This window comes from Gouania willdenowi, chromosome 22, assembly GCF_900634775.1.
Source record: "Gouania willdenowi chromosome 22, fGouWil2.1, whole genome shotgun sequence".
Lineage (NCBI taxonomy): Eukaryota > Metazoa > Chordata > Actinopteri > Blenniiformes > Gobiesocidae > Gouania > Gouania willdenowi.
In genome coordinates, this window is record NC_041065.1 from 26,312,914 (window position 1) to 26,564,408 (window position 251,495).

Consider the following 251,495-nt stretch of genomic DNA (forward strand, 5'->3'; position numbering starts at 1 on the left):
TGTTCGTCCTTCATTTTGTATAATCAAATAAATCACAGTGTGAGGAGGACAAAAAAAAAAAAACGAGTTTTTTCTGCTCCATCTGGTCATGGTAAGCACACCTCGCTGCATAATTCAACAGGCTTGATTACTTCTAAATTTCCCTTGTTTACTTTTTTCTATTCCAATGTGCTGTGAAGTCTGAGTGATCTCCAATTGTTCTGCGGAGAACGACGGGTCTGAGCTCATTTTATTGTGTGAGTTCAGAACAATGCAGAGCTGCACTGTGGATGAATGCTTTCAGCTTCAATTTGTTTGAACAATATAAATGATTTTGACTCAGCTCATTTCCTTTGCCTCTGGCTACTAATGTCTTGATCCATTCAAAGATAGCCTAGAACCTCTAATTACTCACTATGCCGTTGATGTATTAGCTCTCAGTCTGTGATGGAGAAAAGACTGGCTTCTTAAATTGAATCATCACCTCTTGTTCCTCTGAACCATTAATGCCACTGCCTTTGAATATAGTCCTCTTTTAGTCCTCGCTCACCTAATTATATCCAATCCTTCTTATGGCTGTCGCCTGTAAAGCTGCTGTGGATGTTTTGTGTTTTGACTGCAGGTGTATTCTGTTGAGGGCCAGCTTTGGCTCAGGACTATCCAACAGATATTGGGTCTTATCGGCGTAAGCAGCTCCTGTTTATGGGGCTCAAAGCTCTGTGCATGAGCCTGAAGCTGCCCACAAACTGGGACTCCTGCTCAGCCCCTTGGCCTGGTGCATCACAGCAATATTTGGCTGTTTAAGATCCAAAGTAAAACATTCTGTAATGCTGCCATACCAGCAAAGTTTTCTTATGTATGTAAACAGTTGCTTTAAAAAGTCAACCTAAATGGTTCCTTGTTACTGCTGCGTAATACACCTAATGGTTTATCACAATCTATGCATTTCTATTATCCTTGGAAATGCACAAAATAAACTGGTAATGGAAGCACCTGATTTTTGAAAAAGTTTTTCCGCTTTCCTCAGGAGGAATTTCAGACATTTCGACATTGAAATGTGTCTCAAAAGCGCGATGGTCAGAAACACTTTTTCCACAAATACATGTCACAGAACGTGATGACCACTTCTCTCCGAGAGAACATGACGTGGTACAGAAAAGGAGATCAAGATATTTCTTAGCATTATACTTAAAGGCCATAGGACCGAATTTGAGAAAAACATTCATTTTAAGGTTTTTATTTCATGCTAATGGATGATGAAGCGCTCTAAACCAAAGAGAATGAGACCACACATATTTCTACTTATTGCCTTGAACAGATTGTGTGATACATTTTGTACTGTGGTTCTGGGCATAGTTCTGCAGACGTGAAGTCAAATGACGCTGTTGGTGACATCAAATGATGCTGGTGCGCGCTTTCGACAGCTTGGAGAGGCGACCCACTACCGGAAATAAAAAAGAATGAGAAGAAGACATGCATGGTGGACTAAACTACTATTTGGTTCCACAGATGCATCCAGAGGCATGTGCACAGGTCTTGCAGTAAAGAGTCACATGAACGGTTTTTGTTTTAATGGTAAGCACCAATTTTATTAACAAACAAATGTTCATGTCAACATCAGATCAGCGCACGGGTAACAAGCGAAAGTGAAACATAAACAGGGGTGCAGTACACGGAAGAGACCCATCGGATCTATTTACATAATCCACGTATCAAAGATAAGGATAAGCCATGTTATTGTGCAGAAAAAGGAATGTTTCATTGGTGTATTCCTTTATTATTGTCCTCTGCTCCATTCTCCATCCACCGTGAATCACAGCTCTCACTGTTACAGATAAAGCTGCATTCTTCAGGGCTACAGCTGCTGCAGCAGGAAAGAAAGAACGCTGCACGCAAACAACACTATGTGATCGAACCTGAACACCCGCTCTAAATATCTGTCCGAACCCAACCCGTCCGGATTGGTCGGGTGTCCATCCTCTATCCACAGTATCAGCTCTGGTCATAAACAAACAGTTGATGCACTACCGCGGGAGTTTGGCTGATGGCTGCAGGTACCCTAACCACTGTGGTGTCACTATACAGTCTAATTTCTAGATCCTTCCCTATGTTTCTTTAAAACTCTTTTACTGCCACATAAGACGTGAAACAACAAAGCAATACAGAGTGGGAGGTTCTAAGCATTCGTCTTTCTGCAGCGAAGTATTGTAGGATGAGATTTCACGGGAGTTATGAGACTCCTGCCCAAAACAACCTTAAATGGTTCCTAATGGTAACCCAGCTACATTCACAACACATAAAGGCAGGTACTGGTAAATACAAAACCCACCAAGCCCAAACAGAGCAGGAGAGGAAGGGGAATACTCCCAGTAGTCAAACCATCACTGGTGGTTATCATGGGTGGAAACCAGAGAGCATTTTAGGGCGTCAAATACTTCAACTACTCACTCACAATCTGTAATTGCAGCCGGGCAAGGGGACAATGTTTATTCATGCTGTCATCCATTGATGGCCTTTCACCTGGGAGCATCTCTGCTGAATATTTATCTCTGCAAACCCCCCCAACTTTGGTAATCTCCTGATAGATGGAAAAAACACCGAATCCCAAAGATGCAATCTTTCCTTTCTTAGGACTAATATCTGTGAAGCTGGGAGTGCAGTGCAATGGATTCAAATCAAACAGTTACTCTTTGTTGAATGTCTAGCCGTTGGTCATAAATCCATTAAAATAATCCAAAACGGTAAAAAGCTTTGTCCCAGCTGAAACGGAAAAATCAGTGCAGTGAGAAAAAGCCTGTGGTTTTAACAGATAAACACGCTTGAATATACCCCCTCAGTTTGCCTGCATGTGGACCCATGCTGGGAGTGATAATAGCTGGACATGGCTCTCTCTCTCTCTGGCAGTCATCTGCTCTTTGTGCTGGCCAGGGATACGCAGGGGGGCCGGGGGACCATGGCAGGGAGTATCTCAGCAAGGACAGCAGTCAATAGGTTGGTGTTGACAGCTGAGGCGGTCACCATCCATCCATGAACACAAACCAGGTCTCTACCTGTGATTTACCTTGGGTAACATGGCCCAACACGCTGCCCTAAAGCCACTCCACATTTTAAATGAGTTTTTACTGGATAAGTAGGAGAAGTGTTGACAGACACATTTTATTAAACATTATTGGGGGGAAAACCATGGAAATGCATGTATGGTGGTGACTTTACTAGATATTATTATAGGCATTATTAACCATTATATGGAAACATGTTTACTGTATATTCAGTGTTGACGGTCTTCGTATAAACATTGTGATTAGCATATTTTGGGTCTCTTTAAAGACCTGTGTGATGTTTTGAGCTATGCCTGTTCTGTTTGACAAGCAGGCGCCTATTTTAGGTTTGAGTCCATTGGTTTCTGTCTACAGTGGGTGGATGGATGGATGGATGGATGGATGGATGGATGGATGGATGAAAGGATGGAAAGGGAAACTGTGTTCTTCTTAAAGGGTAATTGATGATTCAGCTAGCAGTTGTTAAATAAAACAAACCAACATACACCAGAAAATTCATATCTTGATACGTTTTCCCAAAATGACAATATACAATATAAATGTATTCTACTATATTAAATCTATATAGTCTTATACCAGAAAGAAAATTCTGGGTTAAATTTGCTGATGCAAAATGCCACACAGGCACATTTATTAAAAAAAAAAAAAAACGTCTGCAGATTATGAGCCACTTTTGGCTTTTTCTCCTAGAAGGGACAGCACATGTGAGTGAGTTCTGTAATGTGACTTGTTTAGCGGTAGATCTAGGTTAGGACCCACTCAACAATCCATCTAACTGTGCTTTTCATGCTGTTCTGAGAAGTAGTGAAAACAGCAACTCCTAAAATTAGCATTTTAATACAAAATGAGCTATAAAATAAACATATTGTTCTAGATTACTGATTCTTTAACATTTTTGACTCAAGTACCCCCTTTCTCTTATTTCTGAATCCAAGTACCCCCTTTGTCCGACTACAAGATTTTGTTCAGAATTCTATGAAAAAACAGCTATAGCTCATAATGATGGAATGCATGAGTGATTATACATTTAAAGAACCTAATTTTGTAAATAAGTGGAATGAAACAGTATTTAGTGCCTCCTGAATAGATTTATTTCTATAGTTTCTATTTTTTTTGGTAATCTCCCGCCTGATGTGGGACCAACACTGACTAATTGCATTATCAGTTCATGTTCTAATAAAGATCATTTCCACTATCATTATTATATGATTATCATTTTAACTAAAAATAAACATTATAAAACCCCATATGTTTAATTTTTTGATTTGTAAATTTTACATTTTCTCTCTCTCAAGTATCTTCTTGTAGTGTCATCGTATATACCCCAAGGGGTACGCATACCCCCATTTGAGAAACACTGTTCTTAATTATATAGTAATTGTCTATATCGCCAAAATATATTCGATATATCTTGAATCTTGATATATTGCTGAGTGGTAACACCAGGTACCAGGTTAATGGTGAAGGTGTGTAGGATGTGGGTGTGTTAACATATGTTTTCGCATCTAAATCTAAACACTCCATATATGATATATGTTTGTAGTAGATAATAGAAGATTGATAATCATTGAACAACAGGTTTTTGGTTCTTTCTTTGTAACTATCTATTTATTTTCCTTTGTGTCTTCCCTCCAGTGAGAAACCGATGTGTAATTCCAGGGAGAGGCCAAACCTTTTAGGGTTCACTGCTGGGGGACTCGCTTTGCTCAGGTTGCCAGAAAACATCCGTTTCATCTCGTGAACAGTGAAGCGTTGCCTCCTCGCATGGAATGCAGATCAAAAGCCGGGAATCAGCTAAGGTGACAATGACAGAGACTTCCTCGTATCAACACTGACACAGACGCCTTGAAGAAGTTCAGCTCAGGGAGGCATGGAGAATATCTTCAGGCAAAGCACACATCAATCAGCGGTTCTTTATTAGTTTAAGAAAAAGAAACCTAAATTAAAAGGTGGAACTAGATCGACGGAAGATGCAGATCGAGCCAAATTTGAGATGAGATTTTGGCTGAAGGTATACACTACAGATGTGAGAGCATTAATTACTCCTGATCAAAGACGCTGCCAGGCTGCTGACAGTGGCGGGCTGATATTCAAGGTCATTAGCCACACACACACACACACACACACACACACACACACACACACACACACACACACACACACACACACACACACACACACACACACACACACACACACACACACACACACACACACACACACACACACACACACACACACACACCAGAATACCAACACACGGGTTTTGTTTCTGACACGCTGTCCCTCGAGGCTGATTTTGTTTCAAACCGTGAAATAAACTCTAAATTTGAAACAAGCATGTCCTGAAAAGTCTTCAGTCTGTGTAATGGCACAGGATCGAAGTGCAAAACAATCTTCACTGTGCATATATTGTGATCCTCATTGATCTGCTTTCAGCAAGCCAGACAATCCATGGCAAAAAAAAACTAATTAAATAGACAATAAGTTGAATAAGTTGCACACTTACCTGTGAGAGAGTTGTTCCACACTCTGTTTATAGAGATAAGGGAGTGTTTATCAGCAGCTCCAAGAGGATTACAGGTTGTTTGCAAAGTCTATGTCTGGTTAATGGCAATAAGGTACACTGAGAGACTGCTGCAAGTGAGCCAGGGAAGGGTAGAGGGTTTAAGGGGCAAAGCAACAACTCAGGCATTGCACAATGGGCCACAGGTTGTTTTCTGACGAAAGGGTTTTAAAAAGTGACTCCACATAACACTAAGGTTTAGACAAAGGAAAATAGCTAAACACAACTCAGACTTGAAAATATTTTCAATCTGTAGATGTAATGAAAAACTACTTGAACCTATCTTTTATACCCACTGTTCCTGAACAGGATCAGAAGCAACTGGAGCTTATCTTGCACGCATGAAGGAAACTCAAATGCACATCTTGGAGAGTCCTTTTTGAGCGATGCATGCACCACTGTAACTGTAACGTTTTAGTGATAAATAAATCTTGCCACGGTTCCCTTACATACAGTAAACATCTCGTGTATAAGCATTAAAAAGTAGAGTGGATATCTTGCACAATTGGAACTTTATTTATTTTCCACAAAAGCATCTGTATGAAATAAAAGGTCAAAATCTACAATTCTTTTTGAAATAAAATAACACCAATAACAGATGTTTTATCATCATGGGTGACATAGTGCTTTGTAGAATCTTCCGGGAATGCTGCGAGAAAATAACTAGCATTCAATGCTGTTTTGGCGCGGTGTGTTACGTTTAATCTGGTTGGTCGGCTATGATGTGATGCATTTGATTGTTGTCTGGTCCTTTCATTTTTTTTGTTGAGCATTTAAAAAAAAAAAAAAAAATTACTTAAAGCTGCTATCTGGAGTTTCCCGCCCTAAACAGTCTCACTTTCTCCCACTGCCTCTCCCAATCTACCAGAAGCCACGCCTCTAACTTTCTGCACACGCATCGCGGAACATAACAAGGTTGCATCGGGTCGCATTGATATAGGTCTATGGGTCAGGTAAGAGCCAAAATCATATTTACCTGTTTGCTGTTGTGACGCGCGGCCTTGTTTTCGTGCACAGTTCCACATTCACTTTGATTGAGAGTCTCAAAAACAGGAAGTCGAAGCTTATTGGCTGGACACAGTCGGCGTTTGTTTCCATTTGTATAGGGGTCTATAGGACGAAGGAGGGACTTATATACATCAATGTACGTATATGAATGACCAAAGGCAGGAGACCATAGTAAAAGACTAGTATATTTTTGCATTTCAAAAGAATCATAGATAAACATAGATTTCTCAGACACTCCAGATATCAGCTTTAAGAAAAAGTAAAATGACTGATTTAGAAATATATTCAAAAAAGTATCCATAAACGCAACTCAGTTACAGTAACGTGTGTACTTCGTAATCCGTTACTTTCTCCTCTACACTCCAGTCTTGTCAGTGACTTTGCTTGTTTTTGTTTATGTAGTAGTTTTGTTGCTCAGGGTTTTTGCATTTTAAGGTTTATTAAATAGACATGATTATTCAATTCTTTCTCTGCCACTTGGTCCTCATCATCACAACCTGACGGTAACCCTAGCCTGGAAATAAAAGCTGTATAAATGATCCATACAGTCAGGTTTCAGGCCTCACATAAAACAAACTCTTGCTTTGTTGTTTACTGGAACCTGTGCAGGTTAACTCAGAGGACATCCTGGCATGTTATCTGTCCACCTTTGATGTACCTATTTGGAAGTACAATGTCATCTGATATTGTTCATAGAAGTATGCATTTGCTAAATCAAGAAAAAAAAAAAAAAACATGTTTAGAGGTAGTTGATATGTGACTGGACAAACACACTCAGACAGAGAATCAAAGGCTAACACACTATAAATAGAGACTACAGTTATTATATTAGACGGGAGCAAACTAGGGGTGTGACGCAACATTGCACAACATCATTACACAGTGCAGCGTACACTAGTTTACACAGAGTGCAACTGTTTCATGTAAAAACAGAACAGCGTAGCGATGACTTTGCGAAGTAGAATCACCTGACGTTTAAAAGAGCACATAAATCATATTTACAGATTAAAAAAAGCACGTTCCCAGCTTTGTTTGATTAGTTGCCAACATTTCCCAGCTCAGTTGAGCAGAATCACAGAAATGGGAAATAGTGGTGGCTTGTCATCATTACTGCCTCCGTTTTCCCTTGCTCCCTGGGGGACATCGTATCACTGGGCTCACTCCAGTGCTAATAGTCCTGTCTGAGAGCAAGCAAGACACCTTTTAGAGGTAATGCTTCCTCCGTGCAATTTAGCTTGCCGTTCAGCTGTGGCATGTCCCAGACATTGTGGGAAATTACCGTGCCAGAAAGTGCTGATGTGAGGATTTTGGCCCTTTTATAGAGAATAAGAATAATGTGTGATGCTTGCAGCAGAAATCAATTGGTTTACCATATGCTTTAAAATATGCATCTATGTTTGCGTGTTTCTGTGAAGAATCCAACAACTACCAAACGTCATATATGAATCTATCTCGAATACTTTAATCTGCCTTCATGTGCACACTTGAAATCTTAATCTGGTCCCAACATGTACTGTATGTGAATTCTAATCACTTTTTAAAGTGTATCGGCATCGGCCGATGCGAGCTGCTGCATTTGCCGATCCGCGTTATTTACAGAGAGCCGAAATATTTTATACTTGTTCTTGTTCTACGTCACCTGTTTTTCATATTTGTTAAATATTTTTTACTTATTGTCGTTCTACCTCACCTTTGTTAATTTCAATAAATGTTCCTTTTTTAAAAAATTGAGACTCATACCATTTATCATCATTGGGTAATTTTTATGATGTAAATTGAGGGAGAAAAAGTGGTTTCAGCACCAAATATTGGCTTAAGAAAATCGGCGGTCCGTATCGGTCATCGGCTAAGGCTGATGGAAACAAAATCGGTATCGGCATCGGCCCTAAAAAAACCATATCAGTCTATCTCTAGCAGGGTTGTACATTTTTCAGTTACAATTACGTTTTCAATGACCCATGTTTAATTACAATTCAATTATGATTACAGTGACCGGCATTTTTCCAATTACAATTATTTTTATTTTTTTTAATCATCGATTACAATTATGTTCTTAATTACTAAAGTTCAATTACAATTAATCACAATTACTGAGCCTGAAAAACCTAATAAAAGTTAACCCCCTCTTGTGTTAGCTTTCTGTTAGCATCTCTCATGATAACAGGTCCTAAATCAGCTGTAAAGTACACTAAAAACAAATGTCTATCATTTAATTTCTTTCCTATCGATTGGTTACCTTGTTAGGCTTCCTAATCAATGAAAATATAGGTTTTAATATTTTTGGTGTGGGCATTTTGTGTCAGTGTACCCCTCAATATCAATTTGAAAAATGTGGTCAAACTTGATATGAAACATTATTTAGTGATTAACTACATATGTGTAGAACTACAAAAAGAGCTGTAACATGGTTCCCCAGTTTTGCGTTTAATTATAAATGACATTTTTTTACAGAATTTTCATGGCAATTACAATTACAAAGCCAATTATTTTAAATACAATTTAATTATGATTACGACAGCAATATACAATTATAATTACGCCATAATCGCAATTCATTATCAATTACGCAACTACAATTGCAATTGACCCCAACCCTGCTTCATAGACATTGCGAGAACCCCAGTCTTATTTCACCTCTCATTGACCCAACAGACAGACAATGATGAAAAATCTCTGTCGCCACCTCCGTTAGACATGGCTGAGTAAAGAAACACTCTCTTTGACTGCTCAGCCTGTGGATTACTCCTCAATATGGGATTACGCTCCACTGAATGAGTTCAGACACAATACCAGCAGCTGAGCTCTGAACTATCCAGCAGAGATGTTGCCAATTTGACGTTGCCGTGATGGAATATCTGCCGATCTTGTATCAGATGAGGTGGACGAGCTCTGCTTAATGTCATTCACACCTGTCTCAGTTTCCTTAATCTCACTCTTTCAAGATTTCCCCCCCAAATGAGATGCCACGTCTCTGAGATCTATAATCCTGACTGACGGTTTTTTTTCTACCGACTCACTTCCTGCTGAAATTATCCGTGGGTGCTTGAAACATCAGTCACTATCAGAGTGAGCGTGAATCCCAAATTTAAAGTAAGAACTCCACTTTTAAAATTGTCTGTAACTCAGAAAGTAAACTCTTTCATGACTTCCTGCAGCTCAGTGCGAACCACTCGTGGTACGACTGAAGCTAAAGTACAGAGGAAATGTAATCACCATGATGCAATAAATCATCTTTACGTTTAAAGCTTTAAAGTTTAATTTTGTTCTCGTTTTTAGCATTCAACAGGTAAGATTATGAAGGACAGCGGGAGTACAATTTTTTGCGTGTTAAAGCGGAAGTAGGAATTTTTCAAAATAAAACACAGAAATGAAATACACAGGCACGTGTAGTCAGGGTAGGCAAGGTAGGCAGTGCCTACCCAGGGTGAATTTAAATGAATTACATTAAAAAAAAAAAATGTAATTTTTTTTTTTTTTTTTTTTTTTAATCATAATTTTTTTTTTTCAATTTCCGATAGCCTACAGTACCGATAAGTTTGAAAGTGTCAGCATTTTTGTGCTTTTCATAGCCCAAATGAGTGACTAAACATCGCTATGTGCCTATTTCCTGGAACGGCAGAGATGCTGCACACTCCTGTATTACGAGGAGGACACACCTCTCCAGAAGGCACACTGCTGCTCTGCCTTTAGTGGTTAAAGTTTAGCCCCATATCACGTGAACGGATGTTTGCGCATGCGCAGTCAGTTCCCCACGGACCCACTATGGCATAAAAGGAGCAGGAGGAGTTTAACAATCCAAGTTATCTAAAACAGGAAAAATGAAAAAAAAAAAAAAACCGTACCAGTAAATATACATTAATAAATATGTGGTTTTTTGGCGGTTTTGATTGAAATAATCAATATAAGAACAGTTTGACACAAACTAAGAATTTTTTTCCTGAATATTTCATGAGTTTTGAGCTTTTGAAAGTTATTCCAAAGCTCAAGTGGCTACATTCCCCTTCCTCAGTCTTTGTGCTAAGCTTGGCTAAACACATCTTAGCCCGGCCTTTTGTAGTGACTGAGATGAAATAGTTATTGATTGTGTGATCTTACCCTGCCTTAGTGCCTTAGATTGCAAACCAGTGCATTACACACTTTGTCAGAAAGCTCCTTTTAGATGAAACGCTGACTATTATTACTGTTTCAGACACAGTGTTCGTATCACTGCGTTGATCATGTGACTGTTAATGATATCTTTAGGGTTACTGTGACAAAATGAGGAAAACTCATATTTAAAATGACATCACTGCTTTGCTTGCACTTCTGTGTGTAATATATTGACGAAATGAATGTTTTAACACGTGTTTAAAAAAGTAATTCAGTGTGAATGTGTGCACCTATGTGTGGTAATGCAACTTATACATGTCTACCTACCGACTATGTCAGCATAATGTGAAGAATAACAGAGGGCACTGGTTTAGCTAGTGAGATACCATTAGACATGATTAAAAAGGACTTCAGTACCAAATGAAAATGGAAAATCCCAAATAAAATGAAATCCCAAAACACAGAAATCATTTAATAGAATCCGTACAGCCAGCAGAATGGAGAATCTCTCCCCCTTTGAAGTCTCTCCTTCACATTTACCTTAACCGTCTCTCACACACATTTCTAAATTTGATCTTCTTCGGTTTACGACCCACTCCCAAAGCTCCTTCATCCCTCAAACCTCTTGAGCTGATTTCAAAACCATTTGCAGCTGGAGTTTATCACTCATGATATGCCCTTTAACAAAAAGGGATAAAAGGGCTCTCTATTAATTGAGCCTATAAAGAATAATGATGACTAGGTGCACAGTTCTCAGTGGGAGGCCCTTAAGGTCCAAGCCTGATCCTGGGGAGCCTCTATCCAGCTAGTTTCAGATGTATCTCTGCTCCAGTGAAAGGGACGCCATGCAGTAGGCCTGATAATGAGCTACCTTTTACAACCAGGTGTGTTAGACCAGGGCGGCATCCAAAGCATGCTGAATAGGAGCTCTCAAGGACAGGACCGGCAACTTATGCTGTAGATAGACTTTCAGGAAGGCTATAAACAGACGAAACGTTGCTAAAATTTCAATCAATAATTTCTTCTTCTTTTCTTCTTCCAAAAATGTTATTTAAAGAGGAACTGATCTGCAAAACCACTTTTTCTGCTGAAAAGAAATGTATGTGGGAAGTAGTAGTGTAGTAGTTTTGTCAATTGATTCTTGTCCAACTTTTGTCATTTTAGTCAGTTTTTCAATTTTGCATATTTGGTTGTAAAAATGTCAGAGTGACTGCCCTCTATGGGTTGAAATCCAGCTATTACGATGTTATTTTGCTATTGGCTGAGAATGGTTGTTTGTGACATTCTAATATCACAGTTGGCCCCGCCCCTTCTATGAAAACTAGCACCTGTTTTGTCTTTTGTACCTTGTCTGCACATGCTGTCGAAGGTCAACACTACATGTAGTGCAATCTTTTTACAACAGCAATGCATATTTTATTATTGCAATGAAGTAAATACATTTATTTTATTGCATAGCTGTGACTATTGAAAAAAAAAAAAAAAGAGAGGGCAGTGTTACACCTTGGTGAGGGGAAAGGAACAGGGAAGAGGGAGTTAGGGTGGGACAATAAAAGAGTCAATAATTTGGGTTGTGCTGAGAGTGTGCCACCTGTTGATGGCAATCTGTGGCGAGTAGGAGGGGGTATAGTGAGTTCTGAGTTGGTAGTTAGCATAGCATAGATTGTTCTCTGGGGATTTTATAGTATTGACGGGGCGTGTCTCAACTGCTCCAGGACATAATAATCAAGGCATTTTTTGAATTTCCAGCCTTGATGCACATCAGCCAAAATCCTGAGGTTTAGTTACGTTTTCCAGCTTCATGAAAGCAATTATTTTACGCTGCTATCAAAGTTTCTTTTTCAGCTACAGTTGTTGCTCTTTGTCCCGCTCAGGTTGTTCCAGTTACCTTTGGTGAAAAAAGAAGTCAGTCAAAGGCGTAAATGCAGACGGTTGGAGATAATCTACTGCATCAGCAAGATTTCCTGACTGCAGCGCCACTATAGTGCGAGCGAGAAGATTAGTTCACTCTGAGAAAATGGAACTCCCTATCTGCTGCCTGCATAGAGCACAGAGATGTTAGTATGTCTGCCTCTGGCCTGAACTTTAAATTCATCTCCTTTTATACTGTTTTTGATCTACCGCTATTCCTGCATTTGTCATGTAGCCTTCCTGTACATAAGCAGAATATCTCTTTCATCCACACGAGTAATTTTGTATTATCACATTATTGATAGGCGATTGAGTCAAAGTCATAGGAAGCTAATTACCTGTCATTCTATTTGCTTAATAGTCTCCCATTTTGAATTGGCTGCACCACAGCCTAATGAAGATGTCACACAGTGAGAAATGAATATCCAGTGCACATCATGGGAGTGTGATATTAAGCATTTCACACTTTTTCTGATTCATATCAGGTATTCACTAAAAGGTTTTAGCAGGAGATGAGCCTACCCTGAAAAGGGAAAAATAATTTCTAAGCGGAAGTATTAAATAAACTGTGTAATCGCGTATGATATTTATTCCACGTGGACCTAATGTAATATTCTCCTATACATTCTGGTATTTTGGATCTGCAGCATACCGTGTATTCTATGTCTCTCTTGATAGCAATGAAAACTAAACTGATTGTTCTGGTGAAATGAAGATAAAATTGAATTGCATTGGAATTGGCTTGAATGTACGTATACAGTTATGTGCATATTATTATGTGCATGGCAGTAATACTGAAGTCTGTATAGTTTCCTCTATTTGGTCGAAACTAATTCCATTTTGAGGCCTTGATTCGAAAATTGTATTCATACCACTGAGACTGAATTTCAGGTGTTGCAGACAACTTTTTGCGACATCCGTTTCTCTCCGTATTTTTCAGCAGAAACGTAGGCGGACAGCATACCAAATCAATTTGTACTCCTTGGCTGCAAGCACAAGAGGACAATTGTTGTTTGCCAACCCTTCCTTATGGCACTCATGGAAGATCTGCTTTTGAACCCTATTAAACCATTACGGCCCTGTTTCCTAATATAATAATGACAAATGTACGTTGCGTACATGACTCGCGTCTGCAGCACAGCTAAACTTTAACGCTGACAGAGGAGGATGACTTTAACCTCATCATCCAGTTGTAGATATTAATGAGTTGTGGGTGATTCCATGTCATTCCCCATTTTGTGAGTGTCAGGCTCCATCCATAAAACAATCTATCAGATGGATTAACAGGGCATTGAGTTTTGCCCACACGCAGACTGTGTTTTTTTAATGGATGCTCATTATTTATCCTCTCAGATTAACACACAATTCCTTGCGCTGACACACTAGCTTTTAGATTAATACTGCCACAGGTCAGGGAGTATTTGGGTAGCTGGTGTAAGCAGAACAGAAAGAGATGTTACTCAGGATGGCTGTCTCCACCAAGTGGCTTGCGTAGAAAACTGCAGGGAATCAGCATTGACATGCAGGGGTTACAACAACTACAGATGATGCATTTCCATGTGATTGCATCCTATTGCTCATCCAATCATCTAAAGCTGCCTCTTATTTCTTCTCCTCCCCTCTTTTCTGTCTTTCTATGCATGTCCCAAAGCCCCTCTCCCTTAAAGCTACTGGCGTGTGTCTAATGAACAGCATTCATCAAAGTCCTTCCCTTTGATCAGAGCAAATCTATTGTGTCTTGCTTTGCTCTCCACTTCTCACTGTAACTGAACTGTGGACACACCCTCTGAGCATAAATCTGAGCTCAACATACCTTTCTACCTATTTTCAAAAAGAGACTCATAATGAGGCCGGCATCATTGGAGATTCACCTACAGACTGACAGAGAAGTGCTGCAGCAGCATTATGATAGCTACTAATGAGAGAGGAAATACGACTCTGACAAATAGTCCAGTCACTTTGAGGGTACGGGCCAGGGGAAAGCTTCCTTTTGCCAGGAGAAATATATTTACTCATCTAACAGTAACCCTTTGTTACACGACACCAGCCCTGACCTCAAACACCATAACACCTGGCTCCGACTCAGCCCCAGTACTGGAGCTCTGCGTCAACCATTAGTATACATTATGCTCTAAAGAGGAAGTGCTTGGGGTCAGCAGCTGGAGCTGGTGTCAAGTCTGGCAGAGGGAGCCATCACTTGTCCATGAGAAGCCCTTTAATGAGGGCAGAGATACATTACATCGAATTAGATAGTGCTGAATCAAGTCTGGGAGGGTGTATCACTGCAGTTGTTTCTATGTAAACATAGAGATACAAGACACTTAATAGATACAGCTATGGATGATAAGAAGCCCTGCTAGCGAACAAGGTTCCAAATAATTTGTTTGTTAACACGTTACTTGAAGTTTTATACATGAGGCTGTCATCTGTTATTAGCATCAATAAGCTGTCATAAAGGCTGTCATTTAATGTTGTTTGCTAAATTATGACACCTTTGGAGCTACGTTGGAATTTTTTGGGTTAGGTGGTAGGATCTAGTGGGGTTAGGGTTAGAGTTAGGGTTAAGGGTTAGGTAAAGGAATGTGTTTTTTGATGAGACCACCCGGGGAGTTCTGAGCCTCTCCCAGTCAGTTAGGGCAAGGGGTTAGGGTAACGAAGGGTTAGGGTAAGGGTAATGAACGACACTTAATGACATCCTTTATGACACCTTATTCATGCTGATGACAGGTGTCATCATAATAATGACAGTGTAATGTCAGCCTTTATGTATAAAACTTCAAGTAAAACGTTACTGTTTGTCCTACTAACACTAAAGAGAAATGTTGGTTAGCTACCAGGATGGCATTTCAATACACATATCTTTGTTTCTGATGAACATTTGCTCTAGGGGAAGTACCCTCAAGGAAAACCAACTGTTCTAAAGTCTAGGATAACCTTTTTTCAAGTCCTTGCTTGTGCCATGGTTAGCCCAATGACCCTGGCTCTCAGTATGACTTGTATATTAGTGCTTGTACAAAATATTTGCACGACAAATCTTAGTCTGTCTAAACAAGTAACTTAAAGGAGCATCTTCTAAGGGGAATCAACTGTTCCAGGGAACATAGACTTTAAAGCTTGAGCTTTTTTGTGGCTAGAACTGTTCTTCCAAAGAAGGACTGAAATCCACAAACTGTACCATTCATTTGTTTACCAAATTTGGACTGTACTCTTCTAAGAGGCAAGAGTGGTTCACAAAACACAACATGAGAGATTGAAGTGGTGACTTCAACTGCTCCGTCTCCTTTTAACTAATTGAACTAATTTGTGGGATATGCAGGATATACAATCCTATCTGAGGAGGTTCCAGCTGATAGCTTAAGTATTCACTGCTAACATCCGTGTGACACACAGCCTTAAGTCCTTAACGCAACAGGCGGATGCTGTTTTGGGCATTAAAGGGTGACCCGATCAATATAAGGCAGGTGGACGGTAGAGATGTAATTAAAGACATTCACTTTTACTGTTATTGGTTTCACTTTATTTAGTTAGACACCAATTACACAGGAATGAAAATATCAGCTCTAATATCCACATATTCTAGTGAACAAGCCATGACCCAAAATGGAGGGTAGAGTGAATTAATTTACAAGAAACAAGTCCAGGTGTTCAGAAAGGGTTGGCGTCCCTCTGTCCTTGGAAAAGACAATAAACCGACGACAAAAGATCTGCTGTGGCGTCTTGCATTACACCCCTGTCAGCAGATTGTAACTCTAACAAGTGTGAGTGAGAGTCTCTGTGCGCTTACTGAGACCTAACATGAAACACGCAGCAGTTAACATCCTCTACTCGTGTACCACGGATATCTGCGAGAGTGATTAAAGCGCAGGCACATCAAGATTTGCTTAATGACTACATGTTCTTGTATCTTAGTATCTAAAGGGTAAAAGAATAAATCCCTCATTTTTATTAGATCCCTTTCTAGCCACAGTAAAATTAACAACATAACCAGTGGAAACCAGAGGATAGTCCCGTTAACATCCATGTTTTTGCAGCGATAGGACAAGCCGTTAAAATCATAAATAGTAAGGTGATAATGAAATATCAATTAGGCCATAAGAGAAGGCCAGCTCTGCATTTATGGGGCAGAGCTCATTAAGAGGGCTACGGGCAAAAGCTGTGCAATAATTTTCCAAGTCTCCGCTAATAATCCAATTAGCCCGAATGGATTTTTTCAGAGTCAGAAAATATTTGTTATCTGTGTTAAGTTTCCTTCGTAGAGGGAGCGTATAATTTGCAGCAGCTGCTTAATACCACTATATGTTGCTATTTTTTTAGCTAATCATCACTGATTACTAGTGAGTGATATTAGCGATCCCTCTAATCTTTGCCAGTGCGAAGGACATCCATCATCCTCCAGCCCTGTACTTCATTTGCATCCATCTTTATTATTTCATGGGAAATGATTTGGATGATTTGGACTCAGAAAATAATCACCCAACCAATTTTTGGTCATCGGAGCACTTGGCAGGAGAGACAATAAGAAAACATCTATTTTTCATCAGGCATGTCCCCCCCCCCCTCGCTCACTGACCTTCAGGCCGTGAAAATTCAACTCAATAATTCAGTACGCTCTGCATTTCCACTCCTTTGGGCGCACACACATGTAGTAGGCAGACACAGTGTGTGTGTGTGCGTGTGTGTGTGTGTGTGTGTGTGTGTGTGTGTGTGTGGGGGGGGGGGGTTTCATGGTTGTATGATGTATGGACTGTGTAGCTTCTGGGAAATGTGTTTTCCTACTGACAGCTGACTTGAATCCTCCCTACATTTGTTTTTCAATTATTTGTTTTCCTTTGCGCTGATTCTTTTTTTTTTTTTTTTTTTCCCATTCTTATCTTTTTTATGGTTGGTGCGAGCTACTGCTGGCTGTAAGCACATAAATTCCATTTTCCTGTTTCTCCCACTTCCAAGGGCAGGAATCAGAGCGTTGATCTAATAGACTGAATGCAGGGACATGTTTCTATCTCTCGCTCGTCTTCATGGCAACTACAGACAAACAGTGCATTTCAGCTGCGTTTTATACTCAGCCCACAAGCCTGAATATTTTACCACAGGTTCATTAAGTTTACTTGAATTGAACACATCTCACCCTTACCTTTTGTTTTTCACAAAATAAAACAATGTTCATGTTTTTAAATGACAAAGTTTGAAGTATTGTGAAAAAACACTTTTTTACAAGCATTTGGATCTTATTCAAGACAAAATGTAACACTAAAAAAAATACATATATACATATATATATATATATAAAGATTAAGATAAAATAAAGTATACAGTATGTACTGTATTTGTTATGTTATGTTTGTTATGTGTTTTCTAAATGAATAAACAAATAAATAATATGGTGCAGGGTATCGCTACTGGTCTCACCCTGGGGCCCACATTTGTCATTAATTCGTAACTCACTTTTTTTTTAGAATTCAACCAAACAAATGTAGTTTTTCAAAAATATCTGTTGAAAACACACATATATAATGTATTTTTTAAAACATAAATCAATATATTTTCCCGTGCAACATGCATTTCACAGCATGCATGTCAATAGAATAGAATAGAATGCTTTGTTTGTTTTTTTTTTTTATATAAGGTACAACAAAAAAAAGGAGACAACTCTAGCAGTGCAAGACACAGAGAAAATAAAAAGAAAGTATTTACAAGAGGAGCCACTAAGACAATAAATAAACAGTGAGAACATCGAGGATAAATATATTGCACAGTTGCAAAGTAAAGTCTAACATGAGAGACATTAAGTATTTAATCATTTTTGACGAGCTGTCCGCAAACCACTTTTGGGTCCCGACCCATCAGTTTAGAATCGCCGATATACTGTAGTGCAACCACATCACAAATATTGGAAATTCTTTTTTGAGTTTGTGCACTCCAGAAACATGTTTCTCCAATAGCACATGCAGCAGTGCTAATCCATTTTTGTATTGCACTGTCCACGGCCGTGTCTATACCCACATTTAATTTCACACCTGACTGTCCCGGACACAAGTGGTCTACCTTCACTTCCTGTTTATCATAGACAGTGTGGTAATCCGTTTCATTTCACACGTACAGTGAGATCTCAGTCTGTCAGTGCGATCTGATGCCTCCGCGACCTACTGTAAAAACACCCATTACTGGAAAACACTGAGACGACCATGTGTCTGACGTTTGAAAATGAAGTGTTTGGAAATGGTCTGGTTGTTTTTCCATTAGATTGCACAGGAACAAGTGCTGTAAGGCTTTTGTGTACATTTTAAAGACTTGTTCTGATGTTTTTTAATTTCATTTGTAAGAATATTTTTAATCAAATTTTGACTAAGTCTGCGTTAAAAAAAAAAACAAATGAAAAAAAGAAAAAAGTAGTTTTAATATAATTGGAACGAGCTGTGTGTTGATTGGAAATTGTATTTGAACTTCCGTTTTAGACATAGCTTACTTCGTATATCTTTCCAGTAATCACTTTGTCAAATCAAATTAGTAAAGGGATGTAAAACCCAATGAGATCATAAGACTTGAATATCTGCTTCATGGAGTATAACAGGCTCTTTGAATAGTAATTATAGTTTTAGTGGCATTTAAAATGCTGGTCATGATTCTCATACTTTGATTTTCTATTCAACTATTCATTTTTTTTTAATCAAACAGCAGATTCTTAGAAATACTCATATTTTTTATTAAAACTCCATGTGTCAGCATTCTGCTTAGCTATATTACATGCCATTGTTGCTTATTTTATTTTTGGCATTTAGAATATGATGAATACTTATCTGCATAGCTCTACTTCATGTATGAAACCTGAGAAATAGTGCACATCATTGAAGACAATAGATTAAACACAGTACCAATTTAACACATGTTGCAGTACAAGTTCAGATTTTGATAATATTTAACCACTAATCTGTAATTGCTACTAAGTATGATCCACAGCTTGTTTGGCATTATTTAAATATTCACTGTTGCTGTCCTAAATTTTAATAGATAAGAATAAGCTAAGAGCAATCCTCTGCTCAGAAAGTCAAAGTTTAATGTGCAATCATAGTGACAAAGCATTTTCACGTTTTTTCACAGTCCGAAAACGATGACTTTCAGCAGATTGGCACAAGCAGCAGTCATAAGCGTAATGTCCAACAGACATTAAACGCAACACACACGTGTAGCAGTGTGCGCTCCTGATTAATTATGCTGCGTCATCCCGGAAGTGTGAGTGACAATGCGCATATTTGTTAAACTCTGAAGCGTAAAATAATACGTTTGTTTAACCAGATGAGATGTTAATGTTTTTAGGTGAAAAGTTTGGGTCTTTTTTTTTTTTTCACCTAATAAATAGATATTGTTACGACTGTATAGTTTTTAATCCATGCAATGTGCTCGCAATAGATTTGACCAAATAATATTTTACTATTTTTTACAAAAACAGTACAAAGGTACTGTTGGTTTAATCTTAATACTTGACCTAAACCTTTTTACTGCACATAAATGTTAAGAAATTTGAAATTTCATCACCATAGGTTCCCTTTGTAAAAACCTAGGGGTGTCCTGATCTGATATTGATATCAGATATCGGTCCGATGTCAGCCAGAAAACGAATATCGGATTCGGTAAAATGTCCTAATATAATTTATATTGGTTTTTTGGATTTATTTTTTCAATATTTCATTTTTTATTTTTTTATTTATTTTAATCAATCATAGAATATTCTTATTCTAAAAGTTTATTATATGTAATCCATTGGTTTATAATAAATGGGTGTGGTTTTTTTTAATTATTATTAATCAAGCCTTTTCTGTCATTCCACACTACAAAATAAGTAATAAAAGTATGCATGATTTGTATTGATATCGGTATCGGCCAATATTCAAGGCTGCAATATCGTATCGGGAGTGAAAAAGTTGTATCAGGACATCCCTATTAAAGCCTATGAATATGAACTAATGTAATCTTTTGATAGCATTGTTATTTTATTTCTAAACTATATACATACCGTAAGAGACGCAAAAGGAATTCAGAAATGTAAATATTACTCTAATCTTCACAGGTCTATTCACCATCAAAGTCTCAATTTTGCTTCGAGAGCCAAATTGTACCCATGCAGGAGGTGGCAAAGCTATAACTGACTGGTGATACCACCAGATTGCAAACTGGTGGTAAAACCCTCTCAGCCATCTCAGTCAACCTCAATGTCAATGTCCACAAAGGTGAACGCTATCAGCAAAACAAAGCAATCTCTTTGTTTCTCTCCGTGCATGTATTTATCTCAACTTCTGTGTCATACAACTGTCCTTTGGTTTGAAACCATTAACAAGGTGACCTAATAGCGTGTGGGGGGGGGGATTGGGGGTCAAGGAAATTGCTTTGCTCCCTGATCTCCAGATCTTACTTCATAAAGATTGCTAAACTGACAAAATGAAACGCTTTTAATAATTTAGACCATTGTGTTCAGATTTATTGCAAAGTGCGTCTACAGTAAACGAGCTGCTGAATAAAACACAGGAGAAAATGTTATCTGAAATTAAACTGGGGTTTTGTGCAGGAAAGTTCCAACCATCGTCAACTAGAGATGGGAATGACCCTTATAATAAAAGATAAATGGAGCTGTGTAATTGTGTGTCTTTATCAGGTACAGGCTTCCCTAGTGCTAGATGAAGTCATTCGTGTCGTCGTCCTTGTCATCGTTCCATGAATGGCGTGTTGGCCAGTGAGCACAAGCCTTCATGGGGTCCTTGGAAATGAGACACGAAACATGCCGTTTAGGCTAAGGTTTCCCGTTTACGACGTATCACTGATGCATGCTGGACAACGAGGAAGGTGCTATCAGCATCCACTGTCACAACAACAGACTGTCTTTTTTAATGCATAGTATTAACCTGCAGTTGGTGCAACTCCTTTACCTCCTGGTAACACACACACATCATGGTTTTGCACATCATGGTATGATGCTTTTTCTTTTGTGTTTTTTGAATCAGTGATTCTTAAACTTTTTTGGCTCAAGTACCACATTTCTCTTTTTTCTGAATATATATATATACTGCATTTTATTTGAATTAGATTTATATTTCAGTTAAAGTATAAAAAAAATCATGATTTAACAAAAGATTAATAATCAAAAATAGTAATCCAAAATTTCAGGCGACCCCATTTAAACTCCAAGTGACCTCACATGGGGTCCCAACCCCAAGATTGAAAAAACCTGAGTTAGTGGCACCTGAATAGATTTATTACTATAAGTTTTATCACTTCCTGTCTCTTTGTTAATTTTGCTCTCTCTCTCTCTGTCGCTCTCTCTCTCTCTCTCCAGTACCCCCTGTAGTACTATTACGTACCCCTACGGGTACACAAACCCCCATTTGAAAAACCCTTTTTAAATGACATGCTTTGATGCATTGCTTCTTTACAACTGGATATTTCAGCTGATTAAATCAATTACCAGTGAGCTTTTGTGCCCAGTCACAGACGGAGGAAGGAATCATCATGGTGAATGTGTGTGATATGAGCTGACACATCAGGGCCAGTGAGCCTTGGCTGGCAGGCAGCAGTTGCATCAAGGTACCGATATTCCTTCAATGCCATGTTGGACCTGCTGTCATGGAAACCTCTGGAAAAGGCCACCTAGTCCCAGAACACAGCGGGGAGTTCTACTGAAAGCAAATGGCATAAACACTGAACGGGTGGACGGATGAGTAGAATCGATAGTGGAAAGGAAAAGCTTACAATTAGAAAATAATCCAGTCTGTCAGATTCAGTAAATGGCGGCCCGGTGGGGCATATGGGGCCTAATTTTGTGCTGCTCCCTAAACAAATCCCCAAAAATTGTATTTCAAAAAGGTGGAAGAAATATAAAGCCCAACATAATACATAAAACAACTCCCAAAACACACAAATCGACAACAAAATGCACAAAGTACATAAAAACACACAAAAAAGTTCAAAGATACACAATAAAGACAGACACAATAACCACTTAAACAAGCAAAATGACTATGAAAACACAAAAACAACACATTAAAGAATCGCTTCAAAGACACACAAACTGTCAACAAAATTACACAAAATGAAGACATTACAGAAAACAACAACAAAATAACAAAAATTGACCCCAAAAATGCACAACTCAACAACATAAATGCAGGAAATGACAGAAAAATACACGAAATTACAACAAGAACACAAAAAATAACAAAAACACACAATGACTCCAAAAACGCACAAAATGAGTCCAAAAACACAAAATCACTACAAACTGAAAAAACAACAAATACACAGACAAAGACGAAAGAAAAAGACATAATGTTGATAATGTGGCCCTCCGATCAAATACAATCACATTTTTGGGGCTCCCGCTGTGATATAGTTGCCCATCCCTGGTGTACAACATCTGTATGTCGGACAGAACGAATCAAACAAAGGCCTCCTTTAATTCTCCACTTACCACTGAGGTTTTATCTTGTGCAACGTAACACTCCTAATAAGCAACAGATTTTAAGAGGAAAACAAATCTATTGTCTCAGATAAGTTGTGTGATAACCCTGTTTTGCTATAGTATCAGCCCCGTGCAAAGACACCATTGAGATCAACTTGAGCGTGATTAGGCAATGAGCAGCTTGTCTTTTTTCATCACCCGTTTGAAGGCCTCATTTAACTCCAGCTTGTTTTTGAGATAATGTCCTATTTAATTAGAAATTGGCGATATCACATTATTTCTTAATGAGAGAAGCTCTTTCCCTGAGCATACGAGTCATCAGAGAATCATACACACGGAGGATAATGGTTGCATGTGAAGACTGGAGGGATTTGGCTGTGATGTATTTTCACTCAGCTTTATTTCATTTGCTATACTTTGTACTGAAAATGCTTTCATTCAATACACCTTAACATGAAGAAAGGGAGCACTTTAGGTGCAGCGGATGTGTAAAACGCCACATTCACTCATGGCTTGACTTTATCTTATTGCTTTTTACTGCATCTCATTTTGTCTGGACTGTACAAATGTGCGCAGACACACAAATATTCTATATTTTACCTTCGCAGAATGTTCTGTAGTGATGTCTCGGTGAATATGAAGGGTGGGAATGAAATGAAAAGGTGTCTATTTGCTTTGGGACTGCACAGGACGAGTGAGGATGAGTGTTGTGCCATTAAAGTCAGTGCCGCAAGTTTTCAAGAGGTCTCTAGTTCCTCATCCACCTCCGTGGAAAGCTCTCACCATTCTGCAATCATCTCCTTGGGAGTAGAGCTTTGGAAATCCATATGCAGCTACTGAAGGTGTGAAAAAAGTACCCAGATATTTATTCTTTTTGAAGGAACATCTCGTGGTATGCCAATCAAAACTGACCCTAAAGAGCTGGAATTTCATTGGAATTTAGGGCTGGGAAAATCCTCCCCGGACTGCCGATGCATCTCAGTTAGCAAAGCCAGTTAATGACTTGTCAGCCGGCAAAGGTTAATGCATGATGTATCAGTGGAGCAAAGGGTAATTTATTATAGATATACTAAGCTTCTAAAGGAAATGGCACGCTTAGACTTCATATTCGATTAGCAATACCATTGAAGTGGAAATTGTTACAAGAAAGATTTCTGGGGCTACAACCAAAACTGGGTTCTGTGTTCTGTGCTAGCATGCTTTCAATCCACAAAAGGCTAACCTCACACAGTTGTAAGTTTAAGCTTGTACCCCTCGACTATGTTGCTTGTTGTCTATGCCACTCAATGAAACTTGTCTTGGGCAATAGCTGCTTGTATTGTGAAGTGTTTGCATTTATGAAAATACATACTGTATATAGAGTGTTTAAAGTTTAATACTAAGGACTAAAAGAATGTGGAAGTTAAAACAAATATTTATGCAAATTTAGATCCATCCATTTTCTGACCCGCTTGCTCCTTTTTTCAGGGTTGCAGGGGTCTGCTGGTGCCCATCTCCAGCTGTCATTGGGCGTTTTGCGGGGGTACACCCTGGTCAAGTCGCCAGTGCAAATTTAGTTGTTACTTTGAAATAAACAAAAACAACTAAGGAGGGAAAAATTCCTATTTTATAGCTTACTGTCAGTAATTTGCGTCAGTGATCCTGACTGTGGTACCATGATCATTCATGCTTTAAAGGCTTTGAAGACATTTCAATCCCCATTAATAACTATACAGTAGGTCCAAATGTATATGGGTCATCCAATTTTTTTGAAAAACCATAATGAAATGCATATTGGGGTCTATTCTCTCGTCTGGATTCAAGAGCCTCCTTACGCGCCTGCAGTTACGTGCTTCTCTCCTGCTTTTATTCTCAGGTCCAGGCTCCTGACACGCCCACCGTGCGTAAGTAGACCAAAAGCAAGTAGTCTATGAATGAAGGCGGTCTGAAGCAAAGGAGGCGGACTGGGGCATGATGTCATTTTTTTGGGGACTGTCTAGAAATCACGGAACATGGAGTTTTCCCAACGCTTGTAAATGTCATTGAAATCCGTGAAAATGACATATGGAAACACCTTCGTTGATAAACAATGTAACAGGTTGATTTGATCAGGTTATTGATCAGAATATTGCAGTGTGAGAGGATTGGCCGCATTCTTCTGTCCAAGTCACAATTAAAATCTCTCCTTTTTCCCTCTCATACTAACGATGAATTAACATTTGTTTGTGTGGAAAGCCTGATTTTATAACTTCTTACATTCCTGCATTCAGAAATGATCAGCGCATCATCATCATCTGTCACCAATACAATACCTGAAGCTCTAAAGCGTGACCATGTGTGATGCACTGCAGGTTTGAGGAAATAACCCCGCAGAGCGTCCTGCTACATAGGAGACAGATGTTTGCAGTGAAACAGAACCATTGGCTTCCTACATAATACACAGTTTTAACTATACATTGTTTAATGTCTTATGGAGCTAATGTGAGGGAGTCCAAACTGAAGCTGAGCCTCATTTAAATATGTGTGACAACAGTTTCTGGTATCCATCGTCTCATGCGCATTTCTCCAACCTCCGCATATGACAGCTTCACTTATTATTTACTCTGTAGTGGATCAAACTGTGGCTTTACGTTGGACATAGTATGAAAATAGTTGGACATCGCTCTGGCAACGTAGACAGAAGTCTGCATCTGTCAGTGTTTTATTTAATCGAGCAGCAGCAGCTCAGGCAGTACTCGGGTGCGCACAGCTGCAGCTCCACGACGCACGACCTCCCCTCTCTGCAGAAAAAAGAGTGGGCAGCACGGATAAAATATAATGAAATGTAACACATTTTGTCCCGTCTAGAACTGGTAAATATGAACATATTAGAAACGCTGATGATCAATCCTTTGGCGTGCTTGTGTGACTCCCACCACCCACCCCCAGCGTGACAGTGTTGGATACTTTGGATAGATTCTTTCCAGGAGTCTCTTCTGCAAAATTATGAGTCTGTGTGGCTTAAAGGTCCTATATCATGCTATATTAAGACCTTCCAAAATCAACTACAGCCACATATGGGTAATGTTTTACATTTTGCAAAATAAAATACTAATTTATAAAGAAATAAGACTTATTTTCCTTCAACCCGGAAGTTGAGACGCGCGATTTCTCGGAGCGTCACCTCTCCCCGTCTGAGTGCCGCCCATTTCATGACGTAGCCCTAGAGCTTCAGCAGCATGTGCAACAGGCACTCCCACGAAAAAATCACTTTGTAAACAGTTCCAGAGATGGAGGAGCGTTCTGTGGAGCCTTACGTTTTTGAGTCCACGCAGTCTTCTGTAAAGTGACGGTCACAGACTAACAGATGCTGGGTGGTGTGTCGCGTGCTCCCAAAGATACATTCCAACCACTTCTGGCAAGGTGATGTAACCCTAGCTTTATGAATATTGTTCTTCATGGTTATCTATTTAGATGGGCCATGTACTAGGTTCTCAAGAGTTACAAAAGGAAATTCAACAAATTGAAACAATGAAATGGCTGGAGGCAGATATGAGCATTTTTTTTTATAACAACAAAGATTATATAGAACAATTTACAACTTAACAGCCGGCATCTCTAAGAGTTACATTGGAATAATTATGTAACCCAACTGGGTTACACAGACTCTTCTTTAGGAAGTTTGAACAAATTCTGAGGACTTTTGCAGTCGTACACGTATTTTCGGTTACCAGCCACAAAAACAAAGGCAGTTTCTTTCCCTGTGCAGAGAGAATGGGCGTGTATGTTCACTGGGAAGGCGCGGCACCAGCAGCAGGCACTTCCTGGAGGGGACGGATCAGAATTCTCTTGACGTCACGACAATTTGAACCACTCGTTTTTCAGAAGAGGGTAGAGAAGCAGCTCAGAGAGTAGGATTATTGAGGATTTCTTAGAGATGCAGGAAGCAATCCCAATAATACGTTGGGGGTGTTTTTGATAAGGAATTAAAGTTGTAACAAGGATAAAAGCTCAAAAAAGTTGATTTGCATGATATAGGACCTTTAAAATGTAACCAAGTCCATATTTCTAGTGCAATATAATGTTTTATCTTATCGGGGCGCTGCACTTATTCCAGGGTTAGAAGCGTGTAAGAGGAAAAGGACATACAAACACCGGAGAATACGTGCAAGGCCAGATGTGAATGGGAACACCCACATTTCAGGGCCGCTCCACCCAGAGTGTGTAACTGGGATGGAGGCGCGCAGAGACTGACTTACGTATAGGGGGAGAATAGCGCGCAGACAAAAACAGCGCCGCTGCGTGGCTTTTTTGACTTACGCGCATGGGAGAATAGAGCCCATTGTGGATCCGAATTGAGGAACCAACCCGACATAAATGAGTCAAATTTCCTAAAGATCGGTCAATTACGAATTACGAGATATTCATTTTTTATTTTGCCAATCATGAGAGATAGAGATTTTTGGAGTTATGAAACAGATCCCCTCCATAAACTATTGTTAAAATATTCTTAAAATAAACACCGGTAATAACATTACTGTCTTGATGAAGGTAAGTCTTCTTTTTAGTTTGTTACTTAGCTTAAATCTCTAAAACCACGACAAAGGCCCAAGCCTCTCTCCTCTGCTGGTGGTGCTGTATGTAAGTGGCAGCTTCGTACTAATAGGTGGATGGGAGAGTTGGATGTCACAGCGTATTCCCACAGTGCAGTGGGAGGATCCTTGCACTGGATATGTGAGATGTCGCTGCTGTCGACGTAATGATAAGAGTTCTGTCAGAGAGCTAGCTGCTAATAGGTACTGTGCTATCATCACCGCAGTGCCCCAGAGGCTCCAAAGCGTCAATGACAGCATTGTGACTTGAATAAGAAATGTCCCTGTAAGGAGCAAAGCTTGAGCCATCAAACTGTGATCATTTGTATTTGCAGGCAGAGGCGCGATAAACTAAAAGGAGCAGCTGGTGACAGGCTGCTGACAGATACCATGCTTTGGTCCACATCTCATTCCTGTGATTTGTCACCTCACTGACACCATTGTGTCACTGTCTAACTAGGGGAAAGAAATATGACTGACACACGTCCCGAACAAGGAGAGAACGACCTCCGCTCAAGATCCCATGACGACTCATCACTTATTAGATTCCATTTCAATTCACTATAGTTTAGATAAAGCATGAGGCATTCATTCATGATGATTATCTGGATTAACTTTGTCAGGTTCTCCTGCTTTTGAGCAAGTTGATCTTAATGACTTTCCATACTTAACGGGATATGTAATTAGACACTCAGTGACAGTGGTTAGACAAACGGTCTACAACAGGGATGTTGATCTCATTTTAAATCAAGGGCCACATACGAACCAGTTTGACCTCAAGTAGGCTGGACCAAAAAATGGTTTTTAAATGTTTTTGTGAAGGAAAAAGCACAAATTAAAGCAAAATCCTTGAACGTTAAGCACTTGGTCAAAATTTCGTGACTTTGCATCTAATTTTCTGAAAATTTGCAATGTAATCTTGCCAGAATTCTGTTGGATAATTTGCGAGAATTTTCTAGGTTTTGAAAACAATGTAGTGCTGCAAACCCCATTGTATTTTATCTACAATGTAAAAGATAATTTACAAAAAGTTGTGTTTTTGCTTTATTTTTTACTTTAAACAAAATCTTCCTGTGGGCCGGACTGGATGCTCTGGCGGACCAAACTTGGCCCGTGATCCTTGAGTTTGTCATACAGTATGTGGTCTACAAGGACGTTAATTACCACCCAGCAGTTCTATGTTCTCCTTTAATGTGTGTGACTTTATGCTTATGTATACTGTTTATATTTCAATAAATTAAAAAAAGTACACACGTGAAATGAGTTATACATTTAATTTTTACTTTAAAAAGCAGTAAAACAGTTTTACAGAAATTATCTTCAAAAAATACTAAGTCTTTCTAATAACTTTTAAAATGTATTACATTTTAATCACTGGCCAATGCAATGTAAATAACTGGTAATAAAATTGATGAGAATAGATTTTGGTGAAAAGATTAGGACGTTGGTTCACTTTTAATTTGTTATAGGTATTTATTGTTGCAGTTACGGATTTCAGGACCAAACACAGGTTCACATGTAAGTATAGTCAGTAAATATTTACTGGTAGAGGAGGAAACTGTGAAATAGATCAGAAAAGGATTTTATTTTAATAGGAACGATACAATTGCTCCGACAAGTGATGTGATTCCAATTCTTGGGCCTTGTTAGGCTTTTGCATAATTAATGCACTAAAATGTAAATAGTACACGTTGATTCCAGAAAGTTCATTTTGTCTTATTTTTAAAATTAGGAATCAACACACAGCGATCAGCAGACGCCTTTGAGGAAGACTGGCAATTGACAGTCAAAACAACATTGATGAACACTTGATCTGTTTTGTGGCGTAATTGTAGTGATAGTTGTGTGAAATGTGGGGCTTTCATGGTTTTTGTAGTCGAGAAAATGCTCTGATCTACTTCCTTGTGTATTTATTTCTAAGTAGCCTGAGTACAGTCATATCTCTTGTGGCTGAACCTTCCTGCTGTAGTCCTCCTGCACTGCCTGACACTGCCGGCTCAGTTAAGATTAGATTTGAATTTATGAAGATTGCCTCACCTGGTGCCCTCCTCTAATCTATGCTGATGTAGTAATTCAAGTTTAGACCCCTCATTTCCAATGCAGTCAAGAAGTACCGTAATTCACCATGACAATGTAATCACAGGTCCACATTAAAAAGTCATTATTGTTTAAAATCGTGAACCTGACTGAAAAAACACTGACTATAGTAGATCTGTGATCTGTCTTTCCCATTCACATGCATGTTTACCCAAGAACAGAGCGCGCCGTGATTTAAACGCATGCTTGCCACCATATTGATCACAAGGGGGCTTGAAAACACACACACACACACACACACACACACACCACAAAGTAATATCATTGTGTGCTGGATCCACTTGCACGTTTTGTGCTGATTAGCAGGTAATCTCAATAACAAGCTTTGATCCCTGCAGATTAGCAGAAGGATAAGTACACAACACGTCTGTGCTGATAGCTCAGAACATGCTGTAATGCATCTCTGCTTCCTTCGCCCCGTGGTCATAGATGTGAGCTTTTTAACGCGATAGTGTCTAATTAGCTGTAGAGAGCGGTGATGGAATGTAGTTAAGGACTCGTTTAATTAAACGCTTTTCATGCCAACAATATTACTGCTTATTTGTTCTTCTTTTCTTTCATTTGTCATTCAATAGTTTAGGTTTGCACCATCTTACAGCAAGCGGAATTGACAGGGATATATTGTAAATGTTCATGTTAATTTTTGAGATACCCGTGCCTTTTACCTGGATTTTAATATACTGTATATACTATAAAGTTTTTCAACCTTGGGGTTGTGACCCCATGTGGGGTCACCTGAAATATGTAGTAATTGGTCACAAAAAAGTTATATTTCTAAATTTAAAAGAAATATTGTTCTTTTTCAAATCAACACATCACACACAATAAATATAAAACTGCTTTATTCTCAAATATAAATCTACTGGTAATTAAAATAAAATGTAGTATAAAAATATCTGCGGTGGTGCATCTTGTTTGCACCATCTTTCAGCGAACAAAATTGACAGGGATACACTGTATCTATACATTCATTGTAAATGTTTGTTACATTTTTGAGATTTTTAAACACCTCTGCCTTTTACCTGGATTTTAATATACTATAAAGCAGAGTTTTTCAACCTTGGGGTCATGACCCCATGTAGGGTTGCATGGAATCAAAGTGGGGTCACCTGAAATGTCTAGGAATTGTTTTAAAAAAAATATATATATATATACACATATATATATATATATATATATTTTTTGGTTTGTTATTGTTTTTTTTTTTAATTTAACACATCACTCACAACAGATATCAAACTACTGTATTCAATACTTACATTTTCTCAAATATAAATCTACCAGTAAAAGCTAGTATAAAAATATCTGAGGTGGCGTCACTTTGTGCACTAATCCTGACTACTCTGCATTTGTAACACAACATGACAAACATGATAAAAAAAATAAAATAATAATAATTCTAGGGCGAAAAAATGAGTCTCTGGGGTCACCAGAAATTTGTGATATCAAAATGGGATTACGATCCGAAAAAGGTTAGGAACCTCTGCTAGAAAAGGGACAGAAGGACTTTTTTTACAGGACCTAAAATTACAGAAAAAAATGCAGTTTTATAGTATTCGTATGTTTTAATGTCTACGTGAAGATTCCATTTGTGATGGTAGGTGTTTGGTTTTTTTGTATCCTGGTAAATCTATAGACAGCACTGGTTTCAGCTTGTTTTGTTCTTTCACGTGAAGTAGATCCATTGTTGTACCTCCATCTGACCTTACTCAGTTGCATTCATTGGTGGAGAAGTTATTGATCTCTCTTCCCGCACCCAGACTTTAATCATGATTTAATCGTGATTTCAGGCAAAGAATCAATAACTTTTATTCATGTCACACACACACACACACAGCTTTTGCTTTTTCCTCAACTAATCAACATATTGTGTGTGTTTATGTGTCAAAAAGTTCAATAAAGAGTCTCCATTTTTATTTTTATTTTGGTTAATAAATAGCTAAATAGATCATTAAAACTATTTCCAGGCAATATTAAAAGTAACATCTAACAAATATGTCATCTTTCAGTTTTCCTGAAATATTGTGAGGCCAACCTCCTTGATACACTTTGAAATGGTAAAAAATTGGTCTGAATGCAACACCGTACCCACTGTCGAATTATTGTAACAATAAAAAAGCAGAAACGTGGCTTATATAAAAACCCATATCTAACCCCAAATCAGGAGGGACCGCGGTGCCTTTTGTTAGTGCTGAAGCTTTGTTTTCGTCTCGATTTATGACGGTTGTGGAGAGTTGGCAGCAGCTCGTGTGATTACTGCTTACACGCTGATTTATAACTCACTTTTAATTATCTGAGGAGGCCTGCAGGCTGCCAGTGCCAATACCTCCTCTCTTTTGGGATCAGCAGGGGGATAAGGAACCCTATCTGGTTTGACCCGCCTGGTTTCTCTTTGGGGGCGCTGGGATCCACCAAACATCTGGCCATTCCCACTCCTCCCCAGTGCAAAACAAATGGATTTCTCTGATAATCAAACACTGTAAGGGAGCTGAGAGGATGCTTTTTGGAAACATGAAGCTGCTCTCCACTGGACTTAGAATATTACCAAACTCTCCCCGATGGATGATCATTTATAAGAGTTGGAGAGTCCAAAAAAAATTGTGCCCATATTTTCTAGTTACTCTCTTTCTTCGGTGAAGCTACTCCAACTGTGAAATTGCAACTGCCACATTCCATCCCAACATCAGGCGTGTGATATCCCCCAAAGTCATTCAATATTCAACTTCCATACTTGATTGTGTGCGGCACTTAAGAACACCATTAATGGCCTTTCACCACTCTTAATTCCCAAAGGTAATTGGATAAGAACGCAACAGGTGACGACTTAATTCCAACACCCCTTGCCATGATTCATAGCTCAAGAAGTGTCACACGGTCTCAGCGCAATTTATTGTTTATTACTTTGGAGGACCATTAAATCTTAGCTAACAAGATGAGCATAATGAAATTAAAGACAATCCACACACTCATACATTGTTGGTCAGCAGTTTTTTTTTGTTTTTTTACTACCTGCCAGTTTAACGGTAATCTGAGTGGAATTTATGTCATCAAAAGCCAAATACTACCACTTTAAGCAGATGTCCAGAGTTTCTGAGAAATCAATGTTTAAGTATGATTCTTTTGAAATGCGGAAAAATATCTAAATACTCTTACTATGGTCTACTGCTGGTGGTCATTCATATACATTAATGTATATAAGTCCTTCCTTCGTCCTATAGACCCCTATTCAAAGGGAAACGATAGCAGAGTGCGCCCAGCCAATAGGCTTCGACTTCCTGTTTTTGAGACTGTCAATCAAAGTGAATGCAGAACTCCACACGGAAACAAGGCCGCGCGTCACAACAGCAAACAGGTAAATATGATTTTGACTCTTTTCTGACCCATAGACCTATATCAATGTGACCCAACGCAACCTTGTTATGTTCCGCGATGCGCGTGCAGAAAAGTAGAAGCGTGGCTTCTTGTAGATTGGGAGGGGCAGTGGGAGGAAGTGAGACTGTTTAGGGCGGGACATCGAGACGTTTCTCAGAAAGTCCTCGAAAGAAAGCCACCATATCATAGCACTGAAGAAAACAATCTTGGTTGGCCTACTTATATGCATGTTTATGCTCTTCATATGTAAAAAAAAAAAAAAAAACTTCTGAATGACGGTATGAACATATTAATGTGTAACAACTGATCTATACTGAGTTTAATTCCATTTATTCTAGTTCACTTTCTTTACTTTCTTCTGATTCCTTTGTTGACCCAGAGACCCGCCGCTTGACTTTCCATGCAATCAGCAATAGAAGACAAAGAATGAAGCTAAAGAAATAAACAGTGTAATGTGAATTAATCGTTCCACTATGTCCTGTTGTGGATACTTAAAATCTGAGCCGAGATGAATCCAGAGGCATTCAAACACAAGCTTTGAAGCTTCGTTTGGAACATTAAATGTACTTTCTCCCACAAAAGAATTCAGTTCAAAAGAATGAAAATGATCTTGAAGTGTGAGAAATAATCAAAGAACAAAGAAGATTCAATGTTGTTCCAAGAATTAATTTCCTCCAGGTGTAATGGAAACGGCACTGTGCATATTTGGACTTTATCTCGAGGCAAGATGAGATTTGTAACACCGCATTAAAAAAAAAAAAAAAAGGATTATTTAGGATATAAAGGTACATTTCTCTTTTGTCTTTGAGTCACATTTTAATGCCGACTGCTGCTATCTCAGCCCTGGGGATATATATCATAGATGACTGCTAGTCGTGGATCTTTTGTCGTCACGCATATCATAATCATTTCTTAAACTTCCCTTTTTGTCCCGTCTTTGTTCTTCCATCTCATCTCCTCAATCCTCTTAAATCCTACTCAGAAAATTACTGATGGGTGTATCATTCGATTACAACACCGTGCCTTGCTGTGGTTTGTGTGAACAGGTGTGACGTCAAAGGGGCTCCATCACATCGCCTGCTAGTGAGCTAAGTGAATGTGTTGAACAAAGGATTGTTGCTTAGCTGAGACGTTACCATTAGATTCCAGTTAATTTTAATGATGGGAGAAGCAATGAAAAGCAAATTTGTTGCGTTTTTTTTTCCTTAAAGTTCCCATGTTATGCTATTTTTCACCATCTCCATTTGTTCTAAGAACCACAAAAACATAGTATTTGAGGTTTATTTTCCCAAACCCGCCTGTTTTCCAAAGTTTTAGCCTCTGAAAAGTCACTTTCTGAGCAACTCTACACAAACAGGCTGATTTGCGTCCTACGTATACATATTCATGAGTGACGTAGGGCCAGAGGACGGCCCGCCCTCCTCCCACCCACTCTGTAGCCGAGCTCATGCTGCTTTATAAACACGAGACAGAGCGTGGGGGCGGGGCGTTCACCGGTACATACATAGACTGTAGAAAATACATACATAGCACTGCGCCAAGGACGCTGAAATGCTCACCTCTGTGGGCGTGTCTGTTTACATGTCAGTCACGGCAGAGAGCTTCCTGGAGGTGCGGCTTCTCCAGCTCAGTGCCGCGTCAAATTCGTCATCAAAGTGGAGCGAGTTAATGCAGAAGAGTATAAGACTTGTATTAAAAAAGCTTATCAAGTGATGTTTTTAGTCTAAAGTTAGACACTGAGGTGAGGTGATCTCCTATAGTGGCAGAAGAATATTCTGACTTAATGACAGAATGTGACTGTAGTACAAAAAAGAAACAAACAACAACAATGAATACTTCTAAAATTGATATTGTTTCCCTTTTTGGAAAAAAACTTCTTAAAATGTACAATGGTCTAGTCAAAAGCTTTGGTCAAGACTTAAAGGTGCTGTCCACTATGTTAGAAATCTAGCCTTATAAAAGCTAGTAAGATTTGCTCTAAGCTCCACCCCCTCTCCCTCTCCTGTAGGGGCGACATCCAAAGCCACGCCCCTACAAGCTTGAATGCCCATCTGATATAAAAGTAACAAATCCCCTCGAAGTAAAACAAATACTGAGCTTTCAATTTTCAGGCAGGAGGGCCAGGAGGGTGGGCAGGATGAGACATGAAGGCATCTGATTGGTTCTTTCCATTAGGACCGAATAGCAGGGATTGGTCAGCGTTTTCACAGAATTGTAGCTGCTACAGAAGTCGGATTCTTTTAGTTCCTTTTCCTGAATACAAAATATATTGACCACTCTCAGGATGGAAGGACCATTTCACCCTGTATAACCAAAAGTGTTTCCAAACAGGATTACGGATTCCACTTTTAACCCAATGCTAGCCGCCCTGTAGGAGTTAGTAGGTTTTCAATACAATGGATGGCACCTGATTAACCTGTTTTTGGTCCCTTGCTTATAATTGGATGTAGACGTGAGTAGGGGAAAGAGGTTTCCTATATACTTCCAGCAAGTTCATTTTGACTTCTTTTTTTAAATATATGTTAAGGTTTAATTTATTCAGGAAATCTTATTGCCTGACATGTTTCAACTGTCAACTGCCAGTCTTCCTCAGAGGTGATTCTGAGGAATGTCTCCTATATGTTTGCCATGCAAAACACTACTGACAAGTCCCCAGTATGATGGACATTCATTTCTGCACTGACAGGTTGGAATAGACTTCAGCATCCAGCTTTAGCAAATATTCAGCATTTGCTATAGGGTGATTTTTGGGCAAGTTGTTAATAAAAAGTTGAGAAACAACGCAAGTTATAGTGGTGTCAGTATTCTCTCTTTTACAGTGAAATGGGCAGAAAAGTGCAAAATTTAAATATAATAGCATTTGGGATGCACCAAATATTCGGCCACTGAATATATTTGGCAGAATATTGCAAAAAAAAAAGCCACATTCGGCCTTCGGTTTTATTAAAAGCAAGGCCGAATGGTAGCGTATGACGCAATTAAACAACGTACAGTGATTTTGAGTCAGAAAAGTCTGTGCGCGAGCAGCAGCAGCAGCAGTTCCTCCTTTTCGCACACAAACACCGCCAGACTCTCTCTTTTCCGCATACGCTCTCCGTCGTCCGTCACCGCATAAAAGTTGGAAGCCGTTCAATTCCACAACCAAGTCCGTTGTTAGCACTATGAGCCACAAATCCGTAAATATCCCCATAGTTTCCTCCTTACACTACACCGAGTCTCGCTGCATAGGCTGGTGTAGCATTAGCACGGAGTGCTAACAGCATGTGTGTGTAAACAAGCAGCGACTCCCAACGCAATCGGCAGGAGAAAAAGTAGTGCAGTTTGGGCGTCCAGTAGTGCAGTTTGCATTTACACATGGTTATAAAGTAAAATATATATTCTATATTAAACCCCAGTGTTTGTTTTAGCTGTTAGATAGTTGGAGAGGGAGGAGCTCACATTCTAGGAGGCGTGTTAGGTGACGTCACTTGCCAACGTGGGCAAAATCCAACTCGCCCGTTTAAAGCTGACTTTTTGTATAAAATGTGTAATAACAAGGGAGGGAGGAAACAGAACTTTTTCAAGTTTGTCCCTCTGAATGAGGCTAAAGGGATGTTTATCACTGTAGCAAAACCATTATAAAGTGATTCTTTTGATCATATGTATTCTAGGCTATTTATGCACTATTAAAAAATTGTGAAAAACTTAACAACCGCATTCGATATACAGTATTCGGTATTCGGCCAAGAGTTTATATTTTATTCGGCTTCGGCCACAAATTTTCATTTCTGTGCGTCCCTAAATAGCATCATATCAGACTGTAACTCATAGCAGGGAAACTCTTCACAGATGCCTCTGCAGCATTTCTGTGTTTTGATTCACTAGTGGGTTCCACACACCTCCTCCATGTCCTCAAAGTGAGGCTGTGTGGTGAGAGTCGTGGCACAGGGGAGACTGTTGGTGTCACGTTGATAGATGAGTCCCTTCATTGCTTGCTCCAGCGATTAGGTCAGCCGCCCAAGAGACAGTAACGCGTCTGCAATGAAATGCTGATGCTCGACTTACTCACTGATCATAAGTCACTACGTCACTTGCCAAAGGGCTGCACACACTCTGCACGCTGCAGTGAACACTACCAAGAAGGCCCATCACAGAGAAGGTCAAACTACTTCAGAGTCAGGGCGATGAGTTCAGGCTAATCTGCTGGTTTCTGAAGAAAAGGATGACGACGAATCATTTGTGCTGAAAGCTGAAGCTTTTTAAACACATTCACTAATCTTTTCTTCAAGTCTCTAAAATAAGGGAAAATATACACGCACGTGCACACACACAAGCGCATTAAACTGCTCAGCTTGTGCAATGCCCTCCTTTGTCACAATAATGCCATTCCCCACTTCCCAGCAGCCCACTTTCATTTGTTCTGCAGTGAATTCTCTGGGTGTTAAACTGAAGGATTGACGGCAGTGCTTGTCAAGCTTTTATCTTATGCCCTGATTCATTTTCATTTCCGCTATGAAAGGGAGGATGAAGCTGCATCCAGTGACAGTATTTTTGTCTCAGTCAGGACGAGTCCTATGATGTATCATTCCGTGAGAGTCACATCATTGTTTTTCAAATACACTGCATCATTACTGTAGAAGGAGAGTGGATTGCAAGTAAATTTTATGGACTATTGCCATAAGAGCGATAGAGCTGGTGACCACAGAGTAACGACATACTTCCAGCCCACACCACTGGCTTTAACAAGACATAAATATGATTACGGCTGGGAAAATACACTATAACTGCAGTGGGGATTATATTACATTTTCTCTGTAACGACTCCATTTTCTCTGAAAGGGCTATCTGCTAAGTTAAGGAGCTTGTTTCTTTCAATGTATAAAACCTAATCCATGTTTTATTCCTCATTTTTGCCATCTCCAGCAACTTCCAAATGAAACCGTTGAATGGTTTCACGCAGATGTTCAATTTGCCTTAAGAGATTTTCTGTTATTAGAAGATTCAGTAGTTTATGAATTGTAGATGTTGCAGTTCATTGCCACCGCTAGCACAGGAAAAGAATGCAATCTCGATGCGTTTTTGTTTTTTATATTATTAAAAATAATCAAGAAAAACTATAATTTAGGTTTTATTCATTCTTTTTTTTTACCTTGCCTGCACATGCTGTCAGAGATCAACACTAAACGTAATGCAATCTTCTCGAGACAGCAATGCATGTTTTAATATTTCAAATAAATAAATGAATTTATTTTATTGCATAATTGTGACCATCACCAGCCCTCCCTAAGGAAGGGTAAGAAACACTTTATTAAAGGGAGAATATAAAATTAGAGGGCAGTGTTACACCTTGGTGAGGGAGAAGGGGACAGGAAAGAGGGAGTTAGGGTGGGACAATGGAAGGGGTGGTTGAGAGTAGACTATTTTAAGGTGAGAGTTAGGGCTAGGGCAATATATCGAGATTCAAGATATATCGAGTTTTCTCTTTTGGCGCTATGATAAAATACAATATTGCCTATATCGCTATATCTATATATTTTGTATTAAAATACTCATTTTGAAAAGCACAGTTATATGTATTTCTGAGTGCGTCCTAACCCAGACCTTATCCCAAACAAGCCACACTACAGACCTCACTCACATGTGCTGTCCCTTACAGGAGAAAAAGCCAAAAGTGGCACATTTTGTGCAGCTGTTTGTTCATAAATGCCCTAGTCCCATTGTGCATTTGTTTGACTTTTTTGTTTGTTGTCCTGTATTTTCAATGTTCTTTCATGTATTTTTTTTGGTAACTTTGAGATGTCTTTGAGTCGTTTTGTGTATTTTTTGGTATGCATGTTCTTCGATTTTTGTTGCCCCATTTTTTTCTCTTTTTGTGTCTTTTGTGTATTTTTGTTGTTCTTTTATAGAATTTTGTTGTCCCATTGTGCATGTTTTTCTCCTTATGTGTATTTTTTGTCATTTTGTGCAATGACTAGTTGCCCATGTTTGTGAGACACGCACAAGTTTGTTTTTTTACCAATCTTAAAGCACTGTGATTTTATTTTAGCCTGTGTGGCATTATGCGTCAGCAAATTTGACCGAGATTTGTCTTTTTGGATTAAAATTTATAATGATTTATAATGTACTGGTATATCGCCATTTTGAGAAAAACATTGAGATATTAATTTTGGTCCGTATCGCCCAGCCCTAGTGAGAGTGCAATGTGATGTTACAGTGTGGAGAAATTGAAGTGGGTGACATACTGTAGCAGGTACTAATGCTAAAGCACAATTACTACAGGATTTGTGTTCCTGCTGATTAAAGAATCCAGTTTTGACATTTCCCACTTCATACATGAAGGCCACACAGAAGCTGGCGTGACCCTCCCAGAGAGCAAACAAAGGGATGCGCCTGAGGAGAAACCTCCGCCGAGTTCACGCAGCATCATAAAGATAAGGAGACAGGTGTTTTCTCTGCTCTCCAGCCATGTGCTACTGTGTTAGCTTTTGTCTGAACACATACACACTTCTTTGGATGGATGCCTTTTATGGTTCACGTCACAGAGAAATACACTCTTATTTATTCTGATTGCCATTGCCTGCTGGGTAGTTATCATGCTGTTGTCACTTCTTTTTTTTTATTTTTTTTTATTGGTGGAACTAATAGATCTTTACTAAGCCCAATACATCAAAAATACAATAAGCCATTCGTAGGTTATGAGCCCCAGTGCTGCAAAGTCTAAATATATTAAGATACATTTAGGCTGATCCTGCTACGTAGGCAGTATAATTGTTTACTGAACTGCTTCATTAGATCTCTACATCATTGGTCAAGTGCAAAAGATTGTATTGCTATTAATCTTGCAGAAATACAATAAAAAATAAACTAAAATATTGTTGCCTTTTTAGGGGCTTCTTCCCTCCACAGAGACATTGAAAAATGACTAGTCTGCCCTCTTCAGGCCTGGAAAAATCAAAGGATTGCTTTATTAAAGGTGACGTTATGCTGTGCAGTGTAAATGTCAGGAAATCCAGTTAATCCAACAGGTAACTAAGGTGAAGCTTAACGGGTTGCAAAGCAGGAATGCTTTTGTTTCCTTTCGTGTCTTCCGAGGCCTTGAAGGAGAGTATTTGAGTCAACTCTCCAAGTAATTTGTAGTTGCATTTTTAATTAATCTGTTGTTAACCCTCATATTATCTTCAAATATTACATATTTTATATTTGCCTCCAGAAAATGATCTTCAGAAAATTATTGACAAGGTTTTTGTGTCACTTTGTTTATTTGTTGAATACATAAATAACCCCTTGATAATGAAACCTTGACCTGTTCCATAGCGCCACCACTAGACCAAAATTTTGTATTCGATTCAATTAATCTTGGTTCCAGCGAGATTCATTTTGTCTTCTTTTTGAATAGTATGTTAAGTTGAGATTTTGTTTATTCAGACAAGGTTTTTCAGGAAATTCTTATATCCAGACATGTTTCGACTGTTAATTGCCAGTCTTCGTCAGAGGAGTTCTACTTATTGCCTTTGATGGTTCCTTTGATGTTTCGCGTGACTTTCGTGTAGTAGTTTGAATGAGATTCATTTTTTCTTCTTTTTGAATAGTATTTTAAGTTGAGATTTTGTTTATTCGAACAAGGTTTCTCAGGAAATGGTTATCTCCTGACTTACTGTATGTCAGATAAACAAAATAAACAAAACCTCAACTAAACATATGAATTTATCTTGAACAGTTTTCATCCAAATCTTCTCAAATTTACTGACAACATTGATGACCACAAGAGTATGTACCCTCCTGGTTGTGGTGATGATTTGACCTTTCCTGCAGTACCACCATCAGTGATGTAAGGTCACAGATTGGTCACACAAAACAAGATACGTTTTACACATCTAAAAATGCTTGGGGTCAAACTGACCCCAGAAAAACACAAATATGTGCACTATGTGTTCAGCACATTAAAAAAATATATCATGATCATTTTTTGCTTCATCAATTGTAACCAGCAGATTAGGAAAATCAGTCAACTACTATTTTTTTATGATAGACAATATAGGTCAAATTGACCCCAAGGACAAAAGGGTTAAAGAAGAGCACAATCATTGTCTTAGAAATAAAATAGCTAAATATGATTTGGTTTCCCTCTCTCTCTATTTTTCTGCGTGTACATCACAGTTACACTATTGTCATCGAGGGTATCAAACCCTTTCTTTGTGCAGTGCGTCCACAATTTGTGACAATTTTCATGGCGGAAATTCTCCAGGGAACCCCCAGGAAATTGCACTTTGCTTTCATATCGTTCCATCTTCCCTAAGCCTGTTGAGCTGCCCACTTCCACCCCCCAATACTTCCCGTCGGTCTGTGTGCCGCCAAATTGTTACAGAAGCACTGATTGTGTGATGCCATTTCGTTTGTCACTCTGGACTTGGACTTCATAATAATGGGCGCTTCTAATTCTACACAATGGGAATTGAAAGCAATACTTGCCAGCCTTCTGTGACCTCAAAGAGCGAGTACAATTATTGAGCGGCAGTAGACCGATGATGCAAGGGTCGTCTATTTGGTCGTAGCTGATTTTTCCATTTCTATATCTGAATTATGACATTAATAGCCCAAAGCCAGAATTTCAATCTTTCATTTTCCCTTCTGATGCAACTGTGCAAAGATTAAAACTGAAGACAAAAAATCCCTCCAGACTTTAATTGTTTAACAATAACCGAGAAGGTTCTGCCCATAAACCGTGTCTCTGTGATCTGAGATCTTTCCACATGGAGGAGGGTGAAACCTGGGATCAACCATTGAATCTTACAGTAAATTGCTCTCCTCTGAGGATTAGGTGCAGGCTTCTGAGAGCCTAACCTACTTTATTCACTCTCAAGCAAAAAATCAAGCAAGTGTTAGCAGGGTGGTGGGCAGGAAGAGACTGGAGATAAATGTTTGACTCAAGTGTACAACGTGTAGCCTCGAAGATAAGTTCACCAGCATCTCATGACACAAGATAAATCTAGAGGCAAGCAGGGAATCTGGTGCAAGCATGTCCAAATCCTGGAAATCTTGGGTAAAATGATGTTTCTACAGATTTGTGGAGCTGGGATTTTACAGCTGAGGTGATACCGAACCCCTCGGAGGTTTCAGTCTTTGACAAACCCTATGGAATCATCAAATAAAACAGTTGAACTGTAATGGTGTGCACAGGTTCTTAACACCAAGCCATAAGGTTCCTTAGGTAGTTGAGTTTGCACCATTAAAGGGATCCTCCACTGTTTTTACAAATGTGGCCTAAAACCCTTGAAATGCACCATATTATCTCTGATTGCTAAAGTTAGCGAGTAAACCATGGACCGTTGAAGGACTCCCACCCAAAATTCAACGTTTGGGTGGGAGAACTTCAATCCTCAGGGTTTGTGTTCAGCTGTGTACTGTTTAAGGGAGAGTAAAGGTCCCTTAGGAGAGCTCTCCTTCTCTGCCTCATTGTCTACAGAGTGGGAACTGTTGCCCTGTTGTTCATAGATTATGTTTTGATCCTCTTTCAGTAAACAAAAGAGGGTCACATTGACATCTTTAACTTTTTCTGGTTTATTAGAGCAACCGAAAGCAGCACAGATTGTCACTTTGACCAAAAAAGCTGCTAAATAATCAAAAAAGCAGGTTGAAAGCTTCACTCCAATAAGAAACAATATGATGTTTACAGGCAAATGGGGCCGTGTGACGTCATCAATCACGTGATTTCAAGATGGCGAAAAATTGGTTCTAAAACGGTAAAAAATCCCATTTTTAAAAGTTAATGAAACAAACATGGTGCAAAATAATGTGTTTTGTTAGGCATAGATCTTCTAATAAGCACATTTCAAAGGTTTTAGACCACTATTAATATTTATTAAAAACTTGATGAACAAGGGTGGTTAAATAGAAATAAATTAAAATTTTAAGACATTTTTTTTTATGGCTTCCATAAACTGTCATTCATAACAGGGTTTACAATGTGTGCCTGTTTACGGTAAAACATGATATATTGCTGACGTTGCTAAAATGTCTTTTTCAATCATCTTTAATGTCATTGATTATAAAGTAAAATCTATGATAAAGTAATAAAAAGCAAAATGTCTGTACAGCAGAAATCCTGTAATGATTTGTTTAAGCTGAGCAATAACGTTGAATAAAACGCTGTCAGTCAAGAAAGCTGCATGAGGATACATTCCTCCGCTAATAAAACCAATATTGCATGATAATTATCATAGATTTTTTTTTTTACAGTATGCCGAGTGCACTTATGCTGGAGGGAAAGATGTCAAGCTATTTATGTAGGAATTTTGTTTTGTTTTTTTCCACAATGGCCTCACTTTATTGTTGCGGGAACAAGCAATAAAGAAAAAGAACGCATCAGTAGTTGCATACTAATATAATATGCAACGTAATGTATTTTATATAGTCTGTGGTCGCGTTGTTTGGTGTTGGACGTGTGGTTTACGAGTGAGATACACATAATTAATAATTCTATCCTGAGAGGATCAATAATAAAAAAGTCTTCCAGTGCAATAATGTTTGAAGTGAAACAGGTGACAAGTCGAGAAAAAGGTTGAACCATGAAATTAATTTTGGACAAAGATTGAACAACTATTCTACAATGTAGCATGCTTTATCTTTGCTACAGAACTTTGTCTTTGAAAAATGGATGTATGGAGAAAAATGATAATTCAATATGATTTTATTAAAAGACATTGTTGAAATTTGTTTAAAAGGATGCTTTGTAAATCAAAGATATTGTCATTATCAGCTAGGGATGTCCCGATATAAATTTTTCACTTCCGATAAGATACCGATATTGCATCCTTGCCTATTGGCCGACACCGATATCGATCTGATGCGATATCACCACGAATCATACATACTTTTGTTATTTATTTTGTAGGGTGGAATGTTAGAAACGACTTGATCAAGTGATGTTACTCAAACAGAGAACAATGGTCAGCAACAGTAGGTATGAGACAAATTGAGCCATTTTAACATTTAACATAATATCTACAATATTCTACAATTGAATAAATATAATATAATACAGTATGTATCGGAGATTTTAGATGCAGTCCAATGAAATCCGATATTCGTTTTCTGGCTGATATCGAACCGATATCCGATATTAATATTGAATCGGGACACCCATATTATCAGCATGTTTTATCCAACACAAGGACAAAATGCAAACAAAGGCACAATAAAAAGAATTGGTTTACCTTTGTGGTAACAAATAAAAACTCGACAAAAAATACTGACCGAACAACTTAATATCTTTACGTAAGTATGTAAGAGTCTGTTAAGAGTCATGATGGTGTTCATACACAGGCTAATGTGGTTTAATGAGTTCTATCACCACTACTGTCTATAGGTTCAGAACTGACTGATACTTTTAAACTCTGAGATTGCCTTCAAGTCACCAGGGCATTGGTTTGAGTATATCTATTTCATCTATATTTTTTTTTAAGTTGGAATTCAAATTTGGCGCCAGATTTACACCAGTTGATACAAATCCTATATTTAACACACATTTCACATGTAAGGCCTTAGATCAGTGGTTACCAGCCTTTTTTGGGTCGTGAACCCATTCTGATATCACAAACTTCTGGCGACCCCAAAGACTTTTCATTTCATCTCTTTAAAAAGAATTGTAATTTTAAAAATATATTTTCAATTGGTAATGTTATAGATCAATTACTATACATTTCAGGTGATCCAAAGCTTGACACTACCTTAGATTCTGTATAGTACCTCAAATATCAGTTTAAATGAAAGTTAACAGTATAAAATGCATGAATCCTGGCCAGTCAGGGATATCATTTTAGTAGCTGTTTTAAATCTGACATCTTTTGTCCAGGCTTTTACATAATGTAGGCTGGTAGTAAATGCAATTTTGCTGTCTGCGTACATTTCATCTCAGTATTTCCTCAGTAGAAGAGCAGCAGCAGAGGTACATTTGTGCTCACAGGTTAGTCTCGCTGACTGCCTTTTTGCAGCCTGTCAGAATGAACCATGACTGAGCAGGTGGGGTTTGTCCCACCACAAAAATGTATGCACGGGGAGACCGTAAATCCTCTGCAACCTTCCATTTGTTTACGCCTCCTGTTTCCTGCCAAACAAACTACTAGATTTCCCACGAGAGCTTCCGAACCCCACGCAACATCCTCGGTGAGACATGCTTTACGGGGCGTCTCCGCCAAATGAAATCTGTTAAAACACCATTTTCAAAAAGGTGCGTTTGAGTCGAGCTCAGTGCAAAGCTTGGATTCAGTTCAATTATTGGCACAAAACGAGAAGATGAGCAATAAATCGGAATGCTGAACATTCCGATCATTCCCTTTTGACTTTACGCGCTGATTCATTTCAACAACAAGCAATTATTCTCCAAAATGTTATTTCATTTATCTTCGTATTCATGCATCAAATACATGTGGTGGTGATACAGGTGGCAGGGGAATGAGAGTTACTGTAGTGTGGGAAAGACATTTCTTATTATGCTAACTCAGCGCTGTAACAATGTAAAAAAAAACACAATTTTATTCAGTAGAAGGCGTTGAAAGGTGACGTCTTGTGTAATTATGCTATATATGTATATACTTTAGCTTGTTGCAGTAGTTTTTACTTTGTAGTTTGCAGTAGTTCTTTCTTATACAACATCTATGAATCTTTCAGGTGTAGCCTCTGTTGGATTCCCCCAATAAAGTGAGCTAAAATGTATTTTTTATTTTTATTTTTTATTAGAAGCAGATTTAAGACTGATCCAAACAGCGCGTGTGAATCTTGTTAGAGTGGGTTGGTGTGTGAGCGTGCACCTAATATTTGAGTTTTATGTCTCAGTGTCAGAATGCTTTATTAAGCCTGTGCCTCACAGACGAGTTGACGTATTTCACTAGTGAAGGACGTGACCCTGGTTGTTTATTTCCCATGATGAAATTGTCCAGAGGTTGATGACTCTGTAAATAAACAGTTTATGGAGCGACTCAACAACAGTTTGTGGCTTCTACTAGTGACCAACACAATCATTACTGTGTATTCATGGCAGGAGAAATGGGACAAATACGTTTATTTCACCTTGTTTTTAACATATTGACCAGTTATGAGTGTTTGTTTTGTATTATGGTTGATGTTTTTAATAGTTTTGTTTATCACGTGTTCATCTTCAGATGCATTAGTTCCAAACAGGTAAGAAGAATTATTGAAGTTTTGGGTCACGCTAAGGACATTTTGAATGAGAATGTATTATTTATTCTTTGCTGTACACCGGTACTGCCATATTTAATGTATTGTGTTAAGGTGTGGGGTAACGACTATAAAGGCACTATAAAAGCACACAATATGCACATTATTAAAAAAAAAAAAAAAAAAAAAAAAAAGCAATAAGGATAGTGCATAAGGCGATGGCCACCAATCAGCTATTTTTACAGTCAAATATGTGAAAATGTATGGATGGTACAAATAGTTTATAAAGCAAATAATAAATGATTACCTGGTATCTTAGATAAATTGTTCCAAGAGGAACAGAGAGGAACAACCCAGAGCATTTCTGTCTGTGGGGTAACACTGTTAAAGGGTTTCAGAAAACATCTGAAAATGAATAAAATTGTCAAACAACTTGAGAATTGTAATAATAACGAAAGGTAGAATAACAGTAGGAGAGGTAAGTGTTATTTAAGGCATGTGTTCAATTCTTTTTTTTTTTTTTTGTGTTCATATTATAATTTTTTTTCTTTTGGAACTGTTAGACTTCAGGATTATGATACTTACAACATTGTTTTTAAATTAAATGTACACATTTTTAGTAAAAAATATATACATTTAATTTAAAAACAATGTTGTTAGCATTTTTAATGTATTTCTGCAATCAACTGAATTACAAACGAAATCTATTATGTGGCATTCATAATGTTTATTTTCTGATAACTTTAAGAATATACTAGCAATGCTGGCTGGTGATCTAAAAAGTTCATTTAAAGCCCTGCTTGTCATGTATTACAATACATATGGATATCATGTTTGTCTCTGTAAATAAATAAATAAATAAATAAATAAAAACACATTACCTATAAGGTATTGTGGTACTGCTGTTTCTGAGATAAAAGTGAAGATATATAGTCTCACTAAAAAACCACCCATGATGGTAACTCATTGGTACTCAGATCTGATAAATGTAGTAATTTTTGATGTCACACAAATTACCGAGGGCACGTGGGAAGTAGACAATGTCATGATTTGGTCTTTAAACTCCTCTTCTCTCAATCAAAATAAACATCTATGTGAGATTTTCTCAACAATCATTAATGGTCATAAGTTAAAGGGAAAAATAAAACCCTCCAGACACTGCAGCACGCTGTCACAGTGGGGTTCATACCTCCACGGGTCAGGGATGTTTTGACAGTAAAAATTAGACCCACTCAACATTAAGCAGTTGGTCATAATGTTATGGCAGTTAAAAGTAGCTGCATTTCTTTTCTTGATGCCATAAAAAGCCACCAGAGCCTCACAAACCTAATTATAGTCCATAAGCAGAGCCAGACGTGGTGAATTTAATCCAGTGTGGACAATCAATGGACGTCATGTTAATATCTGTCCAGCTGAAATCTGACTGTTGCACAGAAACAGGAAGTCTAACTGGAAATGCATTCACAGTTGTTGTTCTCCACTGCGCTCGCTCTAATCTCATCATTCTTGCATCAGGTAATGGAAAAAAGTCGTCATTGTTGCATCTAACGTCACGTGCACATTTGTTAGCGAGTCCTAATCATTTAAAGGTGTTTGTCTTAGTGTGGCAGCCATGTGTTGATGTCCTAATTAAGACATGCATGTTCTGTAAGTTAACACAAGACGTTGATGTCCACATCGGCCACCTAAACACGCTTTGTCAGCAGAATTTATTGTCTATAGATCGCCAGTATGGACAATCTATAAAATCCTCCCCTGCTCCCGCCCATGCAGCTGTTAGAAACTGTGTTACAGCGCAGGAAATTAAACGGCTAAGAAAGCGTGGATCTATAAACTTATTATAGCCTGTTGTTAATGGAAATGTCATCAGCAGAAATCTCGCGGCTCTACTGAGTGATGAGCCAATTTCCCCGACTCTCTAAACCAGTCGCATGTAAAACTGCTGAAAACTCCCAGTATTAAGTACGTACAGTATCAGCAGTCCGCCGCCACAAACAAAATGACCACATTTTCCAAACAATTAAATTTAAATGCCTCCAAGCTGTTTTAAATGGACCACAATAGCATTGGATTTGATAAGAAAAGCAAAGAGTTTGTTTTTTTTTTTTTTCTGTGAGAGGAAAAATAATGACACATAAATATTTACTGTGTGTGTGGTCACTGGTCCTTTATGCGCCTTCATATTAATGCCCCACCTTTACTCCCTTCGGCCGTCTGAGTTATCATAAAGGGAGTCGTGATTCTAAGTCTGAATCAGAGGTTAACTGACTGTGACCAGGTCATAATATTTGGTTGGACATTATAAAAGCACCTCTAAGGATTTATTTAAAGTAGTTTTGACTTTGTACTTGAGCTCAACTGAGAGGAGATTTTTAGGGCCGATATACAATATATTGGTTGATAGCAATATATCGGGCGATATATGAAATAACATTGATATACATAGGATAGATACTGTACATGAAAACAAATTCCTATCTTTTTACGACAGCTATGCATTTTTTATTATCGCACTGAAATAAATGCATTTATTACATTGCATTATTGTTACCATCACCAGCCCTGTCTAAGGAAGGGTAAGACTATCTTTATTTAAGGAAAAAAAAGTCATAATGGTCATAAACTTTTCATTATTATAAAAAGTAAGGGCAGTGATACACCCTGGTGCGGGGGGAAAGGAAAAGGGAAGAGGGAGTTAGGGTGGGACAATGGAAGGAGTGGGGAAAATAAGTAGTCAATTATTTTGGTTGTGCAAAGTGTAATGTGATGCTACTGTGTATATTGCGTTGTGGCGTTTAATCTATTTAACCAGTACGATGGCAGATTTGGAGAGATTAAAGAGGGTGATGCAACACCCAGCTTAATAATGATGGTGGCCATGATCTGAAGAAAAGGGAGAGTGTTTATACCTAGAACTGATATTTGGGATCAACGTATCTAAGGTTAAGTCCAAGACTGGCAAGCCTAAGGCATGTCATAGCATCCATTACCAATGTGCATGCAAGAGCCACTATTGAGTACTCAGGCGCTGCCCCGGGCTTGAAGGACCAGCATGGCCGGCGCCATCAATGGGAGCCAAGGAGGCCCAGGCCATCCCTTCCAAACGCCCCAGAAACCCCAGGCCGAGAGCCGGCGACTGCCCCCCCACACACATCTGAGCAAGCTCTCGAGAGCCGAGGACCCAAAGCACCTCGCCCGAAACCCCAGCAACAGAGCAGAGACCAGCACCAAGGGTGCAACCAGCACCCCGCCAGACAGGTAGCCAGAGGGGGCTAGACCCCAGGCCACAAGAAACCGGTACAAATGTTTTTGTTTTTTTTTTAAATAAATGTTTACCGTTTTCTCAAAAATCAAATGGTAAGCAAATCATAAAACGGCAAAAAGGTAACAGTAAACAATGAACTCGTGCACTTCTCCCAGTGTTGTCATTTTGTAATAATTAATGCTGATTAAAAAGTAGCAGCTTTAAAGCAGAAAGCACAAAAAGACAGAATGTCCATGGATCATTTATGTATTATAGCCCGACTGACGTTTAATCGGCCCAGTTTACTCTGTACTGTATGATTATACATGATTTACTCTTTTCAGGATATTAAAAACATTTCAATGTGGGGAAAATTAATTTCATGTCAACTGTACGTGTGAAAAAAAAACAACAAAAATTATTTCAGGAATATGGATGTTGTTAAAAATACATTCATTAGTTAGTCATTTAGTGTTGTTTATCAGTCTGAACTATATATTTGTGGAATAGGTTTTAAAAGGGAAAAGCTTGCAGATCACATGATTACTTTTTCACCCTGAGGGGGGCTTACAGTACATTTTCCAAATGTAACTGATTTATTGACCGGCCAATCACTGAGCGGCATGATTCCACTTAAAGACGATGGACACAAACTGTGTGAAATGATGAGCTGCAGAGACACACACACACACACACACTAGGCTGGACATTCTTGGTAACATTTGAGTGTTATTAACAACTAGCACATTGGTTCTACACAGATATTAACCCCCAGAGATAAGAGTCAGAATCTGATGAAGAAATTCCAAAAATCATCTTTATCAGTAAAAAATTAAAAATAAGATCAGAGATTTAAAAAAAAAAAAAAAAAAACCAATAGAGAGAACACGTCTCCAACAAATAAACACTAATGCAGAGAGAAATAGACAGAATGTGAATGTGCTTGTTCATATTTGTGATAGATTGGGGTCTTTTATTTGACAGAACAAGCAAGATTTTGCCAGCTGCCCCCGATGGGCTGCTGTCATGTCACTTTATTAAAATATAAATCCTGTACTCTGTCATTCATTTGCTGTCATCTCTTTTTTTTACCTCCTCCACAGGCGACAAACATGCAGAATTTCTTTGCATTTGCAGAATGTGCAACGACAGGAATGAAAAACCCCAAATGAATCCATTCAGATGGTTAACAGGCTGAATGTCTGACTTCATCTTTGCAAAACTATTATATTTTAATAGATAAATATTCCTCAAAAACAGATTCAAAACCAGTTATGTATTGATACATAATTCTTCTATTGTAGGATGATATCGAGCATCTTTCTGCACATTACTAATATACTTAAAACACGTCATTGGTTGAGAGGCCACTACTCACACTAAGTCAGTGCTTTTCAACCTTGGGGTCGGGACCACATGTTGGGGATTTTATATAAGGTCGCCTTAAATGTCTAGTCATTGATTAAAAAAAATACTCATTAAAAATACAAAATTTTAAATTAAAGATTAATTATTATTTTTCAAAATAAAACAACACAATCGTAAACAGCTGTATCTTATTGATACATTTTAATCTAGTTATTATTAACTATAATAAGAATGATAATTAAATGCAGTAAAAAAAAAAAAACAATCTTAAACAATATATCAATAGAATAACAATTTATTCTATTGATAAATATAATTTAATAATTAGAATAATAATAAAATGCAGTAAAATTCACGAAAGAAAAAATGTCTTTATAGGGTCACCAGAAATTCTTGACCCCAAAATGGGGTCACGGTCCAAAAAAGGCACTAATTGATTAGTCCCAGAATACATAAGTGATAAAGAAATAAAAATAAAAGGTATAAAAACAAATGCATTTAGAAATGTTCAGATTTTGTAGTTTTTTTTAGTTGTTCCACCTGAAGATCAGACTGTTCAGCATTGCCACATTATCCACTAGAGGGTGGAAGAGTAGAGCACATCATACTGAGCTGTGCATCAGTTATTCCCTTTTGTCTCTATTGGTTTTGACACATTGTGACAGAGCTAAAGTGCTTATCATTCTCATAGATAACCTCCCAAACAAGCTCTGCAACATGAGTTAGGGATGAATTTATTGTGTATACAGTGTGTGACCCACTCTGTAATGAAGGTTGAAGTCATAATGTGACCTTACCGGTTCACTGGTGATTCATTCTGTGTGTTTTCTTCCTGAAAGAGAGATTTGTTGCTATGCAATGCAGGAACCAGGTCTGAGCAACAAGAAATCTGCCCAAGTTAGGCAATTTGTCATCATCTAAGGTGGAAGATTTGTGTTACCGGGTTTACCTGTACAGTGTTTGTCAGTAAAAGTCACTGGCTCAGATAATTGAATAAAAAGTGACAGATGGTGGCAACATTTACTGCTGATTACATGGTGCTCATAAACCTTTTTGCAGTAGTTGGGCTTGTCAGGACCAGGTCTAATAAACTGCCACATCCTGAACAGAATGTTGGACAACTGCAGGTTAGGCCAAAGGAAATGACTCAATGTTACGTGTATCTTTAAACAACAAAAATTCACGACATATATTCATTTGAATGAAGTCTTTTAAAGCAAAATATCTGATCAAGTCCTTACTGAGTTGTATTTGACATGCTGTAGCAACGGAACGCTGCGGTCACTCAAGAAGAGGCAGATATATTCCCAGTCTGAGACCTCGAGCCAAAACAAAGTTGCATAGGGTGCTTTTATGTACACAGTGCAAAAATATAAATAGCATGGTGCTGATGCTGAGCAATCTACAGGATTGCGAAGGGACAGAAGGGTGCGTATATCAGATGCTGTGCTCCCCTTCAAACCTGCTGTATCAGGGATGGACAATGTTATCACAGTGGGGGCCACCAAAATGAGCCAAAGGGCCACATTATTTACATATGATATAGAACATCTATATTTATAAAAGCAAGGAATCTCTGTCTGTGTGTCTGTACTGTATGTCTGTCTGTGGCTCAAATATCTATGCGGTTCAGGGACATACAGGGCTGAGACTTTCAACATGGCTGCTGCTTGGTTCGATGGTGTGCAACATTAGATTTGTTTGGATGCACCACCCCCACGCCCCACCTCCTGAGTAGTCAGACTCAGTGATTATGTCATCAGTCCTAGCTCTACAGTGATGAAGTTACTGATGATAACAGTGGTTAAGTTAGACATCAATGACAGCAGACAACTTCATTAACTCTCAACAAAACATAATTTTCATTTGCCAATATTAAACTGAAACCTGTAGTTTTTGTTTTATTTTTTGCAGTCAAGAAAAGAAAAGATCAGGTTGACCTGAGTTTCAACATGGCTGCTGCTTGGTTCAAGGGTGTGCAACGTCAGATTTGTTTGGACTGCAATGATACCGTTAATATATTATTTCATAAATGCTTTACAAATTCTATGTGCATCTAAACTGACTGTTGTGGATTAATGACACTAAACGAGTCTGGACCGAGTGTGTTCTGGTTCTGAGGAGATCCGGATCCGTGAAGACAACAAACTGGAATCGGAATAGACGGGGTTCAACTCCCTACAGTGTCCTTGCTAAAAGCCAAAATATATGAAAACAATAGTCATCACTCTACACAATTCACAACAAACCTAAATGTCCCTGATGTCCCACCTTCAAACACAACCTCATTTGGCCATCCATGAAAAAGCTACTGAACCTCCCACTTTTCTATAGCAATACTTCCTATGGCACTGCACTTGTTTATAATAATGACTAATCTTAGCATTAATACAGGAAAGAACATAGGGTATGTGTGTTTTGGTTGTTTTGTTTTTGTGTATTCTTGCATTTTGCAGTCATTTTTATGTATTTTTGTAGTACTTTTTAAATATTTTTCTATTTATTATGTTGTCGTCTAGTCATTTTGTAAATAAGTTTTGTGTATTTATGTTGTAGTTTTGCATACTTAGCCATCACTTTGTGTATTTTGTGGTCTTTTTTGTATATTTTGTGTGTCAGAACACCGAGGGGCAATTCAGTGAATTTGAACTTAAACAATTCATTTATATTTCATTCGTGGCCGTTGCATTGGCACAAAAGTATAGACGAAAAAAAAAAAGTTCCACAGTTTAGATTGAATTTTTTCATTTATTTATTTATGTGTTTGAAGAAAAAATACATTTAATTTTAGTCTTAATTTAGTCACTGGAATGATGATGTAAAATTAGTTAGGAACAAACAAACAAACGTGGAGATATTTATCAGGTGTTGAAAAACCTAAACTGCAATAAAGGAAAAGTCTGCTGCTGACTCGGGAAAATGTAGATAAAAGAGGATCTGAAAAGAAGTTAGTACTTGATTACTTTTATTTTTTCTAATTTCAAACATTGTTCCAGGGATCCGATTTTCGTCTGAGTTAAGCTTGTTTATTAAGTTACGAGAATATACTTTATAAAATGTTTACTTCTCTGACACACATATTACACCTTTAAGGCATTGTTACAATATTGATTTTAAATTAAATGTTTATATTTTTACTATTTTAATGGATTTCTGCAATCAACTAAATAAAAAAATATTTTAAAAAAACATGAACGCCTAAATTTATTCTGTGGCACTCATAAAATAATTTATTTACACCGGAAAAAAATTGGCTGGTGGAAAATCTGGTTGGCTGGTAACTTTAAGAATCTACTAAAAAGTTCATTTAAAGCCTTGATAATAGCCTTGAATAGCAATGGGGATTTTTCCAAAATAGTGGAGAGTATCTGTGCCAAATTTCATGCTTTTAAACAAAAGTGAAGGAATTTTTTTTTTTTTAACTAAACTGCTGCACTACTTCCTTAAATATGCATCAAAGTCATTTCTCTCCATACTTTAAAAATCAATTCTCATTTAACAATTGCAAAGAGTTATAAATGAGTTATTAGACAAGAGAACAAACACACACAGCACAGGATAAAGAAAATGAAAGTATATCAGTGTTGACCTACCATAGACCCAACAATTTTGCTTTTGTAAACATGGCTGACATCTTCATTCGTTTCTTGACAAATCTGGTCAACGTGGGTCAGCAAAGCCACCTGGTGAACACCTGATACACAGTGTCACAGAGACAAAGTCACAGCAGAACAGAGCAAATGTTTAGTTTTGGTAGTTTTAATATAAAGTGCTGCCCTGAGGCTGTACCGTTAAAAAAAAAAAAAAAAAAAAAAACAACAACATTTGCCAGTAAAACGCCTATGTGAAGCTTATTATTAGGCAGTTTTTTTGCAAAAAATTAAAGAAACAATGATAAAAAACAGTGGATTATTTGATCATTTGTCTTTGGCTTCTATAGAATAAACATTTAGTTCCAAAGGTGAGGATTTATGGAGTAGAAATGGCTCCAGGCAGGACAGGAGAAGCAGAAATGTTCTCACCTCAGTCACTGATGTACTTGCGGAGCTGATGGAAGGTTTGTCTGAGGCCTTGGGGATAAGAGAGGATTTTGGTGACGTCCACCACAAAGGCCACGCAGTGTATTCTGTCTTTAAGGCTCGGTCTCTTCACATAGCCCACAGTCTGTGTGTCGAATGGTTGATCTGGGCGGAACTGAGGAAAAGAAAGAGAACGGAGCATCATCTCATTGAAGTACAGTACTGTACAGTAAGCTATAGATTTATGTGTCCAGCACATCCCAAGAATGTTTGACTAAGATGAAATACACAGAATTAGGAGGAAAGTTCACCCCTGAACAGGTTTTGCTCTCCGTCAGTGTGAATTACAAAAATATCACACCATCATAGAGACGATCACTCAAAGAAACGCTGAATGTCTCGGATAGTCCACTTCATTTTTAGTTTCAAAAACAAATAAACAACAAAATAGAGTATTAAACTATGGTTTGTAATGAATTACCAGGAGATTTTTTTTTTAAATTATTATTTAAATGTAAGCAGAAGGTATTGCATGTGATAAATAAAAAAATAAAACGATAAAAAGCTATTGCAATAAAACCTTGAAATACCGATAAATAAATGATAGACAGACAGACAGACAGACAGACAGACAGACAGACAGACAGACAGACAGACAGGCTTTATTTCAGACTCCTAGTCCATATTATAAACAGACAATATATATAAACCACAGGGAAAGAAAAAAACAACACATTAAAGGAGTACATCACAAAGAAATATTGGTTAAAATCAAAATGACTTATCCATCTCATTTAGTCAGAAGATAAAGTTATACATTATTATTGTTATTATTTAGCAAAATTATTATCTTATCAAATTAAAACGTCTGTAAAACTAACAGTGAGCACCTACAGGCACCAATTTCCTATAAAACACTGCAATGCTCCATCTAACTCTGACACAAGAACCAGAACTTCTTTAGTAATCCAAGCTTTTAGTCGAAAAGGACAAATCTCAATCCAGCAAATCATGACCGATTGCTAATCACGTGCTTTTCTTTTCTAGAAGTTATTTATTTATTAAGATTTATTTATTTTGCAGATAAAATCACAAAGTGCTTTACAGAGCAGTGGAGAAATGAATACAACAGGTGCAACATAATGAATGAATAATAAAACATGGGTGCTGCACTTACATCATAGGAGCGACATCATAAAAGGATCATTCAAATTTAAATCCAGTTTAAACTAAAAGCTTTTTCTAAAAAGCGAAGTCAGTTTCTGTTGAGCTCCCTGAGAGACTGGTACAGGTTCCAGAGTCTGGGGGGAACAGCCTGGACCCCCAGGTCTCCTTGGGTTTTAAATGTAGTTTTTGGGATCTTTTGGAGACCCTGGTCTGAAGACCGAAGACTGCGCCCTGAAGTGTAGGGGCACAACAAGTCCGAGAAGGGGAGAATTGTTCTCAAAAGGCAGTTGAAAGTGGCTTTAAACTAAACTGTTTTTTTTTTTTTGTTTTGTTTTTTAATAATCTTAAAAAGGAAAATATCAACAACCCTTTGGTTCTAATCACCTTGTGTCCGTCAGGTACGTGTCCTTTAATCACAGACAGAATGTCATGAAGGCTCAGTCCGGTCATCTGTCCATCTCTCAGACCCATCAGATCACACAGCACCAGGCTCTGAATTTAACATGTCACACACTTTATAAATGTGAGCCACTTCCAGGACATCGGGTGGTTGCTTGACAAGGTAGAGCTCAAATGGTTTCTGACAGCATCACCGCAACATCGCATCACCGCAAAACACCGCATCACCGCAAAACACCGCAAAACACCGCATCATCGCATCACCGCATCATCGCATCACCGCAAAACACCGCAACATCGCATCACCGCAACATCGCATCACCGCAAAACACCGCATCACCGCAACACCGCATCACCGCAGACTAGACTTTGTCGGTGATGCCACGGCCGCCAAACAGCAAACACGGGAAGCAGAACCGCCGGTTCCGTGAGGCGCATTCACAAAGCCATTCCTTCCGTCTGTACCATTCACTTTGGAAAGTCCGCACACTTTTCTGACCTTTCTTTTGCTGAAGGTCTGGTTGCTCAGGTGTTGGTCTCCCATCTTTTAAAAGCTGTCGCTTTTCTTCAAAAGAAAGTTGTGAAAAATGTATTTATCCTCTCCATCGCTGTCATCAAACCTGTAGTGTAATCCCGCCCACTAGATGCGTCCACGTGATATCTGTTTTGTATTCACTATGCACTGTGCGTACGTATTGGATTAACATAGCACTGTTACGTCCAAAGGCAAGGTAGCGATTTGCCTTTTTGCGTAAATGGGTTTTCATAGTGGGTCCGTGGGGAACTGACTGCGCATGCGCAAACATCCGTTCACGTGATATGGGGCTAAACTTTAGCCGCTAAAGGCAGAGCAGCAGTGTGCCTTCTGGAGAGGTGTGTCCTCCTCCCTGTAATACAGGAGTGTGCAGCATCTCTGCCGTTCCAGGAAATAGGCGCATAGCGATGTTTAGTCACTCATTTGGGCTATGAAAAGCACAAAAATGCTGACACTTTCAAACTTATCGGTACTGTAGGCTATCGGAAATTGAAAAAAAAAAAAATTATGATTAAAAAAAAAAAAAAAATTACATTTTTTTTTTTTTTTTTTTAAATGAATATGTCATTCATTTAAATTCACTCTGGGTAGGCACTGCCTACCTTGCCTACTCTGACTGCACGTGCCTGGTCAGAAGTAATTTTGTGTATTAGTTACATTTTCTGTCATTTTGTGTATTTTTATACTTGTTTTTCAACATTTTCTGTAATTGTGTGTATTCTTGTTGTCATTTTGCATCTTTGGAGTAATTGTTGCTCATTTTGTAGTCTTGTGCTTTTTGGGGTCATTGTGTGTATTTTGGTTGTTTTATATATTTCCGTGTTATTTTTGTGCGTTTTTGTTCACAATTGGTATGTTTTTCTGGTATTTTTCTTGTCCTTTTGTGTGTTTTTGCTGTTGTTTTGTTGTAACAGTAAATTATTTGAAAGAATGTTTATTTTGCTCCCTGCCTAACTCAAACTGAGCACAACACGCTCACAGTTTATAATGAGGGATTACTCTAGTATCCACAGAAAATACAAACTAAGTAAATGTCAAATATATCCAAGCATTAGTTTTGTTTTTTTCCACTTTGCATTTTGCTGTCTCGTCTGCTCAACCATTCATTTACATTATTCTGTTGTATTGGCTTCCTGGGTGCTGTGTTTACTGACCATTCTGATGGATTAGTCTACCAACGCCTCAAGACAGGCAATCAATATTTCCATTACAGTGGGATTTTCATTCATGCCCGGAAGAATACCGAGCATCAGTCAATATCTTTGTCAAAATGATCATTGGCCAATGTGTAGGAGGATCTAAGGAATAGAATGTGGGCAGATGTGCCTGCAAATCAGAAATCAATTTTCCAAATGTATTATCGGAAAAACTGCCACCGGTTGAAAAAGATGCAAATTATCGTCATTGTTCACACAAGACCACACGTCTTTTTTTAAGTTATTTCACTTACAGATACAGTTATTACATTTTCACTTTTGCCAACAAGAAGTATTGAAAGACTTGTAAACTATATAATATATTATTAGTTCATTTGTTTTCTATGAGATAAAATGAATGGTTTTATTTGACTCGATTCTTTGTGAGGGAACTTCATATAATGTTAGAATATTCAATTACAAAAGATTATGTAAAATCTGCATGTATGAAAAAGAGCTGTATTTTATTATCTATCTCTTTATTTATTTTGTTTTACATCCTAATGTTTCTGTTGTCATTTATCGTTTATTTAATAAATGCTAGATTGTTACTAGTTTGCATTTGATTTGTGTCTGGCACTTATAATTATTTCTTCTGTCTCGTATTTTATAGTTTTTAATAAACCTGGAGGGTCAGATCAAACCAAATTTCTTTAATGTGAAGTTTTTGGTTTTTTTTTTAAATCGTTTTATAGATATTTTCTAAAGAGTGTTTTGTTTTGTTTTTATTGCTGTGCGTCAATGAGTCACCATATCACTGTTTATTCACAGAGGAAGCTTGGTTACATCACAGACAGGTCACAAGTCCATCCAAGACAGGTGAGGTCACATAGAGACAGAGAATTACAGACGCAGGTCGATATAGAGACTGCAAATATGCTAACAAAGATTTTTTTGGTCTGAAAGCAGAATTTCCAGAGGAAACTCATGTCAGCTCAGTGAGAACCTTTGCAGAGAAATCCCATGGTGCCAAGTCTTTGACCCTATAATATTACAGCTGTCGGCAAAAACAAATGGAGCAATGTGTATAGAATTACTCCATATATGCAAACAAAATCTAAATATTTTTGATCTGAATGCAGAATAACCAGTCTGTGATGTAACCCTAACCAGAGAAATAGAATAGAACAGAACAGAATACACCTTTATAAATCCCCAGAGGGGAAATTGACACTTGCAGCAACACAGTATACACAGCAAAGAGCAAGAACAAAAATAAAAATAAATACTGACAGAAGAATAGTGCAAAAAATGTCAACATACACAATTAACAACAGCAGCAGAAAGAAAAAAAAAAAGCCCATGGTGTCAAGTTTATAGCTGAAGCAACAAAAAAAAAGGAACAATGGGTAAAACCAAGTAAAGCGTAAATGGGGACTGTGACAGATGCGTGTTTATTTTACAATGATTAATTTTTTATACATCCATCAGTCCCCATATCCACTATATAGGATGGGGTGGACACCATAGCATACTAGAGTGGAGGGCAGACATACATTAGATAAGAACATGTATCGCAAAATTAAAAAAAAAATATATATATATATATATATATATATTTAAGGTTTATTTGTTAGACAAATGAAATAAATTATAAAATAAAAGTGAAATGGTTACAAACATGACAATAAAAACAAATTTTACAGTGACAATTATGAAACGAGTGAACATTACACATGTGGCTATTAAGCAGTGGCTGATACTAATACATTGTCTCCTACAGTCATAAAGCAAACCCCCCTAAAGAAAGTCCTGAATTCAAACTGATCTCCTTTTAGTGTCGCTAACCTCTGCATCACCATGTGACTCATAACAGTTTTAGTTAACAGTTGTAAAAATTCATTTTCCCGAGAAAAAACCACGAGCACGCTTTGAGATATAACTCACTGGACATATTGGAGGGGTGTTACACTTTACTGCCTCTGTGGGCACCCTGTTGCAGAGTTGCCACATGCTGTTGGCGTAAAGTAGGAGAGGAGAGTCCTGCAGTGTCTCCTCACAGCTGAGTGTGTCCCCTTAGCCTCCTGACTCTGATGAGGAAATGGAACCCACACTTTTTCAATTAGGGCTGAGCACCAAGGCTCAGCCTGTGGTCCTATACTATCATGCTGCATGGTGATTTTGTGTGTGCGTGTGTGTGTGTGTGTGTGTGTGTGTGTGTGTGTGTGTGTGTGTGTGTGTGTGGAGGTGTAAAGAGTACTCATTTGTAGAAGTGCTGTTACTTGATTGGAATTGTACTCAAATAAAAGTACAAGTCAGTCATACATAAAATAGTCAAGTACAAACAAAAAGTAGCACAATTAAATAGTAATCAAAGTAAAAGTTACTAGTTACTTTCACCCCACACATTTATTTTTGGTAATAAATCTTGCCTCTGTTCCCTTGCATACAGTAAACATCTCATGTATAAACTTAAAAAGGAAGAGACCAAATCTTCCACAATTTGAAGTTAATTTACTTTCCAAAATGTACAAGTCTTTTTTTAAATAAAATTAAAAAAGATTATTCAAAATTTTTTTTTTAAATTATCAGGCTCTAAGTATAGCTTAATTTATAAACTCTAAAACTTAGAAAATAACCAGCATTCAATGCTGTTTTGGTGCCGTGCATTACATTTAGTCTAGTTGGTCGGCTATGATGTGATGCTGATTGTTGTCTGGTCATTTCATTTTTTTTTTTTTTTGTAGTCTCAATGTCTGTCGATCGTTTCAAAACAAAAAATAATAATTTACTAAGTAAAGGCTCAAACATACTTGAGCGGACTAGGTGCACAATGGACTATGTTGGAGCCTTAAAGGTGCAGTCCGTAACTTTCAGATCCCTCCCTCCCCGCTGCACTCTTGCCCTGCCTCTAAAGTCCCTCCCTCAGAGGGGCAAACAAGCTAATATTAACCCGACGGCAACATCACAGTAATAACACGCACTGCTAAAAGCATAGTACTGCAGCACTTCTCTCTCTCAATGTGCACACACCAATCCATCAGCAGCAGCAGCATAACAACACTGTCACTCACAGTGATAGCAGTGCACACACGAACAAACAACATATGCATTACAGAGTTCTAGTGTAACAATTACAAATCAAACATAATGTAAATGAAGCAGCAGTAATTACTTTTCAAGCAGAAAAGTCGCCGATTCCATCTAAACCATACACTGTAAAAAAGACGGCGCTCCAGGCACTACCTTTATATGAGCATTGCTGTGTTTTGGACATGGCGGAAGTGGGCGGGGGCTGTGAGCAACAGTTGTCAGACAGTCCATCAAACACAATCCTGGCTCTGATTGGTTCTATTTGCTCGGTCGCGGTGCATTCTGGCAATCTGCCAAAAGCTGCAGGAGCAGGACTCAATGAGCCTGTTTTTTCACACAAACTACCAGTTCCATGTAAGGCTGTAACAAATTACTTCTTTTAAAACGTACTTAAGTACATGTAAAATAACTGATTTAGAAATATACTCAAAAAAGCACAAGTACCCATAAAAGCAAATCAATTACAGTAACGTGAGCACTTGTAATGCGTTACTTTCACCTCTGTGTGTGTGGATCCATTGAGTGGAGCTGATAACACAGCCTACATCAGCATAATCACATCTCACATGTTCTCTTTGTACTGGCCTCTCAGTTTGACCTACAGCGTCAGCTTCAATGCCCTCTAATCTCTCATCCCCCAGCTTCCACAACCATTAAAATCCCATCTTGCTTAGCTAGGTGCATCGGGCACTAATGGAGAGTGACTCCAACCATTTGCTTTGCGTTACATTTGGCTACCAGGGGTTGGGGCCAAATAGACTAAAGGTGGGCCACAGTCGAGACCCATTCCCCTTCCTCTGAATCATCCTCAGATCAGGAGCAGCATCCGTATCACTTTTCCTCTCCTCCTACTGGGTATCCCCAGGCACATGTTATAGGGCTGATTAGCAGAGTGTGTGAGGAAGAGCGCAAACATCCAAAGGAGGAGCTCATCTTGAATAAATATTTGTTACCGTACAGCAGGGTTTTTTTTTCTTTTTTTATATCTCCCACGTGCACAGAGTAAAAATGGCTCGTCCTAATGACTTGTGATTGCATCTGCTCTCTGATTCTCTGTGGAAAAGTCATAAGAGCTTGGATTTGCTGAGATGAGATAAAATGCTCACACAGCAGTTATACTCAGAGGGGAAAGTAACGGATTACAAGTACTCATGTTACTGTCATGAGTTGCTTTTATGGGTACTTGTACTTTGAGTATATTTCTAAATTAATCATTTTACTTGTACTTAATTACGTTTTAAAATAACTAAAGTAATTAATTACATTTCTACACCAAACCATTACTGAATTAAAATGATCAACTGTCATTGTGAAACTACAAAAAATGACAATCAAATGCATCACATCATTGCCGACCAACCAGATTCAAAATAGCATTGAATGCCAGTTATACATGTATACATATATACATTTGGACAAACCTTTTATTTTACACAGATGCCTTTGTGGAAAATAAGTTAAGGTCCAATTGTGCAAGATTTCATCTCTTCCTTTTTAAGTTTATACATGAGATGTTTACTGCATGCAAAGGGGGTGAAAGTGACTTGTAAAAAAAAAAAAAGTAACTAGTAACTTTTACTTTGAGTGCTATTTAATTCAGCAACTTCTTACTGAGTACAATTTCAATCAAGTAACAGTACTTCTACTTGAGTAGGACATATCAGTACTCTTTACACCTCTGGTTATACTTGATGCATGTTTAAACAGTTTAATTTTGAATAATACATGGCACAACATGACCCGAAGACACTATAAGTATATATTACATATTACTCATATGTTATCATTTTATATATTTTCTGTCAATTTGTGTATTTCTATAGTAGTTTTTCAAACATGTATGTCATTTTGTGCATTTTTGGAGTAATTTATGATTATTTTGTAGTCGTCTTGGGTGTTTTTTGGAGTCTTTTTGTGTATTTTTGGTTGTGTTGTATATGTTCCTGTGATTTTTTGTTTTTAGGTCATGTTTTTGGAGTCATTTTTATTGTTGTTTTATATATTCCCGTCTTATTGCTGTTGTCCTTTTGTGTGTTTTTACTGTTGTAACAATGCATTTTTTAAAAGATGTTTATAATTGTAAACTAATGCTCCCTGCCTAACACAGAGAACATGCTGACAGTTTAAAAATACTAAGTAAATGTCCAATACATCCAAGCATTAGCTTTGTTTTCTTCCTCTTTGCATTTTGCTGTTCATTACCATTATTCTGTTGTATTGGCTTCCTGGGTGCCGTGTTCATCATACTGTATATGATGTTTTTGTATAATGTGCCCTTCCAGACATCTTTTTTAATTCCCTGTGTGAGGATTGGAGCGAGAGGCAGTGTGCTTAGCATTCTCTAGTGGAACTACTGTACATGATGAGAGCAGGGATTGGTTCAGAGCTGTGCCACTCAGAGTAAATACTCGTACACTTCCTCTGTCCTCTTTTCCTGCTGCAGCCTGGAGGAGGGAGGGGAATGGCTCTGCTCAGCGTTCTCTCAGCCTGCTCCTCACCACCTGTCCTTGACTTACTGTGTACAGACAGGACACAGAGGAAGCTGTGCTGCTGGAGGCTTTGTGTCTGTGTGTGTTTCATAAAGAATTCTTCTCCCAGTGGCTATCCATCTTCTACCTGTGGTGCTACAGTGGAGTGCAACTGAAAGGAAGGAACGACCACCCTTGGCTGCTTGGGCTCAGATGGGAGGCAGCGCTGACTCTGGCTGGGACTGGGGATGCTGAACGGAGGCAGGGAAGGCCTGTTTGAGCTGGGACAGCAGCTCCAGCAGCAGGGAGAGTACCAGGCCGCCCTGCACTGCTTCCTCAGCTGCCTACTGGGACTCACTCATGTCCAAAGCTTCACCTCTCTGCCCAATTGCTTACACCAGGTAAGCTAAATAGGAGACAGTGTTCACAATAGGGTGGCTCACAAAATTATTTTTCACTAAATTTTGTCAGATCGCTTTTTGCCATGTTCACGTTGACATTGTAAGCATCTGTACCAAAAACGGAGTGAATCGCTGCACATTTGGTGGTGGCCCACTTTTTTCACAATGTTGACGTTATTTTAAATTTTCAGGAATAGCATTTGAACTGAAATCTTTGGTTGAGCAATAAAAAAAAGTGAAACAGTTTGCCACCCTTTACGGACATTATATTTGCTAAATCTTTGGTACATATGTTCAAATTATCAATCAGAACAAGGCAAAATGCAATCTGGCAAAATTTGGAAAACTTTTTTTCTACCATGATATGGTGAACCACCTACTGTCTTCATCACAAATGTATAACCTGCGTGTTTGTGTGTATGGTGTGGGTGTGTCTGTGTGTGAGAGGTACAGTATGTAACGCACTATAATGTTTGCCTCTATGTATTATTGTTAGTATTCTGTGAAATGCATGTACGGCTGCTTCTGTCTTGTGCATTTTTTTTTTTTTTTTTGTTTGAACATTACTGAGGACCCCCTTGAAAACGAGATCATCTCAAAGGGTTTATCCTGTAAATGAATAAACTTGTCAAAATCCACAAACTTGTATTTATGCTGCATTTTCCCAGCTTCTCCAAATGTGTTTGTTTTTGTACAAGTAACTGTATGAATGCTGTTACTTAAGCTTTTGAGTATGATGCTAATATAGCGTAGCGACATAGTTTCACTCATCCGTGATGGAAATAGCTGGTTGTACAGCTAATGTGGCCCCATTGTTTGTGTAAAATCCTTCATGAGGTCAGGAGGAGCGTGCATGGACAGTGAGGTCAGGCTGAGGTTTTAACAGATTACAGCCTGAGCTATATCACAGAGGTTTTCACTCTAATGCATAAATGATGTTAATAGATGACCCTTCTCCAAATATTTGGAACAAGCATCATGGTGCTGAGTAGAGGAACGGTGCTCACAGAATCCTATGCTGTTGAGTGGTAATTATTTGTTCTTTCCCTCTGTTTTTTACAGATTGCAGAACTCTTCATCACTGAAAAGAATTGTATCCTTTTCCTAAATTGTGTAAAAAAACACTATTGTTGTTCACTTCCTTTAATGATTGTCAGCACAACTTCCTGTTTGATGGCAGGAGTCAGCTATGGTTACATGGAGTAATTTAGTTCATGAATTTGCTTGGTGGATTACCAAAAATGATGTACCTCCCACTTTATTTCCATGCAGGCCTTCTACTTCCTGTATGAGTGAAACTTCCTGTGTGATTCCAGAATAAAGAACACACAAACAAATTGGCACTGTAAGGAATAATGAATGTATAAATAAAAGTTTATTTCGAACATGTATCACTTTCCTGTAAACATGCTATACATAACATATTCCTAAATACGGCGAACAACAATGGTTGCATGTACATAAAAAAAACCTAAACAATACCTATAAAAGCCCAATAAATATCAACCCGCTATTATTTTATCCATTATTGAATTTATTGTAGCTAAACAAACTGTGAAATGCTGCTCATGCATATTAGCAAATACCACTACTAGCTGTTAATAAGAGTTTTAATGAGTCAATATTTTGAAAACTGATTTACTGTTACAGCATTATAAGCTTATGTTTGTTTAAAAGTGAAAAGTAGTTACTAAATCATTATAGTTGTTATAAATTAGCCTTTTGCTAATTGTCACTTACGTGATCGCACAGGAAGTTGTGTTTGTATTGTATTTATATGAGCAATGTAATGGTTAAGTGTGCTTCGGCTTTTTATTAAGCAGCTAGCTATAAAGTTATCTTGCTAGCTCTGTGAGCTGCTCATGTAGCTGATGTTTAGAAAACTCCAGTACAAAGAACAATGTAGACTTCATAAAAAAGCAATGTAAACAGAGGATGATAAGTGGTTGTCTTTGGGTTGGTTTATAATAACACAGTTATCCCTGAGTGCCACATGTTCAGTGTGCAGCCATAGCCTGTCTCTGTCTCTTAAGAGGATTTGTGGCCTCTTATCTCGGCACAACAGAGTGGAAGAGCACTAATTAACCCGTATCTTCCCTGAGTAGCTGTTGCATTGCCACTTCCCAGCTCCTACAAACCATAGCAGTGTGGGACGCAAAGATAATAGAGAGGTGTTACGTTTCAGGATAAATTACCACCATGGCTCCTCTCCTCGTCACTGAGACTCCCCAACACTTAGCTTGACAGCTCAGGTTTTCTACCTCAACAATGCTCCACCGCTCAATGTTTTCCAAAAATGCTCGATTTGCTCGTTCTCCTCCATCAAATAACTACTGCCACCTGCGCGAGGTTGGTCAGCTAGCATCACAAGCATCTCTATTCACATCAAGTACATTGTTGCCTCTGATAATCAGAGTTGCGTCACGTTAAAAATAGGTTTTTTATGTAGTGTAGAGTTACTTTCTTGTAATTTTAGTTTACCGTTTTCTATATTAAAGCCACTTGGTTGTGCAATGGTTAGAGTTGCTGACTCACTGATCCTCACCGTCTCTAAAGGCAGGCCTACACTGTGATTTTTGGGCCATTTTGAGTTGATTTTTAAGATCGGGCCAGGTCTCTGCTAAATCGTGTGTCGTGCATCGTGTAGTATACATGGAGTCACGAGCAGCGATAAACACCTCACAACCAGCTCCCAATCAGCAATCGTAATGTCGTAAGTAAATCAAACATGTTTGAAATCCAGTCGTTCCTCGTGAGGGTATCGAACCATTGAAGCAGTGCCACGGACCGCTCCTCGTGAGGGTATCGAATGTCGGCAGTAATACACAAAAAAAAGAGAGCCAAGGATCGCAATTTGTAATTCCTGTAACGCGGAAATAAATCCTGGTGGAGCTGCAAACAAAACACTACCTTATTCACCATAAGAAACCACCACACCACTGAGTATGCAGCATTTGAAGCTAGAAATCAAGCTAATGCTAAAGCTAAGCTAGCGAGGCAAAGAACCAGTGGGTGTTACATGTGTGGATGCCTTAATAACAGACGGAGTCGGACTGTGTCTCATTGTAGCTTGTATTACTAGTAGTGTGGAATTATTCAACAACATTCACTCATCATCACAGTAAAATAGAACATCTTAAGTCAATCTACTGCAGTAATTCATCTCTCAACCAGTAGAAAATGCTGTCAACACCTGGTTATTCATGAAAAACAAAAAAAAACGTCATACCCTGAAACGTTAGAATTTAGAAAAATACCGTGACATACATTTTTGGTCATACCGCCCAGCCCTATGCAGGACTGCTGTAAAATTAACAGACTGTACTGCCCACGTCTGTCCAGCCAGTTCCTTGTTCATCACATCGCTGTCTTTTCTTTTTTAAAGCTCTTTTTGCTGAGATTTGCTCTTCTTCCTCTTCTTCTGTTTTAATGGCGACTATTCAGAATTCTTCTTCCTCCAATTTGTGCGTTGCATTTCTGGAAACAAGACCCCGACGTGTCATGTATGGACGTACAGTGTGAGCAGTTGTGTCGGTCCGTATAGTGTAAGAACATGAATCGTGAGCTCAGCAATTGAGCTGCACACTTTGATAAACGGGCATAAGTTCCCAGTGACTATTGTATATGGTTAAGTGGGTGAAGCTGGGTCATGATATATGAAACTGCATTTCAACATCCCTCACATGTTTTGTAGAATCTCAGGCTATAATGTTTTGGTAGAGTTGTCCTCAAGGGACAGTGGTGAGAGGTCAGCCAAACTGGGAGCAGGATGTGGGAACTCGAGAGTTTCTCACACAGTTTTACCACAACAGAATTTGCTGCACGTTTCTAAAATGTGGTCTCCCAATCCAAATAATCAAGCACCTAGCATTCAAAAGAAAAACGTACGACAAGCTGAAATTTAATTAGATAGATACACACAGCTATAATAATAAAAAAGCATAAGAATTAAGACATTCATTAAGGCTCATCAATGCATGAAAAGAGCTATAAAAAAAATTGGCCAGAGGTGACAGTACAGTATAGATACTTGTAAAAGTCAAAGAATTGAAGTTGCTCCCTTGAATAAAAGTAAAAAAGTACATACTACTAAATGTACATAAGTAAAAAAGTAGAAAGTAAAACCAATGTCCTTTCTATAATGAGACAGGGTTCTTAAACTAACAAATACCTAATCTTGTATTTTTTTAAGAACTGCTAGAATACTGGTACATGGATACAAGTTAAATCTGTTGCCTGGAGAATTGAAAACTAGAAAACATTAACCATAAAAATAAGGGACCTGCCTAAAAAAATGCTCAAAGTACCAAATGTTTTAAATAATTTAGCCTCAAGAGAATCATGTTCTCCAGGTTTCTGGAATGAAGACTTTTGTTTAGTTTGAGTGACAAGTTTAGGACTGCAGGAAATGACTTGAGAACATCCATCGAGTCATCTGGACGTGCAAGGTAGGACTCAATCTTTCTTTTCACGTTGTGACGTCATCTTCGAAGGTCGAAAAGCTCATCTTTTAAAACGTAAGGAGTGGAAAGTACAGATATTTGTTTTAAAAAGTCAGGAGTACAAGTTAAAAGTTGCCAAAAATAAATAAATACTCAAGATACACACACCAGAAAAAACTACTTAAGTACAGTAATGATTTGTACTTTGTTACTTGTCACCTCTACAATTGGCTTCCAATGCTACAAAATGCTCCGACAATAAGTCCACGCCACCATTAAGACCTGGATTTAAACATTAATTCCGAACATCTTCGCACTGCACACTTGAACATTTAGTGTACTTAAAAAAAGATGATACAGATAGTGCCACATATTAAAACTGCCAAATCTAATCTTAGCAATCACAACTATTCCAAATATCTGGATTCAATCCAAACAGATGAGATGAACCTGATGGTCATTTTTGCAGTGCAGTGACTACTTAAGGCCTAATACGTTCTTACCAGAATTGGCACCATCGCCCAATGACCTTTGTCTCCTGCCAAAAGCTCTTTGGACTCATGAGTGTTTGCTGATGTATTTCTTGGAAAGAGTACAACCAATACAAACCAGTGTCAAAGGAGGATTACTTAAAGGATACTTTAAATACGAATAGCTACACATTTAGTATCAGATGTTTTTTGGGGATGTGATGCAGCTTAATGAGTTTAATTTTTACTGCTTGTCTTTATATACATTTTCTAATAAATACATTTTAAATATAAATAAATTAAGCTACAACGCTGATGGGTGCCCATTGTCTTTAAGTAAGACAATGGTTAGCAGAGGTGAAAGTAATGGATTACAATTACTCATGTTACTGCAATTGAGTTGCTTTTATGGGTACTTTAAAGTATATTTCTAAATTAGTCATTTTACTTGTACTTAAGTATGTTTTAAAAGAAGTGATCAAAGTAATTGAAAACATTTCTACACCGAACCGTTACCGAGTGAATTATTTTTTTGTTTTAAAATAATCAACGGACATTGTGAAACTACAAAAAATTAAATGATCAGACAACAATAAAATGCATCACATCATAGCCGACCAATCAGATTAAACGTAATGCACGCCACCAAAACAGCAGTGAATGCCAGTTATTTTCTCAGTTTGACAAGAGTTTTTTTTATTATTATTTTGAAAAGAAATCATTGATTATTTTATTTCAAAAATAATTGTACATTTTATTTTATACATATGCCTTTGTGGAAAATATATTCCAATTTCATCTCTTCCTTTTTAAATTCATAAATGAGATGTTTACTGTATGCAATATAACCGTGGCAAAAATGAATGTGTGGGGTGAAAGTAACTAGTAACTTTTACTTTGAGAACTGTTTAATTGAGCTACTTTTTACCTGTACTTGAGTATTTTATGTATAACTTACTTGTACTTGAGTACAATTTCAATCAAGTAACAGTACTCTTTACACCTTGATGGTTAGTATTTTCACTCTTTAAAGGTTCCATGTTATGCTATTTTTCACCCTACTCCATTTGTTCTAAGAACCCCAAAAACATAGTATTTGAGGTTTATTTTCCCAAACTCGCCTGTTTTCCAGAGTTTTCGCCTCTGAAAAGTCACTGTTCACTACACAAACAGGCTGATATGTGGCCTACTTATGCATATTCATGAGTGGGCGTGACTATAGACGGGACACTGACTTCCTCCTCCCCGCATGTAGGGCCAGAGGACGGCCCGCCCTCCTCCCACCCTCTCCTTGGGTGAGCTCATGCTGCTTTATAAACAAGAGAGCGTGGGGGCGGGGCGTTCGCCGATACATAGACTGTAGAAAATACATTCTGCGCTAAGGACGCTGAAATGCTCACCTTCGTGGGCGTGTCTATTTACATGTCAATCACAGCAGAGAGCTTCCTGGAGGTGCGGCTTCTCCAGCTCAGTGCTGCGTCAAATTCGTCATCAAAGTGGGAACGCGTCATCAAATTGGAGCGAGGTGTTTGATCTCACCCTGCAGTAAGAAAGGAGCAAATCACCCTCTAACTAACGATTAAGGGAATCAATGAAAAAAAAAAAACACTTTGGGCATGTGTATGAAGCCCATATAACACTTTTATCATGTTTAAAGCACAGAAACGTTGATTTATCTTAACATGGGCCCTTTAATGATGATTCCATTCTACAAGGTGCCCCAGTTTTCTCAAAGCCAGCCCAGCTTGCCTGTGACCGCAGGAGGTTATTCTGGTTTACCCTCCAGAGATATGCTGCACGTGCGAGCAGATGTGACTTTGAAGTTGCCCGTGTTAATGTGCGTTCCTGTCGCGTTTTGGAGCGAAGGCCAATAACCAGCTCAGGAGAGGTGGTGCCGACTGTGTGTTTAAACCGAAGGCCATTCTTACAAGAGGATTGTCGTCGGTTCCTGTTGCTGAATTGATGTGCTTCACGCCGGCTAAAAATAGCAAGCAGAAGTAGTGTGATCTGACCTTTAGTGATTGCCGTTTCCCCTCCTCCTCTCTCACAGATGGTCCTACTTGTTCCTCCATGGCCAGGTGGCTCACGGGGGCCGCGACAGGTTTAATGCATTTCTAATCACACCAAGAACTCAGGATTTGTTCGAAGGAGAGAAAAAGATGGATTTCCAGGAACAGTTAACAGTGAGAAAGGAGCTGCTTAGTGCTTCTTTTGAGTTCACTACCATCCAGGGCTGGACTGGGACAAAAAATTCAGCCCTGGCATTTTCTGTCCAGACCAGCCCCACTACATTATCAGAGACACCATGTAGAAGTTATTAAGTCAGTTATGCTCAACATGTGGCTCTTTGTCTTAATTTCAATTATTATTCCCCCAGAAAACCTTAACAGGGGACACTTTTTAATAACCTGACATAGCCAAATTGATGTATAGCCCTCCCTCTAACTCCAGTTCTCCACATCGATCTGGGTCTGTGTCTGGCGAATCAGGGAGGGACATGAACAGAATGCTTGATGCTCACTGGGCGAAGCACCTGTCCACCATGACTTGTTTTAGCCAATCACACGGTAGCAAATACTGTCATCGTCCTGCGCCGCGGAGACGCTGCTACAACAACAACAAGGCTCCACTGGTGAAAACTTTCTTTTGGGATAGTAATGCTGCGGTCATTGTGTCATTGCGTGACTTTTGCCGTATCAATTTCCTTTGGACATTTTGAAAATTTCTTTGTTCCATTTTTCCTTTTTTCATAATGTTCCGACACTTTTGAGACTTTAGCTACCTTTTACTAATTATATCCCTTTTTGTCCAATTTTGCAAGTTCCTTTTGACACATCAAATTTTTGTCCTGTCTTTAATTTTTTATTCAAATAAGCCAACTTTTGTCCAATATATACCACTTGCTTCCTTTTCCCCTACATTTTACCTTTTTTTGTTCCACATTTTTGCCCGCTTTCACTTTTGATTGCCACATTTTAACTACCCTTTGCCATTTCATACCACCTGGTTCTTCTTTATTTACCCATTTTTTGGCCACTCTTGACTGCTCTTGGCACATTTCTTTCACTTTTCACTCTTTTCTTGCCAGATTTTTATCTTTATATTTCTGCGTAAGAATATGTTGTATAGCTAGTATATCAGATATATAACTTTAAATCAAAAAGACCAGTGTCGCTACACCAGGAATGGAAAGTAAAACGTAGAGTCTCACCAACAAAAGGGATCTAGTGCTAAGTGGAACAGGCACGGGCGGTTATGTTTACTTTAAGCATTCCTCATCTCATTGGTCCTTAAATTCACCTGACAGCATCAGTGGTATCGTTTTACAGTGGGGCCAGCACTTACAATGCTTTCACAAAGGGAGCTATTTTTAGAAAGTATGAAATTGAAACTCTTGTCAACAACAAAAGGTATTACTCAGATTAATCCAAAAATAAAAAGGCTTCCTGAAGAGAAAAGCAAAGATTTAAAAAAAGAACAAAAAACAAAGTTTAACTCAGGAATGTGGTTGAAAAACAAAAGATGTGACATAAGGTTTGTTACTCGTGTGATGTGAAACGAGATCAAATATTTGACTGTAAAACAATCCAAACACGCTTCGTAGGATTACTCTACTTTCTGTTTCTCTGCACAGGTTTTCCTCATGTGAGGTAATGTTGTAAAAAATGTCATAGGCTGTGTTCTTAACTTCCGCCGGTGACTAATCCTGCTGATGACTGTCATTAATCCTTCACTCATATAAACAGATGGAAAAGCTCTCCAGTTCATCCAGGCTGAAAAAATGTTCTATGAGGTGGCATTGATTGAACTCACGGCTCTCCAGGGGAGAACAGGCAAGTGCTTTCCACATTATACTTTCACTGAAAGGATGGAGGCACGCACAGTGCTCGCTTTGAATTGTTTTTTTAATGTAATTTTCTTTTAGTAAAAAGTTCCTGTGCCTAAGCAAAAATTTAAATTACACAATAAAGAAAGATTTTTTTTCTGTGAATTTTAAACAGCAAAACAGTTTCAAACTGTAACCTCTACTTAATAATTCATTTAGTTAAGAATAAAGGATAAAAATGTTTTATTTGAGGTGGGGTGCGTGATGACAGGATACTTAACATTGGCACAAGATACGATTAATCATATTTGCATGTTATCCTTAAGATTGAGTTGGTTTTTACTTGATATTCATTTTTTGTTCCACAGTCCAAAAATGTGTAATAGTTGAAGTTTGTATGTATGTATTATAGTGATAGCTGTCAAGTAGTGATAAATAGGGCTGGGTTAAAAAGAAAAAGGTAATTTTTTTTTTTGGAATGGCCTGATATCCCCTCATAAAATCCTAAAATTGATCATTTAATATGTCTTTTCTCATGTGTAATGCAGTGCTCTGGGCTCAATACTTTGGTCCATTATCGCCCAGCCCTGTGTAGCCTTTATTTTTGCCTATTCTTTTGGCAATAATATATTATGTAACTGTTGGTAGATTTTGCACCAAAAGAAACAATTCTGACTCGGAATTAACTTCTACTCCAAACAAAAAGTCCAATATGTCAGTATTTACAGTAGACGACTACCCACAAGTCATTGAGGCAATGTGAAATGACAGCTCATCCTATTTGACTTCATTATTTATAAAATATCTGCTGAAGCTTTCTGCGAGCGTTCGCATAGGGGCTACCCATTCATCACCTGCAGACGTCATCCTCTTTCTCTGCGTCGTCTGCTGAGGCAGTAGCGCAGCGTAGCACAGGGAATCAGGGGTGGAAACAGGAGAAGACAAATGGCCGCACTTTCTCATTAGGAGCTGCGTGTCACTACTGAATACAGAAGGCCCTGAATCAGCACTCACTCAAATTGAATGTTGGTCCTGTTCAGCAGTTTACAGGCTCTCCCTGTGGACTCCATTGTATGTCTCTAATGTGTATTTTCCCACTGACAGCAAACATCATTTGCTTTTTCGTGGTATTGTATTGTCAACTTTACGTGTCACCAGTTGCAATGATGTGTTTGTGTTTAAAGATGATGTGCTTTTTAAGACAAACTCATTTTCTTCTACATTGTTCACGTGTGTGTGTGTGTGTGTGTGTGTGTGTGTGTGTGTGTGTGTGTGTGTGTGTGTGTGTGTGTGTGCGTGTGTGTGTGTGTACAGACAAGGCTTGCTTGTGGTTTTCACACCATGTGTCTCAGTGGCTCCAGTGGGTGTGGCAAACATGTTGTTTCACTCCCCATTCGCTCTCTCCTGCTGTTATCTCTGCCTGCTCGTCTCCGTCCTCAGTTGACAATTTCAGGTTTAAAGTCCACAGCAGTGCGACACAGGCAGTTAGTCAGATAGCCAGGCTTTAGTTTTTATTTACATTTTTAATATTCAATCCTTGTCAGTGAGCTCACAAGAGAAAAGAGGAAACTGAGAACTTCGATGCCCTGTGTTTGTGTGACAGGGCCCCAGGAGGAGGCTTCCCTGGGCTGTGGAGGATGGAACACTGCAGAGGAGCTTTCAGAGCAGGCCTGCCAGGCACAGCACCTGGAACGGTTGGCTCAGCTCTGCATCATGAGCAAACAGTAGGTAAACCCATGTGTGCTATGATGGTTGGATGTTACATGGGGCACAAGCTTCAGGGCTCTACGGGTCATTAAGTGTACTTTCATTATTTGTTTCATCTCTCGCAAGGTGACTTTTGCAAGTAAACTTGTTTTTCTGGTTGACCTTAAAACTAAAATGCAGGTTTATGTCAATTCATGTGTGTAAAGTCAACAATATATTTGTCTTAATGTTACGTAATATTTTGACACGCGTCATACTCAAGGCCCGAGGACCAAATCCAGTCCTTTAAAACTCCTAATTTGACCTGCAGGACAAAGTAAAAATGACAGCAAAAAATTGACTTTGTGTAAATCACCAAAAATTCACTTATAGATATCTTAGTACCTCCAAATACACAAATTCAATGAAACGGCACATTTTTTTTCCAGATCTCAGTTTCCCTGTGTGACAATATCTCGATACTGCGATATATCGCAATATTTTTTTCGCAAGATCGATTATCGATATGCTTGCGCCAAGTATCGATTTAAAAATTTCTCTTTTTGGCGGGGGGGAGATTTACGATTTATTTTATTATTTTCAAAACCTTTTCTGCTTTTTCACTAAAATGTGCAGGTACGTCTTTACAGAAATTTTGTCACTGTTTGTTGAAGGAACCAATATATAGTTTACTGGAATATTTCACTATAATGGTGTCACTGGTAAGAAAGACCCTATTTTTTGTTTACAGAAAGCACTATTGGAGATACTTTTACGTTTGCAATGGTATGTTGACATTTATAGAAATGTTGCACTAAAATAGTGTCACTGTTCATAGGACACTTTCAATTTATTGTCTTTCAGAAATATAAAATAAAAATTGTATTTTTTCACTTAATCTTTTTTTTTCTTATGTCATAGATTATCGCAGATTGATTTCTGACCAATATATCGATAATCACAGTATCGTCATATCGTGAGATAATCGTTATCGTGAGCTTTTTAATCGCATATCGTATCGTGAGGTACCCAGAGGTTCCCACCCCTCTTCCCCGTGCCTATATCACATGATGACAGTCATTTTTAACTTCATATTCTTGCAAGTATATTGAATTTTTCCAATATCCTACAATTTTCCTCAAATTATTACCCACACTAAATAAAAATTTGTCACAAAATCAAGAAAGTTTAAGATCCTGCAGGGACTGATATCTGTCACGTATTGTTTAAATATTGTCGGTGCCTTGCATACTTTAAATACTATTATAAGTGGAAGTGTGGTTGAGTTTGACGCCTATGATTTAGAAGGTTTGTGACAAAACACAGGCTCAAGGTAAAAGATGATCTTAAGCTAAATGTTTGTTTATGATTCTATCAATACATTTTTCTCTCTGTCATCTCCAAAATAGTGTTTTACAGTTGCTCTACATAGACCTGAAGAATAGAGACACCGCACTAATCCAAGCATGCACTCATTTTCTCTGCCTTTGTTGTCATAGTTGTGTTTTAACCATTTAACCTGATTAACAGAGAGGGTGGAGGGCTGGTTGTGGTGCTACAGTATGTTAAAACAGATAATACAGAGGGTAAAATCACAAAGGCTAAACAAAATTTATCAGTTTTCTAAAACCTTTTGCATGACGTCATCTAATTGTTTTACGAAGTAAGGACTTCTCTGCGAACAGGAAATTGTCAATCTTGTTTTGAAGCATTAAATGTCTTTTCTGTCCTTACACGTTGGCTGTCCTTTGAGAGGAAAGTGACACCCGCCATTACTAATTGAAAGGAAATGGGAGTTCTGAGCAGTGAAGTGGACGTCTGTCACACTAAACTGAGCTTTCTTTACATCTCTCTGACACGTGAGGGTGTTCCGAGTGATGGACGTCCTCGGCAGGCTTTTCAGAGGAGACGCGAGCCCAACAGTTGGCAGATATTCACTGGAAGCCCTCACCTTTACCTGGCTTAGCGCTAAACACATGAGTAGCGTGAGACAGTAAACAAACCTGTGAGCGCCATAGCCTATGTAATTCAGCCAGGGGCTGAAGTGTTGGCAGAAATTAAAGGTTTCCACTTCTGTCACACAAGCATCTGAACACGTAGGCCAATCACAGCACATGCACTTTGGATGTTGTCACACTCTACACACTGGAACTGACACACTAATCCTACAATGAAGGCTTTGTAGATTAGACCACGTCCATCACACAAGAACGTGACATCTGCTCATCTGCAGATGATTATCATATGACTGTTCAATTTTCTGCTGATACAATTCCTGACCCATAACTATTAGGGTTGTAAGGGAAAACATCGATTCGACGATGTATTGCGTTATTTAACCACGCGATTATCGTATCAATTCAAAAAAATGGCCAAATCTATTTTTTAATGATGTTTTTTCATGAAAACCACATTTAATTGTGCTAATATGCATAACATATAAATGTCCTGTCACTAGGTTGATTAGTAGTTGATTCCACTTGAATTTTCATAAAACATACTGGACACTTTTATAGATGGTTACTTTTTTTAAATAATTTAAAAATTTAACAGAATCAAAATCTGGAGAAGCAAAAGTTTAACTTCTTTGAAAAATTTAATTTGACACTTTGATAAACATACCACTTGTTTTTTAATATTGGTACTTGAATTACAGTTTAGTTTATTTTGCATCAGGATATATCGTATCGTTTCGTGAATCTTATTGTCAGATTAATGGCAATGCACACCTTTAGTTTGTCCTTTTCTGTTTTTGTCTGTTAGACCTCATCTTGCTCTAGAATACAGCGGTAAGGTACGAAAAACTTTTGTTTCCACGCCAAATTATTTTCTCACAACTTATAAAAATATAGGTTTACCTTCTTATATCCCTGCATTTTTCAGGCAACAAAGATTCACCAGAGGGCCTTTGGTAATGACCATCCGATCACAGCCAGAAGCATGGAGCTCATGGCCACAGTCTATGCTGAGATTGGCAAGACTGAGTACTCAGGTAAGCACTCACCTAAAGTCACCAGGTAATTCTGTGTCTCAGATATCTTACTGTATCTTGTAATTCTTTATTCATTTAAAAGTGTTTTGCTTTCCTAGCCAATAATGAAAGCCTCACCCTAACCTCCTCCCATGCCCGTTACACCTCAACAGTAAACAAAGACGTGTGTACCTGCCTGTCATGAGAGCAAAGCTTGATCTCACCACACCTTAAGTAGTTATAAATGTCCTCATCAAAATAAGTAACCGTCTGAAGTATGAGGGTGGAGTACTCACTGCATCAGTCATGGAGCTTAACTCAGGTTATCTCCCCTAGACGCTGTAGAGCACTGTGATTGTGAGCTTTAAAGCACTTCAGATAAATTAACTAACGCTTGCCCATAATGTTTGACACTAAAGGGAAATTATGCAGGGCAATGAAAAGAAATGGTTACTTTGTAGCGGTTTGAGGCAAAGCACAGTTTGTCCTCGGCTTGGTTCAATCATGAACTCAATTTCCTAAGAACTGTTGTTCACAGAAAGCTGCTGACGTCAGCTTTTAGTAGAGAACGGTTGCTGAACACAAGTATAGGCACAAAAAGGGGAAAGGGGGTGTGGGGAGTGCAATCGAATAGAATCAGCATTAAAATGGACTAGCTGCGATTTATCCATTAACTATGCAAATCATCTCTCTTTTCTAAAATTATCTCAGTTTTTTTTAACAAGCTGGCATTAAAGAGTTAAGAATTTGCAGACTTCAAGTCCATGCAAATGAAGCAACATGAGTGTTTACCTCTTTCAAATTAACTTTGTTTTTCAAAGAGCTGCACAGAGACCAACTCAAATTAAATTACATGAGTTTTCCAATCCCTGGCATTATTTTTAGATGCCCTCAAATAATCAGCACTGGAGTATGTCAGTGCTAAGACATGGAAACAGAAGTCAGTCAGCTACAGGTGGTTCGCACTAAGATTTGTAACTTGACCCAGTTAGACTTCACTGTGCTTGGCGCTGACAGCCAACAGCGTTTTCTCTCCCCTCTCCCCCTTTCTCTCTCCGTCCAACATTTGCATGCCTCACTTGGTGTGTCCATACTGCAGGGTAAGAAGTGAGGCAGCGTGGTCGTTTTTAAACACACTCTGGTCATGGTTCTCTCTCTAGACTCTCTTGGTCAGTGCGTGTCCGTGCTGTCCAAACGCATCGTCGGTGCAGAGTCAATTCGAGACACTGTCAACTGCTTTCCTCATTCCCACTGGGAAAAACAAGAGGTTCGCCACAGAAAGGATTCAAAGAACCAACCAGTGGACACACTTGTCTCCAAGGTAGGAACAATTTTAGCTTCTTCACTAAAGAGACTGTTTATCTCTTGACATTGAAATTCCTCAAGAATTTACAATAAATGTACTCTCTTGGATTATCCTGTTGAAGGTAAGCAATGGAAAAGTCCCCATCTCCATTCTAAAGAGGTCAAATCCAAGCTTTGGTTCAGACGCAGAGCCTAACCACAGACGGAAAGGAGAGAGGAGGGTACGATTCAGAGAACCGGAGACCACAGTACATGGTGAGAAAACACTCACAGAAGCAGTTTGTGGTTAGAGAACCTGCTCAGTTACAGCTGGTGAGGTGTGTCTGTTCAGTCAGAACAAGAACACTGCCCTCTGGTGTATGAACATCTAAAAAAAATATCAACCAAGGCATTCATGTTCAACTTCAAGCAGTGTGTAGTTTTTATTTCCTCAACCAAGGTGGCTTTTTTTATTTGTTTGTTTGCAGGAATACGTAAAAACTCCTTGAAATTTTAACCAAAGATGCACTTTACAACATGGAAGATTTTATTAAAATTTAAAGGGGATCTGGATTTACTGCTTACTGATTCTGAATCAGTTTCAAAAATCAAGAATCCCTTTTCTCATCATTGGCGAAATCTCAGATTCTTATTGACCGATCTTTATGAAATTCGACTCAGTTATGCTGGGTTGATTCCACAATCACCCCACCTAGTTCCAAATCCGGATTGTGCATTTTGTCAATGTATGGGGGTGCCCATACATTTAGACCTACTGTATTATCAATGTGGATAGAAATGTTGTTCAAGCCTTTAAAACTTGAATGATCATGGTACCATGATCAGGATCACTGAATATCTGGCAAAGATGAGATTTGGGACTTGCAAAGCTCTACTCTATTTGAGCTCGCTTGTTTTAATTAAATGTTTCATTAAAGTTTGCCTTGCCCCATAAACACAACTGAGCTTTAGCCCATTAATAGCTACTGTTATAAATGCAATCCAATATGGTAAAAAAAAATGTTTTATTATTTCATTGTAAACACTTTCTATTCTCTAGTGTTTACAGTTAGAGAGTAGGGCTGGGCAAAAAAATCAATTTAATCAATTAATCGAATTTGTAGATAAAAATGATTTTTTTTCATTTTGCAAATTCGAGTTAGGGTTAAAAAAAAAATTTAATAATTTTTAAATATTTTGCTTTTTTCCCACTTTTTTTTTTCACATTCCAATGTGAGCCAGCCCCCTCTTTGTTTACCCTTTGAATAGGCTATGTGTGTGCTACAGGCATGTTTAATTTTTAATTCACACTATGCTGAGATGCTAAGGGAGGAGTTTTTTTTTTATTTTTTTTATTGTAATTGTAATGTTATGTTATAGAATATGTAGTTATCTGTGTGCTCTACTGTGTGCTTCTGCACTTTTACTTAAACCTGGGTTAGAGCTTGAAATTGTTGAATGACAGAGCCTCATTTACTTTTTAACTCTTGAGGACAATCACAGCAATGTGAATTGTACTTTTGACAATATATCTGATGTCTGCACTCATTTTTATCAAGTGCATTAAAAAAAATAAAAAAAATCGAATTTTTCTTTAAAAAAATCTGAGATTTTTTTTTCTTGCAAAATTGCCCAGCTCTATTAGAGAGTTATAAAACAAGAATGTGATTTACTCTGTCATTGACTATGCAAACGGTGGAACTCGAAGTCTGTCAGAAGCAGATAAAGATGCCTGTAGGTTCACTAATGCAGGACCTCACAAACGTCAGCTAATGATGACTGACAAGCTTCTCTCTCTGTTGGCTTCACAGAAATCCCACACTGTGACTATTTAGCTGGTAAGTCTGAGAGGTTAATACACACTTAGCAGTGTCCAAAGCACCGCTCTTTATATTTATAAGAGGGTAATAATTGTTGGGAAACAGTTTGAAAATGTGTTGCCCTTTATTCACTTGCTGTGCTTGGCATGAACTATTTAAAGCAGCCTGTCACATTCTCTACTTTTTAACAACACTTTTTTTCCACATTTCTGTGGTAAGGATGTCACTGAGCTACAATTCAGGAAGTCGGGCTTACGTCACAGAAGACGTTAGCGGTAGTAAATAAACGGGCACTATCTTGAAATGAGGGATAATTACTTGTCCGCGTCCTGTATGTCCGATGACAAAACCAGCTTTATTTAAATACTGGAGTGATTTATATCTCTGTATTCTTATAAAATGGCATACAATTATGAAGACACGCTTCCAAAAGAGGCCAGGGGACGATATAAGGCCAAGATAACAGTGCTAGAGATATCTGAATGCCCAAAGAAAGTCCCAGCCATCAAAATATTCATGCAAACTTTGCCTGATAAAGCCCGTTTTATGATATATCATGCGGTAAAATCCTTACACGCCATTAATCACAGTGTACTTTACAACGGAGCTACAATGCTTATAAATACAAAATATTGCTATCTAGAATGAAAACTAAAGCCATCGAGAGGCCCCTAAAATCCTAATTTCAGATCTTAACTGTTCACTAACCAGTTAGAGAGTACACATAGGCATGAGGCGTTTTTGGAGACCTTGTCCACCCTACCAGACTCCAGCATTTTCGAGCGTCCTATGAAGTAAAGCCAGCGTTTTCTGCAGTTTTTCACTTTTAGAATTATAAAAAACTTTATATCTGAATTTTTTTTGCCATTGAACAAACAGCCAAACACACAGCAGCTCTTTGGCATTGTCAAACCTCTTCTGTTACAACAGAAGTCAACATGTTTTACCCCAAACAAATATGGCGGCCGGCGTTGCTAGGCAAATACATACTTATCTGGATGCCCGACTTCCCGAATCTTCTGTAACCTTTCCGCCCAACCTGTTCAGAGTCCTTTCAGATTAAAATCTGAGTGCAGGGGGCACCCAGGGTCGTGTCAGGTTTTTGAACCCGTTACACATGTCTCATCAGACTGAAAAGAAGACTTAAGTTCTATCCATTCACACTATTCTCATCCTTTCTGCAGCCTATGAGACAACGCCCTCCCGCCCTCACCTCGCACTCTTCACCTGCCTCTTCTTGCTGATGTCATTCCTGGGCGTGGCCTTGTACTGCACAGACCGCAGACGCCCACAGCGAGTGTGTGAGGAGATGGAGGCGGTCCTGGCTGTCTACCTGCTGCATATGAAACAGCTTCTGTGGGGCTGCTGGATATGGCTAACTATGCAGTGACTGACCGACCACAAGGGGAGACATGGAACATCCCTGATGTCTGTTATTCCTCCTTGTCCTTATATTAAAGGTGACCAGGCCTTCAAACGCCTTAACCCTTTGGCAAGGCTTTGTGCGCTGTCTGTGGTGTCAAACCACACTCACATCATCAAAGGGAAGAAGTGCAATCCCAGAAGTATGTAGCTTCCATGTTTGTATGTAAATACTGACTGAGGTGGTGGGCACACCAATAAGATATTTAAGTTAAAAAAAAAAAAAAAAAGACTCTTTGCACATGTGTGATGTCGACGCTCACTTTAACGCTCATGTAACCTCCACATGTGACCTTTCACCTTTCACGTCATGACACTCAGTTAGCTTTTTTGTGAATGTTCCCATGGAATGCAAATGGATGTGTATATACTGTAAGTTTCAGAATATGAGGGACTATCATAGTATTTAGCCTTTGACTTGCACATAAATTAAAGCAAAGATGTGACACGCTTAGATTGGAACCGTGCACGTTTGAAATGAGTGGGAAGGTAAAAGCATAGACTATTGAGTAATGACCCATTAGATTAAACACATCAAAGCAGTGAGGGGAATTTTATTAGAGGACAGAAAAAAAAACATCCTCATTTTCATGTTTTTTCTCACTGTTGCACAAAATTGTCTCTCATCAAAAAGAAAATACTCGGCTCTTTATAACTTATTATTAAATACTGTCTAATTAATACAGTATATCTGTACATGTGTAAAATTACATTTTTTTTGGATTTATCTTTTTTTTTCTTCAAAGCATTAGGTTTTTATTTTATACTTATGACTCTGTCAATATTTGTTTTGAAGATGTATAAATGGGTTTAAATCGAACATTTTTTCTAGAGGAAATCTAATTTGTAACTTTTTTCATGCCAAACATCAAAAAGTAGCCAAGGAGTCTGACATTGTCTGATCTCCAACTAAACCAACCCTTTTAAAACCATAAGAATCTATTTCCCCGACATAGCACTTGTTACAAGCAATAACGCATCACATGGTTTCCATTTAAACATTGTCCTTATATATATATATCAGGTTTCAGGGAGCTCGGAATGAAGAGCATTGGATTTGGAAGCAGTGACGATGATGACAGGAGGAAAGTGAGTCCCAACCCTGTACTGTCCAACGAACCCTCACCAGCAATAAAACCATGAACTCAATGAACTCCTGTAGCACATTTAGCCTAAAGCTGCATTTCAACGCTGTCCAAACACTTACGGTCACTTTGTAAGAAGTGCCTTTATGGAGGGTTTCTTTTGTTTCTACATTGTATGACTTTATTTGTTTGGAATAAAACTGTCATTGCCTATCAACGTCACGCTGATTTTCTTCATGTAAAACTCTGAATGAGTGAGTGCAGAATGTGACGAGAGAGATAAATGCATCCAGGTACACTGAAGTGTCTATTCACAGTAATACTCTTTATTGGTATGTAGCTTGTAAAGTGTAAAGGAGAAGCCTGAGATATTACATTATATGGCACAAGAGCTGCTTCTTTCATCACACGCAAAATGCTAAAAGCATCTTCGGACCTGCAGTTGGACGTTGTACACCAGTGTGCTCAGCTGCTATGTGTCATTTAAAAATGCACTTTTTCTTGATGTTGATGAATGTTTGAATACACAGCAAAAAGCACACGTTATTTGACTTTGCTGCAGCATGCAGAGTGTTCACACTTCACTCAGTAGCAGTGTGCACACTACCCGGGGGGGGGGAAAGCCTGCCCTTGGGAACACGTTTATTGGTGTGTAAAATACTGTGGTGTCTCAAAGCCACCAAATGAGTTAGCCATGCATTAGATCCATGCAGAAGTTTCACAAAGACGTCGTCTCTTATCCAAGCGCCCAAAACAATAATAGTAAAGGAAAGGTTTGTTTTTAATAAATATTGATGCGTTTGTATGTGTTGCTGAGCAGAAGTGGTTGATGAGTTAGGAAGGAGGTTTTTCTTAAGAGAAAAATGACGTGATTACTTAAACTAGATAAAACTCATTTGATTCAATCAATGAGAGGTAAAGCCAATTCATTATTGATTGTCAATGTGAGTTTTTCATGGCGTGAAGGAGGATTTTCCACTCGGATTGTGAACAAGTGTTTGTCAGTCGTAAATTCTAGATCAGGCCGGTCTTGATGTGAGAGCAGCGGCGTGAGGAGCGACCCAGCAGCAGCTCCTTCTCGTGGATCAGTGTGTCCAGCAGGTCCTCTTGTCTGTAGTTGTGGTAGACCTTCAGGAAGGCCATCACAGCGATCCCCAGCCAGGTGAGCCAGGAGGCCCAAAGGCCAAACTGAAAGCAGGAAGTTATAATAAGTTATCAGAATAATGTTGGGTAACATTATGACAACATTAGAGAAACAGCGTTACCTGAGCTATAGCAAACTGGTCGTAAAAAGCAGAGTTATTCACACCGAGCTCCAGGTCTGTGTCCTGCAGTTCTTCACAGCTGTGGAGAATTCATTCATTTAGAATTCAGGTTACAACAATAAAAAAAAGTGTTATTAATGCAGACAATTTTTTTTTTTTTTTTTTCAAAATACTACAAATGTTTTTTAAATTATTCCACAAAACTACCATAAAATAAATAAAAACTAGTTACAAAATCAAGAAAATTGTGTCACTTTCACTGATGTGTCACTGATTGTTTGGGTTTTTACGGTGTCTTAATTAAATTACTAAATTCATGCAGCCCACTGGTCAGTATTTGGTCGCTGAACTAAAATGTATTTGACACCCCCACCCTAAACAGTAGAAACCACATTGTACAACCTAAATGCATTCACCTCATTCCTGGTGGAACTACTGTAGATATCTGTATAAGGCACAACTTTCTGTGTGATGAAAAGAGGAGCAGTGTTTGATTCAAGAAAGATTTGGAGAGTTTTACAATGAAAGAAAAGCTAAATCTAGTTATCACGTCCCTTTAAACCAGGGGTGTCCAATTCCGGTCCTCGAGGGCCACTATCCAGCATGTTTTAGATGTTTCCCTCTTCCAACACACCTGATTCAAATGATTAGGATCGTTATCAGGCTTCTGCAGAGCTGGATGAGGAGTTGATCATTTGAATCAGGTGTGTTGGAAGAGGGAAACATCTAAAACATGCTGGATAGTAGCCCTCGAGGACCGGAATTGGACACCCCTGCTTTAAACACTCCGGAATTATCTCGCCCTCATCACCTGTACTCGCTCACTCTAGGGTTGCGTATGCATCTGCATATGAAGACAAAGACAAGAAGAGAAATTTAAAAATAAAAATAAAAAAGCTCAGGGATATTTGGGATAGAAAAATAGTAACTAATGATGGGAAAATATTTATGAGAATTAACCAGAGATATTGAGCTATTGAACTTTTAATAACTGTACCATATCCAAACATAAATATTAGCAAAAAAACATATTTCAACAGATGTATTTGTAAGTATAACAGTTATTCAAGTCCTGTAAGCATCTTGTTTTTAGGACTTGTAGAAAGTAATAAGACCTTAAACATAAAAAAAAATGAAACTATTGCTTGAACAATCAGTTCTTTCACAAAAAAAAACATCCATGTTGAGTAAAATATCACACTTTAGCCTGACCCTTTATTTGAACATTAAATTAAATGGCACAAGTTTACTCAAGTATTCTTGCATGAAATATCAGTGTTTAGAAAAATGTATTTTAGCATAATATTGACTTAATCTTATCGAAATTTAACATCCCAGTTAAGGGTCAACCTTCATTTACGTAAACTCCCTTTTTTTCCTCATTATTTCCTGTTTGTTCACATTTTTTCCTGTAAATTTTCATTAATTCCAATGAAAAGTTTTCAACTTCGAAAACTTGAGATTTTGCAACCCTACTCTGTACTAGGGTTGTTGAATTTGGCGATATATCGCGATATAACGTTGCGCGATTCTCTGATCGATTCTAAATGCATCCATATCGATTTTTTAATTTTAATTTTAATTATTTTTTACCTTTATTTAACCAGGAAAGTCTTTTCCACTGCAGGGGCAGTGTGCTGAAGCCTGGGCATGTTGACCAGCTTGTGTTTTTCAATACAATCTAAACATAAAGTACTAACTTTCTGCATTTATTTGTTGTTCTACACATATACCTCAGTTAAGTTGCACTAAAGTCAAAGTTGGTTTAAAAGCCACAGGCAGATTGTTATTTTTTGATTTTAACTTGTCGGCACATGGTATGTTAAAGCCAGTGTTGAGAGTGTAAAATATGCCAATAAAATATATTACATACATAATGTTCTCATGAAGGTTTACACATTTACAGATTAGTTGTTTCTTAAGTCATGTATAAAAAAATAAATTGCAATAATCGCCTTATACTTTAATATCGGGATATAACGTATCGTATCGTGACCTACGTATCGGGATATGAATCACATCACCAGATGCCAGGCAATACACACCCCTCTGTACAGATGTGGAGCAAATTCCAGCTGATTCATGACTCAAAGTAGGATGACAATACAGTACCACCTGACCACACACAGCCAACGCTTCCTAAACCCATTTCTCTGTATTCCAGGCAACGTTATCAGTGAAAACTGTTCAACTACGGAGTGTGAATGGTCTGTAATAATGCTGCAGTAAAGGAAAATGATAATCTAAAATCCATGTATGGGAACATTTGATATACAAGCAGAATATCCCACAAAGTATTAACTGCTTTATCATCCTCTTTCACTCTGCTGCTCTGTGTTTCTCAGGTAAGCAACACATACGCACCAAGCCACCCACATTATTCAAAAGAACGCATGACTCCTCAGCTCAGGAAACATTCCTGCATGTGCTGTAACGCTCACTGAGGCTCAAATCATAGCACTTGTGTAATTTCTGACTTAAAACATTCAATTTGGTGATAAAGGCATCCATCCTACTAACAGGTGCCAGGATGAGTTCCAACAGGAATACAGTAAATAAACATTTAAAGAGGGAATGAGTAGGAATGTCTGAATGTAGTTCCTGGTTCCCTCTCACCTGGTGGGCATCGTCCCCCCCTCAGTGACGGCGTCACACCACAGGTTGAATCCCACGCTGACGATGGTGCTGGACAGGAAGACGGTAAACACGACCAGGGAGCTGATCAGCAGGTTGAGGAAGGCGTTGAAGAGGGAGCTGCATTAGAACGCAGGTGGAAAAATGCATTTTTTTTAACCTAAACATGTGGAAGATGATGGTTTTATTCTGGTTGACTCAAGGCTTAAGAGTCTAAACTGGTCATCATAGACATACATTTACTGATGCATTCCATGTACATAGAAAAAGAAATTATCAGCGTTAATTCTGAAGTAGGGCTGGGCGATATGGCCTTTTATAAATACCGCGATATTTTTAGGCCATGTCACGATACACGATATATATCTCGATATTTTGCATTACCCTTGAATTAACACTTTGATGCACAAAATCACACCAGTATGATGATTCTATATGTCTAGATTAAAACATTCTTGATCATACTGCATTAATATATGCCAATTTTAAACTTTCATGCAAAAAAGGGGATATCACAACTAAGTCAAAGTTGACATAACTATATTTATTAAACAGTGAGTGGCTCAAACATAAAATTGTCAACAGAAAGTGCACGTTCTGTGCAAAATTGTCACAGAGACATTTCAAAACAAGACATTAGTGCAGGATGCAACTCACATGGCATTTCAAAACACAAAATTAAAGTGCACTTTTTGTACATAATGCCACTACAATATTTTAAAACAAATAGTGCCCTTTTGTGCATGTTGTCATTAAGATGACATTTCAAAAAAAAACAAAACAAAAAAAAAAAAAGTCCGCGAGTTTAACGGTATGGTCATTTTCAACACCGCACAGACTACAAGCTGCGATATATCGAGTATATTCGATATATCGCCCAGCCCTATTCTGAAGCTGGTATTACATTAATGCACATTTTTGGATTAATGAAACAGTGGATTTTATGGAATACTGAATTTAGTCTCACCATCTTTCTAATTAAACAAAGCTATAGAGCAGTGGTTCTAAACCTTTTCTGGATAAAAACCCAATTTTGATTTCAAGCGTTTCTGGCAACTTAGACATTTTTTTTTTTTAGAATTAGTTTTTGATGTTTGTTCAACTGTACTAAAACAAATATATACAGACTAGCCGGGATTAGTTTTTTTTTTTTTTTTTTTTTTTTACTGCATTTAACTTTTATTAACTAGATTTATCAATTGAATACAGTTGTAGTGTAGTTGTGTAGTTTTATTTTGAAAAAAAAAAACTATTAATCAATAACAAAATATGTATTTTAAATCAGTCTTTTCTTTTCTTTTTTTAAAAAAAAAAAAATCAATTAAAAGACATTTAAGGCGACTCTATTCAAAATCCAGGTGACCCCACATGGGGTCCCGACCCCAAGGTTGTCCCTGCAACTCTGATTTACAATTTCATTCTAATTTTTAAGAAATCAAAACAATCTGTTTAATATAACCAGTTTTAATCACTTTTTACTGTATTATACAGAAGAACTGCAAATAATTTTCAAGGTTTGTGCCATACTTACGATAAAAGATGCAATTTATTTGTATTGTATTTTTTACCATATACTGTATATCATTAACTAATGTGAAATGATAAGTATAAAAACAAGTGCAACTGTCATAGATAATTACACCAGGTAATAATGTATGGACAAACACATTGTAGTTAAAACAAGTAATGGTATTAAATCTGTTATCAGTGCACAGAAATGCTATAAATGTCATGTGTGAGTGTTGCATAAGATGCTTTATGTTGCAAACCATGACCTGATCCCTATAGCTTAGTGTGCATCAGTAAGGCCCATATATATATATATATATATATATACACATATATATAACATTCTGCCTGAGCTTTTTATTATAATGGCGAGGTTCACATTGAGTGTTTGCACCACTCACTCGTCGTGTCCTTTGCACAGGAAGAAGAGGAGCCTCCAGGCCTGCACAGCGGACAGGACGAGAGACGCTATCCCGACAAAAGTGATGAAGCTACAGGAAGACTCTGGTCCCCATTCCTCCACGATGAAGCGCTGCTTGGACACCGTGATGTTCTCATTCTGCCACATGCCCCGCGTGAACAGCAGACATTTCCCACCGAAATCCTCCGTGTTCTCAGACAGAGGCACCACGGCGATGAAACCGAACACGAAGGCGAGGAAATACAGGACACACTGCGCGAAAATCAAGTTGTCGAGGGCCATTTTAAAGCTGTGCTGCTAGGTCCTGCTGCTGCTGCTGCGCGGCGACCTGGAGGTAGTGCGGCTGCGCAATAGAAGCGCAGCATCCTCTGCTACAAACTACTGATCAGCTTTTTTTCTCCTTCAGAGCTGTGAATATGTATATATAATAGCTTCATCATTTAGCAGCTACTTAGGGTAATATTAGCACTCAATAACTGGACTTAAATAAACACTATAGTAGCATGATGGATATTAAACTGCACAGCACTGAAATAAACACTTAGCAACTTTTTTACTAACCCTATATCAATGGTAAATTTAGATAAGTCATTTCTGAACACCAACCATTGCGTTCCATCATTTTTACCCACTGAACATGGATTGTGTTTAACAGTTTTAACAAATCAAACACTTTTAAAACACTATATGCTGTGTCACAATAAATCCCTTTTAGATCTTGATGCACATTAACTTAATTACATTTTAAAGAAATGCACAGGATCAGAAATTTGCATAAATCACTGTGACCTAAGTTGATAAATTATATATATTAATTTTCTTCCACTTAATCAATAATGAATAATCAATAGGTGAAAACTATTTGTTTCCTGTTAGTTAGACATCACTCTGCATTAATTCCATTCAAAAACAAACACTTAACACTGAAATGTGAGTGAGAAGTCCTGCACTTGATTTATGTATTTAAATCTTTGTGTAGTTATATCATAAACCATGTGTCGAATCAAAGCCCGGGGGCCAAATCTGGCCTTTTAGACTACCAACTTCAGCCCGCAGGAGAAAGTTAAAAAAAATAACAATTAAAGAAAAAACATGAATTATTGTGTAAATTACCAAATAATTCAGTTGTAGATCTCTCAGCCCTTCTAAATGCACTAATGAAACTCAAGAATATTTGATGGATTACATGTTTTTATTACATCACTGCAGCCATTTTCAATCTCAATTTGTTTAAAGGACTCGATTTTCCTTAAATTATTTCTCATAATTTCCTAAAGTTAAATAAAAATAATTCACAAAACCAATGAAATTTTTAAGAGAAAATCCTGCAGAGACTGACATCTGTCTCTTATTCCTCCGATATTGTTGGTGCCCTACTTTTTACATCATTTAAACTTGGGAATATTTTTGAAATTGCTTGTTTTCCCATTTAAAAATAAAACTACTTCATAATTGGCCCCTAAACTAAAATGAGTTCGACACCCCTGCCATAGACACTTTATGAATAAAAATTGCAGCCATGCAATCAGCACAGAGAAGCTGCAAACCCATATTGATCTATTATGTTATCAAAAGTCATGTGAATGGGAGGCCGCATTTGAAAAATACATAAATGTAAAGGCCGTCACAATTATTTTATTGTTTGATCAGATTTTAATGTGTAATAGGCTATAGTTTTTATACCTGCTAAACAGGAAAAAGCTTTTTCCTGTACATGTAACATTTATTTGTAATATACTGAATGTTTTATATTAACTTTTAAAGTACCACACACACACAGGTGGGCTGTATTAGAGTAATGGTTTATTAGTGCATGGTGATGGTGCTTATAGAAGGGCAGGTAGCTGTCACACACACCTGACATGCTTCATTGAGTCTATCTGAACAGGACAAGGAGTTTCTACCATTATAGTCTTTGTGCTGCTTACAGCGCCCTCTGGTGGTTATTTGGTAACTTACCTGCTCCTGTACGTGTTCAACATGTACAATACTGTACATGTGTTTTACTTACATCTTTTATCTCTTTTTAATAAATATTTTTTCCCTTTAATGCGTCTATATAGGAAGCCTACACTGTTGTCTCCATGTAATTTTTTTGTACTTTTAAAGCATTTCTTTTGAGTTTGTTAAGGGTGAGGCTGTGAATAAAAGACTGGTGGACATTATGATGTATGGAGGTAGATTTATGTTTATTATTCGAATAAAAAAAAATTAATCAAAAAAACCTTTTCATCCAAAAATATTTTTTTTCTATCAAAGAAGTGATTAAATGCAATATATATATATATATATATATATATATATATATATATATTTGAGACCCAAATAATTGCATTTGGACACTCTCGTTGATTGAATTTTTTTTAATTTTTTTTTGGCACATTTACTACCCAAAATATGGCTTTAATACAAAAAAGATGACTGAATATTTATTTTAAATTGAAATAAACTTCTAATGATGCACAGAAGACTGCATGTACATGTCTGTAAAGCTCACTATTGAATAATACAGTGTGTGTGGGCTTGTGTACCCAACCATGGGGATATCCTGGATAAAAGTGTGTCAAGCTAGAATATCCGCTGTACTTGTCTACACCCTGAATAAGCCATAGAAGAGGAAGACAAAGGGAGGAGGGTGAAGGATGCTAACCCATGTGCACTCTGTGCAAATAACATGGGAAGCAATGGGCAGAAGAAATGTCATCCATTTTTTATGAACTGCAAAGCAAACATCCTTTTTTTTTTTCCAAGTGAGGGCGAATAATCTGATGTGTAGAATCATTTCCAAGGACACCCTGTGTGAATTTCAAATGTAGTACACACGACACTTGTGCTTTAACTGGAACAACATGCACCCTCAATGTTGACCAGAGAGCCATAAAAATGACACTGAGTGATGATGTTTTTATTGCTGTTTTAATTAGCAGAATGTTCAATAATTTATGATTCATCAATAATAGCTGAGAGATTTATTTTTAACAAGCCCTTTGTGGATTGCTGAATTTAATCAGGCAATCTTTCTCATTAAACAAGGCTATAAGGTGATAGGGACACATTATAGAATCAAGGGAACTTTAATTTACTTTTTTTCTTTTAGTCTAATACAACCAGTTTTAAATAAATGTTTATATGAGACATTTAGGATTTTGTCATGTTTACACTGTTGATAATTTTTGGTGTCATCTTGTGCAATCAATTGATGATTAATGTAAATTTGTAGGCTTTACATCATTTTTTTAAAGATTTGTCTGTACTTCACTTTTTAAGTGCACTTAACAGGTTTGCATATCATTTTTAATTAAAGAAAAGTTGGACGTGAAGTAATTATACTTATGTGGATTGCTGTAAATCTGCATTATTTGTGCAGTTAACATACAGTACTTGTTAAATTTATATTAAACTTGTTGGGCAGAATTTTTTAAGCTGATGTGCAAATATTTTCACTTTCAAAATGCAAGTATTAAGTTTACAGCTGTAAAAACTTAACATGTAAGGAATAAAGGTTTCATAAATAGTTTGATCTGTATTTTATGCTTTTGAAAAGGACTTTGAGAAGAAAAAATGAACGTTAAATTGCAACCCCAATAATGAGGGAAAGGGAAGTTGCATTTAGACTTACCAAAATCAGTTAACATTTATTTTGGGCTGGATAAAAGTAAAAGATAAAACTAAAAACATAGTTTAAATAAAGTACAACACATTAACATATTAAACAAAGGATGAACCAAAACTTTAAAGTTTTGAGAGCTTGTGAAAGTCTTACATTTAATTTGTTCTCTCTAGAGAAAAACAGAAAATAATGATGTTAGGCTACAAGCATAAAATGCCAACTGATCTTTACAATAGCTTTAACTGATTAGATTTAATGTACAACACAATTTAAAAAAAAAAAAAAAAGACAGATACATGGTGTCCAGAAGTATTAAAAACAATCAATTTATTAAGTTTTGCAAGACGTGTATTTGTTGAGGAAAGATAAGATTAAACAGATGTCAATAAAAATGTAAAAAACAAAAAGACTCACATTAGCTGAAAAAGATTAACATTAACTGGCAAAAAAAAAAAAAAAATATTACCTTGCACAGAAAAATTTAACATTAGCTGGAACAGATTGTAACACTAAAATTAGCCAGCACAAAGTAAATATTTAACTGGAACAGATTGTAACATTAGCCGGCAAAAAAAATTTAATAACAATTTAACCTTAGCTGAAACACGTAACATTAACAGGCAAAAAAAAAAAATATTTAACCTTTGCAACATTAACCGGCAAAAATAAATACTTAACCTTAGCTGGTAACAACAGGCAGCAAAAAAAATAATTAACTATTTAACCTTAGCTGGAACACATTAACATTAACCGGCAAAAAAAAAAATAATTTAATTTTAGCTGAAACAGATTGTAACATTATCTGGCAAAAAAAATTATTTAACTTTAGCTGGAACAGATTGTAACATGAGCCGAAACAATACAAATATTTAATGTTAGCTGAAACAGATTGTAACATTAGCCGGCAAAAAAATAAATATTTAACCTTAGCGCAAACAGATTGTAACATTAGCCGGCAAAAATATAAATATTTTAACCTTAGCTGGAAAAGATTGTAACATTAGCCGGCAAAAATATAAATATTTAACCTTAGCTGGAACAGATTGTAACATGAGCAGGCAAAAAAAATAATATTTAACATTAGCTGAAACAGATTGAAACATTAGCCGGCAAAAAAATAAACATATAATGTTAGCTGAAACAGATTGTAACATGAGCCGAAAAAATACAAATATTTAACATTAGCTGAAACAGATTGTAACATTAGCCGGCAAAAAAAATAATATTTAACAATAGCTGAAACAGATTGTAACATTAGACAGAAAAAAAATAAACATTTAACCTTAGCTGAAACACATTGTAACATTAGCCAGCAAAAAACAAATATTTAACATTAGCTGGAACAGATTGTAAGATTAGCCAGCAAAAAACAAATATTTAACATTAGCTGGAACAGATTGTAACATTAGCCGGCAAAATATAAATATTTTAACCTTAGCTGGAAAAGATTGTAACATTAGTCGGCAAAAATATAAATATTTAACCTTAGCTGTTAAAGATTGTAACATTAGCCGGCAAAAAAATTAATATTTAACATTAGCTGAAACAGATTGTAACATGAGCCGGCAAAAAATAAATATTTAACCTTAGCTGAAACAGATTGTAACATTAGCCGGCAAAAAAAATAATATTTAACAATAGCTGAAACAGATTGTAACATTAGCTGAAACAGATTGCAACATTAGACAGAAAAAAATAAACATTTAACCTTAGCTGAAACACATTGTAACATTAGCCGGCAAAAAAATTAATATTTAACATTAGCTGAAACAGATTGTAAGATTAGCCAGCAAAAAACAAATATTTAACATTAGCTTGAACAGATTGTAACATGAGCCGGCAAAAAATAAATATTTAACCTTAGCTGAAACAGATTGTAACATTAGCCGGCAAAATATAAATATTTTAACCTTAGCTGGAAAAGATTGTAACATTAGCCGGCAAAAATATAAATATTTAACCTTAGCTGTTAAAGATTGTAACATTAGCCGGCAAAAATATAAATATTTACCTTAGCGTAAACAGATTGTAACATTAGCCGGCAAAAATATAAATATTTTAACCTTAGCTGGAAAAGGTTGTAACATTAGCCGGCAAAAATATAAATATTTAACCTTAGCTGGAACAGATTGTAACATGAGCAGGCAAAAAAAATAATATTTAACATTAGCTGAAACAGATTGAAACATTAGCCGGCAAAAAAATAAATATATAATGTTAGCTGAAACAGATTGTAACATGAGCCGAAAAAATACAAATTTTTAACATTAGCTGAAACAGATTGTAACATTAGCCGGCAAAAAAAATAATATTTAACAATAGCTGAAACAGATTGTAACATTAGCCAGCACAAAATAAATATTTAATGTTAGCTGAAACAGATTTAAACATGAGCTGAAAAAATATAAATATTTAACATTAGCTGAAACAGATTGTAACATTAGACAGAAAAAAAATAAACATTTAACCTTAGCTGAAACACATTGTAACATTAGCCGGCAAAAAAATTAATATTTAACATTAGCTGAAACAGATTGTAAGATTAGCCAGCAAAAAACAAATATTTAACATTAGCTGGAACAGATTGTAACATGAGCCGGCAAAAATATAAATATTTAATGTTAGCTGAAACAGATTGTAACATTAGCCGGCAAAAAATAAATATTTAACCTTAGCTGAAACAGATTGTAACATTAGCCGGCAAAAAAAATAAATATTTAACATTAGCTGGAACAGATTGTAACATTAGCCGGCAAAAATATAAATATGCTGGGACAGATTGTAACATTAGCCGGCAAAAAAACAAATATTTAAAATTAGCTAAAACAGACTAACATTAGCCAGCAAAAAATTAAATATTTAACCTTAGCTGGGACAGATTGTAACATTAGCCGGCAAAAATACAACACTAGCTGAAACAAATTGTAACATTAGCCGGAAAAAAAACAAATATTTAACATTAGCTGGAATAGATTGTAACATTAGCCGGCAAAAAAATAATTAACAATTTAACCTTAGCTGGAACAGATATTAAAATTAACCGGCAAAAATATGAATATTTAACATTAGCTGGAATAGATTGTAACATTAGCCGGCAAAAATATAACTATTTAACCTTAGCTGGAACAGATTGTAACATTAGCCGGCAAAAAATATAATATTTAACATTAGCTGGAACAGATTGTAACATTAGCGGGCTAAAAATAAATATTTAACCTTCGCTGAAACAGATAGTAACATTAGACAGAAAAAAATAAATAATTAACCTTAGATGAAACAGGATGTAACATTAGCCGGCAAAAAAAAATAATATTTAACATTAGCTGGAACAGATTGTAACATTAGCCGGCAAAAATATAAATATGCTGGGACAGATTGTAACATTAGCCGGCAAAAAAACAAATATTTAAAATTAGCTAAAACAGACTAACATTAGCCAGCAAAAAATTAAATATTTAACCTTAACTGATTGTAACATTAGCCGGAAAAAATACAAATATTTAACATTAGCTGGAATAGATTGTAACATTAGCCGGCAAAAAAAATAATTAACAATTTAATTTTAGCTGGAACAGATATTAAAATTAACCGGCAAAAATATTAATATTTAACATTAGCTGAAGCAGATTGTAACATTAACCGGCAAAAAATTACTATTTAAGGTTAGCTGAAACAGATTGTAACATTAGCCGACAAAAAATAAATATTTAACCTTAGATGAAACAGGATGTAACATTAGCAGGCAAAAAAAATAATATTTAACATTAGCTTGAACAGATTGTAACGTGAGCCGGCAAAAATATAAATATTTAACATTAGCTTGAACAGATTGTAACGTGAGCCGGCAAAAATATAAATATTTAACATTAGCTTGAACAGATTGTAACATTAGCCGGCAAAAAAAATAAATATTTAACATTAGCTGGAACAGATTGTAACATTAGCCGGCAAAAAAACAAATATTTAAAATTAGCTAAAACAGACTAACATTAGCCAGCAAAAAATTAAATATTTAACCTTAGCTGGGACAGATTGTAACATTAGCCGGCAAAAATACAACACTAGCTGAAACAAATTGTAACATTAGCCGGAAAAAAAACAAATATTTAACATTAGCTGGAATAGATTGTAACATTAGCCGGCAAAAAAATAATAAACAATTTAACCTTAGCTGGAACAGATATTAAAATTAACCGGCAAAAATATGAATATTTAACATTAGCTGGAATAGATTGTAACATTAGCCGGCAAAAATATAACTATTTAACCTTAGCTGGAACAGATTGTAACATTAGCCGGCAAAAAATATAATATTTAACATTAGCTGGAACAGATTGTAACATTAGCGGGCTAAAAATAAATATTTAACCTTCGCTGAAACAGATAGTAACATTAGACAGAAAAAAATAAATATTTAACCTTAGATGAAACAGGATGTAACATTAGCCGGCAAAAAAAAATAATATTTAACATTAGCTGGAACAGACTAACATTAGCCAGCAAAAAATTAAATATTTAACCTTAGCTGGGACAGATTGTAACATTAGCCGGCAAAAATATAAATATGCTGGGACAGATTGTAACATTAGCCGGCAAAAAAACAAATATTTAAAATTAGCTAAAACAGACTAACATTAGCCAGCAAAAAATTAAATATTTAACCTTAGCTGGGACAGATTGTAACATTAGCCAGCAAAAATATAAATATTTAACGTTAGCGGAAACAGATTGTAACATTAGCCGGAAAAAATACAAATATTTAACATTAGCTGGAATAGATTGTAACATTAGCCGGCAAAAAAATAATTAACAATTTAACCTTAGCTGGAACAGATATTAAAATTAACCGGCAAAAATATTAATATTTAACATTAGCTGAAGCAGATTGTAACATTAACCGGCAAAGAATTATTATTTAAGGTTAGCTGAAACAGATTGTAACATTAGCCGGCAAAAAAAATAATATTTAACATTAGCTTGAACAGATTGTAACATTAGCCGGCAAAAAATATTCAACCTTAGATGAAACAGATTGTAACATTAGCCGGCAAAAATATAAATATTTTAACCTTAGCTGGAAAAGATTGTAACATTAGCCAGCAAAAAATTAAATATTTAACCTTAGCTGAAACAGACTAACATTAGCCGGCAAAAAATTAAATATTTAACCTTAGCTGGGACAGATTGTAACATTAGCTGGCAAAAATATAAATATTTAACGCTAGCTGAAACAGATTGTAACAGACAGAAAAAAAATATAACATTAGCTGGAACAGATTGTAACATTAGCCGGAAAAAAATGCAAATATTTAACCTTAGCTGGGACAGATATTAAAATTAACCGGCAAAAATATGAATATTCAACATTAGCTGAAGCAGATTGGAACATTAGCCGGCAAAAAATTACTATATAACGTTAGCTTAAACAGATTGTAATATTAGACAGAAAAAAAATAAATATTTAACCTTAGCTGGGACAGATTGTAACATTAGCCGGCAAAAATATAACACTAGCTGAAACAAATTGTAACATTAGCCAGGAAAAAAACAAATATTTAACAATAGCTGGAATAGATTGTAACATTAGCCGGCAAAAATATAACACTAGCTGAAACAAATTGTAACATTAGCCGGGAAAAAAACAAATATTTAACAATAGCTGGAATAGATTGTAACATTAGCCGGCAAAAAAATAATTAACAATTTAACCTTAGCTGGAACAGATATTAAAATTAACCGGCAAAAATATGAATATTTAACATTAGCTGAAGCAGATTGTAACATTAGCCGGCAAAAAATTTTTATTTAACGTTAGCTTAAACAGATTGTAATATCAGACAGAAAAAAAATAAATATTTAACCATAGCTGTGACAGATTGTAACATTAGCTGGCAAAAATATAAACATTTAACGTTAGCTTAAAAAGATTAAAACATTAGACAAAAAAAATAAATTTTTAACCTTAGCTGAAACACATTGTAACATTAGCCGGCAAAAATTTAAATATTTAATGTTTGCTGAAACAGATTGTAACATTAGCCGGCAAAAATATTATTTAACATTAGCTGAAACAGATTGTAACATTAGCCGGCAAAAAATTTAATATTTAATATTAGCTGAAACAGATTGTAACATTAGTCGGAAAAAATACAATTATTTAACCTTAGCTGGGACAGTGATTAACATTAACCGGCAAAAATATAAATATTTAACATTAGCTGAAGCAGATTGTAACATTAGCCGGCAAAAAATTACTATTTAAGGTTAGCTTAAACAGATTGTAACATTAGACAAAAAAATTTACTATTTAACGTTAACTTAAACAGATTGTAACATTAGACAGAAAAAAAAGAAATATTTAACCTTAGCTGAAAAAGATTGTAACATTAGACAGAAAAAAAATAAATATTTAACCTTAGCTGAAAAAGATTGTAACATTGACAGTAAAAAAATAAATATTTAACCTTAGCTGGAACAGATACCAACATTAGCCGGCAAAAATTTAATTATTAAACCTTACCTGGAACAGATACACAACAAGTATTTAACAATAGCTGGAGCAGATTGCAACATTAGCTAGTACAAAAGAAATATTTAACATTAGCTGGAACATATTCAACATGTACAAATGATCATTTAACAGGTACAATGGATATTTTAACAGGTACAATAGCTATTTCAATTAATGTACAATAAATCATAACATAGGTGCAAAATAACATTTAGGACAATAGATGAATCCACATCCCATGTGACTAAGGTCCTGGAGAGACTGGTCTTGGTACTTCTCAGACTGCACCAACGTCGATGTGAGCTCTTGTCACTTATCTGGATACTGTGATGGCACTTAAATTTTGTTTGATTTGTTTAGTCTAATTCGGCATCGTCATACGCAATTTTTAAAGTTTTCTTCTGAAAATCAACGGTTCCACATGTTTTATTTATCACTGAAAATGTATTCGATTTAGATAAATTTGTTTTTGCTTTGTCAACTTTCGACAGTACCATTCATTTTATGTCGTACTATTAACCAATATTTGAACGCACCACAGCTTCACGCACAAGAAAGGTGGTATTTTTTATTTACAATGAGATAAAAAGGAGTATTTTAGGTAAATGTTTGGGGTTTTTATGGTAATGTCATCACAGCTGTTCGCTTTGTACAATTGTGTTTAGAAAAACTCAGTTTAACAAATGCGCAAGTAGGCAGCAATAGAATTTTTTAAGTTTTGGTAGTTAAATTAAGTTTAGTTTTGGTAGTTAAATTAAGTTTAGTTTTGGTAGTTAAATTTGTTACGTTTTGGTAGTTAAATTTGTGAAGTTTTGGTTGTTAAATTTGTCAACCTATTTTAAACTAAGACTGTTAATACATAATTGAGTTCACAAGTAACTATGACAATGTTTGGTGTTGGATTTGCTGCTTAAACCATGACCAAGCAACACCACAAGCCTCAAACCATTGTAGCGACACAGCAAAATACACAGGCTCAAACAGCTAAAATGGCGAAAGCAAAAACCATACACAGCAAAAATGGCGGAAGCAAAAACCATACACAGCGAAAATGGCGGAAGCAAAAACCATACACAGCAAAAATGGTGAAAGCTAAAACCATACACAGCAAAAATTGCGGAAGCAAAAACCATACACAGCGAAATTGGCGGAAGCAAAAACCATACACAGCTAAATTGGCGGAAGCAAAAACCATACACAGCGAAAATGGCGGAAGCAAAAACCATACACAGCGAAAATGGCGGAAGCAAAAACCATACACAGCAAAAAGGCGGAAGCAAAAACCATACACAGCGAAAATGGCGGAAGCAAAAACCATACAGCGAAAATGGCGGAAGCAAAAACCATACACAGCGAAAATGGCGGAAGCAAAAACCATACACAGCGAAAATGGCGGAAGCAAAAACCATACACAGCGAAAATGGCGGAAGCAAAAACCATACACAGCAAAAAGGCGGAAGCAAAAACCATACACAGCGAAAATGGCGGAAGCAAAAACCATACACAGCAAAAAGGCGGAAGCAAAAACCATACACAGTAAAAATGCGGAAGCAAAAACCATACACAGCAAAATGGCGGAAGCAAAAACCATACACAGCAAAAACGCAAAAACGAAAATGCAAAAGCAAAAACCGTACACTGCGAAAACATTTGGGTGGCTGTGGTGTGTGAACCACAACTCTGCAATTGTAGTTGAGCAATTTTGTCAAGTCAGTTTAAACAAAGCATGACTAGCAATTCTGTGTTAGTTAAAACGTATGGTTGTCTTTAAATTGTGACGAATGGTTGAAGTTTTGCTGAAGTGTGATAGTCAAACAGTAAGGTAAATATTGTATGTAGTAAGGACAGTTCAATAAACTTCAACACCTCAATGTGTCAATATTGTGCACTAAAAAAGACAAATGTTTTTTTACAGTTAATTTGGTGGATGGCCCTGATGTGAAATGAGTTAGTGACCCCTGATTTAATAATAATGAAAATGTCATGGCTAGGATAATAAACGTATTAATAACTGCCACTCTATTCAGCCCCCTCATTGGCCAGTTTACATCATGTGATAGGTGCACTGTGATTTAAAGTTTGGATTGTTTTATTTTAGCTCATATTTGTTTTTAGCTAGTGTTAAATTTTTTATTTTAGCCTTTAATTTTAACTTTAACGCTAACCCAGGAAATACCCCAAAAATTTTATTTTTGTTGGATATGTATTTTTAAAGGTGGAATTTGCCGTGTTAAATATGTTGAAATGAAAAAACATGTATGTCGAAAGTGGGATTGAACTAGTTAGCGGAAGGAAAAACCCTTAAGAGCCTAGACTACACACGGTGAAAACACATGCACACTACGCTTATGTAGAAAAGGTCCGGAAAACGTAGCCATAGTCCCGGGAGCTATGGCTACGTTTAACATATCTCGAGACACTTTCAATTAAAAAAAAAAAAAAAAAAAAAAAGATTATCTTACTATGAGACCCCGTCTGACCGACGTGCAGCGAAGACCGATGAGCAGCAGTCGTTGGAGCTCAGAAAGAGTGAACGACTGCACATTCACAGCTTAAATAAACTCCGCCAATCAAGGGAATGAGCTTCACCTGTGACACGTGATCAGCAGCGGAAACGCCTGCGACTCACTTTCATGCTGCGTTCGAGGACCCTCGGAACTCTGCGTTTTCCTTCAAATGAGTTCAGCTTAATTGTTATCCTTAAGACAAATATATTATTACTTAGTCACTGTTCAATTAAATACATGTTTGTTTGTTTTTTAAGAGAAAGGAATTGTCATTTGTTCACATGGCTTAGAGCCTGAACTCATTTGTTGATTGGTTTGCCAAAAATCACCAAAACCGCAGAATACAGTTGCTATAATTTGAAATCATATACAGGAAAGCAGACCGGAATTCAGAGGCCGTCGAGATCAGTGGTTCTCAACTCGTCTCACCCTGGGACACAGTCATTAAATTGCGACCCACTTATTTTTTTCAAAGAAAAAAATCTATATATTTTCTTGTGCATGATGAATTTCACATAATGCCTGTCAATAGAAAAAAAATCTTTCAAAATAAAAGACAAGTCTAACATGAGAGATGAGGTTGAATGTGACCCCAGCCTGGCCCTCACTGTGAAACTGGTCTAGAACCTCCACTGTTGGCAGGGATAATATTTACAATAAATGCAATACTGTTTATGTGTTTAATACTGTGATTATTCAGAACAGACTTTTTTTTTCTTTTTCTTTTTTCTTTTTTTAATTTGCCCAACAAAGCAAGACAACAATATGTTGCACATTTAAGAGTGATTCAGGTAAGGCATTTAAAATGTGCAATATGGCACAAAATAAAATAATGAAAAATAGAATTAAAATAATAAGAAATTTAAATGCATGTTTAAAAAAAATGAAAACAGCTCATTTATAATGAAAAGGACACAACATAGACTATTTTCTAGTCTGTGGAACATGGCGCCTTAGTTTATATGGCAATGGATGCTCATTTTTTATTGTGTCTTATTTGTTGATACGTCTGTTGTTATGTCTGCTGTGGATCATATATGTGTCTGAAATAAAGTTTGATGATGATGGTGATGATTGTATATAAGTTCCTCCTGTTTTCTTGTAATTTGAAATAGTGTTTTACCACTGTTTTGTGGTTCTGGATTGGCAACATTGTTGTGTTTGTCAGACAAATGATCCTCTAAAGTTATGTTTTTTTTTTTTTTGTTTTGGGGATTTTTTTCTTTTTTAAATTGGGAAATTTCACTATTTAGCATTTCAACTGAAAATCCTATTGATGGTCAAAGGAAAATATTAATAACTGAGAAGATATTTTAATCCAATATAAGGATTTTCTGTTTTTAATTTTACTTTTATTTATGTATTTATTCTTTTTTTTTTTTTTTTTTGGCAGGTTTGGTCCTCCATATCCATGTACACCCTTTTGGTAATAGAAATAATGTCTAGAAGCTGTAAGGAGGGGATTTATTAAAACATTCAGCTTGAGAAAGAAACACTGTATAGATTGTTTTTTTTACATGTATTGTATAAAGATACCGAGTCAATCTCACTGGTTCACAGCCAGAAGTATCAGACCAGTTTATTGATGGAGAGAGAGAAAAGGAAAGAGGGGAATAATGATTGTTAATAAAACAAAAAGAAGAAAAAGCATTGGTCGTCAGTAGGGATGTAACGATTAATCGTAAGGCAGTTTAAAATCGATTCATAGGTATCACGATTCACATCGATGCTGTGAAAATTGAATCGCAGTCCTTTTTTTAAACAGCAGAGGGCGCTATCCAGAAGTGTTGGCGGCGGGCGGAATCTGCTACTACTTTCTTTCTGGCCGTCTTCTACTCTTAAACATGTTCATAAATGATTCCTTACCCCTTTGGCACTGAAAGAATATCTGTAATAATACGTGAATATCTGTAAAAGTCATGTTGTTCTATTAGCTCTGTCTGCTAGCATAGCATCTCTTCTTCACTTCAAGATATCTGCATGCCAACCGACCACTGGGCTACCAGCGCCCTCTGCTGGTTCAAACAAATATCTGACGCAAATACAGTGCAATGACTGTTTTGGTTTTTTTAGTCCAATTGTTAAGGCACAAAATACATTTTCAGGTGCACTTTTAAAAAGAAAAAGAACTATTATGCAGTTTTGTATTGTTTACTATAGAACCAGAATTTAAATTAATAGGCTTCTTCATTTGTATTATTCCTTTTATTTATTTCATTCAGGATTTATTTTGAGTTAAATTGCATTGTTTTGAATAGTTTATCAAGGGATTCTTTTGACAATGAAAATTAAAAGGAAAATAGTACAGTATTTTACCAAAAAAAATAAAGGAATATTTTTCAGTCATTTATGTACAGTCCCATTTTGTAAAATATATCGTGAGAGAATCATATCGTGAACCCAGTATCGTGAATTGAATCGTATCGGGAGTTGAGTGAATCGTTACAACCCTAGTCGTCAGTGTCACACATTCATCTTTGTTTTCCATTTCTGGGCCTCGCTCGCCCACCTCTGACGGCTTCTTGTTGTGGAACCTTCCCCAAACATGTCCAACCTGGTGGCTCCACTTTCTCGGCCTGCATCACAAAACAAGAGCAATAACAGACACGATTACAGCCTCGGATCCCGGAAATTCATGTGGAGAGTCTGATGAAATATCCTGTGCCCATTAATCTTTCCCCAGGGGGTGCACGAGACTGGGAGCACTGGGGCAGCCACTGATTAAACGCGTCTAATAGAGGCCATTCATCTCTCCTTGAACATTTCAGCATTGCAGCACCACACAGTGTGACCGCTTCACTGTGCAAATATTAGTGTTTTCATAAGGACGCTAAGTGTTCAACATCGGGGTGTCGTCTTAAGCAGATATCATTTCTGAGACTCTGGATTAATGACTTTTCTATAAATGAACATCTCATTTATTGCAGTGCTAATAATCATCTTAAACAAACGTGCATGAAGTCACGGAATAAACATTCATATTAGTACTGTGCGATAAGGAGAACATTGTATATCACGTTATAGGTAGATTCAAATCGTGATAATGATAAATATCCTCATATAATATTTCTTCATTAATATTACATGAAATGAATGGAAAAGTGCTATTCATAATATAATGAATATATTATATTTATAAACAAAAAAAAATATCCCAAGATAAATCGTACTTTTTCTTTAAGAATTTTCTCAACGAAGGAATATTTTACTACATACTGTACGTTATTGTCACATGTGGAAATGCCACCAGGGGGCACAAAACTCAACAATAAAGGCCACTTCCATTGCTTTAAACCGTACCTGTAGTGAATTTTACTTGCAAGATCATAAATGATAGTAGAGGTGTCGTTTGGTTATATTATTTAAAGGTCCTTCTAGAACAACAGGAGATAAATTAACACTTGCAGCTGTTTTTCTCTAGTCATGTTGGCTGTAGTGACACAGTTTGTAATCAGACTGATTGATGATTCGGGTCGTTCCGGGTAGCCCAAGACCACACACATTAAATTTGCGATATAAACAATAGAGGGTTATATCGTACGGTACACGTTTTCATATTGCACTACAATATATATAGTTATATCACACAGCATTGATTCATGTGTGATAATTATTTTGTTTAATATCTTGAATATATAATATTTTGCTTTTTCTGGCACTTAAAGCTGATATCCAGAGTTTCTGAGAAACGTCTCAACGTCCCGCCCTAAACAGCCTCACTTCCTCCCACTACCTTTACCAATCTATCAGAAGCCACGCCTCTACTTTTCTGCATGCGCGTCTCAGAACATAACAAGGTCATTGATATTGGTCTATGGGTCAGGTAAGAGCCAAAATCATATTTTCCTGTTTGCTGTTGCACAATTCCGCATTCACTTTGATTGACAGTCTCAAAAACAGGAAGTCGAAGCCTATTGGCTGGGTTCACTCTGCGATCGTATAGGGGTCTATAGGACGAAGGCGGGACTTATATACATTAATGGATATGAATGACCACCGGCAGTAGACCATTAGGTTTTTATACATAAACATAGATTTCTCAGAAGCTTTAAGATTGTTGGTCTTTTCTGCAAATTAAGAAGATCTTGCAAGCAATTAGGGAGGACAAACATCGACTGCCACAAAACAACAATCCCTTGGAAACCCTGCAAGAAAAGTAGTCTAATGACATCAATACATACATACATGCACCGTGTACCCACAATAGATTGGTTATAACAGACAACAGACATGCAATTTGTTCCCTAAAGACAACCCAGCCCTAATCATCATAGATTAACATGGCCTAATGATGTCTCACCAGTCAAACTCCATATGGTCTCCAATTCTGAGCAGAATAATTTGGCTTGTACAACCCAGTTAAACAATTATCATGTGTAATTAGAGAATCTATAACCAGGTCATTCTTCATACAATTACATCTCACCTTTTAAAGTGAAACAATCAGTTTAGTATACAGGTAATTGTAATATGGGTGGTTTAAGGAATAGATAAAGAGCAAAGTCTTTGTGATCTTGTGCCCATGTGCAGCAGAAAATCATTGTTGTTGTCAAAATAAAACAATGACATCATTGTGGGCAGAGATGTTCAGAGCAGTGATGTGTGAGCGAGAGGATGGAGAGGAAAAAGGAAGCAGGCGTGTAAAGTGGGACCCTGCTGGGTTGTGATGAGGGGAAAATCCACTGGGACCAAAAAGATGAGCTCATCCAAAGGCTGTCAAGCTTCTGCTTTGATAAAACAATAGAGACCCCTACTGGCCATTTGAAGTCACATCAATGTAGCTGTAGATGAGCAACTTTTATCACAAAACTGTGATTGTCTGATCTGAGGGCGACAATGTCAACATTCATGACAGCATTTAAAATAATGAGCATTAATATATATAGAGAGAAAAAAAGATTTGTGGGGTGTTTAATGTTCTTTTTTTTTTGGTGCATTTTTGTTACTTTGTGAATTCTTGTTGTTCTTTTGCTTTTTTCCTGTAACTTGCTCATTATTTTGTGGTATTTTTGTGTGTGTTTTTGAAGTAAATTTTTGCATTTTCATGTATTGATTTAGTTTTTTTAAATAATTTTAGTGCATTTTCTGTCATTCTATATGTTATTGATGTGGTTTGGGTTTTTTCAGATCAATTTGTGTGTTTTTTTTTTGTTTTTTTTGTATCTATTGATATGGTTATTTTGTGTTTTTGTTGTACATTTTGTTTGTTTTTCTGTCATTTTGTATAAAGTTTTAGTTTTTTGTGTATTTTCGCTTTTTCCTGTTGTTTGCTTATTATTTTGTGGTATTTTTGTGTGTGTTTCTGAAGTCGATTTGTGCATTTTTATGGACTGATTTTATTTCTTTCGTCATTTTAGTGCATTTTCTGTCATTCTGTATGTTACTGATGTGGTTTGAGTTTTTCTCAGATCAATTTGTGTGTTTTTTTTTGTGTGTCAATTCATAAGGTTATTTTGTGTTTTTGTTGTACAATTTGTTTGTTTTTCTGTCATTTTGTATAATGTTTCAATTTTTTGTGTATTTTTGTTATAATTTTGTGGAGTCATTTTGCATATTCTTGTTGTTGTTTTGCTTTTTCCTGTTATTTGCTTATTATTTTGTGGTGCTTTTGTGTGTGTTATTGAAGTAAATTTGTGCATTTTTATGGATTGATATTGTTTTTTTGTTTTTTTTAATAATTTTAGTGCATTTGCTGTCATTCTGTATAGGGTTAGTATAAAGTTTTAGTTTTTTGTGTAATTTTGTTATAATTTTGTGGGGTTTTGGAGACATTTTGCATATCCTTGTTGTTGTTTTGCTTTTTTCCTGTTACTTGCTCATGACTTTGTTATTGTTTGTGTGTTTTCAACTCAATTCAAGTCAATTTGTGCAATTTTAGGGAGTTTTTGTCATTTTAATCATTTTAGTGTTGTTTTTGGAACCATGGAAAAGAAGGCCGGTGAATATCTGTGGGAACAAGAAGATGCAAGTTGTAAGCAATGACTTCTATTTTTGTTCATTCTGTTCATTTCAGCCACATTGCTCCACTGATATGTGTTTAACCCTCTTGTCAGAGAGAAGGAACTTAAAGGGCATCAGACCACATGTCCCCGGGGCCAACAGTGATCACTCAACCAGCACAACCAGGCAGATGGAAGGAGTTCCACCAGTCACAGGCAGACAGGACTAGTGAATGAGGTGAGCAGAGGAAGGACAGGTGTTTAATGAAAGGCTGAAGGTCAAAGGAACCAATCTCTGACACCCCCTTTCCTGACACCTCAACCCCCTGCAGCCTTCTGTACACATGTAGGCTACATCTAACCCGTAGCCTGTGGTAGGAAACAGCTTCAGTGACAGACACGTTATGACCCACACATGCACAATAACACACACAGACACACCCTATGATTCATATTTAGTCTATCCCCTAGGTTCCCAAAGCAGGATCCGGGTACCCCCAGGGGTACGCAAATTGTCCTAGGATAGGAGTGTGAAACTCATTTTAGTTCAGGGTCCAAATACAGATCAGTTTGAGCTCAAGAGGGCCACAGGTTTTATGTAGAAAAACAAGTAATTGCATTTATTGTGGCGTAGTTTGCACTTCTATGTACAAATTAAATACAAAATATGTAAGAAACAGACAATATCCAAGCAATAAGTGACAGATAACAGTCCCAACAGGGTCTTAATAGTATTAATAGCTCTCAAACGTGCTGCTAAATATACTAACGGAGGTCAGGACACTTCAACCCAACATGTTTTCAAGCTGAGAGGTATACAAGTTACTAAACAAGTCACAATAATGCCATCCCATGGTTACTCATTGATGACCCAGTAATGATTTCAATGAATTCAAGAAGAATTATGAAGTTAAGGTTGAATTTTCAGTAAATGTGTTTTTTTTTTCATTGATTATCTAGGTCACACGTGTCAAATTCATGGCCCGGGGGCCAAATCCAGCCTTTTGCAGCATCCAAATCGGCCCAAAGGAAAAAGTAAAAATGACAGAGAAAACAGGTATTATTGTGTAAATGAAACTCAATATTGCAGTCATTTTTACAGTTGAAAAAAATCAAAAATCCTTCAATTTTCTTCAAATTATTACACAATATTTCCCTTAATTTTATAGAAATTGGTCAAAAATCTAGGACATTTAGAGAGGAGATCCTGTTTGGACACATGTTGCTTGGATGTTGTCGGTTTCGTACATATTTTGTATTTTATATATACGTAGAACACGATATTGTCAAAATTCCTTGTTTTCCCACATAAAATCCGTGGCCCACCGGAGATCAAACTGTTCCATATTTGGCCCCTGAACTAAAATGAGTTTGACACCCCTGATCTAAGTCAACAGTTGGTGAACAAAGCTTGCTACAAGGTAAGACTGTGTGCCTCCTGTAACACCCACTGACCTCAGGCTTGGTCTTCTAACCTAAACTGTAATTGGCTGGTTTAAACACTGGCATAAAAAAACAACCAATAAAGTGAATCAAGTAGCCAAAGTGGGTGTTACCCAATGCTAATGCTGTCTGTGATAGCTCCTAATAGGATCTGGAGGGTAGGGGGGGATTTATATTGTTTATTTATTTATTTATTTATTTTTTATTGTTGTGTGTTCATGACATTTTCTGTTTTTCCCTCAAATGTCAAATGAAACAGCATAAAATCAAAACGATTTACGGCCTTCATCCCTAGAATTTGAACAATGGTTCCCCATTAATTTGTTGTAATTTCTAAAACAAACTTAAAATAATAATTTTTTAAAATTTATTTAATACCGAATTAGTTTTCAGGTTCCTTACTTTTAACCTGCACTTTTAAAAAAATTGTACACATTTCCAGCTGAGTATAATAGGATCCTTTCTTCTTAAGTATTCTCTGCTGCCCCCTGGTGGTCACGTCCTTTCTGTGCTTAATTTAGGCTCTTTTTTATGTTATTATTCATGATGCAGATATTTTTTTAAAAACGAAACCATGTTTATCACTTTTTTTAATGAGTTAAAATAATATTTAAAAAGACTTTGTGCTTTCTAATCCTGCTGCCAAGATTTCCCAAATTCTCGGAATTTTATGTTTTGTGTCAATTCTGATTTATTTTGGTTTTCATTTTATTTTCTGTTTGGTTTTTGATTGTCAATGTCGTGTATTGTGTTTTGATCAGTTTTTGTATATTTTGTTCATTCAAAAAAATTCATTTTTAAAAGAATGTAATCTATATTCTACTTTACTTTTTTTTACAATTTTTTTAATTTTTCTTTTTTTTAAACTCAGATACATCAATTCACAATTTCAATCTCTAGCTTTTGTGTTATCCTGCAGATATGGTTTTAAGTGTCTGGGTGGATAAATGAAAATGTGATAAAAATTGACTCGGGTGCACCATTTCAGTCTGTATTAATATTTTATAAATATGTATATGTTTTATTATTTCTATCAGTATATGAATATTACTTTAGTGTCTAACTGTTTAATTAAAGTATCACTCGTACACAGATTAATCCATTTTGACAAGTATGTCATGTGGTATTTTTAAATTACAGACAGAGATAAAATATATATTTTATTTGCACTGCCTCATAACCTGTTTTCCAAGCATTTATTTCAGAATTTAAATACTATACAACTTCATCAAATGCTCAGAAAATAACAAAGCTTTAAAGGCTTCAAATAATATATAAACATATATTAAATGTGATGCATGAAGCATTGTAGCCACTAGAGGGAGCTGTTAGACTACAACAATGCACCGGTTTTACGGCGGTGTTTCCTTTTTGTCTTTTTTTAAATTAAGAATGAAAAACAACAATTACACAACACAACAGGTACATGTTCACATGTGTATTAAAACAATATTTAACAAACGTTGTATGGTGGGTTTGCATTCTTATATCACGTCCCAGGAGCTTTGTCGCTTGCAGGAAGAGGAAGTGACGTGTACGCACATGCGTAAAAATGATCGGGCATTTGAAAATATCGGGCAGTTTATTTATTTATTTATTTATTTTTATTTATTATTGAACAAGTACAATTACAAACAAAAAGGCACCTTTCACATTTCTACAGATTATAGACACGTTTTAAAGACAAAACAAAACAAAAAAATATATATTAACCAAGAACCAAAACAATGTACTTACAATTTAAAAATAAATAAATAAATAAGTTTTTTCATTAATGAAACAAGTCTAGAGGCATTTCTGCCATGAAGGAGAGATAAAGAATTAACAAAGAGTTCAAGCTAGTTCCTCCAGTGGGTAAATTTAGGCTTGGGTTTAAAAGAAACAACATTTATGAATACAGTATAGTATACAGTATCAATATTATTCACATCAAAATCAATCCTCTTATTATTAACAAACAAACCAAATTTCATATCTGATGCAGAGAACATATTAAGATGAATTCCTTTAGATCAGGGGTGTCAAACTCATTTTTGTTCAGGGAGTAGCTCGATCTCAAGTGGGCAACAGATTTTATGCTGGAAAATGAGTAACTTCAACACTATTGTGCTCTAGTTTGCACTTCTATGTATAAATAAAATACGACATATGTAAGAAACTGGCAATATCCAAGCAATAAGTGATAGATATCAGTCCCAACGGGATCTTCACTTTAAATGTTCTAGATTTCGTAACCGATGTCTATTTATTTAAGGTAAATATTGTGTAATTATCTGAGGAAAACTGAAGGATTTTGTAAGAATTTTGAGTTTTTTCAACAGTTTAACATTTAAAAAAAAATGATTGCAATATAAGGATCAGGGAAACTGTAAGCCCCTGAAAATATTGTTGAATTAATGTTTTCTCTGTCATTTTGACTTTCTCCTGCATGACCATAGACCCAACAATTTTGCTTTTGTAAACATGGCTGACATCTTCATTCGTTTCTTGACAAATCCGGTCAACGTGGGTCAGCAAAGCCACCTGGTGAACACCTGATACACAGTGTCACAGAGACAAAGTCACAGCAGAACAGAGCAAATGTTTAGTTTTGGTAGTTTTAATATAAAGTGCTGCCCTGAGGCTGTACCGTTAAAAAAAAAAAACCAAAAAAAAACATCAACATTTGCGAGTAAAACGCCTATGTGAAGCTTATTATTAGGCAGTTTTTTTGCAAAAAATTAAAGAAACAATGATAAAAAAAAACAGTGGATTATTTGATCATTTATCTTTGGCTTCTATAGAATAAACATTTAGTTCCAAAGGTGAGGATTTATGGAGTAGAAATGGCTCCAGGCAGGACAGGAGAAGCAGAAATGTTCTCACCTCAGTCACTGATGTACTTGCGGAGCTGATGGAAGGTTTGTCTGAGGCCTTGGTGATAAGAGAGGATTTTGGTGACGTCCACCACAAAGGCCACGCAGTGTATTCTGTCTTTAAGGCTCGGTCTCTTCACATAGCCCACAGTCTGTGTGTCGAATGGTTGATCTGGGCGGAACTGAGGAAAAGAAAGAGAACGGAGCATCATCTCATTGAAGTACAGTACTGTACAGTAAGCTATAGATTTATGTGTCCAGCACATCCCAAGAATGTTTGACTAAGATGAAATACACAGAATTAGGAGGAAAGTTCACCCCTGAACAGGTTTTGCTCTCCGTCAGTGTGAATTACAAAAATATCACACCATCATAGAGACGATCACTCAAAGAAACGCTGAATGTCTCGGATAGTCCACTTCATTTTTAGTTTCAAAAACAAATCAACAACAAAATAGAGTATTAAACTATGGTTTGTAATGAATTACCAGGAGATTTTTTTTTTTAAATTATTATTTAAATGTAAGCAGAAGGTATTGCATGTGATAAATAAAAAAACAAAACGATAAAAAGCTATTGCAATAAAACCTTGATATACCGATAAATAAATGATAGACAGACAGACAGACAGACAGACAGACAGATAGATAGATAGGCTTTATTTCAGACTCCTAGTCCATATTATAAACAGACAATATATACAAACCACAGGGAAAGAAAAAAAACAACACATTAAAGGAGTACATCACAAAGAAAGTCCCCTATATCAGTTCAGAGGAGTTACATATAGCACTGTATAAAATATTGGTTAAAATCAAAATGACTTATCCATCTCATTTAGTCAGAAGATAAAGTTATACATTATTATTGTTATTATTTAGCAAAATTATTATCTTATCAAATTAAAACGTCTGTAAAACTAACAGTGAGCACCTACAGGCACCAATTTCCTATAAAACACTGCAATGCTCCATCTAACTCTGACACAAGAACCAGAACTTCTTTAGTAATCCAAGCTTTCAGTCGAAAAGGACAAATCTCAATCCAGCAAATCATGACCGATTGCTAATCACGTGCTTTTCCTTTCTAGAAGTTATTTATTTATTAAGATTTATTTATTTTGCAGATAAAATCACAAAGTGCTTTACAGAGCAGTGGAGAAATGAATACAACAGGTGCAACATAATGAATGAATAATAAAACATGGGTGCTGCACTTACATCATAGGAGCGACATCATAAAAGGATCATTCAAATTTAAATCCAGTTTAAACTAAAAGCTTTTTCTAAAAAGCGAAGTCAGTTTCTGTTGAGCTCCCTGAGAGACTGGTACAGGTTCCAGAGTCTGGGGGGAACAGCCTGGACCCCCAGGTCTCCTTGGGTTTTAAATGTAGTTTTTGGGATCTTTTAGAGACCCTGGTCTGAAGACCGAAGACTGTGCCCTGAAGTGTAGGGGCACAACAAGTCCGAGAAGGGGAGAATTGTTCTCAAAAGGCAGTTGAAAGTGGCTTTAAACTAAACTGTGTTTTTTTTTTTTTATAATCTTAAAAAGGAAAATAGCAACAACCCTTTGGTTCTAATCACCTTGTGTCCGTCAGGTACGTGTCCTTTAATCACAGACAGAATGTCATGAAGGCTCAGTCCGGTCATCTGTCCATCCCTCAGACCCATCAGATCACACAGCACCAGGCTCTGAATTTAACATGTCACACACTTTATAAATGTGAGCCACTTCCAGGACATCGGGTGGTTGCTTGACAAGGTAGAGCTCAAATGGTTTCTGACAGCATCACCGCAACATCGCATCACCGCAACATCGCATCACCGCAAAACACCGCATCACCGCAAAACACCGCATCACCGAATCACCGCAACACCGAATCACCGCAAAACACCGCATCACCGCAAAACACCGCATCACCGAATCACCGCAACACCGAATCACCGCAAAACACCGCATCACCGAATCACCGCAACACCGAATCACCGCAAAACACCGCATCACCGCAAAACACCGCATCACCGCAAAACACCGCAAAACACCGCATCACCGCATCACCGCAAAACACCGTATCACCGCAGACTAGACTTTGTCGGTGATGCCACGGCCGCCAAACAGCAAACACGGGAAGCAGAACCGCCGGTTCCGTGAGGCGCATTCACAAAGCCATTCCTTCCGTCTGTACCATTCACTTTGGAAAGTCCGCACACTTTTCTGACCTTTCTTTTGCTGAAGGTCTGGTTGCTCAGGTGTTGGTCTCCCATCTTTTAAAAGCTGTCGCTTTTCTTCAAAAGAAAGTTGTGAAAAATGTATTTATCCTCTCCATCGCTGTCATCCAACCTGTAGTGTAATCCCGCCCACTAGATGCGGCCACGTGATATCTGTTTTGTATTCACTATGCACTGTGCGTACGTATTGGATTAACATAGCACTGTTACGTCCAAAGGCAAGGTAGCGATTTGCCTTTTTGCGTAAATGGGTTTTCATAGTGGGTCCGTGGGGAACTGACTGCGCATGCGCAAACATCCGTTCACGTGATATGGGGCTAAACTTTAGCCTCTAAAGGCAGAGCAGCAGTGTGCCTTCAGGAGAGGTGTGTCCACCTCGTAATACAGGAGTGCAGCATCTCTGCCGTTCCAGGAAATAGGCGCATAGCGATGTTTAGTCACTCATTTGGGCTATGAAAAGCACAAAAATGCTGACACTTTCAAACTTATCGGTACTGTAGGCTATCGGAAATTGAAAAAAAAAAAAAAAATTATGATAAAAAAAAAAAAAAAAAAAAAATTAATTTTTTTTTTGAAAAAAAAAAAAATTTGAAATTCATTTAAATTCACTCTGGGTAGGCACTGCCTACCTTGCCTACTCTGACTGCACGTGCCTGGTCAGAAGTAATTTTGTGTATTAGTTATATTTTCTGTCATTTTGTGTTATTTTATACTTGTTTTTCAACATTTTCTGTAATTGTGTGTATTCTTGTTGTCATTTTGCATCTTTGGAGTAATTGTTGCTCATTTTGTAGTCTTGTGCTTTTTGAAGTCATTTTGTGTATTTTTTTGTTCATAAGTTATGTTTTTGGGGTCATTGTGTGTAAATTTCATGCTTTTATACAAAAGTGAAGGAATTTTTTTTTTTTTTTTACTAATCTGCTGCACTACTTCCTTAAATATGCATCAAAGACATTTCTCTCCATACTTTAAAAATCAATTCTCATTTAACAATTGCAAAGAGTTATAAATGAGTTATTAGACAAGAGAACAAACACACACAGCACAGGATAAAGAAAATGAAGGTATATCAGTGTTGACCTTCATTAACTAAATGTTTATACTATAGAAGCCAAAGACAAATGATCAAATAATCCACTGTTTTTTTATCATTGTTTCTTTAATTTTTTTGCAAAAAAACTGCCTAATAATAAGCTTCACATAGGCGTTTTACTGGCAAATGTTGTTGTTTTTTTTTTGTTTTTTTTTAACGGTACAGCCTCAGGGCAGCACTTTATATTAAAACTACCAAAACTAAACATTTGCTCTGTTCTGCTGTGACTTTGTCTCTGTGACACTGTGTATCAGGTGTTCACCAGGTGGCTTTGCTGACCCACGTTGACCGGATTTGTCAAGAAACGAATGAAGATGTCAGCCATGTTTACAAAAGCAAAATTGTTGGGTCTATGGTGGATGAACTGGATGCTCCAAAGGGACGGATTTGGCCGCCGGGCCATGAGTTTGACACTTGTGCTTTAAATTGAAACCAATCCTGAACACCATCGCTCCAGAATCTCTGCACTATGTCACACACACACACACACACACAAAAAAAAAAGATGATCCAAATCCACAGTCCTGACTTCACAAAACACACATGAACCAAGACCCAAATTAAATCTCTGTCTCTTTGGGCAAAACTGAATAAACTAAGTATTTGCATCTAATTTTCTTTTTTGAAATAACATGTTAAGGTTTCATTTAGTCAGACAACTTTTGAATAAATGCCGATCATATGTTGGCGCTATGCCAAATCCCAAAGAGATTCATAATTACAGTAAAAGCCACTCACTCCTGATGATGGCAGTGAAGCTGATGCAAAGAGGAGTGGTTGGCAGAAAGTGCAATGCAATTATTTAACAGGGGATTTATTTCATGTTTGTCCTTCAATGGGGGGTCAAGGTCAACTGACATCTAGAGACAGAGCTTCACTTAGCTCAGATGGAAATGAGAAGCTAAGAAGAACTAGATAACTGCCAGCCACAGAAGACTTTTGGCCCGTTTGTTTAACGCTCAAATGCTGTTAATTATTCTGTGCGCAGAAATTCTGACATTATATTGATAATAAATTATGGGCGGATCCAATGCCAGCAAATTGATTTATAGACAGAATTATTTTTAGGATTTTTAACAGCTTATTTTCTTATTATAGAAACAAAAAAATACATAACATTAATTTACATGGAGTGAAATACAGCACTGTGCAGATACAAACACGGCAAATAACTCAGTGACTTGTCCAGTGACTGTGTGCAAACAGGGTTAATAAATAAAAATAAAATGTTCCCATGGCAGTGCATAATTACTGCCCACATATCCTGATGGGATTGGTCAAAATCAGAGAATACATTTTATGTTTGTACATCTATATGACAAGAAATTTGTCTTAATATCTTCTAATCTTCTTCAGCAAAAGCTACAGTTTTATTGTGAAGGTGATGATCAGAGTGGGGCAACTTTTCAGCATGAAATGAAAATACAAACAATGGATTTCTGTGTTTTTGTTTTCATTTTGTATATTTTTCTCTAATTTTGTATACATTTTTTGTCTTGTGCTTTTGGAGTCTTTTTGCATATTTCTGTTGAGATTTTGTTTTTTGTTTTTCAGTTATTTTGTGTAGTTTTTTATGTCACTGTGTAACATTTTCTCTCATTTTATGTGTTTATTGTTGTTTTCTGTTTTATTGAGTCAAGAAGTGTGTAATTGATATTGTTTTGTGTGTTTATTAGTCCTTTTATCTATTTTTGTCGTCGTCTTGTGTAGGTTATGAGTGATTTTGTGTCGTATTGTGTTTTTGGCGCTTGTTCATTTTTGTTGTTGTTTTGTATATTTGTCATTTAGTCTAATTTGTCATTTAGGCTTTTATGTGCCATTAACTTATAAAAGACTAATTTGTTTTAATGACTAAAATCTCCCTGAATACATACAGTATTTGTATTTTCTATATTTACTTGGTTAACTTAATACTGGCTTTGAAATGGCTGCTGGGTGTACTTCAGATGTAAAATGTCTAAATATTGACTTTAACAAAGAAGTCATTCAGGCTGTAAATGTGCAGTACAAACTGCTGGATTGTGAGGTTATCCCACCTGTTCCACAACCATGATGTCATAACTTATAAGTGGAGCTTTTAGGAAAAAGTGACTCCTGTTTAAGCTTTGATTCCTGTCAATTCAGTAAAACCATCGAGTGTTCTCTATTCCAGACATGGGGCCACCTGCGGCCTCCAGAGTAAATGCAAGACAAGTACAAATATACACAAAAACAACTGAAAAAACATACAAACTATTAACAACAACACACAAAATGAGAGCGAGGTACACAAAACTACTCCAACATCACTCAAGACAACTACATACTGTGTGCACAAAAGTAACAGGAAAAAATATACAAAACAAGAACAACAATTTCCATAAAAAAGACAATAATAAAACATACAAAAAACTCATAGCACACAAGACAGCAATAAAAATACACAAAATGACTAAAAAAAGACACAAAACAACCACTAAAAAATTAAAAAACGGAAAAATACAGAATGACAATAAAAAATACATCAAATGAGAGAGAAATACGCTGAACCCTGTACTACAAAGCTGGATAACAATAAGTACAGTATATCCATGCTCCTGTAACAGGAGTGGAGACTGCAGCGTCAGACCAATCACAATCACGTAGAAGCTGGAGAGCAATTTACGTCACAATTGAGGAATAATAATTTAAAAATATGAAGAATTAAAATCCAAAATTCAGACCAAAAACACCACTGTGGCTGCAGAAAAAGAAGGAATAAAGGAACACTCTGTTAATGCGTAAAAGCGTGAGATTATTCGATATTAATCCATGGGAGGATAAACGGACAGTGCTCTGATCAGTTTCTCATTATTACAGCACAGACATGTTTCTAGTCAGGTAGTCCTCCTCAATTTATCACACACACACTGGGATGAGAGTGCATTGTTTCACTGTAGTATGTTCCTGATCATGCTGTCAGTGTGTGTATGAATGAATAAATTATGTAAATATGTGATTTTCCTGAAGAATATCATCAGCAAATGAAAGGATTGTATTTATCCATTAATAATCGTTATTTTCTAAATGCAGCGGTCAGATCTGCACCAACCAGGATCTTCTATAACAATGGGCACCTCATTTTCCAAGTGAACTGATCGGTCAGGAGGCGGGACTTATGTACTCACTCAGATCTTATCCACTTCATAACCTGGTCCCGACCAGGTTTGTCTTTCAGCCTAAGTTACCATGGTGATTCAGCCCCGTAATAAGTTATCCAGCGTCGTAGTACAGCACACACCAAATAAATCCTGGAAGTTAGTGCGATACGAACAAATCCAGCTTCGTAGTCTATCAATCAATCAATCAGTCAATCAATCAATCTTTATTTATAAAAAGCGCTTTACATACAACCAAATGTAGCTCAAAGTGCTTTTGCATAGTTAAATATACACCCATTCTGCACAAGCCTTCTCCACCACACACAGACACACAAGTTAAAATAAGGACAATGGCACATGGCTGGGTGTAGGTAAAGAGACATCACAAGGAGCCGTCTGCACCAGGATCAGGACAAAGAATGTGGGCACAGGGCACTGAGACAGAGCCCCCAGTCCAGCAAAATAGCAAAAGTTATTCACCAGCACTGAGGGCCACGATACAGGACCACTGCAGCCATGGCCCATCACAGCCCCTCAGAGGAAACACTGGGATAGTAATCCAAAAAGATAAAGCTAAAAACTATTTTAAAAAATAACATAAAAGAACAATCCTAAAACTATGTACACTTGGCGTCATTTTGTAAAATTTTTACGTTGTTAATGTTGTCATTGGCAGACGGCAGACGGCTCCTTGTGATGTCTCCTTACCTAGATCCTCTGTACCCAGCCATGTGCCATTGTCCTTATTTTAACCTGTGTGATTGTGTGTGGTGGACGGGGTTTGTACTGGGTAGATGTTTCAATTATTTTTATCTTTGGAAAAGCACTTAAATAAAGATTGATTTGATTTCGTGTTTTTGGAATCATTTTTTGTGTGTTTTGATGGCATTTGGTGTGTGTTTTTTTAAGTGAATTTGTGTCATAACTTGGCAGGTCAAACAAAATTGAAAGTGTCTATTTGTATGGTTGCCATACGGACAACCTCCGGTGCTATTGCTACGTTTACCGAAGTTCACGTACGTAGTGTCTTAGGGTTAGAGTTAGAGTTGACGGTTAGGTTACAACATTATCGCAACAATTTTCAAGGTTAGGGTTAGGTTTGCGGTTAGGTTTAGTTTTAATCAAGCGACCTAAACTGGCCAATGAGGGGTGCTACGTACAGCTAGAATGTCGGTATAGTGATATGGCAACCGCACGGATAGCCACTGCCAACAAAATTAGGCCGAGGACCATCAGTTCTTGTCTCTTCTGGCTACCATTAAGAGAATACCCCACCCCCCCATTCAGAAAGGCAGATGGTAGAAAAAATATGAAGTGATTGTCAGTGAAGCAGGGCTGCTGTTGTTGTTTAGTTTCTTCGACTTCTCTGACAGTCTCTGGACCGCAGATGTTCACGGTGGGCGTGGGTAATCATTTCAGAAGGGAGTGGAGGCCTGTGAGCTTCTCAGGGTCAGCCTGGGTCTGGGGTTCTTCATTTAGTTGCTTGCCAGGAGACGCTGCAGAGCTAAAAGAATGTGTGAACACTGCCCAGATTGTGATTTAAAAGCTGTACAGGGTTTTCGCTCCAGCTCCTCAGACTATTTATAAAAGCAGCTGTCCTGCAAAGCATGGTTGAATGAGCTGAAGAAAAAAAAAAGCCTAGAAAAATCCCAAACCCCCGGGGAGTAAAGGTAGCTGTTTTTTCAAGCGATTATTGACCAAATGTCAAACATTAAAGAAAGTCCTCACAAATTTAGACAACGCCTGGAGATAGATTCTTAGCGTTTCCCTCTTGTTTCTCTACAGGATTGGAGAAATATGATTTTGGCTTGGATTTGTGCTCAGAATGAAAGAAAGTGGTTGAACTTAGATATTAAAATAGGAGATATTTATGCATGCCACAATTGTAGATGCAAAAATTGTTGTTCTTTCACCTCTTACCTTTATTTAATCACTAGCAGCAAAATTCAACTAACAATGGAATAACACTCACTTGAAAATGTTTGTGAAGACAAAAGTGTTTTGGAGAAACAAAATAAATGTGATTAATTTAATGTACTTCAAATTTACTAACTTTACTAGTAACTAGAAAACAGACAGACAAGTTTCACACAGCTAAACCCGCTTGGGGTCAAATTGACCCCTAGAGGAACATCAATGCATGCAATATGTGTTCAGCACATTAACAAAATATCATCACGGTAATGTTATGTTATGCTTAATCAATTGTATCCATCAAGTTAGGAATATTCATGAAATGTGAAGTCAACTATTACTTTTGAATGATAAACATTAAATAGGGTCTAATTGACCCCAAGGACAATAGGAAGGTTAAAGTACTGCCTTTACTATATATAATAATAATAATAATAATAATAATAATAATAATAATAATAATAATAATAATAATAATAATAATAAAGTCGTACATTACCAAAAGTGATTTAAAAACATGGCTTGGATAATTTACGGGCTGCACACGAAGGCATCACTTGGTCACGCCTTTACTGAAGCGTGATTGGCTACACTCGGCACGTCTGTGCTGCCATTGGTTGTCGCGGGTTCAATGAATCCCCTCCTCTACCTTTGTGGATTTGTTGCGCTCCCGTTGAATCGCTCGTTGTTCCCGGGATTAAAGGAAGTGAAGTGGGACTCCGCCGCTCAGCGACACCGAGAGAGGACACCTGGCTTTAAAAGAGACACATGTGGACCTGGAGGAACTAGCTGAATCAAATGGAGCGGGTTTGAAAGCAGCTGAGGAGGAATTAAAGCCACAGTAACCTTGTATCAGCGGCACAGCGCGGGCAGCGTGGACGGGATCGAGCTGTGAGCGGAACAACAAGGGCATGACATAAACAGAACAGAGATGGTTGGACGCCTTCAGGGACCTTCAGAGACAATACTACTGCTGCTCTTATTCTGCTTTTAATCCTCACAAACGACCAGAGTTATAACTGCATTATTATTTTTTTAAATATATATATTAGCACAAAGGGATTTACAATGCCGGACCAAATCACAATTTCAGAGTTTGTTGCAGAGACTAATGAAGATTACAAGTCTCCAACTGCGTCTAACTTCACTACACGGATGTCCCACTGTAGGAACACAGTGTCTGCACTGGAGGAGGTGGGTAACTCCAGAAAAGATGGTGATGAGCAGGATCTTTGGATGTATTTGTTAATGTGGATGACAACTAAATATGACATGTCCAAACCTTAAGCTATTTATAACATAAACACCGTGTCCAAATATAGCACGGATTATCTAATATTACAAAAAACAGATGATCAAAAGATGGCTTATAATGTTGGATTCTCTTTTACTTTAGACTTTTTTCTTTTCTTTTTTTTTATAAACCTTCCATACGATCCATTAAGATTCTTTTTGAATAATATGTTACTGTTTAATTTATTCAGGCAACTGTTACTTAGGAAATACACTTTGATCTCCTGACATGTTTCGACTTTCAAATGCCAGTCTTCGTCAGAGGCGTCTGCTGATTGCTTTGATGTTTCATTTGAAGTTTCCTTGACTTCAGCTATAGGGCTGGGCGATTTTGCCTAAAAAAATCTCCGATTTATTGATACGTGGGTTCGAATCCCACTTTTGTCATATATATTATTTCATTTTAACATATTTAACAAACTCCACCTTTAAAAATACATGTAGGAAAAAAAAAACATTTTAGGGTATTTCCTGGGTTAGGGCTAAAATGAAAGGTTTTAACAGGGTAGTTAAAAATAAATATGATCTAAAATAAAACTGACGGAACTTTAACGATGGATGGAACGATTTTCAAATTTTTTTTTCAATGCACTTAAAAATGACTGCAGGCATCAGATATATTGTGAAAAGTGCAACTTTATTGCTGTGATTGTCCTCAAGAGTTAAAATGCATAGAACAATCCCAAAATAAAAAGCATAAATAAAAATCGTTTTATTTACAAATTCTATAAATTGATTTTTTTGCCCAGCGCTGCTTCAGCATAGTACTTTATTTTTGTCTTCTGACTGAATAGTATGGTAAGGTTTCATTTATTTACACAGCAAAAAGAATATTGCTGGAATTACTACGCGGATGTCAAGGAAACTTCAATGGAAACATCAAAGCAATCAGCAGATGGTTTTGACGAAGACTGGCAGATGAAAGTCAAAACATGTCAGGAGATCAAAGTGGATTTCCTAAGTAACAGTTGTCTGAATAAATTAAATCATAATATACTCCTTCCCTACATCTGTAATAGTTTTTGGTCTTCCTCCTTTCACCTGCCAGCACTATCTGGATGATTTTCTGTCTCAACCAGACATGGGCAACTGACGGTACGGGGCCACATATGGCCCTTGGTCTAATTTTGTGCAGGCCTCCCAAGTACACTCACAAAATGATACCAAAAACACACAAATTATCAGAAAAATGCACCAAATTGACTCTTAAAACAAACAAAATAAGTGAAAAATATACAAAACAACAATAGGAATACACAAAAACGACTCCAAAAACACACAAATGACTGAGTAAACGTCAACAAAAATAACAGAAAAAATCAACAAAACGCTAACAAAAACACACAACTCTTTGATCTTCCTTGTGTTGATTTCCATGTGGTTTTTATTCGAATGATGGTCATTGTGCAATATCAACATCGTCATGTCTGCCAAGTCATGTCACCATACCACAGATTACCATAGCTTCTCTGTTTTACTGCACTGTTTCCTTTCAGTGTTTGTTATCCTCTCGCTCACACATGACTCTGACACTTGTTCTGCAGCTTTGGATCAGACGTGGGCAACTGGCGGCAGTTACGTTTGTGTGCTCTCAAAGTAAATGCATGAAATGACTCCAACAACACACAAAAACAAAAAAATTACTCAAAAAATCCATAAGATTGCAAAACATTGCAAAAAAAATACAGAAATTTACTCCAAAAAGCACAACTGCACGTCTGAAAATGTACACAAAAAAATATCAGAAAAATAAACTAAACAAGGAAAAAAAAATGATCCCAACACACAAAATGACAACAGAAATTTACAAAATGACTCGACAACAAAAAAATAAAGAGACTTAGGGAAACGATATACAATGCACCAACAAAAATAATGCAAAATGACTCCAAACATACTCCAATAACACACGAAACAAACGAAAAAAAGTGAGAGAAAAATGTACAATATGTCAACAAAAATACACAAAATGACGACAAACATTTTCATGACGTCAAAAAAAAATATACTCAAAACCTTTTGTTCTTTCCTGAATTATTCATCATCAGACGTCATTATTCTAAATACTGAGACTGTATTCTAATGTTGTGGCTCTCGGATCAGAAAATCACCTTTTCGTGGCTCCCAGTGTAATAAAAATTGGCCATCCCTGCTTTGGCTAGCTGAACATTTTTATTTAACGTCATCACTTCACTATCTTTTTTCTCTACCTGTGCCCTCTTCGTCACATACAGTATAATATAAGTAGTTTTTAATAGCTGCCTTCAATTTATAAATTATAATTTATAAATTTATAAGTTATTATTTATAAAACACAAAAAAATCTTGACTTGTTTGTACGTTTGCTCACATTTTTAATGCCAAGAATCTTTATAATGTATCCGACACACTTGGTTACAGCGTTTAGACTAGTGCTGGGAGATTTTCTATTTTGGGGATATATAAAATTACAATGTCGATATATATGTATTTTATAACTTGTTTTAGGAGTGGCTTTTGCTACATGTCAGAAAAGCACAGTTGAGTGCTTCTCCTAAACCAGGGTTCCCGCAAATCATTAAATAGTCTCAAAAGGCATTCAATTCATGAATCTAAAAATAAGGCCTTAGTTGTCATAAAAAATGTCTTTAATGTTTTAGAAGTCTTAAGTTTTACCACATAAGTATGAATTTATGATTGTAATAAGTCTCACAAAATCAATAGTAACATTAGTTGTTTTTTTTATAAATGTTTTTTTTTTAAAAAATTTTTATTTATTATTTTTGCTGTTTTATAGATTTCTGGCTATTTTTGTAGAAATCTTGTGTGTTTTTGGAGTGATTTTGATTATTTTTGTCTGTTTTTTAATGTATTTTACTGTAAATTTGTGAATTTCTGTGTTTTAAATGGCATTGAAAAGTCTTTAGTAATTTAATTTGACTAAAACTACATGAACCCTGTAAACAAGCCACACTACAGAACTCACTCACACGTGCTGTCACTCGGTGGAAAAAAAGACAAAAGTGGCACATGTTGTGCTGCTGTTTGTTAATAAATGTGGCTGTGTGGCATTTTGCATCAGCAAATTTAAGCCAGAATTGTCTTTCTGGTAAGACTTTATTTAATATAAAATGATCAAGTCTGATATCGTATATCGCCATTTTGAGAAAAAAATATCGAGATATACTGTAAGTTGTTGTCCATATCGCTAGTTTAGACGTGATTAGTTTTTAACCAAGTTGGCTGTAATTGTGGATCAAATTGTAAATTTCAGTGGGAAATCTTTCTTTAATCATACTCAAGTGTGACTTCGATCTATTTCACTCAGGAAACATGCTTTGTGCTTGATCGTTATTGGGTAAATATCCTTTTTCTGGTCTCTCTGTGCTTTAAAGAAGTCATTATTAATTGTAATTCACACTTTCACAGGCTTATATTTGTCCTTTCCTCACAGGCTATATGTCAGGACACTTACGCCTTGTTTCCTGATAGGCTTTTGCTGCCAGACTCCCTCCCTTGTTATAGTTTCCCTACTTTGTGTACTGTTGTACAGCCTCGCCCTGCCTGCCTGCCTGCTCATAAAAATAGACTTTCCCACACAAACCTCTCAGTAAATTGTGTGTTAGTGCGTCCTTCCTGCACTGCAGAAAATGTGAGGTGATATGAAGGGAAAAGTGATGATTCAACAAAGATGGTGGGAAGCCGTTGTCATCTGATGTCATTTTTATGGAAATAATCCACAGCTGAGCTCAGTGTCAGCTGTAGCCTGAGCGTCCTGATCCTCCATACTGCCAGGAAGCTCGTAGCTTTATTTAAAAAAAAAAACAAAACAAGTGCTTTTGTTCAATATTTATTTAACACAGAGGTGGGAAACAATAGTCACAGTGGGGGCCACAATATGATATGTGATCATCTGGTCTGAGGGCCACATGATCACATATAAGTCAGCATTAGATTCATGAGAAACACAGGCATCAATACTTGAAAGATTGTGGATATTTGTTGTTTCATTTGTAAATTTATTTCTGTCGGGGTTTTTTTGTGTGTATTTTTGTTGTAGTTGCATATATTTATCTCCAATTTTGTTGTTTTATGGAGTTATTTTATGTATTTTTGTTGTTTTGTATATTTTTCTCTCATCTTGTTTGTTTTTGGAGTCTTTTGTGTATATTAATGTAGTTTTTTGTGTATTTAATTTTTGTTGTGGTTTTGTATATTCTCCTCTCATTTTATTTGTTTCTGGAGTCATTTTGTGTATTTTTGTTGTGTTTTTTGTATATTTTTTTTCCAATTTTGTTTGTTTCCAGAGTCATTTTGGGCATTTGTTATATTTGTGTATATTAATGTCATTTTCTGTATGTTTTTGTTGTGGTTTGTATATTTTCTTCAGATTTAGTTTGTTCATGGAGTCATTTTTTTGTATTTTTGTTGTAAGTTTCTATATTTCTCTCCAATTTTGTTTATTTCAAGAGTCATTTTGTGTATTTTTGTTGTGGTTTTGTCTGTTCATCTCTCATTTTGTTTGTTTCTAGAGTAATTTTTAGTTTTTTTTAGCTGTGGTTTTGTATGTTTTTCCCATTTTGATTGTGTCTGGAGTGATTTTGTTTATTTTTTGTGGTTTTTGTTTATATTCATGTTGTTTTCTGTATTTTTCTATATTTTAGTAGTTGTCTCTTGTATTTTTGGAGTAAATATTGTGTATTTGTCTGTCATATCTTGTGTTTTTGGTGTTATTTTGTGCCTTTCCTTTGGGGAGTGCACAGAATTAGACTGAGGTCCACATGAGACCCATGTCAGATTGAACTCCTCTCTTTCGTTTCCTTAGAAATGTCACTACTGCTTATTTTATTGTAGAAAATGAAAAAATGTACATCTTTTTAGCAGATCAGCTGTAATTGTTGGCTGTGAGGTTGAATTGTTGGCTTGTGAATCTAATTCCGAAGCTTTGTTTTTGGCCTCATGCCCTTGCCAAAGCTGCCGTGTTTTGGTTTCACATTGACCTCTTCGCACTCGGAAAACACGAGGCCATGTTGTTGGGACAACTAGACCTATCTGACTTTGGTCTGTCCGACCAATTAAAAGCAGCAAAGGAAAAGGGAATGCTTCCTGGCATTGTCCAAAGGCCTGCCTGGAATTTCAAACGTGTGCACACACACACAAACCCCATTTACATGTGTGGTAGCACACACAGGCTTTCAAATTAACTAAATCCTACACACCATTGACTGAGGCTTCTCTGACAGGTTAATACTTGCGTTCACTGACACATGCACATAGTACATATTCATTAATGCTGTTTTCTGCATTTTACGTGGTTTCAAACATTGTGCTGACTATGGAATAATATATTTGCTCCTAACTTTCACCTTTCATTTGACAATAGAGGACAAGTCAGTGTGAGCTGCTGCAATGGGCTCATGTATTACATCACAAGATTCTTTACAGCTTTGCATTGTAGCATCACAGTATCTATTAGGCGTGTGCATTGCCATGAATCTGATGATACGATTTACGATTTGTGTGTCACGATACAATATATCCCGATACCATGAGATACCATATACATCGCAATATCAATAATTACAAATTTCACCTTTACAAGTACAAAATGGTATAAAATGCAATTTATTTCATTTTTTTTTTTTTAAACTTGGGAGAACAAATAAATGGTAACTAATTGTAATTCAAGTACCAATATTAAAAACAAGTATGGTATGTTTATCAAACTGTCAAATTACATTTTTCTAAAAATTTTAACTTTAGATTCTGTAACAGATTCTGATTATGTTCAGTTCTTAAATTCTTTTTTTTGCTTTTTTTAAAGTAACTACATACATCTATAAAAGGGCCCAGTATGTTTTATGCAATCAACTTCCAAGCTAAAATGCATTGAGGAGTGAGGTAGTATAACTAGATCTGATGTGGTTCACTGACACCTAGTGACCGGGCGTTTACGTGCTATGTCTATGTTAGTGCAATTAAGTGGGTTTTTTTTTCAATTTTCTCTTACGCTCTTAGTATCTATAGGACTTCACATCCCACAATGCAATGCACAAAACTTTACCGACAACATCAATTAACTAAGTGTTTGAAAGTGGAGATCAAAACAAATAAAAATTTAAACCTTTTACATCTTTTTTTCTACCAAATATTCTTGGTATTATTGATCTATGAAGCCCAAACTATGTCTTTATCTGATTTATAAAAAAAAAAAGTCTCCTCTCCAGCTTTAAGTAAAAGTGTTTTGAGGACACTGCAGATTCTCACTGTTTTAAATGATTCATCAGCTGAGTTTTTGCGCTCATTAAAAGGCGTTTAATTTGTTAGTACATGAATGGAAATCTGCTGCTCCAGATGGTCGAAGCCATCATTTTGAGGCTCATTTCAAGACATTTTGCTTTGTAATCCTGTTACCAATGAGAGCAGAGAAACAATCTGATAATTACAGTCATGTTTTCAGGAAATAGATAATTAAACCACCTGTAGGTGTTGCGAGAAACACACACGAGTGCTTTACTCATGAGAACACAGACTTGAATAGTAAAATACAACAGAATGGATTTCTTTGTTCTCCCTAATCAATCTTCTTATACAATTTATGGACTTATTTTTAAAACTTCACATTACACCTAAAAAAATAATCAATGGACGTCATCCTAGAATGAGTAGTTCAACTATTAGTTTCTTTGTTGTTGTTTTTTTTACTGTGTTAAAAATGCCTTTTTCTGTGTGGTAAAGTACATGTGAAGCATAAAGATTCAAAAACAAGGATATCCTTAAATGAATCTGCCAAATTATTTGATATGATATTAGCCTAATAGTCCCTCCCAGGTTAAACGTAAAGGCATGTGTGTGGTTGCATAACCTAGTTAAATGTCACTTGGACTAAAGTAGGCTAACAACTTTAAACTGGTGGTTAAAAGGCTATTCAGGAAGCTTGTGGGCATGTGTGTACATGTGGGGCTTTATTTGTCAAACACAGCAATAAAAACCAGCTTAGCCTGCAATAGAATATTGGGTTTTATGTGTTGCCCCCTCCCCTGTCTTAGTATCATTGTACCACACTTTTCTGAACGAGGACCTCTGTGGTTGCTTTCTTTGTTGCTGTTTATTCATAAAGCTCTACTCTGTTATTATACTTGGAACAAAGCTGGGAATGAATGAAGTGTAAATATTTAGTTGCTAAACTTAAGCCATGGTTTATATGTCTGTTTATAAGTTTGATATTTTTTGTTCTGTTCTTCGGTACTTTCTTGAAGAGCAAACTCCACTGTGTACAAACAGACAAAAGTGACCTTTAAAACTGATTCAAACTTTACATCATGGGATCATGTGCGAATCAGATTCTATTCTCAATCTGTCGACTAATCAATTTAATGCCCGTAACTTGAATTGATGCAGTATTGTGTAGCACATTAGCACACAACCATAGCCACAGCGTTCTGAATGATTTTTGTTGCGGTAAAGTATGTCTCCTAAGATCCACTGGAAGAAAGAATGAGCCCACTGAGCTCGAGTGACCCATGTGTCAAGTATTGATTTTACTGAAGTTAGCCTTGGGCTAATGTTGGCGCTTACAGTAAATCTCATGAGAATGTCTGTCTAAAACTAAAACTAACGCACTGAGTTTGATTATAATCTTACTTTCTATTTTTAGACCAGTCATAAGTGCATTCATTAATTTTAATGTTTATATATTTTCCTCGGGGTTATTAAAGCATTTACGACCAATAAGGACTTCCATAATATTTCAGGGTTGATCTGCTTCATCGTCTTTCCCTATTGAGATGACTTTTCTGGTTATTAAACATGCTGAAATAGTACCAAACATGATCAATACGGTTCATTGAGTCAACTACTGTTATTCATTTTATATTTACAAGGTTTAGATGACTTACAGAAGCAAGGAGGGTTACGCTGAAGTTGCTAGATTACATCGCAAGAAATTTGTTGCTAGACACCCATTTTACAGGAAAAATGCAATGCAGAATATGGTCCTAAAAACATGTAAATGAGGGTTTAGTTACGGTTATTACCGCCAACCGGCGAATCAACCTCAAGTTTTGCACAAAATCCCGCACAGCTCTCATTACGGATAGCGAAATCTGACATATTTGTCTATTTGCTACGCTTGCTAGACATTTAGTCACCCGTTTTCCGGGAAAAATAGCGCGCAAAGGGGTGGTATTGTGGTATTGTCACCAAGTGAGGTGATCTAAAAAATAAGTTCATATTGTTTTTTATATTTCTAAACTCGAATTCCACCTGTTCTGTCCATTTTCCTTGATCGCAGATATATAGGCTTTCCTACCTATGGGCATTTAATCGCACACCAGTTACAGTGATATAATCAGTCCATATGCACCAGTCCAATTTCATGATGACTGACTAAAGTGAATATGAGACCTGTTTTAATTATTTCAGTTGTGTAGTTGCAAGACAGTTATCACCGTTTGGTATTCTAGTCAGGCTTTATTGTTCCTCTTTGATCTGCCTTCTATAAAGCAGACATTGACTTTATCTCTGGATGCTCGATAGCGTAGAGCACCAGCTTCATATGCAGCGATGAGCGTTTATCATCTTATGCTGTTTAGACAGAAATGTCCACTTTGGCAGGCTTCCTAATGCGATACACTGTATTTTACCTTCTTGTGCGTTCAAAGAATCTAACAGAAAACGCAACATAATTAATTACAGAGTGTGGTGGTTAAATCTGTGACTATTACGCACATTATGGTTCTTTGTAGGAACTTTATTTTCTGTTGGCAATATGGTTTCCTGAATCCTCATGGTTGTTTTATTAAGTGATCGCACATACCGCTGTAGATGACCTTTGAAATTCCGCGTTCAAAGCTTCCTTAGATGGTTAGAATAGCAGGTCTTATAAATTGAATAACTGTTAAAAAATGTCTTGCTGGGATAGCTGACCCTTGTCCAGTTCCCCTGAATGCATCCTTTTCTTGGTGTTATTTGCCAACTTGATTTATTTCGGGAGCTGCTGCTGGTGTAGAGGACAGTTGAGGTGACTCAGTGATGCAGGCATGCATTATTAAGTGTCCCCCTCACTATTATTTCATCCAACTGCGTTCCATCCCGCTGGTATGCCAGCAATGCGTTAAAAGGCCTGCTGAGCTGCTGCTTAGTTTCCTTGTCAGGCGAGTGTGGAGTACCTTCAGGAATGACATGGTCTTTGCCTCATATACAGACAACTGTTGGGTATTTGAAGGCCATACCCATCTGCCATCTGGTTCTCAGTTAATGTTTTTAGCTTTGCTGAGGTTTGTGTGCAACACAGTAATGAGGCTTGTGAACTCATCAGTGTTAAGGAAACAGTTGAATTCCTGCTGTGACTTGTAAGCTTCTCATCTCCTTATAGCACCTCTAAGTCTAATCTTTGGCAAACAGTTGTTTCAGATGCTCTAATTTGATGATCAACTTTGGGTTCCACCAAAACAAGGATACACATCTTTTCATATGCACTAACTTCATTAAAAGACAGAAGTCTTTGTTAAGGAGTTTACTTTTTTTTATAGGACAATCAGATTCAATGTCTGACGGTGTATGGTGCATGCATGTAACATCTAAAGGCAAATGTGTCTCTATAAATTCTCTCCATGAGTCTGTTTTCTGGAGTAGTTCCCAGGCCACGAAGGGCCTGGCCTCTTTCTGCCCTCGACGCTTGTACCCATTCCAGGCATGACTGGTGTTAACAGCTGTGCCTCGATCACACACACACATAAACACACACACAGAAAACAGCTGAGCCTCCTGGAACAGGTGTCCTCGAGGAAAGTTTTAACAAGCATTCAGACAGACAGATTATCAATATAGGGACAATCCACATCTAATAGCTTTAGGGAATCCCAAATGGATTGCCTCGAAAGGGCTGTCTGGCACAAACAACCAGCTCCAAGTCCCCAGTCGCCCCATCCAGTCTTCAGTACACCGTCTAAGAAGCTTAATTCTTCCTGTAATTGAAATCAGATTTTTAGTAGGGTGATTTGTCCCGTCTCTTCACCCTCTTTCTATGTCCCCAGCCCTTTGCCTTGGCTTTTATGTTTTTTGCATGGCTCCCTGAACCTTTTCCAGTGACGGATCTGTACCAAGATGCCAAATGTCCTGCAGCCAATGAGAGCAGGGGTGACAGGATGCGAGGACAGGGCCAAGATAGTGCTCTATTTTAAACCTTTTTCTCCAAGAACATCCTCAGACATGTTTGTTTTGCTTGGGTTTCTCAGTGGGTGTCGGAGCACATATTGGTCTTAAAATATAAGCCAGTGGAGAACATGCTAACCCTGGAGACTATTTAGTATTAACGGTCGGTTAGATTGAACTCTTGTTTTTTTCTCTCGATGCTGCGTGTCTGAGAACACTTTTTAATTCCTCACTGTTATTGTTATATCGTCATTGAAAGAGTGACAGTGGGACTTCCTAACTGAGTCCTAGCTTCTGCTTTATAGTCTTTAGTCTTACTGATAGTCCCAGATGAATCCAATCTTTACTTTTTTGTGTGACTTGTTCTTTCTGGTCGATGTTTTTACTCTCATTTAAAAGGCTTTCCAAATTCTCTAGTAATACGAGCAAAGCAATTATCAACACAATCTTTAGATCTCTAACTTTAATACTGTCACAGTTATTTGTGTGTGTCATCATGATGATGCTTCCAGGCAGAAACCTCCCTTTTCATTATTGCTGACTCAGTGGCTCCCGAGGGATCTTTATATTCTTTATAAAGTCTCAGTCCAGCCTCGAGGTATTGAGTATTGTAGGGCTTGTGTTATCATCTAAAAACAGGCTCAAGCAACACCGTTGCTATTCAGTAGCCCTTCCAATGAAGCCAGTGGGGAGGGGTAACGGCCATGACCCAATCAATTCAAAGCCATGATCTCATTAATGTCTAGTGTGGGGATATGATGTTGCACTATCGCCTAATGTTTTATGTATTCACATGAAGACTGGGCAGTGAAAACTTTGAATGAATTGTTTTATTTTATATTTAATCATGTGTTGGATGGTAAAATAGACTGAGTTTATAGAAGGATGTTCCTTGTCCGACACAAAGGTTTGGGGGTCTCAATTGGGGAAGTTGGGAAGCTTAAACTCACATCATCCATCAGTGTTTCCTGTCACTGATTGTCTGAGGGGGCTGTTGTTGGCGTCCATTGTTCCCTGACGGACCCTGCCTCTCCATTAATGAACTCTACCATTGATTAGCCCGTCCTGACCACTCTCTGTAGCTGGGGGCCAGGCTGCTTTGGGAGTGATGAACCCTCCGAGTTATGTTGTCCTGCTTTCACTTTCACTCTGAGTGAGCCAGACTTCTCATCTGAGGAAATTCTTTAGCGCTTCAAAGGAACACAAAGGACATCGAGACATCTGAAATGGTTTAATTCATGATGTAGGAATGCCACAGTTGTGTCAAAGCATTTCACTTCATGTTGTTTTAGGAGATTGAACCACCTTCGTTGTATGTATTGACCCAAGCTTTTAGAATGAATCAGAAAAACTATGATTTACTAATGTCATTTTTTTGTTTCCAGTTTTTAATACATGTTATTTATTCCTGGCCTTTCATTAATGTCTGACACTCCTTTTTACCAGATGTTGAACAATGAGCCTTCCCAAATCATTGGCCACATTTACATGGGAGCTTTAATTCCTCTTTAAATCATAATAAAAATTAATTCCTCTTCAACCTAACCTTGTAAACACTCCCTAATGCTAATTTATTTCCGAATTAAAGTTAAATCCGAATTAAATGGATGGTTTATTTGAATTTTAATTCCAAATTAGATAATTCCTCTTTCTTGGAAACACTTAACTTGGTTAATTCCGCTTTAAGTTAATTTGGGTCGTTACGTGACTTGCGGCGACGTTCGCCCCCTGTCCAATCAGAGCCTTCCCAACCCCCAGACCTAAAGCAGAATTAACTAAAGCCGAATAAACCGGTTATCCGTGTAAACCTCAGTTTGGGAATTACTATTTCCATGTAAACACAAAGAAGAACACTTTAATTCTGAATGATTTAATTCCAAATTACTAATTCCAAATTAAAAAACGTCATGTAACCGTGGCCATTGAATTAGTGTATTGTTGTGCGTGCTCCTCCAAAACACGCTTCCCTAATTTGGTTGAATAGACACAGAGCAATAAAGATAATATGAAGAAAACCCAAACAGTTTAACTGATGTAGAACTATTGTTGGTAACAGATTTGGACTAAAGGGCACACAGGGTTACTGCAGACACATATGTGCAATAAAAGCACTACCACTGAGGGATTTCTACCAAGTGCAGCTGTCTGGAGAAGCCAAACAGAAGCAAATGTCCTGCTTGCATCTGTCTTCTTGTGAAATGTAAAACACAGAAAAAACGTCCCCAACATTCAACATGAAAGTTTGTTTTCTCTACGTCTAAACCTCTGCAGTGGTGCCTGTTATCCTTGTGTGATTTTTAGCAGCTGGTGGTCAAAGCTGTGGTTTTTCTGCAGCCTTTGTAATGCTCACTGAGGAGCTGTAAAGTTCCAAGTTAGCTGGTGCTAAAATACCAGAAGAGCTGTTAGTGGGAGGTAGGGATGGGCAATATAGGCAAAAAAAAAATTGTCCCGATAATTTCTGGTATTATCATGATAATAAAAATTATGATAAATAAAAACAATAAAGAAATAAAACAATTCCCAACTCAAGGTATAAACAGGTCCCTTACAAACACAAGTACATTTTAATACATCAACACTTGACGCAAAGAGCTCATGGGCTGATATTTTTGCATGTGAGTCACTCTTTCAGTGTTATTGTTATTGGAATTAATTTATTTCCTCAGTTAAAATGAAATCATTTTCTAAAAAAAAAACATGAAAAGCCAAAATATCTTCAATAGTGTTTTTACTGCTGCTGAATTGTTTATTTTCTATCTGATAATGAGTCACATAAAGTTATGGTTGATAAAAATTTCTCTGATTTCCTATAGTTAATCTGGATCAAGCTTGATGATTTAATACTTCAGGATATTTAGGTGTAATAATCACAGTAGTTACATTACTGTCTAATGGGACCAGCTTTGTCTTGTGAACACGTGAAATATATTTTAAAAATATTGTGTTTCAAAAGTTGGGATGGATGAATAGTGACGTTAGTTTAATGCTAACATTTATTTCACAAGACGTGTGACATGCTTTAATTCTTCCATACAAGTGTTAAATCTGACCATAAACAGTGAGCTGTGAACTTTTTACTTGGTCTATTTCTTATATGGAGTGGTTAACTTTAGCTCTTAGCCCTGTCTCTTATGTGTCGGTGGGTTAGCTTAGCTTAGTTAGCTTTAATTGCGTTTCTGGTTCATAATCGTTGCTGCAGTTTAATCTTTGTTGCCGTGTTTTTGGGAACTTTGGGTGGAGCTGACGGAGGAACTTGGACTGGTTCACTTTGTTGGATGGTTGTCTGGCCTGAACCAAGTAGCGGTCCATGATCTATTGCAGCACGGCAGCTTCAGGTAGCAGTGACGAGAACCGCTGTGTATGTGTGTTTGTGGGAGGGGCGGTGGTTGCCGAGCGTCCGTGAACAGCGCTCCGCTCTAGAGAATAACAAGTTTAGACAAAATACTTAGGGATAATTTTGTCCCGTGGAACAAGGTTTTTAGTAGGATTCTTGGCAAAATTGTGGCCCTTGGTAATTTCCGACATGGGGATTAATTGTTTCTGTCATGGGATGACATATTCTTACTGGTGAAAATGTTTTTGACGATATATCGTCAAAAACAATTGTTATAATCAACGACAATTGTTATCGTCAACGACAATATATGGCACATTCTTAGTGGGAGGGATACTTCAGTTATTCACAGTCCAGCAGAAAACCTGAACCAAAAAACCAACCCACTGCCACTGAAGGTTGAGTTTTTTGTGGTCTTCTGAGTCAATGGCGCATGTCCGCTACATTTGCAACGAAGCCTGAGCTGTACACACTGATGAAGTGCTCTGTTGTTTAAAGGCAATCCCTCACACAAACTTGCAGCGTAATTTTTTTCCTGCACTACCTTTTGCCAGTAAGAAAAACTCTCGACTGAGCTGTCTGAGAAAAGAAAACTCTTCAACCGCTGCCTTGTAACACTTAGCTCCACATGACACACTTCTGTCCAAATATTGACTTTACGCACTTAGCAGCACCTTAGCGGACGCATTTCAATTGTTTTTCTTTTCAAACCATTTTTCCTCTCAAAATGTTTTCATTTACGTAAAGCAAAATGTATTTTATTTTGAAGAAATCTTGCTTCTACACAATCAAAACAAAGATGAACAAAACAAAACACTGCTATAAGTATCATGCTTATATGTAGCCCTGTTAAAGTACCCACAAAAACAAAGTTATAAAGAAGTTTCTTGTGCATACTCTTGGATTCAAATGTTTTTCTGTTTTGGTCTGAGCAAATTTTTTTTTTTTTTTTTTTTTACATCTTGCCAGTTTTGATCAGTGTAAAGTAACAATGAAGTGTAAACAAAATGGTTTTTTTTCCCCAATCAAAACACCAAATATTGTTTGTTTATTAGTCTGGAACATCGTCAGTATTATGTGGCTCGTTGGTCAGAGAGAATGTACACAAAAATAAAATGTTAACTGAAGACAGCGTTCCAAGGTTTTCAGAAAATACAGTTTTAGGACCCTATAGAAGGTTTTTCCCATAATTTTTTATTAGCGCTCCCCCATGCCGGCTTCTGTAAAAATTGGAAGATTTCAGTAAAATCATTAGCTGTGTTTTTATATAGAATGCCTGACAACAGCAAAAGTCATTTTCAAGTTTTCTGTACTAGTGTGGAAGTAGGTCGACAAGGCCTTCACATGGATATACTTTCTGGAAGCACCTATACCAACTATCAGGAAGTAGTTGCATGAAACGTGACATGTTAGTCCTTGTCTCCATTTCTGTTATTGACGGATACTTGTGTTATTCCAAAGCATTGTCATGCTGTATGTATGAAAACATTAGAAGATGAGGTTCTAAGAAGCTCAGGTGTATAGCCGTTGTGTGCTCCTGCCCTTTATGTAGAGGCTGACTGTGACATCATCACTACAGGAAGGATGATTGATTGGTTTATCTTTGGCTCACACTGCTCATGGAGAGTGCATGTGTGTGTTATCTGGTCATAGGGCCTGTAAGAAATGTTTCACCGAGCAGACATGCTGTCATCAGCAGAGCCTTACTTGGCAGAAATAATGGGGCTGGGTCCCCGCCTTGTCTGTCAGTCACTCCAGTGTGCAATCTTCAAGGAATGTCTTTCTTCTTCTTTTTCTTCAGACTCTTGAAAAGAGGTTAAAACCACAACCTAAAATATGCTTGGTTAGCTGGACTGTTTGATCTTTTTGTTTTTGGTTAATACTGTAAATCATTTTGGTTTACATTATACAGCAATGACTGTTGATATAACTACTTCATCCGGGATTACAAAAAATTCTAGCTTGAAGAGTAGTGTCTTGTCTAAAATGAATGTGCCGACATTCAACAAAAGAGTAGTCACGATAAGAAACCCAAACCATACTGCATTTAATCTTCTGTTTTTAAGCTTTGGAGTCGTCACTTGGATAATACCTGCTCCTAAAGTTTGTTGTTACAAGCGGAAGCAGCAGTAGAGTGGTTTTGAAAAAGGAGGTTTTCATTGGATTCAATAAAAAATGGCTCCCATTTAGCAACGCAAAGCAGTTTGTGCTACAGACGAGATGGAGTGGTTCTCAACTCTGGTTCTCAAGAGCCCCAATCCAGTATGGTATAATTGTTTTTCTGCTTAAACACACCTGAATCTGATGATTTTGTCATCATTCAGGAGCCTGATAATGAGCTACCATTTACAATCAGGTGTGGTGCACTAAGGTAGTGTGTAAAACCCGTTGGAGTAGTCATCCCCAGGACCGTACTTGGGCACCTGGACAAGAGGTCTTCTTCTCTCTTGTCATTTATCTGCTTTACTGTGTCTTCTTTCCTCTAGTCTGATTATTGTTAAGATTAAGTGGACACAGGAAAATGCACCAAAAGTGGATGACACTGTCCTTGACTAAAACTCTTGTGACCTTGAAATAATGAATGTATTGGCATGTGGAGAATGGCTGTAGCAGGTGGTGCTTGTTTTTCTTGTTTTTTACCCTGAAAGATGAACATATGATGGCAGTAGCAAAGACTCCACGCTGCAGGTTGCTGCTTGCTTCATTCATTTGGTCATATCCACCTGTTCAGGTCAGCTCAGTCAATTGGGACAGAAGGCTGAGGAACCTTTCTTTGTTTTTTTTCTTCTTTTCTTTTTTTACTGTGAGCTGCTAGCACGGCCGGGAGAAATGCTGACACTGCAGTCCTGCCGTATGAAGTTTGCACCTGAAGTGGCCTCAGGCTCAAACCAAGAATCCCACTCTTTATTGTCAAGTTGGCAGTTTTTTGGGATGTTAAATCTGTTAAATTTAGTGCAATTTGCCCAACTGTGCAGACCGTGTCAGAATGTCAGTGTGTAAAAATAATTGACGCGTTGCTTTGACTCTGTGTCTGGTTTTAGAGCAGTGTGCTTGAATACGGCTGTTACCGTGTTTGTCTGTTGTGTTGTCACACCACTTTGCATGCACACAAAGCGCGTGCTGAAGAAGATGGATACTAAACAATACAGTTTTTGTGTCCATGTAAGAGTCTGCTCAGGCTAACTGTTATAGACTAGTTGCAACTACAATATTCTTTATTCATATTGAACATTTATGTTTAAAATAATAAACAGTTTTGTTGTTTGAGTTCATTTATTGTGTTTTCATTGATTCAGTCTTATACCGAAACTCATTTAAATTGAAAAACGTTGCTTCTCGTGTCAAATATTGCTAGGCAATTAATTGAGATTAATCTAGATTAATTAATCAAAAAGTCTCTAATTGATTAGATGTTTTTTTTTAATCGAGTCCCGCCATTACTATTAAACTATTAAAGGGATGCTGCACTGCACTTATCAAACCAAGGATTTTAGTTGACTATCTATTATTTTGTATTTCTCTTTAAAACCTGTGAGTTAAATAGTCTAAACTGAATGACAGTCTAATAGCTTGGCATTTGATCATGTTCGGATCCTCCTGAATCCACCACCTTAATCATTAAACGATCAATAAGCACTTTCATGGCTCAAGGTGAATACAACATAATAATGTTAACTCTTCCTATCATTGTTGACTGTTGGATTGTTCTACTGTGACTGGGAGCCAGAGCTGGGATTACAAAATAATCGTCATTTCCTATTTCCACAACAAATAGAAGGATTCTGTGAAAGGATACTCATACTGTTCTTAGTATTCCCAAATGGACGAGCAGATCAACTTAGCGAAACTTTGACACTCCCACTCAACGTGTCGTATTTCAGAAGAGAACTCCAGATTATATCAGCTCTGCTCAGCAAACGTTGCTTTGTGTTTAAGTTTAAAATACTTGTTTAACTGGGAGAAGTCCTGTGTTTTTCTCCTGTATGGGGTCGATACTACAGCTGTGTGAGCCAGACGTGTCTAATGGGATGAAGGCATGTAAAGCAGATGAGTCATTTAACAAGATCTGAAGGAACATAAACCACAGTGCTGCACGTCGAAGGCTTCAATTCATTTGTGCAGCTCCTTGATTAAAAAGCTTTCTTGTTTTAGTTGGATGTAAATATAACTTTTTACCAGCCTGTGCGTCTATAAAGTTTATTGTACTACAGACACACGCCAGTCTTCTTCAGAGGTGTCTGCTGATCGCTTTGATGTGTCCTCGACTTCCGTGAAATGATTCCCACAATTCTATTTGAATAATATGTTGCGGTTTCATTTATTCAGAAAACTGTTTACTTTGATCTCCTGACATGTTCTGACTGTCAACTGCAAGTCTAAAGCCCTTGTTTATCTTCCCATCACAGTTGAGATGTTTCAATGAAACATGAAATGAAACCTTAAAATATTATTCAAAAAGAAGACTAAAGGAACTTGCTAGAATTATGCAAACGCACTACACTTTGAGAAAATGCAAAGATTCAGTTCTTTGTTCCTATACTACTTGTAGGGCTGGGCGGTATGACCGAAAACGTATATCACAGTATTTTTTTAAATTGGTTTCAAGGTTTATGGTTTTTTTTCATGCATAATCAGGTGTTCACAGCATTTTCTACTAGTTGAGAATCAGAATCAGGTTTATTTTGCAGAGTACAGTTTTAAAAAAAAAACACGTCACTCAACTCCCGATACAATTCGATTCACGATACTGGGTTCACGGTACGATTTTCTCACGATTTATTTTACAAAATGGGACTGTAGACAAATGACTGAAAAATATTCCTTTATTTTTTTTGGGGGGGAAAAAAAAGAAAATACTCTACTATTTTCCTTTTATATTTAATTGTCAAAAGAATGCCTTGATAAACTATTCAAAACAATGCAATTTAACTATAAATAAATCTTGACTGAAATAAAGGAATAATACAAATGAAGAAGGAGCCTATTAATTTAAATTCTGGTTCTATAGTAAACAATGCAAAACTGCATAATAGTTTCTTTTCTTTTTAAAAGTGCAACTGAAAATGTATTTTGTGCCTTAACAATTGGACTTTAAAAAAAAAAAAAAAAAACAGTCTGCCCTGTATTTACGTCAGATATTTGTTTGGACCAGCAGAGGGCGCTGGTAACCCAGTGGTCGGTTGGCATGCAGATATTATTGCAGTGAAGAAGAGATGCTATGCGCTAGCAGACAGAGCTAATAGAAAAACGTGACTTTTACAGATATTCACGTAATATTACAGATATTCTTTCGGTGCTAAAGGGGCTAAGGAATCATTTATGAACATGTTTAAGAGTAGAAGGCGGCCAGAAACAAAGTAGTAGCAGATTCCGCCCGCCCCCTACACTTTTGGATGAGAAGGATATATATATATATATATATATATATATAGCGCCCTATGCTGTAAAAGAAGTACTGCGATTCAATTTTTAGAGCATCGATGTGAACCGTGATACCTATGAATCGATTTTTAACTGCCTTACGATTAATCGTTACATCCCTAGTCCGGTCTGAAACGCGGCACAGCGTTGCGTTCTGAAAGTTGTGTAATGAAATACACTGGTACGGCGGAATATTAAAAATTCATATCATTACGAAAATATATACCGGTATTCGGTATGAACCGGGTATACAGCCCAGCCCTAACTTCTTAGTTGTTTATCAAAGGCTGCTCAGTACAAAGACTACATGATCTTTTACACAATTGTATTGTAACTGTGTAGAGGATCAGACATGTTGTACTATGACTCGTCTCAAGGTCAGTTGGAGGTCACCTTAAGATATGTCGAGTTTTCTATTTTGGCGATATAGAAAATGACAATATTGCCCATATTGACTTATTTTTTTATAGCTCGTTTTGTATTCAAATATTTGTTTTAGGAGTCGCTGCTTTCACTACTTCTAGTTAGATGGATTGCTGAGTCCGTCCTAACCCAGACCTTCTCCTAAACGAGCCACACTACAGAACTCACACGTGCTGTCCCTTAGATGAAAAAAAGACAAAAGTGGCACATATTGTGGTGTTTTGCATTAGCAAATTTAACCTAGAAAAGTTTTTCTGTTTTAACTTTATGGGAATTAAAACTATCAAAATGTATATCTTATATTGCCATTTTGAGAAAAAAAATTGAGTTATGAGTTTTAGTCCATATCGCCCGGCCCTAATTTGATATACATACAGTAGATGAATGCTGCATTATCTCCATTCAATTGTTATTCCATTAATTCTGCCTAATCCCAGTAGTCCCACTGTTCTCTTTCCAGTCGACTGAGTCTTTTCACTGTCACTGTATACCTTGACAGATTGACGGCGACTCTGCGCTCACAGTCTGTTGGTGGCCTGTAGCATGAGTCTCGTTTTACACTCACGTAAAAAAGAACGCATTGAGGATTTTCTGCACATCTGTCATGCAGTGGCAATAATTTTGTCTTGGTTTCCCTTCACAGCCCCTACTGTCCCCTCCTGTCCTCTAGCTGTCTCTTCCTTCACTGTTTGTGGGGGTGAAATCTCACCCTGGGGGAGAATAATTGGTTCCCTGCAGTTGATTTCTTGCACAGTGCTAGGATAATGAAACGACATCAGTTTATGGATAAAATAAAGTGTCCCACTCTTCATACCTAGTGCCATCTTTGTAGAGGTGTGTGGAAAGTATTGGTTTGTGCTGAATAGGAGCCATTGTGCATGGCTCTGATTTGTGTCATTCACATGGGAAGCAGGGGGAGGTAAGGGGGGAAGAAGTGGCGCCAGCTTTGGCCCGGCAGAGCGGACATACTTAATAAAACTCCTAAAAAACTAATTTCCTAAAATCCCCTTCATCCCGAAAGTCTCCCTCACTCGTCACCGCTACAGTAGAGCATTGTCTCAGCCTTGGCCTTCACTCATTCTGTTAGTTTTTATTCATGACTTTAAAGGTGTGAGTCAGGAGTGGAAATTATTATTATTTTTTTTTCAAACCTAGTTTGAACTGTAGCTCTGTGTAATTTAATGAGTTCTGGTAACAGAAGCTCATTTTTGTTTTTAGTGAATTTATTGTGTCCAGGTGTCACAAATCTCCCTGTTTTGCTTTTATTATTTGTACTAAGTTTAGTGCATTTTAGTGTAGGGCTGCACAATTAATCGAATTTTAATGGTGATCATGATTTTGGTTGAAATAATAAAATCAATCTGATTGTCGGCAATATTTACATTTAAAATATGGGCTCTGCACTCTGTAATAATGTGTTTATTTTGTTAGCCTTTGGTACATTTTAAATTCTTGGGTTAATTAAAAAAAAATATATATATATATTAATATTATATAATTTATTTTAAAAGCTTAATTTTGCACTGTAAACTGTACACATACAGTATTGTTCCCCCAAACATGATAAATAATTGTGATTATAATCGTGATTACAATATTGATAAAAAATAATTGCGATTATCATTTTGGCCATAATCGTGCAGCCCCACTTTAGTGGTAGATGGTGTGTTACTCCAAGTACAGACTTTATTAGGCAAACAAAACAGAAGAATAAACTAAATTTCACACCCGTGACTAGGGCTGGGCAATATATCGAGATTGAAGATGTATCGAGATTTCTGTTTTTTCGTGATATAAAAAATACAATATTGCCTATATCACTATATTTTCATGGTAGATGCGCTTCTCGGGAGCTTTGAGAGGTCCCGCTGTGCAACCCTTACCTCTTGTGCGGTGTGTTTTGAAACTTTACGCACGGCGGATGCTGCGCTTTTTGAGATTTCAAGCTTTGGACGTACATCCGGTGCCTCCAACGCGGCCGACGCTGGAGTTGGGATTGTTAAACTTTTAGGGCATATTGCGGCGCTTCGACCAATCAGGAGCTTTTCCCAACCGTGACGTATTCAGAATAATAAAAAAAAACACTAACCGGAGACAGATGGACAGGCACTCTTCTGCTGGAATAGAGCACCTGTAGTTGGTGTCCTGGTAGGAGATGCGAGTCAGCAGGTCATCAAACTGGGTACGGGAGAGACGGAAGCAGTGTTGAAAATGACTCTCGTCCGAGCGCAGCTCTGGTGAATCCAGAAACGGCGCCAAGGTGCATTGTGTTCCGGTCGGAAACACCGCCTTCTCAACACAATGTTCTTCATCACTTCACAGTCACTGGGTGAATTATGAACGTAACTGATTGCCACAATATCATCCATTGTAGGAACACCACCAGCTACAGAGAAGCCCCTCCCCTAAACGCGCTCCCTTCCCAACTTGTTTGGACGCGCATCCAGAGCGTCTTCGATGCTAGTGACAAATGTCTGATTCAATGAGCACTAAGCGTCCAACTAAGGGCGTGAGGCACCATTTTGACGCCCGAAACGTGTTTGGTGTGAACGTATCATTAGAGGAGAAAAAGCCTTAAGTAGCACATACTGTATTGTACAGCTAAATGTGCCTGTGTGTCATTTGCATCAACAAATTTAACACAGAATTATCTTTCTGATAAGAATTTATTGATTTAAAAAATATCAATATTTATATCATATGTTGCAATTTTGAGAAAAAATATTGAGATAAGAGTTTTGGTCTATATCGCCCAGCCCAACCCATGACCTGCTTATGAATCCAGATCACCCTTTTATGATGTCCTCTTCTCCTCTGTGCTCTTTCAGGCTCTGGATGTGGATCGCAGCGTTCTGTACAAAATGAAGAAGTCTGTAAAGTCTATCTACACATCTGGTCTGGGTGAGTGAGTAGTGTTTTTGTCCAACTCTTCAGTTTGTCATCAGTCTGACTTGAGAAAATAAGCCATTTGATGTCTCACGGTTAACAACTTTGTTCTATTATCATTATCAGGCTATTTATGCATAGCTCCAGTAATTTCATTTATGTTTTTCATATTGTAGCTGTTCATTAATAGAAGAATCGGTTAAATATTTGCACTTGTGTTTAATCTTGATTATTCGTATTTGGTAATTTGTATTGAACTCTTATTTAAAATTTCATTCTGACTTTTATTCTTGTGGTCATATAATAATAGTCTTGCCCTCAATGTTTACTTTTTGTTAGTGTTTCCTTTCACTTTGCTATAATTTCTACTTGGAGCCACTGTAACAATAATGATTCTGACATATTTTTTTTTACATATTTACATAATAAATATGTATTTATTAGTGCCGTATTTGAAGAAAATGTGCCATATTTATACAATATTTTGATACAAAATAAGCCACCCAGCATCCCAGACCCCTAAACGTCTCATACGCAGACATTCACAAATATCTTTAAAAAGCTTTTAGATAATTCTAGAAATGAACATTTCCATGTACTCATAACCAGGAATGTGGCTGCATCATGAAGCATGAGTTTAGTAAATAATTTGTTAACTCTAATTACAGGTAAAGGTTTTTACATATTTTTTTTACACATAGTTCTATCAATTCTTCTTAAAAATCAAAGAACTATGTAAAGCCAACAGAAGACTACATCCTCTACTGTATTTCCTTATAAATTGAAAGAAGCAAAGCTAGTATTTACATCCCAGTGCAAGTGCAAGTGGGTTTGTTATTCCTGTGTCAGTGTTGGGTGTTCCCACTGTCTTTTGTTTGGCCTGCGTGGCTGAACTGAACCCTGCAGTGAAAGGGAGAAAAAGAGTGAGACCTCCGAACAATGTGCTGAGCTCGTCTTTTTATCCCAACACTTTGCACTCTGTTCAGGCCACAGGGACAGCTGTCTGATCCAGACCCCTGAAGGAACAGCTGGGAGGGGCGCACACTCTCTCTCACACACACACACACACACACACACACACACACACACTCGCTGTTTGTGTGAGCGTGCTGAGGCATAAACACTCTCATGTTCACACTTTACTCCACTGTTAAACACTGGCTCACTTACATGTTGTCTTCAATGATTAGGCTTTGATACTCTAATATTTCCTACAAATTTATATTACTTTATAATAAGATTAAAAAGTGTAGTATAAAAGTGCTAGTGCTAAATGCTAATGTTCTCCAAGGAGCTTCATTCGCCCTGTCTTTTTGCTTTCCTTAACATATACTGTCCACCCGCTGTCTTTTGTTTACTGATAGCAGGATAATAGGGGTGGGACAAGAGACTATCCATCCATCCATCCATCCGGGGAGAGGGAAGTCTGGGCCTCCCTACTGAGGATGCTGCCCCCGCGACCCGGAAACGGCTAAGCGGAAGAAGATGGATGGATGGTTTGGAAATGGAAAAGAGACCATAAAAATTGCAGTTGGAAAAGTAATCGTGCTTTTATTTGACTTTAACTCTCTGCTTTACGACTCAATAGAAATATAAAAAATACAATAAACAATAACCACCATTTTTCCTATTTAAATGCAAAAAGTTCCACTCTGCAAAAAGAACGCAAAGAGACTGAGAATTCATGCCAGGCTAAAATGAAAACCAAATCATGTAATCATCATGACGTTCTTCAAAAATAAAAATGCTTGAATTTTGCACAAGTATTTTAAGACATAAAAATGAAACAGTCTGCACAGCCTGGATTGCAGATATGATCAATATCGATATTATAATAATATCGACAATATCACTTTGGACATATCTTTTTCCAAAAATATTAGCATGTCTACATTTTCTAGCAGCAATTGAGAACTTTGGGCATTGACTTAGTCTATGACTGTGGTTGAAATGTCATACTAATGTATTACCCCTACTAAGTGTGATGTCTAAATTAGTATGTATTGCGTTGACATTAGATAGTATGAAAAGGTACGTGAGAAGTACCCGGTGTATACTATATCGGGGCAAGTTTGACATTTTAAGCGGTGGGCAAACTAATCATACTCATACGCTTTTTTTCAAGGAGACTCAAAGTGCATGCAGAAACTATTATTCATTCACACCAGTCACTCACATCAATCATACCAGTGGTGGTAAGCTACAATGTTGCCACAGCTGCCCTGGGGCAGACTGACAGAAGCGTGGCTGCCATTTCATGCCTCCGGCCCCTCTGACCACCACCAACATTCATGCACAATTCATTAGCCATTAATACGAGGCAATGTGGGTAAAGTGCCTTGCCCAAGGACACAACAACAATGACTTTGGTAGAGCGGGATTCGAACCCCCTATTGGACGACCCGCTCTACCACTTTATTTAAAAAGTATTCCATGAATTGAATAATAGTCAAAATCCTGGTTAAAAAAACTCTTCTACATCTTGTCTCCTAAAATAAGTCACCATATTGTAATATTCACATTTTCACCCTGCTTTCCAGAGAAAATGTTAGGAGGAGGGAGTATAAATAATAAGGCACCTGACAGGAAGCCTCTCGCTCCATCATCAGTACCCAGAGTATGACAACCAGAGACATGCTGTGGTGACCCATGAGGATGGTTTTAACAATGTAATCATGAATAGTAAGGAGGAGGAAGAAGTTTTGGTTTGGGTTGCATTATTAAAATACATTTTTGACAGATCTACACAGGGGGAAGTTTGTAAGGTATGTAAGATTGTAAAAAGGCCAGTATTTTGTTGGGCTAGACTGTTGAAAAAACTAGAAATCACCAGCATCACTGTTGAAGCAGAATAAATTATTTGTCAAAGTGCTAATTAATGTTATTTTAGTGCAGAAAAGGTTAAATGCTGATCCGTTTGTTCACAATATAAGATTAAGGAAAAATACTTGACTGTATTTATTGGCTATGCATGCAGTGACATTTCCATGTGCTCTGCTGAGGTTTACAAATGTGTTGTGAAGCTTTTAACTGGGCTTCCCCTTTTCTTCAGTTTCCACTGTTTGTGTTCTGATAAGCTCATTTTTAAACTGTAATGTCAAACATTTCAGTAATTTTTGATAAAAAAAAAAACAAAGCAGATTGTCTCGAGGTCCGGTTTGTTATTTTGAACTAAACATACCTGTGGTTTTTCTTAGTGTTGCTTGCATTGTTGCAGATAATCAATCACAAAACAGGTCCAACTGTAGACCATTGGACCTGTTTAATGACTAGTTCATTTGATGCCATGATAACATCACGAAGGCTTCTGATTGGTACAAAGATTTGTAAAGTAGCTCTTAAAAGTGATAGTTGGGGAAACGTAATTCCTTTTAGGAAGACAGTAACCAAACCAAAAACACTTCTATGCTTCCGGCTACAGGACTCCACATCCCACAATGCAATTCAATACTTTTCTAACAATGTCAATAAGAAAATAGCAATGTCAACATTTCACATTTGTTTTTTTATGTCAAGCAAACGATCTTCGATTTATTGATCTATGAGTCCTACACTATGGCTGTGTTGGAAATGGCACAGTAACGTACTACACAATACAAACTTGATGAGTATATACTAGGGGTGTCCTGATCCGATATTGATACCAGATATTGGTTCGATATCAGCCAGAAAACGAATATCGGATTTTATCGGACTGCATCTAAAATCTACGATATATATTCTATTATATTTATTCAATTGTAGAATACTGTAGATATTATGTTGAAGGTTAAAATGTATGTAATCAATTGGTTAATAATAAATGGATCAGTTTTTCTCATCCCTATTGTTGTTGACTATTGTTCTATGTTTGAGTAACATCACTTGATCAAACCTTTTCTAACATTCCAGACTACAAAAGAAGTAATAAAAGTATGTATGATTCGTATAGCATATACTGTCTATTATATACTATAAGTATGATTAGGATGATGACCGTTCCCACTGAAATATACTTCCAAGTTTCCCAAGATGCATTTCGAACCTATGACAAAAATGGAAGCATTAATTCTCCACCTTTGAAAGTTCTGAAAGCTTTTTAAATGACAAAGTGAACAAGTACAATATCAACATGTGCTCATTTGATTCACAAAACTCGTGTATCCACATTTCATTCCGACATTTCAGAGATTCCATGTTGCCCGACATTATGCTACTGATAAAACTTCAAAACAAGCCCTACTTATAAAAGCGTTGAACTAAGAAGACAAGAAGAGATGCTTTTGTTTTGAAAGGGGGATGTTTGATTTGTAGCTTGAAGCCAATTCAAGGACGATTTTACATTCCCTGATGTTTCGTTTGCAATGCATCATGGGGCGGATAAGTGTAACTATTGTGCTCACCAAGCATACATAAAAATACCCCAGTGTACATCTGGATATTTCTTGCGTACATTATCTGTTCATAATATCTAATGTGAAAGCATTACATTCTAACTTTGACATCAGACTTAGTGTGAGTAGTATGTTAGTATGCCATTTCGAACACGGCCAATATCTCTATTAACTTTAATGTTCATGTAACGTTTTCCAAATTCTCAGCTGAGATTGACCACAGAAGGAACTTCAGATGTTATGGCTTCTGTTAATTTCCTGGCCTGATTAAACCAGCCTAGTGCTGCCTGCTTGTGTGATATGCTAAGGTCATGTTACTACTAAGCAGCCATGAGGGAGTTTTAGCTATTTGTCAGCTTTGAGTATCCGAGCTCTCATGTGTGGTATTTCACAACGACGACAACAGCAACAATGACGACAAACTGTCACCCATTTGGCTCTGTGCCTGACGAGCCTGACGAGGGACAAACAGCTGGAGCTGTTGGGACACGGTGCCAGTGTTCCACAATGACACCTTTATTTTTCACGACACTATTTTAAACTTTTAGAGGCAGTCATAGAAAACTTATACCTTGAATTTTGATCTCTTGACAAACAAATATGGTTCATTTCTTACATGTTGGGATTGGACTTCTTTTATTGATAAAATTATAAAATCTTGTTCTCTTATTATAAATACAACTAAATAATGTAAAGCCATGGAGATATATATTCTAATTTCATTTATTTAAATTTTATTTCTTTGTATGTTGTATTACAGGAATAGGTAAGGCCTATAAGTTACTGCCCGTTTTCCCACTTTCATTGCAGCTCACAAATTGCATCATTCTGATCATATTTTATTTGTTAAATCAGATTTGTCTTAGCAGAGGAAGTATGCTCAGAAGCTTTCTGCACGTGGCTGTTGAAACTTAATAAATTTCTCAGAGACTTGGACGTGAGCTTAATAAGTTTTATCTACAAACCTGCCTTATCTGTTGAGACCTGGAGGGTGGGGGGGCTCTATGTGTCTACGTACACACTGTTTAATATGATAAAGTCTGAGTCATGCTGCAGCTGTATGGTTGTTGTCGTTGTTTTTTTTTTTAATATTCACCCTCACCTTCATCTCTGACTTCTTCCATTTCCTTCAACGCTGCTGCTCAGCCTTCCTGTTGATGCTTCATTTAACGTTGTCATGACAACAGTCACTCTATGCTGCATCTTTTTTTTTCCTGCTCCATCCCTGTGGCATCGAGTGTTTGCAGCTGTGTGCTGAAACGTGTCGCCTATATGCAGGGATGGCCAAAACGCGCTCCTCATTGTTATTGTTGTTTCCGTGCTTTTAAAACCGACGTCTGCATCATTATGCAGCGCTGCAGGAGGCTTAATGACTCACTCACTGCAGTGTTTGGGATTTATAATTAGGCTCTGTCTCGCTACTATTTTGTTTTATTTTATTTTATTTCAATTTTTTTGTACTTTATTTTATTTGAACTTTAAGGTGACCACTTTTTGATTTCCAAAAAAGAGGACACTTGTGTATGGCAATTCCAGCACCGGTACATCTCAGTAAATAGCAGTCATTGTAGGACAATCTCAGTACGGAGGTAAACCCAGTTCGTGACAATATTCATTTAAATTAACGTGTTGCCCTAGATGCATTCAAGGTCCCTGGGAAGTTTGTAAAATCAGTCCTGACGGTCCGGACAAGACTTGAAAAGAGGACGTGACTCAGTAAATCCAGACGTATGGTCACCCTATCCCAATTTAAAACTTGTGGGTGGTGGTAACAAAATACATAATCGATTAATGTTTTTTTAATGTTATTGACAATTATGAGTCAATTATTCTATTTCCAAAGATTGATTATTTACATTTTGCAAATTGTCATACAAACTAGGCAAGTCCTTCTTATTCTGATATTTCAATTACACTATACATTATTGAACGTGCTGTAAGGTGTTACTCAAAAGAGAAGTCAAATAATTCAGCAGCCAACTGATGTTAAATGGAAGATCAATAATTGGCAACAATCAACAATCAAATCTGTAATTGTTAATTTCAAAACCAGTTTGTAATCGAATTGAGACTTTGATAATCTGAATCGAATCAAGTAATTGGGCTGATTAACCACCTTAGTTTTGAAAAGATTACGTTAACAAAAATTTTTTACTGTATTTATGACTTTAGATTTTTAATCCTTGTAATTGGTTGGATTTTTTTACCCTAAGGAAGTCAAAGAATGGTTTTGAGTACTTGTCAAAGCTGATTTGTGTGTATTTTGTATTTTCCAGCTCACGTGGAGAATGAAGAGCAGTACACTCAGGCCCTGGAGAAGTTTGGAGAGAACTGCGTGTATCGGGACGATCCTGATCTGGGTTCAGCCTTCCTCAAGTTCTCTGTTTTCACCAAGGAGCTCACGGCACTTTTCAAAAATCTTGTGAGTTTGTATAATCTTTGGGGGGGGGGGCTTGTGCATGCTGAGCTGAAGTATTAAGAGTTAGGTGATTGAATCATGGTGGAAAATATATATTTTTTGTCCTTTCCAACTCAATTCTGAATCACTACAATACAATGCAACACCGGGTTTTCATTGGATCCAAATATAAAGCCGAAACAAATTTGTTATAGATTTGTTATTTTTGAAAACTCCCCAAAAAAATCTGATATCTGAGTGAGTGAAGAGTCCAAGAATGAAATATCTACTTCAGAGCCTGTGGTTTCGATTTCGGTAATAATTACAGTCTCTCTCTTTTATCCTCCTCCAGTTCCAAAACATGAACAATATCATCACATTTCCACTGGACAGCCTGCTGAAAGGAGATCTGAAAGGAGTTAAAGGCGTAAGTCAACGAACGTGTACCATCTTGTGTTTGTTGGATCAGGTGGAAAGTGTCTATTGTTTAATGAACTTTATAGTTCTCTTTAAGGCTTGGAGTTTGAACAGAGTCGGGGTTGCAATTGATTGATTGCCTGTTGTTAGTGTTTTAGTACTAGTTTTCCTGGTCTTGGTCTTTGACCTGTCTCGGACTGGCTGAACTCAGGATTTCCTATTTGAAAAGTGGAGACCAGCACTGATCAATTATTCTTAATTTCATTAACATGATAAGGAGAAGCACTTGGAACTGTTCCGGATTAATTATTGTTGTAATTTCTGACTCCATGTGTGTTGACACCTGCAAAAACGTGTACATCAGTCCATCGTATTTCTAGTCATAAATACCTCTGAACATTTACTTTAGACCTCGTTCACCTGACAAATCAACATCTTATTTTCAGATATTTGAAATAATTCTGGACTTATCACTGGCTTTTAATATTGTACATGGAAGAAATAATATCTTTGCAGGAATTTAGTTGAACAAAGATTTGAGATTGTTGCATGTTGCGCTTTGAATGAGTTGCAGGCAACTTGTTTTTGTCTGTCAAATATATATAAAAGAAAATTGAAATGAATGAGAGAAAGCTATTTAACTGTTTAACCTTGTCATGGTTTTTAAAAAGGATTTTTATGAGTTACAGAGTCTCAGCGGCTCTGTCTCCACCCTCTCCTCTGCACACACCCAACACAGCATAACGTGGATGGCTGTTCATCATAGGAATGGGATCCACACAAGGTTCCTGCTGCTTAACAGAAGGTTTTTCTTGCCGCCATGATGAATTCATGTTGGGTGTGGGATACATATGTATGTGTATATACGTATATATGCATGTGTGTGTATCCATAAAATGAAGAGTCCGTCCTTAAGACTGCTCTACTGTAAAGTGTCTTGAGATACCATTGGTTATGATTTGGCGCTATACAAATAAAGATTGATTGATTGAGATTGATGGTCTTGGTCTTGGATAGTGTGGTCATACATTTAAATAAAATAGGTAAACCAGGATTCCCGTGGATCTTTAAAAAGTCTTAAGAGGCATTAAACTCATGAATCTAAAAATAAGGCCTTAATTGTCATTAAAATGTCTGACCTAAATTAATGTTTCAAAAGTCTTAAATTTTAACACAAGTATGATTTTTATGATTGTAATTAGTCTCACAATTCAAAATAAAAATTTGATAATAATGGCCTGTCCAATGAAGATTTTTCTTAATGGTTTTGTTTTTTGTATTTTTGTTATTTCATAGATTTATGGCTATTTTTGATGATTTTTTATTATTTTAGTCTGTTTTTCTTTTTTTGGTGTATTTTAAAGCCCTTGTGTATTTTTGTGTTTACTTTGGGGCCCCCAGTTGCACGTCTGCACTAGATGTGTGATGTGGCTTTTTTTTCCCTCAATTGTGTTTACTGTAAAGTTGGGCTTTAAATTTTAATTTCAAATGGTATTAAAAAGTCATTAATTTAATTTGACTTAAGCTGTTGGAACCCTGTAAATACTATTGATGTATTTAGTCTTCACTGAGTATTATCAGTGACTGTTGGCCCCAGCGTGTCATTAGACTAAACCCAGACAGACTAGACTGGGCTCTTCAGTCTCTGTTGGTCTTAATGCAATCAGACCTTGTTACTGTCCATGATGCTCTCTGACCTTTTGCTCTCAAGGACCATTAGTGGTTTTGCTTTTCTTCTGAGGTGATTAAGTTGTCTCTAATGAGCCTGGGTTGCCATGGAGATGCCTGTTTTCCTCATGACCCTCAGTCACTTGGCACTGCCATGACCTTTCAACTTTTGCCTGCTTTGTGCCATTTTGTTGCTCTTTTGTGACACTCCCTCTCTCTCTCTCTCTCTCTCTCTCTCTCTAGTGATGTGTTTTCTTTTTGGCCTGTCAGATTTTTCTGCGCCGTCATTTCCTTCTTTTGTCTTTTTGTTGGCGTTTAACTCGCTGCTATCACCCCCCCCCCCCCCCCCCCCCCCCACCTCTTTTCCTTCTCCTCTGACTGGCAGGCAATGACATCTGTAACCCTCACCCATTCATTGCTCATTAGCTCTGAACTGATTCCCATTACCCCACCAGCACCGGGCTAATAGGCAGCTTTGATTTTATACCTCGGGACACGGACACACACACACACACACACACACACACACACACACACACATTTTTACACACAATTAAAAATCAAATGAAACTCTTGGTGTGGAGTAAAGCCTCTGGCAGATGAAGCGATGGGCTAATTGCCGTCTTTGTCTGTGGTTACACCTCCTACATGACCTGTTGCTCACCTCTACAACCAAGAGGCTTTTCCTCATCCCTGCTCTCCCCTTCATCATCCTCTGTCATTAGCCAAGCCCTTCACTTCTTGTCTCAGGGGAGGTTATGCTGTTATGCTGCGTTCACACCGGATGCGTCACGAAATATCCGTATGTCCAGATGACATACAAAGTCAATGGATAGATGCGTCCCAGATGCAAAATCTTTCCTGTGCGGCGGAGCGGTCCGATCCGCAGATCAAGAGCGTTTGGCCATGTGAGCGCACTCCCGATTTTACGCATATCCCCATATCCGTAAGAGTTGACAATATTGAACTCCTGCGACTGTTTCACATGACGAAAGCCAAACAGAGTCTTTGTTGACGATGACGTCAGGCCGTCAACACGGACATCGGTCTGTTCACCCATTCAACTATGGAGTAGAAGCTGTGTGTGACCACCTGGCGCTGTATGACAGCCTTTATAACCGGGACCAGACTAGGAAGGATTTGGCGTGGAGGAGAATCAGCGAGGAGGTGGTAGTAGCAGATAAAAGTTCTCTCTGTAGTTTTCATTTTAGAAAGTTGGCACTGAGCTAGGATAGCATTAGCCGCTAGTCACACCGACTTTTTTCACTGGTGGTTTATGTTTATGAGAGGAGAAAAAGGAGCACAGCTCCTCGCTTCAGAAGGCGGTGAAGCGAATGGGGAAATTTGTTGATCCTGCGACACATGCGGAACGTTTTGTGCGGCAGATGCGTCCGGTGCCGCAGAAGACGACTTCGGTGTGAACGCAGCATTAGGAGAGTAGTGAGTCCAGAGCTCCGTGAAAGGCAGGATAGCAGGAATTAAGAAAATTAGTTTATGTGTAGGTCTTAAAAAGACAATATATTATTTTTTTTCCCACCTTTTACCATGTTTGCACTTGTCATCATAGATTGACAAATTCAAAGTCAAAGTCAGCTTTATTGTCAATTCCTTTGCATGCACAAACATACAAGGGAATCGAGAAGACGTTTCTCACTTCCCACGGTGAACAGATGAAGTGCTCAGGCACAGCAGAAAAGACATTCCTATACTAAAGGTAGACATACAATTTTTACAACAGATAAAACATTTACTAATACCAAATACTAAAACTAATACTAATATATAAATACAGTGTGTAGGTGGGAGTAGCAGCATGAGTTCCTATATAATTCATGTACTTGTAGTGCAATCTTTGTGAGACAACTATGCTTGCTTTTTCTTGCAAGAAGTAACTTAGTCTTTTTATTGTATTGCATAATTGTGACCATCATCAGCCTGTTATAAGGAAGGGTAAGGACAAAGAGGGATGATGATTGATGTAATTAGTGCTGATGTTGTGCAGTCGAGGCAAATGTGCTGTGTCAGCTTGAGTTGTGACGTATGTAGAAAAAACATTAATGGAAAAACCCCCAATTTACGGATTCAATGAATTAAGAGTGAGCAGAGGGAGTAGATGTGCGCCTCCAAATAGACAGAGCTATATGTTGGTTAAAAAAAAAGCAATTTATTTTTAAAAAAAAATTCAAATTCTCACTATTGAGATTGTTTTTTAAAGGGTTTTAAAGTCATTTATTTGAATGATGTAAGTTAACTATAAGAAATGCTTTAAGAAAATTGTTAAAACTCAAGATACTCATTGTTGTAAAGTTTGACCTCATGAGAAATGTCAATTTATTTGTCTTCTCTTCTTGATATTTGATTATTTCTGTAATTACATAAACTTTGGGGAGAATGCAACATTTGAAATTTCAAATGCAAAAAGAAATCTGCTTATTTTAGTCATGTCAAAGCATACAATAACGCTTTTGATTTCAGAGAAATCTTTAAAAAATATTAACGCTGTTGGTGGTTTACAAATTATTTATTCATATTGTTTATAGAAACTTTAATTCATGTTGTCGGAGATAATATTATAATATAATTAGTTTTCCTTATAGAAATGCTGGACATTCCGTAAAGTACTTTTATCCATATTGTTCAAATCCAGGTTTTTTTATTTATCTGGAGCTGTACAGTGTAAAGTACGTCATCACATGAAACCGCCTGCACAAAGGTCATTGTTTTGTAAATGTTTCCTGAACGTTACAGTGGAAAAAAATCCACATGCTTTTTTTCTTCTTCTTTTTTGTTTCTTGAAGGTTAAAACAATGTCTTATTGAAGCACTGTAGAAATCCTCTGAAGCAAGTCTTTTTGCATTGAATGCAAAGGATATTCTGGTGGTTGTTGTTCCCGTAGCTTGTTGTTCATGTTCTGCTTTGATACCGTTTGAAATGAGTGTTGATGAACACACCACGAGGGAACCACCTGCTAATAGCTCAGCAATTATAGCGGGCTAACACCTAGCAACCTGCACTGTCACTGCTGCTACACGTTCTACCTGAATAACTCCCATTACGTCAAACTGTCCTTAGTTTAAAAGAGTCGATTGGGTTAGCAGCCACTTCTTGATATATTGCATATACAGTTACTTTAGTGGGAAAAATTACACATTTAGGCAGATGATGATGATGTGACTGTTTTTTTTTTTTTTTTTATGAGTCACTGCCGTGTTTGTAGAAAAATACCAAAGGTGGATTAAGTACAGGACCTGATAGTGTTGGTGTTTAAGATAAACAGACTCCCACTCGGGGAAATTTGAAAATGCTGAGACCAGCAAACCGTTTTGCCAACACTGGACTTTCACAGTAGACGGTGGAGTGATGTCACGCCTGCAGACCCCTCTCATCCTCAGCTTATTGAGAGCTCTGTGTGTTGAACACACCGTGGGTCAAATCAGCTCATCACACTGTGTGTGTGTGTGTGTGGTTAGTGTACAATCTGCTGTTTGTTTAGAGTCCAGCAGTGCCCCACCGCATTGTGTTTCATTGTGCGACCGACCTCCGAAACCTACGTCGAAAGTTTAGATAAGAGCAGATCCCTCTTTGCTGATTATTGATTTTTTTCTTTCTACCTCAGTTTGCATCCAGATGGTGCTGACAGTACGAGTATGTACTATATGTATAGTATTTATTAGGGATGTAAAGATTAATCGTGAGGCAGTTAAAAATTGATTCAAAGGTGTCACGGTTCACATCGATACTCTGAAATTGAATCGCAGTACTAAAAAAAAATACTGTATATATATATATATATATATATATATATATATATATATATATATATATATATATTTTTAACAGTATAGGGCATTATCTATCTAGAATTTGAAATTCAGGACGCATCACCGTGTTTTAAATCAGAAGTGTGGAAGCATTTTGTCTTCTCCAAGACAAAATGAAAGAGGTGAGAAAGAAAGAACATTTGAAATCCGAGGTAAGAGGAGAACAGATAGAAAAGGGAGAATAAAGAGAGAGAGAATGAAAGCCATAGTTTATTTATATTATTTCTTTGATATGGGATTTGAAGGCGTGTGTGCGTGTGGTCGCAGGTAGGAGGAGGTTAGAAAAGATCAACTGGAGCCTTTTTCCAAGGTCAGTGTGTCCTTGCTGCTCTGACTTTTTGTTGCTTTTTAAAAGGATATTTTTGCCCGTCACCCAGTGATGCCTGTATGTCGTATTTTTACTCATTGTTTTACCCTTTTTTCTCTCTCTCGCTCTGACATTTCCTTCCTCTTCCCATGTTGTTTCTTTTTGAGTCTTTTGTTGACCTGCACTTCATTCTTTTAGCAGCTTCCTCTGCTCTTTTCACTGCTGCTGTGTTTTTCAGACCTTATTGTCTTGTTTTTGCAGCCTTTTTCACATATTGTTTTGTGGTTTGTGTCATTTAACTGGATGGATGAACAGCTGAGGGCTCCTTGACTCCACACACTGAGTCACTTTGTGATCCTGAGGGTCAACAGGTTGAGCTGCCACTCCTCTGCTGTCAAAGATGAGCTCAGCCCTGGAGCCCATGCCTCTCTGAAAGGATGGAACAAAGACTAGAACGTTTTGTAGCGTGGAATGTTAGAAAAGATAAAAAAAAGATTGATCAAGTGATGTTACTCAAACAGACAACAATAGTCGACTACAGTCGGTATGAGGAAAACTGACCCATTTATTATGAACCAATGAGTTACATACATTTTAACCTTAAATATAAGAATATTTTACAATTAAATGAAAGAAAATCATTTGAAGACCTTGAAAAATAACCTCAACAAATCCAATTCAATTCAACTTTATTTATATCATGCAAATTACAACATTAGTCATCTCGAACCACTATAAAAATATACAATTCTTAATAAAAAAGAAAAAACCTAGCAAATCCACATGAACATGCATCAGCTACAGAGGAGAGAAAAAAACAATGAAAACAAAAAAGTTACATTTTCAAAGTATAAAATAAATAATAGTTTAACTTGAACGCAAACATATTCTATAAGGGGTTTATTCTCCCGTCTGGACTTAAGCGCTTTTTTGCGCGCCTGCAGTTATGCGCTTTTTAGTTTTAATTAATTTTTTAATTAATCGTGCAGCAGCAGCTGAGTGATCACAGCTGCTGCTGTACAACAACGTCCTTGTCTTTTGTGCTTGCTCACAAAGGCTAATCCAAACATTGTTTAACTTTCAGATCATTTTATGGTACAAATTAAAGCTGCTATAGATGATAATTAGCAAGAGTCCGTGTGGCTTCAAATGTAACTAAGTCCACATTTCTAGTGCCCTTATCAGGGCGCTGCATTTATTCCAGGGTTAGAGGCGCGTAAGAGGAAAAGGACTTACGCACACCGGAGAATGCACGTGAAGCCCGATTTGAATGGGAACACCCACATTTCAGGGCTGCTCCACCCACAGTGCGTAACTGGGATGAAGGCGCGCAGCGACTGACTTAAGTACAGGGAGAGAATATAACACACAGCCAAAAACAATACCGCTACATGGCTTTTTGGACTTACGCACATGGAAGAATAGAGCCCTAATTGAATAGAATATAAACAAGAATAGAATAAATACAAAATAATAACAATAAATTTGTTAAGAACACATTTCTGTATCAGCGTGCTTTTTACAGAGATTTTAGATGTAGCCGATATTGACCAATACATCTTTTCTTTGTTTTTGTTTCTTGATATCGACCAGTGGGTGCCTAACGTAGCTGTTCTCACTCAACGTTCTTGAAGCCAAAATACAACGTATAAGGTCGCTTCCATCTTCAGACAGTGAAAAATGATTTGGCAATCTGCTTTAAGTTTGCTTATGTACAGTGTGTCCGACTTAATTCCCAGATGATGCACTTGTTTGGGTTTTTGTGCTGCTGTTGTAGACGTTTCTAGCTCACGACCTATTTTTTTTATTTTATCCACTCCACACAAACCACAATCTAATGATTTTGTTATAATGCAGTTCCACAGAGGGCCTCTGCTTTTTGCATTTCTCATATCATGTGGTGAGCTAAATTTCACGAAGCTGTTCCATGTAATTATTGAAACTCTTTTATTTGATTGATTTCTTGACAGGATCTTAAGAAGCCCTTTGATAAAGCGTGGAAGGACTATGAAACCAAAGTGTAAGTATTCAACAGTTCCTTTATTAGCACATTGTGTTGTCATTAACATTTATCATTGTAATAGTTAATGTATTTAATGCTCAGCTTTGTACTTTGTGTCTTGTCTGAGACTAACAGTCTTTCCCTCTCACACCTCCACGCTGAGACTCACACTCCTCTGTGATTGTGCATGCAGAGAACACACACGTGTGTTTTTATAGGACTTTTATGTATTTTACAAGCTGCAAAGGACATTCTTTACTGAAAGGGTAAAGCCCCACCCCCCATTCTCCAAACTGTCTTGATCAAGCAGTGCGGACAATGCAGGCACATGAAGTGCTCATCTGGATGCTCTGTAGCTGTTTCTGACCATTCCAGGCTTCTTTTTAATCTGTATTGGTGGCCAACTATCAAGATGGTGATCAATCCAGTCCAGTTTGCTGCCTAATTAAAAAAAAAAAAAAAAAAAAAAAAAAAAAACACAAGTAAAGTACGCTGCAGGGTTGGGGTCCATTACATTTTTCAGTTGCAATTCCATTTTCAATTCAATGACGATTACAGTAACCAGTCACAATTAAATTACAATTATTTTTTAATCCTCAGAAAGTCAATGACAATGCAACACTGTCAATCAGTAAAGTTCAATTACAATTAATCACAATTACTGAGCCTTCAATATATAACCTAATAAAAGTTAACACTCTGTCATGATAAAGGGTCCTAAATAAGCTGTAAAACACACTAAAAACAAATATCTATTATCTAATTTATTTCCTGTCTATTGGTTACTTTATTAGGCTTCCTATTCAGTGCAAATATAAGTGTTGATATTTTTGGTGTGGGTATCTGAGCCTTTTTGTGTCAGTTTACCCCTCAATTTAATTTTTTTTGAATAGCAAAATGTGGGAAAGCTTGATCTGAAACACATTTTAATAATTAACTACATATGTGTAGAACTTTACATAGAACTATATCATGGTTCCTCAGTTTTGCGTTAAATTATAATTACATTTTTTTTATTGCATTTTCATGGCAATTACAATGTAATTACAATTACGACAGCAACAGATTTTTCAAATTACAATAATAATTACACCATAATTGTAATTAATTATCAATTACGTGATTGCACATTATAAGTGACCCCAACCCTGGTGCGCTACTGTTCTTAATCAGTCTGCTTTTTCATTTTTACAGAGAAATATAGGAAATTTGTTCCCGAAATATAATCGGGTCCTGAATTTCACATGTCCAGTCATGGTGCATGGATTTCATGTAGGATCAACTCACTTTAACGCTGCTCATTCATGAAGTGACTTATCACTAGTTTTACCAGTAAAATCAGACACGTAAATGTGTGAATTCAATTGACGATGAGGAAAAAAAAAATGCCTCTGTTTTTGGCGTATCACTTCCTGCACTGACGGTGTTAAAAGTGAACAAATCCTCCACCTCGTCATCATCGGTTGAGCAACTGTCAGCTTGGCTGGCAGGCGGCCAAACAGCCTGGCTAACATGTGTCTCTGTTAGCTGCAGCTCTGATGATGCATTAATGTTGTCACGGCTCAAGATACGTGTGCTAACAGGAGCCAGCAGTGACCACTGAGGGAGGGAGAACGTTTTCTGGTTTCACTGAAGCCAAACAGTGACGTCTAACTAAAATAAACCTCTTCTTTGATGAAGATTTATTAATACTTGGAAACCAATGAAAGAACAAAAGACTTGTTTAGATTAGGGGTGTGCATTGCCAAGAATCTGACGATACGATATGATATATTCTGATACACATTGCAATATATTACGATAATCATTTTAAATTTCACCTTTACAAAATGGTATGAAATACAATTTATCACTTTATAAAAGCAAGGAATCTCTGTGTGTCTGTGTGTGTGTCTGTATCTCAAATATCTCTCGTGTTCAGGGACAGACAGAGCTCATACTTTCTACATAGCTGCAGCTTGGTGCAAAGCTGTGCGATGTGGGATTTGTTTGCACTGAAATAGTCCAATTAATGAATAACTTCATTAAAAAAAATTGTCCTTTGCCACAGCCTTTAGTCACGTGGCGCACTACAACCAATCACTGCGCACCGTAGTCTGTGCATGCATCATTCTGTCTGTTTTTAAACTTTTTTAGCAGCTTGCACATAGTCCCAGTCCCACACATTAGGTATTTATAATAAAATTATACTAAATGAGGAAAATAAAACAAAAAACTAAGCAATAGTTATACAAAAAGTACACAAAATGACAAGAAAAATATACAAAATGACTCCAGAAACACACGAAATTACAACAAAAAACAACAAAAATAACTGTAGAGGTACATCAAAAGGCTCCAAAAACACACAAAATGACTCAAAAACACATAATTACAGAAAAATACACCAAACGACAACAATAATATGAAAATGAGTAAAAAACAAAAAAAACTAAATATTTATACAAAAAATGACAATGAAAATGCAGAAAACTACACCAAAAAAGCTACACAAAATAACTCCAAAATCACACTGAAATGGCAACAAAAAACAATAATTATACAAAAAGACAACAGAAAGACAGAAAAATACACCAAACGACAAAAATATAAAAATGAGTAAAAAAAAACAACAAACACATTTTTCGTGCGCATGTGCCATAGAATTAAACCAGGGAAATCGCACACGCTATTTTACTTTGCACTCGCAAATAAACCCTTTATAACACTACATAGTACAGAGTATGTACACCTCTTTGTACATCCAACCTTCAAACATATTCTCATCTGGCCATAATTGACAACTCTACTTATGCTCCCACGTGAATACATACTTCCGACGGGCACTGCACGAGTTTTCTGAATTTTAAAACTCTCGAGAACAAGTAAATGCTAACTAACAAGTATCTATATCAAAAACAAGTGGTATGTTTATCAAAGTTTTAACTTTTGCTTCTACAACAGATTCTGATTCTAACCACATACAAAAAAAGTAACCACATACATTTATGACAGTGTTTTTTATGTAAATAAAGTGCAGTCAACTTCTAAGCTAAAATGCATTGAGGAGTGAGGAAGTTTAATAACGTCTGATGTGGTTCACTGACAACTAGTGACTGGGCATTGACGTGCTATGCATATGTTTTTTTGTTCACAAACATGATTTAAAAAATCAATTTGGACACTTTTTGTCCAAATTGATGGCGTCCCCCTGCTCGACCCTTGTGCGGCATGTCGGATTTATTTGAATGATCATCCCTGTGTATTGCCTGCAAAACTTTGAATCTTCTTGAATTATGTCTTGGGGGGATTTTTAAAGGCAAAAAACTGTAACTTATCTCATACCATTCTCCAAAACCGGAGCAGAGTGACACCCCTATTATAAAACCTGCTAATAATCTCAATTAAGCTTTTATGTTATTGACTAAAATTGATAATTTGGGTTTGTACATAAAATGCACCATTGACTTCTCATTGTCTCGCTGTGCTGACACGAATCATATTCAGGGTTGATCGTTCACATGTGCCACCCTTTGTGTATCAGTAATTCCAGCAAGTTCATTTGGTCTTTTTTTTAAATAATATGTCCAGGTTTCATTCTCTCTTTTTTTCAGGAGGTTTACTATGATCTTCTGACAAGTTTCGACTGCTGAACTGCAGTCTTCCTCAGAGGCGTCTGCTGATCGCTTTGATGTGTTCTTCTAAGTTGTTATAAGGCAGGGGGCCACACATGATGGCGGTGGGGGGTGTGGCCAGCCTGACAGGACTGTCGTATATTAGGACACATCAATGCGATCAGCAGATGCCTCTGAGGAAGACTGCCGTTGAAATAAGTCAGGAGATCAACGTAAACCTCCTGGAAAAAAAATGAAACCTCAACATATTAGTGTATCAGTGCTAGTTTATAATTATGGGGGTGGATTGCTCTCTAACCTGTGCCGTCAACACTCAACAGCACGAAAATAGAGAAGGAGAAGAAAGAACACGCGAGGCAGCACGGGATGATCCGCACAGAAATCAGCGGGGCAGAAATCGCTGAGGAGATGGAAAAGGAGAGGAGATTCTTTCAGCTGCAGATGTGCGAGGTGACCTTCGGCATTGTTTCCATTTCAAAAAAAATAAAATGATGATGACATTTTAGAAATTTACAATATATATTCAGAAACTTTGTCAACTTTTCGTCTTGGAAATTAGCTTACCGTAGTTTTGAAAACCTGTGCAGTCATCAGGATTTCTTTATATTAATGAATATGTTGTGTTATGAGTGTTAACTGCAAAGACCTGATGCTAAACTTTTCTCATTTGCACAAATCTCGCTTACAGTACCTCCTTAAAGTCAATGAGATCAAGATTAAAAAAGGGGTCGACCTGCTGCAGAACCTCATCAAATACTTCCATGCACAGTGCAAGTAAGTCTTATTATATCATATTTACCTATTTCAGTTCAATTAATTGTATTTTTTTTTTGTTGTTGTTGTTTTTTTCAACCACTATTTGTGAATTTACGAAAAGAAATAAAGATTCTAATCAGTTTTCCTACGGCTGTATCTGTTTCATATTACCTTCATAAGCATGGAAGGTTGTGGTTGTAAATTATATCGAGAAGATTAAAATTCTATTAAAAGGAGGATCACTCACCTCCTGCTGCCACGGTGTCTTTAACAACTGTGTTTTTAATGTAGAAACACCAATGACAGCAATACAACGCATTTAAAGAAGATTCACTTCCACACCCCGACTGTTATGATGTCCTGTTTGGAAATAAATCTTTGTCCTTTGTGTTCAGTTTTTTTCAGGATGGCCTTAAAGCTGTAGACAACCTGAAACCCTCCATAGAGAAACTGGCCACAGATCTGCACACGGTGGGAATCACAGCGGCCTTGGTTTTTACAGTTAAACATTAAACCTGATTTCTTTCTGTTGTGTTTCCTCCTGTTTTTGTATTTTACTACAGATAAAGCAGGTGCAGGACGAGGAGAGGAAGCAGCTTACGCAGTTACGAGACGTCCTTAAGACGGCGCTACAAGTGGAGCAGAAAGAGGTAACAGGCACAAACACGTCCAGTGCTAAAGGTGCACTGTCATGTTTCAATGTGAAACAAGGCAATGTGTGTTTTTATGCTTGGTTAGCGTAACCCAGCATCAGAACTCAGTTCCTGTGTGCTGTTTTGTAGTCTGTCCCAAAGTTTGAAATGATGAGCTGTAGATCAGACATAGGCAACTGGCGGCCCAGCCCCCAGTCAATTTTTTAGCGAATCAAATCCCCAAAAATTGTAATTCAAGAAGTTGGAAGGAATATGACGCTCAACACAATACACAAAAAATATCCCCAAAACACACAAATTGGCAGCAAAATGCACAAAGTTCACAAAATAAACAACAAAGACAGACACAACAACCACATAAACAAACAAAATGACTATGAAAACACACAAAACAACAAGATGTTACAGAATAGCTTGAAAGACACACAAACTGTCAACAAAATAACAGGAAAGTACAGAAAAACAACAACAAAAATACAGAGTGACCCCAAAAATGCAGAAAATAATAGAAAAATGCAAAAAAAAAAAATTACAACAAAACATAAAAGAACAACAAAAACTGAGAAAACATAAAAACAGACAAAGACAAAACCCGTGTTAATGCTCTGATTGGTCATTATTCTAAATGCTGACATGAATGTTGATCATGTGACCCTCGGATCAGATACAATCACATTTTTGTGGCCCTTGCTGTGATAGAATTGCTTATTCCTGCTGTAGATTTTTAACATTCTGGGCCATTTTTCAGCAAAGCATTAAAATATGTGTTTCTGATTTAATATCCTCAGGTCTAGAAGAAGCCATTGGTTTTCTTGCTTAAATATATTTTTATTTTACTTATATTTATTTATTTGTCAACTTCTTTAACTTTCTCCACCTTTTTTCAACTTTATTAAGCTTTTTCACCTTTCTGCAACTTTTTGAGCTTATTTCAACATTCACTGCTTTTCCAACATTTTGTAGCCTATATCTATGTTTTTCAGCACATTTCTTCATTTTTCATCATATCTTCTACATTATGTCATAGAAGGTTCTGCCTACTTTGCAGCACCTGCATCCTCACTTGCATTTTCTTTAGGAAATGCTTTTTTTTTTTCTAGTTTGGCGATTTTGTTTTTGTGCTTGGTTTTTAATGAACTGTGAAATGTGCTGCGAGCATCAACAGTTTATGGTTTCACCTGAAGATTTTCTTTCTTCTCTCCTCTGCCCTCCGTGCTCTTTGTGAAACAAGTCTAGGAGAGTAAGTGGATTTCTTAAAAAACCTTCTTGACCGTGTGTGCTCGCTGTGGATTTGTAGATATTAGTCTTGATTCTTCCCCCACAGCATATTTTAGATAATCAAAAAGATCGTCAGGTTTCAGTTGTTTGTGTGAACGTCGTACTGTTTTTTTTTTTTTTTTTTTTACTTTATCTCGCTGGTTTTGCAAGTGTTCTTATAAAAAGTTGTTTTCACCTTTTCCTAAAGCAAAACAAAACCTTGGTTTATGCAAACGTCTGAATAAACTCAATAGATGTACATACGCCTGCTCTAAGCATGTCTATTCTCTGCCTTTTTTTCCCCAGGATTCCCAGGTGCGGCCGAGCACCACCTACAGCCTCCACCAGCCACAGGGCAACAAAGAGCACGGCACAGAGCGCAGCGGCTTCCTCTTTAAGAAAAGTGACGGGTGAGTTTTATGTATTTATTAGTTTATTTGACAGGGACAGTAGACATTAATGAACATTTCTGTAAATGTGTCAGTATTAGCTGCAAAGCTAGTTTTCAACTGTTGTCCCTGGGCAAGGTGTATAATGCCAACAACAAATATTAAACATATACAAAATTTTAAAAGTTGAGGCTCCATACTTGCATAACATAGCATTTGTTCATACAATTAAATAATTCATACATTGATGACATTTGAATGTTTGTTCTGTGACTTGCACAATAGAGTAGAGATGTACTGTTTGTAGCTCAAAAATAAACAGAAAGTTTCGGAGATTATCATCCGGTCCTTAGCAGAGGAGTGAAACCGTACTTGAGTCATTTTTAAAAAAAAATATTTCAGGTTTTTGCCTCTACACATTAAAAATGTGAATTTAATTGATGAATTTATTATTTCCAGCTTTCAAAATAACCACCTTATCATAGCTGTCCTAACTAAGGAATATATAAAATATAATATTCAGATTGTCCACTGTAAGCAAATATTTTGAAACAGACAAAAGCATCCCTCAGATATAATCATTTTTAAAAATGTGCAATTTGCAATGAGGAGGATTCATAAATATTATCATACAAAAGAAACAATGGAAGAAATCCATGGTTCACTGCATATGAGTAAAAATGGTTTTCCGTGCATTCATGTGCATGTTTCCACACATCATGTCTCGTATATGGTTAATACAGTTTCTAATGATCAAGGATTACAATAGTAAATTGTCACCTTGTTTATTATACTTGCAATTAAATACATTTCCAAGTAAATATCTTGAATTGATTTGTATTGTTGGAATTATGTTGTGCAAATTCTTAATATATGAGGCATCTCGACACTATTATGATTATTTTTATTGTTTTTTTCTTTCTTTCTTTGTCTGTTTTAATGCAATTGGGTTTTGTGACCCTTAAAGTGATACTTGCACATGACCCTGCTTTCATGTTAAGTTTTAAAGTGTTTGTATGGTGTTTTTTTAAAATAAAATAAAATGATAAATCATTGAAAAAAATTACAGTTTCTAATGTGTGTGTGTGTGTGTGAGAGCGACAGGCCGATCTTTTTCCTTCTTTGTGCGTCGCAGGCTGAGGAAAGTGTGGCAGAAGAGAAAGTGCACGGCAAAGAACGGTTACCTCACCATCTCACATGGCACAGTAAGCCACAGTTACCTACTCTCTGTGTTCTGTTACACATGTTGCTTTTCTGTTTACATTAGTTTAAATACACACACACACATACTCTCACACAAACAGAAACATCCTCCCAACTATTTGAAAGCACGTGAATCCCCAGACTTCATTATTATTTCTGTGCCTCTTGCACTCAGACGTTCTCCTTGTGCTGAGCGTTGTTTTTGGCCTTCCTGTGTGTGTGTCCCGCAGGCGAACCGACCGCCCGCTAAGCTCAACCTGCTCACCTGCCAGGTGAAACACAATCCTGAGGAGAAACGCAGCTTTGACCTCATATCGCGTGAGTTTGCGCTAAAAGGCAACGAGTTGAAGACAGACAGGAAACAGGACAGAAGGATGTGTCACAACTTAAAGGATCGAAGGATGTTTGTCTTTGCAATTAGTCGGCTATGTGGGTTATGCAGTGAAAACAATAAAGAGGAACATTCTCAAACCAACGTAACTAAAAGAACAGATAATTGCAACAACATACGGGAAGACAGGAGAAATATGTCGTTACACACCAGTACACACACGCACACACTGTGTGTGTGTGTGAACGTGTGAGGGAAGAGGGTCAATGGTGGCCTTGGATCAGAAGAAAAATAATTTACTGAAAGTCGAATTTTCTTTTCTTTTTGTGGGGAAACGGGACAAAAGAGGAATTTTCTGGATGGGTTCATAAATTCACTTTCAGTTTATTTGTTTCAGTTTAACCAAAAATATTCAAACATAAATCACAATTTAAAAATATATAAAAAGACTGAAACAGGTAGAAGCAAAAATGCTGATATGCCCAACATACTGTAAATCCTAACATTGCTCAAATAATACACACAAAAGATATATATAGTGACATTTTCTTCTTGAAAATAAATAGTTTGTCACTCATTTTTATTTCTTTATCAGCATTATTCCATAATTTAACGCCTAGAACAGACAGACATCTTTGTTTTACTTCTAATCTTGCCTTTGACAAAATAAATATAAATTGATCCCTTAGGTTGTCTTTGCTCTATTTTTTTAGTGACTGATGAAAAAGCATTTCATTTAGCTTTTAACTTTAATTGTTATTATTTTATAATAAATCTATTTAAATTTCACAAGTTTTTTAATTCAAAAAATGGATGTGTATGGTCATAATATTCTGCTTTGTTTATCAGTTGTATGGCCTTTGTTTGCAATGAAACAATATCACTAACAATGGTCTTAAAAGTGTTTTTTCACTAAATCATTCTTAATAAGGAGTTGTTTGTTTATTCTATTTTTCTGCTTCCTGTCTGTCTGTAGGACTTTGTGAATCAATTTTTAGGGTTTTGAAACCCATAACACTCCCTGGACAACAGTGCACTGACAGAAATGTTGAGGTTGATAACAATGAACTTTATGTTTATGTTTCCGACTCTTTTCTTGAAATAACTGATAAATCCTCCACTGGAGCCACAACAAAGGTTTATGTCTATTTGATTATGGATCTTTACTGTCAACAGAGCATTTCCTAACTTAAGATGGAAATAAATGGCTTTTATTTGTTTTATATTCTGAAGGGATCTCTTCAAATTCACTGTTTTACTGTTTGTTCTGTGACGCTTTTGTTTTTCCCTGTAGATGACCGAACGTATCACTTCCAAGCTGAGGATGACCAGGACTGTCAGATGTAAGCGTGGCTTATTTAATCTCTATATTCTACTTGTTCTGCTAAATCCTTTGACAACTTTTATTCCTTTTTTCTCCCAGCTGGATCTCAGTTCTACAGAACAGCAAAGAGGAGGCGTTGAATCAGGCTTTTAAAGGGGACCATCACGTGGGCGAGAACAACATTGTGCTGGAGCTGACCAAGGCCATACTCGGGGAAGTCAAAAGGATGACGGGAAATGACGTGTGCTGTGACTGTGGAGCACCAAGTGAGTAGGGCTGAACGATTTTGGAAAATAATCTTATTGCGATTTTTTTTTTTCCCCTCAATATTGCGATTTAATGTACGATTATTCTTTCAAGGGCCTCTTGTCATGTATTTTTCAATGAACACAAGGAATAAATCAATTTGTTTCATAATAAACAATTTCAGATTTGTTTAAATTTTAAATGAATATAAAATGTAAATTTTAAAGCACAGATTACGACAATAAAGCAAACAAATCTGTGGCTTTACCTTTTTCATCAAACATGTAAACATGTGGACTGCACTTCTTACACACTCTCTGAACTTAACTGGACAGTCTATAAATAAATTAAATAAATAGATATATAAAAAAATTAAGCTTACTAATATCCAGTCAGTAACATCACACATACTAAAGTGCAGAAAAAGTAAGGAGAACTAATATCTGCTTTAACTAACTGGATGTTTTTAGGTAAATCAAGCTTCCAAAAAACTTAAAATAAATTACTTAAATGACAGTTTCATCATACACTGAAAAAACCCTGTGTTTTAGTTTTGTAAAAGATGTGAATAATTCATTCAGACATTACTGATGGACCCTGTCCCGTGGGAGCCTTTAATACAAGCAGCTGCAGATCAGGAGCATCAGAGCAGATCATTGTTTTATCGTTTAAATCCCTTCCATGCAGTGACGGGATCAGTCGGGATTGGGGCTGGGACTTTAAAGCGTTCATTGTGATTCATTAATTATAGGAAAATAATGCACTAAAAATGAATAACGCAATTAATCCTTTTTTTTTTTTTTTTTTTTGCACTCCAAACAGTGCAGAACCTTTCTCATTTCACGAGTTCCCGGTGTACCGATAATATTGATGCACAGACTACAATTTTAGAGAAGGGAGAACCCGAGGAGTGTAAGTCGTTGCTGTGCTCTGTGGGCGTTAATTTTAGTTTATAACAACACTGGATGGAAAACAAAAGCCCAATTATAGTGCAAATTGTCCAAGAATGAGTTTGCCGATCACCGGAGCTCTTCGAGCCTCAGTTACCACCTCATTGCTAAACATGTAGCAGCTAGCGCAGACACACGGACAGTGCTAGCTGCCACATGCTCCGAGCAGACAGTATCTCCATTCCACACTGGACAAGATGACAGGATTCAGAGCCAAAATGAATAAGTCCATGAGTGACAAATGAACAAAGTCAGTGGATAAATGATTGTAGTAGAGAGTCGACCACTCTCGGTGGTAGAGGATGTGGGCGGGGCTAGAGGCGCTGCTACAGATAGCGTCATCTGACCCAACTTATGAAATGTAGAAAGACAATATCAAACAAAATTAATCAGCTTCAGGAGTTGCTCTATTTATTTTATACATATAAATTCTAATTGTTGTTTTTTATTTTAATACACAAAAACACATTTTATAAAATAAAATAAAATAAAAAAGATCCAGCAAAGCATGAATTTGTGCTTTGTGAACAATGCAGACATAATATTCTTTATTCATATTGCACATTATGTTAGCGCTCAGTGATGAAAATACTAAACACAATTTTTTTTGCTTAAGCTCATTTATTGTTTGCAATGATTCAATCATATACCAAAATCTATTTAAATTGGAAAAACATTGTTTCTCGTGTCAAATATTGTTAGGTGATTATTTCAGTTTAATCGAGATTAATTAATGAGACAGTTTCCAGATATTTAGATTATTTTTTTACGCGAGTCCCACCTCTAGTTTGGATCAATCTGAGTTTTTCCCGACATTTGCTGTCAGAATTAAATGTCATATCTGGAAAAGACTGATATCATATATCATATCAACTGAAGCCAAATTTTGATATTTATTGTGGCACATTTTAGCGTAATGTAATGGAGGATTTATATGCTCAGTGATGCATGCAGATCCAAAGGCATGGACATTCAGCTCTGATTCTCTTTCTCTCAAAAGCATTAAATCCACTGGACATTTCCCTCCATCACTATACAATGACTCCTCACACGTGTGCACATAACCATAGCAAGTATTTCCCAAGGTCACATCAGAGTCGTCTCTGGAACTGCAGATCTGCCCTTGGGTTTTTATCAGACACTCTCTCTTTGTTTTTTATCGTTTATTTGTTTCATCTCGTGTCATTCAGACCCAACGTGGCTCTCCACCAACCTGGGAATCCTCACCTGCATCGAGTGTTCAGGCATCCACAGGGAGCTGGGAGTACACTACTCCAGGATCCAGTCCCTCACTCTGGATGTTCTCAGCACCTCCGAGCTCTTGGTAAATATGCTGTCCATCGTCTGACACCTTTCGTCAATGTGAATGTCTGTTAAATAAGGTTAGAAATCAGTGTTAACAATTAAAAACAGGACTTTTGTATGCCTAGTTCAGCTCTGTTTAATCACTGCTCAGTGTAGAGACTTCCTGTTTGTGGGACAGTTTAGATTTAATGCATCTAGACTGGATCGGTGTCTTTGGTGATCAGATTCTAGTCCTGTCACCCACATTCATCCTTCATACATGTTTCAGGTTTTCTGCTGTGCTTCTGTGAACTTGGAGCTGATGGATGAAACGGAAATTGAGCCGCGTTTCAAATGACACACAAACAGTCTGAAACTGTCTATTTATGTGTCCACAGCTGGCCAAGAATGTGGGGAATGCAGGCTTTAATGAAATCATGGAGGCTGGCTTGGGTGCAGAAAATATGGTGAAACCCAACCCAGCCAGCGACATGTAAGCACACCCTCACACGCACCGAATCAAATGTCACACCTTGAATTCCCTTTCCCTGAAAGTTGCATTTACTTAACTATCTTTCTGCTCTCCAATATTCTCCTAAAGCAAACATGGGCAACTTGGCCTAATTTTGTGCATCATCCCCCCAAAGTAAAAGCACAAAAAGACTAAAATTACACAGAATGAAACAATAACGACTCCAAAAACACATTAAATAAGAAAAACATTCCAAAATGACAAAAAGACCAGACACTATGACTTCAGAAACACACAAAGTACTGCAGAAATACAGAAAATTACAACAAAAATACAACAAAAATACACAGAAATCTCTTAAAAACACACAAAAATAACTGTAAAGACACAATATGACAACAAATATACACAAAAAGACTCCAAGAACACCCAAAAACACACACAAAGGACAGAAATATACACAATGGTACAGAAGTACTTTATTTATCCCAGGGGGAAATTACTTAAGTCACAGACGCTCTAGAAATATTACAAATGAAAAGAATGAAAGTACAAGTTGAATAAGAATTAAATACAAGTACACACATTACAGATGATGGAAAAACAGACTAAATCTTTTGTTCTTTCCTGTATTAATGCTCAGATCGGTCATTATTCTGAATACTGACATGAATATTTATAATGTGGCCCCTTGGAGCCGAAAATCACATTTTTGTGGCCCCAGTGTGATAAAAACTGCCCATCTCTGTCCTAGTTTCCTCTTTGCCTCCTGATGTCATAATTTATTAAAAGCAGTTAAGCATAACCTTAAAATAAGTATCCCTGGTTTCTATTATTAGTGTACTTAAGATTAAAGGGTTTAAGTAAAGATACAAGCCTAAAAACATCACATTTTATCTAATAACTGCTAATAAATGCTTAAAAGTATTTTCTGAAAGTAATGTAATTTGTTGTATGGTGACCTGCTAGGATAAGCTGATGTAATCAGTTTCTTCTTCACATTGAAAAGCCTCAGTGTCGAGCAGCTGCAGCAGAACACCTGTGTCCTTGTTTCCTCTGCAGGCAGACAAGGAAAGACTTCATCGTGGCAAAATACACGGAAAAACGCTTCTCAAGGAAAAAGTGCCTCGACTCAACATCAAGACTACACACGTTATGCGACGCTGTGAAGGCCCGAGATATCTTCTCACTCATCCAGGTCTACGCTGAGGGTGTGGACCTCATGGAGCCCATCCCCCTGGCCAACGGACATGTCAGTGCTGCAGATGTCTCACCTTTGACTCTGTGTCGTTGTGTCTTTATGACGTCGAAGCAAAAAGCAAACATTTCCTGGAGGTTTTGAATATATGTTTTTGTTTCAGGAACAAGGGGAGACGGCGCTTCATCTGGCGGTGAGGCTGGTCGATAGGACGTCTCTTCACATTGTGGACTTCCTCACTCAGAACAGGTAAATGCAGCCAGTAAACAACAGAATTAAAGGACGGGTCAATACGCAGGGAACAAGTTTAGACCATTGATGGGCAACATTTATCACAGCAGAGGACACAGAGATATGACTGTTTAATCTGAGGACATTATCAACATTCATGTCAGAATTCAGAAAAATGGCCAATATGAGCATTAATGCAGAAAAGGACAAAGGGTTTGGTATTTGTTTGTTGTCTTTTTGTGTGGTTTTGTTTGTATTTTGTTCATTTTGTGTATTTGTGTCGGAGATAGATGTTTTTTTGTGAGTTTTGGAAATCAGTTTGTGTTGTTGTTTTTTTCACTATATGTTCTATGTTATTTTGTTTTTTGTCATTTTGGGAATTTTTGTTGTCTGTGTGCATTTTTTGGTATTTCTGTTGTCAATTAGTACATTTTTCTGTTTCTATTTGTGTAGTTTTTGTTGACATTTTGTGTGTTTTTGGAATCATTTTCTTTGTTCGTATATTTTGTAATTTCAAGGTAATTTTGGAGATCTTTGAAATCTTGTTCTGTTTTAGTTTTTTTTGTGTGTTTTTATTGACATTTTGTGCATTTCTATGTCTTTTTTTGTGATTGTGGAGTTATTTTGTGTGGTTTTACAGGTTTTTTTCTGTATTTTGTTGGCTTCTATGTTCATTCCAAATTCTTTCAAATTACTATTTCAAATAATAATACCCCAACAAATTTGTTTTGGGGGTCATGCAGAGTTTGAGCAGCATGTGGCCCTCGGGCCGCCAGTTGCTTATGTTTGGATTTTATCATCGATACAAGATGCAGATCTTTTGACGACCGTGGATTTGATTTCTTCTTGAAGTAAAGATGATTTTTTTTGTTTGTGTTCTTCCCTAAAGTTTAAATTTGGACAAGCAGACGGCCAAAGGAAGCACAGCGCTGCACTACTGCTGCCTGACGGACAACAGCGAGTGTCTGAAGCTGCTGCTACGAGGGAAAGCCTCCATAGAGATCGGTAAGCTTCTTCTTTTTCTACTACTACCTCTTTATTAAAGTTGCTTAAACACATAAGCGTGCATTTTTGAATAACATGCCTGTATGCTATCCAAAAGTTGTTCTGATAAATCCTTTACTCGCAAACTGCTGCACAAAATTTGATTTGTAAAATTGCCAATGTACTTAAACGTTGGTAAAGTTTCATGCATTGCATTGTGGGATTTGGAGTCCTGTACAAAAATAAAAGGCGGCGCCAAAGAAGTAAAAATGTAAGAAGTGTTTTTACTTCATTCTTACTGTGATTTATTGTATTTCTTTGCTAGAGAAGGAAGACAATGATAGATTCAATTAATGTGATTTTTGTCCTGCTTTGTTTATTGTGTTCACGGTGTTAGGACGTCGCTCTGATTTTGGACATATTTGTGTGTTTCCGTGGAAGCCACAATATCAACAACCGCCATTGTTTTTTCAACAACTTTCAATCTGTAAAAATATCAGAAATGTCAATTTGGCAGAGTTTTTGGGGTCACACTGGCATCAGGAGGGGATGACAGCAAAGGTTGGGTGACAAAAGTGTAGATTCATTTTAAACAATGTGATTTATGTGGTAAAGCAGCTTTAATATTACATATCTGTTAACACTTCTCTTTTCAGCCCCAGGATCAGTTGTAGTTGTTTTTGCTCATATCTAGATGTTGTGATGTTTTTTCTCACCACACTAAACTTTCAACTCCGCCCTGAAATCAACCAAACAGGCAGATAACAGCAACAGAGAGAAGGACACGTAGGAACCAGAGTCGCTCTTTGTGGGAAATTCTTTAATTATACATTTCTCTCATTGTTGAAAAAAAAGGGGAGGGAGTGGGTTGTGCGGGCACACACACACACACACATACACACACAGCAGTGATTACACGTTGCTATTGTTGTCTTTTACAGCTAACGAGGCCGGGGAGACGCCACTGGATATCGCTCGAAGGCTAAAACATCTTCAGTGCGAGGAGCTGGTGAGCCTCTAGTGCACATGTGTAAAACTCAAGGCCCAGGTGCCAAATCTGGCCCTTCAGAGCATGCGATTCCACCCACTGGAAAAAGTGAAAATGGCAGAGAAACCTGAATCATTGTGTAAATTACCAAATATTTCAGTTGCAAATTGTTCTTGAAAGGACTCTAAATTTTTCCAAAATCCTGAAATTTTTCTCAAATTATTCCACAAAATCTTCCCAAATTAAATTGGTCAAAAAGGACATTTAGGTATCTATCAATTATTGCTAAGATATTGTTGATGCCTTCCATACTTTACGTCTAATTTATAATTGGAAGTGCAAATTTGAGCACGTTAATGTTAAATGTTGAAATTGTTCATTTTCCTGCCTACAACCTGTGGCCCACTTGTGATTGAACTGGTCAATATTTGGCCGTTGAACCAAAATGAGTTTCACACCCCAGCTCTGGTGCTTATGGTCTTAGAGTGCATCACTCAATGAATGATGGCCAATCCATTAGTATCACATGATATTTTTTTTTTTTTTACTACCTTTTAATACTTGTCTGTTTATGTCCTCAGTTAAACAAGGCACTGGCAGGGAAATTCAACGCTCACGTCCACGTGGAGTACGAATGGCGGCTGCAGCACGAAGACTTGGACGAGAGCGATGAAGACCTGGATGAGAAGGTGAGGAAGTTTCTAAGTTATTCATCCGTCGACCACAATTACGTCTTCAATTATTCATTTCAATTACAACTCAATTATGATTACGATGACTGCATTTTGTTCCAATTGCATTTATTATTTTCCCCCAAAAGTCTATTACAAATACGTTCTCGATAACTAAAGTTCAATTAAAATTCATCACAATTACTGAGCTTTTAATGAATAATTCAATAAGGCTTTCTTTTCCATTAAAATATAGGTTTGAATATTTTTGGTGTGGGTGTTTGAGCCTTTTTTCTATCAGTATACTCCTTTTTTTAAATGGTGACATGATGACACACGGGCAACAAACGGCCCGTGTGTCACATGCGGCCCCCCCAAAGTAAACATTGACAATTACACAAATAAACACAAAAGGACAACAAAAATATGCAAAACAACAGAAGAATTTACAAAATGACACACAAGTCGACTGCAAAAATAACATAAAAGTAAATTAAAAGAAAAAGAAAACACCACACAAATACACAAAATGACTCCAAACCACACAAAAATAACTCAAAAACACAAAATGACAACAAAAATGAACAAAAGGACTCTAAGAACATCCAAAAAAGAACAGAATTATACACAAATAGATACAAAATGATGACAAAAATACACAAAAACCTTTGTTCTTTCCTGTATTAATGCTCAGATTTACCATTGTTGTAAATATCTAAATCATATTTGTATATTTGTATTATTTTTGTAAATATTTGTACATAATTTGCATAGTTGTATTATTATTATTAGTATCATCTATATTACTTTATTTTCTACTTCTGTAATGTGTGTGATCCTGCCTTTTACTTAATTATACACTTATTTAACGTTTTATTCTTTTATATCTTTTCTGTGGCTGTAAAATAAGCAATTTCCCCCTGGGATTAATAAAGTGATTCTGATTCTGATTATTTTAAATGCTGACTTAAATGTTGATTAATTGGCCCCCACTGTGATAAAGTCTCTGCTGTAGTGGATTCTGTGATGTCTCAGATTGCTTAAAAAACAATAAAACTGAAGTGTTTCCCTGGAACTTACGAGTGTCTGTGGTCCAATAAAAAGCACTGATTGTTCACAGCAGTGCACGATCTAGTCACGAGTAACCATCCTCACAGCTGACCTCTGACCTCTCTGTTCCCGTAGCCGAGCCCTCACCGCAGAGACGAGCGTCCGGTCAGCTGTTACACCCCCAGCAGTAACTCCCACCATCAGGCCTCCACCAAGGACAAGCAGCGGCCCTTCATGCCCAACCTGGTCAACAACGAGACCTACGGCACCATCCTCAGCACCAACTCCTGTCAGCCTGCAGCCATCGCTGCTCCACCGCTGCCTCCGCGCAACCTAGGTGAGCACACTAGTGACACGCTGACATCATCTATAGACGATACAAAGGAAACTGGATTAGTTTATTCACCAGCAGCTTTTTATTCTGAAAATATACTTCTGAGATGTCACTGCTGGACTAAAGCAATAAATCCTTAGCAGTTTTACTTAGGAAGTCATCTGAGCTTCTGATGATTTAATAATAATAATAATAATAATAATAATAATAATAATACATTTTATTTGTAATGCACTTTACATTTGATGCCAAACCTCAAAGGGCTACAGGATTAAAAAAATAAAACACAACATATATTAAAAGACAGGACTAAAAGAGGCATCAACTGTTAAAATAAATTTCTGTAAAAAGGTGATATTTAAGTTTTTTCTTAAAAAATCTCCACTGTTTGTGGGGCCCTGTGGTGGTCTGGTAGGGCGTTCCACAGGCGGGGGGGGGCAGCGATTTGTTTTTGTTTCTGTTTGTGTTTCAATCTAACAAAAGATGTTCAAACATAAATCACAATTTGAAAATATATAACAAGACTGAAACAGGCAGAAGCAAAAATGCTTTTGTCATAATCATTCTCCAATAATGCACACAAAAGAAATGCAAATCATTCAACAAGAACATTAGAGTTGCCTTTTTCAAATAATGCAAAAAAATAAGTGTGCACGTGTGTGTGTGTGCGTGTCCTTCAGGCCAGTTAGCCGGTCTGGGGGGGATCAGTCAGTCCTCCAGCAGCTGGAAGCCCTGCTCTTCAGACTTGTCTGGTCGACAAAGGTCGTCCTCAGACCCCCCGAACATGCACCCGCCTGTCCCCCCAATGAGGCTCACCTCCACTGGAGGTATGAAAGCAAGCGTTCACACACACACACACACACACACACACACACACACTGATCTCTGAACACGTCTCTCCTGTGGCTCTTGCAGGTCTCAGTCTTTCTCCCGGGTTGAAAATGGAGGCCATGAGTAAACAGTCGAGATCCGGTCAGGGGCCGCTGGGCTCCAGGGCCGCGCTGCCCAAGTCTCCTGCTGGGTGAGAGTCTACAAACACGTTTATGTACGCCTACCATACTGAGGCTAAATATCTCTTGGAAGTTCTGGAAACATTTTAGGCGAGAAAGTGACCAAGTAGAATATCAACATGTGGTCATTGGATCCATGAAACTCACGGAAACACGTGATGTCATGCCGACATTTCGGAGATTTTGGGAGACCCTCCATTGTGCTACTGACAAAACTTCCGGTTAACTTCAAAACAAGAGCCTTATTTACAAAAGCATTAAAAAACTAATGGAAGACAAGAAGAGATGCTTTTGTTTTGAAAAAGGAGATGTTTGATTCTTAGCTCGAAGCCGGCCCCAGGACGATTTTACATTTCGCTCGCAATGCATCATGGGGTGGTTGAGTATGACTAGTGCGCCCACTGTGCATACTTAAATGTCCCGATATAGTATAGTACCGATATAATCTTTCTATACTATCTCATTGGAACGCACTACATTTATTACTACACACTACATTACACTTTATTTATATTCTGTGCTCGTGCTCTGATAAATCTGGACCTGCTTTTCAGCTTTTCTGTAGCTTTGTGTTACTTTCACTCTGCTGACACAGCGATATTTCTCCCGTTTTTCTTAGCAACGATAAAAGCTTCCGTCTAGCGCCTCTAACCCGAGCCTTGTCCATTGAACGAGCAGGTGAGTCCAACTGATTTTCGCCGATGGATTTAGCCTCGGCCACCTCTGGCTCTTCATAGAAGCCTTAAGAACTCATTTCCTTTTCCTGTTCTAGCCAAAGAAGTTCCAGGAAGTCCTCAGAACTCAGTGAATCAGTGTGTGCCTCCAGCTACAGGCACGAGGAAGGCTTACACAGTGAGTCCCACACTATCATAGTAGTAGCCTTGTGTTTGTGTTTCATTTCATTCCCTATCAGCTCAGGATTCCTTGCAGCAGCTGTTTGTAGCCACCACACGTTTATAGAAGCTTCTCTAAACTGAGCCTCGTTTTCCACCCATGAACATGGAGTTATTTATTCTCACCTGCAAAAATCTTGTTGTTTAAATCAAACGTTTTTCCCGTAATAGTAGAATATATATATATATATGTACATGTGTATTTTTTTTTTTTTGGACTTTCATATACATATATTCAAACTTCCATATATATATTCAGATTTATATATATATATATATATATATATATATATATATATATAATTTAAAAAAGGCTACAAGTTTGACCAGTTATTACATTTTGGGTTTTATCAAAAAATGTTACATAACAATTTGCGTCTTGTTACATTTTGAGCTCTAGCTAACCTAAAGGACTTCTAATTATGTTTTCAGATAAATGTACATATATAGTATATATTTTGTTTATTAGTAATACATTAAACACATTTAAAGGGTATGAATAAGACGAGTACAGGCAGTCTTTATGTTAATTTCTACTACAAAGATCATTACTTTTCTAGGGCATTTAGGGCTACAAATGGCAGTAAATTGTGTTTAATTAATTAATAGGATTATGAGGGGGTCCTTAAAAAATGTTGTCCCCTGTTAGGAGTCCCTGGAACCCAAAAAAAAGAAGAACTTCTCAATTAGAAGTCTTACCACGTAGGATGTATCCATGCAATTATGGCCTTTGATTAGTATTTGGTCGTCTCATTCTTCAAAATCTAAAACATGAAATGCTGCAATATTTATTTCTCACCTTCAAATGTAAGTTAAGCCACTTTTTTTACATTGGGGAACCAAGCAAAAACTATCACCGTTTCAGTCAAATTAAAGCCATAACAATATATATTTTTTCTTCTTGTCAAAGCTAGATTAACTCTATATATTTTGTGTGTGTCAGAAACAGAGGCCAAAGCGAGTGAAAGCCATTTATAACTGCATGGCCGACAACCCGGACGAGCTGACCTTCTCTGAGGGCGAGGTGATCGTAGTGGACGGAGAAGAAGACCAGGAGTGGTGGGTCAGTGTCAGCGCAGCGTCCGTCCCTCAGTGTACTCATCATGACCTCACCCACCCAGGCTCCCTCTCCTCCTCCTCCTCCTCCTCCTCTTTTTCCGCTCGCTGCTGCTTCCTCTGTGGAGCTGCTTGTGTGAGCGTCGAGCAGCTGCAGCTTGTTTTCCTAGTTTTCAGATGGCCATATTTAGTAACTCTCTGCTTTCATTCCTGCATGAGCCCAAAGTCTCCTCTGAATACTGCTTTATCACTCTGAAATATGGACCACGCGACACAGACGTGATCCTCACAATCCACTGGTCATTGGATGGAAAACAGGGCTGATAAAAGCTAGCCTAGCTTTATTTAGAATAGGGTGACCATATTTTGATTTCTGAAAAAGACGACACTTGGGCCGACCTCGGCATACTCAAATTACTCAACGTTTTCTTGAATTTACCACCATGTAACGCCAAAATACAATGTGTTAGATCAATAACCTGTCATTGTTCTTAAGGTTTAAAAATGAATTTTTTTCCTTATAACAGACCTAAAAAACATCTGAAATCAGTGGTGACTCAGCGACAATCACCTTTAATATGCATTGTAACAATCTCATATATACCTTCTTAAAAATCTCTCAATCATTGAAACAGTGAGAAACATCTCCTCCTAGAAATAAAACTTACAGGCCAGTAAATAATCTATAAATTATACACTTTAATATTTAACTTTGAAAGTTTGCATCACATGGTCCAATGCTGACCCTATGCTTTATTCTGTCTGCTGTCTGTGGAGACAGGAGGTGATGAGGTCTTGACCAAAAGATGGAAAAGGTACCTTAAAGCTGCAGTTTGTAAATCTTCTCTCCACTCCGAAAGTGAACCTCCCTTACCAGTATTTTTTATGAACGCTCTTAGCGGTTTTTTTTCTCAATAGACACCAGTGACAGGTGTCTACAGGTCCAGGAGAAGGAGAATAACTTTACGGTCCCCTCAGAACACTTTGGATTACAGTATGTTCAAAGATTATTATGGATATTTGACCAAATGATAAAAAAAAAAAAACTTACAAACTGCAGCTTTAACTAAGTTTCTCCCAATGACTCCTCCTCTCTGAACCTCCATGGAGGCTTTATCATCCAGGAGGAACTTCCTGCTGATATTTTTTAATTAAATCCACCAGTATTTGGTCTCTTTTAATCCATCTTGGACTTTTAGTCTCTCCTCTTTTCCTTGTGTGTCACGATTTCGTCAAAACAAAGCACAATTTTTAATGATTCCGTCACGTGTGAGTAAAATTACCGTAATGACATGATACTGGCTGTAAAGAACATCTCATTAGCTTTCAGAAACTGGTGGAATTTCTCTGACAGAGCAAGTATTAGCGGATTTACGATTATTTAAATTAACGCGTTCCCTTAGATGCGTTCAGGGTCCCTGGGGAACCCGGACATTTTGATGAGTTTGTCAACATATGGTCACCCTATTTTAGGATGATTGTGAGACTGTCAGATCATTTATAAATACTTTGTACATGTGGGATTCTTATTCATTTTCAGGTCTAGATGCTTTTTAAAAAAACCTAAAGGAAGAGAATAAATATTCATCTAATCATAAAAGGTAAACAAATGGAGGAAATGGTTCCTAAATATCAAGTGTTTTGTAGGAATTAATGGTGTTGATCGCACAAAGTAAACATGCACTCATTTTTACATAAAGATATACAATTACGGGTACATGCTTTTTAAAATTTTTATTTGTCTGATGGCGTATTAGGGCCACGTTAAAATGAAAAAAAAGTCTGGACACTACGAGATTAAAGTCGTAATATTTCGAGAATAAAGTTGTAATAGTTCAAGATTATGACTTTAATTGCATAAAGTTGTGATTTTATTAAGATACAACTTTTTTCTCATAAATTACAACTTTATTTTTGAATTGTTACAACTTTAATCTTGAAATATTACAAATTTAATTTTGAAAAATTATGACTTTAAACTCAGAAAATTACGATGTTTTTAAGACACAACTTTTTTCTCAGAAAATTACAATTTTATTCTCAAGATATTACAACTTTAATCTTGAAATATTGACATTAATCTCATAAAATTATGATTTTATTAGCATACAACTTTTTTCTCATAGAATTACGAGTTTATTCTCAAAATATTACAACTTTATTCTCAAAATATTATAACTTTAATCTTGAAATATTACAACTTTAATCTCATAAAATTATGATTCCATTAAGATGCAACTTTTTTCTCATAGAATTACGAGTTTATTCTAAAAATATTATGACTTTAATCTTGTAATATTACGACTTTAATCTCATAAAATTACGATGTTATGAAGATGCAACTTTTTTCTCATAAAATGACGACTTTATTCTCAAAATATTACGACTTTAATCTCAAAATATTATGACTGTAATCTCGTAGTGCCCAGATTCTTTGTTATTTTAATGTGGCCCTAATACGTTGTTGTAGATTTGTACAAATGTTGTTTTAAATGAAACTTTCTAAGTTGTTATCCTTTAGTTTTTTACTTAAAAAAAAAAAAAAAAAAACAAAGTAAAATGAGTGCAACTTTACATGTAAGTAGAATGAAACACACACATGCCAACACATCATGTGTGTGTTTTAAAATTAGTGGTGATCACACCCTCTTTACGACTTGTGTTAGCAGGAACTGTTGTTGTGTAAATGTACTTTAGTCATTTCAGTCATTATCGTTTGAAACCATGCTTTTTATTTCCTCACAGCTCGGCCACATCGAAGGCGACCCGATGAGAAGAGGAGCTTTCCCCGTGACCTTCGTGCACTTCATCGCCGACTGAAAACTCCCGTATCCACGTCGTCTTCCTCAGATCTGTCCAAATGTAGCCCTAGTCAAATGTGACGTTAAATGTGCAACTTAATATGACAACAAATCAAAGACTCTGTGTGCTGTTTAACGCTGTCTGTTACTGTTCCTGACACAGACTCTAGAATTTAGCCATTGTAGTTGAAGAGCTGATGTAATAAATGCACTTTTTTCCTCATCTTTATGCTCATTTTCAACTTCAGGCAGCATCACGAAGGTCCATCCAGTGTTCATTTCTTTTTGTTTTTTTTTTTTGCTTCGCTTCAGTCGATCACATAACTTTAAATGTGAACTTTTATCAACATGCTTACATTCCATAGTGTGCATGAGTGTTTTCTGTAGTAGCGCCCCCGTGTGGAGCCTTTTTTTTTTTAGAAAACTCAGATGGTGCTATAGAAAAAGAAAAAAACCTGGAAAATGCAGCAGTTTAGAAGTGACAAAGCTGTAGCATTTCTACACACACCTTTAATAGTGACTGGTGTTCATTCCACACTCTATTTCCTGTGTCCCAGCCAATCATATGCCTTATTAGAGGAATAGGAAGCCTGTGTGTTTGTGTGAATTCATGGAGAGCGTATGAATGTTACAATTCAGTGCTGTGACTTTATTAGTTGGTTCCTTTTTTGCCTTTAAAAACTCACCGACAGGCAGATTATTACTGACAGACAAACCACAGCTTCACTGAATCAGTTAGTGCGTCTGTGGCCATGCTGTCATAGAGAGAGAAGAGTTTATCTCACGTTTTGTAAAAATAAACATCCATTTTGTAGTTGCAGAGCAACTTTTGTCATTTTGTTCATATTAGACTTTGAAGCTGAAACCAGAGCCTTCCATCAGAGGAGACGCATGTGAATTGTAGCTGATCTTCATTGTACAAAACTCACTGGAAGATGAATTAATCTATTCCTGTACATAATCTTTGTTTTTTTGTCGTTATTTAAGTGTAGAAGAAAGAGGAGCAAAGTTGACCCACGCTGGTAAATGTCTGTTAATGCACTGGGGAGACGTGTGTGTGTGTGATATTTTAACAGTAAACTCGTGCTTACGTCAAAAAAAGAAGAAACTGAAGTCATTTCTTGTCAGTGATTCACTACATTGACCTTTAACCTCTGTTATGTAAAGTGAGTGGGGAAATAAAACTGGAAGAATAAAAACATAAAATAACACCAGGCTGCTTTGGTTTATTCCGTTTTTAGGAGTTATTTACGTATTAATGACGTAAATAGGTGACTGATATACGAGTGCAGACATGGGCAACTGGGAACCACATTTGGCCCTCTGTCTAGTTTTGTGCAGCCTTGAAAGTAAACGCACAAAATGACTCCGAAAACACACCAAATTGCCAAAAAATAGACAGAAAAAAAAACCTCCAAAAACAAGATTACACAAAACTACAACAAAAAGACACAAAATGATAGAATATAAACTAGAAACAGCAAAAGTACACAAAACCCACACAAAATGACAAAAGAATATATATACAAAATGTATTGCAAAAACAAAGCCTGATCCGACTACAAATAAATAATTAAGAATTGAACAAAAAGACACAAGGATGACCCCAAAAACATTCAAAATAGTAGAATATACACTAGAAACAGCAAAATGACCCCAAAAACACACAACAAAAATGAATAAATGTAATACTGTGGTCTAATTTTGTGCAGCCCCCCAAAAGTCAAAGCATAAAACACGAATGGACAACAAAAGCACGTAAAATAACAATGACTCCAAAAATGCATTAATTAAATAACAAAAACATTTCAAAATGACGACAGAAATAGACAATGACTTCGGAAACACACAAAAGACGGCAGAAATACAGAAAATGACAATAAAAATACACAAAGACTCTGGAACACACAAATTAACAGAAATATACACAAATTGATGACAAAACGACCCAAAATTCCAAAAAAAAATTAAAAATATTAGAAAAACAGACTAAAACCTTTGTTTGTTCCTGTATTAATGCTCAGATCTGTCATTATTCTGAATGCTGACATGAATGTTTATAATGTGGCCCCTTGGATAAGATACAATCACATTTTTGTGGCCCCCGCGGTGATATTGTTGCTGTACTAGTGTCTCCCTCTGATGAAGATCGTTCTTTATTCATACAAACCAATCATTACAGCCCTAATATATTTATAGGTTTTAGGTCAAAATGACTGTTTCCCAAAAGCCTTTTAATTAGTAAATAAACAGAATATGATTATTATGAATAATTCACAATAAATTGTCTTTTGTATAGATATGTCCAAGTATGTCAGAACTAAAACATCTGTTTTACAGTCATATTTAACATCATATTTGACTTAGTTCTATTTAATCTTACTGTTTATATGCTATAAATACTATTATTAAACTAATGGGGATGTTTTAATGGCACCTGTTCATTTTGTTCTTTTTTGTTTTACTTCATTTTTTTCTCAATAGCTCAAATAAAGTATTGATTAATATTGTTCTGGTAATTTAGTTTATTTTATTGGATTTTGCGTTTGTTTTGTTAAAGGCTTCTTCCTATCCCTTATTGATTGTGTTATATGTATTATTTTGAAATTGGCTTTTATATATATTTATATATATGTAGAGAGAGATTTCTGTAATTTTTTCCATATGTTTACTCATACTCATCTATTCTTAACCTTCAAAATAAAAAGAAATTAATAAAAAAAAACCTGTAATAAATATAAAAGGAATAATGACACACACACACAGCCGAGTTGTACCAAACAGTTCATTTTCACACTTTAACACACACTTTGAGAAAATCACAGTAAAAATAAGAAGTCTATTATTATTATCACATTTAACACTGTTTTCTGTGTCGTTCATTATTATCATGTATAAGGTGAAGTTAGGTATAGTACAGCTGTAAACAAATTCCCACCCGTGTGTGACTTCCTGTCAAAATTGACCTATCTGAGCACAAACACACAATTCATCAGCATTTTGAGAATGTTTAAATTCAAAAAGTGATTCCAAAAAAAAAAAACAAATCCCAGAGTGAAAGCTGAAATGTGTGGTACCAGTTAAACACACGACGAGCGTAAAATAACTTCTTTAAAGGTGAAAACCGTCAGTAAAGTCTGCGTACCGTGTCAGTTCTCTAACATCTCCCATGATGTGACTTCAGTTCACAGATGTGTCGTGTTTTTGTTTTTTTTTGTGCAAAACATCTGTTTTAACCGCACAGGCTTCATGTGTGAGACAGTGGATTGAACGGAGTTAATAATGCACTGTTTCTGTCCTTCTTTGATTAAACTGTGTCTCTCCTTCCTAAAGACCCCCCCCCCCCCCAAAAAAAGGAAACAGATCATGTTAATAATCTAAGTCCATCAGGATGATGAGTGGACGATCGTACCTTCATTTTACACGTTTCTTTGTGTTTTCCTGCACAAAAGAAGCTAAAGAGATGTAAAGTTGCTCTCTTTTTAGAATTCATGATGATTTGCCAATAGTTTTTTAGATCAAACGTGTCAAACTCAAGGGCCACATAGAACCCAGTTTGACCTGAAATGGGCCAGACCAGAAAAATCCATGTTTTTGTGAAGAAAATAGCACAAATTCAAACAAAATCCTGAATGTTAAGTATTTGGTGAAAATTCCTTGACTTTGCAACAAATTTTCTTCTAAATTAGCCACAGTTCTGTGGGAGAATTTTCCAGGTTTTTAAAAAATAATGAAGATTTAATATTACTGTAAATAATGTAGTACTGCAACTTCCTGTGGGCCGGACGAGATGCTCTGGTGGGGCCGAACTTGGTCCTCGGGCCTTGAGTTTGAAACGATATTTTTAGACCTTTTCTGACGTGAGGGCGCAGTCAAAGGAAGCCGACAGCACTTTGCAGATGGACTGAGCCTGTTCCTGTGCAGGAAAGTGAAAATAGTTTAGCAAACGGAAGCTTTTCCAGTTCTGAACCAACAAAGCTTTGGACTCACGGAGCTGCTGCACTGGTAAACCCAGATGCTGCACTGGTCCTGCTGGGTGTTGGTGGTTTTCAGAGCCAGGAGGTTCTTTCCCGCCCCGAGACCGTCATCGTAACACAACATCCGTACGATCAGGTAGAGAGGGTGGCGATGCAGCACGTCCTGCTCTCAGTCAGGAGGATAAAAGTGTACCATCAACAGGGGTGGGAACCTCTGGGTACCTCGCCATACGATACGATACACGATACAATTGCTCACGATTACGATTATCTCACGATACTGCGATTATCAATATATTGGTCAGAAATCAATGTACAATAATCTATGACATAAGAAAAAAAAAAAAGATTAAGTGAAAAAATACAATTTTTATTTTATATCTGAAAGACAATAAATTGAAAAAGTGTCCTATGAACAGTGACAATATTTTAGTGAAACATTTCTGTAAATAAGTGTCAACATACCAATGTAAACGTATAAGTATCTCCAATAGTGCTTTCTGTAAACAAAAAATAGGGTCTTTCTTACCAGTGACACCAGTATAGGGCAATATTCCAGTAAACTATATATTGGTTTCTTCAACAAACAGTGACATTTCTGTGAAGATGTACCTGCACATTTTAGTGAAAAAGCAAAAAAGGATTTTAAAAAAATAAATTAAAAAAATCGATACTTAGCGGGAGCATATCGATAATCGATCGTGCGAAGAAAAAAAAAAAAAAGTGATATATCACCATATCGAGATATCGTCACACTCCTAATCATCAACATGGAAAGCACAGCAGGAAAAATACACCAACAAGTGTTTGGGATTCAGGGGAAAAAATCAATGAAACGCATTAGGGGTGTTGAAAAAAATTAATTCAGTGATATTTCGCAATATTACGTCGCGCGATTCTTGGATCGATTCAAAATGCATCCATATCGTGTTTTGTTTTTTTTTTTTACCTTTATTTTTTTTTTTTTCACTGCAGGAAACATTGTAACTGCACAAAGAAGTGCTGAAAACTGGGCATGTTGACCATGTTTTTCAATACAATCTAAAAATAAAGTATTAAGTTGCACTAAAGTCAAAGTTGGTTTACAAGCGACAGGCAGATTGTATGTTATTTTTTTATTTTAACTTGTTGGCACATGGTATGTTAAAGCCAGTGTTTTGAGTGTAAAATATGCCAATAAAATATATTTCATACATAATGTACTCATGAAGGTGAACACATTTACAGATTAGTTGTTTAAGTCATATATATAATAAAAAAAAATTTGCAATAATCGCCTTATACTTTAATATCGGGATGCATCGTATCGTGATATGAATCGTATCGCCAGATGCCAGGCAATACACACTCCTAAAACACATGTATATTTTCTACAATTTTGCACTTTTCTATGATGACTCACACATTGGTCCAGTGAAGCCACTTTGACTCCATACTTGGACACTCCCAGAACCATCTCCTCATCTCCAGGAACAAAGGGCAGCTTTCCTTCTTGCTGTGAAAATAAGATGAATATCTGTAATATTTACTACCTCCACCTTGTATATCATATTTTCACTAGTGTTTATTTATTACTTTCGAAAACAGTTTTCGAAAGGGTCGTCATATATGTTTGTGTACACAATAGTGTCCTCATATTTTTACGAATCCACTTCAATTTTTTCCTGTGATTTGGGTTTTGGGCACAGATGAGACCATTCAATGTTGGTGAAGGTAGGTTCAAGATCAAGGTCACAAAAATGTCAAAAATCGCTAAATTCTCTATCTAAAATTCATATCTCTGTCAGATCTTCATCAATTTATTCAAGATTTTTGCAGGATGATGTAAGGCTATGACATGTAACATCTGACAAATCATGATCCGGATCCAATCCAGATTGCCGACTCATCGATTTTTTTAAATTAACATTGGAAAGTCCATTTACGAATTTCAAAAATTCCTATATAGTTAAAATAAGTTTTCATTTCATTCAAATTTGGTGGATTTGATGTTGGGTTGTGACCTCTATCAAAATGTCAAGTTTCGTACGGATCCGATCCAGAATGTGGATTTGGCAGCAGGTTGAATTTTGTACTTCTATCACGAGATACAGTTTGGTGAAGATCTGGATCCTGATCCAGGTTTGACAGTTAAAAAACCATGTGGAATGTCCACCATCTTTGAAAGTCATTTCTACTGTTGTTTGTGGATTAATGGCTGTCAAATGTGGTTTGAGAAGAGTTCCAACACTAACCTACAAAAAAAAGTTCAAGTGTTTGTCATTCCATCTGCAGCTTTTGACACATGCTGAACGAGCGCTTTGTTTTGTTTGTTTGACGGTTAGGAGAATTACATCAAATGGACTTCACGGATTTTGACAAAACTGTACCCAAAGATAGACCTTACACTGTTTCCATTACATTTTGGAAGCAATCCGGAACAATATACTGATCCTGGATCAGTTTGAAAATGTAACTACTGATATCTGCAAAGAGGAGATTTAGCTGAAGTTTGTTTATATATTAAATGTAATTATTTTATTCTCAAATGTCTTTTTTTGACACTGGGGTGGGTTCAAATAAGATTGACTTCATCCAAATCCATTTTGTGCATTTATGTTTTATTATATCTTGTTTTATTAACCACATACAAACTTGATTTTCACAAAATGTATTTTTTTTTTTTTTTTTTTGTACAACCTTTTTGTGTTAATAAATACATAAAAATAATTAAAGATATTCTCCAAACAACGTGATGTTGTGTATTCATATATTGTTTATAATTACTGATTGGTTTTGTATTTTATTCTCAAATGGAATCACTACTGATTAGTGTCTTTTTTTTTTTTTTAATTATTTATCATTAATTCTTGACACTTAAATCTCTCTGTGAGGTACAGTAGTAGCATTGCTGTCTAACAGTGTGTGGCCTTTAACCAAAGAACTGACAACAACAGACACGGAATAATCTCTAAATCAAACAATCCAAATGATTAATACTGGGTGTGAGAGCATCTTTTAATTGCATGAGTTAGCATAACCGATGCTAATATAGCATCGGTTATGATGTTTGAATCTTTCGGCTTCTCACCTGAGCGTCGTCGATGTAATTAATCAGGTCCAAAGGTTCCTCCAGAGTCTTGCTCATGTCAAAGTGTAACTTCTCAATGGATCCAACATACTTGACCCGGAACTCTGCACACGTCTCTGTCGCGCTGTTTCCTACTGGGACGCAGACTGTTAGAGAAGATAGTGGTGATGATGATGATGATGATGGGGGGGATTTAGGGATTGTAACGATTCACTAAACTCCCGATACGATTCGATTCACGATACTGGGTTCACGATACAATTCTCTCACAATTTATTTTACAAAATGAGACTGTAGACAAATGATGATTGAAAAATATTCCTTTATTTTTTTTGGGAAAAGAATCCCTTGATAAACTATTCAAAACAATGCAATTTAACTAAAAATAAATCTTGAATGAAATACATAAATGAATAATACAAATGAAGAAGAAGCCTATTAATTTAAATTCTGGTTCTATAGTAAACAATGCAAAATAGTTCTTTTTCTTTTTAAAAGTGCAACTGAAAATGTATTTTGTGCCTTAACAATTGGACTTTAAAAAAACCAGTCTGCACTGTATTTACGACAGATATTTGTTTGGACCAGCAGAGGGCGCTGGTAACCCAGTGTTCGGTTGGGATGCAGCAATTCTGTGCAGTGAAGAAGAGATACTATGCTAGCAGACAGAGCTAATAGAAAAACGTGACTTTTACAGATATTCACGTAATATTACAGATATTCTTTCGGTGCTAAAGGGGTAAGGAATCATTTATGAACATGTTTAAGAGTAGAAGGCAGCCAGAAAGAAAGTAGTAGCAGATTCCGCCCGCCGCTTCAGCATTTGGACAAGAGAAGGATAAATATATAGCGCCCTCTACTGTTTAAAAAAAGTACTGCGATTCAATTTTCAGAAAATTGATATGAACCGTGATACCTATGAATCGATTTTTAACTACCTTACGATTAATCGTTACATCCCTAGGGGGATTCAAACTACAGACCTGAGCTTTTGGTAGAATCTGTGTCGAGGCTGGCAACGGTGCTCGACCTGGAGAGTCCTCCTAGACTGGAGTCCACAGATTTGCTTTTGGTGCTGATCTCACTGCTTTGGGAGCTACTGCTGCTGTGGCGCTTTTTCACTTTTCGGAACATCCTTCACCATGACGACCGCATCCGGCCTCCAGCCTCCAGGAACCTGCATGGACAAGGACACACAGATGAACAAACACAGCATGATAGTTTGTTCAAGCACCAGGATTCCACATTCAACGTGAGTAATGAATGCTTTACTGGTAACTACCACAAATATAAGTTTTTTTATTGGTTGAATAGACAATAAACATGTGTGGTTAAAGTAGCATGTAAAGATTTTCCACAAACGTGATTTTTATTTTTTATAAAAATATAAATGATCAACAGTTGTATTTATTTGACAGTATTCGGGTTCATTTTATGGTATTTTCCTGGCATTTGCTTGAATCTGCACAGTTTTCTGAGTCATTTTTGTTGTCACGATGTGTGTTTTGTGGTCATTTTTTTTGACATTTTGTGTATTTTTGAAGATGTTTTTCTAAAGTGTGCATTCACTTTAGGGGCCACAGAAAATGAGAGCGAGGGCCGCCAGTCGCCCATGTTTGCTAAAGGTCAATACAACCCTGTTAAGCAAGCTGAGAAACACAATTTCCCCTCAAATCAGGGGTGTCAAACTCATTTTAGTTCAAGGGCCAAATACAGAGCAGTTCAATAATTGTTCATAATAAATTATAACACACACTATATATCGTGACAAATATCAGTCCCTGCAGGATCTTTACTTTTAAATTAATTTGATTTCATGGCCAATTTCTATGTAATTTCAGGACATTTTGTAGAATAATTGGAAGAAATTTGCAGGATTTGATAAAAATTGAGTTATTTTAACAGTTTCAGATTAAAAATCATTGCCACCCTGTGATAAAATCATGGGGAAAATGTAAGCCCTGCTCATACTGTGGTGTTTAATTGAATTTGTGTATTACTTTGGAGAAATCTACAACTGCGGGCTGAATGTGATGCTCTAAAGCAGTGTTTCCCAACCTTTATTGTCTCATGTACCCCCCGAGGCCTCTCTTCAGATTAGGAGAACCCCTTTGTCATTCCAATTTAGCAACCTTTCTTGTTTTATTTACATGTTGTTAATAGCTTGAAAATGTCAACCTGGGGTACACGTACCCCTGGTTGGGCCGGATTTGGCCCCCGGGCCTTGAGTTTGACACAGGTGCCTTAAAGTTTAAACTATGACCATCACTTGCAATAATATGCAACACAACTATCAGGAAACCTCTGGAACTAGTAATTCATTCTAAGGCAGGTTCATGTTTAGGTTGCCATAGCAACAGCATACAACAACCCAGGAACTCACACGAGGCACTAAATAGTCTCCAAACCAAATTATCCAAAACAGCAAACGTGGTTAAACTTCGTCGACTGTTTTCAAGAATAAAACCACGGAATTATAACATTACATGTTCAATTAGTTAATCATAATTTAACAGACTTCATCATTTCAACTCAAGTGTGAATAAAATACATCCTTATGCTACGCTTTTATATTGAAAGTTCAACAACCAAGAAGTGAAACAGAGTCCTAAAAACAGTATATATTCAGGGCTCACTTACCCACAGCTCGCCTGTGTGTTTAATGACAGCTTAAAGGACCATTTCAAGTTATTTTGTGCACAGACTTTCTTTAATTCCACCTTCACTTTGTCTGTTGGGTTTCTGTGTGAGTTTAGCAGCCCACACCCAACTGGACTTAAAGGGGAAGCAGCACGGAGCGATAAAACTACTTCAAGTTTCAAAATAAAGCCAAAATCCTCAGTGTTGTGTACTTTAAATACATAGATACGCAGTTCTTTAGGCATATAAGATTTTATAATCGCTGTATTCTTATAGGAAAATGCAAATATTCTGCAAAAACCTTCGCCTCGGAACTTTTCTCAGCGCTCTCGATTCTCGTCGGACGTATTTTGACGAATTCACCGGAAGTGTTGGTCGACTGAAGCCGCCCCTCTATTTTATTCATTCATTAATTCTTTAAAATTCGAGAAGGTCAACCTATTCATTCACACTCAGAAAGCTGTTTAATTTATTAATGAGTGCAAAACGCAAAGTAGACGCGATGGTTCCGGCTGAGGAGAGCGACCAGCTGCACATCCGTCCATTGTGAGTACACCTGTCTACGGTCTTATCCACCACAAATAATCAAATATACGCTCATGAAGCATTTAATAACAATAGATTTAAGTGCACTAATTACAAATAAATTATATAATACTACGATTTGCAAAATAAATAAATAAAAAAAAATGTAATGTATCAGTTGTTTTCAAACGGTGGGGCGCGCCCCCTGGCCCTAGGATGGGGCGTGACGTCATGAAAAACAACAATATTTACTTTATTATTACTTAATCATTGCTGTTCAAAAAAATTGTGATTACATTTTTTGTTTTTCCCAATGAGTTTAGAAGAACAATAATCACAATCAGTTTTACCATTTTTTTTTTATTTAAATAAATAAAGATTACATTTTTTCATATTTTTTTTTTTTTTGACACATTTTGTTGAAATTTAAACACAGGTGTGTGATTTTCCTTTTCTTTTTTTCTTTCCTTTTTTTTAAATTTAGCAACACAGCGAGCCAATATCTACACAGTATAGTACAAAGTGTCAGACCCATCGCCACATTTTAGGTCTTTAGGGGGCATGTAAAAGGCATGGGTGGGCACAATTATTATTAGTGTACTTTTTTTTTTATAGCATCACTGACACAATTCCGTACTCAATGAAATGGGCTTGGATATATACAGAGGCATACTGATTTGATAATTGGCACAAAAAAGATGAATAAGTAAGTAATGATCTTAGTTTTCTATTAATATTAGAAGGAGAAAAGATGTAGAGAGATATGAGATAAATAAATGGCATCATTAAAAATAAGTAAAAATGAAGAGAAGGAAAAGGGAGTTGTTCCTCTCCAACGTCACTGATGCTGCTCCGACTATGTGCACTGATACTGAATAATGTTTTGCTGTGTTGCAGAGGAGCTGGCCAGGAGGTTGGAAGGTCATGCATCATCTTGGAGTTCAAAGGGAGAAAGATTATGGTAAGAACAGAACATTTTCTGAAACGAAAGTTGGATGTAAAATTATCTGTGTTCAAATCAGGGGACGGATCTGGATAAGCATAATGCTTTTTTCCGTCGCCCTTTCCGGCATGCAAAAGGACAAAAAAAAAAAAAAACCGATGATGTGCTCTGAATGTCAAATGAATTTCTGTGAATGCAACCATGTCGGAAATGAACAGAATAAATAAATAAATTTTGATATATTTACAACAATTGTTAAATTTGTTTTTATCTCCTCGCAAATATTTTTTCCACGTTCCGATGCTGTTAATTATTTATTATTTTATTATCAGTGATGTTTTAAGGCCGTGCGTGATCTCATGTCAATGTCTTTATTTCAGAAATCAGTATTGATACATATTGAGTTTTCCTAGTAAAAACGTGTGTGTGTGTGTGTGTGTGTGTGTGTGTGTGTGTGTGTGTGTGTGTGTGTGTGTGTGTGTGTGTGTGTGTGTGTGTGTGTGTGTGTGTGTGTGTGTGTGTGTGTGTGTGTGTGTGTGTGTGTGTGTTTTGGCAGCTGGACTGTGGGATCCACCCAGGATTGGAGGGAATGGATGCTCTCCCTTACATTGACCTGATCGACCCGGCTGAGATTGACTTGCTGCTCATCAGTCAGTGAGTCCCAGTTCCTCCTCCTCCATCTGACGCTTTAACTTCATTTTCTGTGCATCAGTGTCAGCGAGTTATTTTATGTTTCTATTGGTTTTACTTAAAGGGTACCTGTAGTAGAAGTGTATCCATCTATTCATTTTCAGACCCACTCATTCCTGTTTGTCAGGGCAGTAGAAGTGTATATAACAAAAAATGTGTTTAATGTAATACCAACAAACTAAATATGTGTATCTTTAAAAAAAGAAAACAAAAAGCAAAAAAAAAAAAACACATTAAAAGGACTTTTTAGATGGTTTTATACCTTGAAACATAAACTATGCAGAGCCTGATTCAGCATGACCTGCCACTTTAAAGAAATGGTGCTAATGCTATGTTATGTTAATGCTATATTAATGCTCTTGCTAGGTTAATGTTAATGTCAAGTTAATGCTATTGCTAGGCTACTCTTAATGCTACTTCAAAGCTAATATTAAAGTAATTCTATTGTTAATGTTAGGTTACTGCTAATGCTATCTAAATGCTAATATTAAGCTAATGCTATTGTTAATGCTAGGTTAGTGTTAAAGCTAAGCTAATCGAATCGCTAGGTTAGTGCTAATGCTAGGCTAATACTAATGCTAATACTAATGCTAGGTTTATGGCTAACGCTTGGTTATTGTTAAAGCTAGCTATTGTTATGCTAATGGTAAATTAATGCTAATGTTATGCTAATACTAGCTAATGCTATTGCTAGCTAATGCTAAGGTAATGCTAAGGTACTGCAATGCGACGCAGGCCAGCAGCTGTATCGTCACTTGCATTTTCTTCAGGAAATGCAAATATTCTAGCTAAATGTAATGTAATTTATTGCATTTTAATTATACATTTGCTGACTTTGACTTTGCCAGGGACTACAGCTGGAAATTAGCCGCAAAAGATAAAGCTGCTCCTTTTATTGTAAAAAAGGACTGTACATGCAATAATAAACTAAACTAAACTAAAACATGCGTCCATATCAGTTTCCACTTAGATCACTGTGGAGCTCTACCCTGGTTCCTCCAGAAGACCAGCTTCAAAGGAAGAACATTCATGACTCACGCCACCAAAGCGATCTACCGCTGGCTGCTGTCAGACTACGTCAAAGTCAGGTAGAAACACAGACTTGCAGAAAGATGCTAATTTCATGGAAAGGCTGAGGTTTTTTTTTTGGATGTCTCAATTGCAGCAACATCTCCGCGGATGACATGCTGTACACTGAGACGGACCTGGAGGAGAGCATGGACAAAATCGAGACCATAAATTTCCACGAGGTGAAGGAAGTGGCCGGGATCAAGTTTTGGTGTTACCACGCGGGTCACGTCCTCGGAGCTGCCATGTTCATGATTGAAATAGCTGGAGTAAAGGTACAAAGTGATGATGGCGTGCAGAGTGAACATGGTGGTTCATGGGTGGTTGTTTTGTTTTGTTTTGTTTTGTTTCTACAAAGCTGCTGTACACGGGAGACTTCTCCCGACAGGAGGACAGACATCTGATGGCAGCTGAGATCCCGAGCGTGAAGCCGGACATCCTGATCATAGTGAGACAGATGAAGACTACATTTACTGGTTAAAAATATCAAACGCGTACACGATTATGGTCTCAGTTATGCTGTGGTTGAATATTTTCGCAGGAATCGACCTACGGCACTCACATTCACGAGAAGCGAGAGGAGCGCGAAGCTCGTTTCTGCAACACGGTCCACGACATCGTCAACAGGGAGGGGCGCTGTCTGATCCCTGTCTTTGCTCTGGGACGCGCACAGGAACTGTTGCTCATTCTGGGTTAGATTATTAATGACCATAGGCGGAGTTTGCAGTTACAGTTTTCCAAAATTAATTTGAAAAAATACAATTCTTAGTATAATGTACATAATATATAATTATTTTTTAATAATACAAGTAATCTTTTGGGCGCTAGAGTCATGTGACTTGGTTCTTCTTCTGTTGCGCAATTTTTCTTCATAATGTAAATGGCAAAACAACACTGCGCCCAGCAGTTCATGTATGGTACTGCAGCAAAAATTAAGCAGAAAGCGGCCTGATATAATCATAAATTTACATAATTAAAAGACACGTCAACGCAAATTTTTGTCGTCAACATAATTTATTATGTTACTAATCATTTTTTGCATTATTGTATATGTTACACACATTGTGGTTGGCGCGAATCTCAAGACGGTTTATATATTGAATTCAAATTTTTCTTTTGCCCCCTGCCCCGGCAAGAATCTCAAACTCCGCCTATGCCAACGACTACATCTGCCAACGCTCCATATTTATTGCATTTCAGTCACGTGACATCTGGCGTTGTTTGCAGATGAATACTGGCAGAATCACCCCGAGCTCCACGACATCCCCATCTATTACGCTTCATCGCTGGCCAAGAAATGCATGGCTGTGTACCAAACTTACGTCAACGCCATGAACGAGAAGATCCGCAAAGCCATAAACATCAACAACCCTTTTGTCTTCAAGCACATCAGCAATCTAAAGGTAAACGTCTGACTAGTTCACATTTGGACCAAGTCGATCTCAAGTGGGTGGAACCAGAGAAATCCAAGCATTGGTTGAGAAAATACAGTAACAATTAGCTACAGTTCCTCTTTTCCCTACAATTTTCAGTAGTTCAAGCTAAATCAATCTTAGGATCCTTTAATGAGCCGGATTGGGGAAGCAGGCCATGGGTTTGACGCTCAAATAATGAATGTGAGTGGGTTCAGATCTGCAGTTAGTTTTATCCTGAATAGTTTGATTTCAGGCATGTCAAATAGTTTTAATCATTTCCAAATAGGCTGGGTTGGAAAAATTAATGAACTTTCAGTTTAAAAATCCTATTTAAAAAAAAAAAACCAATGTGCAAGCATTTATTAAAGTGTATAAGTACAACCTAAAACCATTTTTTCTTTTCGTTGTTTTAAGCTAAAACATTTTATTGAATTTTAAATGCTTTCCTTTTCATTTTCGCCGATAAAAGTCAGTGCAGAAATCATTCTGAGGGACGGGTTAAAGCCTCTGAAGGGCCGAATTCAGGCCCCTGGGCCTGGAGTTTGACACACGTCCTGTAGCATTAAGGTCTCATACATTTGTGACGCTCCTCTGCAGAGCATGGATCACTTCGATGACATCGGCCCCAGCGTGGTGATGGCATCTCCTGGGATGATGCAGAGCGGACTCTCCAGAGAGCTCTTTGAGAGCTGGTGCACTGATAAAAGGAACGGCGTCATCATCGCTGGGTACTGTGTGGAGGGCACGCTGGCCAAGGTCAGAGCATGAATTAACACAACTCATTCTATCCAAGCAAAACAAACCAAACCAGGAAATGATAATAAAAAACAAGCTGAAACAATGGAGAATCAATACAGAACAGTTTAATAGAGTTGCAGCTTTACTAAAAAGCAGGGTTGAAATCATGAGAAAAAAGAGGAATTATTTACTGATGCTGATTATTTATGAATGAATGAATTTATTGATTTTGCTAGTTTTCAGAAGCAAAAAAACCCCAGAACAATCAACACTGAATTGTCAAACTAATCAGCCAAAAGCTTATACACACCTACTCCTTCACAAAAAACAAAACAAGGCTCTATGATATGATAATATCACATGAAATAATCAGGAAACTAATATCACTATTTCTACAATACACATTCAATATATTCTACACAATAGTGTGTCAAAACTCTGATAATTTTCATATATACAGTGTATACCGGTACATACCCATCAAACATATATACATATACACACACTTACATACATACATATATTCATACATACACATGTATGTACATGACATCTACATAATATAAATATTTTACTATTTAATATACACTCCTGCACAAATTTCATCAATTGAATTTTAAATAATACAAAATATAGTGGCAATATTTAAATGTATATGATATTCTATGACAATGTATAAGTTTTATTATGTTTATTGAAAATTGAGTATATATTGATATATTCTATCATTATATATATATATATATATATATATATATATATATATATATATATATATATGATATTTATTGTTGATTAAAGAAAGGGGAGAACAGCTAAATAATAAATGTAAAGCCAGATATCTATTGACTTTTAAATAATACAAAATATAGAGTGGCAATATTTAAATTCATAATATACTCTATCACAATATATACCTTTTATTATGTTTATTGAGTAGGTATTAATATATTATATCATTATATAAATAATGTATGAATTATTGGTTTAAAAAAAGGGGAGAACAGCTAAATAATAAATATAAAGCCAGATATGAGCTGCAAAAACATTCATTAAATGTTACAATACCCCAGAGTAACTTTTACTGTTATATTTTATAACTAAGCAGACTAATTTGACCTGCAGTAATTCATTAATATTGTGTGTTTGCAGCACATCATGTCTGAGCCTGAGGAGATCACCACCATGTCTGGGCAGAAGCTGCAGCTGAAGATGTCCGTGGACTACATCTCCTTCTCAGCCCACACCGACTATCAGCAGACCAGTGAGTTCATCAGGGCCCTCAAACCACCACACGTGGTAGGACAAGGACACCAAGGATTTATTTATTTATTTATTTTTGCCTGCTTTCTGCACTTTGCGTTGGTTGTGATTCTGAGTGGTTTTCGCTCTCAGATCCTGGTCCACGGTGAGCAGAACGAGATGGCCCGACTGAAGGCGGCTCTCATCAGAGAGTACGAGGACAACGACCAGGTTCACATCGAAGTCCACAATCCTCGAAACACTGAGGCCATCACGCTCAACTTCAGAGGAGAGAAACTGGCCAAGGTTAGCAGGCTAACGCTCTAACATGCAGGTGTAAACAGTACTGATGTATCCTACTCAAGTAGAAGTAGAAATAAGTTATCCAGGAAATACTCAAGTAGCTCAATTAAACTTCATTTATTTTCCACAAGCATCTGTATAAAATAAAATGATTTAAAAAAAAAAATTAAATAGTACGCAAAGTAAAAGTTCCTAGTTACTTTCACCCCCCACGTTTATTTTTGGTAATAAATCTTGCCACGATTCCCTTACATACAGTAAACATCTTATGTATAAACTTGAAAAGGAAGAGACCAAATCCTGCGCAATTGGAACTTAATTTATTTTCCACAAAGGCATCTGTATAAAATAAAAGGTTTGTCAAAATGTTCAATCATTTTTAAATAAAATAACACTAATGAATTAAATTTAAAAAATAAAATAATTCTCATGCTCTAAGTATAGATACATTTATGAACTGTGTCTGTTTTGGTGCAGTACATTACATTTAATCTGATTGGTCGGCTATGATGTGTTGGATTTGATTGTTGTCTGGTCATTTCATTTATCGTTGATCATTTTAAAGCAAAAAACAATTTACTCAGTAATGGTTGGGTGTAAAAATGTAATGAATTACTTTGCTTATTTTAAAACGTAATTAAGTACAAGTAAAATCACCGATTTAGAAATATACTCAAAAAAGTACAAGTACCCATAAAAGCAACTCAGTTACAGTAACATGAGTATTTTTAATCAGTTACTTTCACCTCTGCTAACATGCTAACAATGGAGCTAGAATGACGTATGGATCATGTATCCTCCGTACAGGTAATGGGATCTCTGGCAGATGAGAAGTGTGTTCAGGGCCAAAGGGTATCTGGCATACTGGTGAAGAAGAACTTCAACTACCACATCCTCAACCCGTCTGATCTGTCCAGTAAGGCCCAGTCAGCACACACAACTTCTCCTACATAAGAATCTTGTTATTAATATGTACAAAAGGACAAATTATTACAATTTTACAACAAACCAAACTCTGCAGATTTAATTACAAACTCCAAATAAACTGAGGGAATTATTATTATTTTTTTTTTTAAATCCTTTTTGAAGAATATAAAATATAACCTTCTTATTACCATCACAGAAGGTAGCTATGGAATATTATTATTACTGCCCTCTTTTCAACATACTTCGTCATGTGTATGTACTTCCGGTTCCTTCAAAATAAAACGCCATGTCATGTTTTATATGGAGGTAGATTTGTGTCTTTATTATTAAATAAAAATTTTAAGTGTTCAAATACAATTATTTGGGTCTCAAATATTCTTTTGACATTTTTTTTTTTTTTTATTGAAAATATTTATTTTTGATTGAAATAATTTTTATTTTGTTTGAAAAGTTGTTGTTGTTTTTTAAATTGAATAATAAAGACACAAATCTACCTTCATAGTTTTACGGCCTGAGCACATGCTGTGTTTTATTTTGAAACCTGAGGCCTTTTAATTTGACAAATGACGGAGGTTTTCCTGATACCTGAGGATGTCCTATAATCTACACCATACTCCAGGGTTTAGATAATAATAATATTATTTTAGGTTATTTGACCATGTAAAGTATCTCATTGGAAAAAAAAGGGTCCATGATCCATTATTTGATCTCAACCCACAAGATGAGAACCCCACAGTTTAATTTTCTTGATTTCAAACCTTTCAACAGATTGTCGATTATTGTTAAATCTGAATGAGTTTACACAGACTTAAGCTGTGTGTGTGTGCGTGCGTGTGTGTGTGTGTTGCAGCGTACAGTGAGCTGACCATGAGCACAGTCAAACAGTCGCAGGTCATTCCCTTCACAGGACCGTACTCTGTGCTCGTGTGCAACCTGAGAAACCTCACAGGTACCACTTTACTTTAGCTTCATTTATGTGTCACTACAAACATTATAATAATTGAATGTTGTTTTTTTTAATTGTCTAGATTAATCACAAACTGTCACTTTAGTCTTTGTAATCTTGCTAGAAACTGTCCATGTTTGTTCTGCGTGTGCGTTTGAGTCGAGTCTGTGTTGATTGTCTCCCTCAGGTGATGTGGAGGAGCTGGAAGGAACCGGGAAGAACACCCTGAAGGTCTTTAAAAACATCACTCTGGTGCACGAGATGGGCATCGTGCTGCTGGAGGTCAGGAGACACATTGTGTCTGATCACAGGGATAAGGAAACTTTTATTACAGTGGGGGCCACAGAAATGTGCTGGCGTGATATGATGGTCACGTCAGCACTTAGAATAAAGACCGATCTGAGCTTTATTGTTGTTGTTTTGGATGTATTTTTGTATATTTTTGTCTTTGTTTTTGAGAGTCATTTTGTATTTCTGTATTTTAGTCATTTTTTTCTGTTGTTTTTGTGTATGCTTGTAGTTGACTCATGTGTTTGTGGAGAAAATGTGTGTATTTTTGTTTTCCCTTTGTGCAATTTCTGTAATTTTCTGTGTTTTTTGGAGTAATTTTGTATATTTTTGCCTTTGTTTTTGGGAGTCATTTTGTATTTCTGTATTTTTGGTTTTTTTTAGACATTTTCGTGTATACTTTTAGTCGACTTATGCATTTCTACAGAAAATGTGTGTATTTTTGTTTTTCTATGTTTTTTGTGCATTTGTTGTCTTTTTTGTATTTTGTGTGTTTTTGTTTTAGAGTTTTTTTTGTACGTTCAATTTGGGGGAATCTTAACCTGGCCTTTTGGTATTTTTTTGACTACTTTTACTTTATTCTGTGTGCCCTGACTGTTTTCTGTCAGTGGAATCTCGAGAATAAACTAAACTATGCATAAAATGTAAAGTAACTGTATTTTTGGGAAGTTGAGAGATTATAAATTGACCAGTGTGTTCAACCTTTACTTTCAGTGGCTATCGAACCCTCTGAATGACATGTACGCTGATGTTGTCACCACTGTCGTCCTCGAAGTCCAATCTAACCCAAAAGCTCAAAAAGGTCAGATGTGAATCAACACATTATAGATTACGACTTCTTTTATTAATATTTAGGACTGTTTTGCTTTCTTTTGACTATTTTTATGCTCACAAAGTGAAAGAAAATGCATTTCTCAGTCATTTTCATGTCATCCTAACAGTGATGGAGACCCAGAGTTCAGTTATGGAAATGGACGTGTACCAAAGCAGACTAGAAGTGATGCTGCAGTGAGTTCTTTGAAGCTATTGCCTTTATAGCAATATATACAGAGCAGACTAGGGCTGAGCGATATGAACCAAAACTCATATCTTGATATTTTTTCAATATAAATATACAATATTCATCTCGATAATTTGAATTCAAATAAAGTTTGGGTTAAATTTGCTGATGCAAAATGCCACACAGCACAATATGTGCCACTTTTGGCTTTTTCTCCTCTAAGGGACAGCACGTGTGAGTGAGTTGTTTAGAGTGGCTTGTTTAATGGTAGGTCTGGGTTAGGAGTCGGTGTCAGACACACTCAGAAATCCATCTAACTGTGCTTTTCATGCTGTTCTGAGAAGTAGCGAAAGCAGCGACTCCTAAAACAAGTATTTTTTTACAAAATAAGCTTCAAAAATATTGATATAGGCAATATTGTAACTTTCTATATCGCCAAAATGAAAAACTCGATTATTGATATCACCCAGCCCTAGTTCCAGGTTGAACTTTTTCTTTTCTCTCTCTCCTCTCAATTTTATTATAATATCTATTTTGTACATAAATATATATCATTCCTTTCCCCCATGTATTTGTCTATTTATTAACTTGTTATTGTCTCCTCCCCTCACCCACTAATAGTAAAAATAATTTTATTTTTGTAATTCTCAATATCGCCAAAATAGAAAACTGGTTATATCTTGAATCGCGATATATTGCCCAGCCCTAGGGCAGACATTAGTTAACTTAGTACATTAAAAGTCAGAATCCTCTTGTTTTGTCATGGGCCCATTAACTATGTTTAGGGACATGTTTGGAGAGGAATGTGTGGACATGAGCGACGGGAAAAACTTCTCTGTGACGGTGGATGGAAAAACTGTTCACATTTCAACAGATACGAGGGTGAGAAGCTTTGTTTCCAGCTGAAATAAGATGAACATGATGCAGTAAATAAAGATCAACACTGTTTTCCTCTCACTAGTCGGTGCATTACCTGAACGACAGCCCAGAGGACGACTCTCTGAAAGAGATGGTGGAGCTGGCCGTGCAGCGTCTCTACGACGCTCTTAACCCCGTTCTTTGACACTTTTCTTTTTTCAATGTTTGTTCAATATGACCTTTAAGTATTATCAATTTCTGTACATTTCTTTTAGCATGACATGGGTCATATTTTATTTCATCATAACTGAAAGAACTGAACAGTTTTACAGGATCAAATGATTTTTTTTAGAACGTTATTCCACTTTTATTTATAATTTTCATAACTGTGTGTCATCTTATGCTTTAATAACCTATTTATTTATAGAAATACACTGATACATATGACTGACTTTACTAATTCATCAAAGCACTAGCATTATTTATTAACAAGTAGTGTATTGTATTGTATTGCTGTTATCTCATTGTTTTTTCTGTTGTTTCTGTGTTTTAAAACTGCACTGTTATTATATAAATATACAAAAAAAAAAGAACAAAGTAATCCAAGGCATGTTTGTTTCCCCGAAAGGCTTTTATTCACTTTGTTTCTGGATCAATATATTGTCTGTACAATAAACATTGTCAAAGGCACACAAAGTTTAATCTTAACATTTCTTTGTCGAGCTTACATGACATTACCTGTTGATTTATCCTCTTTAACCCTAATTATAAATGGTTAATAAATAGACCATCTCCACTACCTTCACATATATATATATATATATATGTGTAAATGGCAACAAGCCACACAGGCAGGCTTCACAGACTTTATGAAAGTCAAACACCTCGAGCACCACTGAACATTCCTCTGTGATCAACATGTGATGATCACATGCTTTCAACAGTCTTAAATCAATAAATATATATATATATATTTTTTAACAAAGGAATTTAATGAGGAATTTCTGTTAAGTATAGTTTGTCTTTTCACAGCTCTACTGGTGTTTCCAAATTGTGATGTAATGCAGAGAATTTATGAAGCCAAGTTTTCTTCTACAAATGAATAATCTGTCCTTTATAACTTGTCCCAAAAATAAAAACAAAAAACATTTTATGTTATTTTTCTGCTGCTGAAACTGTGCAAATGTCTCCTTTCTGGGACTAATAAAGGTTATTTTAATCTTTAAATGAAGCCTCATTTTTTGTTTTAATGGGTCATTTTACCTGCTTTGAACACATCAATAATCGGGAAACACTTACATTTGTTACACACAGATTAAAAAGATGTACTTTTGCTTGGGCTGCACAATTAATCAAATTTTAATCATGATCATAATCGTTACATTCAAAATATGGGTTCTGTACTAGTGCATTTATTCAGTTAGCCTTTGGTACGATTTTTAAATGATTGGGGTAATTGTTTTTTTTTTTGTTTTTTTTTTTTTAATTGTAATTCCATTTTAAAGCTAAAATTTGCACTGTAAAATGTACACATTGTTTGTTCAAAAGTAGCACAATAAAAACAGATTTTCCCCTAACATGATAAATAATTGTCATAAAATAATCATGATTATCATTTTGGCCATAATCGTGCAGCTCTAGTTTTTGTATATATGGTTCACTAAGAATGTAATAAACCTATTTAATAAATAAATTAAAAAAGCTCTGGTAATTTATGTTTATGCCTAAATATTAAATCAAACCATTTGTAGAGCACTTTTTTTATAAAGATGGGAAACCATTTATTTGTATATTTTCCAGTAAGAATCAGTGAAATTATTTAATTTGTCAAGATTTTCCAGAAACATTCCTAGAACAGTTCATTAAAGCTTCTCTATAGGTCAGTAGTAGTGGATGAACGATGCTTTTGTTCAGCATCACAACATCTCTTCCTACTTTAAGGTGAAAACTAAAGCACAGGCCATCACCAGCAGCAGTGCCACCCCGACATCCATCAGCTTCTCCATGTTCTTCTCCCTCAGTTCCTCCTCTTTCCTCTTCTCCATCTCCTCTCTCTGGGCTTTTAGGTCTCTCTGCCTCTGCAGCTGTTCTCCATAGTGAGACTTGAAAAACGTGTCGAAGTCAAACACGCCCCCCCGGGCATGTGATCCCACCACAGACTGTGCTCTGTGCTGCTTGGTAGATCCAGCTGTGGGGTCCTTGCTGGAGGAGGATCGGGGTGGTGTAGCAGTGAGGTCGGACAGGCTCAGCAGACCCCGGTCATACTTCTTCCTCAGGCCCTTGTTCCCCAGCACCGTGTAGGCCTCGCTGATCTCAGAGAACCGGGTGGTGGCGTCCTCACTGCCAGGGTTCCTGTCCGGGTGGAAGGTGAACGACTGTTTGTAGTAGGCGGTTTTGATTTGGGACTGGGTGGCGGTGGGTAACACCTCCAGGACTTCATAGTAGCCTGATTTGGACTTGTATAGAGGCTGAGCTCTGGGTCCATTGCCACTATAGGCCCTGGAGTGAGCAGACAGGCTCCAGGTAAAGTGCTGAACACAGAGATTTCCACTGAACAAAGTCCTCCAAACTTTGACCCGATGCTGAGTCAGAGTTTGGACTAAATATCGTTCATGTGCGTGGTTATAAGGAGGATTGCAAATGTCTTTACTAGTGTTGAACAGACCATGGTCAGCTTTCCTACTACTTGTGAAACCGTCCTGGGAACCTACAGTTCCGGCGTTTGAAGATCCAGCCAACACAAAGGCTGCTGCTACGTTAGAAGACCGCAGCAAACATTTACCGTGTCCGCTCTGGCTCCACAGGACCGACCGTTGACAGAAATAGTATCCAAAGACATGTTTCACCCTTAGAAAACACTGCCTGACCTCCGCCATGTTTTCCCACGAGCTGCTTCGACGCTAATTTCTGTGTTTCATAATAAGAGTTCAAACTGTGCAGCGCCACCGGTGGTCAATAGGTGTAATAACATGTGGCTTGGACGCTTTGCGAGTGTAGCAGAATAAACAATTAATAGCATAACAATTTTATTTTACAGTGACAGTTATCAACATAAATGCAGTGGGTACAAAAAATTCTACTGCGAAATGTTAATGCTCAGAGTAATATATATATATATATATATATAAATGTATGATTGCATGTTCTCACTTGTTTGTCAGTTTAAAAGGCAAAAAACATCGTCACATTAAACTCGGTCTACTTTTTATTTACTGCTTTATTGCAGTTGTTTTATTATCAATATTATTATTATTATCATTATTATTATTAGAAATTATAAGAAAATACCACACCATGAAACAGTTACATAAAAATCTGTACCAAAAAAATCTTTCCAAGGTTTATACATCTGTAGGAGTTATGTAAGGATGTAGATTTGTGTCTTTATTATTCAATTAAAAAACAAATTTCAATCAAAAATACACATTTTAATCATATAAAAAAGTATTAAAATAAAAATAAAAAATTGCATTTGAATATTTTTTTTTCTTTGATTGAATTGGGTCAAATACAAAAAAAGATGACTTCAATTTAAAAAACAACAACAACAACAACAAAAAACTTTTACATTCAAAAAATAGTTTACTTCAATCAAATATTTTTTGCACTTTCTTTGATTAAAAATATTTATTTATTGACTACTAAAGGCACAAATCTACCTCAATCGTTATGTTAAACCGTTCAAAAATGTATGGAAAAAAATGTTTTTTTATACTATTAAAGTACAGGAATATTTCATGTAGAAACTCCGTCAGTCTTTTATTGTGAAGTGCAGCAGCTTGCTGTAAACGTCACATTGAGGTGCTGCTGACGCTGCATCTTCTTCTGAAAGCATTACGTAATGCAAGGCTGTTGTTTTTTCTCCACAGGAAACAGTGGATTTATCCTCCTCTGTGATCATTGGCCTCCCTTTAAACACCATCATGGTCAACATCTGCTGCCTCTGCTGCGGTGAGCTCCCCCAACACTACCCTTCTCCTCCTGGACACCCGGGGGCACCGCTGGACCCCCGCACCACACCGCAGCCTCAGCAACAGCAGCCCGCGGGCTCCGGCCCTGAGGATGCTGCTGGGCAGAGGGGGGCCCAGAGAGGGGGTGGGGGGGGCAAGCCTCCCAGTAAGAAAAAAGAGTGATCTCCACTTCCCATTGTGCCATGCACAGAAGAGCCCAGCATGCTGAGCTCAGACTCTGCAGAGGACAGTGTTCCCATTGAGGCTGAGGAAGAGGAGCAGGTGGAGGAAGAAGACTCAGCACCTGACACTGAAGTCCCAGAGGAGGTGGGTGTCTAATGTTAGCATTTAAAATGGACATTAATCTCACGTGAAAAACGTTTCAAACCCTTTATTTGGCACTAAAACAAAGATATTGTTGTATTATCTTATCAGCTCTATCCTTTGAAAAATGGGCAGTTCATGTTCAAAGATTAAAACAAATTTACGGCTAAGAAAAATATCCACTTGAATCAAATCTCAGTTAAATTTGACCATTTCAATTATTTCTTCTCTGAAGAAATCACCAAATGAATCAGAAACTGCTAAACAGGCTAACAGGCTTTTTTTTTAAATTTAATTTATTTTTAAAATTACCACTGAATTTATATACTCAATCAACAAGAGCTTAAAAATCTTTCTTGTAGTGATTAACAATCGCAAATATGGTAGATTCATCAACCTATTTAGTTTATAGTAATATCAATACTAATATAATAATACCTTTATGTTGTAAAGCACTTTACATTTAGTAATTTCAAAGTGCTACAGAAAAAAGGGCAGACAAATCCAACAGATGAAAGCAATAATAAAACCAACAGTGAATGAAATCAATAAAACGTAATTTAGCAGAAAGCGCTTGTAAAAAAAAAAAAAAGAATGAAAAAGAAAGGTTTTTAGGCTTTGTGGTGTATTTGCATTTGCTCTCATTCATTTTGATATTTTCCATCCAATATCACTTCATCAGTTGTATATCAGTCTGAGGCCCTTCGGTGTGGACGATACCGAGGTTAAAGCGTTTTCACTTTTCCTCTTGAGTCCCTTTTGTCTGTGTTGGTAACTGAGGTGGAACTGTCAGTGTGACAAGCACTCACTCCTCTGTGTGAGAGGCAGAAACTGGATGACTGGTCTGTCATCATAAATCCTTTCACTCTATGTAACACCGAAGCTTTTCAAGCGCACACGAGGTCATGTAGAAGAATGCCATCACAAGGCATGAACGTACCCAAGAAAAGAGCACGAAATGAAGGTCAGGGAGCTTTACGCTGCTGCTGCTGCTGCAACACAACTTCACTGAATCAGAATCAGAAAGTAGTTTAAAAACAGCAAAAGGAATCGACACACAATGGCGGCCATCTGCGGCGCCACCATGTTTAGATGAAAAGTGGGAAAACAGTAAAACTGAAATGTCAGAAGTTTTGGTGGTAGCTCGAAAAGTACAGTATATAACATTATTATTAATAAAAACAGTAATATTTATTATATATAATAATAGTATATTAATAATAAGTCATATTTTCACCTGCGTCTGTTTGATTTTTAGCAGGATTGTGTCAAATGTTCTTCACGGATTTTGACAAAATTGTAACCAAAGACAGACTTGACACCATGGAAGATTCCATTTTATTTTGGAGGGGTTCCAGATCAATATACTCTTTCTGACGTAGTTTCATAAATTAAAAAATCCTCAATTAAGATACTGAGTTTCATCCGGATCGGATCCGGAATGTGTATTTCATTGCAGTTTTTCATACAAAATAGGGGTGCCCATTTTTATTTTTATTTTTTAATTAATTGATTTATTTGAGAGGGACAATGCAATTCAACATAGATACAATATGAGTTTGCAGCTGTATATAGCTAATGCTAGTTTACAACTCCTGTCCTTGGTTGGGTCTTTATACTATACATTTGGACTTACTGTGTGGTTATTAATGAGGATAGAAACGTCTTCCAAGCCTTTAAAGTGTGAATCATCATGGTACCATGATCATTGCTTGGGGAAGGTTTGTGTTCTCTGAGTGCTCTTGTTTAAATTAATATGACACACCCTCACAGGTCAACAACCATCCAAAGACTCAACATATCAAAGCATTGACTGATTGTTTACTCCAACAGAGACACTAATAATAGGCTGTTAGTGACCCGAGTCCCAAAAAGTTAACGGAAATTGGAGAACCCATACCCTGAAGAACAACAACTCTGCTTAGAAATGATGGAATTTTCCAAAGATACATTAAAGTCTTTATGGTAACAGATAGAGATGATGAGCCTAGAGCTGTCAAAAGATGATCAGAAACTCACCAAACTTCACACACAGATGATCCGTGACGGGTCAAACTGTCCCCATACAACATTTTCACTTCCGATACGGTACCGATATTGGAGCTTTGCGTATTGGTCGATGCTGATATCGATCCAATTAAATATCAGCACAAATCATACATTCTTTTATGGCAGTGGCTATCCGTACGGTTGTCGTATAAATATACCGACATTTTATCCGTACGCAGCGCCCATATTTGGCCAGTTTAGGTCACGTGATTGGTCAGTCATTGGCCAGTTTAGGTCGCATGAGTAAGACTAAACCTTACCCTAAACCTAACCCTTAAAAATTGCTGCAATATTGGGTTATAACCTCACAATAACCCTAAGACGTTACGTACTTGTACTTTGGTTACCGTACCAATAGCACCGGGGGTTGTCCGCACGACAACCGTACAAATAGACACTTTCTTCTTTTATTACCTATTTTCTTGGTGTGGAATGTTCGAAAAGGCTTGATAAAGGGCGATGTAGATTTAGATTTAGACGTCTTTATTTATCCCAAAGGGCAATTGAGTTTTGCAGTCCACCAGGCCATACATACATTTACAACAGCAGACAAGACAATAAGTTATTGATATTTCTCAAACAGAGAACAGCAGTCAGCAACAGTAGGTAGGAGGAAAAACTGACCAATTCATCATTAAACAATGGGTTACATACATTTTAAACTCAAACATAATAATATTCTACAATTGAATAAAATAGAAATAAAAGTGAAAAGACCCTGAAAAATAACCTCAATAAATCCAATATAAACAAAAAAATTATGGCTAAAGGTGCTCGAGTCTGGAATGGACAGTTTGTTATGGAGATTTAAATGCAGGTCAATGTAATTCAATAACAATTTTTGTTTTGGTGATATCGTACCAATATCTGATTTAAATATGTGATTGAGACACCTTAACTAAAGTGACCTCTATTTAAATGTTTTACCGATTTTACCCTCAGAGTTCCACTAAGCCCAGATCTAAACACTAACGAACTTCTGGTATGAACCTGAAGATCTTCAGCGTTAAACCTCGACCAAGCTGTGAGGCATCAATACTACCAACGAAGCAACGTTGCAAAAAGTCTAATAACTGAATTCCTTAAAGTGTTCTTGAGTTTGATTTACTTTGTGCTTAGGAAAGCTGTGCAATTTATGGTTGAGCCAGATTCATTTTCATTTCCGCTCCAGGCCATGAAATCCTTGCAATGTTTCAGAGGTTCATTGGTGTAAGTGCTTTCTCTCTCTCTCTCTCTCTCTCTCTCTGCAGCAGCGTCCGGTGAAGCAGTCTCTGGGTGCATGTATCTACCACGACTCCCATTGGCGTTGCCTGCTGCTCTCCCTGCTGATGTACGGCTGCATGGGCGTGGTGGCCTGGTGTCGCCTGACCCGAGTCACTAAACTCAACTTCAACTCCGCCCTCACGTCTTCGTTCACTGCCACCTTCACCTCCAGCCTGCGAGGGGCCTCTGGAATGAGCATCGGGGGACACTCCATGATCTACCATGACAGTCCTTGCTCCGGTGGTTACATCTACATCCCCTTGGCCTTCCTGCTCATGCTCTACGTGCTGTACATAGCAGAATGCTGGCACTGCAGAGCCCGCAGTGTCCTGCAGTACAAAGCAGATGTGCACAGTGTGTATGAGCGTGTGTCGAGGATGCGTCAGGCGGAACCGTGCATATGGTGGAAAGCCATCAGCTACCACTTTGTTAGACGAACTCGCCAAGTCACCCGGTACAGAAACGGGGATGCTTACACCACTACGCAGGTCTACCATGAGCGTGTCAACACTCACGTGGCAGAAGGAGAGTTTGACTACAGTCAGTGTGGGATGAAAGACATTTCCCGAGACCTCAGAGATTTGGAAGGACAAACGGCAACGCGTCTGCGCTTCACCAAGTGTTTCAGCTTCACCGAGGCAGGCCCGGAAAATGATTACCTCAACCAGAGAGCAAGGTTCTTCTCTGAAATCGAGGGTTTGGATGATTATATGGAGGCCCGGGAAGGGATGCAGCTTAAGAACGTGGACTTTCGGGAGAACCTGATAGCCTATGTAGACCCAGACAGATTGCCCTGGTACTCGTCTCAGGTTGCCTTCTGGCTAGCAGCTCTGCTCATGGTCTCCTGGCCTTTGAGGGTGCTCACAGAGTACCGAACCGCATACGTGCACTACCGTATTGAAAAACTCTTTGGACTGGAGTATGTCCAGAGCAGCTCATCACCTCAAGCTGAGACCAGAGCTGTAGGGAACAGTATCAGATGTCTGATACCAAGAGTAGACACACTGGACAGCACTGAGATGGAGTGGCACATTTGCTGCAATCACCAGGTGATCCCCAGCTACTCCGAGGCCATGCTCATAGACACGGACACAGGAGAGTCAAACTCATCCTCCAACTGCTTCCTCATGGACAGCAGCCAGACGGCTCAAAGCTACGGGGCTTTTCAAAGTCAAGAAGAGTGCCATCAGTGCACGGAGCCGAACCGACAAGCAGCCAGAGCCAGCAGAAGGAGGACCCTCACCAGCTCCAGCTGCTCTTCAATCTTCTCCTGCCGTGGCGGCCTTTGCCGCTCCCGCCTTTCCTCGGACGCATCCCGCTTCTCTTTGTGCCGCATGTACGGCTCTCATCGCACCATGGCACTGTGGAGGAGCTACAGCAGTAACCTCACTGACCCTTGTTGTGTGGACGAGCACGGATGCAGGTCCGACTCCAGCCAGCTGGCCCTCAGTGACAGTCCACCGACCTACAGCGACGCACGATTCTTCCCTGTGCTCATCGTGCATCGGCTTGAGGGCAGAGAGGACGGCAGGGAGGGGAGACGTTACTACATCCGGAGAGGCTCGTCATGTGCAGAGACACCTTTATGAAAAAGATCATTGGCATTTCAAAGTCTAAAACACACGAGTAGGGCTGGGCGATATGGACCAAAACTCATATCTCAATATTTTTTCTAAAAAATGGTGTTATACGATGTGGATCTCGATATTTTTGACTCAATTAAAGTCTTACCAGAAAGACAATTCTGGGTTAAATTCGCTGATGCACGTTTAATAACAAACAGCTGCATAATATGTGCCACTTTTGGTTTTTTCTCCTGTAAGGGACAGCACGTGTGAGTGAGTTCTGTAGTGTGACACACTCAGTAATCCATCAAATGTTTTAATGCTGTTCTGAGAAGTTGTGAAAGCAGCAACTCCTAAAACGAGTTTTTTTTTTTTTTTTTTTTAAACCTATCAAATAAAAAATATATCGATATAAGCGATATTGTCATTTTCTATATCGCCAAAATAGAAATCACAATATATATCTCGACTCTCAATATATTTCCCAGGCCTACACACGAGTACTAATATGTATTTTCTATATTCTTGCTACAACACAGTGTCTATGAATCATTGACGTGTGATGATATAAACACATACATGTCTAATATTTCCTCTACACTGATCCGAGCATCCGATTTAGTTTACTTCACGTTACATTTAAACATGGGAATCAAAGCTTATCTAATTTGTAGCCATACACATACACTGTGTGCATCTTCTCTTTGTGTGAATCATTTTGTTTTGAAGTAAATGTAAAAAATGACACATGATCCAAGTTTGCACGCCTTTAAAGACACTATTCTATGTTCATTTACCCAAAAAATATATTTATGATTACAGATATTTGAGCTATTTGGATTTAAACACTATTTTATGAATTCTAACTTGGTTTTGTTGATGTCATTTATTGATTTGTCAAAGCAATAAAATCCAATCTGACAAATTATGGTATAAATATACAGTATTTATGAATATCATCAACACCCGTCGTTATAGGAAAGTAAATGTTTACAAATTGTTTAAAATTGACAAGCAAGAACTTTTTTTTCTACTCATGTTTGCATCCTTAGTGTTATTTGGCTTTCAACTAAAAAACAAGAGCTCACAGTTATCGTTTAGGGCTGAGATCACTCTGATCTGAGGCGACAATGTCACACACTTTCAGTCTCACAGCTCTCTGCTACATCTTCACTGCTCAAGTTCCAGGACGGCCATGCTAATTTTAGATGTGAGGTTTTGCTCCTGATATAAATATATCAAACAATCGAGGCAGCGGTGGAAATAACATCTGAGAATATAAGCAGGATAGAAATGCATCCAACTTGAGAACTTCTTTGTGAAACCCAAGAGAACATTACCTTTCTAATAGTTTTCCTACTTTTATCAAATTGTGTTGGCCTCCACTAGGGCTGCTCGACTATAGACAAAATAATAATCACGATTATTTCATCATAATTGAAATCACGATTATTTAAATGATTATTTGTCAACCAAAAAGTTATTTATTTTTTGTACAAAACAATGTAAAATCTATTCTTTCAAAATGAATAAAACGTGTACCACTGAATTAAACAACTCAAAGTTAGTAATATACGGCGTGTGCCAAGTTTTATTATTTGTAGATGTCCGAAATCATAGAAGTTTGTTTTATTTAGCATAGGGGTGCCCCGATTCGATATTGAATATCGGTCTGATATTAGCCTGAAAACAAATATCGGATACAAATTTCCAGATTTTCCAATTTATTTAATTGAAAAAGTTGTATCGGGACATCTCTAATTTAGTAAATAAAGTTTATGGAAAATAAAAATATATATATACATATATATATATATATATTATTTTTAATAATAGTTTATTTCTCGATTATGTTGTTTTTTTAATTAAAAATGTAATTATATTTTGATTAATTGCACAGCCCTAACCTTCACTGAGTTTACCTCCATGAGAAACGAAAGACAAATGAACTATTTCCAAGAGGCAGACTGAGCCCAATCTCAAGAAAGATGACTGTGCTTGACTAATTTTCATTTTTTACATAAACTATTCAATCTTGCAATTTGCAGCATTATTTCCAAAAACAATGTCTCTGGTCTACACGGTAGAAGCTGAAAATTAGTTGTAAGAAAATAAATCACAAACATTTGAGTCTTTATAAAAAATAATGGAATCATGGGTTATGGAAGAAGCAGAAAATGTATTATCTAGACCTGCTGTATAGTTCGTTTTTTTATTGCTATTAATTTTGCTCAGTATTACAAGGCCAATTTAAATCATCCACACATCAATATAATATACAGACCTGCTACGATCACATAGAAGATACTTCAGTCACCAACTGGATTATTTTATTCAGCTGCTTTTTTCAGAATAAATGAATTCAGATTATTTATTATTCAGAAGGAGGATAATTAAAAAATATATACATACTATTTATTTATTGCATAATTATCTGAATAATTAAGAATTAAAATGGAGCATACTTTCAGTTTAAAAGATAAATGAGGGGATTTTTCAAGAATTTAGACTTTAATATTCTATCACAGCAATGAAAATATTCACCAAAAATGTAATAATTTATTATTACACATTACCCAAAATAAAACGTTGCTCCCTTCCTTTCTTTTTTTCTTTCAATATTTTATTGAACATTTAGTCAGGCTCAGGACAAGAGAACACTACAAATATATAACATTAATAAAACATTACAATTATTTAGGAATGTACAAGTGTCCCTCATTGTAAAACGATAAACGTACGGTCACATTTTTTGTTTGTCATATAGTTTAATGTAGTCATACAACAATTTAATTTTGTCATGAACACATTAAAAGTTTGGGAAGAACTTTGTGTGTGATTTTTTTTAACTTTTTTTTAATGCTGTATTGAGAAACAAGTATTTTAACATACAGATCTTTCAAAAAAAAAAAAAAAAAAAAAAAAAAAATTACATATCCAAGCAGCAAAACAGAACACACACACACACACACACACACACACACACACACACACACACACACACACACACACACACACACAAATCATATACATGGGTTATTCAACATACAACATTAGAACTTTTGGATAGTCTTATAGTGCTTCTGTTTTGTTATGTTTTCAATGACTTCAATACATTTTTAAGATCAATTTTAAAAGCTTTAAAATTAGGAGATAATTTTTAAAAACTACATTTATATATAAAATGTTTGCCACATATCATCAAATTGTTAAATAGAAATTCAAAACCCGTGTCCTTCAAAAAAACGAACACATTTAACAAAATTATAGTGTGTGTAAAAATAAATACAGACAAAACGCTACTTCCGCCTCACGCTTGTGAAACGCTTGTGACGTCACTTCCTACGCGCGCAGATTAGGCTAACCATAGCTTCATTCTAGTCCTAATTGACAGCAGCACTCTGTTCTTCACCGCTCAAACTCCTTTAAAAAAACAAAACAAACCATTCTCTTGTCTTGGAAAGTCCCGTCTTTACTTCGCAAGGAGCAACCGGAGCTTGTTAACGAGTATCCACGACGTTAAACGCGGTTTTAGGGCAGTGTCTTCAGTATGTGACAAGCTACTGTTGATCGCCGCGCTGTAATGCGTGTTGTCCTGCGGTGCGTTCATAGACTGGTGCGATGAAGCTGCAGTGTGATGTGGAGGTGGTGAACCGCAATCTTCCTTCGTTCGGTATGAAAAGCCGGGGTAAAGGGACACGGGCCGTACTTTCTATCGGAAAACATATGGATAAAAGCAGCCAACGCAGCAATATCTACATGATGATCTGCACGGCAAAAGACCGAGTGGGCTCCAAGTACAAGGTATCTATTGTTTAATGTTTTAATGCAGGGGTGTCAAACTTAAGGGCCGCAGGCCAAATGCATCCCGCGACATCATCTGACTCGGACCACAGGGTGATTTGGCTTTCAATGTAAATTGCAGCGAAATCACTAATTATTTGTTAAAACTAAATGTTGGACACCTTTCAAAACTGTAAATGATTCGTTTGCAGACATTTATACAGGGAAATATGAAAATTAGGACACAAATGTTTGAAATTGCAAATTTCTATCTGCTAAAATGTACTTAAATTTTTCTACTCTCACCTATAGTTTAGTTATACGGGTCAATATTTGACCCCACATTAAAATTGGTTAGACAATTCTGTTTTAGACATTTGTAAATGCAAAAGACTTATTATATTTTTTTAATCTTACATTATGTGACACATTGCGTTCTCTGTTTTTAATCATTTGCATACTTAAACGGATGCATTATTTCTGTTTTTCAAGTTTTTGTTGGTTTTATACCATTTTTAAAAAAAAAAAAATATATTCATTCATGAAAACACTTAATTAATGGGGAAAAAAATGATATACACAACACAGCAGTGCCGAGAAAAGAAAACTAACGGAAGACGATAAACAATAAAAATTGTGCAAATAATAGGCAGTGGCTATCCGTACAGTTGCCATATCAATATACCGACATTCTATCCCTACGCAGCGCCCCTCATTGGCCAGTTTAGATCACGTGATAAGGTCAGTCATTGGCCAGTTTAGGTCACGTGACTAAGACTAAACCTAACAGTAAACCTAACCCTAAAAATGATTGCGATATAGGGTTATATAACCTAACCCTAGGAAGACGCTTGTCCATACGGCAACCGTACGAATGATGTGCTCACTGCTCATGCTCAACTATTTTGTTGTGGTGCCATGGTTTGGGCTTTTGATTTCCTTTTCTGATTATCATTGTCTGTTAAACATAAAGGTACACTTTAGTTTTATATCATCCAAGTCATTAAAGACTTGCTGTGGTTTTATGATCCATAAAAACCACTATCGGCCTGTCCATCTTGTGCACTTCATTCAAATTTGCAAATTGATTTAAAATAAAAGCTTCATAAAAATAATCATGGACCTGGTTAGTGAATGGTGGACCTCGTAAATTTACCTTCTTAAAGTGAGAACTCATATTGTCCTTTTCACACTTGGAAATCTCCCTTGTCCCATCAATAATAATAATACATTTTATTCATAAGCACTTTTCAAAAACTCAAAAACACTTTACAGTTGTTAAAACAACTACAAAAGTAAAAAAAAAAAAAAAACTATCAATAAAGGTAAATAGAGAAAATACATTATTGGAAACTTTGATACAGCTTCTCTCATTGGTTTTACAAAAGGGCTCAGATATGTGCTTCTTTCCCGGGTAGAGTCCGAAATACGCCCGCTGGAGACCCAGGTGCTTGGTGTTTTTGTCAACCAGGTGTCACCTGTGTGGAAGTGAGAGGACTGCCCTTGTTTCCATACTGCGGCTTCCATCGGTTTTTAAAAGTGCTCAGATCGGCCGAAAGTGACATCAGCAGAAAACCATGGTCACCTCCTCGAGTCCGAATGTGTGTATGATATTAATAATATAAACACTAACACTATTAAAACACTATAGATCTCTGGAGTAAAATTACAAACGCCGTTAGGTTGGAAATGTTAACAGAGTGGATGAGCTTGTTGGCGTTTTTATTCCTCTCGACCTATGGTGATTAAGATCTGTTTGAATATTGAATAATCATGTTATACCTTTGTGCAAATGGTACATCGGAAGCTGAGAATCAACTTTTAAATTATGTTACTTTAAAGGTAGACAAAGATCCTGTTACAGGAAGCGATTTATTTAATAGAATATTGTGTAAGACCCGTCAATGTTGGAGGTCTACCGAATAATCCATCAAGTATTTATACATTTTTAATAGGTTTTTGTTTTGATGTTCATTTATTTTGGAAAATTGTATTATCAAAACAATGAATTCTGTTTTTTTTTTCTTTCTTTTTTTTCCCATTGCTCAAAAAATAAAAGCGCATTAGAATATACACAAACAACATAACATCTGTACAAATGTTATACATAAACAATATGACATCATACTACTACTACTACTGATTTTAATGTTGATTTTTTTAAACTGTTAAATGTTTTCTGTTGCACTATTTAATCATGTAAAGCACATTGTGTATGAAATGTGCTGTACAAATACATTTGCCTTGTCCTTGCCTTATTACACATTACATTTTTATTGACCTTATATTGTGTGATGTTTTATTTTTTCAATGCGAATAGCAGAAAGGGACACCAAACAGTTGTCAGTCCACCACATTCTACCAATTTACAGATGATTTTTTTACCTATAAAAAGATACATAATTCACTGGTCTGTGTAATAAATGTAATGGAAATGGTTTTTAATGTCCAAACTGATCCTTTGGAAGCTTGTCAAATCTGTTAATTTGCATTTAACTCCATGGTGTGTGAAATGCGCTATAAAAATAAATTTGCCTTGCCTTCATGTCTGCACTTGTTTTTAAACGAATGAATCAATGATGATGCATAGCCATACCCACCCTGATGTCGGTTAGTATTTTTCCTCTCGTGACATTTCCTTCACTCTGTTCCAGCTGAAAGACAACATAGAGAAGTTCTTCACATGGTTTGTGGACGAAGGCAAAGCCACTGTGAGATTAAAGGAACCAGCTGTTGACATCTGTCTGAGCAAGGTACGGACTTGAGACACGGAGACGCACGTGATTTCAGATCACTGGATTAAAAAGGGTTAAAAAAAAAAAAAAAAACAACTCCGCCCTGAAAGGACTACAGTACTAAACAGACTCTTTGAAAGAGATTATGTCACAAACAAGGAGACGCTCTGAAAGTCAGAACCAAACATTTACACGTCGGACAGAATGTGTAAGAATTTTTTTATTTTTTTTAACCTTTTATAAATAAGATGATAAGAGTCTTTTTCAGAAATATTTTCATATTTCTTCTCCTGTGATGTAAACTGGGTAGTTTTTGCACTGTACAGACACGGATCTAGTTTAGCTTTGATGAGTGTGCTATGTCAGTCAGGGCTGCTAAATGTAGTTCATGTATTTCAGGAATGTGGTCTTATGGATCCACCTCTGAGAGAGAACAGGAACCTGATGTATCTGTTACCCATTAACATTCTGACCTCGCTATTTTTTTTAAAATTATATATATATATATATATATATAGACATTTTTTTCCAGTAATAATTCCTGCAGGTTCTTTTTGTTTTCTTTCTTGCTGGAATTATTATGCAGGAGTAGGGCTGGGCAATATATCGAGATTTAAGATATATCAAGTTTTCTATTTTAGCCTATATGCAGAGGACGAATTCCATTAATGTACTAACATTACATGGCCAATTAAAGGTGAAAGCCCCGATTTAATCTTAATCTTAGAGCAGATTTTGTATTAAAATACTCATTTTAGGATGTGCTGCTTTCACGACTTCTCAGAACAGCATGAAAAGCACATTTAAAAGGATGACTTAGTTTGTCCTAAGCCTCATTTTCCCCTAAACAAGCCACACTACAGAACTTACTCATACGTGTTGTCCCTTATAGGAGAAAAGTGGCCCACTTGTGCAGCTGTTTGGTAATAAATGTTCCTGTGTGGCATTTTGTGGTGGATGTTTTGTTTATTTTAATTTTTAATTTTGTAAAAGCACTTTGAGCTGCATTTTATTGTATGAAAAGCGCTTTTTATAAATAAAGATTGATTGATTGATTGATAGCCCTACGCGGAAATTAAGGAAACATCAAAGCAATCAGCAGATGCCTCTCAAGAAGACTGGCAGTTGACAGGAGATCAAAGTAAATTTTTTGAAAAACTGTTGTCTGAATAAATAAAACGTTGACATAATATTTTTTTCCCAGGCTGATGCAAACAGCTTGAAGAATTTCCTCTCAGCGGCTCGTTTGGCAGACAGAGGGAGTGACACCAGCAGCCTCCCTCTGTCCACGCTCACTCCCGTCCGCGCCAGAGACGTGGAGCAACCCAAGAAGAAACTCACCATCATCTCCAGGAAGGATTATCCTCTAACCTCCAACTTCCCGTACTCCCTGGAGCAGCTGCAGGTGTCGTACTGCAAACTATCACGTGTGGACATGCGAATGCTGTCGCTCAAAGGTAAAGCAACTCTGATGGAAGCTGGCCACTGATTGGCCAGGCTTAAATATGCATAGTTTTTGGATTGCCCTACAGTTTCCAGGGTTCTCACCAGGAATTTTTCACAGCGTAGGGGGATCGCGAGGTTCGCGTTGGCCAAATTTTGTAAAGTAAAGCCTTCCTAATCTTTGTTCCAGTTATCTGTTGAATTGATGAAGGGTCATGATGAATGTACTATAGTTAGAGAGTTACTCTAACTACTCAGACACTGTATAGACGAGAAATAACATTTTATTCAAAGCTGTGCATTTCAAATTTAAATGAGGTATTATGTGGGACCCGCAGGAATATTGGGACTGTTATGGACACGCCCTTGTTTCTTCATTATGCAGATTAAAAAGAGAGTTTAAACAACACAGCCACGCCTGGAAGTCCAAGTGTGCAACATTTATTACGACGGTACCAAATAAAAAAAGAAAAAACAACAGAAAAGCCCCCACGCTCATTAAACCGCACTGTAGGGGAGCAAAATGACAGGTTGCCCCCACGCTCAACAGCGCTAGCGAGAACCCTGGTTTCATTAAACATTGTGACGTTTATTTTTCACGTTTCTCCCTCAGCTTTACGAAAGCTCGACCTTAGTAACAACCACATAAAGAAACTTCCTGCCACCATCGGTGACCTCAGCTGCCTTTCTGAACTCGTCCTCCATAACAACCACCTGGAGGTGTTCAGCGAGGCCCTCTGCCTGTCCACGCTGCAGCGCACACTCCAGCACCTGGACGTCAGCCAGAACCGCCTGCACTCTCTGCCGCCTCAGTTCTGCCAGCTCCGTGAACTGGTGAACCTCAAACTGGACGACAACGAGCTGGTGTGTTTGCCCGTCCACATGGGCCGACTCTCCAAGCTGAGGTTCCTCTCTGCAGCGCACAACCAGCTCACCGTGCTGCCCAGTGACTTCCGTAAGCTGAGCTTGGAGAACTTGGACTTCTTTGGAAATCCTTTCATCCATCCCAACCCTCTGGACCACACGATGCAGCTCACGTTCCCTCTGACACTCCAGGAGATGGCCTCCAGAGCTGTGGCCAATCGTCGGTAAGATTCTTCCACCTCAGTGATGGATTCATATCAAGCTTCAAACCCAATGTATCTTCAGCTTTTGTGTTTTTTCCCCCTAGATTTTCTAACTGACAATTTAGGATTCGTACTAACATGTTGAGATATATACAGTATGTATTTATTGTTGTGGTATTTTCTGTTAAAAAAAAAATCCCTAATTATTTCACACTAAAATTTGCACATAATCCCATGGAGCCATGTGATCGGAGGTGTAATCCATCTGCTGTAACATTAAAAACACACACAGACAAAGCTCTGCATTCATTTTAATCAGAGGATAACACGATCACTACTTGAACCTTAACACATAGCGTGAGATTATGAACACGATTATGGTCAGAATTGGACATATTTGTTTCTCTGTCATGCTTTCTAGTCATGATAATGTTTCAAAAATTCAAGTGTGAGAAGGGCTGGGCGATATGTCAATTTTTCTAGTTTGGCGATATAGAAAATGACATTATCGCCTATATCGAGATTTATCTCTTTATTTTACTTGATTTATACAAATCACATCATACAAGTATTTAATATTATTTATACAGTAATGAAAAACAGTGTCCTTCGTTACAATGTTGGCATATATATTATAGATATATATTTTAGAGCTTATTTTGTATTAAAATACTAGTTTTAGGAGTCGCTGATTTTGTTACTTCTCAGAACAGCATGAAAAGCACAGTTAGATGATCACTGAGTGCGTTCTAACCCAGACCTACCCCTAAACAACACACTACAGAACTCGCTCACAATGCTGGAAAAAAGTCAAAAGTGATGCTTATTGTGCAGCTGTTATTAAATATGCCTGTGTGGCATTTTTCATCAGCAAATTTAACCCAGAATTGTCTTTCTAGTAAGACTTAGAGTTAAAAATATTGTGATGTACGATATAAATATCGTATATCACCATTTTGAGAAAAATTATTGAGAGATTAGTTTTGGTCCATATTGCCCAGCTCTACTACGTGTGAGGCATTTTATTTCAGGCTGAGGCCCAATTTTAAATGAAGGGCAAAATTTAAAAAAAACAAACAAAAACTAGTCAGATTCCATCTGTTTTCCACGATCATGGAAAATAGCACACAAGGTATTGTTACTCATATATTAAGCACTAGGGGTGTGTATTGCCTGGCATCTGGCGATACGATCCGTATCCTGACACGTAGGTCAAGATACGAGACTATACGATATATCCCGGTGTTAAAGTATAAGGCGATTATTGTGATTTTTTAAAAATATATATATATATATGACTTAAGAAACAACTAATCTGTGAATTTGTACACCTTCATGAGAGCATTAGGTATAAAATATATTTTATGTGCCCAAAAAAAATACAATCTGCCTGTGGCTTTAAAAAATAAAAAATCTATATGGATGCATTTTGAATCGAACCGAGAATCGCACGCCGTAATATCGCTATTGAGCACTGATCATATCATTTGAGAGCGTATCAGACACAGGAAGTTAACTGAGTATTATTCTGATTTCTTCCCACAGGATACCGTACGGACCTCACATAATCCCAGCTCACTTGTGTCGGGACCTGGAACTGGCCAAGACCTGCGAGTGTGGCCGCGTCTGCATCAGTTTCTACATCAAGGCAGCAGTGAGCATGAATCTGCATCAAGTGTCTCACACTGTGGTGCTGGTGGATGACATGGGGGGCACCGACGCACCCGTGCAGCAGCACTTTTGTTCCCTTTCGTGCTACTCTGAATTCCTGGACACGTCCCTACAGAGAGGAATGAGATGAGGAGGAATGTGTGGATCCCACTGAACAAACGCAGGAAGGTGCAGTTAATTTAGCGCTTTGTGGTAAATAGCTCTTTGGATTTGTTTCCATGTGAAATGATTGTGGGGAAAGTTATTTTTTTTGCTGCACTTTGACTATTTTACTTTTGTTTTCAGATCATAGAGCTATTTTTTATAACATCGAATGAAAAGAAGGAAGCATATACAGTTCTCTCACACTCTTATGGATGGAAAAAGCTGAAAGTTAAGCCAAAATGAATGTTTTTAATCTGCTCCCTGGAAATAATAATATTAATAAGAAAATGTTCCCCTGTTTTGCTACCTCTGACAGATAAATGCAGGCCTGTGTTCAGATGGATGGAGAATAAAGACAATTGTAAAAAGATGTTTTCCTACCCTACAAAATTTTATAAACAATTGTAACTTTTTGAATAAAAGCATTTGTTACTGTCTTACATTCTGTATTTGTACACTAAATCAATTTTTATTTATAGAAGTGCTTTTCATACAAGGAATGCAGCTTAAAATGCTTAAAACCAGGACGCTTTTGGCAGCAGATTTTCCCTGAAAATACTGTAATAAATGTACTGACAGCATCTAAGGAATAAAGTACCATATTTTTCGGACTACAAGGCACACTTAAAATCCTTTAATTTTCTCTAAAATCGATAGTGCGCCTTATAATCACGTGCGCCTTATGTATGAAATTAATGTCAAAATGTTTTAATACAACTTTGGTGAACTATGAAGCTGCACTGCTTGATGGATTTTTGGCGCTTTAGGGCTACCGTAGTCAGGCGCCTCGCGGAGTGATATGGACCTGTACTGTGCTTCAACATGCTGAATGGAAAAAGTGAGTGTATTGTTCTTTATTTTATGTGTTAAACCTGAACAATGTTGAGTTATTGTTAATGAGTTGAATAAAGTTTGACTTATCTGACTATTTTGTTTCACTTAACGTGTCTCAATAATAATAATAATAACACACCGGTGCGCCTTATGTATGAAAATAGACCCAGTCAGACCAATTCATTGCTAGTGCACCTTATAAAAGTGATCCTTAAATACCACTGCCATCTTTGATTAGTCCAGTAGTTGTAAATAAATATCACAGTGGAAAGTAAATTCATATGGTGACCAAAATATTTTAGTCAGGTGATCCTTTTTACCCAATGGAAAAATTCAATTTTTATTGTTCCTCTCTTGCAGCTGTTTGTCTGTCAAGGAGACGATGCTTCACCAGGGAGGCCTCAAATGCCCCAGAAAAGGGATTGAGCAAAAACCAAGTTTCCAGTTTAATTTTTTTTTCAGCCATTTGAGTTAATATTTTTGGATAGAGTTTGTTTGGCACGGCATAGTTGAAAATGAAAGAACACAACTCCAGTTTGTCATGTATTGTCATATTTTGATATATTTTAATAATAACTTTTTATTGGGTATGAAAATCGTCAGTGATGGTGTTTATACCATCATTTTAGCGATAGCATTAAAAACAACCACCCCTTACAACAAACCCCATCCACTACACACACAGGTTACATGACCGGCTACTAAAGACATTTACGTATTTTTTTCCCCATCAGTCAAGCTCAAACATCAGTTTGTTTTTGAAGGTAAATCCAGCAGATGTGGAGTGATCAGTGATCACCGTCTCGTTTCCATCTTGGTCGATTTCTCTCAACTCTACAGCTTCAGGCTTTTTATCACACTTTGAGGTTTCAAAGACGTGCTCGCGTGGTTTATCGTCGTTATCCTGCTCGATCGACGCTTTGGTCAACTCTGAACCATTGGTGCGTCCTTGTTGTAGGTTTGACACAGTAGGCAGAACCTCTGCACGAGGTGTGGGATTTAGAAGTGGATCATCTGTTTCCACCTGGAAAGAAAGAAATTTAGCTACACGTTAACACTTGAAGTTTTCTACATAAGGCTCACATTACGCTGTCAGCATGAATATGATGTCATGAAGGCTCTCATTTGCTAAATTATGAAACCATTGGAGCTATGTTGGCATTTTTTGGATTTAGGTGGAGGGATCTAGTGGGGTTAGGGTAACAAATGACACTTAAGGACAGCCTTCATGCATGCTTAAAAATTTATGTATAAAATTTCAAGTCAAGTGTTACTAGTAACACTTAAAATGTTTACGCATTTGCAGAAAGTAATAAATACATTTTACCGTATTGTCTCTTGTCTCATCGTCCATTTCTGACGCCTTCAATGAGGATGATTTCACCTCTTTGTTGTCTTGTAGAAGCTGGTTAGGTTCAGATCTGTCACCAAGTGTTGAATCATGTTTACTTAAACCTCTCGGAGAAGCTGTTTTTCCTTCATTTTCACATCCATCCTCCCTCGCTGTGTTCTTAGTCTCATTTGTCACTGTCAGACTTTTTTGTGCCTCCTCCTGAAGGTATTCTTCCCGCATGACGCGTTCGCTTGTGTTAATCCTTTCAGCCACATAATCCGTCATCTCATTGTCAACACTTTTCCCATTAACATCGGATTCCGTTGTTTCTCCATCTGTCAAAGCGCTTTCATACTCAATCATTTCCTCCTGCTTGACATCTGGGATTTTAGTTTCCGCTTCCTGCTTCATCTTCTCGTTTTCTTTCCAGTCCTCTTCTACAGCCTTCTCCAGCTCATTCCCTGCCAAGCATTCTGAAGCAGAATGGGCTCGAGGACGAACTGGAAGCGTGACAATAAGTTGCCTCCTTTGCTTAATGAACTGAGCTCGTCCTTTGTCCTCATCTACAGTATAGGCTAAACTGAGCTCCAGTTTGTAAGCTGGTTTCTTGGACTCCAGCATGAGGGATCTGTCTTTTACTTCAAGGTTGGTGTCAGAGATTGTCTGGAGGAGTGGCAGGTCAATGGTTACCACGATCTCTTTGGGTGTGGGGCTTTTGGTTGAGTCTCTTGAACACGTAAAGTCCTGCACATCAATAAAGGAACGATATTTGACTGTGTGGTTTGGCTTTGTTGGCTCTGTTTCAGGATCAGAGCTGTGTTTTGTTTCTTTTTCACCTGGATGAGGACTTAAGAGATGGTTTAAACCTTCTGAGGACTCCTTGGCATTGCAACCAGGGATGGGTTTGCGGCTAACACAAGCTTGTGGAGTACCTTTGTATTTAATTTTCAAGTCTTTCACCTTGTTTTTATCCAGAGTTACTTTAAAGGCTTTCTGGATTCCCTCAATTGCTGTTTTGTCTACCATATTCATGAACAGCTTGTTTTTGCTTGCAATGTAGAGGGTGTCAGGGTGAAAGACCACATCATAAACCATGGCTTTGTTGCCTTTGCCATCAGTGTCAGGCCTTCCTGGATGCAGACTGTGAGGCAGGGACCAGCACTGTCCTCTATCTCCATCTAAGCCCACACCACGTTTAGATTCAGGCTTGCCAACCTTTTCACTGCTGCATATGTTGATGAAACACTTCTGCTTTCCATCCACACTCGTTTTGATCACCTTAAAGGGTTCAGGATGTATGAACTCGATGATGTTTCCTTTCTCCTGCTCCAGTAGTTTCAGCTCCTCCTCGTACAGTCTCTTGTTCTCAGGGTCTGATATTTCTTTAGCATAGTCGCACAACATGTTTCTGAAGTTTTCGTCTTTAAACGCTTCGGCCAATCTGCAGACTTCGTCCGTTGTCATGTTGAGCTCCTTCAGTTCATCCATGTTCATTAATACGATGCGAGCCGCGGTAAATAAATAGAAAAAATAATTATATAATAACGTAACAAATATAAATACCTTGAAGGTAATACGTTACTTTCACCCGAAAACACGATAAGCTAACCTAACTGCGTGACATCGTCTCCAAACAGAAAGTTGTTAATGATGTAACCATGGTAACAACATACGGAACTTCCGGGAAAAGAAGACCCGTATGTCGCAAATTTTGTTTATTTATTTTTCGGAAAGAAAAAAAAAAAAAACGGTTTCTACCGCTATTTGTTTCAACTTATATAATTTGAAATAAAGTTTTATTACATATTAATAATAAAACTTAATCTCTGAACTGCATAGATATGTTTTTAAACAAAACTAAATGTATGAGCAAAGATAAAATATAAATGTACTATAAAAAATATGGTAGACTATTTTTGAAAATTGTACATCATATTGACTTTCCATATAACTATTATTTATTTATTTATTTATTATTATTATTATCTTTTCGTAATAATAACTACATAAATAAATCCCATTAGATATAATCTTCACAGGACAAAACGACTGTAGTTTGGATTTAGTTCATTCTAGATGTATAGAGCACTCGTCTTACTTATGACAAATACTCAGTTTTCTTCTTCACAAACTTTATTTGTTGCACTGCAATTTGTTTGATATTTTTCGAGCAGATTTGTTTTCTGTTTTTTTGACAGTAAATGGAAGCCTCTATTTTGCATTTTTTAACATATGTGTTCATGCACAACAGCTTGTTTGATAAACGTCGTAAGGTGTATCATTTTTTTTTTTTTACATTATTTTTTTTTAAATAGAAAAACAAGTGACTGTTGTAGTACTTCCGGGTTACCAGCAGATGTCACTGTAGACCACAGAGCTGTAGCTGTGAACTATGTCGGTCAGTAAGGCAATTGGGCGGGTGTTCAGGGACGAGAGGTGATTGGGCGCGCCCCCAACGGTTCATATTTGCCAGTGATTGGTAGAGCGGTGCTGTTACTGGGTGTGGACTGGTGCTTATGGTTATAGATGTGTGAAATCCTGCACATCAGGGACACGTTCTTTGCTCCAGTCACTGATCAGTTAGTCCATGTTTGTTCATTATTATGTTAAGGAATTAGAATCCTGCCAAAACCTCACAAAACATCATACTTCATCATGCTTCAGAAACAAATAATGTGCAACTTGTTTTAGGGCATAGAAAAAAAAAAAAAACATTTCTTCAATATACTTAAAGTACGAAAAATCCTTCAAATACAAAAAATAAGAAATAAAATAAATACAAACAATTACACAAGTATGAAAAATTGTCACTTATTAAAATTATAAGTGTACATGAATCATATATATTATTTTGAACATCTCAGATTGTTTTTTGCTGTTTTTTTTTTCTTTTTTTGTTCCTTTTGTTTTTTTTTGTTTTGTTTTAATAGCAAAAAAACAAAAACAAAAACTAATAGATGAACTTTTGGCACAATTTTGGCACTGTTGCATAAATTAAAATGAATACAAACAAACCTGCTGATAGGTACGTTTCTTATTTGCAAAATAATATGCATTTTTTTTTTTTTGTGATGATTCGTTTTTATTTGCAAACTGGATGTCAAAAAAACGTGTTTTGTGTTTGAAAGGTTTTGGCATGATTTAAAACAATATGTGTGTTGTTGAAGTCTTCCAAAGGTCTTCTGTAAATTCCATAGTTATTGGCAAAGTTGTGCCTTCTTTTAATTTGCACTCATTATCCATCAGTATCAACACAAGGGAAAAAGGACAATGTTTAATGTGCTTAATTCAAAAACCTCCTCTCACTTGTCCAATCATTAGCCTATGATGAATATATATCCACCCAAATGATCACTTAATACAAAAATGTGATTGATCAAGCATGTTTATCTCTTCTGACTCATCAAACCTCTTGACTAAACCACGCAGGAGAACATGATGTCCAAAAAGTCTTTTATAACACCGAAAAGGAAAAAAAAATAAACCCACTTAGCAAACAGGAAGCTGCCTTCACGTGTCAGCACATTCAGAAGAAGTTGAATGAGTTGCAGCTGACCAAAGATGGCCTTGTGGCAGTGGGAGTCGCTGTTATGACGTACTCAGGATGTGCCTCACAGCTTTTCTTCTTTTTTGTAGTTGCTTTTAACTGCCTTGCCTTGTAACAGATATTGTGAAAAGAACTCAAGAAACAGTCCAAAAAAAGCTTACTTCAATATTCTTTTATTACAAATATGTATTAAATATTTTTGCAAAGTTAACCTAGGAGATATAATCAAGGTATAATCAGAGTACTGATGATTAATAATTATATTTACATGTTTTTTTTTGTCTTTTTTTTTTTTTTTTTTACCCAAATGGGCCACAATTTTTTATCATAAGACATAACAAACGATACATTCTCATAGAGATACGGTATATATATATATATATATATATATATATGAGTATCCACACAATGTGAAGGTGTAAAGGAGGTGAAAAAAGGTGAAATGTAAAACGTCAAACACAATACAAAGGCTTTGGCAAATGTGCATACACGATATCAAAGTAAACAAAGAATCCTTTTTGATAATAAACATTTACAAATGAGCAGTAGAGCAGGAAAAAGAGTCCAGTGCATGTTTTTATTCATTCCCATGAATCCCAGAGCAGCAGCCGTGTGTGCGTGGCTACTTCCTGTCTCCCTCTAGCATTCCTGGAGTGGGTATTAGACGCCAGTTATTCATCGTCTACTTTCTACTTTGGGCCAGAAGGTACCAACATGCTGAGTGTGGCGATGCCAGCTTTTGACGGAGGCGTTTTAGCCATTTTGTTCAGACTTCGAACGTCGGCCTGCCAGGAGGGGATTTTTTTCGTGGTCATGTGGCGGCGGGCGTGCTTGGTTAGATGATCGCTACGCATGAATCGCCGTTCGCACACGGGACACACGAACTTCTTCTCCCCCGTGTGGGTGCGCCGGTGTCGGGAGAGCTCGTCAGAGCGGGCGAAGCGTTTGTCGCATCCTTCCCAGCTGCAGCTGAAGGGTTTCTCACCTGTTGATGGAGAAAATAGTGCCACACGATTAATAAATGTGACTCACTTTACAGTCATGAAACAGGAAGTCACTAGGGCAGGCGTCGCCAACCTTTCTGAAACTGTGAACTACTTCATAGGTACTGTACTGTAATGTCCAAGGGGGTAGCAGTTAGAAAAGCACTTATTAAATCCTACATTTTCATGGTTTCACTTTAATTAGAGGATAAGATAATAATTTAGGCTAGCAGCAACTTGAAAAGGTAGGAAATGTTGAGATTTCAACATGAAACAATTTATTTCTCCTAGTTTATGCAACTGTTTCATCTCCGTTAAATTTGATAGAAAATCCACCTTGTGTTTTTACAAACCACTGACCATACATCAGATCTGCAACACTTAAAAACATTAGTCACGATGTTTCAGTGCAAATAAATATTTAAAGATGGTTAATTTAATACTAAAACTTAATCAGCGGTATATAACTCTACTAAATACTCTCTACATCTCTCATATGAATTTATCTTTGAGAGTTTGAATCCTGGAAAGTAATTTTAAATGGAGCTCCTGAGGGCCCCTCACATGGTCCATGCGAGCTACCTGGTCCACACTGCACTGGAGGACAACTCACCTGTGTGTGTGCGAAGGTGAGCCTTGAGGTGTGAGCTCTTAAAGTACGTCTTTCTACAGCCTGGGAAGTTGCAGATATAGTTCCTCCTCCTGGAAAAGTCCATCTTTGCGGGTGTTGTGCTGCCGCTGGGCCCCGCCGGCATGTACACAGGGGCCGGGGCCAGAGGTAGCAGTTTGGTGTTGCCTAGAGTCATGACAGTCTGGGGGCAGTGGTGAGGGGCTTGGGAAACCGAGGTCTGGGGGAGAACCAGCATCACTGTACCCTGAGGCACCGCTGAGCCCACAATCAGAGACTGCTGGACAGGCGCGGTATTGGCTGAGGCCGGCTGGGGGAGGAGGGGCGAGGTGGTGCTGGTGTTGCTGGTGGTCTGAATCCCAGTATTGGATGTTTGCACCGCACTGGGGATGAAGGCTGAAATGATCCCTGATTGGCTGCTGACGGGGAACATCTGGCAGATGATTTGGGTGCTAGAGACAGGAGGAGGGGACACAGTGGTGGGAAACGAGAGTGTAGGTGGGCTGGGGCTGCTTTGTGGTTGGCTGTGAACAGCAGTGGAAATGGAGAAGCTAGAGGGGTGGACTAGCTTCTCTGTTTGTGAGGGAGAGGGGACCAATGGAACAGGTTGGTATGGGGGCGTGGCTATCTGTGCAGTGTTTGAAGAACATTGCTGAGGGGTCTGCTGCCGCTGGCACTCGATTGAAGCTCTGGCAGAGTCTCTGGTAGGCCCTACGGTGGGGACCACTGGAATGTTTTGCTGGCAGAGGTTTCGGTCCGCGGTGTGGCGAATGACGCTGGTCACCATCGCTCGGCAGGTTTGTGGCGGAGGTGAGAGGGTAGCGGTGTTTTCAGAGATGGGCGCCATGGCAGGTTGATGGAGGCCAGGGGCACAGCGCTGGGTAGAAACAGCCAGCGCAGGGGTCGACGAGGTTTCAACAAAGCTGGGGCTGTGCGGAGGGGTCATACACTGCAGGAAAACATAGGGCATATTAAAGTGGGCCACACCCCAGGGTTGGGATCAGTTACAATTACGTTTTCAATTACAATTCAATTACAATTACAGCAACCACCATTAGATTACAATTATTTTGTTTATCCTCAGAAAGTCAATTACATTCTTAATTACTAAAGTTCAGTTCCAATTAATCACAATTACTGAGCCTAACCTCAAAAGTTAACTTTCATCTTGTGCTAGCTTTCTGTTAGCATCTCTTATGATAACGGGTCCTAAAATCTACTGTAAAATCCACTATAAACCAATATATATCATTTCATTTCTTTCCTATCTATTGGTTACATTATTAGGCTTCCTAATCAATAAAAATATAGGTTTTAATATTTTTGGTGTGGGCATCTGAGTTTTTTTGTGTCCGCATACCTCTCAATTTTTATGTTTTTTAAAATGTGGGAAAGCTTGATATGAAACATATTTTAATAATTGTTAACTACATATGTGTAGGACTGTTTTGCGTTAAATTATAATTGACAATTTTTTTGGGGTATTGTCATGGCAATTACAATTACAAAGTCAATTATCTGAACTCACTTACAGTTTAATTATGATTACGACAGCAACAGATTTTAAAAATTTAAAAAATATACAGTAATTACACCCTAGTTGTGATGAATCACCAGTTACGCATTTACAATTATAATTCACCCCCACCCTGCCACACCCTCTGCATCTTTACATTGTTTGGAAAGCACATGTAGTTTGCAGACGTAGGAATTCCAGGTTATAAGAACAGTTTAATGAACTGTGATTTTTTTTAAACGTTTTTTTATGACCCTGCATCATCAACCTGACTGTATAAAGGCTGCCTTAATCACATGTCACGTTATCTTTACAAGAAGGCATCAAAAGGTCAAAGGGTGCAAAGGAAAAACCTTGACTATCATGAAACCAAGCGCCTGCTTTTTAGGTGAAACTGGTCTTATTACAGCATATGTGTCAAACTCATGGCCCGGGGGCCAAATCTGGCCCTTTGGAGCAGTAAAAAATGACAGAGAAAACATGACTAAATAAAACTCAATAATATATGCAGGGGCTCACGGTTTTCCCGGTGCTTATATTGTACGATTGCAGTCGTTTTAAATGTGTTTTTTTTAATAACATTTTATTGTGTGTTTTCATGCCTAAAGTCCAGCCTTGTGTGGAAAATGTCATTCTGTATGCATCTATGGTGTGTATGTATGAATGACAATAAACTATAATTATCTATCTATTTTTAATGTTAAGCAGTTGAAAAAAACTCAAAATTCTTACAAAATCCTTCAATTTTCCTCAGATTTTGTCATAATATTTCCCTTAATTGAACATAAATTGGTCACAAAATGTAGGAAATTTAAAGTGAAGATCCTATTGCTACTGATATCTATCACTTATTGCTTGGATATGGTCAGTTTCGTACATATTTTGTATTCAATATATACGTAGAAGTGCAAACCAGGACACATTAATGTTGAAATGACTCATTTTCCTCCCCCTGAACTAAAAAAAACGAGTTTGACACCCCTGCATTACATCATTTGAAAATGACCTACCAACGATGAGAGGGACACAAAGTCTTTGGGGGGGTCCGGCAGCTCCGTCTGCAGGATGGAGTCGCAGGAGTCTGACGCTGGGGTGAGGGGTCGGGGCTTGCAGAGGTTTGGTTTGTTGTTGCTGTTGAGGAACAGAGTCTGACCCCAGGAGCTCATGCACACGAGAGCTTCCGCTGCTTCCAGGTCTGTGTACTCCAGGCCGGTGGAACAGCTGATGGCTCCAATAGAAGCAGATGGGTCACCGCCGTGCCTCTTTCTCTTAGCGGGAGACTCATAATTGTCCAAATACTCGTTCTTAGAAGAGGGGAGGAAGAAAATAATTCATCAGACATAGAAATGTTATTTTATTCATGTTGATTGGTGGAGAATCTGGCGGTTCTCAAACTTCTTTGGCTCAAGTACCCGATTTCTGTTATTTCTGAGTACAAGTACCGCCTTTTGTCTTACTACAACTTTATAAACTATTTAAAAACAACTATAGATCATAATAATGGAATTAATGAAAGATAACACTATTTAAAGAATCTCATTTTTGTAAATAAGTGGAAATAAATGGTATTTAGGTTGTTGGTTCCCAACCGTTTTATGGATCATGACCCCATTTTGATATCAAGAATTTCTACAATTAGTTTTGATCACGTTTTTTTTTTTTTTTTTTTTAACTGCATTTTAGTTGAACTAGATTCATATTTCACAAAGTGAAAGTACAGAAATACAGTTGTTTAAGATTGTGTGAAAGAAAAAAAAGAATAATAATTTAAAAAAAAAAAGTGAAATCTTTTTTTTTTTATTTTTCAGAAATTTCAAGCGACCCCATTTAAACTCCAGGTGACCCCACATAGGACCCCGACCCCAAGGTTGAAAAACACTGATTTTAGTGGCTCCTGCATTGATTTATTTCTATAGTTTTTTAAAAAAATGATAATTTTGGGTCATCTAACACCTGGGGTGGGACCATGATTGACAGTTTATTAATATCTCTGGTACCCCCTGTAGTGCTATCGCGTACCCCTAGGGTTACACGTACCCCCATTTGAGAAACACTGATCTAATCTATTACAAGACAAGCAGATAAAGCCACACATAATCTAGTCAGTGCACTCTTTCTGTATCAGAAGTTCAAACTTCATCATGTTGCCAATAATGGAGGAAGGATTGGGGGGGGGGGGGGGGGGGGGGGTTATTTGTGACAACACCCCAGCACTGCGCGCACCGCCTCTGGCAGGCTGCCAGGACCCCTCCCCTTCCCAAATATAGACCAAACAGTGACGTGCTGCAGAGATGAGCCACGTGAAATCCCCATAAAGCGGGCTGGCATCAGGAAGTGGCTTTATTACGTTACTGCTTAGTTTTTACATGTTTACAGTAAACGCAGCCCGCAATCACGACTGACGTCATTAAATTAGCAATATTGACATCCCTGAATGGCGTTCGAAAATTACACAAATTAACTAAAAAAAACTAAAACTAAACTAAAAAAAAACATGTTACAAAAATATTCTTTTTTGTTTTTTAGCATTTCAGAGAAAATTAATGTTTGCGCTTAATGTGGTGGACTTAACAACACTAAAAAGCTTATAGTAGTAAAGAAAAACTCAATATTTATTTAAATTTGAAGTGAAATTATTTACATACGCGCGCATTAGATGTCAAAACAACAAACAGTTGCGGGTCAGAAGAAGGAGAGCAAAGCTACATTTAATTATTAATGTCATAAATAGTTTAAAAAAAAAAAAAAAAAAAAAACTAAAACAAACAAATACATAACACTTACCCCGCGTGAGTTCATTTCTGTTAAATTCCGCGATGGCATTGAATAAAATGTTTAAATTCTCCCCCCAGTGTAGAACAAAGAGAGGAGGTTTGCCAGTGCTGTGATAGGACTGAGGTCGTCTCTGTCTCTGACTGGCTCCCTTTTCTCTCAGCTGTGCGTAAAACACGGGCTGGGAAGAAAAAAAAGAAAAAAGAAAAACAAAACTCACAACACGCATCGGCGGGTGGCAACACTCAGCCAATCACGACGCTGTGTGTGCAGAGCTGTGGCCAATAGGAGGGCGGCCAACGCGTGAACAGCGCGTGCTCGTTGAGCAGTTGGAGGAAATGGGGTGCGTGTCCGTTGGTGGGCGGGGCCAGGAGAGTCAGCAGTGTCAGGGTAAACCCGGTGAACCGCCGGCCCTCAATGTAGGCAAAAGGTCGATCAAGTCTATGCGGCGTTCAGTGGCTGTAGGAACTACGCCTCCCTTCATATGTAACAGCTTTTATTACCAGATTTAGTACTGATTAGAGGTGGGACATTTCACGATACGATTGACGATAATGGGCTCATAATAATGATACAATATTACGCCAAAACAACCCGCCATAAAAACAGTTTCTTCCCCCAGGCTGTCACTCTGATCAACACTAAACAGTCAAAGAGTGTCAGACCTGGTTCTGTGAAAAAACCCTGGAACCAAACATAGCAACCCTGGATCAATCTGACACTGAGAATGTTCATGTACATACCTTTAAATTAAATGTTCTCCTGCACTACTTATCAATGCTCTACTGCACTATTTTCCTTTTATTATTATTATATTTTATTATTATCTTTCTTTTCTATTATTTTCCTTCTTTTTATCTTATTTTTTTATTTTTATTTTGTATTTATTTTTTTATACTATTATTATTATTATTATTATTATTATTATTATTATTATTATTATTATTATTATTATTATCTTGTTATTTTATCGAGTTTGCACATTCTAGTCTAACTACTGTTTATATTTATACTTATGTTTATACTTATTATCATCTTTTCTAGCTGATTGTTTATTATTGAATGTTTTCACTATTGGAGAGAGCACAGTTGACCGAGTCAAATTCCTCGTGTGTACAACATACACTTGGCGAATAAAGATGATTCTGATTCTGATTCTGATTCTGATTTTTCAAAAGGAGAGGAAAAAGAACAAAAAAACACCCCAATAAAACTTGAAAAAGAACAATACTTTTATTTGAGTTGAACTCTAAGCATATTGGCTTACTTACTCTAAGATAGAGCTGGGCGATATATCAAGTTTTCTATTTTGGTGATATAAAAAAATTTCAATATTGCCTATATCGATATATATATACTGTATATATATATATAATTGTTGAAAAAGAATAATATATATATATATATACTGTATATATATATATATATATATTATTCTTTTTCAACAATTTTAGCATGTCTACATTTTCTGGGAAATGGGAGACCTTTGGATATTGACTATGTCTCCTGCAGTTAAAAATACATGCTTGTTCGGGATAGATGTAACAGGGATGGAAAGGTGCGGTTCACCTTCTACCTGTCGTAATACCACTCGTACCATCGACTGACGATCTTGTGACGTTTCATTATCGTGATATGTCATTAGTGATAATTATTGTTATTTACTAATATTTCTGAGAAAATGTTCAGAAGGGAAGAGGTCAAAAGAGCAGAAGACAGGACGATGAACTGAAGATGTTAATTTTTTCTTTGGAAGTGAGCAGAATGTATATAAATAGGAATAACAGAAGGAAAGCTAATTTTGGACAGATTTTTTTAGGAAATTGAGACGGATAAAGAGATTATTTGCTCATGTAGGCTTATGTTGGAGAGATGGTAACTTTTTTTTGGCAAAGGATGCTTGTGATGGAGGTTTTAGACAAAAGGAGATGAGAAAGGCCACTGTGGAAGATGATGAATGCAGTCATGCAGGCCACGTTTATGGTAGGAGGAGGACACAGGAGACATAGGAGATTGGAGGAAGATGATCCGTGACTATGGCAACCCCTGAAGGGAAAATTGCCACAAGAACACGATGTAGTATGGAATGCACAATAGAAAAGACCAAAAATCTTTGGTTTTAAGAGTAATTATTAGTTGTATCACTCTGAAGCTGATTGATATTTTAAGTTTAACATGCCAGAGGAAATTCTCCTAACTACCGTAGGTTGCTTGATTGTATTTGTATTGTTTTGTCAATGATACCCTCAACCATTGATTCAGTCTTATTTCCACCTCTGTATTCTATGGATGATGCCGAGAAAAACATTAGTTACACATACGTCGCATAATTGTCTGATTGTGAATGCTGGTGTTTATTTTTCCAAAATTTGAGAAAAAATATTTACAACAAAATAACTCACATTGACGTTAGAATGCATATAGTAATTGAAAAAAAAATTAAATGAAAAAAATTAAAATCTGTAGACAGTTAATCTCGGATAAACCATAGAAATTGACATGCATTTTAGTATGAAAATTCGGAGCCATTCAAATGCCCTGGTAATATAATTTCAATTATGAAAGTGAAATATATTCTCGGTTATCCCTTTCTTTTTTTAAATCAGTACTATTAATCTGGATTTCACTTTATCAATTTATCTAATTATTTGTAACCTGGATGAACATTTTATACATATTCATGTATACTAAACTGTAAGATTTGTGCACATACAGCTTTCAGGGTTTTCAAAGTAAGTGACAGAAAAGCTTGATCTCACCATTTATTTTTTTATTTTTTTATTAATAACTGTTAAATCAAGCTGACATGTCGATTTTAAGGTATTTCCCACACCACGTGAACGCAGCACGAGTGCCAGACGTAGCGCGGGATTGTTTTGTTTTGTTTTTTTTTTTTTTTTTTTTTTTTTTTAGAACTGTTTGTGCAGACCTCTCAAGGAAGACAAAGAGTCAACTTACAAATGTAATACCATGTGATTAGATAGAAACCATTGACTTATTTTTTTAATTTTTTTTTATTGTGCTTTTATTGTTGAAAAAACGAGTGAAATGAGATGATGACACATTGCACCATACCTTTAAATGTAGTATTTTCAGAACTGAGCATTTGTTCTAGTATTCATGATAAACCAAAATTCAAAAACCAATCTTTTGTCAAGGTTTCCCAAATATCCACACATTGAATAATCTTTCATTCACAAAGATAGCTTTGTTGTCTTTATACTGATTATGTTTCTATTGGCTTTGTGTGCGTTGCCAGTTTTACTGTATTCTGGCATTTGAGTTTAATTTGGTCCAATGTCTGACCATTTATATAGTTCATTCTAATGAAAATTAGAGGTGAAAGTACTGTAATCACATTGCTCTAATTGAGGTGCTTTTATGGGTAAATAATTTTACATGTACTTAAGTACGTTTTAAAAGACGTAAAGACATTTCTACAAACAACCGTTACTGAGTAAATTATATTTATTTTTTGTTTTTAAAATGATCAACGGACATTGTGAAACTACAAAAGAGGAAATGACCAGACAACAATCAAATGCGTCGCTTCATAGCCGACCAATCAGATTAAACGTAATGCATGGCGTCCAAACAGCATTGAATGTAGGTTATTTCATTTGAATTCATTGGTGTAAAAAATAATTTTCATTTATACAGATGCTTTTGTGGAAAATAAATTAAGTTCAAATTGTGCAAGGTTTCCTCTCTTCCTTTTTAAGTTTATACATGAGATGTTTACTGTATGCAAGGGAACGTGACAAGATTTATTACCAAAATATAGTAAACATGGGGGTGAAAGTAACTAGTAACTTTGAGTACTATTTAATTAAGCTACTTTTGACTTGTTTTTGAGTATTTTATGAATGACTTACTTGTGACTTTTGTTGGTGTGTTGTTGTGACTTTTGTTGGTATGTTGTTGTGGTTTTTGTTGGTGTGTTGTGGCTTTTGTTGGTGTGTTGTTGTGGTTTTTGTTGGTGTGTTGTGGTTTTTGTTGGTGTGTTGTGGTTTTTGTTGGTGTGTTGTTGTGACTTTTGTTGGTGTGTTGTTGTGACTTTTGTTGGTATGTTGTTGTGGTTTTTGTTGGTGTGTTGTTGTGACTTTTGTTGGTGTGTTGTTGTGACTTTTGTTGGTGTGTTGTGGTTTTTGTTGGTGTGTTGTTGTGACTTTTGTTGGTGTGTTGTGACTTTTGTTGGTGTGTTGTTGTGACTTTTGTTGGTGTGTTGTGGTTTTTGTTGGTGTGTTGTTGTTGTTTTTGTTGGTTTGTTGTGGTTTTTGTTGGTGTGTTGTTGTGGTTTTTGTTGGTGTGTTGTGGTTTTTGTTGGTGTGTTGTGGTTTTTGTTGGTGTGTTGTTGTGACTTTTGTTGGTGTGTTGTGGTTTTTGTTGGTGTGTTGTTGTGACTTTTGTTGGTGTGTTGTGGTTTTTGTTGGTGTGTTGTGACTTTTGTTGGTGTGTTGTGACTTTTGTTGGTGTGTTGTTGTGGTTTTTGTTGGTGTGTTGTTGTGACTTTTGTTGGTGTGTTGTGACTTTTGTTGGTGTGTTGTTGTGACTTTTGTTGGTGTGTTGTGGCTTTTGTTGGTGTGTTGTGACTTTTGTTGGTGTGTTGTTGTGACTTTTGTTGGTATGTTGTTGTGGTTTTTGTTGGTGTGTTGTTGTGACTTTTGTTGGTGTGTTGTGACTTTTGTTGGTGTGTTGTGACTTTTGTTGGTGTGTTGTGGCTTTTGTTGGTGTGTTGTGGCTTTTGTTGGTGTGTTGTGTTGTGTGGCCCCTTCTGGGCCACCGTACTTGTGCTTGAGTAAAATTTCAATCAAGTAACAGTACTTCTACTTAAGTAGGACATATCAGTTCTCTTTACACCTCTGATAATAATTTAAAAACCTGAAACTGGTTGTGACCTACATTTACTGTTGCATCAGACCCTAGTTTTGAGCGAGGGAACAAGACTTCTCAGAAGTTAACGTGAACTTGCAACAACCATCGAGGGCTACCCTTGGAAAAGAGAAAAATGTAATTAAAGCACACATTCATTGTGTTGCATGGTTTCTTTTTGGACATACTTTACTTTACTTTAGGTGTTTTTAACGTGTCTGCCCTGCAGCAGAGGGCAGAAAGCAGGTGTGGCGGCCCAGCCCCGGCAGAATCTTGCTTCGAAAGGAAAGGCCGTGCCTCGATGTGATTCACATAAGCGTGACCTCAGGGAGTGGGTTCATAGCTGCTGCATTGCAGTTAGTGTGCCAGCTGCTAACGCCAAGCAGGGGAGGAAGGAGGAGCAAATGACAGGCAGCCCCGGCCTGAGTAAGAGTGCAATGGCCTGTTTGTGATATAAGTGGGGCAGTCCCATTCAACTTTGGTTAGAGAATCTAGAGGAAAGGTTAGAATGGCCCTATCTGGGCCTCTGCATGCACACCGCCCCTGTCTGGTCAACTCTCGTTGCTCAGGGTCTCTAAAAAAGGGCGGGGGGAGTAGTTTTAGCAAGGTTAAATATATCGCCATGAGCAGCGGTACAATAACAGCCCATCAGCACTGACAGTAGCCTTAGTGAGTTGTATGAAGATCTTGATCATCATTTAGAATTGGACTTAAGATTTTTATCATCCACTTTAGGGCGTTACTGAAAATGCATTAGGATAAAGTCACCCTGCAGACTGGAAAATGTGAGACATCATAAGCTGATGATGTTACTTGTCAGAGAGTTTTTGATGGACTTTTTTTCTTTTTTTTTGTCTTAAAGCTGTACATCTGCTGTTGCACTTTTTGAACTCATTTAAACTTGTGGAGAAGAGTGCATAGCGCTCCGCCCTTATAGACACCGTCTGTATGCATGTGGGTGAAAGGACATCATTACACTTATCAAAAAAGACAATACTTGGTCCATTCTTTAAAGCAGTGGTTTTAAAACTTTTTTGACTCATTTTTTTTATTTGTGATTCCAAGTACCAGTACCTCCTTTGTCTCACTAAAACATTTTACTCATAATTCTGTGAAAAACAACTGTAGAGCATAATGATGGAATGAATGAGTGATAACACACATTTTACAGAATCTCATTTTGTAAATAAGTTGAAAGAAACTGTATTTAGTGCCTCCTGAAAAGATTTATCTCTATAGTTTTGAGACTTTATGGTCATCTCCCTCCTGACTCTTATCTTTTCATTTCATTTTCTAACCAAGATCATTTCTATCATCATTTGTTTTTGTTTTTTGAGTCATTTTGTGTATTTTGTTGTTGTTTGTCTGTTCTTTCTTTTATTATTTAGTATATTTTTCTCTTGTTTTGTGTAGTATTTGTTGTCATTTTTGTGTGTTGTTGGTATTATTTAAATTATTCTCTCTCAGTGTGTGTGTTTTTGGTGTCGTTTGGTTGTTTCTTATGTCGTTTTGTATGTTTCTCTGTTATTTTTGTGTATTTTGTAGTGATCTTGTGTGTTTTTCTCTCTCTCTTTTGTGTGTTTTTTTGTCATTTTGTTGTTTGTTCTTTTTTATTATTCGGTATATTTGTCTCTAATTTTGTATATTTTTGTTGTCGTTTTCTGAGGGTTGTTGGTATTATTTAGATTATTCTTTCTTGTGTCGTTTTGTATGTTTCTCTGTTTTTTTTTGTGTATTTCGTGGTGATCTTGTATTTTTTTTCTCTCATTTAATGTGTCTTTGTTGTCATTTTGTGTGTTGCTGGTAATTGTAAGTATTTTTCTTTTCTCTTAGTGTATGTGTTTTTTTTGTTGTTTTTGGCTAAAGTTACCCTGCAGACTGGAAAATATGAGACATCATAAGCTGATGATGGTACTTGTCAGATAGTTTTTGATGGATTTTTATTTATTTTTTTTAAAGCTGTACATCTGCTGTTGCACTTTTTGGACTCTTTTAAACTTGTGGAGAAGAGTGTATAGCGCCCCTCCCTTCCTTACAAACACTGTCTGTATGCATGTGGGTGAAAGGACAAAACCATACTGAGGCTGCGTAGAAAACAACAAGACAAAGACCATTATTGTATTTAGTTCCTTACATTCTATTCTATTTGTCACTTCAGGTCATTTTGTTTAACTTTTTCAACCGGTTCACTGGGGGCCACATGCAGTCATTGGTTGGGTTTTGTGCAGCCCTTAAAGTAAATGCACACAAAACACAAAAAATTTCAAAAAAAAAATTGTAATAATTCACAAAAAACTGAAAAAAAAAAAAAAAGATATAGAACACTAAAAAAAAAAAAAAAACACACACAAAATGACAGATAAATACACAAAAATGCTAAGAGAAATGCTGAAATTACTCTAAAAACACAAAGAATTGTTACTTATGAATGACTGAAAAATATACAAAATGGCAAAAAAATAAATAAAAATTACGACAAAAACCGACGAAATGTCTCATAACACAGAAAACAACAAAAATATACAGAAGTAAGTACAGTATAATCTATGAAGCAACAACAAAAAGCCACAAAACGACAACAAAAATATACAATAGTGACAGGAAAACACACACAAAAAAACCCTTTGATCTTTTGTGTAATAATGCTCAGATTGGGTATTATTCTAAATGCTGATGTGAATGTTGATAATGAGGCCCTCAGATCAGATACAATCACATCTTTGTGACCCCCGCTGTGATGAAAGTTCACCGTCTCTACTGTAATCAATAATTGTACAATAACATAACGGGTGGGAGGAAGTATATGAATTGGTAATTTGGAAAGTTGAGTTTAATAAGGTCTCAGGTTAATACTGAAGCAGAACAGATTCATTTTAGAACGTGAGAGAAAGTAGCTTTTATAGCAAAGTTTTTAAACATTTGCATGAAACAATCTATAAATAAAAAGTGTTTCATTAAAAAATAAAAGTCCAAAGTTTCACAAATAAAGCTCCATGCCTGTCACATTATATAGTTGCAATATGAAAGTACTATCAATTCATAATATTTTAAATATAGTGTGTAGACTATTGCTTTTCAATCGCATGTGCCTGACCCTTAAATTGCTCGTAAATTTGCTTATTATTATTATTATTATTATTATTATTATTATTATTATTATTATTATTATTATTATCTTAAGAATTGTATGTTTTGATAGCACTTCGAGATGACAATTGTTGTAATTTGCTCTATATAAATAAAGTTGAATTGAATTATGCTTATTATTATTATTATTATTATTAATAATAATAATAATAATAATAATAATAATAATAATAATAATAATAATAATAATAAATTAATTAAAAGAACAATCAGCTTTCTACATGTTATACAGAAACTAGCTTGATAGAAAAACTAAATAAATAAGATAAACGAGGATTACGTTAATTTCTCCTTCTTGGTGAAATTATTTAGCTGTGTACAAACAACAACAACAATGGTGTGACAAAGTCCAGCTAACCTGTGAGAGCTTTCTCCTAAAGTCAACCCTGCTGTGAAGGAGGCTTTGTGTAGAACAACACGTGACTTTACCTCCCATCTCCTCCCACACATGAGATCAGAGCCACAACAGGGATTTCTCTATCAGCATCTGGCTCCTGATTGGTCAGAGTGGGACTGTGAAGCCAATCTGTTGCTATGAGAGACTGACTCCTGTGTTGCTAGCTGGTTGTCTGTTGTCCTGGCAACATGAGGAGAGGAGCAGGAGGCAGGTTGGAGGGCTCGCCTCAGCCACTTTCCCTGGAGACAGTCTTACAGTGTGTGCTGCTTCACGATAAGGTCTTCTTGGTTTTTTTTTTTTTTCTTTTTTCTTCCAAGGATGTCATTTTGAATTTTAGCCCACACGCAAAGAATTACACACAGTTAGTTTCATTTTCTGTGTCTTCAAATTTGTAATTTAAATTGTAAAATCTATCCATTCAATAGTTCAAATCTCTGCAAATGATTAATTATTCACAAATAAACAGTTATAGACAAATTAAACTTTGCAGAAATTATATTTATACTTCTTTTTTTCCCCGCAAAAATTGTTATCTATTCTTTAAAGCAGTGGATCTCAAACTTTTTTAACTCAAGTACCCCTTTCTGTTATTTCTGAATCCAAGAACCCCCTTTGTCTGACTACAACATTTTAAAATGTACGGCATAATAATGGAATGAATGAGTGATAAAAACACATTTTAAAGAATCTCATTTTGTAAATAAGTTGAAAGAAACTGTATTTGGTGCCTCCTGAAAAGATTTATTTCTATAATTTTCATCATTTACAGTCATCTTTTTTTGGGTCATTTTGTGTATTTTGTCTGTTCTTTTTTATTATTCAGTATATTTTTCTCTTGTTTTGTGTGTAATTGTTGTCATTTGGTTGTTTCTTATGTCGTTTTGTATGTTTCTCCGTTATTTTTGTGTATTTTGTAATAATTTTGTGTGTTTTTCTCTCATTTAATTCGTCTTTGTTGTCGTTTTGTGTGTTTTTTTTCTCTTAGTGTTTGTGTGTTTGGTGTCATTTTATGTATTTTGTTGTTTGTCTGTTTTTTTTATTATTCTGTGTATTTTTCTCCTATTTTGTGTGCATTTGTTGTCATTTTACAAGTTGCTGGTAATATTTAGTATGATTATAATTTTTAACTAAAAATAAAGATCATAAAACAACACATTCGTTTTCATTTGTTAATGTTCCACTTTCTCTTTTTCTCTCTCTTTCTAGGCAAGGCAAATTCATCTGTATAACGCATTTCACACACGAGGCAAATCAATGTGCTTTTCATGATCAAAAAGTGCAACAGAAAACATTCAACAGCTTAAAATGTATTAGAACATTAAAATCATCAGTAAAAACATGAAATCAACAATAACATGACTAAATGTTCCTCACAGTCACACGCAGTAGAGAAAAAGAGTGCATTTAACTTTGATTTAAAAAATGTTCACATTGGATGCTGACTTCAGCTCTGCTGGCAGTTTGTTCCACTTCTTTGCAGCATAACAACTGAAAGCAGCATCACTATGTTTACTGTGAACTCTGGGCTCCACTATATGACCTGTGTCCATAGAGACCCGCTGGGTTCATACCTGACTAACATCTCACTGATGGATTCACACATTTATACACCAGCAGCAGAACTTTCTATTCTGAGGCTGTAGTGTGACTTGAGGTGTTGTGTGACTGCTTAGAAAAAGGTAAACTGCTGAATGAGTGAAAACTTCCTTCAACTAAACCATGACAAGATGGAGGTGATTATCTTTGGTAACAAGGAAAAGAGGACTTCTATCAGTAAGTATCTTGAGTCTCGATCTTTAGAAGATAAAGACCAAGTCAAAAACCTTGGTGTTCTGATTGACTCAGATCTTACATTCAGCAGTCAGATCAAATCTATCACAAAAACAGCTTCTACCACCTAAAGAACATCTCCAGAGTGAAAGGTTTAATGGCTCAGAAAGATCAGGAGAAACTGGTCCATGCTTTTATCTCCAGCAGACTGGACTATTGTAATGGTCTTCATCAAACATCTACAGCTGGTTCAGAACGCTGCAGCTCGGGTCTGAACCAGAACAAAGAGGTCAGAGCACATTACTCCAGTTTTAAAGTCTTTACACTGGCTCCCAGTCAGCCTCAGAATAGACTTTAAAGTTCTGCTGCTGGTGTATAAATCTGTGAATGGGTTTCTGTCCAGAATCCATCAGTGAGATGTTAGTCAGGTATAAACCCAGCAGGTCTCTCAGATTTATGGACACAGGTCAGATAGTGGAGCTCACAGTAAACATGGTGATGATGCTTTTAGTTGTTATGCTGCAAAGAAGTAGAACAAACTGCTGCAGAGCTGAAGTCAGCATCACATGTGAACATTTTTAAATCAAAGTTAAAGGAACTTTTTTTATCTACTGCGTGTGACTGAGAGGGAGATTTTTGGTCATGTTGTTGATGTCATGTGTTTGTTGATGATTTTAATTGATTTTACTCATGATTTTAAATGTTCTTATTGATTTTAAACAGTTGAATGTTTTATCATGTAAAGCACATTGAGTTGCCTTGTGTATGAAATGCGCTATACAAATAAATTTACCTCTTAAGAAGCAAAGGTGCAGTTGTATTGCTGAGGATACAAAGGCAAACCACTGTGTGTGATATAGATTATTATTAATATTAAAAGCATAATCTGAAGAAGGCAAACATTTCTCCTCTCGGTGCAAAGTCAGATGGCCAAAGATCTGTCATCAAAAAGGAAATTCATCTATCAAAAATAGTGAATTATTGTCTTGTACATGATTTGTTCCTTGTGTTGGAAAATAGGAAAAGTGTTTCTCAGATTCTGCAGTGTAATTGTCATTGAACGGTAGAAGTTGTTAGCGTGGCCTGACTCGACCAGGTTTACTCACAGACTATACAGTAAAGAAGCTGCAGTTTGACATCGATTTATGAAAATAATGCAACATACTGCGAGAGAAAACACGAAGAGAGAGATGAATTAGGGCTGATGGTTAAGAGTTAAAAAGCTTATCAGTTTGATGTAATGGCAGTGAGGCAATGCTGAAAAAACACTGAAAAACTCAAACTCTATGATTCAGTCTACTATAAAACATTCAGAGGACCTGTATTTTCCCATGCTGGGATTGTTCTGCATTCTGCAAAGTTTAGAAATGACTCATTCATTTGAGTCAACTGTTCTTCAGGAATAAACATCCATCCTAACCAGGCATGAAGCCAAAAAAGAAGAAAAACACCAAGACTAAAACTCACAAAAAGCACACAAAGGAGAGAGGATGGACTGTTGTTGAAATGCTTTAAATCTAACAGAACAGGACTAAGTATTGCCTTGTTTTTCATTCTTCCATCTTCTGAGCATGCTATCCTAATTAAAGCTGCTGGGGACGATAACTAATCCTTGTTTTTATAACAGATAAAGACATAATGTAGGCCTCGTAGATCAATAAATAATCTGAAAAGCAGGATTATTTCTGATCCCAAGATTGTTTTTGACTCGATCACAAACAACGGCTTTTTTGACAAATGGTCACGTGAAGAGAACTTTGGAAAAGTTTGGCACGTTGCGTTGTCGTTTTTGGAAATCTTGTAGTTTTCTTACCGTGATTTCTTGTGTTTCTTCACCAGACAAACAAAGACAGGGATTCAATTGAGGACATTGTTGTTCTGCTTTGTTTATCGTGTTTCTTCTGATGCAATGTCACTCTGCGAGGTATTACATTTCGGTCATATTTGGGTGTTTTCCGTGGAAAGCCACAACATCAACATCCGCCTTTGTTTTGGCAACAACTTTCAATCCTTGAAAACCCCAAAAATGTCTCACTGGCAGTTTATTGTTCCCAGCAGGGGAATCTCAATTTACTCAGAATGGAAAGTCGGCTAATACACAGATATGGACAAATACACTTACTAGTATTCAGTTCAAAAGAAGAGATCAAAGAGCAGACACTTCCTAGGGAGACAAAGATCAAAGGGTACAGACTGAGTGTGAAATGGCCTATAAAGCTACAAACAGGGGAGAGTGGGAAACAGTTCTATGAAGCAAGCTCAGGCTTGATTACCCTGTAGCTGGCCACCTTTGATCAGGGTGTCTAGTGTTAAAAAGGCTGAATTTGATTCACATTAACACGAATGATGATCCTTCTCATTTCTAAGTTCAGCTCCCACCCCATTCTCAAATGGTAAACATCATATGACAACCATTTCTTGGCACAAAGGACAGTTTAACATCATGTCCTATGTTTAATGTCTCTTCTATTAACAACGTACAGTCTGCAACAACAGTAAACCTCCAAAATAGGGATTATTTGTTTGTTTTTTTAACTGATCCAGATCCCATGCAAAATGTAATGCACATGTCAAACTCAGGCCAAATGCAGCCCTTTAGACCATCAAATTCTACCTGCTCGAGAAAGTCAAAATGTTAGAAAAAACATGGAACATTTTGTAAATTACCACCTAATCCAGTTGTAGAGATCTCAGTCCCTCCAAATACAAAAAAAATATTAAACTCTACAATATTTGCAGATCTCCCAGTTCTTATATATGACATGACGGAAGTCATTTTTAATCTGAAATTGTTGAAAGAACTGTCAATTTTTCTAAGATCTGGCAAATTTTCCTCAAATTGTTCAACAAAATTTGCACAAATTTACAAAATCTGGGAAGGCTGATATACTACCTTATCATTTATATATTGTTTATACGTGGAGGTGCATACCAGGACGCATTCATGTTGAATTTGCTGTTTTTCCCACAAAAAACCAACATCTACCGCTTAAACTCAAACTGCTCCATATTTGGCCCCTGAACTAAAAAGAGTTCCACACCTCTGGTGTAATGGAATCGTTCATCGTGTAAGGTATGTACCTTTGATGTAATCCTTCTGACAGACAAACAAACCCAATTTTCAGATTCAAGGAGACAAAAGACACTCCACAGAAAGACCTGAGCAGAAGCTTTGAGCTTTGCTTTTTTTTTTTTCCATGCTGCTATTCTAAAGGCATCTTGCTGTGCTCAAGGCTACATGTAGGAGTTTGTGTCCAGGCTTTTTCGTCCTGTCAGCTCAGCTGCAGCCAAGCAGGCCTGAAGTGCTTGTTTCCTGTTCATATGCGTCAGATTCCATAAACAGAAATGTGTCCCTGCACATAAATCAACACCTCAACCCTCAAAGGAGGCGAAGAAGAACAAAATAATTCAGATTTTATAGCAAAGACTTCAAAGGCTTGTAGGAGCATTAAAGAAGAACTCTTTTATTTGGCCACTTTGTGCACCAAATACATTACAAAAAGAAAAACAAATTACAGTAATTTTATATCCCTTTACAATTCATGTGAAAATAGCTTCATACAAAAAAAAGAAACAAACATTATATTATTGGTAATAATAGAAATAGGATTATGTGTAAAAATAAAACCAAAAACAAAACAAATGAACCCTTATCCACTCTCTCAATAAATATATACACAATATGTACTGAGATATAAAAGAAGGATCGTTTATAATATTTACAGCAATATTTCTTTAGAAAAAAAAAACAAAACTTTAACATGCACTCCAGTATGTTTGTGGCTATGGAGGGGAATTCTTTTCTGAATGCGACCGAGTCTAATCATATTGCACTTCTAGCACAGCCTGCGCACGTTGTACTAGACTATTATTGACCAATTTCATCAACATTCAGAAAACTACTCTACAGGGAAACAGTAGCTGCATTTCACAAATATTGTCAGAATAATCCTCGACTATAATACTTAAGATGTTGTTATTCAAATTGAGCAGAAGAAGAAAAAAAAAAAACATCTGTCAAAATATTTCTGCTACAAAACACGCATCATATCTTAAAATAACCTATACTTGTGTGACACTAAGGAAGGGTTTATGCTAAATACTGTGTTTTGTAGGGTTAATACACTGAGCCTGCTATTGTATTTTCATAATTTGGTCTCTATCATCAGTGCTATATATGGCTAGATGGGAAGAAACCACATGTTTATCTGATTAAAAAAAAAAAAAAAAAAAAGCCCACAAATGAATGGAGGCACTGCTGCTTTCATATCATGAGGTATAGCAGCACCAAGGATTTGCTAATTTAAACAGAATTTACAAAAAAAAAAACGGCTCTAATATTCGCTTTTGTTATCACACAAAATACAAAAGTGTTGTAACAAACATGTTTGCATTTTCTATACAAAAAAAAACACACAAAAACTTTTTTTTTAAAGTTAGTCAGAGTGTATAACTTAATTTTTAAAGTTTGATAAGAGCTAAAACACATCATGAACTCGTCTTAAAAACATCGGCTGCATAGTGCGATACGGCGCAGCACAGAGAGAAAAGGATTCAGTAATCAGCACACAGCTCAAACTGTAAACCTCGTGGCTCCATTAGCCCCGCCCCTTTACGCAGACACAGCTCGTCAGCACCAATCAGATTTCAGTGAGGGTGAGCTTGTACAAGCCGCCGAGCTCCTCCATGGAGATCTGGAAGGTGTCTTCATTGGAGTAGTGTTTGATGATGTTGTCGTCCATGTGGACCAGAATGCTGTTGAAATAAAGATGGAGCTTATTATGGCTTATTTACACGGACTGAATCACAAAAACATATTTACCGTACTCCTTGTGGTGAGGAGTAACCAGTGTTTAGAACAAAATAGTTTATTTTGGGCAGTGGTTTTCAAACTTTTTTTGTCTCAAGTTCCCTCTTTCTCTTATTTCTTTCTCTTTGTCTCAGAATACAGTGGAAAAAACAACTGTTGGAATAAATGAGCGATAACACACATTTTAAAGAATCTCATTTTGTAAATAAACAAAAAGAAACAGTATTTAGTGCCTCCTTTATAGTTTTTACGTTTGGGGCCATTACTGACTCTTTTATTTTCAGTTCATGTTCTAATCAAGATCATTTTCAATATCTCTATTATGATTTTCTTTTTAACAAAAAATAAACTTATAAAATCCCATATTTTAATGTTTTTATTTGCAATTTTTACACTTTCTCTCTCTTAAGTACTCCCTTATAATACCACATATGTATATATTTATGTATTGTGTACACGATAACAAAAATACACATGAAAACTACCATGATAAGAAAAATGCCCAAATTGACTCCAGAAAATACACTGAATCACAGAAAAATGCAGACAAAAACAGCAAAAAATACACCAATTTACTCCGAAAACACACAATATAAATACAAATATACTCAGAAATAACTAAAACATTTATTAAGTGACACCAAGAATACACAATACAAAACTCCAACAACAACAAAAATACAAGTGCAAAAATTTCACATGACTGCAAATATACACAATATTAATTAAAAAAATACAGAACATCATAATACACCAAACGACACAAAAATACACATAAAGAGCTCAAAATACGCAAAACGACACTAAAAATACACGTAAATGTATCCAAAAACACAAAATGACACCAAAAAATACACATTAAAAACTCAAAATATGTAAAATGATACTAAAAATACACATAAATAAATCAAAAAACACAAAATGACACTGAAAGATACACATAAACAACTCAAAATATGTAAACCGATACTAAAAATACGCATCAAATAACTCAAAATACGCAAAGCGACACCAAAAATGCACATAAAAAACAAAATACGCAAAAATGACCAAAAATGCACATAAAAAGCTCAAAATACGCAAAAACGACACCAAAAATACACATAAAAAACTCAAAATACACAAAAACGACACCAAAAATACACATGAATAACAAAAACAGACAAAACTCTTTGTTCTTTCCTGTCTTATTGCTCAGATCGGTCATTATTCTAAATGCTGACATGAATGTTGATATCCTCATGCACATTCCTTTCTAAGATCCATTTAATGGATCCCATTAGTCTCACGTGTTTTTGGAGTGTGAGAACTGCAGCGTGAGGAGAAAGTCAACCTTTAATAGAACATCTTCTCATGAAGCTCACGTGAAGTAGGAAAGGAGCGATTGTCGGACACTCACCCTTTCTTGCACTTCTTATAGACCTTCCCGACTTTATCCAACGGCAGCTCGTATTTCTCTGAAATCTGTTTGAAAAACAAACTCAAATCAATTCGTAGGACGCACAAACCCACCTGTTTTCTTCCATAATCATTGAAAACCTATTTATTCGTCATGTCCACTGGGCCAATTTCATCTTTTTAAACTTCACAACCTTAAAAAAAAAACAAACATCTACCTCTTTCTGTGTTTACCTTCCAACTCATTCTTCTTGTTTATTATTATTTTGAAACTATTTGTTTAACCTGTATTATATTGACCTGAATGTTCTACTAAAAGCAAACCTTTCTTTGAAAGTATTACTGAACTGCTGGCACTTTAGGGTCAATAAAGTTTAAATAAATATACACAGCGAACCTACAAAAAGCAGAGTTCATTTTGCTGACTAAGTATTTTGGTTGCAGTTTTAGATATAAAAAAAAAAATTAAAAAAACTGAGTGATAATGAATTATGCTCTGTCATTAATTAATCTAATTATTCTCACTTGTTAGCAGTGCATAAAAAAAGAAGTGTTTAACTGAGTTATTTTTTGTAGTGCGT

The 251,495-nt window shown here is 37.0% G+C and overlaps 11 protein-coding genes across 20 annotated transcripts in view; 5 read left to right on the forward strand and 6 right to left on the reverse strand.

Moving 5' to 3' along the window:
* The first annotated feature begins 63,629 nt into the window (after nt 1–63,629).
* Nucleotides 63,630–82,330, forward strand: c22h14orf180 (chromosome 22 C14orf180 homolog). Of its 2 annotated transcripts, XM_028437935.1 has the most exons (10): nt 63,630–64,057; nt 65,120–65,150; nt 72,716–72,802; nt 74,399–74,519; nt 77,245–77,275; nt 77,365–77,473; nt 78,613–78,773; nt 78,880–79,012; nt 80,548–80,574; nt 81,741–82,330. In XM_028437935.1, exons 1-10 carry the CDS (start codon nt 63,905–63,907, stop codon nt 81,944–81,946), a joined length of 1,059 nt encoding a protein of 352 aa, XP_028293736.1. In that variant the 5' UTR covers nt 63,630–63,904; the 3' UTR covers nt 81,947–82,330. The 2 variants fall into 2 exon arrangements, with proteins under 2 accessions (XP_028293736.1, XP_028293737.1); XM_028437936.1 differs by lacking the exon at nt 80,548–80,574.
* Nucleotides 82,331–82,908: 578 nt separating this feature from the next.
* On the reverse strand, nt 82,909–89,217 carry tmem179ab (transmembrane protein 179a, genome duplicate B). The gene is made up of 4 exons (XM_028437937.1): nt 88,873–89,217; nt 86,945–87,082; nt 84,329–84,407; nt 82,909–84,251 (listed from the first exon to the last, which is right to left on the reverse strand). Exons 1-4 carry the CDS (start codon nt 89,172–89,174, stop codon nt 84,078–84,080), a joined length of 693 nt encoding a protein of 230 aa, XP_028293738.1. The 5' UTR covers nt 89,175–89,217; the 3' UTR covers nt 82,909–84,077.
* A 31,531-nt stretch (nt 89,218–120,748) lies between these two features.
* On the forward strand, nt 120,749–183,244 carry asap2a (ArfGAP with SH3 domain, ankyrin repeat and PH domain 2a). Of its 3 annotated transcripts, none has more exons than XM_028437216.1 (29): nt 120,749–121,305; nt 143,545–143,617; nt 150,252–150,397; nt 150,726–150,800; nt 158,557–158,606; nt 162,523–162,652; nt 162,891–162,976; nt 163,354–163,429; nt 163,522–163,608; nt 164,843–164,851; nt 165,175–165,278; nt 166,393–166,462; nt 166,691–166,778; nt 168,086–168,134; nt 168,215–168,381; nt 170,502–170,635; nt 170,994–171,088; nt 172,130–172,319; nt 172,429–172,514; nt 173,386–173,501; nt 174,422–174,489; nt 175,050–175,157; nt 176,325–176,526; nt 177,204–177,350; nt 177,439–177,544; nt 178,153–178,211; nt 178,306–178,385; nt 179,370–179,489; nt 182,228–183,244. In XM_028437216.1, exons 1-29 carry the CDS (start codon nt 121,180–121,182, stop codon nt 182,300–182,302), a joined length of 2,922 nt encoding a protein of 973 aa, XP_028293017.1. In that variant the 5' UTR covers nt 120,749–121,179; the 3' UTR covers nt 182,303–183,244. The 3 variants fall into 3 exon arrangements, with proteins under 3 accessions (XP_028293017.1, XP_028293018.1, XP_028293019.1); XM_028437217.1 differs by having other exon boundaries at nt 179,376–179,489; XM_028437218.1 differs by lacking the exon at nt 164,843–164,851.
* A 1,806-nt stretch (nt 183,245–185,050) lies between these two features.
* Nucleotides 185,051–192,107, reverse strand: itgb1bp1 (integrin beta 1 binding protein 1). Of its 3 annotated transcripts, none has more exons than XM_028437224.1 (6): nt 191,971–192,107; nt 190,314–190,507; nt 189,331–189,461; nt 187,663–187,755; nt 186,274–186,423; nt 185,051–186,199 (listed from the first exon to the last, which is right to left on the reverse strand). In XM_028437224.1, exons 2-6 carry the CDS (start codon nt 190,462–190,464, stop codon nt 186,128–186,130), a joined length of 597 nt encoding a protein of 198 aa, XP_028293025.1. In that variant the 5' UTR covers nt 190,465–190,507; nt 191,971–192,107; the 3' UTR covers nt 185,051–186,127. The 3 variants fall into 3 exon arrangements, with proteins under 3 accessions (XP_028293025.1, XP_028293024.1, XP_028293023.1); XM_028437223.1 differs by having other exon boundaries at nt 189,331–189,464; XM_028437222.1 differs by having other exon boundaries at nt 189,331–189,476.
* Nucleotides 192,108–192,330: 223 nt separating this feature from the next.
* Nucleotides 192,331–203,817, forward strand: LOC114455912 (cleavage and polyadenylation specificity factor subunit 3). The gene is made up of 18 exons (XM_028437220.1): nt 192,331–192,516; nt 193,393–193,456; nt 193,995–194,092; nt 195,088–195,216; nt 195,294–195,471; nt 195,555–195,644; nt 195,738–195,888; nt 196,424–196,599; nt 197,209–197,367; nt 198,502–198,648; nt 198,745–198,897; nt 199,702–199,810; nt 200,672–200,770; nt 200,955–201,049; nt 201,770–201,857; nt 201,997–202,063; nt 202,841–202,937; nt 203,017–203,817. The coding sequence occupies exons 1-18, from the start codon at nt 192,446–192,448 to the stop codon at nt 203,116–203,118; spliced, it is 2,073 nt and encodes a 690-aa protein (XP_028293021.1). The 5' UTR covers nt 192,331–192,445; the 3' UTR covers nt 203,119–203,817.
* Nucleotides 203,526–205,817, reverse strand: LOC114455913 (dnaJ homolog subfamily C member 30, mitochondrial-like). Its single transcript, XM_028437221.1, has one exon. The coding sequence runs from the start codon at nt 205,787–205,789 to the stop codon at nt 204,845–204,847; it is 945 nt and encodes a 314-aa protein (XP_028293022.1). The 5' UTR covers nt 205,790–205,817; the 3' UTR covers nt 203,526–204,844.
* Nucleotides 205,818–207,053: 1,236 nt separating this feature from the next.
* LOC114456434 (transmembrane protein 151B) lies at nt 207,054–212,276 on the forward strand. Its single transcript, XM_028438173.1, has 2 exons — nt 207,054–207,190; nt 210,487–212,276. The coding sequence occupies exons 1-2, from the start codon at nt 207,086–207,088 to the stop codon at nt 212,086–212,088; spliced, it is 1,707 nt and encodes a 568-aa protein (XP_028293974.1). The 5' UTR covers nt 207,054–207,085; the 3' UTR covers nt 212,089–212,276.
* Nucleotides 212,277–215,423: 3,147 nt separating this feature from the next.
* Nucleotides 215,424–223,593, forward strand: lrr1 (leucine rich repeat protein 1). Of its 4 annotated transcripts, none has more exons than XR_003672823.1 (6): nt 215,424–215,868; nt 218,502–218,600; nt 219,787–220,039; nt 220,639–221,113; nt 222,638–222,955; nt 223,049–223,593. XR_003672823.1 is itself a non-coding variant. In XM_028438132.1 (6 exons), exons 1-5 carry the CDS (start codon nt 215,686–215,688, stop codon nt 222,891–222,893), a joined length of 1,266 nt encoding a protein of 421 aa, XP_028293933.1. In that variant the 5' UTR covers nt 215,424–215,685; the 3' UTR covers nt 222,894–222,931; nt 223,049–223,593. The 4 variants fall into 4 exon arrangements, 3 of the variants coding, with proteins under 3 accessions (XP_028293933.1, XP_028293932.1, XP_028293934.1); XM_028438132.1 differs by having other exon boundaries at nt 222,638–222,931; XM_028438131.1 differs by having other exon boundaries at nt 222,638–223,593.
* Nucleotides 223,594–224,345: 752 nt separating this feature from the next.
* Nucleotides 224,346–226,725, reverse strand: LOC114456560 (protein kintoun). Its single transcript, XM_028438416.1, has 2 exons — nt 225,069–226,725; nt 224,346–224,765 (listed from the first exon to the last, which is right to left on the reverse strand). The coding sequence occupies exons 1-2, from the start codon at nt 226,566–226,568 to the stop codon at nt 224,472–224,474; spliced, it is 1,794 nt and encodes a 597-aa protein (XP_028294217.1). The 5' UTR covers nt 226,569–226,725; the 3' UTR covers nt 224,346–224,471.
* A 2,256-nt stretch (nt 226,726–228,981) lies between these two features.
* Nucleotides 228,982–234,701, reverse strand: LOC114456834 (Krueppel-like factor 11). The gene is made up of 4 exons (XM_028438850.1): nt 234,533–234,701; nt 232,759–233,052; nt 230,218–231,181; nt 228,982–229,606 (listed from the first exon to the last, which is right to left on the reverse strand). The coding sequence occupies exons 1-4, from the start codon at nt 234,569–234,571 to the stop codon at nt 229,311–229,313; spliced, it is 1,593 nt and encodes a 530-aa protein (XP_028294651.1). The 5' UTR covers nt 234,572–234,701; the 3' UTR covers nt 228,982–229,310.
* Nucleotides 234,702–248,149: 13,448 nt separating this feature from the next.
* grhl1 (grainyhead-like transcription factor 1) overlaps nt 248,150–251,495 on the reverse strand; it is a 22,502-nt gene continuing 19,156 nt past the window's right edge. For both annotated transcript variants that reach the window (XM_028437738.1, XM_028437739.1), the window contains exons 15-16: nt 250,916–250,980; nt 248,150–249,461 (exon numbers count right to left, since the gene is read on the reverse strand). In XM_028437738.1, coding sequence (XP_028293539.1) covers nt 249,347–249,461; nt 250,916–250,980 — 180 coding nt within the window. In that variant the 3' untranslated portion in view covers nt 248,150–249,346. The remainder of the gene's footprint in view (nt 249,462–250,915; nt 250,981–251,495) is intronic.

What these genes read in the sequence shown, in the direction of transcription:
- LOC114455913 (XM_028437221.1), bottom strand. Translation starts at nt 205,789, where the DNA reads ATGGCGGAGGTCAGGCAGTGTTTTCTAAGGGTGAAACATGTCTTTGGA.
- itgb1bp1 (XM_028437222.1), bottom strand. Translation starts at nt 190,464, where the DNA reads ATGTTCCGAAAAGTGAAAAAGCGCCACAGCAGCAGTAGCTCCCAAAGC. An exon ending in TGGCTTCACTGGACCAATGT is followed by an intron (nt 186,424 to 187,662) that starts GTGAGTCATCAT and finishes GACTGAGAGCAG; the next exon opens with GACGTGCTGCATCGCCACCC. An exon ending in TTTACCAGTGCAGCAGCTCC is followed by an intron (nt 186,200 to 186,273) that starts GTGAGTCCAAAG and finishes TTTCCTGCACAG; the next exon opens with GAACAGGCTCAGTCCATCTG.
- tmem179ab (XM_028437937.1), bottom strand. Translation starts at nt 89,174, where the DNA reads ATGGCCCTCGACAACTTGATTTTCGCGCAGTGTGTCCTGTATTTCCTC. An exon ending in CTGTGCAAAGGACACGACGA is followed by an intron (nt 87,083 to 88,872) that starts GTGAGTGGTGCA and finishes GTTCTAATGCAG; the next exon opens with CTCCCTCTTCAACGCCTTCC. An exon ending in GGGGGGACGATGCCCACCAG is followed by an intron (nt 84,408 to 86,944) that starts GTGAGAGGGAAC and finishes AATTCTCCACAG; the next exon opens with CTGTGAAGAACTGCAGGACA.
- LOC114455912 (XM_028437220.1), top strand. Translation starts at nt 192,446, where the DNA reads ATGAGTGCAAAACGCAAAGTAGACGCGATGGTTCCGGCTGAGGAGAGC. An exon ending in GACTTGCTGCTCATCAGTCA is followed by an intron (nt 194,093 to 195,087) that starts GTGAGTCCCAGT and finishes CGTCCATATCAG; the next exon opens with TTTCCACTTAGATCACTGTG. An exon ending in TCAGACTACGTCAAAGTCAG is followed by an intron (nt 195,217 to 195,293) that starts GTAGAAACACAG and finishes TCTCAATTGCAG; the next exon opens with CAACATCTCCGCGGATGACA.
- lrr1 (XM_028438131.1), top strand. Translation starts at nt 215,686, where the DNA reads ATGAAGCTGCAGTGTGATGTGGAGGTGGTGAACCGCAATCTTCCTTCG. An exon ending in TTGACATCTGTCTGAGCAAG is followed by an intron (nt 218,601 to 219,786) that starts GTACGGACTTGA and finishes TTTTTTTCCCAG; the next exon opens with GCTGATGCAAACAGCTTGAA. An exon ending in GCGAATGCTGTCGCTCAAAG is followed by an intron (nt 220,040 to 220,638) that starts GTAAAGCAACTC and finishes TTTCTCCCTCAG; the next exon opens with CTTTACGAAAGCTCGACCTT.
- LOC114456434 (XM_028438173.1), top strand. Translation starts at nt 207,086, where the DNA reads ATGCTGAGCTCAGACTCTGCAGAGGACAGTGTTCCCATTGAGGCTGAG. An exon ending in ACACTGAAGTCCCAGAGGAG is followed by an intron (nt 207,191 to 210,486) that starts GTGGGTGTCTAA and finishes CTCTCTCTGCAG; the next exon opens with CAGCGTCCGGTGAAGCAGTC.
- LOC114456560 (XM_028438416.1), bottom strand. Translation starts at nt 226,568, where the DNA reads ATGAACATGGATGAACTGAAGGAGCTCAACATGACAACGGACGAAGTC. An exon ending in ATGAGACAAGAGACAATACG is followed by an intron (nt 224,766 to 225,068) that starts GTAAAATGTATT and finishes CTTTCTTTCCAG; the next exon opens with GTGGAAACAGATGATCCACT.
- asap2a (XM_028437216.1), top strand. Translation starts at nt 121,180, where the DNA reads ATGCCGGACCAAATCACAATTTCAGAGTTTGTTGCAGAGACTAATGAA. An exon ending in CTCTTTAAGAAAAGTGACGG is followed by an intron (nt 165,279 to 166,392) that starts GTGAGTTTTATG and finishes TGTGCGTCGCAG; the next exon opens with GCTGAGGAAAGTGTGGCAGA. An exon ending in GCACGAGGAAGGCTTACACA is followed by an intron (nt 178,386 to 179,369) that starts GTGAGTCCCACA and finishes TGTGTGTGTCAG; the next exon opens with AAACAGAGGCCAAAGCGAGT.
- LOC114456834 (XM_028438850.1), bottom strand. Translation starts at nt 234,571, where the DNA reads ATGCCATCGCGGAATTTAACAGAAATGAACTCACGCGGG. An exon ending in CAGAAATGAACTCACGCGGG is followed by an intron (nt 233,053 to 234,532) that starts GTAAGTGTTATG and finishes CCCTCTTCTAAG; the next exon opens with AACGAGTATTTGGACAATTA. An exon ending in TCACCTTCGCACACACACAG is followed by an intron (nt 229,607 to 230,217) that starts GTGAGTTGTCCT and finishes CTCCATCAACAG; the next exon opens with GTGAGAAACCCTTCAGCTGC.
- c22h14orf180 (XM_028437935.1), top strand. Translation starts at nt 63,905, where the DNA reads ATGCTGAACGGAGGCAGGGAAGGCCTGTTTGAGCTGGGACAGCAGCTC. An exon ending in TGCCCAATTGCTTACACCAG is followed by an intron (nt 64,058 to 65,119) that starts GTAAGCTAAATA and finishes TGTTTTTTACAG; the next exon opens with ATTGCAGAACTCTTCATCAC. An exon ending in CTCTGCATCATGAGCAAACA is followed by an intron (nt 74,520 to 77,244) that starts GTAGGTAAACCC and finishes TTTGTCTGTTAG; the next exon opens with ACCTCATCTTGCTCTAGAAT.